Source organism: Eschrichtius robustus, chromosome 5 (assembly GCF_028021215.1).
Source record: "Eschrichtius robustus isolate mEscRob2 chromosome 5, mEscRob2.pri, whole genome shotgun sequence".
Taxonomy (NCBI): Eukaryota; Metazoa; Chordata; class Mammalia; order Artiodactyla; family Eschrichtiidae; genus Eschrichtius; species Eschrichtius robustus.
Window position 1 is genome coordinate 533065 of NC_090828.1, and position 279169 is coordinate 812233.

Consider the following 279169-nt stretch of genomic DNA (forward strand, 5'->3'; position numbering starts at 1 on the left):
CCGGAAATGGAAACGTGACACCACGTCCGGAGCCCCCAGGCCCGCGACTCGCAGCAGCACACGCCCCTTCTTCGAAGAGGTTCAGTGAACTCCTACGCATCCTTCAAGACCCGGTTCAATTTGCCCTGGTCCTGGCTCCCGCCGCAGTCCCCGCGCCTCCCGGGGCAGGCAAGGAGCGCGCCCCCGCGCGTGTGTCTAGGGAGTAAACCGAGGATGGACCCGGACCCATCTAGGAGGGGACTCCTAGGGTTCTGGCCACCGGATCAAGACCCTGACCCCGTACGTTTCCCAAAGGAAGCAGGAACAGCCGCTCCCCGCGGGGCAGCTTCGGATTCGAGACTCAGAAGGGCACTCCTGTCCCCCGTCGCTCCCTCCGAGCTTTTCCTCTAACTGGCCCCCAGCGACACCACCAGCAGCCCCAATGTCAGAACCCAGGCGCTGTTCTCACTGCTCTCAGGGTGGCACACACCCCTCGGCACGGAACACCGACAGGTGAGCAGCGCCAGCGGTGACCCCGCAGGGGGAAAGCCTGGTCAGAGGCTGCGGGATGTATGCTGGAGGGAGGGCCTGAGGCAGAGGTGCAGGACCTGGGGGAGGGAGGGACCTGGAAAGAAGGAACCAGACACAGGGCTCTAGGCAGACAGAGAAGGAAGTAAAGGGGCCCAGGCGGTCCTGGGGTGGTCAGTGGAGTGGGCAGAGAGAGGGCCAGCCAGCCACCCACATCAGGCTTACAGTCCAGGTTTTCAACATTTCTTCTAATAAGTAGTTGTTACTACAGTGAATGAGATCTTTCCCACATTTTCTATTTAGTGGGCAGACATCACTGAACTCTCACTAGTGGTAATTTTTATCGTTCACTCTAAGTAGATGATCAGATTCCCCTGTAAATATTTCCTTTCCAATCTCTATGGCTTGCCTTTTGGGCTGGGATCGCCAATATAGAGTTGTTGGGTACAGATGTTGGTGCAAATAATTCCTCCTGATTTTTAAAAAATTTTATTTACTTATTTTTGGCTGCATTAGGTCTTCGTTGCTGTGTGCGGGCTTTCTCTAGTTGCGGCAAGCGGGGGCTACTCTGCGTTGTGGTGCGCAGGCTTCTCATCGCGGTGGCTTCTCCTGTTGCGGAGCACGGGCTCTAGGGCACGTGGGCTTCAGTAGTTGTGGCGCATGGGCTCTAGAGTACAGGCCCAGGAGTTGTGGTGCACAGGATTAGCTGCTCCGCGGCACGTGGGATCTTCCTGGACCAGGGCTCGAACCTGTGTCCCCTGCATTGGCAGGCGGATTCTTAACTACTGTGCCACCAGGGAAGCCCCCTCCGGATTTTTTTTTTTTTTTTAATTTATTCATTTATATATTTATTTATTTTTGGCTGCGCTGGTTCTTCGTTTCTGTGCGAGGGCCCTCTCCAGTTGCGGCTAGCGGGGGCCACTCTTCATCGCAGTGCATGGGCCTCTCACTGTCGTGGCCTCTCTCGTTGCGGAGCACAGGCTCCAGACGCACAGGCTCAGTAATTGTGGCTCACGGGCCCAGCCGCTCTGCGGCACGTGGGATCTTCCCAGACCAGGGCTCGAACCCGTGTCCCCTGCATTGGCAGGCAGACTCTCAACCACTGCGCCACCAGGGAAGCCCCCCCTCCGGATTTTTATACACAGAAAACGCAGGGCTTTCTCTGAATCTTTCCCAGAAAACCTTACACCTTTACCCCGTTAAAAGAGCCAACAATGAGAACTACTCACTGAATATCTAAACAACAGTGCTTTATTGGTAAAAGGTTAGTTTCAATGGATACAAAATTGCTGTGTAAAATAAGTTTTCAAAATACATTTTTATAGGTAAAGCTTATCTCTTAGTAAAAGAGCAATTATCTATTAGCAAAAGTATTTAGATTCGGGCAGCAAAACAAAAGGGAATTTAAAAGTCTTACAGTGTAGGTCCACCCACACCCCCATAACCATTAGGTGGCAGCTAGCACTAAGTAGTAGTTTTACTATATAGAGCTTACACCTACCACTTTCAAGTGCTGCCACACCCCACCCCTTTTTAAAAACAGCTTTTACTAGCATAGTTAATAAATGACAAAATAACCCAAATAACTAGCCTTGCATGGAGGGGCCCTAAGGTCATGGAACACTTTTTCTTGGTAAAAACTTTGCACAATATGCCTAAACCTGTAGCTCTTGACCATTTGCAATTACCCAACAGTGAAAGGGCAAAGTCAGGAGAACACCCAGTGATTTTCTGTAGTACACCTTTGTAACTAATATATTTCAACCATCTCATTTTCTTGTGTCTGTTGAATACAAAACCCCCTCCTCATCCTTGGAGTAATAAGCATTTTCTCCATTTCAACCCCTCTTGTTCTAGCAAAATGAAAACACTGAACCAGCACCTGCTCCCTCCAGATCTTCTTTCATCTGTCACATTTTGGGGACCAATTTCCCCACGTCAGTAGAAATGCTGAAAAAAAGGCAACCCCAAGAGCATCAGCGCCCCTTTGAGTGCACGACAGGGAGACCAGCTACGAGGACAGGGAAGGGCCAAGGCCACAGGGCACAGGAAACCAACCATGTGCGGCTTCAACTGGTGGCACCCGTCAGCCAGCCCACGGTGCAGATCTGAAATAGCCTTCATTCTCACACGATACATGGAAGGAAATGACAGTGGCTGAAAAAGGACTAGACAGCCTGCACACACAAAAAGATCACCGCTATTTGCCTGAAAACCATTCAGGAAAGCATCAGTTAAAGGGACGCCAAATCAGGAACACCTGGGAGGCATTTTGGGCCCCACGGGGCTGAGGCCTCGGGGCCACCCACCCGAGGACCCTTATTTTCGCTGCTGAGGCACATCTCCTATACCTGCAGTTAGAGAAAACACATTAAAGTGCAGTATAAAAATAGAAAAAGGCTGGTTTCTGCACAGATCAATTGTTAATTTTCCTTAAAAAGTTATTTTTTAAATTTAGTTGAATAAAAATAGTTTATTGACTCTCATTGTGTAGGTAAGAATCTTAGTTGCAACATGAAAACTGCAGCTCACGGATACTTTGATTTTTCATGGCAAACCCTACAGAAAGTGGCTTGTGGCGAGTTCTCTGCATAGACCCAAGAATCCAAAGACTTGTTAAAAAATTCGCCCCTAAAAGCCTGTTTTTAAAAAAGCTATTTAAGTATAAACATGTATCTCACCGGGTAATTCTGTTTCGTTTGGTAAACAGATAAATGTGCAGATGGATTAACAGTATTGAGTTATAGCAGCAAAACTGGTTTTAGGTGGTGTGCTCAAAGCAAGACAGCTAACCAGGTGCCATGACTTGGTGAGAAATGGCCTTGCACCAGGGCAGCTCTCATCTTTCTGTATCACTAGGTCCATGTCTCTGCTACTCAGGAACATTCTGGGAAATCTGAATGTTCTAGAAATAAATCATGATTAGTCGGTTAGGCCAGCCAAATCAAATTCAACTATTAACTATACATGCTGACTGGTCCCTGGGAATCAATTCTAACATTAGTGGTCAGTTAAGGTGGACAAAATTGGAAATGGAAAGTTAACCTCACAAAATATAAAGTATAACATAATGAAATATAAATGTTAAGGTACTTCATACAAAATAACACATCAAAAGTTTTTAAAAAATTAAATTCTCAGGCACAGGTACTGTAAAATGTGGATAGGCACCCCTCCAACAGTCTTGAAAACACGCAGCTGTGTTACTTGTCAGAATGTTATCTTGCAAAGTGTTTTCTGGAAAAACAAACACAACACATTTAAGTGGGAGTGATGCCATGCCTGCTGCTTGGACCACTGGCAGCATTATTTTCCTGCAAAACAACAAACGGCACAAACTGAGCAGAAGGTGGGCCCTGAGGACCAGCGTTTACTAAAATCAAAACGCCGCTTATGAAGCTCTGGAAATCAGGAGTACTGCAAAGCTGAAAAGCACACAGAAATGTAGATTAACTTTATGTACCAAAAGTAGAATCCTCGTAATTCCATAAAGTTTTAAAAAGAGAAGCAGCAAGATCAGATAGTGAGCTAACATCTATTGCTCCCAACTGCCTCAAATGAGCCCCACCCCTCAGGAGGCCGTTTCTCTGCCATCATTTCCCATCAGGCGGCAAACCTGCCCAGGCAGGACTGCCCTGTGCGGCTAGGAGGTCCATCAGTTGACAAGTGACGTGACCACAGGCAAGTAATTTTAAACCCTTGCACAGCGTCCATGTCCTCACTGGGCAAGTACGAACTCAGCACGTGCCATCAGGACCTTTCTAAGGTTTCAACGTGATGATGAAAGAAAAGCAACCAACTCTGACCCAGGTGGGGTTCCGTGGATGCTCCCTTTAAAAGCAACTGGTTACACTGTACATGTGTATCTGTGTCTTTCTGTGTATGTATTTCACAACTAAAACCTTTCCCAATAAGCCGCAAAGGGGCAGGGGCTTTGTTTTGGTGACCAATGCCCCCAGCCTGCCCGCCCCACCCCACGTCCTTCATCACCTGTCCGTGTTGTGGAAGACTTCTGACAGGTGCCCGACCTCCGGGCCCCTTACCGCCCGTCTCATTGGTCCTGCAATGTGTCAGCTCAGCCTGCAGTCACTCAGGGCATCACATCGCCTCCTGAGGGACTGCACCGACGCTCACGTGCCCTACAATCAGGTCCATATCCCAGCTCTGTGCCAGCTCGAACTCTGACTGGCCCCAGTCCGCTCTTCCACGGAGCAGGCTTGCCTCCGCCCCTACCCATGTAACTCTTCATCCTCTGGTCCTCCCCTGGCTCGACCTCTCCCTCCTTCCTCTTGGAGGTATGGAGCAGCCACCTGGACAGCTCCACAGGGTACAGGGGAGCGGACATTTGCCTTCTCCTAGTCCGGCGTCCCTGGTGTCTGCGGCCTCCCTTCAAGCAGGGAGGCCAGCATACACCCGGCCAGCCAGCCAGCTGAGCCACTGATTCCCATCGGCTGGAGCAGAGCTGTGGCGAGGAGCAAGGCCAGCAGTCTCCATCGAGGCAGCCCTGACCTCCCTGGCGTACTTCTCCCTTGACCCCGTCTCTACTTTTAGTTGGCCTAAGCTGTTCCAGTAACACTTTGAAGAGATGTTTTCAGCTTTAATAAATTTCAAATTGTACGACCAATGAAAGCTACTTTAATATACAGTTTTCTTCTCCCGCTGTGAGACAATAAAAATAGATCCTGGTCCCTGCCCCCGGCCCTGGCACACAGCCCCTAAAACCCTTTCATTTCCTAAGTGGTCAGAGCACCAGGGGCACCTCTTGTCCGGATACTCGGTCCTTGACCTCTGTTCCTGACACAGGGCTCCTGAAACCCATGTACCTTCCCTGATTTTGTGCTAATAAGGGAACTCTGTGGGTTGGTCACCAGAAAGACCAAGCCATGATGAGAAGCTTGTCATTTCCAGCCTGTCCCCCAATCCTCCAGAAAGGGGAGAGGAGCAGAAAATGGAGCTAATGACTGATCACACCTACTCGAGGAAGCCTCCTTTAAAATCCCCAAAGCAGGGGTTTGGAGAGCTTCTGGGTTGGTGAATCCATCCAAACCAGGAGGGTGATATACCCAAACTCCTCAGGGCCAGAAGCTCCTGCACTAGGGACTCTCTCAGACCTCACTCACCCTGTGGGTTTCTTCATCTGGCTATTCACCTCTGTTCTTTATTACATCCTTTAATAAATGTGACCTAGTAAGCAAAACGTTTCTCTGAGTTCTGTGAGCCGCTCTAGCAAATTACTGAACCCACGGTGGGGCGGGCACCTCTAATCTCTAGCCGGTCAGTCAGAAGCACAGGTGACAACCTGGATTTTGGACTGGCATCTGAAGTGGGGGGCAGACTTGTGGGACTGAGCCCTCAACCTGTGGGGTCTGACAGGATCTCCAGGTAGATGGTGTCAGAACTGAGACCGCAGGACCCCCAGCGGGTGTTGTGAACTGCTCGGTGCAGGGGAAACCTCCACACATTTGGTAACCAGGAGTGAGGGCACTCTGGGTGGAAAGAGACATACAGGAAAGGAGCACACAGTAGGGAAGAACGGTGTTTTTCCCTACGTAGGAAGGGAAATGTTAACAATTGTTACTCACACTTATAAGTTTAGAAAACACAAAAACCCTTTACTAAACAGGAAGCGTGGAGAAGCTTCCGTTTTGAGGAGCAACCTTTATCCTTTCGGGACACGCGCCTGCTCTCCAGGCTTGGTCGTTACCTCACACGTGGTGCCCGTGGACCGCGCCGTCGCCATCCCCACCCTGCATCTGCAGCTGCATCTGCGCCTGCATCCGGGCGATCATCTCCTGCATGCGGCGGAGCTGCGGACACGAGATGGACACACCGTTGGTTCTCGGGCTCTGCTGTCCCCAAGCAGGCTTTACGGGGGTCCTGTGATTGCTAGTACTTCAACGTCTGTGCTCTCCCAAAACATGACCATGAGTTAATATACAAAAAACTCTTACAAACCAGTAAAAGGACCAATGGCTCAACAGAAAACCGAGCAAACGATAAGAACAGGCAATTCAAATAAAAAAATTATAAAGAAACAGAAGAAATAAGAAAGACAACATGAGACAGTTTTTGACCTAAAAAGGTAGGAAGGAGTTGCCACTACCCAGTGGGGAATGTGCACTAAAGGGGAGTGCCGGGCCCAGCTTCTTTGGGCTATTCAAATAGTGAATCTTCACCCTCCTGCATCCCCATCACTGTTTTTTTTTTAAATTTGTTTCATTTATTCTATTTTATTTGTTCTTGCTGTTTCTTTTTTAAACATCTTTATTGGAGTGTAATTGCTTTACAATGGTGTGTTAGTTTCTGCTTTACAACAAAGTGAATCAGCTATACATATACAATATATCCCCATATCTCCTCCCTCTTGCGTCTCCCTCCCACCTTCCCTATCCCACCCCTCTAGGTGGTCACAAAGCACCGAGCTGATCTCTCTGTGCTATGTGTCTGCTTCCCACTAGCTATCGGTTTTACATTTGGTAGTGTATACATGTCCATGCCACTCTCTCACTTTGTCCCAGCTTACCTTTCCCCCTCCCCGTGTCCTTAAGTCCATTCTCTAGTAGGTCTGTGTCTTTATTCCCGTCCTGCCCCTAGGTTCTTCATGACCTTTTTTTTTTTTTTTTTTAGATTCCATATATATGTGTTAGCATATGGTATTTGTTTTTCTCTTTCTGACGTACTTCACTCTGTATGACAGACTCTAGGTCCATCCACCTCACTACAAATAACTCCATTTCGTTTTTTTATGGCTGAGTAATATTCCATTGTATATATGTGCCACATCTTCTTTATCCATTCATCTGTTGATGGACACTTAGGTTGCTTCCATGTCCTGGCTATTGAAAATAGATGAGAATTGCTACTCTAGCTTTCTTTTGATTTCCGTTTGTGTGGAATATCTTTTTCCATCCCTTCACTTTCAGTCTGTATGCATCCCTAGGTCTGAAGTGGGTCTCTTGTAGACAGCATATATACGGATCTTGTTTTTGTATCCATTCAGCCAGTCTATGTCTTTTGGTGGGAGCATTTCATCCACTGACATTTAAGGTAATTATCGATATGTATGTTCCTATTACCATTTTCTTAATTGTTTTGGGCTTGTTATTGTAGGTCTTTTCCTTCTCTTGTGTTTCCTGCCTAGAGAAGTTCCTTTAGCATCTGTTGTAAAGCTGGTTTGGTGGTGAATTCTCTTAGCTTTTGCTTGTCTGTAAAGGGTTTAATTTCTCCGTCGAATCTGAATGAGATCCTTGCTGGGTAATCTTGGTTGTAGGTTTTTCCCTTTCATCACTTTCAATACATCTTGCCACTCCCTTCTGGCTTGCAGAGTTTCTGCTGAAAGATCCGCTGTTAACCTTATGGGGATTCCCTTGTATGTTATTTGTTGTTTTTCCCTTGCTGCTTTTAATATTTTTTCTTTGTATTTAAGTTTTGATAGTTTAATATGTGTCTTGGCATGTTTCTCCTTGGATTTATCCTGTATGGGACTCTCTGCGCTTCCTGGACTTGATTATTTCCTTTCCCATATTAGAGAAGTTTTTCAATATCACTTCAAATATTTTCTCAGTCCCTTTCTTTTTCTCTTCTTCTTCTGGGACCCCTATAATTCGAACGTTGGTGCGTTTAATGTCCCAGAGGTCTCTGAGACTGTCCTCAATTCTTTTCATTTTTTTTTCTTTATTCTGCTCTGCAGTAGTTATTTCCACTATTTTATCTTCCAGGTCACTTATCCATTCTTCTGCCTCAGTTATTCTGCTACTGATTCCTTGTAGAGAATTTTTAATTTCATTTCTTTTGTTGTTCATCATTGTTTGCTTGCTCTTTAGTTCTTCTAGGTCCTTGTTAAACATTTCTTGTATTTTCTCCATTTTACTTCCAAGATTTTGGATCACCTTTACCATCTTTACTCTGAATTCTTTTTCAGGGAGACTGCCTATTTCCTCTTCATTTGTTTGGTCTGGTGGGTTTTTACCTTGCTCCTTCATCTGCTGTGTGTTTCTCTGTCTTCTCATTATGCTTAACTTACTGTGTTTGGGGTCTCCTTTTCGCAGGCTGCAAGTTCGCAGTTCCCGTTGTTTTTGGTGTCTGCCCCCAGTGGGTAAGGTTGGTTCAGTGGGTTGTGTAGGCTTCCTGGTGGAGGGGACTGGTGCCTGTGTTCTGGTGGATGAGGCTGGATCTTGTCTTTCTGGTGGGCAGGACCGTGTCCGGTGGTGTGTTTTGGGGTGTCTGTCACCTTATTATGATTTTAGGCAGCCTCTCTGCTAATGGGTGGGGTTGTGTTCCTGTCTTGCTAGTTGTTTGGCGTGGGGCGTCCGGCACTGCAGCTTGCTGGTCGTTGAGTGGAGCTGGGTCTTAGCGTTGAGATGGAGATCTCTGGGAGAGCTTTCGCTGTCTGATATTACGTGGAGCCAGGAGGTCTCTGGTGGACCAACGTCCTGAACTCGGCTCTCCCACCTCAGAGGCACAGGCCTGACACCTGGCCAGAGCACCAAGACCCTGTCAGCCACACGGCTTTTGGGAGGTCTGAGGTCTTCTGCCAGCGTTCAGTAGGTGTTCTGTAGGAGTTGTTCCACATGTAGATGTATTTCTGATGTATTTGTGGGGAGGAAGGTGATCTCCACCTCTTACTCCTCTGCCATCTTGAAGGTCTCACCCCATCACTTTTTATCACTATGGTTTCTGTCTGTTTAGAAAGGCCTCTAGGCAAGTGTTGTAAAAGATTTACCTCAATTTTCTTCAGGTAACTTTCGTGATTATGTTTTTAACATTTAAATATTTGATCCATAGTGAATTAATCTGGCCAAAGAAGTGTTTTATTTTTGTTTCCAAAAGGCTGGCCTGTTTTCTTATTATTTACTCAACATGCCTGAATTCCACCACTTTAACAGGTCTCAGCACCACCTTTACCTCAGAGCACATTTCCATACTTCTGATCTATTTCCAGACCTGCATTTAATCAGCCTAACCCGCCTGTACCAAACTCTGGACGACCACCGTTCAACGTTTCCGTAACCAGTAAAGCCAGCCTCTTTTCGTTAGTCTGCTTTTTACAGAGCTTCCTGTGTTTCCCAATGCTTAGCCTTCAAGACAAATGGAATTATTTCAAGTTCTCGCTAAAACGAAGAACTCCGCGAACACACAGAACGCTGTGGGAACTGCGTGAGAGAGAACTGTGACCCTCACCCTGAGCATCCTACCTAAAAAGCTTTGTGTCTATTCAAATTTTGAAAGCAGTTTTCAGTAGAGCTTTTTCTAGTTTCTTCCCCTATATAAGCCCTACGTATTTCTTACGTTTTTATTAACGATGGTGAATGAGTTTCTTTCATTATATTTTCATTGTCTATGTATGGGAAAACTGCTGATTTCTAAACATCTTACAAAAACCAGTCATGTTACTGAATTCTCACTATTTCCAACTTTTTCCACTAAATTGCTGTTGGGTATTAAATAATATATGTAAACCAATATACATACTTATGTATATATATGCATATTATCATGTGCAGATATATATATAACAGATTAGTTACATGTAGTATGCTCCTTTTCAAAAAAACAAGGAAAAAAAACTACATGAACTACAAATAATATTTTTAGGTATACACTAAACAGTAGACTCAAAAACAGAAAAAGTACTTTTCTACTCACCTCAGCTTCCTTTTCCAGCAAGATCTGGTCTTTATTCATGTCCTCATTTTCCACTTTTCTAAGAGGTAAAAGAAACTACAATTATAATATTACGACAAATATAGTTGGTCATTTCTAACAACAGATGCTCAAAGTTAAATTTCACTTTATATTTCTGAGAAATATATCTATTGAAAATTGCATAAATTTATCATTTTTCTGATTAACAACATGAATAAGAAAAGAAAATGATGAAAAATAGAATATGAAATGGAAAATTCAAGACCTCTTTCTTACTCTAAGCTGGGGGGTGGCACTTTCGACTTTACCCAAAAAACAGTAGGTATTATCTGAAGAATACTCTTCTAAGATAAGTTATGAATAAAGACTACAACAATCGTACTTAAAAAAGGAACAGGATGTGAGTGTCCAAGCGGAGAAGCCGGCGCAGGAGGCCCTCTGAGCCCTCGAAGACGCGGCTCCACACGGGCCCACTCCCCTGGTTCCACAACCTGGCTGTATTCCTCAGACTGGGATGTTCTTGCTGCCTCTAAATCCTTTCTTCACATCTGGTCCCCAAATTAGTAACACCATAAAGCAGACTCTAAAGTGTACCTCATACGTATGTACGAAGCACCTTGGTTGAAACAGGAGCCAACACAAGTCTTTGGCCTTTCCATCTAGAGCTGTTCTTGATATGCAATGGTTAAAGATACCTTTTAACAGGCACAACAAAAAAACCCACCCAAAACAAAAACAAACCCCAACCCCACGATTTGATTAAATTAGCAACAAGTATCTCCCAATAGCTTCTGAGTAGGAAACCCAATGGTGATGCTTAGCGGTCAAGGCTGAGCTGGACACGCAGAGGAGAGGCGGACAGCATGACTCGAGGTGACACAATATGGACTGAGGGGACAGCATGACTTGGGGCAACAACCTGCCGCCTCTTTTGAGCCTCTCGGATCGGAAGTTTTCATAGTGAAGGTCCTGGGTCACCTCTTGGAGATCCTGCATGTGAGTGCTGAAAGAGAAAAGGATGCACCAGGGCTATGCCATTCGCATGGAAAAAACACCCAATCAATGACACAGCACACACACCAGGAACTAAGACCCCAGATTACTTGGTAAACAGTACACAAAGTTGCTGGAATTTCGGGATAAGGGAATGAGGCTGTGGAAACATCTACAGAGGCACATCTCTTTGCTACCACGATAAACAACGCACAGACACACCCAGCTGGGCCACAGGGTCTCTGCCACAAGCACCACCCCTTGCTTGAGGTCACCACAGTGGACAGAGGGAGAGGTACAGAGGCTTTAGGAGATTGTTTAGGTAAACAATGTCTGAAACAGAGCACACTTTTCTAAAAGAACTTACGAAAAACAAGCAATTCAAACATTTGTGACTCAAGCTTAACGTGTATGTCACAAAGAGCCTATTAGAGTCACCTGTGGAGAAAACCATAAATCAAAGTACTAATCTTCTGGATGAGATAGAAACAGCACTTTGCATCTTCTAATCATCTTGGAAAACATTCATAGCTTCGGCCCAGCTTTTTCATATACTTAAGCACTCAGCTCTGAGACAGGATCATGACAGGCAAGGGCCTGTCCCCGGAGGGCCTGGGTGCCCTTTCACACCTGACATGGTGACTGAATTACATCTGACATAACTTGAATGCCAACTTTAATGGTATTTTTAGTGATTTTAAATCACCAAAAATTCCGAAACCAAGTGAGACCTACGTGGCCTGTAGAGCAATTTTTAGTTCTTCAAAATTTATCTGGACCAGCCGTTCTTTGAACTCAGAATTCTGATGAAAGAGGGGTTAGATTTTTAGCAACACTCTTTCTTTTTGCCTCTTTATTCAAGGGCAACAGCAATGCATGTTTGTTACTAAATGTACAATTTATTTTTAGAGGAAAAAAGTCTGTTTTTGTAGTCAGGTCCGTTCTAGCTGCTAAGAACCCACTGGAGAACCTCAAGGCTAACCGGGGCCACCTCGTGTGAGAGCCTGAGGCTGATGGGCAGTCTGCTGCATTTCAGCGGCGGCGGGAGAAGGCTCTCAGGGCCCCAGGCAGCGAAGCCGTCCATTTCCTCACCAGAGCAAGAGGTGTCCTGTGTGTGGTGCAGCCACACCACAGGTGAGGTCTAGTCTACTTTTAGCATCAAAAAGGTCTTTGAGATTAGGAAGGAGAGTGTATTAAGCTACAGGCCCCAGGCGGAAGAGGCTAGTCTGCTACAGTCCCAGAGAGGGGAGGGCCTCTGCACCAAGCGGGGACAGCCCCGCGGCAGGAGCACGACGGAGCCGGCGTGGCTCGCAGGCCCCACGCACACCCACCCCCGCCGAAAGCTCTGCCCCCCAAGCCAGCGGGAACGCCGGCGTGCCTCACATCAGCATCGTCCTCAGTTTCAGAAAGTCGTTGTGCTCTGGGTTCTCCACCTCCACGACGCCCCACGGGTAGAGGCGGCCTCTGACTTTCTTGCCTTTGGCTTCAATCAGCTGATTGGATCCAACCACAGAGAATGGGATACTGGCCTAGAAAGAGACACACGGGGTAGACTGGCTCCACACAGGGAACCCCAACGTGCACGGCAAACACAGGAACGCCAGCACAGAATGAGCACACTGCTGCCAACTACGAGGCCCCCCTGGAAAGCCAGCGGTACACATCTTACTTGCAAGTGGCAGTTCTTTTCCACATGGGACAAACTGCATGAAATCAAACTAAACCTGCAGTAAGATTTCTAAGCCTCAGGTGACAGCTATGCCAGAATATCTTTAGAGCAAAACTACTACTGTGACCAAGTCTACCTGGCAGCCTCAGAGGCCAAGCCTTCTAAGACTGTGTGCTTTGCCAGCTCTTTCCATCTTAAATGCACTGACTACAGGAAACAGGAGTTAGTTACACTGTGTACTTGGAGACAGAGTTCCTACCTTGAGAAGTCTAGTCTGCTCTTTAAAATCTTCATCTTCATCTGACTCTGCATCAGGTAAGTGATAGATTTTGATGTTATGTTCTTCAATTTCATCCAGAATCTGAAAGAAAGACCAAGCCAGGAGCAACTGTAGCCAACTGCATACTATTTCAGTCAAGTCTAATGCATCATATTAGAAGTATGTCAGAGTTATCCAAATGTCAATAATCATATTGATTAAAATCATTTTCAAATGATTTTACAAACTGCTAAAAAGGTATTCATGCTCGCACTCTGAGGGACCTGCTGTCCAGAATAACAACAACAATGTAACACCACCTTAACTGCACAAAGCAGCAGGCTAACGACAGTCCCGGTACAGCAGGTAAAAGGAGACCACACCACAACCAGCCTCCGGAAGGAGTCCTGCAGGTAGAGAAGGGAGATGCGCCCAGAGGGAACATCTCCTCAAAGGCATGGAGGGGAGGACGCAAGGGTTGTGTCTTGGGAATCACAAGAAATCTAGGATGGCTGGAAGGTTAAGACATCTAGTTGGACAGGACAAAGAAACAACTGAGGTGGACAGTTCCCTGAATGCCACCAGGTGAGGGATCTAGGGGTCTGGATTTTATTCAATAGGAAAAAAGTGGTCAGCAGTGTAACCTCACAGTCTGAACTATCAACCAAGTAGTAGAGTAGCCCAGAGGGAAAGGGAAACTGGGCTGCAGTTGAAGTAAGCAGGCATTCACCAGCCAGTCTACTAAGCAGCCAGCGCCCCCAAGCCCCCACTGTTGGTGCTCCATCAGATGCGAGGTTGGGGCTCTGCTTTTACTCTCACGCCAGAGTCCGGACCGCCAAGGGAAGGGAGAACACAAGCCAAGTCAACAGGAAGCACCCCTACTTCAAACCTGCTCCCCAGTTTTTTCCTCCTTAATGTGACCTGAAGGGCCTTGCGTGGTCAAAGATCTTGGAAGAACCCACGGTCTGCACTACGTCCGGATTTAAGAAAAGGCCCTCCTCCCCGCACCCTCTCCCCCTTGCAAGCCGACCTTAGTCTGCTCCTAACTGCTCACTCCCCAGTGAGATGGAGAAGCTGAGCGGTGAGCATGAACCTGCTCTGCCTGCTCCCCACCCGGAGCAAGAAAGTGATGGATCAGAGAGAATCACCTCCTCACTGTGGGCGACTGCAAGAAGGACGGGACCACTCTCAGAGACAGGGAGGCAGGCAGGTGTTCTCAGACTGGGAGGGAGGAGCACGCCCACAGGTACAAGGAGGAAACCAGAGAAAGAGAGGGACTGCAGAGGCCCAAGACTTCAAGTCATTTCAGCCTTTGAAATCGGGCCCTAAGAATTCTGGACACAGGATCAGAGATGGGTATAAAGCCTCCTAACCCTGACACCTGCCCCTCCTACCTGTCCGACATTTAATGTAACATCCTACAAAAGGTGAAGTCCCCTTAAGTGTAAATTGCCAAAACACTTATTGTCAAGCATAAAAATGCCTAAGTTTTCAGGGACTCTTCCAAGGGCCTGAATATTTCCTAAAAAACTGGCAGACACTTGAGACAATAAAGGAAAAGGCTGACAAACATGAGTCCATATAATTTTAAAACTCCACTTATGGCAGAAGACATTAAGAGAAACATGAAATAACACGGAAGTCTAACTAGGTGAAATAATCTGCAACGTGACAGTCAATCTCTAAAAATATACAAGTGTCTGTAAGTCAATAAAAATGCAATAAAGAGCAGCAAGGCTCTAAAACCCCAGAGAACACGGCAACGGGCTTCAAGCACCATGACAGATACTCAGACCAGCAACCAGGCGAGCACAAATTGCAGCGAGGTGCCGTCTCCCATCTCTCAGAAGGGACCCTACGAGCGACGGGAGCACATCCAGAGCCGCTCCAGGGCCGCAGGGGACCAGGCCCACACTCTGCCTTGGGGGCCGCCAACGGCTACAAGCTTGTTTCGAGGGAAACGCAGCCCTCTTGCAAAAATATAAACGCACACCAGTTCCCTTCTAAGAATTCGTCTGACTTACACAATTGTGAGACGACAGAGGCGCACCGACGCTGACAGCACGGACATCAGCGAGGCCGGCTCCGTGCCAGCCAGGGACTGTGGAACCCACCGCCAGACGCCCCGCCCCCCCGGCCCGCTCCGGCCCGGCCGCCCCGGCGAGCCCAGCACGCACCCTCTTCTTCAGGCGCTCCCGCTCCTTCAGCGTGAGCGTGTCAGCTTTCGCGATGACAGGCACAATGTTCACCTTGTTGTGTATCGCCTTCATAAATGCAACATCCAAGGGCTTAAGTCTAAAAGTCATGTTTAAGGGAAGAATAAGGAGATCACACTGAATTTTTTTCTCTCAAAATTACCCCAATTCTTATAATACAATATGCAGTTTGGAGGAAAGTTGGAAACCCACATAGTAAACACGAAATCTTAATCTACACACCAGGTTTCCATGGTAAATGCTTACTTACCCGTGTCCGAAGGGAGAAATAAAGTAAAAGCAACAGTGCACCCTGTTATCGATGATGTGCCGTCTGTTCAGACCACTCTCGTCATGCAGGTACCGTTCAAACTGCTCGTCGATGTAGGAGATGATTGTCTTAAAGCTGAGAGCAACACAGATACGAGCAATCACGGGATGCAAGAGGCAGCTGTCCCCAACGTCAAAGGCCAAACGAGCTGTTCTGTCTCCTGCCTCTCCAGCAGGTGTGATTTAATAATTCAACTGTAAGATGGGAACAGAAAACCGACTCCTAGGTTTGGCAAGACAGAGGCTTTTGGACACTGTGCCAAGAATCATTTCCTTAAGTGTTGAAGGTCAAAAGCCTGGATGGAATAGGTTACAAAGAGGCTGAGCTGACTGACTGAAGACAGTCAGTCGGGGCAGAGTGGGAGCGGAACACGGGTCAAGAACAGGGGAGCTAAGGGGTGCCTGTGGAAGGAAGGGAGAGACCCCCGGTGACGGAGAAAGACGCAAGAAAGCCCTCTCCTTCCTTCCTTCCCTCTTATTAGTGCTGGAAAGTTGGTGCTTTATGTTTATGGGGATTAGAACTAGGAGAGCTTGTACAATGAAAGCATATTCTCTGCAAGGTACAGGGGACAGACTGCTCTTACATTCTACTTCTGGATTTCTTTACTTGTGCAAATGGTGCCAACAAGCAGCCAGTTACAGACACTAGCTCTTGAGCAAGTCTCTTAAGAGATTTCATCTTCTTGAATATGGAAAAGAGAAAGGCTGTACTACCATATCTTGTCCACTGGCCATGGTCCAAATCAACGTGCTTTATTTATACTAGCATTTGCTGTATGGTTGGCTTTGTGATATCAGATCTCACTAGAACGCTCTTACAGAAGAAAATACTCCTTCCCTGTGAAATTCCTCATTTAAAATGCTGTAATTAAAATGACTTAAATTGTCTCATTGTTTTACTATACACAGCTACCCCAAACCCAGCAATCAGTCACCAACATTACAGACTGAAATACGCGGAAACAAGCGTGAGCAGGCACACGGCCTCGTCACCGGCGGGGCTCTGGGGCACGCACCAATCCCTGCAGTTGATGGCGTCCCCGTAGCCTGGCGTGTCCACCACGGTCAGCCGCAGCTTGACCCCTCGCTCTTCAATCTCAACAGTTGAAGCCTCAATTTGGACAGTTCTTTCAATTTTCTCTAAAAAAAAAAAAAAAAGAAGCAAACGTAATAAGAGAACGTACCTTAAAATAGAACCAGTTTGCAAAAATGAGAAATTACCTGTTAGTTACTTTATCATTAAACAAATGACTCAGAAGTTCACTATCTCTCTTTAAGGACAGTTCTCAGAAGGTAACATGAGGACTGTGTAAAAATGACCCAGGGTCAGCACGGGAAACATCGCGGCTAAGATTAAAGGGCTGCTTGGGAGTTGGAAATTATAATTTCTGATTCCTGGAGCAAAAAGAACAATTAATGAATCCATTTAAAAACTGTCCAAGGGCTGCAGTCGTGTTGTGGTGGCCCAAGTCCCAGACTGATGTATGCACAGTTCATTCACTCAACAGCCTCACAAAGCCCAGTGTCCAGTGCTGGACGCTCACACCTAGGGGAAGAGGTCAGACGACACCTGTGCCCAGAAATCTTCTGTGTATGCCAGTTTTTTCATGAGAACACTGATCCTCCCATCAAACATACAACATAGGCAGGAACTATTGCACTTTGTAGACAAAGAAGACAAGCTTGGAGAAGATGCACCATGGTACATGGTCAGAGTGTGTATAATCGAGATCCAAGGACATCAGGTGCAGCACACCTTTCCCTACCTGACTGACGTTCTCCTTCTGTCTACAGCCAAACAAAAACAAACAAAACACAAAGCTAAGGCACAAAATACTAATTATGCACTCTGTAGCAGCTTTCATGTAGTGCAGCGTGGAAACTTCTGTACCTGCAGCTCCAGGTATGACTCTTTCTGGGTAGAGGTCAGTCAGGAAGAGGCTGTTTATGAGAGTTGATTTTCCGAGACCCGATTCACCTTGAAACAAAAAGGAAATTGATGTCGTGACGTTATATGTGTGACACAGTCAAATCTGTTGAGTGTTTACGTGAGGCCCGGCCCTGGACTAAGTGCCTCACAAACATCCGTCTCTGCATCCCATGTGACGACCGTGAAAATGGCACAACCCTCCCGGTCCCACTGATGGGGGAATAGGGGCTCCAAGGTCAGTAGCCTGTGTGCTCAGTGCTGTCCGGAGCAAGGCCTCAACTGGAATCCAGGTCTGTGACGCTCCAGAATCCGTTAAGATCATTAACACAATGTGACCTCTTCCCAAATATGTGGAATGGACTTGAGGTGGGTTTTTATTTTTTGAGAAAAGGAATGCACAGTAGGTTTTCAGGTATGGGCTCCGCTAACCCTTAAACTCATCACGTTTCAGAGAACTGAACACACACAACACCGTCAACACCACCCAGCTTCCCAAGCTGTGGGATCAGGGCACGGAGGATGGATGGACAGCTAACCCTTGCACACAACCGGTCCGCCACCTCCCCGGTGACAGCAAGGCAGGAGCAGGCCCCCTGCCCTCTTCCTGTTTCACTCACAGCCCCGCATCCCACCGCTGGCAACCACCGCACTTCAGGCAACTTCCTGCTCACTCTGCTGAGTGTAACGCGACCAATTCAGGCAGCGCATAGCCACTCAAGCATTTAACGAGTTAAAAATTCCACTTAAACCACTGTGTATCACGTATTCTGAATATTTGAAGTTTAACTTCAAAGAAGATGCAAAATACCAAAAATTAAAATTTCTATTCCAAGGAAGCATGAACAGATTCCAACACTTTACTGGAAGTCATCATCTAAGGCTTAAGTTTGCATGTATTGGTCCGACTGTCCCCTGGGCACCTTGGTGTGACCCCCCCCCCTCTGCTAAGTGCCTGCACAGCCTGTGGAAGGAGCATACATCTGATTTAAAAATTACCTCTGGGAAAATCAAGAACAGAAGATTGAATCTGAAATTTGTAGACATACACAATTAGGACTGCACTAACTAGACTGCAATTTTCATAGATGAAAAGGAACATTAAAAGGACAAAAACAGAATTACATTTTGAACATGTCCAAATATGAGAGCAAGAATATGACTAAATACACACTATCCCAGCAAGCTGTCCTTTTAATAGAGTGTCCAGAAACGCCCTTTTACACGTTCACTACGTTTGCAGGGGACGTTACCAGGATGTGCCAAGTCCTCTCCCCGAGTGCCGGGCACAGGTGTAGGTGCAGGGACCCAGCGGACAACAGGACGGGTGAGTCCCTGCTCCCACGGAGCCTGGCAGTCCAGCAGGGGAAGATGACAGGCAAAGCCACTGTCACCGACTGAATGGTGAGAGCTGTAACTAATACAGCTGAAAAGGGAACAAGGCCAGAAGACAGCTGAGCAAACGTGTCTGAGTGGAGATGGCTGATTCTAAATTATGAATCTTAATTTTAAAGGTATAAGTGATTATTTCACTTGGAATAGCTTTTGGGTAACATCTACAAATAATTTGCTTATTAACTCAGAACATGATGCCACCCTTGGGCTGAATCTCTGAGCACACCTAGCTTTGCTCTGTTCTAATACTTTCACTAGTATCTCTATCCCAGCTGGGAGTGTCCCAAATAGGTGCCTTTAGATGGGGGAAACAAGACACGCATGAAGGTGTGGACCAGTATAAATCCATCACCATCCAAAAATTCTAACACAAAACAAACAGCACGCCCTCTCTGCTGTGTCTGGCAGCTTTGGCTCAGCATACAATTAATTAGCTTCTGAGGTTGGTCCGTGCTCCTGCCCCTATTGGTAGCCTGTTTCTCTGCACTGCCGAGCAATGTTCTGTCGTGTGGATACAACACAACCTGCTGCTGGACAGACACCTGAGCTATGTCCAGAAAACTGGCTTCGAGCATTCACACACAGTCTGTGATGTGCTATCATTTCTCTCGGGTAAACACCTAGGAGGGGACCGCTGAGTCACAGGGTGCGCGTGTAACTGTGAAGAAAGGGCACACTTTGCCTTCTCACCAGCTGCTCCACTGCTAACACTTGCACTGCCTGCCTGTAGCACTTCAGCCAGTCTGGAGGGTATGCAGGGCTACCTCATGGTGGTTTTCATGTGTGTTTCCCTGATGACTAAAGAGGACGTCATTGTGTGTTTACCACCCATCTGTTTACCTCCCGTGAAATGTCTCTTCAAATCTTTTGACCCTTTTTGTAATTGGGTCATTTGTCTTCTAACTAAGCCTGTGAAAATTTTTATATTCTAGATGTAAGTCCTGTGTCGCATAAACTACGATATGAATACTTGCTCAGTTTATGGCCTATCTTCTTACTGGTGCCTTTTGAAGAAGGCAAATCTTGAGTGAAGCACAACGTATTATTTTCTTTTGTGACTAGTGCTCTTCGTGTCCTAAGCAATCTGCGTGCTCCAAAGTCATAAACGTTTTTAAAGCAATTTTCTCCTAGACTTTTTATAGCTTTCCAACTAGGTCAACAATCCATTCTGAGTTCATTGCTGATGTTCAGTGTGAAGGAGGGGCTAGAGTTCATTTTTTTCCCAAACAATCAAGCAATTGCTACAGCACTATTTGTAAAACGACTAACCTTTTCCCATGCTGAATTACCTTGGCACTTTAGTCAAAAATCAGCTGACCGTATACATGCGGTCTGGGCTGTTATTTTATGCAGTTGATCTCTATGCCTACCTTACACACTGCTGTGGATTTTGTTGGAAATCAGATTGTTGTCATATTCTAGGCCCTCTGCATTTACATTTGCACTTTAGAATCAGATCGTTAATTCCTGTTTTTCAAAAGTCTGCTGTGATTTTGACAGGGATTTAATTGACTCTATGGATCAGTTTGGGGAGGTAGGACATCTGAAGAGCCCCACTCCACAAGTGGGTGAGGTCTCACAACTCAGTCAGCTTTCCTTTGGTTTTTTCAGCTGTGTTTTGAAGTTTTCAGTGTTGGTCTTGCACACATTTTGTTAAAAAACTTTTTTTAAGTTTAATACTTTAAAAAAATATATATTTATTTATTTTTATTTTTGTCTGTGCTGGGTCTTAGTTGCGGCATGTGGGATCTTTTTGTTGCGGTCCGAGTGCTCAGTAGTTGCAGCGCGCGGGCTTAGCTGCCCCGCGGCATGTGGGATCTTAGTTCCCCGACCAGGGATTGAACCCACGTCCCCTGCATTGGAAGGCAGATCCTTAACCACTGGACAGCCAGGGAAGTCCCCACATTTTGTTATATTATCCCTAAGCAGTATGTACCTTTTGTATTACTATAAATGGTACTGTCTTTTAAAAAGATTTTATCATTGTAATTGTTTTTGATATTGTATTTCTATGTTCATTTTTAAATTACTTGCTGGTAATTACAGAAATAAAGTTGACTTTTGTATATCGACCGGAACCTGCAATCTTGCTAAACTTTACCTATTAGATCTAGCAGCTTTGTAGTTTTCTTATGATTTTAACATACACAAATCATGTTATTTGCCATTAAGGAGACTGTACTTCTTTCTCTCAGTTTTTCACGAGTAAGAGTAATGCTAACTGTAGGTATTTCCCCTTTAGGACCAAAGTGATTCATTTCCAGTGTTAATCCACACATTCCTGCGATCAACCCCATTCGTTTAGGATGCACAGTCAGTCCTGCCATGACACTTGCTTTGAAAGTGACAATTTGTTCCAACACAACTGATATATTATGTAACAATTTCAGCATAATACAAATGTTGCATTTACTTATGTGTGATTTCACTGGTGAGAAACTAGGTCTACCCAGCAGAATCAAGCCACAAAGGAACACTCCCAAGGCATACACCACAGCTACCAGCTGATGTATTACAAGCCACAGCCACTCACCTCCAGTGTCCCAACTGTCCACCCATCCTCAGAGAGCCCTCCTTCCACAACCTCACAATAACACACAGGCTGCAACCATCCTGATGCCCACTTTCACAAACTTCAGTTCAGTGGCTTATGTGGTGTAGTAATTTTGATTTCTTAACCATTTAACGTGTGAAACTGAGATCATTTTTACTATGTTCCTAACACGTCACTGAGGAAGGTTTTGAGTGTTGTGTCCCTATTTTCCCCGCATGGTGATTTTTTAGGAACACACATATATTGTGTTACAGTAGAACCGACTGTATTAAGGGCTCGCTACAATTTTATTAAGGTGTCTGTGTCTAGGCTCATGAGGAATTAAGTCTACTTTTCTCATCATTTGCAACAGGGCAGTGCTTGGCCTAATACTCTCATAATGCAGAGCATGTCTGGTGAATGTTCCACGTGCCTTCGAAGAACGGGTGTCCTGCAGCTGTTCAGCACAGTGCTCTGCACGTCAGCTGGGCTGTATTGTTTGACAGCATAACTTAAACATTCCACAACACTACTGACTTTGTATCTGCTTCATAAGTTACTGTGAGGAGTGTCAAAAACTCCTGTCCTCACAGATTTATCTTTCTCCCATCAGACTCTGCGTCATGCATATTTTAGATGACGTTGTTTTGAAAAGATCCCTTTCTCGTTATGATATAAAGTTCTTCCTCTCTGGGAATATTCAGGTAGTAGACCTAAAGTCTGCTTTGTCTGATAGTAATTCAGCCACTTCAGCTTTATGACTGGGGCTTGTATCACAATGTCCCATTCTTTTATTTTTAACGAAAAGGGTTTTTCCTGTAGACAACAGGAGGTCATTTAGTCTGATAACGCCTACCTTTCCCTTATACTTTGCCTTGTCCATTTACACATAATTATCAACAAGGCTGTGCTCAAGCCTGCCATCTTGCTGCCCTTTTTCTATTGTCTCATCTATCCTTTTTTCTTTTCCTGCTTTCTTTTGGACTGAATACTTTTTTATATTCTATTTTATCAAAGCTATTGGCTTTTAGCCAAATCTTTAGTTTTCTAGTGGATGCTCTTAAGTTCACAATGTGCACCATTAATCCAGCATCTTCCTTTCAATAATGTTCTATCACCTCACACGTAATGTAAGAAGTTCACAGCTGCACACTTCTACTCACCCTCTGTCCTCTGTGCTATCCTTGTTCATTTTATTCCTACATGTTACACACTATCAATTATCTTTGAAAGAAATTAAAAAGCAAGAAGTCTTACTTTTACCAACACATGTGCCATTTCCAGTGCTCTCCCTTCTGTGCCAACTTGAAAACCTCATTTAATCTTCCTTACGGTATACGTCTGATACCAATAAATTCTTTCCGCTTATTTATCTGAAGATGTCTTTATCTTCTTTTTAACCTTCATTTTTAAAGGTTATTTTTGACAAACACAGAATTCTAGGCTGATACTTTTATACTTTCAGTACTTTAAACTGTCATTCCACACGGCTTACATTATTCCTGATGAGCAGTCAGTGGTCTTTCTTACCTCTGACCCTATGTAACGTTTTCTTTTTTTCTGGCTTCTTGTAAGATTTTTCCATTTATCAGTGGTTTTCACCATCTGATTACATGCCCTGGTGTACTTTTCTTTATATTTATTCTGCTTGGTGTTTTAGTTTGGATGCTTTCTATTGCCCCAGTTCTTCTGCAGTGTACAATTTGCTGTTAGGCCCATCAGAAAATTTTTCATCTCAGACGTTGTATACACTTTTTAACCTCTAGAAGTTCCATTTTGTTCTTTTCTGGATCTGTTTCTACTGCTTGATCTCTGTCCTGGTTATGGGCCATTTTTTTCCCCTTCTTTGCATATCCAGGAACTTTTTACTGGATGCTTAGTATTGTGAAGGTTATACTGTAAGTGTCTAGATTTTAATGTCCTTCTTTAATGAGTGATGGGTTTTTGTCCTGGCAAGTAGGTAATTCATTTGTAAACAAGCTTGATCCTTTCAAGGTTCGTTTATAAGCTTTGTTAGACAGGGTTTAGAACAGCCTTTATGTGAGTTTAGCCCTACTCCTAAGCAAGGACTTTCCTGAACGTCATGGGTGTTCAGTAAGATTTCCCCCCTGGTTGGCTGGAATTCCAATGTCTCCTTGACCCCTTTCCGGCTCTCCAACTCCATGCAGTCTCCTTCCTGGTGGTTCTATTTTGCTTGGCTTCATGGAGGCTTCCCCTACCCATATACGAGTTACTGTTCAGCCATGGTGCCAAAAGGAACCCCAGTGCAGATGTGTGAAGTCGTTCTCTTCTGTGGAACTCTGCCTGCTACCTCAGCTTCCCCGAACTGTGGTCTCATTCTTTAGCCGAGACTAACCGTGTTAGGTTTACCCCTCCATGGGAAAAGGGCAGGTGAATGGCAGAAAGCTGGGGTAACTTTATAGTTCATAGAATTTTTTTTCCTTCTCTCAAGGACCAAAGTCCTGCATTGCCTGTTCAGTGTCTTAAAAGGGCTGTTTCTTATATCTTGCCGAGCCTTCTGGTTATTCAGGTCAAGAGGACTAGTCTGGTACAGCTTTTTCGGGGTTTGGCAAACTGTGGCTCTCCTGCAAATCTAGCCCTCTACCACATGAACAAAACAGAGCTTCACTGGGACAGCTATGCCTGTTTGTTCACATGTCGTCATGTGTTGTCACTGTCGTGGAGCTAACAGCTGCACCAAAAGCTGTTAACGCTCCCAAAGCCTTAAATATTTACTATCTGACCCTTTACAGAAAGAGCTTTTCAACCCCTGAGTTACTCTATCAGGGCCAGAAGTAATTGTCTGGTTTTAAAGCTCTAAATTAAGTAACCGTGTGACAGACTGCACTGTGTTTCTCTTTTCTACCAGGAACCGGAATTTGCATCATTAACATCATCATGTAATTGTGCTCCTAAAACATGTCACCATTCACTTCTCTGGGCCTAGGGTCCCACAGTTTTTTTCATCTCAGATTTGTGAACTGTTTATCCCAGGAAACAATCGTTTGTCCCACTCATGCATGACCACCCATCAAGCTTTTCCAGTGGCTACCTCAGCATTTGGGGAGAATTTTGTGATTTTCAGGAATGAAATAAAATGTGATATGGTAAGCAGAATTAATAGTTCATCAAGTTAAGTTTGTTATGGACACACTGAAACAGAATATATATGCTATAATCCATGATAAAATATATCTGATATAATAGAAATTTCAGGTAACCACTCAATTTCAAACGACTTTAAGTACTTATTTTAAAATACGTGTGTGTAGTAAGAATTGTTCCTTGTTTAAAATATACCCACCAGAAAAAGTTGAACAGTTCTTTTTATGAGTATTAAATAAACACGCTTCTGGTTAATTATAAGTATTTGTCATCTTTCAAGTGTAACAAATTACTGTAAAATCCAGAGGCCTAAACCAACAACAAACATTTATCGTCTCATGGACTCTCTGGGTCAGGGGTTCGGGAGTGTCTAAGGTGGGCGGTGATGGCTTGAGGGTCTCTCTGTGGTGACAGTGATGTTGGCCAGGATGGCAGTCACCAGCAGGCTTAACTGGGGCTGGAGGACATTTCTGAGACGGTCACTACACGGTTACTGGCGGGCCTCAGTGCCTTGCCTTGCAGGACTTCTCTATGAGGTGTCCCGAGAGTGACTGATTCAAGAGAAGGCAAGGCACAGGCCGCAGTGCCTATGACCCGGTCTCCACGGCACACACCTTCATCTCCACAACGTCCTACTGGCTACACGAGTGAGCCCTGCTCAGTGGGGAAGGGGCTAGAAAGCGTCATGGACACCAGGCAGCAAGGATTTGGAGGGTGGGAGGGGGGGCTTCAGAGGCCAGCTGTCACACTGAGCAAACACTTTCACTACATACAAGCAAGGAAATGACAGAAAAATTATAATTCTGCACTTCAGCAAAATTTTCTAAAGAAGTTTTTTTTTCAAATTCCCAAGTTATTTGACTCCGTCAACAAAGGAATCTTCCCTGTGACTTTATAGGTCACGTTATTATACTCCACAGGTTGGGAAAAGGAGATACCCACATATTTAATAACTTGAGAGTACAAGTTAATTTCTTACCAACCACCATTAGCGTGAATTCAAAACCTTTTTTCACTGATTTTCGATGAACTTGATTGGGAAGATTTGCAAATCCAACATAGCCAGGAGTTTCTGGATTTATAAATTGAGTTGGTTGTTGCTAAAAAAAGAACAAATAAACACCTTATTAGTTGCTTTTAAGACATTATTAAACCTGTGACAAACATAGATATCATTAGTTCTCACAAATCAAAAAAGTATACACATAAATCGATACTTCCAAAAAGTCACTGCTATCAGAAAACTGATGGTATTCATTTGAAAATATTTAAAAAAGAAGAAAAACCAATCCAGTATCATTTCATGCCTACATGCTGACCTAAAATAACATTTCTGTTAAGCAATTAAGCAATACATAAAAGATACATGCTTAGTTCATCTTAGTACAATTTCAAATCTCAACTTAAAAAATTGTCTATAGAGTTGAAGGAAAATCTGTCAGACATACAAAGTAAGGCCACACTTACAGTGGTCTCATTCAACAAACTTCGCTAAGGAACAGCTTCCAAAGTAAAGACTTCGTGTACCAGGAGTGGTGCACTTGTGAAAAGTAGCCAGGAAACAGTCACGTCTCTTGCTGCATTCCTAGCTCAATGGGACCGAGCCCCACCAAGGGTGAGGCAGCCCACGTAGGGGTGGGATTCTGAGAATCTAGCTTCACAGACCAAGAGAAAGAAGACTGAGAGTGAGAAAGGGGTCACGGCGGACGCCGCTGAAGTGTCAATATTCCTTGACAGATGGATACCTGACACAAGGAACTTCAAAAAAGTATAGTAAAACAGTGAAATCTAGGCTATGATATACTAAAAATGGGAAGAAATAAAAAAAGATACAGCAATTGATTTATTAAATGTAAAAGGCAAGATTTAGAATAGTATTTCCTTTAAGGTTACCTTTTGTAAATATATAGTCACACATGCAAAAAGAATATTCACAAAACGTTACAAGCAGTTATTCTGAATAATGGAATTATGGTTAATTTTTATTTTCTTTTTCGCTTATCAAAGTTCCACACTGACACTTGTATAAAAAATGAAAATCACTATGACTGCGCATCACAGTAAGAAACACCCGAAGACTTAAAAATAAAAGGTAAAGAGAAACAATAATCTTGCAATTTTAACTACAAGTTCTGCTTTTCTCAGCATGTCTTTTAGAACCTATTCCTTTCCGGGCTCTGGGCTAATTTGCAACAGCTGACGTAAGCCAATTTATCAAGTCTGAGAACCCCATAAATTTCATCATGATGAATTATTACAATTTTAAAATTATTACTTGAATGGTCTGCTGGGAATGATCTAGGGAGGCTAAATGGATTGTCACTAATGTTTTTAGAAACAAATTGAAAATCTGAAAAAAGCAAGCTCACAGCTTTTAGGATGACTGCTAAACTAGAACTCTGTCTTAATGAATCAAATATCAGTTATATTAAAAATAATGAATCATAAAAATCTTGACTATAAAAGGTTTCAAACCATAAAGCAGTTTCTCCTTATACTGTAGATACATGAAGTGTGATCTCTTACCTTAGACATCTTTAGTGAAGTTTTGTCAATCTGTCTAAAAAAAAGAAAAATACATGTACATCCATACACATATACAATAACATGAACTGATATGTAAAAAGGCTTACATGAGGCATCAATAGCTTCTGTTTCACTCAGCTTCTCATTACGTCAAATACTTCCCCAGAAATGATGAAATTATCACTTCATTATATAAATTAGATATAAAAAATTAAGCTAATGAAAGCGACCATCTGTACACATGTATACATATATACATTCCATGTCTTCAACAATACCTTTTTTAGTACTGATTATGCGTTAGGCACTACGGAGCAACAGGAGAAAAAGACAAATTCCCATAACCTCTGGAATTATGTAATTTCCTTTCTCTCTTTGAAAGCTTTGTACAAGGAAGGGGTGCCTGTCGGAGCCCATCTGTCTGCTGTATGCTGGAGACTTCCTGAGCTCCTGAGAACTGGACCTTGACACTGGGGCACACACAGCAACACAACTACACTTACAAGTAAAGGAAAAAGGACTGAAGGCACCTGAGTGCTCGAGAAGTGTGACAATAGTTCTGAAGCCTCGGGAGATGTGGGGTCTGCTGGCTAACCTTTGGTGGCAAAGTCAAGAGATGTGAATGCAGTCAAATTTGATTCCTTCTGGCGCTTAGAAACTTATGAGAAAACTTCTTTCACTTTCTTGCCTCCCTATTTCCCCCAGGCTGAAACATTCCTGAATACTGCACGCCCCCAAGTTTCCTTTTTGAATGGACATGTTCCCAAACCACCTCTGAAAAAATGGTTAACCAAGGTCAAGACAGCAGTAGCATGTGTAACTCTCTAGCTCTGTGGTACGACGTCATAGAAGGTAAGGATACAGTCTTGGTTCTCCCTCTCATCCGTCTGGCAGGAACGAAAGGGGAAGAGGGGGAGGGGTCTGCAAACTGCTTTGTGCTCTGACAGATCATCACTAAAGGCGGGGAAGGAGTACTGGGTGCAGGCTCGTGTGCAAAGGAAGGACCACTTCTGACTAAGGAGACAGGTAAAGCTCCATCTAGGTTGTCCAAAATGCTTCAACCTAGGCAGCAGAATCAAGGCAAGCTTCCAGGACAGCAGAAACGCTAGGCAGCAAGAGAAGCAGAAGATGAAGGGTTCCTCAGAAGGAAGAACCAGAAAGGAAGGAAAAGAATACAGTGAACCCTGGAAGAGCTTGGGAACAGAGACCTTGGGTGTGAGGACTCGAGGGCTAAGGTGACAGGCCCATGTGAGTGTGCCCTCGTCCCCCTGCCTCCAAGATGAGCTCAACAGCCAAGCTGCAGGAGGAGGAAGACAACACCTGGAACCAAGAAACGGTATCGCTATGATGAAGATGCAAGCACAGTAATTCAAACACAACTTTCTGGACCTAAAATCCACCATTTTCAAACCCAAACTGCTGTAACTGAACTAAATGAAAGGTCACAGTAGAGACTCGGAATGTGACATGGAAGACCAAATATCAGAAATCTTAGTGCACAAGGCAAACAGCAGGGAGAGAAATCATGGGTAAAAGACAGCCTCAGAGACAAAATCTAGGAAATCTACCTGTTAACAGTAAGAGTTCCGATAAGTAAAAGGGGAAGTTGGAGGAAAAGAAAACAGTAATAACAGAAGAAAAATTTCCCAGGAAGAGCAATCCCAGAGTTTCCCTGGGACTGTGTACTACACGAGTGACTTAAGATCTCTTGAATAGAAGGAACATCCTAGGGGAGCACTATTCATAGTCCAGAATTTAAAATATTAAACTTCCTCAGCAAAACCTCAGAGTTGGGGGCAGGAGTGACAGCAGAGAGGTAAAACTTTCAAGAGGGAGAAGGGAGCAGTCAGTTGGAAAATAGATAGATGGTCCTGGCAGAAGAAGCAGCGGACACTTTGTTTTAAATAATAAAGAGGTAAGTGTCCGATAACGAAAAAAAAGGAGAAGGTAGCCATTAAAAAAAACTTACTTCCAAATTAAGAGAAAAATATGGAACAGCAACTTGATCAAACCAGTAAAAATATGGAAAAGAAACAGAAAAATTCAAGAGTATCAGTCACCAGCCTAAATGTGAAAGAAGCAAATTTTCTCCTTAAAAGATGGAGACAGGTTGGGGGTGGCGGGGTGGAGGGAGAACAGCAGAAAACCAAGGTCTGTTACATGGAAGAAATATGCTTAAAGCAAAGTAGCTAAAAAAAAAATGCTGAAAACAAAGGGACAGGCTAAGAGATACCAAGCTAGTGCAAACACAAAAGAACAGGGAGAGACATTGTTAATAACCCAGTTGGGATTTAAGGAAAGTGTGGTCATGATAAAAGGAACAATTTATAAAGATAAACCATTCATAAACCCGTATCTATGAATACCTACAGCAGATAAATACATAGAGCAAAGACTAGAAAAAATACTATGTGAACTTGACAAAAATACAATTCAAGTGGGAGACTTTAATAGCTTCTCTCGGAATTGGACAGACTCCATACATGCAGTATGAGCAAGGGCAGAGGTCTGAGACCACTGACACATCTGAATTAACTGTTATAGAGAACCTTGAGTCAATAGATAAAGAAAGGTGACTAAAGAAAAACACTTTATTTACCGTATAACTGCTGTGAAGAAAATTTATGCAAAGTTATTTTTACAGTCAGTGTTCTCAGATCATGATCTGTTAAAACAAAGATAAAAAGGAACTCCTGGTTATTCAGAACATTCCTGGATAACCCTTGGATCAAGGAGGAATAAAAGTAAAGCCATAAGTTATCTAGAAAGCAATGGAAAGAAGATAAAAGCAAAATCAGTGGGGCACAGTAAAGTTTAATAGACTCAAATGAGAATTTGGGTTTTACATATTTTCACTATTAAAGAACACCAAAAATAACTCAATAGAAGGGTAAATAAAACCAAAAGCTGGTTCTCTAAAACAAATTCCTCACCAGTTCCTTTGAGGAAAAACAAGAAGATATAATCACAGACACAGGAGACCACATGTATAAAGATGACCACAAACTAGAAAATCTGGAAGAAATGGATGATTTCCTAGACACTGTAAATTACCAAAATTGAAGCAAGAACTGAAAACCTGACTAGAACAAATGCCACTGAACAGGTGAAGAAAAAGTTACCAATGAGGACTTCCCTGGCGGTCCAGTGGTTAAGACTCTGCGCTGCCAATGCAGGGGGCACGGGTTCGAACCCTGGTCAGGGAACTAAGATCCCACATGCTACATGTCGCGACCAAAAAAAAAAAAAAAAGAATTGGGAAAAAAAGAAAAAAAAGAAAGGGACCAGGACCGGACAGAACTAGACCTGAATTCCATCCAAACCTGAACAGATAACGCCAGCGTCACTTAAGCCACTACAGAAAAAGGGAAAGCACTCCAAGTTATTTTATGAAGACAGCACAACTCCAACAACAAACCCAGACGGAGAAGAAAGAGCAAGCAAGCTGGCTGGCTGCAGGTCAATCTCACTTATGAACAGAAATGCAAAATTTCTCAATGAAATACTTGCTAGCAATTATATCCCGGAAATGTACCAAAAGCATCTATCAATACAAGCTGTTACAACAAATTAAAGGAGAAAACCATATGTGAATGGATGCTAAACATGCATGTGATAAAATCCAACAACCAACTCTAATAAAAACACTAAGTGAGGAAACTGCTTAAATATATTTCCGGAAGCCAACGGCAAACGTTATCCTCTAAACAACAGATGCTAAATTATTTAAATTACAATCACTAATTAGGAAAGGATACCCATTACCACCACAGTTATCTTAAAACACTTATGAAAAACTCCAAACATATTCAAAAGTAAAACAAAAGCCACAAGGACCACCCCATCCTCCAGATTCAACAGTTACCAACTCAAATATCTGCTCAACCACTGTCCCGGATCCCTGATAACGAGTACTAGATATTTCTAAAAATAAGGACTGAAAAGCGACAAGCCATTATCATGAGGAAGATTAGCAATAGTCCTTCAATATAACAAAATATCCAGGGTTATTTTCCTAATTGTCTCTTTTTTTCGTCGTTGTTCATTTGAAGCAGGATCCAAATAAGACTCTGATGTTGCAGTCTCACCCTGATTATTTACTGCTACTCTGGCAGGTTTAGTGAAAATGATTTTTCTGATATGACTGAATACACACCAAAAACCCCACAAACACTTTGGTTAAAAAAGATTCCAGAATGTGGTAATTTACTTAAGGTGGCTGCATACAGGACAGGTGTAACTCAAAAGTTCTATTTTGCACTAGCAATGGATACCAAGAAATGGAAACGGAGGGAAAATGCCGTTTATAATAGAGCAAAAACAAAACAAATGTAGGAACAAATTCAGAAAGAAAACAGGCCTTGCATGAACCAAATCATTTTTTATTTCTTAAATCAGTAGATAAGTGTGGTCCAATCCCAGCTGGACTCCCTAATGATGAGGTTTTTTTTTTCTTAAAGGACTGGATAAAATGACTTTCAAGTTCACCTGGAGACAAGATGCCTGAGGATAGAAAGGAAGAGCAGGCTCTCGCCTTACCAGCTATCACACGCATGTGATTTCACACCAACCTGGAGGGGCAGAGGACTACCATCAAAGTCGCTCCGGAGCGTCCACACACCCGCTCGTCACTCAACTCTGGGCCCCTGCCTGTACTCCCAACCAACTTCACGTGAGCACCCTGCCGGTACTGCACCTTGAGCCTACGCATGCGCAGGCCCTTATTCTGCTCAGCAGTCGAGAAGGGGACCATCACTCCTATCGGTTTCCTCCCACTTAAAACCTATCTTGATGCACACATACGGGGAAGTGGAGAATACTATTGTAATATTATTGGAACAGGATGTTAATTCTCAAAAAAACACTTATTTCAACTTTGCTTTAATTTTACCAAGTTTCTCTTACCACAACCTATTTCTTTCATACTCAGGTTTTTATTTTTTCCTGAAACATAATTTGGATCCACTACAGTTTTCCAACAGTTTAAGTTATTAACTGACTAATGTAAAATGAAAGTTGAATGAAAAATGTTGAACTTCTGAAGTGCCTGGTTTTCAGTGAGAAAGCCTTGATCCAGCAACACAAAATGCAAAGCACTGTGATTAGTTTAAACCTTGGATGCAGATCAATCAGATCCCCCAAACCTCAGAAATTAGGTCAAATGAAAAATTTACGCACTCATTCTAGATACTAGAAACTATTTAAAACATTTTTTCTCTTTGACCCATGGCTTCCTTCTTCCACAGAGCAATACTTCCACCCCAATCCACACAGAAGAAATCAACTTTTCTAAAACAAAAGGGGACAAAGAACAGACGGCTAAAACTGGATTCTCGGCAACAGAAACTTGCTTTGCTACTGGCGTTTCTGTGTATCAGTGGACTACCCAAAGCCACCATCCACTGACACGTCATCCTTGCATTTACATTCACTATCCCCATCCACAAACGACCCTGCAAAGTAGGACCCAAAGGTCCACAGTCCCTCATCCAGAGCCCTTGGAACATCTGGCATTCAGAGCCTTTGGATTTGAGTTCCATGTACAGTATACCACACTCTTAACAGCATGAGGGCAGCACCCCACAATCAAATGAGTTTTCTCTAGTGACAAGTATGACGATGAGCACAAAATGAGATAGTAAGACTATACAAGTGGCTTCACCCCAATTCTGCGGCCAAATGAGCTTTGGTGTCCCCTTCTCTCTGGAGAAAAAAAAAAGCCAACTTTTCCTTTTACAGCAGTTCCTGTCTTTCAAGTTGAGTATAGAAAGGACCTGAATCACATTTATTGAAGTCCACAGAGGGAGGTTCCCGCCCATCCCATCCCCACTTCCCTAGGTCACCCTACTAGTTCAAGAGCAGTCAGAATGCAAATCTGATTTGACTGAAAAGCCCTTGTTCTTTACCCTAGCCTGCAGTGCTCGCTGAGAGATCAAGACAGAAAACGGGAAAAAAAAAAAAAAGAAAATCAGGGTAACTTTATGGCCGAAGAGACCACTGCCGTAATTCATTGCGAGTTAGGAGGCTGGGCGGTGCAAAGAAAGCCTAAGTGGGAGCGACCAAAACCGAAAATAACGAACCTTAAATTACAAACACCAGGAAAGCAGCCTGCACGACCCCTACACCATCATACATCTCTCCCTATGATGGCAAGGCTGCTTTGGGCATTAAGCTTGTCTTGAGGTATTATAATGATGTGAGTTGTTCAAGAGATACCTGAAAACCTGTTTCGTGCTGACCACCGTCCTAGGCAACAAGTAAGGCTGGGCAGGTCCACACACCCCTGCCCCTCACAGGACAACAACCGCACGGACCACCAGAGGCTGACAGCAGGCGGACACCTATTTCAGGGGGAAGAAGTCTAACCCGGGCGCAGTCCTGAATAACAGAGCAGGAACTAGGCAAGCAAACGGTGGAGGTAAGCGGGCTCCAGGCAAAAGGCAGGCTCTGAACCAAGGCCAAAGGTGAGAAAGACCACAGCAGTCGGAACTGAGAGTCAGCGCGGTTGGGTCACGCGTCCACGTGTTGGGAACACAAACCAGGCAGCGAGGCACCGACGAAAACTGAGGCCGTAAAGGTAACAGGCGGCCCTGCGGGCCTTACTGAGCCACGGCGGCCACAGGTCGGCCCCATCTCGGGCCTTCAGGGGAACGGGCCCTCCCCGGCGGTGCCGCCCGTCCCTCCGGATTCGGCCCTGCGCGGGGCCTCCCCTCCCCTCCCCTCCTCCTTCTCCTCCCGCTCTGTGTGCGGCCAGGCGGGGCCTGCTGAGTGCAGCGGGCGGCCAGCGCCCCGCGAGCTTCCTCTCGGCCGCGAGGCTGCGAAGCGGAAGCGCCCCTATTAGCGCGACCCGCACCGTCCCTCCCGGACCACGACCGCCAGCGAACGCTCCACATCCCAGGCCCATTATTGACCACGCCCCACGTAACTCCCACCTGGTGAGAGGGGCCACTCCGCTTCGCCCGGGACACACCCCGCCGCCTCCGCCGGCGCCAGGGCCCGGGGGGCGGGGGCCGGGACCCGGTAGGGCCGAGAAGGGCGGAGGAGGGGCCGGAAGAGCGAGAAGAGCGCCGGGGGATGGGGGGATGGGGGGAGATCTCGGGAGGGCCCAGGATGCCGGGCCGGCCGCCCCTCCCCCACACCGTGCGAGGGGCCCCGCCCGCTTCCCCCCCGGAGCTGACAGACCACCGCCCCGAGCCGGCCACCGCCCCTCTGCGTCGGCCCACAGCTCGCGCCCCGACGGCGGCCGAGACCCACGGTGAGATACTCACCGCGGACGCACCGAAGAACTAGCGCCGACCGACCGCGCCGCGGATCCGCCCAACACCGGCCGCTGACTCGCGCCCCGCCCCGCCCCCGCGCGTGGGCGGATTGCGTCAACGCGTCGATCCGCCCCCTTGCCAACGCTTTCCTCCCCGCCCCCATCCGCCAGCTTCCGAGTGCGCAGGCGCAGGCTCGTCCGCGGTTTCCGCCTCTGCGCAGGCGCCGTGCCCCTCCCACGGCGGTTGCCCATATAGAGGCCGGGGGTGGGGGGGAGGTCAAGCGTAGCCTCTTCTCCTTTACCAAGATGGCGGCTCGTCCCTGTTTCGCCACAGTTCCTATCTTATGAGCTTCGTTTCCTTACGCTGATAAGGGTGGAACAGGTAATGTAATTCATTGCTTTGTGAATAACTAGAATGGGGGGAAGAGCGTTTCTTTAGATGGAGCTAAATGACCGGTGAGAAGCGAGGTGGACGGGGGGAGGGCAAGTGACGGTAAGAGTTCGGAACGACCACGGGGAGGGGACCTTTCGCCTCTGGTCCTCTCCTCCAGGAAGATGGCGGCAGCACCGAGCAGGGAGCACCGGAGCGGGACTGGGGAGGGACGGCGAGCGGCCGGCGGGGCTGCTCTAGCCCCGGGCCGCCGTCGTCTCAGTGGTCCGGGCCTCGCCTCGATTGGCTGCCGTGGGTCACGTGGGGGTCGGCGACTGGTGCGCGGACCATAGAGTTGGGCGCCCGTCCCCGGGGACTTGGCCTTCGTGCGCCCGAGGCTGGATCCCGCGCCCGACGGGGAGGGGGGAGGGCGGGCGGCCCCTCGCTTTCGCTAGGTGAGGCTTGGGGGCGCGTCCAAGTCCACTGCGGCGGCGCGGCTCGGGGGCGGGAGGGCGACGTGCCCGGCGGGGGCGTGACCGGCCCGGGGCGTCCTTCCCCCCTCACGCGGCGTGCAGGCCCAGCAGCTGGCCGATGCTTGCTGGGAGGGTGGGCGCAAACGCCCTCGTACAGGAAGCCTTTCTGGGTTACCCACGACTGGCAGTAAACACGGCTTTGGAGTCTTTTCTGGGCGGTCGCGTAGCGGGGGGCGCCTGAAGCTCTTTGTGACCGTAGAGCGTCCTGACAGGGTGTCTTTGGAAAGTGGCAAAGTGCTCAGGGCCGGGTGTCCTCTCCCCGCCGACTCAGGAGGTGGGGAAGTCGGCCTGTGCGTGGTGTCCGGGCACCACGTAAAACCAAAGGAAAACTGACCTCTGTGTTTTATTAAGCAACGCTATGGTCAGATGAAACGTCCGAAGGAGTGTAGATGAGTCTTAGAGGAATCTTCAGGAGCAGGATGGTTTACCCTTGAGCTGCGGGGTTTCTGTGTCCTCAGCTGCAGAGCTGCCGAAAACTCTCAGGCGTTGCTTTCACCTGCGTTTGGGTGTCTGCCGCAGAACTAAGGACGGACGGGCGCTCTCTTGGCAGGTAGCTTTCTTGAGGCCCTGTTAACACGGGGTGCGTCACAATTAGGATTTTGTCTAAGGCAACTGGTAGTGCTGTTCTACAAAATACGCTCAGTGTTCTTTTATGGGAGCGAACCGGGCTAATGAGACATTGGATGAAGCCTAGCGCTCAGGTTGATGTTCGATCACTTTGAACACTCTAAGCAACCCCAGCTACCCTTACGAAGTACGCTTAATGTTAGGGTGCTTGGAAGCAGTGTTAAAGTGGTTGAGAAGGTATTTGGTTCAGAGTGGCTTCTGTCATTTGAACTCCCAGTTCTCTGGATCTGAGACATCAACCACCCACGTGTCATGAGAGCTTTAGGTTTGGAGAAAACTGAGCATACCCCCTCAAGTCTTGAAGGACAAAATTTGAAAGCCATTGAAAATAGTGAAGATTAAACTTCCCTGTAACTACTATTAATTCTGCTGTGTGTCACGTCCCGAATGGGGCTTACCTCCTCTTCTCTAATCAGGCTGAGGTCACCTGAGTAAAGGAGCAGCGCGTGTAAGGAGAGCACTCCTAAGATGCCTTTGGCCCACATTCCTGGGCACTCGAGGACCCGCTGGAACCCGGTCACAGTGCCCCCTCCAGGGGGCCAGGCTGACTTCTCAGCGTCCTGATGGGAGAATTTCTTCTTGAATCATCAAGTATTTTTTTTCCTTTGGATTTGTTGTTTGGGGTTTCTGGCGGTCTGACTTTGACCTCATGGCTTTACTTCTTTCACAGTAGAAAATATTTCAAAAAAAAATTTATTGGAAATGGCTGTGTGCCAGACATTGTTAAGGGTTCTGGGGATGCAGAGGTAAAGAGGACACAGACTTTTTTTTTCTTTTCCTCAAGCAGTTTATGGTCTGGTAGGGGAGATTCACTTGTAAAGGAAGAGATTACGGTGTTCTGAGTGCAGTAATGGAAGTATGTACAAGGAGTGGAGGTAGGACAGAGGGGGCAGTGATTACCTGTTGGAAAGTTTTCACAAAGAATGTGGTTCTGAAACTGGGGTTTAGAAGATGAATAAGAGTTTTTCCAGGTGGAGTTGGCAGGATGGGGTGTTCTAGACAAGAAGACTGGCTTATGCAAAGGGGACAAGTGACAGCTATCCACTTAGGGGGTGGCATATATGGGCAAGAGGTTGAGAATTTGGTACGCTGCTGGCATCTCAAATGGTGAAGGACTTAATGCCCTAAGACACTCTGACTTGGACGGCATTTCAAATGATTACACTGTCCACCAAGATGACTTTGTGATCTTTAGTCACAAGTGGATCGGATAGACTTGCCATTAATGCTTGGCAGCTGGAACTTATTTACCTAAAGGGCTTGAGCAGAGAACACTTTTTAAAGTGCAGAGTGATGCTTATATTTGGTATGGCCCATTCAGCACACATGCACCTCACAGGGCTAGTGATCATAGGAACGCATGTCCCTTTCCTATTCAGAAATAACCAAGCTCCTGGAAGAAACATAGCACACAGCTGAATTCTCAGTTGCTGACTTTTGGTGGCAAAAAGTCCAAGGAGCATGTTGTCAAACTTTTTGACCAAGTGTGGAAAGACAGCCAAAGAACCTTAATGTGTTAGAATGCCTTTTCTCTTGAATTATGAAGGCACCACAACATTGAACATTTGAAAGCCAAGAAAAGAACTAAACTTTCTTCAGTGTGTAACATTTAAAAACTTGATTACACAAGTTACTTTGTGGTAAAGCAGGATTTTCATTTATTTTTTTCCTTTTTGTATTTCTAATATCAGAGACATTTTAGAGGTGATATTCCTAGTCGGCCGCTGTTTTACCCGGTGAGGTAAAGTTCCTCAAGTATCATTTAAGACAAGCCAGACTTGTCTGGGTATCCTGTCATGTTAGTCATCTTGTTGATGCTTGCTGTTAATTTGATAACAATGCATTGGCCATGCATGCTCTCCCTTAATACTGTTTATTGGCACTCATTTGGATTTTAACATTAAAACTTAATTTTACTTCAAATCAAGGTTATATCTTCATATACTTTTTAAAAGATCAAGTAAATCTGGAAAAGCTTGTAAGGAACAAAAACTGTCAGTTTTTCCTTCCTCCCATCATGTCTCCTCCGCTGCAGAACACCCACGTTGGTCTCCTAGCTGGTGGCTTTGGTCTTTGCCTCTGTCTGTCACATCCATGCCTGATTTGCTCACTTCCTGCCCTTCCCTCCCCTGTCCCACACATTGTCTCTCCACTCAACCCTGAGAGCAGATGTGACGTCTTTCACTATCTTTCACCCCTCTGCCTTCGCCCTGCAGACAAATCCATGGCTGCCCAAAGCCGGTGCACCTTTAATTTGCTCGTCAGGTATTTAGTGTTTATATTCTGACTACTGGTACCATTCACAGTTGGGCCAAATGGTGTGATGGGATTACTTTTCCTTTCCTGGAGAAGTTTTTGTTTTCCCTGAAGTTCTTATCAGTGGTTTTTGTTGTTTTCTTAGTTTTATATGCATTTGCCACCAAAAGTCAACCCCAAATTCACTAGTTGTCTAAATCTCCTTTCAAGAAATTCAGTTCTTTTTATCTGATCGAGTTCAGTAGGCGCAGACCTCCAACCTGCTGGAATCTCACTGCAGATCTCACTGCCCTCAGTTTCCTGGAACCCATGTCTTTCTCTTTCTTGATTTTTTTTTTTCTTTTTTCTTTTTTTTTTTTCACTTTCTAATTTTGATGGAGCACTTCCACAAGGAGTTGCCTGGGAGATAAAATTTTGAGAGCCTGGATGTCTGGAATGCGTTATCCTGCCCTTGTACCTGTGTTGAGAGGTTGGACATCAGAGGTTACCCCTCTGTCTTCCATCCCCCAGTGTTAGCCTTGAAGTGTTAGAGCTTTCTGATTCTTGAGCCTTTATATGTGACTGTGTTTTCTTTTTTGAAGCTTGAGGGATTTTCTGTGAAATTCAGAGCACCCAGTGCAGTGATGTCCCTTGGAGTCTGTTTTCATCTCGTGTCTTGCCTGCCCTTTGGGCCCCTTTATTTTGGAAACTTCTGTTCTTCAGTGCTGGGCATTTTTCTTGATTTATTACCTTCATACCTTTCCATTCACTTTCTTTCTCTTTCTAGAATTCAACTATTGGACCTTCTGGATTGACAGTCTGATTTTCTTAGGTTTCCCATTTCTTTCTGGAAGATATTCTCAACTTGACCTTTTAACCCTTCTATTGAGTTTTTCTCTCTTTATTTCTAGGAGATTTCTCTTATTCTTTCTGTTCCTATGTTATAACCTCCTGTTTTTGGTCCATGGATATAGAATCTCCTCTTACCTTTCTGAGGACATTGGTGAGTTTCAAAGTTTTCTTTTCCCCAAAGTCACTGCTTGCCTCTGGCTGCTTTTTGTGTTGCGGTTTTGGCTTTCATATCAGAGCCTTTTCTGGGCTCTCCGGTGATGTTTGCTTGCCCGCTTACATGTCAGAGGGACTCGGAGCTTGTGGTTGGTTGTTGGGGCTGGCCAACTGTGACATTCGCTGTAGAGGCATCTGGCTGGGCCGTTTCCTTACAGCACCCTGTCAGCTTCTTCAAGTCTCTTTGGGTTCTCCAGAAAAATACCTCCTAGCCTCTTGCCTGGGGGCCAAGTGAGGGGAGAAGGCCACCAATCTTAGCAATAACTATGGAAGAAGTTACTTCCCCTGTCTTCAGAATGGTTTCCCATCACTCCACTGTAACTGGTGTCCCCAGTCCAAAGATTCTATTTCCCTTTCCAGAGGGGAAAAAAACCACACCCTTTGACTAAGAGGCATGAGAGGCCAAAAAATAAAAAGAACAAAACGCAGAAAACTGTCCTTTTTGACAGTATTTTCTTACTACTTTTGCCTGGCTGCCCTTTAGCAATGTTATTTTTAGCTTACAACTTGAGTTGCACTTAAATTCATTGTTCTTCTGTTATTTACTACACCTTTTATAGCCCAGCTGTGGGTTTTACATTGTCTTAAATGTGTGCTGAAGGCCCTGGTAGGAAAGTGGACGGAGGTTGTGAATAGGCCGGTCTTCACAGTCAAGAAGTTCACATGGCCAGTATGCAGAGCAAGATTTTTAGTTTTCACTGATGATCAAAGACTTGACATTAAAATCATATTTCCCCTACAGACTGGGGAAAATAAACGTGACCATTTTAGTTACCGAAGGTGAGGGGGACAGGTATATCGCGATGTCGTGGAGTGTAAATAGCTTAATTCATTGGGAGGGTAAATTTTGCCTTTGCAGTGCTTATCCACGCATCTCCTGTCATCATGTAATTGTATTTCTAGGAATTTAACCTGTCGAGGTACAGGCTCGAGTGAGTAGATGGTACTCTTTTCTGCAGTGCTTGTAATCGGAAAAAAATAAAACAACGGCAGGGGGGTGATTTCATGGTTATTCCATGCAACGTGCAGTTGTTAACATAGGTAAACTTGTGTGTAAAACTTGGAAAGACAGCCATATGCATTTTTAAATGGAAGTAAGTGTGGCAAGTGGTGAAACAATGCATGTAATGTGATCTTATTTTTTATTTAGACCGCGTATTAATATATCCAAGAAAAAATATTAGATAAAACAGTAGTTTTGGAGATATTTGTTGAGGAAGAATCAGGAAGATTGCCAATTTTTATTTCTGTTGTTGTGTTCTACAATATTTTTATGCTAAAGATCATTCTTTGGTCGACCGTATTATCATATTCATGCTATCAGTTAATAAAACTGGTATGAATGTAGTCCCCATGGCCCCTGCCCCTCCCATCCCAGGCTCTGCCATGGGTGCAGGATCCTCTCAGGAGGCTTATCTGTGCCCTGAGACCCCGCAGGTGGAACAGCAGCCCTCATCTAGGTCAAGGAGAGGCAGGAAGTTGCTGATGCAGAAACCAGTAGTTAGGTAGCAAGTGCCATTGAGCAATTAGGATGGATTCTTTTCTGAAAGTGCTCTCAGGTTTGCCTTTTATTTGTGTGAATTGCTATTCTTAGACGTTCCTGGCTGTGGACTTTGTCAGACATGCAGCGGTGCTTGGGTCTTAGGCATTGGTTCTTTCTACCAGACAGGGCAGAGGGTGGAGATGTTTGTACAGGTGGGGAAGGTCGTCCTCCACTGGACCAGGAGTCAGGAGACCTGTAAGTACTTCAGTTTAAACTTGTTCTTAATCAGCCTTGTGATTTTGGGTGTTTCTTGATCTGTAGGACTTTAGCTTCTTCCTCTCAAAGATAAGAAAGGAGTCTCTGAGGTGGTTTGTTTTCTTTCTTCCTTCCTTTCCTTCATTCGTTTCCTCCCTCCCTTTCCCCCTCCCCTCCCAGCGTTCCGCACCCCCCCCCTGCCCCGCCCCGCCCTTGGGCAATTCAGTTTATCAGAAACTTAGTTTTTCAGCTTGGAAGGGTGACATCTGGAGCTAATAGTCACTCATACAGCATCCCGTTTTGTGATCTGTTTCAAGGATGCACGAGTGATACAAAAAGCCTTGCCTATTAAAGCTTTTTTTGTTGCTTCCTACATGCCAGGCATCAGGACCTTTATTTCCAGCAATGGTTCAACCAGGCGATCTTACCCCCCTCCCCCCACCCCGAATATCTGGAAACATTTTTGGTTGTCATGAGTTGGGAGTGCTGCTGGCATCTCATGGTTAGAGGCCAGAGGTGCTCACCATTCTGCAGTGCCCAGGACAGCCCCCACAAGGAAGAATTGTGTGGTCATAAGGAAGAACTGCCTGGTCACAAGGTCAGCAGCACTGAGGTTGAGAAGTCCTGCTTTACCGGCTCCTTCCTTGGAGGGCTCTAGGATGTAGCGGTCACAGGCCCCGTTTTTCAGTCAAGGAGAGTGGAGCCTGGTAGGGTGAGGCCACTGGCAGGTGCGGCTGAGTTACTGCTGTGCTGCCTGCACTGCCAAAGTTCTTGTGGCTGTCACAGATACCGAGGAGGGCCATGGTCACAGAAAGTTCTCCCCAGGCTTACTCTGCCAGACCTGGGCTAAGCGCTGCATGTAAGCCCTCATAATCCTCACAGTGACACCAAAGGGTCGATGCTAATGTCCGCTCCCTTTTGCAGGACAGGAGACAGGCACAGAGAAGTCAGGATCTGTGATTCTTTTTCCTTGTCTTGGTCCTCATTTTCAGAAGTTCACACATTTAAACATTCAGCCTTGACAATTTACCTAGTGTTTCCTCTCAGCATCTCTAGAGTTTCTCTAAAATTTGGGATCCAGAGGTGATGTAATATCCAGGAGCGGGGCCACCCAGGCCTTTGCAGCAAGGTAGATATTCTCCCCTGAAGGAAACACACTAAAATTGGTCTGTGTCCCTTAGAATTTTGAATATCGTTGATTCCTCATCAGGCATTTATTTTTCACCAAGTACATATCTGTCAGTAGGTTTCCCGGAAGGAAGTGAACAAATCAGAGTCCCAGACCTAAAGCCATTGAGCACTCAGGGCCCATCTCTGCAGTAACCTGTAAACGGCTGCTGTCGGTCAGACTTCAGCCACCGTCAGGGCGTCAGCTTTCACTCTTGCTGGACTGGTGTTTCCATCTTCCTATCGCAGCAACCCCGCTCCACCGCCTCGGGCTGCCTCCGTGATGTCATCGTATGACTACACAGGTCTGGTGGGGTAAGTCCCCCCTTAGCTTTACCTGCCCCACCCTTCATCTGGGTTACAGGATAAGCCACTGGTAGACTTGTTCTTGTTTTGGACCCCCTGGTGCAGCAGGGTATCCTGGCTATGGCAGGTGCCCTATGTGTTTGGAGGGGATGAACAGACGGGCCAGTGTTGATTCTGGACTCTTGTCTTTCCTGACCGTTGGTGAATTACCATGGGCTGCTGCAAGCCAGAGCAGCTTTCTAGGCTCTGAGGGGTGTGCTGGACACAGAAATAAAGCAGTCTGTAGGCCACATCTCAACCTGTTGCTCTTGTGTTCTGCAACCACCATTGACTCTGGGCTTCACAGATGGTTTTGTAGTGCAGCTTTCTCCAGAAGCTTGGATGTGCTCGGCCAGCACGTTGCTGAGCACGGGCCTTCTTTGCGGCAGTGCAGCTTAGTGCCGTGGGGCTCACCGATGCTTGGGAAGCCAAGTGTCCTCCTGCCTGTTTTCTATGCCGCCTCAGTTGTATCGGCATGATTCCTTTCTCTGAGCTTCTAGCATCTCGTTTTGGGGCGTGGGTTGAGCTGGCCTCGCTCTGCTGGCCGAGGGAGAACTCCGCGTAGCAGTGCCGCTGCCCAGCTCTGTCCACGGGCAGGGTACGCTGTCTTCCCAGCTGTAAGGTCATCGACGGCACTTAGAGTTTCTAGACACGGTGCGGGCTGGACCAGTGCTACTACTGTTGGTTTCTTTCTGGAGGAAGGAAATACCTCTGGCCAGAGGCATTCAGTGTGCAGCGTTACCTCTGTTGCATAACCTGTTGTGCCCTTCCAGGGAAGTTCTGTGCACCACCCGTTAGGCCTGTGCATCGCTTGGCCTGGGCGACTGGAGTTAAGTGAAAGGGCTCTGGGTGGGAGGGAGGGCGCTGTGAGTCAGGAATCTCTTTGACTAACGAGGGTCAGGTGCCAGGGGGCGTAGTGCCGAGCTCCCTGCCCCTAGGCATCCTGCAGACCTCTGGGTGGATGGTTCCTGGGGGAGGGAAAGCAGTCTTCGTGCAGGTGCCTTGGTAGCAACGGCTTGCATGGCAACTGCTCTGGCCTCTTAGGAGGTTTCCATCAGAGGCTCTGGAGAGAGCTGCGCTCCTGAGGAGGTTACCACAGCAGACAGCCTTGGGGGAAGTGGAAGCTGGAGAACACGCCCTGACCCCCGGGCCCCGCAGGACCAGCAGAGGCCAGAGGGAAGGAGAAAGCAATGCAAGTGCAGAGTTAGAAGAAATAATTTTTGAAAGGGTGTCGTGTATTTGGCGTTTTTTGCTGTTCTTGAAATTCTGATGGAGGTGAGTGACTCGCTGAGAAGTGGCTCTCCCTCTCGGGGCTCCCTTCTCAGTATACAGGGTGTGGTTTCTGATTCCTTGATGTATAGAGTTGAAAGCTTTTCGTCCTTGTTTTAACTCTTTTTCTTTAGAAATTAAAAAAGAGTAATAAAAGAGGAAAGGATGGCTCTATGTGATCTTTCCTGTCTTTCTGATGTACCATTCTGACAGCTATGAACCGTGTTAACTTTAACTTGGTGGTGTCCTGTAACTTATAAATAGAAGGCTTTGAGGTGTCTGGGTGGGACTTTAAATTCACTTCTCCCTCACTTGAGATGGTGCACTGACTCCTGGACGTGGGGTGTTAGGTGATGACAGGTCAGGTGCGAACAAAATCAAGGATGATGCGTTTTCCTAATTGGTTTTATTTTGTATGTTACTGTTCATTTCACTCTTATGTGACATGCTTTCTAATTTTATTAATACTTAGCTCATTTATAAACACTTTTCAGATGGAATTACTGAATTATATTGACTGTTTTGACTTTTTCTCATAAGTGTAAGGTTAGTTAGATGTTCTTATAGCACTGGCTTAAATCAGTGTGTGTGAGATCAGTTTGAAGAATACAGTTTTTTTCTTTAGAAACAAGGCTTCTGTGTTGATACATTTGCTTTTGCTTGGAGCTGACTCTCCTGCCCCTGAGACCACAGTGCTGTATTGCCTTTGTCGCCAGAGCGGTGAGCTCAGTGGTGCTGCCAGGCCGCCGGTGCCCAGGGCCCCTTGGCTCCTAAGCTCAGCCCGGCGGTCTCTGGGACGTCCAGACCAGAGCCAGCTGCAGCCAGGGGACCCATCAGGCTTGCTGCTGTTTGGGGCCATCCCTTCATTTCACAGGTGCTGGAGATGATCACTGTGAGATTGGGTTAAGTGTAGCTCTTTTCTGAAAGATAGGGCAGGGAGGAAACGATGGTGTTACTGGGAAAGGCAACACTCTCTTTCTAATCTTTGAAAACACTGGTTGGCTTTCCTTTGACCCATGAGACGTGCCTTTGCTTTTGGAGCAGCGTGGCGTGACAGCCTCACCTTCTCGTCCTTGGTTGCTTGGGGCTTCAGGTATGCCTACCTGCCAAAGATGCCGCTGAGCTGGAGAGAGTGTATAAACCTCCAGCCCTTGATTTCTTCTGGATGGTTCCCCACTGTGTGGGTAGTATTAGGACCACATCTTCAAGGAAGAAATGGCATGTGAAGGATTCGGTGGTGATCTGTGGGAATTTCCATCAAATCTCACAGGATTGTGTAGTAATTAGGTTTTTGGTGTCAGTTGGTGTATGGCTTTATTGAAGATGTATGATTTTGGTTTTAGCCTATTTAGAACTTACTGGATATGCATTAGAAGGCTTCTTATAGGACTGTTTTAATTCACAAAGGTAGCTTTGCTTGTCTTGTTATCTCCTCACCCCAGTCCTGAAGTGGTAGGGGTATGTGAGGGTTTTTCTCTCTTTTAAGCCGTTGTTGACTGAGTGGTCAGTCTCTTTGCCCAGCCTAAATATCGCTCCCCTCTCCTTGGGCCATGGTCCCTTACGTGGCATGGCTGGCTCCAGCTGCTGGTGTCTCTGAGTTTTGCTTCTCGCCCAGAGAACAGTCTGTGATTGGTGGCTGGCTCAGATGGGCACGTCCGTTGTGCTCCTTCTGCATGTGGTGTCTGAAAAGCTCTCGGAGCACCTGTGCTCTCCCGCAGGCCTCCCTCCTCCTCTGCAGGAGCCGGCGGGGAGTCCCGCTGTGGACCCTGACGTCATTTGGGGTGTGCTGCTCAGCATGTTGGCGTGGTGCTGTCAGCAGCTTTCTTGACACTGTCTGGTGGTTTAAAATTCTACTTTTGGACTTCCCTGATGGTCCAGTGGTTAAGACTCCACGCTTCTACTGCAGGGGGCACGGGTTTGATCCTTGGTTGGGAAAGTTCCACATGCCTCGGTGGTGCAGCAGATAGATAAGTAAACAGATAAATAGATAGGTAAGTAAATAGATAAGTAAGTTAATAGATAAATAAATAGACATTAATAGATAAATAGTTAAATAAATCACAAATAAGAAAATTAAAAATAATTTTAAAAAATAAAATAAAAATCTGCTTTCATGAACTTTGAAAAAATGATGTGTAAACAGGCTTTAGTATCATCACAATATTATAAAATTGAGGTAAAACTTTGTTATGCTCCATAAAATGTGAGTGAGAAGTGCACTGATGTAAATAGGTGAACTCATAGTCAGAAATACATTATTAAACTTGGGTTTGACTTGGAGTTGGATGGTCAGTGTCTTTTGCCACCCCCTCCTACCTCAATGTGTTTATTTCCAAATTAAGGCATTTATTTTTTCTAATTACAAAAGTAGTACTCTTCTCTATTTAAAAGAAATGTTTTTTAATTCTCATACTTTAAGAGCAGTTTCAAGTATGGTACAAAACACTTTTTTCTGAACCACCTGCAAGTAACTTGGGGACATGAAACCTCATCACCCTTGGCTATTTCAGTGTGTTTCCTGCAAACAAGACGCTTAGTACAACCGCTCACACACATGAATACTTTGCTACCTTCGGACCAGTTCACGCTTCACCAGAAAGACCCAGATGACAGCCCTGTGTTGACGCTTTTTGTCAGGTCTCTAGTCTCCCCTACACTGGAGCGTTTGCCCCATCTTACCTTGGCACTTGATGACCACAAGCGGTTAGTTTGCAGAGTGTCCCTCAGAGTGGGTTTGTCTGTTTCCTTCTGATCCGATTCAGGTTTTGCGTCTTCGGCTGGAATAACACAGAAGGCATGCTGGGTTCTTCTCTTCTTGGCGTCGTATCAGGTGGCACGCGATTTCGATTTGTCCCGTTACCAGTGGTGCTTGCTCGGCTCGCTTGATAAAGGTGGTGTCTGCCAGGCTTCTCCACCGTGAAGTCTTTGTGATTAATAAGTGTACTGTGGGGGGAGGTGCTTTTGAAACTGAGTGTCTGTTCCTATCAAACTTTCAATTTACTCGTTTTTATCAGTGCAGGCTAAGAGTTTCCCATTTTATTCAGTTGGTTGTCATCTTTTATTATCATTATATATTTTGATGTTTGGCCAGTGGGAGCCCCTTGAAGCCAGCTCCTGTGTCCTGGCTTGGATAAGTCCCCATCATTCACTTAATACTTCTTGCTTTCTTGTACAGCAAGGTACTCTGGGCTCTTCATGTACAATGCTTTCCTGCCCCAGACCTGAAATCAGCCTTTTCTTTGAGGAGGCCCGGTTCCATTTTATGACAGTTGGTACTCAGAGAAGCAGAATGTGGGCACTAGTTGGGCTGTTGTTGGGGTGTTAATGCACTCAGGCCCTCTTAGTGGACAGAGATGGAGTGTGTGTGTGGGTGTGTGTGCACGTACATGTATACGTGCACACACACAGATATACAGATGCCTGTGTACTTACAACACGTTTGTTTTTACATTTCTGTATGTTGAAAGACATGAGTTCATTTCAGAACCTCGGTTTCTATCTAATACCACAGGGTTCGTTCCAGTCTCTCCCTTTCCGAATTGGTAGCTCCCTTTTCCAACAGTGACAATCCTAGGTGCCAGTGTCCCTAATATATTTACTTATTTGATTAGTCACCGTGTGTGTTCCCAGTCTCCTGTGGCTGCCCCCTCTTCTGCACGGGTGCCCTCTGCTCTCTTCATCTCACTCAGCCTCTGATACCCTAGGTATGTGGACACCCCCTTATGTGGAACTCATATCCCAGTTTCTAAAAATAAAGTGCTGTGCACTATCTTTTTGCCCTTTCGAGGCTGTTACCTGAGCCATCGCTTCATTGTTGGTGATGCCTGCTGTATGGTATCGATGCATCACTGTGTAGTTAGTTACCATTATCTCACTGGTGCACAGTTGCGTTTTTCCAGTTCTTTGCATGTCACTATGCTTCTATGAGCCTTCTTATGCCTATCATACCTATGCCTTCTGTGTTCTTGTGCAGGTACTTCTGGAGAGTAGCTTCTTTGGAGTGTAACCACTGAATTGGATTATGTGTATGTCGATTATTTGTGGGGTTTTTTTAAAATTAATTAATTTTATTTATTTTTGGCAGTGTTGGGTCTTCGTTGCTGTGCGCCGGCTTTCTCTAGTTGCAGAGAGCAGGGGCTACTCTTCGTTGCGGTACGGAGGCTTCTCATTGCGGTGGCTTCTCTTGTTGCGGAGCGCAGGCTCTAGGTGGGCGGGCTTCAGTAGCTGTGGCTCGTGGGCTCAGTAGTTGTGGCGCATGGGCTTAGTTGCTCCACGGCATGTGGGATCTTCCTGAACCAGGGCTCGAACCTGTGTCCCCTGCATTGGCAGGCGGATTCTTAACCACTGCACCACCAGGGAAGCCCGATTATTTGTGTTCTTAAATTGAGTTCTAATGTTACACATCCTCAGCGATAGAGGAGCCAATTTTCCTCACCATTTCAAAACCTGCATCACTTCTGTTCATCTTTGTAGATCTCATAGAATAAGGCAGAATGAAGATGAACACATCTGTTCATGGGTTTATGTGCCGTATGTCTTAGTTTTCCATGAACTGTGTGTTGATAGGTCCTAGTCTATTCAGATGTTTCCCAACCAGACAAAAACTCTGTTTTTGTCCTAACTTCTATACGATAGCCTTTACTGTACAAAATTCTTAAGCTCTAATAGGGTCAAGTGAGTCAGTATCTTCCTTGATGATGTCTCCAGTCTGTATTATCAATAGGCCTTTGCACCCTCAAATCACAGGTTTTTCTCCCCAGTCTTCGAATTCCTCAAGGATTGATTTTTTACGGCCAGATCTCTAATCCAGCTGAAATTTATTTTGATGTATGGTGTGAGGTAGGGATCAACCTTTATATTTTTTCCAAAATGGATTGCAAATGGGCCCAGTTCTGTTTATTGCCTAGTCCATCCTTCCTTGCTGATTTGAAATGGCACTTGTTTCAAATGCTAAACTCATAGATACACATGAGTTTGTTTCATTTATCCTTTTTCTTTTTCCTTAGCAAAAACCACCAAGTACTAATTACTATTGCTTTATGGTGTGTTTTACTTAACTTCAGGTTGAATGTTTTTTCTTTTTCCCTCTTTTTTTTTTCTTTTTTTCAAATAACCTAGAACAGTTTTATTTTTAGGTGAATTTGGGAGTCTTTTTTACAGCGTATATATTGAAAAACAAAACCTACGGGGATGTTGTGTTAAGTTTCCTAGGGCTGCGAAAATAAATTACCACAAATTTAGTAGCTTAAAACACCACCAATTTATTCTCTCACAGTTCTGGAGCTAGAAATCTAAAATCTGGCAGGGCCACACGCCCTCTGGGGGCTTTAGGGGAGAAACTGTCCTTTGCCCCTTCCAGCTTCTGGTGGCTGCTCCCATTTTCTTTGGCTTGTGTGTTCCAGTGTCTGCCTCCACCTTCATATAAGCTTTCTCCTCTGTGTTGTCTCTTTGCCTCTCTTTCAGAATGACACTTGTAATGGACCCATCCAGATAATCCAGGGTAATCTTTAAGCACTTCTGGAAAGACTTTTTCCAGGTAAGGTAACATTTAAATTCCAAATATCAGGACCTGATATCTTCGGGTGGTCATTGTTTAGCCTACCGCAGATGTTATTCGGCATTTCCATGAGGGTGTAGATGAACTTGTGTGGGGGGGGTGGGGAACAGACATCTCTGTGATGAGTGTCCTGGATGATGAAACTGCATGACTCGGGCATCTAGTGTGTGTGTTGTTTTGCTAACACTGAACTTCCCTTCAGTTTTCCTAGCTTTTCATTAGAGTAGAGGGGTTTTCTAGACAGATGGTCATCTGCAAATAGTGGCATTTGTGTCTTAGCTTAATTATTTCTCCTTAGGTTGCGTGTTTGACGGTCTTTGACCGTAGTAGACGTCTTTGCTGTTTTGTTACTTACTTTATTAGGATAATTTTGGCTTTATCTCTTCGTATTGCCACTCTTCGTATTGCCACTTCCTTCTATTCCTGAAGTTACATTCCATAGGAAGCAAGGAATAGGTGGTTGAATTTCATCAGTCAGACGGACGTTTTTTAAATGGCCATCTATCAGTCATGTATATATGTTTTTTGTCCTCCTTTGAGCTTTAAATGTGAGATGTATACATTGCCTAATATTGAATCCTTACTGCATCCCTAGAACAGACCTACTTAGTCATGGTGCCTTATTCTCTAAATTTAGAGTGGATTTATTGGGCTGGTGTTTTGTTTAAAATTTTATATGTTTGTAAACTGGTTTGTAGTTGATAATCTCTTTTCTTTGCAGCACCCACTCATTGTTCTGGGGAGGCAAAGCAGTGCCCTAATTTTCCTCTGGGGAGCCACCCTTTTTACCATGTACAAGCCATGTGTTTTGGATGAAATGGCCCAGCTGCGTGGGTGGACCCTGATTGGCTGTAGCTAATAGACATATTCCATCCCCTTGGCCCCTTGACTATAGTTATTGGTCCTCTTATGGCCTCAGAACCCAATTAATGCCAGTGAGATACAAAAATAATTCATGGGGCAAAGAAGCTCCTACTTCCTTGGGAACTACCAGAAGATGTAATTACTGCCATTTATAACACTTCTTATTTCAGTACTAGGCAAGGATAATATTGTATCATTGTGCGCTTGTATTCTTTGTGTGCTCTTTCCTTGTCTTTATCAGACTTGGAAGAGTTAATTGCTCTTTAATTGCTTTTTTCAGAGAAACTGATTTTGGTTTTGATTGACCACACCAGCTGTATTTTGTTAGTTTTTGTTTTCTATTTCACCTGTTCTTCGTTTATTTATTCCATGTACTTTCTTTGATTTTCTCTTTCCATCTTGATTTGAATGCTGATTAGCTCATTTATCTCCATTTCTTCTTATAATAAAATTTACAGGTTTGATTCATCCTCAGAGTATAGCTTTGGTAGCATCCTGTATGCCCTGATAAGTAGTGCTCTTTGATCTTTTTTTTTACACCTTTTTGTTAGGAAAACCTTCAAACATATCCCAAAATAGGAGAGAATATTGGTATTTCATATACCTGTCACCCAACTTTAAGAGTTGTCAGCATTTTGCCATTTTTATTTTATCTTTCCCTTGCTTGTTCCACACTTGTCATACTTTTAATTTTGAGTTTGAGTATTTTAAAGCAAATATCACATTTCATGTCACTTGTAAATAGTTTAGTATGTATCTTCAGTAGATGAGGGCTTTAAAGAAATTTTACCTAGCAAAATTAACTATATTTTGTTAATATCATCCAGTATCTATTCTGTGTTCAGTTTTCTCCAAATGTCATAAAATATGTCTTTACACTTGGTTTGCTTGAGTCAAAGAAAACCCAAAGAAAGTGTCCACACTGCATTAAAAATCTAAACAATTTAAAAATCTGTAACAATCCCTTTTCTTGTTTTCAAAAAAATGCTACTTGTTTATGAAAGCAACAGGGCCATTTGTGCTGTGGATTTTCCCACATTCTGCATTTGGTTGATTGTATTGTTGTGGTGGCATGTGGTATATTCCTCTGATCCTCATATTTTCTGTAAACTGGTAGCTAGGTTTAGATGCTTAATTGGTTTGGGGGTGGTTATTTGTTTTGGGTTTGGGGTTTTTTGTTTGTTTTGGCAAAGCTGGTGTAGGGAGGGTGTCAAGAACACATCATAGATTGTGCTGTGTACTTCATATTGCATTATACCAGGAGGCGTAACGTCTGGCTGTCTTTCTCTTCGTTATGTTACAAGTGATCAGTGAATGAAGTGTCTGCAGGCTGATTCTGTCCCTTATTATAAAGTTTTTTATCAACCAGTTATCTAAGGGGCTTAATAGCCATTTTGCTTATATTCACTGTTTCATTGGTGTGTTAGTTTCCTATTGCTGATGTAACAAATTACCACAAACTTGGCTGAAACCACTCTCACTGGGGTTAAGTCAAGGTGTCAGCAGGGCTTCCTTCTGGAAGCTTTAGGGGAGAATCTATTTCTTGCCTTTCCCAGCTTCTTGAAGCCGCCTGCATTCCTTGCGGCCCTTTCCTCCATCTTTAAAGCACATGATTTTAAGGATACTTACTACATTTAGGTTCCACCTGTATAATCCAAGATAATCTTCCTATCACAATATTCTTAACTTAATTCATTTGTAACATTCACAGGTTCCAGGGCTAAGTACCTGGATATCTTTGGGGGCCGTGATTTAGCCCACAGTTGGCAGTGGCAAAATGAGGATTTTTCTGGTTCTGTTTCTACATTTATTTGTTGGCATTTTTACATGAAGAAGGTTTCCCTGATCAATTCTGGTTACTCTAAAATACAATTCCTCCTGAAGAGAAAGGAGAAATGATTTCTTTGCTTTATTCATATTTAGAATATGTTTGGACTAGCAACTTCCAAAGCAACAATGCATTTTTGTTGCTTTTCCCCCCTAGTATTATAAACTTGTAGATGTGTATGTAATTGTGTTTCAACCCATCGAAGCCAATTTTTGATGCTTATATTGTTCCCCCAAGTTGGCTTCTGTGTTCTTTGGACGTGACCCTATTAGTCTGTGACTCCTTCCTTGCTCTTTGCCACAGCGAGATGTCCCATCTTGTGACCTGGACTCAGCCATTTTTCCAAGGAGACTGGTTCCTTTTATTGGGGAATGGTGTTGATTGCCACAGTCTGTGTGCTCAGGGTGGCCAGTGCCACTGCATTGCTTCTCGTAGCAGACAGGCCTAGGAACCGATCATGAGTATAGATATTTCCAATTCAAATAAAAACCTACGTGGTTTTTGCTAATGCTGAAAATTGTTTTTTAAGGATATTAACCTTATTCTACAACATAAAATATTTTTAGAATAATAGTAACTAATGTTATTAGATTATATCCCACTTGGAATATACTGTCAAGTTACTGTGTTTTAAAGGTATGTTTTTCTCTGATGCTTGCGCCACTGTTGTGACATTGTTATTTAGGTTCATTTCAATTTTTTTTAGTAAAAGTGTTAAAGAAGTGTAATAAACATACAGAGACCTATGCAAATCCTTAGTGAAAATTCATTGAGCCATAAATGTTAACTGAACCCAACCATATAAACACCATTAAGACAGAGAAGCAGGACATATTTGTTTTTAGAGTTTGTTCTTCTCTGATTTATATGGTTCTAAAGGCAGAGGGAATCAGTGGTGTATTCAGATGAGTTGGCGTCCATCCCTGTCCCTCCTCCCTTTTCTTCTCCCAGTGTTGCCTCCCATTGTTTCTTCTTGCAAATACGAGCAGACGTAGGTACACGGGTGTTTCCGACACCTTCTTGGAGTTAGGTAGCTTACTCTGCACCTCCTGCCTCCTTCGCCGTTTCTCACTAACCTCGTCCCTAGAGACCATGCATAACAGTGCATGGAGATCTTGCCATGCATGCCTCTTACGCTGCCTGTTATTTTGTTGCATGGTTTATTCAGTCTGTCTCCTCCTTAGGGAATTTGTGGTTATTTCCAGACTTCATCAGCTTTTTTATTTCTCACTTTTTCTGCTCTTGCATTTCCACAGTTCTTTCTTCACACAGTAGCTAGAGTTCATCCCAAGTGGGTGCTTCGTGTCTGCTTGGAGTTGGCCTCTGTGCGGTCACCTTAGTCTGGCACCATCATGCTGATGCGGGCCCTGCTGCCCACCTGCTTCCCATCCTCAGCTCCCTGTGGAGCCAGAGACAGGTTGTCTTTATCTTCCTCCCCCTCTTTGGTTCTTACCGGTTTTCTAGTAGGAGGGTTAACAGTTTTTTCTTGCCCTGTCCAGGCTTCTCTGTTGACAGATGAAACCTCTGAGGTCCTGCACCCCAGATGCTCTTACGGCATGGTGGTCTACCCTGAGTCCTGGATCTCAGGTGTTTGACTCAGGACAGAGATTAACTATCTCTGCTTTGGTCTGTACCTTGTATTTGTTTTGTTTTTGTTTAATGCTTAAATTTTTAAATTTATTTATTTATTCATTTGGCTGTGCCAGGTCTTAGTTGTGGCACTCGGGGGATCTTCCTTGTCGCATGCGGGATCTTCATTGTGGTGTGTGGGATCTTTAGTTGCGGCATGCATGTGGGATCAAGTTCCCTGACCAGGGATCGAACCCGGGCCCGCTGCATTGGGGGCATGGAGACATAACCACTGGACCACCAGGGAAGTCCCTGTACATTGTACTTTGTATGACTATGCCTTTATGTTGAATCAGTTCTTTGAGCGGTTGGGGACAGCTGTATCATTAAGGGTTTCTAGGAGGTCTTTAAATCCCAAAGTGAGGTTTACTCCCTAGAGTAGACTCAGAAAGATAGTAGTGGAAGAGATGATGGAGTCCCATCTCCTTGTCTGACAAACGAGGAAACAGGCCAGCTGAAGAGGTGTGATGTGCCCAGTGTCACCAAGCAGATGGCACTTGAGTGCCCGCCGAGGCTTAACAGCCTGCAGAGGAGAAAGTCCGAAGACTTGATGTTTCTGAGGTTTGTTTCTTCCTTTGTAGAAAAGCATTTCATTTCTCTTTGGACGGGACTGGTTCTAATTCTTAAGTATCCACCCATAGCTTTAGCTAGCTTTGTATCCATTGCAAAGTTTTTTATAAACATGAGCTAAAAGCTCATTCTAGCTCATGGAACTTTTCTATGTAAATTGTAGGAAGAAAAAAACACCTTCAGGTATATTGCTCTAGGTCAAACTTGGAATTATTTTGTTTCTTGTAGTTTAATTGTAGGACTGAGGGGGAGAGACAGCCAGAGCCCTCCTCCATGGCTGTTCCATTCCGTCCTTCTCTTCCCAGAAACGCCCTCCAGGTTGAGGCAGAAGGGTGGGCCTCCAGGCCTGTGTGTGGAGGCGCTGCTCTGAAGCATGGTGTTCAGAGACCTCACGGATGCACTTCCCTAGAAGCAGTGGTTGGTTTCTTTAAGGACACAGAGACTTGTCGAGGCGGAGACCTAAGGAGTCATCTAATCCAGAGGGTCGCCCAGTGGAGAGCACGCCACCAGGTGGGAAGTGCTCTGCCTAGGTTTCCAGGGCGCGGGTCCAGCGAGGTGTGCTCCCTCGGGGACCTTTGTCTTTGCGCTGAGGTGAAAGGTGTCTGTACTCGTTCCTAGTTGTGCTGTTGGCTGCTGGCAGAGCTCGGCCTTCTGTGCTGCCCTCCAGCCACTTAGAGACACCTGAGGTGCCTTCCGATTCCCAAGGGCTTTAATGGGTTAACGTAAAGCCCCGTCCTCCACAAAGAAATTCACCACAAAAAAAGCTTACTTCAGACTTCTTGCTGATAACATGGTCTAATGAAACTGAAAAGAAATCCTTGTGCCTCAGGCTTCCACTCATTTATAGTAGCTAGTGCTACGTAATAGCACCTGTTTCCCTCCAAGTGGAAGTATCTTTGTTGAAAAAGTGAGGCACGTCATATCATACAGCTTCTCCCCCCCCACTCCCCATGTACACTCTTGTGAACACTTAGCATATGTCCATCCATAATTTCTGTACCTGTTAAAACACACTTTTTTTGGTAAGTGGTATATGAAATATATGCTTTTATGTGTGCTCACCTACCAACTTAACAGTAAAATTGCTGACTTTTTGAGTCAGTAAGTGCAGTCCCCCCTCCTTTACCCTGGCACTGATACTTCTCAGTACCCGACTCTGTGCTCCTATTCTTTCTCCTATTCACAGAACTCTGTGTTCTCAGTGGCCTGAGTGTCCTTCTAGAGTTATTTTTGCATAGACAAACGTGTCTCTCTAACACCACGGGTTACGTATTGGTATACCATAGAGCTGCCCCTTTATTGACACGGATACTGGGTATGGGGTGTAGGTGGGGACGTTTGCTCATTCACCAATCATTTGATGCAGAGCTGTGGGTACTTGAGTGTCTGCTGACTGTATCCTACATAATCTCTTCTTGCATAAACCAAGCTCATATAATACGTCATCTAGGACATTCACCATCAGATCAAGAATTTAAGACACTTAATAAAGCAGTTAGAACGCAGGATTCCTTGAGGGTTTTAAGATTTTTTTTCACCTGACATTTTTTTTAAAGCAAACTGGCTTTGTTGAGAATTTCAATGTGGTAAACTTAGTGTTCACAGAAACATTTCTCTTCACTTTTATTTCCTTATTTTTTAAATTAATTAATTAACTTATTTTTGGCTGCGTTGGGTCTTAGTTGCTGTGCGGGCTTTTGTTGGCGTTGAGCTGGGGCTACTCTTCATTGGGGTGCGTGGGCTTCTCATTGCGGTGGCCTCTCGTTGCAGAGCACAGGCTCTAGGCGAGCGGGCTTCAGTAGTTGTGGCTTGCGGGCTTCAGTGGTTGTGACTTGCGAGCTGTAGAGCATAGGCTCAGTAGTTGTGGTGCACGGGCTTAGTTGCTCCGCGGCTTGTGGGATCTTCCCGGACCAGGGGTCGAACCCGTGTCCCCTGCACTGGCAGGCGGATTCTTAACCACTGCGCCACCAGGGAAGCCCAAAATTTGTATTTTAAATTACAATGTGTAATCAGGTTGCTCCTCAGAAAGGTCATTCAGTTATTATTCTTCCAGCCACACCAGTATGCTCACACCGTTTCTGTCCTCATACTTTATTTTTGCCAATTTGAGAGGTGAAATGTAGAGTCTCATCTTACCTTCAAATCTGTTTTTTTTGTACAAATTAAATGTTTCCTGCATTTCTGTGGAAGATTTTTGTATCTTTTGCCGTTTTTTTTTTGTTTGTTTTTTGTTTTTTAATGGGTTGTTAGAGTGCTTGGAAATACTGTAAACTATACTTGGCCACTTCTTTCTCAGATCTTTGAGACTATACCCTCTACCACGTGCCCCTGGGTGTTTGTGGTACAGGAGATACTTTCGTGACTAAGACAAGTACCCGTTTTGTATTTTTTCCCCTACTCTAAATTTATTCATTATAAACAGGAGATTTGTAAAAAAATGACTTGAGATTTTCTTCCTTTAAGACTGTTTTGTAAAGTTTATTAATAAAAACTTATTGTCTGGTTACATTTCTTTCTGCTTTGTTTGATTTGGAAAACCGACTATAGCACTGCTGTTCAATAAGAGCTACATGTATAATTTAAAATTTTCTAGTTTCCATCTTAAAAATGTAAAAAGAAACAAGTGAAATTTAAGTTTGATAATATATTGTTTGAACTAATGCAAGATATCATTTCCACATGTAATCAACATAAAATCATTAATAAGATGTTTTACATTGTGTTTGTTGTACTAAGTCTTCAAAACCCATGTGTATTTTAGCCTTACAGTCTATGTCAGTTCTAACTAGCCACGTCTCGAGTGTCCATAGACACACATCGCCAGGACATATTGGTCAGCATGGCTCAATAGAGTGGTTTCATTTCATTTCTGTGGAAATCCATTCACTTACTCTTTTGAACCTAACCTTTGTCCCATCTGCTTTTTAAAAAGAGTTATAAGGTGTATTTATCTGACACTTGTTCTTGATGTAGGCTCTAAATAAATATTTTTCTTTACTCATCTGTGAAAAGATATTGCTGATTATTTCAGTATTTGTAAAATTAATGTGCTAGAGTATTATGTTAAGTGTATTCATTTAGTGGAACGTGGTGATGTGTTTATTTAGTGGAATTAAACACTAATATCCCCAAACAGTGGGATACCTACTATAGAGCAGATTATCTTCCTTGATCTTTTTAACAATTTACAAAGGCCTCAGAAGTTGATAGAGGTGGGAAACGTAGAAAGTCAGAGCATAAACAACCAGCCAGGGTGACCCAAGTAGTATCTGGCAAGATTCTGAACGTAGGTGTCCTGATGACAGGTGTGGTGTTAATTACACAGTCTCCTCTCACTAGAGACACCTGTCACGACTTAACTAAAACTTAGTTTTTACCTATTTTCACATTATGGAGAAATACATGTCATTGAAGAAAATACTAAGTTACCCTTTCTGTCACTTCCTAAAAAGAAGTGACACTGGGGGCTTCCCTGGTGGCGCAGTGGTTGAGAATCTGCCTGCCAATGCAGGGGACACGGGTTCGAGCCCTGGTCTGGGAAGATCCCACATGCCGCGGAGCAACTAAGCCCGTGCGCCACAACTACTGAGCCTGCGCGTCTGGAGCCTGTGCTCCGCAACAAGAGAGGCCGTGATAGAGGCCCGCGCACCGCGATGAAGAGTGGCCCCCGCTTGCCACAACTAGAGAAAGTCCTCGCACAGAAACGAAGACCCAACACAACCAAAAATAAATGAATAAATAAATAAATAATTTTTTTTTTTAAATTTATTTGTTTATTTATGGCTGTGTTGGGTCTTCGTTTCTGTGCGAGGGCTTTCTCTAGTTGTGGCAAGCGGGGACCACTCTTCATCGCGGTGCGCAGACCTCTCACGATCGCGGCCTCTCTTGTTGCGGAGCACAGGCTCCAGACGCGCAGGCTCAGTAATTGTGGCTCACGGGCCTAGTTGCTCTGTGGCATGTGGGATCCTCCCAGACCAGGGCTCGAACCCGTGTCCCCTGCATTGGCAGGCAGACTCTCAACCACTGCGCCACCAGGGAAGCCCTAAATATTTTTTAAAAAAAAAAAGAAGTGACACTGATAGAATTAGTGGAGAAAGAACAAAGCCAGGTAAAGGAAAACATGGACCACAGCTATTTGTTTCTCTCTCATCTGAACTTGTACTACTATATTTGAGGGGAACAGAGCTGCTGAGTTGAATGTACATATGGTAATAAACACTATCTCTGAGCCAAAGAAAGGAACCTAGTTTTGAGGTGTTCAGTATTAGAATGCACTACAAGTCAACTTGGGTCAACACTACAGTTTATATTTATAGCTCCATATAAATAAGCTTAATCACAAAAGGAGTTTACTGGTATATTTCAGCTATCAAGAAGGATGAAGGCATACTCTTTGCCCATACCTGAACACCACACTCAGTGAGGGAGAGCAAACTGTGCTCGGCACCCCCGCCCCTTAGCGCCAGTCTCCCACAGGGTGGCAGGGCTGCCGAGGGAGTATCAGACCTGAACGCTCCCACTGCCCCAGCGATGCCCCCTGGCCCACTGCTCTTCCTGACCCCCATCAACGTGACCCTGCTTGGAGGGGTTCCTGTCAGGTAGGTGGGTAAAGCAAAGAGGGGTAAGTAGCCTAGGTTACACACACCTCAGTTTGTCCATGTTCGTCTGTTGACAGGTTGTTTACAGTTGTTGGCTGTGATGTGGTTCTTGTATACAATTCTCTCACTCGTGTGGGAGAGCTTTTTCCTGTAGTATATATATCTAGAAGTGAGGTGGTTCGCTCACAGTATTTGCATCTCAAGCCTTAATTGGCCTTGTGAGTGGTGTGAGGTAAGTACTTAGGTTTTTCTCATGTAAATAATCAGTTTTCCCGGAGGCATTGATTGTGTAGTCCATGCACAAGGTCACCTCTAATGAAGTCTGTCTGTTATGTCCACATCTGGGCTTTCTCACCTGCTCCATTGTCCTCTGCCCTTGCTCCTGCACAAGCACACACTGCCTGAATTACTGCAGCTGAAAATCTTGGCTTGGGGAGGGCACGTCCTCCCCGCCTTGTTTTCCTCAGAGTTTTCTGTGGCCCTTGATCTTCTGTATAAGAGTTGTTGTATACATATAAATTATATATTAAATATTTTGTATAGATGTATATAGAAATATTGTATAAATGAAAATTGTATAAAATTGTATAAAATCTGGTTATAAAATTATACACACATATGCATGTGCATACCTCTCTTGGGATTTAAGTTGCGTTTGCATTGAATTTCTAGTCTAATTAAGAGAATTGCAGTCTGTATGATTAAGTCTTCCTATATAGGTGAACTTGGCATTTCTCCATTTATTTTGGTCTTTTCTGTATTTTGACAAAGATTTTTACAATACTCTCCATAAATTCTACTTTCCCATTAGATTTATTTCTAATAGTCAGTTGCTGGTGTTCTGGAACATAATTGATTTTGCGTGCTGGTCTTGTTTCCAAAAAATGTACGAACTCTTTAATTAGTTCTAGTAGTGTATTTATAGATTTTCCTGGATCTTGTACTTGGACAGTTATATTGTCTGTGAACGCTGGCAGTTTTGTTTCCAATCCTCATACCTTCCTTTTTCCTGCCTTACTGCCCTGGTTAGAATCTCTCGTGTAGGTTTGAATAGAAAATGCTCAGTGCAACCTGCCTTCCTCATGATCCCAATATGAATGCCTCTAATGAGGACTCTTGGTAGGTGCCCATCATTGAGTTAGGGAATGTGTCCTTGTATTCCTGTTTTATCAGGAATGGGTAAAGTGTATCAGATTCTTCATTTGAATGTTTTTTGAGATGATCAAATCATCTTGCTCCAGTGCTAATAATGTGGTGAATTACTTTATTTTTCTGATATTGTACCATGTTGCATAACTGGATTAAACTTGACTTTATCATTATATTTTACGTATTTGTTTTTATGTCTCTGGATCAGTTTGCTAGATTATTTTAGGCTTTTGCTTTTAAGTACCTAGATGAAATTCACATATTCTTTTCTCCTGCTACCCTTGTCTGGTATTAAATTTCCCTGGCTTTAAGTGAGTTGGGAAGACAGTCTCTTGGGGCTTCCTTACAAAACCATCTGGGCCTGCCTTTTTGTTGTGATTTTTATATTTGTTTTTTCAAATATTGGAGAGTGTTGGTTATTTAAACTTTCCATTTCTATCAGACTCAGTTTGGGTAACTTACTTTTCTAGAAGTTGCCTATTTCATCTAAGTTTTTGATAATACTTTTCTCAGTAGAATTCTTGTATGATGTTTCAAAGTCTCTATTTTAGTTATAGTTTTTGACCCGCTTTGAATTCTTAGTATTTCCTATTTTTACCTATTCTCTTTTTTTCATTGATCATTTTTGCCAGAGATCTAACTAGTCCTTTTAGATTTAGCTCAGTTTATTTTCTGTGGTATATGTCTTTTACTTCATTGATTTCTTATCTTTATTTCTGTTTTCTTTAGTTTTATTCTGTGGTTTTTCTAATTTTAGAAGAGGGTGACTAGCTAATTTTTACATTTTCCTCTTCACTAATATGGCTAAGATTATAGATTTGTTTCAAGTAACACTCTGGCTTCATTCCACAAGTTTGGATATATAACTGCTTTATTCTAAATATTTTCAGATTTCTTCTTCGACCCATGAGTTATTTAGGAGCAAGTTTTAAACTTCCAGGATTTTTAAAATTTTAACTTGACTTCTAATTAATTGTGTTATGATCACAGAATGTTTATTAATTTTTTGTCATTTGTTGGAAAAAAATTTTGGGGGGCCTTAGCTCCTGACCAATTTTTGTAAAAGTTCAATGTATACTTGAAAAGAATGTGCTTTCTAATCATTGGGCAAAGGATTGTATAAGTCCAATAAAGTAGGTTTTAATTGCATTGCTTTAATATTCTGTGCATTTTTAATCTCCGTAATCTATGTTACCAAGAGTTGAGTCAGTCTTCCCTTGTAATCTTGGCTATATCAATTTCTAGTAACCTTCAGTTTTTATTTATACATTTTGTAGCTACGTTATTAGATACCGTACATACATGATCAGAGTTGATTTAATTTTTTATTCTTGACCTTCTTTGTTCTTAATAATGCTTCTTATCCTACAGTCTATTTTATCAGAAAATAATATAGATAGCCCAGCTTTAATTTGGTTAGTAGTTGTCTGGAGTACTTTTTCTTTCGCTTTACTTTCAATGTCTATGTCCTCATGGTTTGGGATTCTTAAGTAGCTTATAGCTGGATTTTGTAACTGGCTAGTTAGTGTATTAACATTAGATTATTGCCACATTTGGATTCATTTCTTCCATTGTATTTTGTGCTTTATTTGCCTTGCTTTTAAATTGCTTCTGTTTTACTTCTCTTGCTTCTTATTTTCTTTTTTTCTCTTTTATTTAATAATTAGTAATACAAAATAACATAACAAATAAGTAATAATGTATATTAAATAAGATAAAGAATTCTAGGGCTTACCTGGTGGTGCATTGGTTAAGAATCCGCCTGCCAATGCAGGGGACGTGGGTTCCAGCCCGAGTCTGGGAAGATCCCACATGCCGTGGAGCAACTAAGCCCGCGTGCCACAACTACTGAAGCCTGCGTGCCACAACTACTGAAGCCTGCGTGCCTAGAGCCCGTGCTCCGCAACAAGAGAAGCCACTGCAATGAGGAGCCTGTGCACCACAAGGAAGAGTAGTTCCTGCTCGCCGCAACTGAAGAAAGCCCGCACGCAGCAACAAAGACCCAATGCAGCCAAAAATAAATAAATAAATGGTTTTTTTTTTAAAAAAAAGATAAAGAATTCTAAATTGACAGTTACTTCCTTCAGCGTAACTTATAGGTGTTATTTCATCGTCCTCTGGTAGGCATTGTGCTGTGACATGGTCTGCCCTCAGTCTCATGGTATTCCTTTATAGGTAACCTGTCTTTTCTCTCTAGTTGCTTTTAAGGTCTACTCTTGTCTTGGTCGTTTTTGAGGTTTCACTGTTCTGGGCCAAAACGCAGGTTAAATTATCCACCTGGCCACCTGTTCTGTCTCTTTTAAGGAGGGGAGGGAACTGTAACATCTTTACATTCTAAAATTTTCTCCATTATTTTTCCAGTATTTCTTCTCTGTTCTTTTTTTTTTTTCTTTTTAATATTTATTTATTTGTTTGGCTGTGCTGGGTCTTGGTTGCAGTATGCGGGATCTTTTAGTTGTGGCATGTGAACTCTTAGTTGTGGCATGCATGCGGGATCTAGTTCCCTAACCAGGGATCGAACCCAGGCCCCCTGCATTGGGAGCATGGAGTCTTAGCCACTGGACCACCAGGGAAGTCCCTCTTCTCTATTCTTTGTATTTGCCTCCTGTGGACTGCCTATTAGACATGTGTTGGACTTCCTCATCCTTGTATCTGAGGTTCTTAACCTCTCTAATTTGTTCCATCTCTTGGTTTTTTTAAAATTGTAAACTTTATGTTTCTAGTCGCTTTAAATTTTTTTTAATAGCCTCTGATAGTTCTGTCACCTGGAGTTCTTAAGTCTAATCGTCTTTCAGTCTTAGTTTTTGAACTTTGGACTTCAAGCTTCTCTACAGTGTTGGTAGATCTGTGGGTGCCCTTTGCAGCCTGGTGTGAGGTTCATTCCCTCCCAGGTGGGGTTGCTTTCTGTTTTGTTAATTTCTAGGTTTGGGCTAGGCCTTGGATAAATGGGGTTGTAGGAATTTGAGCCCTAAACCTTTACTGAACCTTAATTAAACTAGTGCATGGTTGCTAGTGCTCGAGAGGGGTTTCCACCTCCCAGCACTGGCCAGTGGGGAAGCGTCCTGTAGTCTCTCTATGCTAGTGGGCCAGAACCTACCTTATGTTGAGGGTTGGTTTTTGGGGGGGATCGTGGCTTTAAGTGTGTGTGTGGGGATATCTCTGTTCTAACCTTTTACCTTGAGGAGCCCCAAAGCTTCTCCCCTGTCCCCTTGAACACTGAAAACCCAAATGTCACATACTGATGTTCACCTTTCGAGGCAGCCATAAGGGGTTTGCACATTATCTTGTATGAATATTGCTGGACCCAGATACTCAAAATTTGCCTCTGCAGACTGTTAGTTTCAATGTAGTAAAGCTTGCTGGGAAGGAAAGCCGGTTGTAACTATCAGCACAAAAAGCATCCTGAGATGGTTTGTAGCACAAATTTAACATTTGATTTTATAATATCTTTTGTTAATTATATGTTGTTGTTGTTGTTTTACAGTTTTTTAAAAAATTTATTTATTTTTGGCTGCATTGGGTGTTTGTTGTGGTGCGCCGGCTCCTCATTGCGGTGGCTTCTCTTGTTGCGGAGCACGGGCTCTAGGCACGCGGGCTTCGGTAGTTGTAGCACGCAGCCTCAGTAGTTGCGGCTTGCGGGCTCCAGAGCACAGGCTCAGTAGGTGTGGCGCATGGGCTTAGTTGCTCCACGGCATGTGGGATCTTCCCGGACCAGGGCTCAAACCTGTGTCCCCTGCATTGGCAGGCGGATTCTTAACCACTGTGTCACCAGGGAAGCCCTAATTATATGTTTTTAACCATCTCTCTTAAGGCGTCCTGTGCACCAGGTACTCTGTGAGCTTCTCCTGTGGTGACTTCCTAGCTTCCTTGGAAGTTCCTTGACAGTGGACCTGCCTACTTTTTCTGAATCCCTCCCCTCTTCCTCCCTTCTCAGATCCCTCTGTAGTGCTGAGCCCTCAAAAACAAAAAATAACAACAAAACGCACTTGTCGGAGTTGCTGGTTGGTTAATCCGCATGGAAAGACTACCTCCAAACTGCAGTGGTAACATAGGAAGGGATGCTTACAGAGATTCTTCCAAGTCTAAGGAGGTGCCACCTGCCCAGGTACCATCCTGGTGACTTAAGGTACAACTTTGATGACAATGTCCTCAGCTCCATGGTTTTTTCCTCCAGTGATGTCATGAAGTGCTGTCGTATTCTGTCAGCTGTGATGGGCTTCTCCCCAGCCTTCACCTTGTACATACAGTTGCCTACTTGACATCCCCACTTGGCCATCCAGTGGGAATGTCAGACGGCATATCCGAGTTTTTGCATCACACTTCCCCTTACCAATCTAGGCTTCCTTCAGTCTCTCCATCTCAGTGAGGGCAGCCAGGAACCTCCCTGCCGTTCTTTTTTTTTTTTTTTTTTTTAATGTTTATTTATTTATTTTTTTCTTATTAGTCTCCCTGCCGTTCTTACTTCTGTCATTCCCCGTGTCCAGTTAATAAGAAACTTCTGGTGCTCCTGTCGGAATCTGTCCACTTGGTGCATCTGCCATTGCCAACCACAATGGAAAGCCATTGTCACCTTTAGACTGAACAACTGCTGTCGCCCTGCCCCGCCCCCCTCTCCATGGTGTACATACTTTGACAGTGTTCCACTGAAAGGAATACCCTGGTCCTGCCTTCTCCCCCTCAACTACCCCCCCACCCCCCGCCCAGCTTCCCATCATCCTGAGCAACATGTGTATCATGGCCGCAGGCAAGCTGACCTGGCCCTGGGGGTCCTCTCTACCCTGACCTCGCCTTCCCAGTCCTGCCAGGGCCCTGGCTCGTGCCCTGTCCCCAGTGTGTGGTGCACTCCTGTATGTCATGTAGGATTCTACTCATGGGCGGCTTCATCAGAGGTGCAGGTCCCTCCACCAGGCCTGTCCCCTTATAAAAAAAAAGAAACCGAGGCCGTTGTCACATATTACACAAGGACTGCAGACCTGGCTTGTCATTCTCACCCAGCAGGGTGGACGCCCCCTGAGGGCAGGGGCTCTGTTCTGCTCCTCTTGTTTGTTTAGGCTGTGAGGCTGGAGACACAGCTGTAGGAGTGGAGTTCTTAAAAGAGGGGTCTACAGTTTTTAAGGGAATTAAACTGGTAGTCAAGGAGTAGAGTAGGGATATTTTATAGACGTGAAGGACACAAGTTGCAGAACCACAGGCGAGTGCGCCAGTGAAAATCTGTGCTCCGAACTTTGGGGGCATGGGATGTGTTTCCATGCGAGTTTATTAGGCCAGCTTGTCCAGCTATTGGAAGTTGTAGATGGTTGGGGCCAGCAGTTCATTTCCTTTGTGTTGTACCTCGAGGTGTCTTGTTTCTTTTTTGGGTGGGGAGGCGGTATTGGGGACCTCAGTGCTAGAGCTGCAGTCCCGCCCGCCTTCGCTTTATGAAGGTGGAGACTGATTTCCCAACTCCCCGACACCCCCCAGCCCCCCAGTAAAAGGCTCCCAAGCCCCCGGGGAGTTGGGTGCTGTAGGAGCAGCGGGCGGGCGGGGGTGCGGCGTTGGCCGGCCGGCGGGCGGGGCGGCCGCGGTCTGACGTGTCCGGGCCGGATTGGAGCCACCGCCCTATATAGCCGCGGGGGCCCGGGCGCCGGCCTGGAGGGAGCCAGCCTAGAGGGAGCGAGCGAGCGAGCGAAGGTCCCGGCTTCTTCCGCTGCGAGCGGACGGACGACGGACACGGACGGACGGACGGGCGCACCGCGGGGTGAGCAGGCCGGGGCGGGTGGCGCGGGCCGGGGTGCCGGGCGGGGGGCGGCGCGGGGAAGTTGGGGCGCCGGGCTGCCGACGTGGAGCCCCGGGCGGGGGGAGGGGGCCGGGGCCGCCTTTTGCCCCAGCGCCCCCAAGCCGATACCCCCCCAGCCAGCACAGCCCCCTCCCCCCGCGGGCGCCCCCCTGACCGGTCGGGGGTGGGGGGGGCGGCTACGTGTCACCACTGCGCATGGGCCGCGGCGCTGGCACGGGAAGAGTGAGAAACTTTCTCGAGTCCCGCGGCGCCGGTTCTGCGCTGCCCACCGCCCCGCCGAACAGCCCCCAAACCCCAGTCCGGGTCCCGCTCCCTCCGCGCGCCCGCCGCTGGGGGGGGGGGGCGGGGGGGGCGCCGACCTGGGCCCAGGTCGGTGACGTTGGCGGCCGGGCCCTGCCCCCTCCCCCCTCCTGCTCCGGCAGGGGCGCCCCTCCCCCCAGCTCGGCCGGCCGGTGGGGGCAGGGGCGGGGGGGCCGGTGCCTGTCCCGCAGGGCATCCTAGGCGGTGGGGCCGGACGGGACGGCGGCACGGGGCCCGGGCAGGCCGGGCCTCACCTCCACTTGCTGCCGCCTGCGTGGTCGGCCAGGCCCTGCTGCCCTCCTCGGGGCTGGAGCGCAACTTGGATGTGCCCCAGGGTCCGCGGCCGAAAAATGCATTACGGAAAAGTACCGAATTTGGATGAAAGGCGAGGAGGCCCAGCGCGTTGCTGCCCCTTTAAGCCTGTCCCCGCCCGCGGGCTCGCGTGGCCTGTGGGAGGGCCTTGCTGAGGTGGCATCTGCGAAAGTTCCTCCTGCAGGATGGGTGCAGACTTCCAGAACTTGGTGAAACGCACAAATGCCCGCCTTCTACTCCCAGCCGTGTAGACCTTGTGCGGGTGGCCTTAGATTTATGCTTTGTGATCTCGCAGCCATCGGGATTTTATGTTCGTATTCTCAATTGGTTTGTGGGTCTTGAGAAGGACTTTGAAATTTTTTTTCCTTACAAGCTTGCTGTGGAGATAAAAGTAAATAATTTCAACTTTGGAAGAAGTTGACAGAGGTCCTGGGTTTCCTGGTGGTTTTTTGATACCCTCCATACTCAGTCCTGTCTAGTAGGTAAACAAAGCACTGAGATCTTGTTAGTTGGCTGAGATAAAATTCTTCCTGAACTCTTGAGTTCTCTTTGCAAAAGACTTTTGAATATGTAATTGGCAAAACATTACAAGGGAATCAACTTATATTTCCTTGTTTACAGGCAAAAAAGTAAAATTTTTCATTTAATCTGTTGTACATTTGTTAGGACCGAGCTTTAGATGTAATCCACATATGCTGTGACTTCACCTGGGGACCCTGGTGCATAACTGTCCATCCTTGTGGGAGTGCCCTCCCCCCCACCGGCCGCTGCACCCCACCCTGGGGAGGGGGGGAGTAGGAGAGAAGAGTCTTTGCTTCTGTCTAGCCTTCTTCCTTTGGTTCTAGTTCTTTCTTACATAGTTGTATTTTGAAATGTGTTTTTTATACTGTGCATATTTATACTCTGAGAAACAAGACAAAGTCCAGGTTGAGAATAGTTTGAGATTTGCATCGGGTGGATCTGAATGCTTCTTGCATGGAAAGTAGTTGAGAGCAACCAAAATGATGAAGGGACTAGGGCATCTTGGGAATCACTGAAGGGGGCTGGAGAATGGGCTGAATTCACGTACCTGAAGGAGTCTTGTAGGAAAGATGGACTTGTCCTCTGTGGCAAGAAGGGGGAAGAAGGAGCAGATCTGGGCATGACCTCAAGCCACCTATCCTGACAGCTACACAGAGATGGAGAAGCAGCGGAGCCCGGGCCCCCCGGGAAGGCTGTGTGGCTCCTGTCCCCCGGGTTATTCAGAGAGTGGGACAGCGTCGTCGCTGAGGTCCCTTCCCATCCTGATTTGAGCAGCTGTACCCAACTAAGGGGGGGGCTGTGATAGCAAATGTTTGGCCTCTGCCCCTCGGGAGGGGTCCTGGGTAAGGTCCCCTGGGACTGGTGGCCGGTAGGGGAGCCGGGGTAGGGAGCACACACAGGCCTGGACGGGCGTGAGGTGGTTGAAGGATCTCCGAGGGTTGGGGGTAGCGCTGTGGGGGACGGTTTCTTAGGTGCTGCTTTGTGGAACTGGCGGCAGGTTGACAGTCGGGCGGGGGGGGGGCACGGGAGGAGGACTGGTGCTGGCCTTTTGTAAGATCTACCCCGGGGCCTCAGGTAGGTCTCAGGTCTGCACTTGCACGTGGCTCAGCAGATCGGTTTTAAAATGGATTCTTTAAAGACAGGAGTTTGAGAAGTTTATGAGAAAAACAACACCCTAATTTGATCATATCACACCCTAGATGTTCACCTGTGGCTCGCTGTGATCCATTCATTCCCAGCTGGGACAAACTGCCATTTGAAATCTGGAAACTAGAGACCAGTGTGTCCTGTCAAACCAGCCTGGAGTTTTCTGTAGGTCCACCCTCCGTCCTTAGCTGCCTGAGGGCCTGTGCACACATGGGGGCGTTAGAGGCTCTGCCGGGTTCTTCCTCCCAGACTCGGTAGGTTCGGCTGTACTGAAGCCCCTTTCTCGAGCCGAGCCAGTGAGGAATGCGGGGCTCAGTAGAAAGGCTCACTGGAACTGACTCGTGCAGCATGTGTGAGCTGCTCAGAAGGGGGCCTCAGGAGCCCCTCCCCTCTTGTGTGTGACGCCGGGTGCGGGGTGGGGGCTTCTCGTCAGAAATCTGTGGCTGGGGCGGACGTGGACGGTGGCTGCGCTGCGTGGGTTTACCGTGTAGCTGTCAGTGGGCGCTGAAGACTTGGCTGTGCAGGGAAGCAAGAGGAGTGGTCAGGAGCACAGAGAAGAGGGTGTGGGCGTCATGGTGGTCGCGTGGGTGAATGCAGCTTCTTCGAGGGTGGGTGTCAGTGGGTGTTGAGAAGGGATGTCGGCACCTGGCGTGGGAGGCTGTTCAGGTCGCAGGTCAGCAGTCAAGAGCTGCCAGGAGAGCGGGGCAGACGCCTGGGTCCTGGCTTCCCGTTGGCGCTTTGACCTGGAGCACCGCCATCCTGTTCCTAGACGGGCTAAGTGTGGGCCCCCTGGACACTGGGAATCCCAAGGCGGGCTCACCTTTTCCAGCCCGTCAGGACCCATGCGTGGATGTGCTACTCGGACAGTTTGGTTGAATGGAAAGGGTTTCTTTCTTCCTTGCCTTAGTCACTGAGACTTGCAATTAGAATTTGTTGGAGGCAAATTCTTAAATAAAATAGTCTCGGTCAGTTTGTCTCCACCTTTTCCACTTGGGTCTCAGGTGCCTTTGTGTGTTTGGTGGGACTGGGGCCCCAGAGAGGGTCTGGCCTCTGGCTCATGGTACTTCCCCCATGTGACTCAAGCCCCTACGTTGAGAGATTTTTTTTTTGTTTTTTTTTATACCACTGGTTCATGTCCCCAGCTGGGACATTTGAGACCCCACTGAGGCACCCCTGACTGCCATGAACCGTCTTCCTAGCTCCTGAACCACGCTTGTATTATGGGCAAGAATTTGGGGGTGTTACTCTCCAGTTAGGTAGGGTATTCTTGTTACTGTTGGGAATTCTCCCATTTTAGCCCATGCCTCACCACTGTCATAATGTCTCCCTTATCAAGCGCACGTGGTGGTTTGCGTAAAGCGGCTGGTAACCTACCTGGCAGCCTCACTATCCTGAAGTCCCCCCAAGGCAAGGTGACCCACCCCTCTTTCTTGGTCCTCCCAGGATGGCCTTTGAAGGTTCTTTCCAGCCCTGCTATTTTATGGCCTGGTTTCTAAATCCCCAGTGGATTAGAAGGGACCGAAGAACTTTTATAGGATAACAGCAAGAAGAGCAAAGTAACTACAAAATATACAGGGAACTCTTAAAGACAGTAGCCCTCAGTCACCCTAAAAAGCTCTGGAGCCCCCAAGGTCCACAGTCTGTTCTAGATCATGAAGCAGTGTTGCAGAACCTTTTTTCTTCTGACTCAGCATGGATTAATAAGAGGAATACAGGAAAAATTACTCAGCCACGCGGCAGAACAAACATCAGTTTTGTGAGAATTTTACTTCAAAATGGTTACATGTAAAGGGGATACACTTACGGGATTCCCTTGGGTCCCTGGAAAAGTTGCCCTCTAGAAGTTCTAGATGGTTCAGGTTTTACTGTAATATGTTTGTTTGAAGCTAATGGCCTAGGGGCTTCCCTGGTGGTGCAGTGGTTAAGAATCCACCTGCCAATGCAGGGGACACGGGTTTGAGCCCTGGTCCGGGAAGATCCCACATGCTGTGGAGGAACCGAGCCCATGCGCCACAACCAGTGAGCCCGCGCTCTAGAGCCCGCGAGCCACAACTGCCAAGCTCGTGCGCCTAGAGCCCGTGCTCCACAAGAGAAGCCACTGCGATGAGAAGCCCGCGCACAGCGACAAAGACCCGATGCAACCAAAAATAAATAATAAATTAATTTTAAAAACAATAAGCTAATGGCCTAGTGAAAGGGTTTCTTCCATTTTTTTCCCCCAAGCAGTTTGCCTAATACGGGTATTAGTAGCCAAAGTGTAGGTAATACTTTGACCTTTTCTGGTTGAGAGGTGAAAGGATCTGGGTTGTAGGATGCAGATAAGTAACTTTCCTCTGGTTTTCTCCTTGCTCCCTCTCCCTTCCTGTCCCACACCAGAAAAAGCTGGCAGGCTGACAGAGGCGGCCTCAGGACGGACCTTCTGGCTACTGACCGTTTTGCTGGTAAGTGTGTCCTGTCTCAAGGCTTCCTGGTCCTGGGCTGTGTGTGTACCTTCTTTCATTATGTTTCATCCTTAAGTTTCGAGCGGTTCTTCAGAGAGAATCACTGTAGCTGACCTCCCAGCAGTGGAGCAGTGTGTTTACTTCAGGTAGATGTGTCACCTGGTTTCCACCTAGTTTTAATCTTTTTCCCTTGATTGTGAATTATGTTTGCTCGGGGTATCTGAATTTGTATCTTGCTTTTCTCTTTAGAAATACGGAGTTTAATTTTCTTGAACTCGGGGAGGGGTCTTACTGAGTTGTAAAAATGGTGAAAAAACTCACTCTTATTAAATTACTTGACCCTCTTATACTTCTTTGCCACGGTGGTACAAGAAGACACTTGGTGCAGAATTGTGTGAAGAGAGTGGGTTCTTCCTCTTTGCAGTAGCATGGGCTCACCTGGAGTTGGAGAGAGGCAGCCAGTGCTGAGTGAGCCCCTTTTCCAAATAAGGGAGCTGTGGCTTTGAGAGCCAGAGTCTCGCCGAGCACCGCGGCCACTCAGGAGTGGGGTCCGGAGGCGGACTGCGGGGTTCCTACCCTGAACTGAGGAACTGTGTGCCCTTGGGCCAGGTCCCACCTGCTGCAAGTCCACTCCCACACCTGGGAGACCAGACATGGGAGAATAACCAGTCACCACATGTCAGAGGCACTTAACTGCTACCCCTCCTGCCTCTTGCGGTTAACACTGTCGCCACAGAGCAAGGGAGGCTGCTCTTCAGGAGCTCTTTGCAGCTACTGTCAAATGATACATTTTATAAGCATTAGGAAGCATGGGGATGAACAGGTTAACCAAATAACTGAGATAGTTGTTAGTAGAACCATCCAGATGTTGATCTGCATCTGGGGCTGGGACAGACATGTGTTGGGTTCCGTTGGGGCCCCGTGGGTGGAGACGGGGGTGGCCCCTGGGCGTTCTGGTCCTGGACCTCTCAGCGGGAGCCTCCGTCTGCTCTGCCACGGGCAATGGGGGCGGGGAGGTTTTCCAGGGCGCCCCCCACCCTCCCTTGAGTGTCTCCTTTTCATCACTTGGTGAGAGTTTGGGAATCACCTTATGTCAGCAGTTGTAAGTGAGGAAAATAAGGTGTTGCTTGCTGGTGAAGCAGAGTGAGACCCTTGGCTTAAACTCTCCGCTGAGTGGACTCGGGTAGCTGCGAGCTGGCTGTGCTGGACTCGCCTCTCTGACTCAGCCCCTCCCGCTTCAGTGGCTCGCCCGGATCGTGTGGACTCCTGAGATCAACCATGAGCTCCGTCGCAGTTCTGACCCAAGAGAGCTTTGCTGAACACCGAAGTGGACTGGTTCCGCAACAAATCAAAGGTGACGGCCCCTTCCTCACTGCTCTCGTTGACCGTAAGCCTCGGCTCTTTCCGATCCTCGTGAGAGCCTGTGGCCTCTCCAGAGGTGCCGCTCAGCCCTGTGCTTGTGGGGTGGGCCAGGACCCACCAGTGTTGTGTGCTCCGTTTTGCACTGCCCTCGTGTGCGGGGTGAAATTGGCCAGGAGTGGCTAATGGATCGCCTACAGTAAGATTTAAAATGTGGACAACCTTCTGGAAAGCCAGTGGATTTGGCCTTTGTGATTATTAGGATTCTTCTCCAAAATCGCTATTGCCCAGTTGTGTTGAACTGGACTCTGGGATGGGAAGCGTCCCAGAGCTCTGTCGGGAGGTAGCTGTGAGGATGAAGGCCGGACTCGGGCCCTGCGCTGGCCCAGGCAGCCAGCCCCAGTGGAGACTAGTGCTGCCCAGGAGGGACAGTACACGAGCTGGGGCATCTGCAGGACGGTCACTTCAGCGTCTCTAGCTCATACTTCACAGTCTTGTCTTTCCCGTCAGAGTCTGATGTGTACGTATGACTGCAGGACAACTTGATTTGAATGCTCTGTTTCCATCCAAAGCCCTTCATCTGTAGTTAGATTTTATAAAATTTGCAGCTGAAAGAGTAGCTTGTTCGACCCTTTGTCGTTCCAAACATTCTTTAAAGTTTTCCAATAACTGAATGAATATCAGTTCTTAAGTTTAAATTAATTAAAATTAAAAGTGCGTTTCATCCGTCACACTCACCACATTTCAAGTGGCTTGCTTCTAGGCAGTGGAGACGTAGACACTGCCACTCGCTTGGGTTCTGAGTGCCTGCAGGCTGGGGCTTCCACACGACCCAACAGCCCTGTGGGGGCTGTGCCCCGTATTTAGGGGGGGGAGCGGGCACTGGGGCTTCCACGCGACCCAACAGCCCTGTGGGGTCTGCGCCCCGTTTTTGGGGGTGGTGGGGACCGGGCACTGGCAGACCGGGACAGCTTGCCACACGGAGTCTGTCTTGGCATCCAGGGTAGCACGGCTGCACGGCTAGAGTCGCAACCCCGGAGTCGGACGTGGGCGTGTCCGGCTCCAAAGGTCACCCGTCTGCTCTGCGTGCACATCTGTTCACAGTCGTTCTTATTGAGCCCTGCCATTGCCGAATACTGTGTTCAGGCCTGGACCCTGGGGAGACCCAGACAGTCACACTCCTGCTTCCATGGAGCTGTGGTGCACGGTCAGGCGCTGTGGAGGGAGGAGCAGGTGGTCACCGGGCCCTGATTTCCTCCAGTGCTCCCTGCGTTGGGGGTACGGGGGGCCGAGACGGCAGGTCCCGCGATGCTTTCAGCATGGTACGTTACAGTGGGAAATCAGCTGCAGTTTACCTCGGGGTTCTCACGGGCAGTGCTGGGCAGCAGCAGCATTTTGTTCTGCAAATTTAAGAGCTGGCTACGTGCCAGGCATTGTCGTGGTCGTGATTGTTTTTGAATACAGGATTGGAAGACTCTTCAGGACACAGGTCTGTGTCAAGGCCTTCCATCAAGGAGCTCACCCCATTAGGGGAGCAATGGGGCATCCGGCGTCTGAGCTGAGGCTCACAGGGGAGGCTGTGCACAGGGCAGGGGCGCCATCAGGTTCAGAGTCTGGCCCTTCCAGTTGACAGGCTGAACTTGAGGGCGCTGGGCCTGCGGAGCGGCGGGGGCCCTTTCCTGTGACCGAGGGAAGAGGTGGGGGGTTGTCAGCAGTCAGTGCTCTCTCTTTTTGGCATTAAAACCCTCCTCGTGTTTTTTCCATCTAACACTGAAAGTGGTGTGCTTCCTCTTAATCTATGTTGGCCGGTCCAGTTGCCACTTTAAATTCAGAAGAGGAGAGCGACCCTCCAACCTACAAGGATGCCTTCCCCCCACTCCCTGAGAAAGCAGCTTGCTTGGAAAATGCCCAGGAACCTGCTGGCGTCTGGAATAACAAGATCCGGCCCATCAAGGCTTCTGTCATCACTCAGGTAGAAAATCCATTCTTTTTTCACCTGCTCCTCCAAGTAGGAAGCAGTGGCGTCTGATGGGAGGGTGTTGTTTTTGTTTTTGTTTTTGTTTATTTTCGGCTGCGCCGCGCTGCTTGCTGGATCCTAGTTGCCGGACCGGGGATCAAACCCGGGGCTTCAGTGGTGAAGGCATGGAACGTTAACCACTGGACTGCCAGGGGATTCCCGGGAGGGTTTTTGAACATGCAGATGTGAGAGTGCTTTGGACATGAGAGGAGGCCTTTGGATGAAGTCGGTCTCCCCTCCCCCCAGAGCTCTAGGGAAGCACAGCTGCCCTGCACCCCAGCACCCAGAAGGGACGGTCCCATGTGTTTTCAGTCCGCTGCAGTCCGGTGTGTGCTCCAGCTGCTGGAACTGCCCTTGCCTTCCGTGTCAGCAGCGTCAGCAGCTGTCCCACTGTCCTGAAGCAGTTTTCTCCTCTTGGCTTTCTGGGACTCCACTAGCCTGTCTCTGCTCCCTGGAGCTGGGGTGTTGGCGGGCTCCATGCTCTCTCTGTGTGCCGGTGTTGGGTCATGGTTGTCGATCACCGCCCGCGCACTGAGAAGTCCCCCTAAGCCCAGGACTCCTCATCGGCGGTATTCTGGTTCCCGCAGCCTCCTGGTGTTGTAAAGGCACCACACTCCACATAGCGGCTCAGGCCCTGAACCGCAGTGCTGCTGGGTCCCTGCTTCCGCCCTGCCTCTGCTCAGCCCGAGTCCTCAGTCAGAGTGTGTCCTCCTTCACACCCGCCACTGTCTTCTCATCTCACCCACGGGGTGGGCTGAGGGACCAGCACTTCCCCTCCTACCTCGTGGACCCCTGCTGTGCTAGATGCTCCCCGCCCCCTTTGTGAAGCTCTCGCCTGCACTCCTCCCTTCCCGCTCCTCTGCTCTGGCCCCTCCCAGCATAGCCAGCCAGGTCCTTCTCACCTCCCAGTTTGTTTCCTTCACTGACCTTGCTCATTACTGTTCCGTGATACCCCTTGCCTTCATTTGTACTTGGGGGGGGGGGGGGCGGGTGGTGTCTTCTTCACTAGGACCACAGTCTCCTGCTCTTAGGCACTTTCTCCTTGTCTCTTAACTGCCCTCTGGGACCTTAGGGCAGTAGGCAGGGCTGATACTTAGTGAATGAACAAACTCACGTTCTTTACTCTGTACGTTCGGTTTCTGGACACTCCTGTCTTCTTGGTCTCTTAACCTTCCCTTTTTGACCTTTTCTGAGCAGGTGTTCCATGTACCCCTGGAGGAGAGGAAATACAAGGACATGAACCAGTTTGGAGAAGGTGAACAAGCAAAAATCTGCCTTGAGATCATGCAGAGGACTGGCGCTCACCTGGAGCTGTCTCTCGCCAAAGATCAGGGCCTCTCCATCATGGTTTCAGGGAAGCTGGACGCTGTCATGAAAGCCCGGAAGGACATTGTTGCTAGACTGCAGACTCAGGTGGGTGTTCCCCGGCCGGGTCCTCCCCAGGAAGGGCACTCCAGGCACTGCGGACACGGCTCAGACCCGATCAGACTCTTCCCACCAGTGGGCAGGGCCATAGAGTTTGCGGGGAGGACAGCAATATTCAGAGCCTCCTGGCACTTTTAGTGTAAAACCACTAACTTAGTAATAGGACTAGGACACCTACCATTTTTGCTCTTTCGGTGAATGAACTGAAAGTTAAAGGGGTATCCCAGAGTGTCAGACACTTAACTGAGCTTGCCCAGATGGTAGAGTGAGGACATGTGTGTGTAGATCAGCAGTTCCCACTTCAAGCTCTGAGGATCAGTGAGTACGTGCCTTGTTAAATACACACTTCCAGGCCCCAGGCTTGGGAGATCACAAATTCCATAGTTCTTAGCAGTCTGACACCAGTTACTTGGAATTTATTTGGGAACCATTGTAATAAATGAGTAGATCAGTGATGCATTTCTCCCTAAGTGGCATCACTTAAAGACCAAGATAAATGCAGAGAATCGTATTAAAATGTAGTATGACAGACAGGTCTTTAGATGGGTTTAGTTAGAAATGAGGGTTCTTCCCACCTGTTGCTGAGTCTCTGAGCTTTTAGGGGAGCTGGCTCGAGATGTGGTGGTTCAAAGATGGGGATCTGATGCAAGAGGGACCCCAGGGGGCTTAGTGGGGAGGGGGAGCACTGCCCCGTGGGCTCCCAGCTCTCACACTCACAGCCGCGGGGCACCTTGGACCTTCCCTGACCCATGCTAGCTTCAGGGAATCAAGGCATTGAATGTAGGAAGCTGAGAATGTGTATAAATTGCTTTCACATTGTGGCTGGCACATAGTAAGCTCTCAGACTTTCACTGTTATCTGCTAGTAGGTGAATACTTGAATATTTTGTGATTGAGCACTGGACAGGGAGAGAACACTTCTGAGGCATCCCTCCCATTCTGTCCCCCTGCCCCCCACCCCCACTTACTTTAAAGCAAATCCCAGACACATTATTCACCTATAAATCTATTTGGGCCCCCCTCTTTTTTTGTTTTTTTTAAATATAACCACATCCTGTTAACTCACTTATTAAAGTTAATAGTAATTTCTTCATATCCCCACATCAACCCAGTCTGTGTATGGCCTTCCCTCATCATCTCAAAGGCGTCCTTCCTGGTTGGATTTTTCCTCAGTGTCCAGGTGAGACTTGCCACTCGTTCATCCCTGAGCAGCGCCTTCCTCTCCTTTCCTTAATGCCGTTGCTTCGTTCTGGAGGGACAAGCGGGTGTTTGGCTTGTCCCACTGTCCATCATTACTCCTGTAAATCGGAGGGTAGGTCTAGGGGCTCTCGATTGCTTTCATGTTCAACTTGTATGTTTGGCAAGGAAACGTGTGGGTAGTGCTTTTGTACTTGGTGTTGATTCCAGGATTGATCCGTAGACTCAGGTGTCTTCAGCAAATCCATCCGTTATAGAGTTCCTGACCAATCTTTTGCTTAATACTTCTATCAACCATTGCTGGTCGCTGCCTAAATTCATCTGGGGTTGCAAATGATGGCTTTCTAGTCTCTCCCTCCACCTGAATTAGTTGGTATTCTGATGAAGAACTTCTGGGTGGGACGTGCAGGATAAATCATTGATCCTGGGCTTCCCTTGTGGCACAGTGGTTAAGAATCCGCCTGCCAATGCAGGGGATATGGATTCGAGCCCTGGTCCAGGAAGATCCTGCATGCCGCGGAGCAACTAAGCCCGTGTGCCACAGCTACTGAGCCTGCGCTCTAGAGCCCCGGAACCACAACTACTGAGCCCACGTGCCACAGCTATTGAAGCCCACGCGCCTAGAGCCCATGCTCCGCAACAAGAGAAGCCACCACAGTGAGAAGCCCACGCACTGCAATGAAGAGTAACCCCCCTCACTGCAACTAGAGAAAGCCCGCACACAGCAACGAAGACCCAGTGCAGCCAAAAATAAATAAATTGAATAAATAAATTTATTAAAAAAAAAAAAAAATTGATCCTTTTCCCCTTAGTTTTTAGACCACGTTGGCACTCTGGCATCTTAGGTCCATGGGTCTTTTCAGTGTCATCATGAACTTCTGGTGTGTTGATTAGTTCTTTTTATGCAGAAATTGCCTTGTCTCTGGCCCACGGGAGCTCCTTCAGGGAGGCACCCTGCACCTTCTGACATAACTGTTCATCTTGAACCACTTCCTTATTTCTAACACAGACTAACCTTAGCCATTTCCTTCCGCAGACCTGAAATCAGTTGTTTGTCCAAGAATTCTGGATGTTTATGGTGGGAAGTTACATGAGTTCAAACACATACTTCTAATTAAGATGAAAGATCGTGGGGTTTTAAAATCATTGAAGTAATTCTTCTCTCTCTCTTGAGGTTATGCTATCATCTTGATATATAGTTAGGTTCATTTGTTTTTAGTTTATTTTCAGTTTTTAAAAAATACTTAAATATTCCATGATTGCAAAGTCAGAGCCGTATGAGGTCCTCTTAGCCCCTTTCTCCTCTGCTGGGTGATTATTCTTGGTCTTTGGGGTATTCTTCCATTGTTTGGTTTGAGAATAGAAGCAAAAGGTTAACTTGCTGTGAACTCTGTTCTGCACCTTGTTTCTTCCTGCGGTGCATCCTGGAGCAGTCTGCATCAAGGCAGGTAGTGGCTTTCCTTGTTTCTTTACACAGCTGCACAGTGCCCTGTGGGTGTGCTATGATTTGTTCAGGCATTCCTCTTGATGGGCACTTGGGTGGCTTCCAGACTTTTGCTTTTAACAGATCGTGTCACAGTTAAACACCTTGTGCACCTGCTATTTCCTGTTTTACCCAGTTATCTCGGGAGAGATTTCCTAGAAGTGAGATGGCTGGGTCAGAGGGCATCTGCATCTGTAATTTTGCCATCACAGCCAGATCCCTCCCCTGAGGTGCTGTGCGTTTGTCCTCCCATTGGCTTTCTCAAAGCCTTTCCATGGTCGTCAGGTACTGGGACTTTCTGGACTTTGGAAGATAGCTGCGTGTACTTTTCATCTGCGTCTCCCCCGTGTACTGGTCTCCTGCCCTTTGCTCTCCAGGTAAAGGTTTCCGTCCTGCTCGGCGCAGTGGGGCTCTTGAAACTCTGCATCAGTCACACGTGTTACAGATGCAGTTCCCAGTTTGCCACCTGGGTTTTGATCTTGGTATGTTTTGCTGTGTGGAAGTTTCATTCTTATGTAGTCAAAATTCGTTAATCTTTTGGTTTTTTGAGTTGTTGTTAGGAAAGTTTCTTTTTACTTTGGGTTGTAAGAAAGTTTATTCTTATTTTCTCTGGTGCTTGTAAAGGTGTTCTTATATTCCAAGTCCTGATCTGTTGGGAAGTTACTGTGAATGGTGCCACATACGGATCCAGAAACATCCTTTCTCACATGGCTGTCAAGTCATCAACACCAATTGTACAAGAGTTTCCCCGCAGTGATTTGAGTGGCAGTTCTTATCACGTCCTAAATTTTCATACTGACTTGGGTCTGTTCGTAGGTTTTGAGCTGGCCTGTCTCTCCGTGTGCTCGCGTTCTCTGTTTTAGTGGCAGTGGTTTTGTAGTTTCATATCTAGTCCAGTTACTGCCACCACTCCCGTACTGTTCTCTCTCAGGATTTCCTGTCCATTCTATTCCCTTTTGTTCTGCCCTGCAAGCTTGATCATCAGCTTTTTGCTCAGAACGGTGTTAGATCACCCAGGGCTGTGCTCTGCCTTGTGGGACACACGTTCCACCTACTACTGTGTTTTGTGTCCAGCTGCTGAGATGAGTGGTCTTTCCTTCGCATCTTCTAACCATGTGTTGTCAGTATGAGTTAAAGCTGCTGAGTCCGGATCCTAATTTTTTCTTCCTCTTACGGACAGTAAGAGTTGGGTCAAGTAGTGGTTTTCCCCAGGGTTCCCCTGTGTGCAGTCACGTGCTGCTTCCTCTCCAGCCTCGTGTCTGCTCTGCTTTCTCGTGTCTCCTTCCGTGGGAAATACTCCGGTGGAGGTTGGCAGTGGCCGTGGACAGTGCACGGCCTTAGTGAGCAAAGCTTTCCTGCCAAATACAGCTCTGGGGCTGAGGGCGCACGTGTATTGGGTCATGTTACAAAAAATATACATCCACTGATTTCTATTTTCTTGCAGATTTTTATCATGAAAGGATTTTGATTTTACAGAGATGATCATTTGATTTCTCTTAGATCTAACAATATGATTTGTATAAATGGATTTCCTAATATTGAACCATTTTTAGAATAAATCTCATTTGCTCATAATTTATAAGCCACTGGTCTTACTTTCTGTGCTAGTTGGGAAGTGAGGACCTTTTTTATTGCCTCCGTGATACAATTTAACATTTCTGTTGTGAGTGTTGAAAAGTTGGCTGTGAAGCTGGTGTCCTTTGGGGAAGGAGGGAAGCCGGCTGGCCTGTGACTTCCTGCTGCACTTGTGGTGGGAACCTTAACACTTGGCCCTTTTCTTTTCTTTTTTTCGAAGTCCTCTTGGTTGATGACTGTTTACTCTATAGATCTAGGAAGACTGGAAACCTCTGTCTTCCTCCCAGATTTTCCTGTGACTTCAGAAAGTTGCTTAATTTCTGGCAGTTTGAGGATTTGGATTATTGTCGTCTTCTTTCCTCAAACGAGTTTTCTATTTTAACTGGTTGTAAAAGAGATAGCAAGAAGAGTTTATTACCACATATAGGGCTTATGTCTGAAAAAAACAGCATAGCGCTCCAGAAACAAAACTTCATCAGGTTAGTCAGTATGTGCCCGCTTTCCTACTGTGTCTTAGCATGGTGTGAGGAATCACTGAGATGGGAAACAAGCACATAGCATTCTTGAATATTCCTGTCCTCGTGATGGCTTAGAGCTGGGCTGAGAAGACATCGAAGGAATAGTTATGATGGCTGAAGGGGTGATGCAGGACCATGGGTCTGTGTCACGTTTGAACTCATTCTAGCCTGAGGCTTGGTCCTGCTTCCCCAAGAAGGTGATGTTTAACCTGAGACTGTTCCGAAGGACGGGGTGGGGCTGACAAGGTGAGAGTAGGTGGGGATGGCATTCCAACCAGGGAGAATGTCGTGGAAAAACGTGCTTTTTCGGAACCTGCAAATATTTTTGCTTTCTTTGGCTCTTTTCCTGCCGTAGGCCTCAGCAACTGTTGCCATTCCCAAAGAACACCATCGCTTTGTTATTGGCAAAAATGGAGAGAAACTGCAAGACTTGGAGCTAAAAACTGCAACCAAAATCCAGATCCCACGCCCAGATGACGCCAGCAATCAGATCAGGATCACCGGCACCAAAGAGGGCATCGAGAAAGCTCGCCATGAGGTCCTGCTCATCTCCGCCGAGCAGGTGTGGCCGGCCACGGGCCTGGTGTGCATGGTGGCCTTGCCCCGGCCGCCGGGAGGCCCGGATCTGTGCCCTCATGGCTCTGTCCTTCCCTCTCAGGACAAACGTGCTGTGGAGAGGCTGGAAGTAGAGAAGGCGTTCCACCCCTTCATCGCGGGGCCGTACAATCGGCTGGTCAGCGAGATCATGCAGGAGACGGGGACACGCATCAACATACCCCCGCCCAGCGTCAGCCGGACCGAGATCGTCTTCACGGGGGAGAAGGAGCAGCTGGCCCAGGCTGTGGCTCGCATCAGGAAGATTTACGAGGAGAAGGTAGCAGCCGGGAGGAGGCCCGAGAACAGCCCGTCCTGCGCCGTAGCCTCTGCGGCCTGGGCAGCCCCAGTTCCCACAGTTAGCAGGTGGCACCCGTGCTGCCCCGTAGCTGTGGGGCAGTGGGCCAAGCTCTGCTGGACGGCTGTCCCCACAGCTTCCCACCCGAGCTCCCCCTGCCCTGTGTGCCCCTGGGCACGTGCTGCTCAGAGCTGATCGGGCCTTTGGGTGCGCTCTTAGCCTGAGTCGGTGGGCATTGAGGTCTGGCGCTGGTTCCTTTATTTGGGGAGAGGACGGGGTGTTTTTGTTTCTTCCTAGTTGCAGTGATTACTCTGGGCTTGACTTAAATTCTGCCGTAATTCTTTTGAGGAGAAAACCCAGTCCTTGATTAGTGGAGTTTCTGGGGATTGACTGGTCATCGTCTTCACTTTTCAGGGCTCACTTGCTGTAGTCGGGGCCCCGTGTCTTGCTCCCTGCCCTTCCCTCTGACACCCTTACGGTGCTCTTACTTAGAAAAAGAAGACCACAACCATCGCGGTAGAGGTGAAGAAATCCCAGCACAAGTATGTCATCGGGCCCAAGGGCAATTCCCTGCAGGAGATCCTGGAAAGAACTGGAGTTTCTGTGGAGATCCCACCTTCAGACAGCATCTCAGAGACTGTGATACTTCGAGGCGAGCCTGAAAAGCTGGGGCAGGCGTTGACTGAAGTCTATGCCAAGGTAACTGCTCCCTGTGGGAGACTCCGATTAGCGTTTCCTGGGACCGTGTCAGGAGAGGGGAGCACTCACCTGTCTCTGAGCCCTGGTGAGCCACCTGGCTTGGTGTTCACGAAACCTGGACTCTGCAGACCCACGGGTTTGTTTCCTGGTTTTCCTAGGCCAACAGTTTTACGGTCTCCTCCGTCTCTGCTCCTTCCTGGCTTCACCGTTTCATCATTGGCAAGAAAGGGCAGAACCTGGCCAAAATCACTCAGCAGATGCCAAAGGTAAGGAATTGTTGTCTGCCGCGTTGAGTTGATCTTGGTCGTCCCATTTCTGAGATTGGTTTTGTCCGGGGCGGGGGCGGTGCCTTTGAAGACGGGGGCACGTGTTTTAAAGATCAGTTGTTGTGGGTGACAGTCAGCTGCTGCGTGGTTAGCCAGGGGTGAGCAGAATACGTTTTTTCAAATACCTGTGTCACGTCTTTGGGTCTCTTTAACCAGGGAAAGAGTGTATTGCTAAGTTTAATGAATATCTCAAGAAGTATCTCATTTAGTTGTTACGGTGTCGTAACTTGTGAGTAGTTAACATCTGAGAATTTCGTGGAGAATCGTGTGCAGGTGGAGTTCGTGGGCCTTTCTGCCCTCCGCGTCTCTGTCCTTCGGGCGGCAGTAGGTCCAGGAACCTTGGCCGAGAACGCGTGCGTCGTCTTTCGTTCCTGTTCCGTTCAGAGCCCTGGTTCCCGCAGCGGGGCTGGCTCCGTGGCGCCAGCCTCCCGGGTTGCCCTCCCTGTGCGTTATTCCTCGCCTGGTGTGTTGGGCCGGGTCGGGGGGTGGGGGGCGGTGGTGGTGACGTTTCTCCCCCGTTGTCGTCTGTCTCGTCCCCCTCGCACACCGGGGGGCGTGAGCAGTGAGGTGTCGGTGTGCTTCATGCCAGTGGTTTTGGGGGCGCACAGTGGGGAGGCCTTTGCGGTTCCCACACAGGGTTTAGTACCAACATCATGGTCATCCCCAGACCGCCTTTCCAACTTCTCCTGGTGTCCGTGGATCGGCTGCTGCCCCGGGAGAGCAGCCCAGGCTCTCAGAGGAGCTTGCTGTGGCCGTGCCGTCCCGGTGGGCCGACTCTTGTTTTGGTGCGGTAGGTCCACATCGAGTTCACAGAGGGCGAGGACAGGATCACCCTGGAAGGCCCCACGGAGGATGTAAACGTGGCCCAGGAACAGATCGAAGCCATGGTCAAGGACTTGGTAAGGGGCCCCGGGTGCTGGCCGAGTGGGCATGGGGCATAATCCTGGCACTTGCCAGTCAGACCTCACGTGGGGGCCCTGGAGGCGCGGGAGGGGGGCCCAGTCGGCAAGTGGCGAGTTCTGAAACGGCTGGAAGCTGGCCGGAGTCCGGGAGAGCCGTGGGTAGACGAAACCTTACTGGGAAGGAGGGTCTTTCGAGGGTGCCTGCAGGACGATCCTGCCGCAGATCCTGACAGCTGAGTGGGAAGAGAGGGCAGCCGCTGCCGGCTCCTGGGCTTTGGTTCTGGCTGTTTGTCTGCGGATCTGGGCCCAAGTCTTGGACTCTGCTCTCCACTGGCCTGCTCTGTGCTTCTCCCACAGATTAACCGGATGGACTATGTGGAGATCAACATCGACCACAAGTTCCACAGACACCTCATCGGGAAGAGCGGGGCCAACAGTGAGTGGGGGGGGGGCGGGGCACGTGGAGGGCAGGCGGGGTGTCCTCAGCAGAGCGCCAGCGGGGGGCGGCCTAGACTCCTAGCCGGGGCCTCCCCCCGGGGCCGAGGTTGGCCTGGAGCTGATGGGCCTAGAGGTGAACGTGGTGAGCCTGGTAGTGAAGGCACGCAGGGGTCCGTGTCCTCGCAGTTCAGCCAGACCTGCTGGGGTGGGGTCTGCCGTCTGCCGTCCTCACATGCACCACTGACCACGCCCCTGCTGGGCTGGCCAGCCCAGGCTCAGCCGGGGACTGAACCGGGTCAGGTTGGAACGTGCCAAGTGAGCGCTCTGCTTGAATCCGCGGATGTCAGATGTTTTTTAAAATCCACTGCTTTGCTCAGTTTAACTTCAGTGCCATTCCAGGCATCACGGTGCTCACCAGTCCTGAGAACAGCTCTGTCCCCTGTGTGTGACCTTTGGTGGAGGTGAGGTAGCGGGCACCCCGCCAGTGTAGGTAGGATGCCTCCATGTGCCTGCCCTCTTGGGTTTTGCCCTGTGCAGTCCATTCTTTGTTCAGAGTAAACGTAAGCTAGTTGCTGCTGCTTTATTTGGTGTCAGTTGTGAGTTCTGGAGCGTTTTAAACAACGGGCCCACGCCCGCACGGAGTGACAGCAGTCCGTGCTGCTTGCACCGTAAATTTGCTTTTCTTTCTTTTGTTTTCTGTTTTGGTTAACTGCAGTGTTTTCTTGAACAGGAAATGTAAGGAAGTGCAGTTCTGATGTTAATTTCTGGTTTCTGCTCCCTGGGAAGTGCAGAGCCACTTTGCGTTGTTCAGAGAATTGTGTCTGTTCCGTTTTCTTCTGGTTCAGTTCCTCACCTTCGTTTTCTTTCATCTAAAATCTGCCGCCCAGCTTCTGTGTCCTTGGCTCTCGTCCTGTGTGGTTCCACCCTGGAACAGCACCTCCTCACAGCAGCCCCCGAGCGGGTCGGCTCATCATGGCTGTGTCCATGTTTGCTCACATCCTTCCTTGGCGACGCTCTGAGGAGCTTGGTTCCCCTTTACTACATGGTGGGCAAAGTGCCACCCCCATTTCCTGGTGATGAGGCTTCCCCAGGGTGTGGGAGCCTGGGTCTCTGTCTGGAGAAGGTGACAGGAGGAGGATTGTCAACACCACTGGTTTTGCCAAGGCAGTGAAGTGCTCAGGCTGGAGCTGAGCTGACGATGGGGTCTCCTTAGGCAGCATGGCCTCCGTGGGCTCCAAGGTGGTCGACGGGGGTGCTTTTATCTTCAGGTGATGTGGGAGCTTCTGGTTTTTAATGGCTTCCTATTTTTGTTATATTTTTGAGAGTAATTTTTTTTTTACTTGAACAGTAGTTGTCTGTCTCCACATTAGAAATGCCCTGGCCATGCCCAGACCAGCTGTATCTCAGGCACCGAGTGGCCCTCGCCCTAGGACACTGCAAGTTCTCAGGGAGGTGCCAGCATGTGGTCCATACCAGGCTCCTTGTAGAACATGGAAGGTCTCGCTGTGGAGTTTGAAGGCCTAATCATCCTTTTTGCTTATGGGATGAGTGGTTAGCTTTGTGGGGGCTTTAGCCCTGTCCTGCCGCGTTGTGAGTCATTGGTGGAGCAAGGTGGATTCTGCATCCAGCCGTGTGTGTCCTTTTGTGTTCTTCAGTAAACAGAATCAAAGACCAGTACAAGGTGTCTGTGCGCATCCCTCCCGACAGCGAGAAGAGCAACCTCATCCGCATCGAGGGGGACCCGCAGGGCGTGCAGCAGGCCAAGCGCGAGCTGCTGGAGCTCGCCTCCCGCATGGTAAGCCCGCGGCCGGGGCTGTGTCTGCGCGGCAGCACCTTCCTCCTGTGCCGTTCTAGAGGGTGACCGGTGCGGCTGTGACTTGCTGGTACCGAGTTTCCTTCATTCCCCCCCATCCCCAGGGCCCCATGTAGTGCTAGGGAGGTGCTAGGGCTCTGCAGTGGGGTTCTCAGCCTTGGCCAGACCCCAGAGTCCCAACTGCAGTGATGACTTTTCTGGAGGTGATTCTCGTGTGCAGCCAAGGTCTAGAAGCACGGCTGTGTGGTTATCTGCACATCCGGGGTGGGGGTTGGTGCCTTGTTCCCCGTCCCTGAGACTAAGCCACCAGCCCTCACACACGTTTCTTGGTTTTCTGAGTCAAATGCAGACAGATATATCCTTGCTCTGGGGTGTCTTATCCTGGTACTGGGTTACTGAACCCTTATTTCTCTGTCAACCTGATGCCAGTCTGATGCAGAACCTCCCAGAATTGTTTGAAATGTTTGGTTGGCTGTTAGTGTTTGTCCCTGTATTCCAGCTCTGCTCGTTTTCTTGTATTTTTCCCACGTTTTGATAGGACCTCTGGGGGAGGGTGAGAGCCCCACGGGTTCAGTGCCCTGTGTTGAACCACTTAATCATCCGCACAGGGACGCGGTCCGAGCCACCCAGTGTTCAGGAGGGCCGTGCGGAGCGCGAAGCCTCGCAGCCCTCCCGTTAAGTAGAATTGCTGGACGAGCTGCTGCAGTAGCACTTCTGCGTGAAGGGTGCTGCGCTCCGTGTTTTCGTGCTACTTTGTTCAGGAGAATAACACGCAACCAGAGTAACATGCAGTGTGGGCATTGCTGGAGAGAGCAGGTGTTCCGCGAGCGGCGCTCTCTGCCAGCCGCTGACGCCTGGCACTGCTGCAGGGGTGCACCTGGGCGCCCCTCACTCTGGTCAGTTGTATTTTTAGGAAAACGAGCGTACCAAGGATCTAATCATTGAGCAGAGATTTCATCGCACAATCATTGGGCAGAAGGGTGAACGGATCCGTGAAATTCGGGACAAATTCCCAGAGGTAAAGGTTTCCCAAAGACATTCTTGATTCAGTATTTTGGAATCCAGTCCTCGCTAATAATCAGACTTGGTCTCCTGATGATTTGTTCTAGGTCATCATCAACTTTCCAGACCCAGCACAGAAAAGCGATATTGTCCAGCTTAGAGGGCCCAAGAATGAGGTGGAAAAATGCACAAAATACATGCAGAAGATGGTGGCAGATCTGGTAAGGGGACGTTTTCCATCCTTTCTTGTGCGACAGTGTCAAGGGTAGTAGGGGGCTGGGGGTGTTCCCCAGAACCCCTGCTTCGGGGAGCACACTCGGGCACTGGGGCAGCCGCCCCCCCACGGTATTTAGACCAGCAGAAATCCTTTTCCCGTGCAGAGTTACTTTGTTTCTTTTTATAAATTTATTTATTTACTTATTTTTGGCTGTGTTGGGTCCTCATTACTGCACGTGGGCTTTCTCTAGTTGTGGTGCACGGGGGCTACTCTTCGTTGCAGTGCACGTGCTTCTCATTGTGGTGGCGTCTCCTGTTGCGGAGCACGGGCTCTAGGCACGTGGGCTTCAGTCATTGCAGCACGTGGGCTCAGTAGCTGTGGCTCGCGGGCTCTAGAGCGCAGGCTCAGTAGTTGTGGCGCACGGGCTTAGTTGCTCCGCAGCATGTGGGATCTTCCCGGACCAGGGCTCGAACCCGTGTCCCCTGCATGTGGGATCTTCCCGGACCAGGGCTCAAATCCGTGTCCCCTGCGTTGGGAGGCGGATTCTTAGCCACTGCGTCACCAGGGAAGTCCCTGCTTTGTTTCTTGAGGGGTCTTCGGATACCTAGGCAGAGAAATTCTCCCATCCAGTAAGGAGAAGAGAGGTTTTACACAGGTAGCCTGAGAAGTCACTTATTGATTTGTCATCTTCCTCAAAACTTGGAATGTGAAGAGGCAGTTTGGAAAGTGCTGAGGGCGGTTGGTGGGAGGGCTGCAGATGCCCCGTGCTTTCCAGGGGTTCTCGGGGGCTTGGACTTGACCTCCACAGAGAGGTGATGGGGAGGGCTTCCCAGCGCTGCCCTGGAGGGTGCTGCTTTGATGTGCATTTTGAGCTCTCTCCTGGGCCTGGCATCCCGGCCTCTGCCCATCCTCAGGCAGCTCTGCTCCTGGGTGTGACACCCACAGAGCTGGTGTGTGTCCAGGCACTTCTGGATTGTAGAACACGTGTGTAACAGATCGCAGGCGCTCTCGCAGGCCACTCTTCACGAGAGGGACTTTGCGGTAGCTGACTGGCACGCCCCGTTGGTCAGTTGTTGGATAAGTTGTCTCACCTATTCCTGTGACAGATCTCTGGAGGTCAGGCGGGGAGAGAAGTGGGTCGCAGAATCCTGTCCTCCCGTCCCACCTTCAGGCACAAGAAGGACAAGTCAGTCTGTAATACGACGGTTAATTGTACCATCTCTTGTGTTTTTTAGGTGGAAAATAGCTATTCAATTTCTGTTCCGATCTTCAAACAGTTTCACAAGAACATCATTGGGAAAGGAGGTGCAAACATTAAAAAGGTGACCGGCCGGCGTGTCTCCCGAATCTTGGCTCTGCCCCCCCTGCCCCCGTAGCCCTGTGCTGTTCTGGCTTCAGAGCTGAAGAAGGGAGCCTTGCTGCCCAGCCCTGGGAAGTCAGCCCCTCACGGTCCCCTCGCTCCTTGTAGATCCGGGAAGAAAGCAACACCAAGATCGACCTTCCTGCAGAGAACAGCAACTCGGAGACCATCATCATCACAGGCAAGCGAGCCAACTGCGAGGCCGCCCGGAGCCGCATTCTGTCCATCCAGAAAGACCTGGTAACGGGACGCTGTGTGGTGGGGTGCTCTAGCCTGGGGCCTGGGGCGCGGGGCCGGGTGGGCCACCGAGGGATGCCTGCCGCTTGTCCCACTCAGGTGCTTGGAAATCGTCCCATTCTGAAGGTGTTACTTTTTTTTTTTTTTTCTCAATTTTTTGAAAAATTAACAGGCAAGAGACTGCACGTGTTTAAAGTGTGCAGTGTAAGTTTTGACTGCTGGAGTCACCTCCACAATCCAGATAGCGCACACCGTCACCCCGAAATACCCTTGTCCCCCTTCACTCCCGCCTCTGCCCCACTGGGCTCCTGGCGCCCCCCCATCCACCCTGGTCTCCGCGCCGCCGTGGGTTGGGGTGAGTTTCCTGCTTCACTGTGTGAGGGGAACCGTGGCGCCTCCTCCCGGACGCAGGCCTAGCTGTGCTCAGACCACAGGTCCTTTCAGATTCACCACGTTGTCACGTGTCGGTGCTGCTTTTCACTGCCGGGTGACGCTTCATTACAGGAGATCATGTTCCTTCTTGTGTGAGCTTTGTAGTTTGTGTGTTTCAAGGGGTTTCCTCTTTTATCTAAGTTGTCAAGTTAACTAGCATAAAAATTTTCTTAATGTTCACGTATTATCTCTTTTCTGTCTCTGGTGATGTCATCTTTCTCATTCCTAGTATACGTAATTTGCAGCATTGTAGAATGATCTCCTTTTAACCCTCGTAATATTCTTTTCTCTGAAATCTACTTTTTCTCTTATCAAAGTGAGTTTCTTTTAGGCAGCTTGATTTTTTATTCAGTCTGACAATCTCTGCCTTTTAAATAAAAGTGTTTACGTTTTAATCACGTTAGTAATTATATATGTTTGTGTGGTATGTTATGTATGGCATGTTTTATTACATACACTTAGCAAGTTAATTAAATTACATTTAATGTGACTATAATTTTTTCATTTTTAAAATTGTGACGTTTGAAAAACAAAATTCAGCATCCTAACCACTTTTAAATGTCCAGTCCAGTTCAGTGGCACTCAGGCCATTCACACTGTTGTGCAGCCGTCACCACCGCCACCTCCAGAACTGTCTCATCTTCCCAAATGGAGACTCTGTCCCCACCAAATAACAGTTCCTTCCTCCCCTCTCCTCAGCCCCTGGCCCCCTCAGTGTGATTATTTTACGTAGAGCACTTGGATTTAAACCTGCTGTCTTGCTATTTGTTTCTGTTTGTCCCATCTACTTTGTTCTCTTTTCTGCCTTCTTTTGGGTTAGATGTTTTTATGATTCCTTTTAACCTCCTTTTTTGGTCTATTGGGTGTACCTCTGTTTTATTTTAGTGGTTGCTTTAGGGTGTTCGGTATACATCTTCAACTTACCACAGCCTGCCTTCAAGTGACTTGATGCTGCTTGAGCCGCAGCGTAAGGAACTGAGAACAGTGGGCATCCAGCCCTGCCCCCGCTGCTGTGTTTTGTTGACATACTGTAAACCCTACATGCATCTTAATAAGAAAATATACGCACGTCAACATATCCTCTGCGCTCTAGCTGTTCATCCCTCCCTCCCTCCAAACCGTGACAACCACCAATCTTTTCACTGGCCCCATAGTTTGCCTTTTCCAGAATGTCAAATAGTTGGAATAGCATGTAGCCTTTTCATACAGGCTTCTTTTACTTAGCAGTAAGTAATAAGATGGATCGTATCATAATAGTAACATTTGGTTTTGTAAGAAACACCAGACTGTCTTCCACAGTGGCTGCACCATCTCGCATCCCCGCCAGCCTCCACATCCTCAGGTTGGCGGGTTTCATTCAGCACTCGAGGCTTTGCCTCAGTGTCTCTCACTTAACAGTGGTTTCCGACGAGACACCTGATGTCATCCTTGCTCCTCTGGCCTGTTTGATGATCGTATCACCAGCTTTTAGCAACTTATGATGTGTCCTGGTGTAATTTCATTCATGTTTCTTTGGAGTTCGAAGCCCTCATCTAGCTTCTTGGATATGTGAGGTTAGAGTTGTCATCAAAGTTGGAAATATTTGGGTCATTATTTCTTATTATTTTTTTCTATCCTCCAGAAACTCAGATTACCTGGTGGTAGGCAGCTTGACCTTGCCCTGCTGTCCTCCAGTGCTTTTTTTATTTGGTGGTTGGGGAGGAGGAGTGCTTTTTTTCCTCCTTGAAACGGTCTCTTCAAATTCATTAGTTTTTTGCAATGTCTGATCTGTGATTACACCAAGTATATTTTTCTCTTTCCATATATTGTCTTCACCTCTACAAGTTCAGTTTCAACCATTTGTTTTTATGCTTGACACATTCAACCTTGCCTTTGGCTTTTTGACCTTGTGTAGTCTAGTGATGAAAATACCTGTTTTAGTGTCCTTGGCCCGCTGGCTCTAACATCTGTGTCATTTCTGGGTTGTTTTCCATTGTTCATTCCTCGTGATGGGTGGTTTTTTCCTACTTCTTTGCATGTCCGGTTTTTTTGTTTGTTCTTCTTTTATATTGGATGCTAGATGTTATGAAGTTTACTTCGGTGGGTGCTGGATATTTTTGCGTTTGTATAAATATCTTTGAGCTTCGTTAAGTTACTTTAAAACAGTTTGCTCCTTTTTGGACTTGCTTTTTAGATTTGTTAGGTGGGATCACAGCGGTGCTTAGTCCCGGGTCTGTGGCGGTCCTTTCCCTGGCCTGGCTGGTCTCCCTGCACGTTCAGCCCGTGAGCCTGCAGTGCTGGGGGCTGCTCTCTCCCTGGACGGTCAGGGCTGCATCCTTGATGCAGGGGCTTGGCCGGGGGCAGGGACCGGGCTCGGCCTGTCGGCTTCCTGTCTCCGGCGTCTTGTCGCTGCGTCACGTGGGAGGTGAATCCAGTCCCTGGTGCTCCGCCTTGAGTAGAGGCAGGGTCGTTGCTTACGGGGCTCTTGCGGGGGTTGGTCCTCGGGCATCTCGGCCCTGCCTCTGCTGCAGGCGCCTGAGGGAGACATCTTGTGTGACGTCACGGCTTTCCCTCCGCGTCATGTCTGCCCTTGCCCGCCACACAAAAACCTGGCTCACTCGCGCTGTGTGTGATTTCAGGCCAACATAGCCGAGGTGGAGGTCTCCATCCCTGCCAAGCTGCACAACTCGCTCATCGGCACCAAGGGCCGCCTCATCCGCTCCATCATGGAGGAGTGCGGTGGGGTCCACATCCACTTCCCCGTGGAGGGTTCGGGAAGTGACACCGTGGTCATCAGGGGCCCTTCCTCGGACGTGGAGAAGGCCCGGAAACAGCTCCTGCACCTGGCGGAGGAGAAGGTGAGCACTGCCCAGGAGGGTCACTGTGTCCGTCCTCATGTCACACTGGACGCCTCCACACACCCTCTCTGTGTGGCACGTTAGCAAACACCTATATATACCTGTATGTCTCTGATTCTTGCCACCGCTGAAGGGCCTTTCCAACTCAGATGCCTACATATTCAGTGTAGAAAATTTGCTGTTAGGCTTGTTATTTGGGGCTTTTTCCCTCAAGTATGATTTACATACAGTAAATCTTAGTGTATAGCTCTGAGTTTTGACAAGCATATGTTCATGTGACCGCCACTCAAATACAAACCTTTTGACTGTCACCTCCCAAGGTTCTCCGTTGACTCAGTCGCCTTTGTCCCTTTGTTAAAACCCAGGTGCCCCTCTGTTTGTGGACTTGGCTCCTTTTCAGCAGCACCGCAGGTGGATGCCAGCTTTATGGGACGTCTCAGGAGTCCTTCAGCTTTGTGCTTTTTAAAATTGCTCTGGCTATTCTAGACCCTTTGCCTTTCCATGTGCATTTTGGAGCCAGCTTGTCGATTTCTAGAGGGAAGTCCTGCTTGGATTTTGATTGGGGTCATGTTGAATCTGAAGGTCAGGTCAGGGCAGGGAGAATTGTTGTCTCGGCAGGTTTGAATCTTCCGGTCCACATCGATTCAATTTTTAAACTCTCTGAGTTTCCATTGGTGTTTTGTCGTTTTTAGCATGAAGGTCTTGTTCATGTTTTGTTCGGTTTGTATCTGTTTTGTTTTTAGTGGCATCATAAATGGTACTTCTTTATACAATTGGCACTTCAATTTCCAGTTACTGTCACACGTAGAAGCATGTTTGATTTTTGCATATTGGCCTTGTTTTTTGCATCTGGTCTACAGCTCACTTATCAGTGACAGTACCTTTTTTTGTGGATTCTTGTGAGTTTTATAGGTGAAACCCACCATCTGTGAACGTGCAGTTCTTTCTTTCTTTCTGAGCCGTACCGCCTGTGTGTCTTGTTTACTACGTGGCTTGGGCCTCCCGCGTGCCGTTCAGTAGCCGTGGTGAGCGGAGAGCCTCTCCTGGCTGTGGACTCGGGGAAGCCCTCGCTCCCGCACCGTGCGGCGTGAGGTGCGTTGTGGGTCTTTGGCACTTGCTCTTTATCCAGCTGAGGAAGTTCCCTTCTGTTCCGAGTGTGCTGAGAGTTTTTATCAGGAACGGGTGTATTGTAGGATCTGTTGACATGATCACCTGGTTTTTCTTTTTTTAGTGTAAATGTTAGATTGATTTGGTGTTTAACCAACTTTGGCGTTTCTGGGGTGAACCCCACCTGGTTTTGATGCATCATCCTGTATCATGTTGCTGGGCTGGGCTCAGCTAACTCGTTAGCTTTTGTAGAATGCTGCTATTTGTGAGTGTCTGTCTGAAAAGTTGAGGATTCTCCATGGTGGTCTGTGAAACCGGCAATTAAAGATAACAGAATTCGGTTGTTCACCGTTTAGCTTGGGGGCCAGGTTTCATGACAAGAGAAAGGGAGAGTGCGTGCCCGGCGTGGGCCTGTCCGCCTGGGGTGTGTCCCCCTCACACTCTCCTGACGCCTCTGCCAGAGGAACCGGCATCTCAGCGAGCTCGCTGGGCCAGGGCCTTTTGTGGTATCAGATGAGGGCCTTGGTTGGCTTGGCCGTCTCCGAGCTGGAGGTTGCAGCTGGTGGTGCGTAGGTCACCTGGAGCCCTAGGGAGTGAGGACTGGACAGGGCGCCGTCCACTGGCGTCGGGAGCAGTGTGGGTGCCCGGGCCTGGGAGGGGCTCCCGGCGTGCCATGGGCTTCCTGTTGTGCGGGTGCAGTCCCCCCAGCCCACGCCCCCTTTGCAGATGGAGATAGAGAGCAGCTTGCAGAAGCTTGGTCACTGCTGGTCAGTGGCAGGCCTGGGGCTCTAGGCTGAGTGCTGTCCCCACCTTGGTGTCTCTGATCATGGAGGGGAGGAAACGCGAGTGCCATGTTGTCCGGGTGTCTGTCCGCGTGCTTGCTGAGGTTTGAGTAGCCCCCTTGGGAGGGACGTCGGTGACACTGTGAGGAGAACTCCCCCTCACAGCGCCATCCCCTAGGCCCTCTTAGTCACCTGCTCCAGGGCCCAGGCAGGTGGCTCAGGCCAACAAATGTGGGGTTGGTTTCTGCAGCAAACCAAGAGTTTCACTGTCGACATCCGCGCCAAGCCAGAGTATCACAAGTTCCTCATCGGCAAAGGGGGCGGCAAAATCCGCAAGGTGCGTGACAGCACCGGAGCCCGCGTCATCTTCCCGACGGCTGAGGACAAGGATCAGGACCTGATCACCATCATAGGGAAGGAGGACGCCGTCAGGGAGGCTCAGAAGGAGCTGGAGGCCCTGATCCAGAGCCTGGTGAGGCCCGGGGGGAGCCGTGCCCTGACCGTGGGTCCCGGGACTGCGGCGCCGTCAGCGGGGCGGGTCACACTGCGCCCTTCTCTCAATGCCGCAGGACAACGTGGTTGAAGACTGCATGCTGGTGGACCCCAGGCACCACCGTCACTTCGTCATCCGGAGAGGCCAGGTCCTGCGGGAGATCGCCGAGGAGTACGGCGGGGTGATGGTCAGCTTCCCGCGCTCCGGCACGCAGAGCGACAAAGTCACCCTCAAGGGGGCCAAGGACTGCGTGGAGGCGGCCAAGAAGCGCATCCAGGAGATCATCGAGGACCTGGTGGGCGCCCGGGAGGCTCGGCAGGGCTCCGGGCCCCAAGGCGGGTGGGCGTCGCACAAGGACCGGCCCCCCCCAAGGGGAGAGGTCCCCTGAAAACGGGGGCAGTTTCTGAAGCAGCCTTTAGAACCTCGCCCTCCTCGTGGGTCAGCCCGGCCTCCGGACGTCCTCTGGCCCTTGTGGCCACGCTTGCGGGATGGCACCTAACGGCAGGAGGGCACCTCCTGCGGTGCGGCGGGGGAGGGCCCTCCTTTGTCTGCAGAGCAGTGGGATGTTGTTACGTTCCAGTCCTGGGCGGTAGCCGCGTCAGTGCACTTTTGTACCATAGTCTTTTTGGGAAACGCTTCAGAAAGAGGCCTCCCCTTTGGCCCTGCCCTGCGCCGCAGGCTGTCCATGTGCTGGGAAGTGGCTATAGGGGGACGGAAACAAAAGCGGTGGATGTGAATTTGACCCTAAGCAACGAACCTTTGCCGGTTTTTTTCTTTTTGCTCTGTCTCCCCACAGGAAGCCCAGGTGACCATAGAATGCGCCATACCCCAGAAATTCCATCGATCGGTCATGGGCCCCAAAGGTTCCAAAATCCAACAGATTACTCGGGACTATAACGTTCAAATTAAATTCCCAGACAGAGAAGAGAACCCAGGTGAGTCCCGGCGGTGAGCCCTGTGCTGAGTGGGAAGCGGAGGGGGGGGGGGGTGTGTGTGTGTGCGTGCGTGCGTGTGTGTGTGTGTGTGTGTGTGGCGGCTGTTGGGTGTCCTGGTGAAGCTCCTCCCTTCCTGGGGCTCCTGCGCGGGTGCACTGCCGGTGCGGTCGGCTGTCCTGGGGGCTTCCAGAGGTTCAGGGTCACTCCCTGGTTTCTCAGAGGTGGGCTGTGTTAGTTGCTCCAGGGTGATGAGGTGCCCTTCAAATGTCCTAGAGGTTCACAGCTGCTGGTGACCAGGCCAGGGGAGAGCAAAGCACCTGCAGCCTCCTGTGCAGTGGGGAGCCCCGAGTGCAGGCCTGCCGCTTTTCCCGGGCCCTCTGCGTGCCACGTGTGCTGGGCTCCGTCCCCGGCAGCACCTCCTCCCCGTCGCCAGCACCCCTCTCATGAGGCAGCCACTGACCCGCCGGAGGGCACCGTCTGAATGGCTGGCTACCCTTACGGGATGGCCCTTCAGCTCCAAGTGTCCTGCCTGTCACCTGGTTGTGCTTGTGCCCCCGGGGACGGGGCAGGGCGGGGCGATCGGTGGTCAGGGAGGTGACCTGCGGGGCACGGATCTAGCTGGTGTCTCAGACCCAACTTTGTAAATCCCGTGTCCTCCTTGCTTGCCCATCTCCTCCCCGTTGACCCATCGGGTCTGGTGGCAACCCTGTGGCCTGCAGGGTGCACTCCCAGCGCTCTGTCCTCTGTCCTCTGCGGAGCTTGTCATGGCTGTTGAAGCGCCTAGTTTCCTGAGAAGATGGGCTCTTTTGAGTAGAAACGAGTTAAATCGTATTTGTCACATTTATGTTTCACACTTGAATGTTTACTTCCTAATCTTGAAACTTCACGTTAAAGAAAAATCACACAGGACGGTGTAAAGATACATCCAGATTCACCCCCCTCACTTACACACAGGCACGCTTGTTTTTTCTGAGTTATTTAAGTGTAATCTTGAGAGCCACCCTTTACCTGTAGTGGCCTCTTCATAAGGATGAGGGCGTTCTCCTCTGTCACTGGGGAGGACCGTGGCGCGCTCACCGGAGTCAGAAGATGCAGTGTCACGTGATGCTGCTGCCTGGTCCGTCGCCCACATGCAGGTTCTGCTGATCTTAAGAGCGTCCTGCCGAGCCTTTCCCCAGCTCAGCCCAGGGCCACGATTGCTGTAGGCAGTCGTGTCTGTGTGCTTATTCGCCCCTGGGTTCTGTCTTGCTCCATGAACGTCGTGTTGTTTATTTCGGTCACACCCAGATCCTAGAGTGGCCAGGGGAGCCACGCCGGCCGGCTCCCGTGCCCCAGCGCTCTTGGATTTGCTGGCTTCCTGGCACGAGAAGCTGGCCCCTCCCCAGTCATCTTCTCCAGCCCCTCCTGGCTGCCTCCACCCAGCACGGGTCGCTTGGGTTGTCATGACCGTCCGGGCACCGGTCTCCTTCCCTCTCGGGCGCAGTGGGCCCTGCTCCGCGCCCCTCCCGGAGGTCTGTCTCCTCCCCCAGCCAGACAGCGTCCTCCCGGAGTCAGGCGGGACTCTTCCCTCCCCACCAGCACAGCACCCCGTAGGCACTGGACCGGTGTGTGGGTCTGGACAGAGGCGAGCGTCCTGCGGTGGCCCGTAGGACGGCCTGGGCCCGGGCGCTCGGCAGCTTGAGCTGCCCCTTCCCTGTCCCTAGTGCACAGTGTGGAGCCTGCTGTCCAGGAGAACGGCGACGACGCGGGGGAGGGGAGGGATGGCAAGGAGGCCGAGCCCGGCTCCCCCAGGAGGTGCGACATCATCGTCATCTCCGGCCGGAAGGAGAAGTGCGAGGCTGCCAAGGAAGCCCTCGAGGTGCGTGCAGAACCCCACCACCACCCCCGCGTCCCTGGGGGCCCATCGCAGGCACCGGAGTGGGGGCGGGGAGGGGGGAACGGGTCTAGTCACTTGAGCCCAAGGCCCCAAGCACCTCGGCTCGCCCTGCGGAAGGTGCTGGAGTGGGTCACAGCCCAGGAGCGGGGCTGCAGGCCCGGGACCGAGGACGGGCGCGGAGCTGGCGGGGCTCAGACTCCCCCTCCGCGACGTGGAGCTGCCGGGGCCTGTCTCGGGCTCACGAGGATGAGTACTTGCTGAGCGCCACCTCAGTGGACAGGACAGGGGTCCTGTCGTATCATAGGTCAAGTGGGGCAAGCAGCTTGCCGAGGTAAAGGGCACGGTCGGGGCCGCAGTCGGGACAGTGGAGTCGGTGTCCCATCACTCTGACCCACTCTAGGGTCTCAGCGAGGCTGGGATCAGGGCGATCCTCTGTGTGAGCCCCACTCCCCTCCTCCGTGGGCCCCGGATGCCTCTTCCCCTGGAGTTGCGCTGCTTTGCTTCTGCAAGGGGGCTGCTGTGTTGAGCACAGGCCCGGGTCTGTTTGCTCTGCCAGCGTTGACCTGAAGACTGCATTCCACGTCCTCTGTTGAGTCAAAGGTCTGGGCGGCATTCTCAGTCCCGGTGGAACGGTACAGAAGGTTCGAGAAAGCAGTCTGATTGTCACAGGGCTCTTCGCCTGTGCTCCAGGAAGAGCTGTTGCTGAGCCCACAGGGTCCCTCTGCTCCTCGCTCGCAGGCCTAACCTCAACCCCTGCCCTGCAGGCGCTGGTTCCCGTCACCATTGAAGTGGAGGTGCCCTTCGACCTTCACCGGTACATCATCGGGCAGAAGGGAAGCGGGATCCGCAAGATGATGGACGAGTTTGAGGTACAGCTGTCGGCGGGTCCTTTCCCTGGAGACCAGGTGTCGGCAGGGGGCGGTGCTCCCCAGGTCGGGAGGTCAGCCCTCGGAGTGGGGCTTCACCTCCCACCCGCCTTGTCCCAAGCCTGCAGTTGTGCCCCTGGCCAAAGGGACAAGTGGGCAGCTGATCACGGCTCCCAGACTCCCCGCTGGTGGGGACCAGATAGACACGTGTCTGTCCTGCATGTGCATCAGGCCTGTCCCCGTCTCCGCACAGGTGAATATTCACGTCCCGGCACCTGAACTGCAGTCTGACATCATCGCCATCACGGGCCTGGCTGCGAATTTGGACCGGGCCAAGGCTGGGCTGCTGGAGCGGGTGAAGGAGCTGCAGGCAGAGCAAGAGGACCGGGTGAGGGCCGGGCGGGGCCGCGTGGGCCAGGGAGGATCGCCCGGGGGACGCAGACCTCCAGCTCCCGGCTGCCCCTCAGCCAGTGGAGTCAGGTGGCAGCGGGAGAGCCAGGTGACCCCCCATGCAGCGAGCTTTCATCAGAGGCCATGTTGGGGCCGTGGCCCTTTCTTCCTGACGTAACGGCGGCAAAGGTGGGCTTCCACGTTAATTAGCTGTTTCTTAAGTAAATCTGAAGACATTTGCCAACCTTACGGGGAAGGTTCAGCTGGGGAGGCCTGGCAGCCATTGCTAGGAAAGACCCCCTCGCCCCCCAACGTGTGACTGTGGTCCCAGGCGGCTCCCACTGACGCGCTCGGTGCGGTTTCCCTGCCGTTGGGTGGACGTGAGAAGCCGCTTCGCCTCTCTGGGGGGCTGGCGTTTGGAGGATTACATGAGTGACGCACGCAGGGGTGGGTATTCGGGAAACTTGAAGCACCGTTACATTTTATGTGGGGGTAACGGACTCCTTGCTGAGGGGAACCTTCCTGGCGTCTGGTGATGGGGCAGGGCCCGTGAACCTCACGAGTCTGTGGTCCCCGCTTCTCAGCCTCAGCACAGGCTTTGGGGGCCCTTCTCTGCCCGGGGCTTTGCCTGAGCCTCTCTGCCTGTGGACATCCCTTAGCGCTTTTGTTCCCTTTTGTGGGTTTTTGGTTTGTTTGGTTTGTTTGGTTTTGGTTTTGGTTTTTGGGGGTTTTTTGCCTGCTTTCGTACCCCTACCCCAAAGACCCAGAACTTTTTTTTTATACTTACTCATCAGGCCTCTGTTTCACAAGTTAGGGTAGTAGAGCCCAGGGCTTGCTGCGTGCTGTGCCAGGCCTGTCGGTTACCGGCACGCAGCTTTCCCTCTTTTCTGAAGGACCTGTGCTCGTGGTTGTGGAGTGGTCAGGTCCTCGGGTTCTCATTACTAGCTGATGGCGGAAGGGGCGCAGCGGCTAGCGGGAAAGCCGTGTCTCGTTCTTGTTGCAGAGGTGACGACAGATCCCTTCCAGGTTGAGGATGGAAGGGGCGCGTGGGCGCGCGATGCTGAGGGCCAAGGCAGACGTGCCCCCCCTCCCCCTCACTCTCCCTTGTCTCATCTGCAGGCTTTAAGGAGTTTTAAGCTGAGTGTCACTGTAGACCCCAAATATCACCCCAAAATCATTGGGAGGAAGGGGGCAGTGATCACCCAAATCCGCTTGGAGCACGACGTGAACATCCAGTTTCCTGATAAGGAAGATGGGAACCAGGTAAGGAGGACCGGACCGCTTGAGTCAGACGCCACGGTGGAGCGCTTCAGGGGCAGAGGGACTCTCACTGGTCTGTGTCCTGACCTGGGGACAGTGGCCACGCAGATTTAGGACGTATCCAGAGGGGCGGTGAGGGCAGCAGGTCTCCGAGGAGCTGATTTGGGCTTGGGGTCTGGGCCCACGTTGGCCCAGGCCAGCGCGTGAGGCTTCTCTGTCATGGCTCTGTCGCCCTGTGGGCTTGGGGCACTTTTCCCGTGCCCACCTGGCCCTCCGCCCGCTGCACTCAGAGGGCAGTGGAAGGCGGCCCCTCACCCGGGCATTGCCCCCAGGCCGTCACACACCCCTGCCTGCCCCCTCCCTCGCCCTTTCTGCCCCTCAGGCTCAGCCTCTGGGAGGTGACCTGGGCCCTCCTGCCCCCCGCCCTGCCTTCCTCTCCTCCTGGCCTCTTACTGCTCTGGAGTCAGCCCCCGGCCTCCTCACTGACCCTGACCCTCCCCCTCCCCAGGTGCATCCTGGGCAGTGCCGTTTCTTCGCCTCTGTATTTCTAAGTAGTGTTCATAAAACTACTGTTCTTCTTCATTTGTGATTTTTTAAAATTATCTTGACCTTGAGAATTTAGCTCAGACTCCTCGCCTTCACTACCTTTTATTTCCGCCAACTTTTCCACCTAATCATCAATTTTTTAGTCACTGTTTAGTGTTTAGATTATTTCGGTTAATATTCCATGAGCCAAGTGGGGTTGAGTGGTCATGTGTCGCATTCATGACTTTTTCCTGTGAGGCTTATGCTGCGTTTGCAGTCTGTTCAGTGCTGTTGTGTACTTGGCGGACGATGGGCCTGCTGGCTGGTGGGAGTCTGGGCTCTGCTGGGCTGGGTTCTGGGTGGAGCCCGCCGCCCACTGTCTGCATTTGCTTCTTCGGGACCGGAGGCACCTGGCCGCGGCCCTGGTGCGTCCTGGCCTTTCTCTTGTCTCTCTCCTGCTGTGGGTCACCGAGTTTCTGCTCTTCTGTTTTGTGTCCAGGTGTTCGTTCTTGTCGTGTTGTGTTCTTCGGTGTGGGTGCAGTGTTTTTCCCTGTCCTGAGGAATGTGGCTCTAGGTTGTACTTTCTAGTTTCCTTCTCTCTGCCTTGAGTTACCCATTTGCTCTGCTCATCTTTACGGCTCCGGCGTCTCACCTGCTGGTTGGAGGGGCAGGGGTGCCGGCCACGGTTGTCTGCACCTTGTCTCCAGGTCGGTCTGTCTGTCCAGCGGAGACGCCTCCAGTGGAGGTCACCCACCCCTGTGCCCTCAGCTGCCAGCGTCCCCTCGGCTTTGTGGCCCGGTGCCCTTCCTCCTCCTCGTCAACGACTGTCTTTCTGGTGGAGTGTGTGGGGGGGGGCGGGAGAACACAGGTGCTGTTAAGCTGCTGTTTTAGGCGCTCTCCCTTCTGAGCTGGTTGGGTTTCCCCTTACGGTGAGGTCTTCCTCACCCAGGCCCGCTGAGCGCCTGCCCCACTTCTTCTGAGCGCCGACCCCACCGACCGCTGGGTCGGTGCTCGCAGTCAGGCATCTCTGGGTGCCCCCTCTTCTGACCGGATTCTCCTTTCTCAGCCCCAGGACCAAATTACCATCACAGGGTACGAGAAGAACACAGAAGCTGCCCGGGATGCCATATTGAAAATTGTGGGTGAACTTGAACAGATGGTTTCTGAGGATGTCCCACTAGACCACCGTGTTCACGCCCGCATCATCGGTGCCCGTGGCAAAGCCATCCGCAAAATCATGGATGAATTCAAGGTGAGTTCCCGACCTGATCGTGAAGGGCGCTGAGCCCTAAAGGCATAGCAGGGGGGATCGGCTGGGTTCTCCCTGCACCATCGAGCCACTTCTTTCCCCGCGAGCCAGTTGAGGGGGCAGCGGGGACCACCTGGGGCTTCACCTCGTCCTGCCTGGGTCGCTGACCACACTCGGGATCCGGACTGGGAGACTTCTGAGGCTCAGGTGCCCGTCCCTAAGGTAGAGGTCGCGTGGGGTCACAGCTGTGTGTAGTTGACCCTGTCGGCGGTGCCCTGCATGGCCTGCGGAAGGTGGCGGCCCCGTGGTGGCCGATGGCTCTGCCTCTGCGAGGGCACATGCGGCTCTGAACACCAGGTGCCCCACAGGGCCCCGGTCCTCCCGGGGGGGATCTTCACTAGAAATGGACCGTTCCCGGCCGCACACGACGGGGCCCTCAGAGCCATCTCAGCTGCCGTGTGCTCCTTCCAGGTGGACATTCGCTTCCCCCAGAGTGGGGCCCCCGACCCCAACTGCGTGACCGTGACGGGGCTCCCGGAGAACGTGGAGGAAGCCATCGACCACATCCTCAACCTGGAGGAGGAATACGTGAGTCCGGGCTGGGCAGCAGGCCTGGGGCGGGGCCGGGTGGGCGCCTCGCGGGTGCGGGGGGTGCCCGTCGGCATCCCTGCTGCGAGCCGACGCCCCCGCCTGCGCCCACAGCTGGCCGACGTGGTAGACAGCGAGGCGCTGCAGCTGTACGTGAAGCCCGCCCCCCACGAGGAGTCCAGGGCGCCGTCCAAGGGCTTCGTGGTGCGCGACGCCCCCTGGACCGCCAGCAGCAGCGAGAAGGTGAGGCTCCGCCGCCCAGGCCCTGCACGCGCGCCTCGGCGGCCATTCCAGACGCTGCTGGGGGGGGCGGGGGGCGGCCTCGTCACTGAAGCCGAGCCCCCTCTCCCCCCACAGGCTCCCGACATGAGCAGCTCCGAGGAGTTTCCCAGCTTTGGGGCTCAGGTGGCCCCCAAGACCCTCCCGTGGGGCCCCAAACGATAATGATGAAAGAGCAGAACCCTCTCCAGCCTGCTGACCTGAACCCGCCACGCGATGGTGCGTCCCAACCTGACCCAGCGGCTGGGCCCTCCGAAAATTGTCGATGCTCCCCTTCCCTGAGGTCTCACAGCGAAGCCGGCGCCCCGCGCTGTGTGCGGCCCGGCCCCGGGCCTGGTGGCACCCAGCGTGGCGCGGGCCCTGCTCCCAGCCTTTGCTCTGGGCGGCTCTCCACTGTCGTGAACACTAAGCAGGTCACGGGACGGTGTCACCCAGCACGTCGGTGAGGCTGTGGCCTCCGCCAGGAGAGCACCACAGGTGCAGCCGAGTCTACTTCCTGTGTCATGACCTCAGGAAATAAATTTCCTTGACTTTATAAAAGCCAAAACGTTTGCCCTCTTCCTTTCCCACCTCCCTCTCTCTCTCTCGTGCCTGTCGTCCAGATGCTCCTCCGGTAGAACGCGCTCCGCCTTCTTCCAGCTGCCAAAAAGCCCGCTTACCCAGGCCACAGGGCAGGTCGGGAGGCCCGGTGTGCACCCTGGGCACCCGCAGACCCAAGAGGAGAGCCCAGTGGAGCCAGAGGGATCAGGAAGGCAGGAGGCAGACGCGGTTCTTGGAGGGCCTTGGCTTTCCCGGTGTCACGTCGGGGTCTCTGCCCCGGACCACACGGGTGCAGGCCCCGAGTCTGGTGAGCCTGGTGAGCGCGGGACCTGAGGAACGCCAGGCGGAGAGGAGGGGGCTGGCCGGGGAGGTGGAGATCACCCACGCCTGCTCCGCGGAGGCCCCGCCCTTTGCACACTGGCTGACTTGTTTTTACACCACCTTCCGCTCCCTCGCACCCACCCCTCCCCAGATGCCCCCTGTTGAGTTGCCTCTTTCTACCTCAGAGCTGGTATGGGGTGTCCCGAGCTTCGGGCTGTGTTTGCTGCGGCCTTGGGGGCTGGAAGCCGAGTGCCCGGCTCAAGGCCGTGCTGTCCCTCACCCACTGGGTCGGTGGCCAGTGGGCCCGTCCAGCGGGGAGCACACGGGCCAACCCCCCCAGGTGGCCGCTGATGCGTGCTCGAAAGGCAGGCCTCCTGGCCCTGGGGTAGAGAGAGGCTGCCGCTCGGCCGGGACCAGAGGCCCCAGTGCTGCTGGCGGCGGCCTCTTTGTCAAGTGCGTGGTAGGTCAGTCCCGCAGTTGGACCCCAGGCCTTGGCGGGTCAGGGTGCCCCCGCCCCAGCCGGCTTGGTGAAGGTCCACCCTGAAGAGGGAAAGGTGGGGCCCCGTCTCCACGGAGGCGACGGGCCACTCTGAGTTGTCTTGTCCCAGATGCTGGGCTTCCTAGAGGAGCTGCCTTGTGCCCCGGGGACAGTCGTCTCTGCTCTGACCACCTTCTCCCCACCCTCAGAGTTTTTCTCTCAATTTATTAACTGGAGCTCGGCCACCTTCTGACTCTTCGGTTCCGGAGTAGACCGGGAGTCTAACTGCGGTCGCCTCTGCAAGTCCCCGCTAGCTCCGGCAGCCTTAAGTGTGCCCACTCAGAGGCGTGAGCAGCTGGGAGAGGAAAGAAGGAGCGTTTGCTCCTGCTCGGCAGGCTGCGTGACCCCGGAGGAGGTGAAGTTGATTGCAGTAGGAGACAGGAGGAAAGGCCCCGCCTCTGGGAGCCTCGCAGGGGAAGGGCCGGCCCCTCCTCTCCTTTTGCATGAGTTAGGAGCCTTTCCCACTGGCCCCCCGGGGGGTCTGCCCGCACCTCCCCCTCCCTCTGTCTTTCCTACAGCATCCAGCCCTGCCCTCCCCAGAGGTAAATTTTTAATTCTCACAACAGATTTTTGCACACGTGCATTTACTGCTAAACGTCATAGATGCAAACTCCCCTTTCCTAAACTGTGTTTGGGGTCTTGCTCGCTCTGTTTTTGGTGGTGGTTAAAGGGGATGAGATGACTGTGCCCAGGCCTGTCCCCTGCGGCCTCCGATGCTGTGGGGAGAGCCTGGCGGGAATGGGCGCGTGTGTCCGTCTCCTCCTTGTTGAATGTCTTCCATATCATATGTGTCCATGGCTACCATCCATCCCTTGGCCTTAACTTTAAAATTTGGAGATTATATGCAAACATGTGTAAAGGCTCATGAATATGGATGACACTGGAATTTTATAAATTCTAAAATAAAACCCGAAACCAGATATAGTGTGCTGGGACTCATTTTATCACGTCCCGTGTGTGCTCAGTCTGTTTTTTTTAAATAGTGGATTTTTTTTTTTAATTTATTTTCTCTTTGGCTGCGTTGGGTCATCATTGCTGCGCGCGGGCTTTCTCTAGTTGCGGCGAGCGGGGGCTGCTCTTTGTTGTGGTGCGTGGGCTTCTCATCGCGGTGGCTTCTCTTGTAGCGGAGCATGGGCTCTAGGCGCGCAGGCTTCCATAGTTGTGGCTCGAGGGCTCTAGGTGCGCGGGCTTCAGTAGTTGTGGTGCACGGGCTCAGTAGTTGTGGCACACGGGCTCAGTAGTTGTGGCACACGGGCTTAGTTGCTCCACGGCATGTGGGATCTTCCTGGACCAGGGCTCGAACCCGTGTCCCTTGCATCGGCAGGCGGATTCTTAACCACTGCGCCCCCAGGGAAGCCCTTGTGCTCAGTCTTGTGAAACCAGGGGTGTCTTCAGCATGCTCTTGAGTGGTAACTGGACACCCACAGATATTTGGTGCAGTTCTCCCAGCTGGCCTAGGGTTCTCAGCCCTGTGTTAACTGTTCCCGCAGGGGCCACCACGCTGGGAGGAGGCGTTGTTGGGGGTGGACAGCGACCCGGCACCTCCCACTCCTAAACGTGCGCCCTGCGGGGGCGCCAGCGGGCGCCAGGAGCTGTGGACGAAGTTTGAAGGCAGCGCTGTCCCCAAGAGCTGGGCAGAACGGCTCAGTGACCGTCTTCCTTCAGGGAGCTGACACAGCAGCCGGGGTGGGCCAGTTACGCACAACGCTGCAGGGAAGGCTTCTGGTGGTGCGGCCCCTGGAAAAGGTCACACCTGTGGATTCCATCGTTCCGTCCCTCCAGTGGAGGCCAAGGTGGTGGCTACTCTAGGTGGGAGGAGGAGGGTGGTGTGGGAAGGTCCTTGTCAGGACCGCGTCCTTGTGATCAGGGCTGTGTCTTCGTTCAAAAGCTGGTTACACTGGTGTGCTCACTTCATGAAAGCCCAAGGTGTGACCTAGCGTTTCTTATGTTTCCATAAATTTACTTTAAAATTTAAAAAGTTTGAAACAGAAACAACAACAACAAAGCAACCATCTGCAAGAAAATACTTGTGGATTTGGTGACAAGGGCATGGTGCGTGCAGCCCCACCACCCACAAGCGGAAGGACAGCTCATTTTCTAAACAGTGGGTGAGCAAATGGCAGATTAAAAAAAAATGCCAGTGGCCACACCACAGCCTCAGCCCCACTGGTCAAGAAATAAATGCTCAGTGCTGCCTGAGGCCCACAGCAGTGGGTTTTTAAATGTGTCAACCGGCAGTTCTGGGGAGAAGCTGGGCAGTGGTGCAGTGCATCAAAGCGCTTTAAAAATCATGTGCCCTTTTTGACACTGCTGTGCACTTTGAGGAGCGTCCCCTAAGGAAATCGAAGGTGGGCACAGTGTCTCCGGGCGTTTATGCCATGTGACTTCTAACCGCAGAGCAAGAGAACGGTTAAGCAGATGGCGAAGTTGGGAGGTGCTGTGTGACCCGAGCGAGGAGAAGGTAAACACAGAAAGAGATCGTGAAGCCAGTCAGCGGATGAAGTCGAACTGCAGGTACCGTTAAGCTCCCAGCTCTGAAGATGACCACGTGCACCCAGACAGGCAGACTTCCAGAAGGAGATGCACCGAGCATCGCAGGAATGTCCTTTCCTCCAAGCACTTCACTGGTCAGGGGATAAAGTTCAATCTCCTTCCAAACCTTCCCCATCTGGGCCTCGCTGCCCGGAGAGACGGGGGTGCCCACTCCTCAGAGCGCACCGCCTGGGGCGTCAGGTGGTGCCACAGGAGGAGAGGAGAGGGCGGCTCAGAGGCTGTGGACAGGCTGGAAGGGAAAGGGGCTCAAGATGAGAAGACAGACCTGCAGGCCTTGTGGGGACGGGGCCGCAGCGGACGGGGCGGGGGTGGTGAGCAGACTCCCAGCAGGTTGCGCAAGACGCTTCGTGGACAGGGTGGGAAGGGGCGGGGCTGGAGAGGGGACGCCGCCATCGCCATCCGAGGGAGAGCATGTGCAGGGAGCACAGGAGAGAAGACGGAGGACAGGAGATGAGCCTCGCCGAAGGGCCGAGGGGGATGGAAGTGTGAATGGAGCAGCCCTCGGTGGAAGCCACCTCCTGTGCCTGCGAGAGGATGGGGAAGGGGGAGGGGCAGGGGCTGGAAGGACCGGAGCCGTCCTGCCCCAGGGGAGTGAGGAGACAGCACTGGTCCGTGGGGCTGGGCAGGAGCTGCCTGATACCCCCGGGGCCCCCCGGGCATGGCGTGCCCAGCGCTCCAAGTACCACGCTGCAGTTGGCCGGCCGTGGGCGCCACAGCTGGCCTGGGAGGCCTGAGGGGCCAGGAGACGGGCTGTGGCCTCTGAGGGTGGTGAGCCTTTGACAGCTCCGCATCTCCCGCCCGCCCTCCAGGTGGGGCTGCTCTCAGGGCGACCCCTGTGCCTCTGGCTCCTGGCAGCCTAGGCTTGTGGGCCCAGATTCATCTCTGAGCCCAAGGGCTGGTCCTCTTCCGCCCCGTTTGTTCCAAAAAGAACCTGTTTTCAGGAAAGGGCAGAGGAGGCGCGGGACAGCAGCAGAGCACGGGGGGCGGGGCGCTCACCTCGTTCTCGGCCAGCGCCTGCTTGGCCAGGTAGCACTCCTGCTTCACTTTGATCTCCACAGATCCGGGGATGTCAGGCACCAAGAGGTCAAGGACTCGGCCGACGGAGAACGCCATGTGCTGGGAGCAGGGGGCAGGGCACCCTCACCCCTTGGCAAAACAAGTGCCCAGAGTGGCCTTCGTGGGGCCGTATGTGGGCACCTGCTCCCCAGGTGTGGGTTGAGCTGGACAGCAAAAGCATCAGTGCAGAAAGGGGAACTCCTGGAAGAGGCAGAGGCCACAGCGACAGAGACCACCCCCAGCTTCCGCGGGACACTCCGCAGGGCCCAGGGCATTCTGATGTCCACATGGCTGGAGACGGGGGCCAGGCAGAGGACTGTGACCTGACCAAGGTGACACAGCAGTGAGCGCCCTTGGTCACGCCAACCCCTGCGCACCTTGTCCTGGGATTAGGCAAAGTACTGGGGGTGGGGAGTGGGGCCCACCATGCTGGTACCTCACACACAATGATGAAGGCCAGGCGGATGGCCAGAAGATTCCAGTGAGTCCGGGCATGACGTCCATCATCCCCCCTGAAAGCCCGATACCTGCAGGAGACATGGGGCTCAGTGGGGAGCCGGGCTGAGGGTGCCAGACGCACTTCTCAGCTTCTCCTCCTCCCCCCCACCGGCTGGGCTTACCACCGAGGGTGCTGGAAGCAGGGAATGTCCCCACGCAGGCTGCTCGGACGGTACCTTTTGCTGTAACTCTTGGGGTTTCAAAGGGGTGGAGGGGCTGCCTTGGCCCATTCCCCTACCAGACTGAACTGAGCCCCACAGTGGCAAATGCCTCCTCATCCCGCAGATGTGACAACCCAGTACGTCTGTGCTTCTACAGGTGATGTCAACCTACCTACACCGGGAGAACATGCCATTATGTGAGACCAGCTGTCCACCCTGCCGGCACTGCCTGCCCGGCCAGCTCCTCTACTATCCTGAGCATGACGCTGGGCTTTGCTGGCTAGTTCAGATTGAATGGTCATCTTGCCGTCCTTTCACATCCTCCCGTATTTCTGTGTTGTGGTAAGAAAGCATCACCAGGGCCAACTTTGTAGGAAAAGAAAAAAGCCAAAAATCTTGAAAATAAAAATTCCCCAAAGAATGGGCTATACTTTAAGTGGCTAAACGAGACAGGACAGAAGGGACACACCGTGGGAGCTGGAAGACAGTTATGCAGTGCTGAGGCCCAGAAAGACAGACAAACAGGAGAGAGTGCTCAAGACACATGGGGGAATGGAGATGCTCCGACAGCAGGGAAGGTAAGGGAGCCGGAGAAGCACTGCCTGAAGGCACAGAATGCAGTTGTTCCAGAACTAAAGAAAGGCATCACTCTAGACCAGTGGCACCTGCTGAGTCTCAGAAACATAAACAAACCCTACCATGACAGGTACCTGTTAGTGACACAAATCAAGGAAAATGAGAAAAAAATCTTAAATGCAACGAATGCTTCTAACAAGAAAAGCCAGTGCACGAAAGAGAAATATTTAGAAAGAGCTGAGGGAAAATAACCCTTAACCTAGAATTTTATACCTGCCATTTGAAGGACAAAGTGAACATACTTAAGAGTTTACCAGCCACACCGTTCCTAAAAGTGCCTATTAAAGGATAAACTTCAGGGAGAAGAAAAATGAACTCAGAGGAAAGACAATGCATAAGAAAACACTGTAGCCACAGAAGTTAATGAAATACACCAGAGTTGTGATTAACAAATGACTAAAAGTGTTTTGTCTTCTTCCAGTAGTAAAATTAAAGTCTGAACAATAAAGTTTAGAAGCCTGACCTAATGGGTATGTATAGAACCTTGCTCCAAAATTTATAAAGATTCTGTTTAGGTTCACTTGAAACGTATGCAAAAATCCATTGTGACCAGCAGATCCTAAAGGAAGACTCAACAAGTGTGAGGTTTACATCATATCAACTCTTCAGGCTCTCTGACCTCTATGCAGTTAAACTACAAATGATTTTTTTAAAGTAGCAAAAACAAAACTCTGTGTTTGGGAAATTACTTTCCTAAGTGATTCATGGATAAATAGGTAAATCACAATTGAAGTGATGAAATATTTAGAAGTGAAGGATAGAAGTATTATCAACACTAGTGGAATGAAGCTTTTAAAAAGTATGTTCAGGGGCTTCCCTGGTGGTGCAGTGGTTAAGAATCCACCTGCCAATCAGGGGACACGGGTTCGAGCCCTGGTCCGGGAAGATCCCACATGCCGTGGAGCAACTAAGCCTGGGCGCCACAACTCCTGAGCCTGCACTCTGGAGCCCGCGAGCCACAACTACTGAAGCCCGCACGCCTAGAGCCTGTGCTCCACAACAAGAGAAGCCACCGCAATGAGAAGCCCGCGCGCTGCAACGAAGAGTAGCCCCAGCTCGCCACAATTAGAGAAAGCCCACGCACAGCAACAAAGACCCAAAGCAGCCAAAAATCAATAAATTTATAAAAAGTATGTTCAACTAAATTTATAGACACATAATTTGTTTATTAAAACCCAAGAAGTCTGAAATGAGTTAAGGTTTCAACTCCAGAAAATTGATTTTCAAGAGGAAATACACGTACTATATCTGGAAAGAAAATGGGGCCATAACTACAGAACGAGGTCTTAAGAGAATATAAGTTCATGTCGTTACATTCTAAAGCTTAACTGAAACAGTTTTCCGTAAAAACAAATACTAAATACCAAAATTGACTCAAGAAGAACTAGAAAAAGTAAAGAAGCTTGTACCCATGGAAGGAATGGGGTTGGTGATCACGACCCCTCTCGCACGGCAGCACCCCGGCTGGCGAGGCCCCGGAGGCGGGAAGCGAGGGGCGCGAGGCCCTCCCAGCCCCGCCCCTCCCGGTAGGAGCCCCGCCCCCGGCACCGCCTCACCTGCACGTGCGGTGGGGCGGGGCGGCAAAAGCGGGCGGGGCGCGCGCCAGCGTGAAGTTGACGGAGCCGCGCAGGTTGCGGGCGCGGCTCCACTGGTGGTAGGCGCGCGGCGGCAAGTCGGACGAGAAGGCCAGCAGGAAGGCCTGGGCGGCCGGCGAGGCCGCGCGCCCCGCCCCGCCCCGCTCCGCTCTCCCCGCCCCGCCCCGCTCTCCCCGCCCCGCCCGGCCCCGCTCTCCCCGCCCCGCCCCGCCCCGCCCCGCTCTCCCCGCCCCGCCCGGCCCCGCCCGGCCCCGCTCTCCCCGCCCCGCCCGGCACCGCTCTCCCCCGCGGACACTCCCCGACCCCGGGCCGGCCCCGCGCGCTCACGTTGCCGATGACCGCCAGGCGGGTGATGGCCGCCAGGATGTGGAACCAGATGCCGATGTCCTGCGCGCGCTCGGCCACGGGTCGCCGGCGCTCGCGGCCGAACTTGCGCGCGTCCAGGCGGATCTCCACCCGGTCGTTGAGCAGGGTGAAGAGCGGCGCGAGGAGGCAGGCGGCCACGAAGACGGTGATGAAGCCGGAGTGCAGCACTGCGGGGGTCGGTGGTCGCCGCCAGGCCCTCCGGTAGCCACGGCCCGCCAACCCTGACCCCTGCCCGCCCGGTTGCAGCTGGTGGGAAGGGCCACGCGCGCCTGCGACCAATGGCCGACACCGCCCACCGTAAACCCTTCACCTGCGCCCTTCAGGGGAAGCCCCTGCCTGTGCACAGCAGGCCTGGCCTCTGGCCATTCCTGCTCCTCCTGCCTGTTACTCATCCCGCAGGCTCGGCAGCAGGGCTCCTTCCCTCAGGAAGCCTCCCGGGACTGCTCTCCCCAGAGTTGGATGCGTTTCTGGCTGGTCCTGGGCCACCCCATGCTCCCTGAGGTCAGGGACTCTAACAGTCCTCCCCACTGCTTGTCACCCTGTGGACTCGTGGCAGGCGTGGCAGTAGAACCTGCTTCTGATTTTAGGGCTGATTCTAGGAAGGGGCTCCTTGAAAGGGGTTCCTGGCCCTTAGGTAAAATTCCTAAGGAGAGCATGGGGTCCTATTGCCTTTTGTCCAGTGGAGTAGAGACACAGGTCAACCCGGCTCACGTTGTCATGAAAAACCGTGTCTCTCCCTCGTGAGCCTTCTCCCTTTTCTCCACAGAACGATGCCACTACTGTCACCCCTTTTGCTGTGGCTGCCGGGGAGCTCACAGCAATGTGTTGGCTCAGATGCAGCACTTCAGATTGTGCCATGATTCTCTCCCCTGTTATCAAAGAGAAGGGCCTGGCTGCAGGGACCGGTGCCCGCATTAGATGCAGACTCTGGCCTCAAAAACTGCAGTCACCCCATGCAGGGAATGAGCCCCAGGCCTAGGCCTCCACCTGGCAAGGGCACTGGAGGGTCCAGCGAAGAGTGCGGGCATTGAGAAAATGTCTGGACAAAATCAACTCCCCAGAGGTGTAAACTTACCTCTCAGGGGGCCTTTGCCCTCACCCCCAGGGCCGGCTCTCCTGAGTACCCCACTTCTCTCCTCATTTCCTACAGGGGGCTCTGGCCCAGGCTTTCCAGGGCGGGGGGAGATTAAGGCCACTCCAAGAGAGCCCCATCAACTGCCCCAGGTCCTCTTCCAAACCCCAGCGCCCAGGGTGCTGCCACTGCTGCCCTCAGCCAGGCTTTCCTGGGCGCTCCCCACTCTGGCCGCCACAATTCCTGATCTTTGCAGGCCTGGCTCCATCAGGGACCCCTACATCATGTTTCAAGGCAGATGTAGACAGGAATGCTGAGACTGGAAGCCCCCCTCAGTAGTACGGCTGCCCCTCCCCGCGCACGGTGGCCGCGGCCACCGCCATGGCTCCTACCCATCTCAAGGTGCCCGTCAAAGAGGCCCTGGAAGGGCAGAAGCTCGAAGTCTGCCTGCCTCCCAGGGCACCTGGCCAGCCCTGCCTTCCTCTCCTTGGAGCGGAGCCGGGACCTCTGCCACCAGCCCCCTAGCTCCCTGGAGACAGAAACCCCCAGGACGATGGCCCTGTCCTCCCAAGCCGGGTCCTGGTCGCTCTGCAAGCAAAGGGCAGCAGGAGGAGGAGGGTCTGGGGCCACAGGGTGGGCAGTGCGAGGGTGAGGCCTTTTGCACCTACGGCAGCAGGGGTGGGGGCGAGGGCGGCAGCAGGGGTGGGGGCGAGGGCGTGCCAAGCTCCCTTGCAGAGCTCTCAGGCAAGTCAGCGTCACTCAGAGGAGATGTGGGGGGATTGATTCCTCCCGGAACGGTAAGGAGGCGCCGGGAGCTGTGTCAGGGCTGGGAGGGAGCAGATGAGGACAGTGGGGTGCACGTGTGTGCATGTGTGTCGCTCACTAGCCCAGCTACACCTGCCTGTTGTAATCTTGAATTCAGCTTCGTGGCACCACCTGCCCTGAGAGTCAGGGCCATGCCCACAGAGGGCACGTGGCTTGGCCAAGGTCTGACAGCCACGGTTTCGGGAGCCCGGGAGTGTTGCCAGGGAGCGGCCATCACAGGGAGATCGGGTGTGTGGGGATGCTGGAGGGCGTCCAGGTTGGGTCCAGCCTCGGGCTGGATAAGAGGCCATGCCTGGACAGGCCATTGCAAGGGCTCTGGCATGGGAGGGGCCCCAGTTGCCTTGATTGGGGCCCCAGTGGTGCCAGTGGGTGGCACTGGGGAGGTGGGACCCCAGTGTCCCCGTTAAGAACGCCCCGGCCCAGCCACAGTGGGCTGCAGACAGGATGGACCGGCATGGATGGGGCAGGGCACAGGAACCCAGGCTTCCTCCCCTCCAAAGCTGGCCCCTGGGCAAGAGAACTCAATAAGCACCTGCCGCAACTACACGGGGTGGAGGCCTCAGAGAGCCTGTGGGGCAGGTGGCTGGGGCCGACCCTCCCCCACAGCACCGGAGTCACTGGGGTCCAAGAGGGGCCGGACCTGCCTTCCCCCCAACCTCTTCTCCCAGCTGGGGCTGGACTGGGGGCTGCGGCCCCAGACACTTCCGGGTCCCACGGTCCCTGGATGCTTCCCAGGGACGGGTTGGGGTGGGTGACTCACGGGACAAGAATCTCCTGCACGTTGTAGATGATCTGCTTGCCCACCATGATGACCAGGAGCTCCTGTGCCAACTCAGTGAGGCAGCCTCCGGCCGCACACTACAGCATCAGGGCTCCAGATTAGCTTGTGGGAGGGACCAGCCTCACGGCTGCCTATCCTTCTCTGTGCCTCGAAGGTGGCCCCTGCCATGCCCTCATCCCCCTTTCAGACATGCCAGGGGCACCTTGAGGACTGCAGAGACCCTCCTTCCCTCCCTCCCCCTTCCTGACCTCATTCAAGCCCCCGCAGTCTTCCCCAGGTCCCGCGGGCGGACTGTCACGGGAACACCAGAAGCACGGCTGTACGGCAACCCTGGGCTCTTCTGGGAACCCACATGGGGTCACATGGGGTTGACCCTAGCCTGTGGCTCCAGGGAGGACCCAGGATGCAGGCAGGCCTCACCAATCAGTGACCTGATCAAGCCAGTGAGAGGTGGGCCTGGGGCTTTTATGGGGAGCTTGTGGGACAGCATGCCTTGCACTGGCTACTAAGCTAGAGAGTGTCGTCCTGTGCTCTTGGGATGTCAGCCCACACTGCAGAATGTCTTCCCTACCAGGTGAGGAGAGCCTGCTTAAGGAACCAGCCAATGCTTGGGAAAGCAGTGCAACATTGTTTAAACACCTGGATCCAGCCATACCTGGGTTCACAGAGTCCTGTATTTTCAACAGAGGAGCCAATGAAACTCCATGTTTTGTTGAAACCATTTTGAGTTGGGAACTTTTCCCACTGATAACTGATAACAAAGCTGCCTGACTGCTGTGCATCATGTGCAGTCATGCCCTGAGTTGTGGTCCCATCTGCCCTGTCCCTGGAAAGCCCCTCCCCTCTCATGCGAAAATGGAGAGTGTCCCTTGGGGGGCAGCCACTTTGCAGGCAGCTGTCGGGTTGGGTCACAGCCCAGACCCATGGGAAGTTGCTGTTCTCCCTCCTGCATCAGGGAGAAGAGGGTCTTTCAGGTGAGGTGCTCCACAGGAGCTGCTGGACTCCCACCCGGGTCCCCTTGGCCCAGCCTAGAGGCCACCTGTGGACTGTTCAAGACACCCACTCATGCTGCTTCGTGGTGTGCTTGGCCCTCAGCCAGTAAGGAACCACATGCACATTTTGAGGGATTTTCTACAATGTCTCAGAGGGCGTGGGGCACGGTTGAGCTCACAAGCCCACAGTGGTGACCCCCCCTCAAGTACTCGTGGGTGCACCTCCTTCTGCACAGCCCCTGCCCCTTGCATGCTTCCCAGGGTGACACCCACACCCGTTACTTGAGTCCGGGTCTTTGCCTGGGGGTCTGCTCTGGGGGAACCCACCCTACAGTGATTCTTCATCCTGCACAAACCAGCTTCCACTTTCTGGAAAAACAGGTTCACCCTGGCTCTCAAAGCTGCTGGGCTGTGCAGGTGAGCCTGCTTGTGCTTGGGGGGGTGGGGCGAGGGGGCGCCTTGGGGAGAAGCCCCGTGAGGGTCGCCAGCCTCTGCACCCCCCATGTGCCAGCCGAGCTCGTGGCCGCGAAAGCGGCTCACGGTCCATCCCTGTGACTGGAGCTCGGCTCAGGTGTGAATCGGGTGCCATCGGGGACACGCGGATTGTGAGTGTTCCGTGGACGGCTGTCCCGAGTGGGGTCTGGGGAGGGGCAGAGCGGTGCGCAGGGGTTGGCGGGGCGGGGGCAGAAGAGCGGCTGACGGAAGGCGAAGGGAGCGCACAAGGCGGGGTCCTCGCGCGCTCACCTCCTCGCTGTGGACCCCAGGCGAGGTGTGGCAGTTGCCCAGGTGGCCCACGAACCTGGGGGAGAACCATGCCTCTGCTCCCGCGGCCGCCTGCAGCCCACCTGGCGGAAGCACGAGGGGCACCGCGAGCCGGACCCCTGCGCCGCCCCCGCCTTCCCCGCGTGTGTCTGGAGCCCACAGTGGGCGGGGCGAGGGCGGGACCGACGTGTGTGGCGCGGCCCGGCCGCGGGTGGCGGGGCGGGGCCGAGAGCGATGGGGGTGTGGCCGGATGGGGGCGGGGCCAGCTGGGCGTGGTCGGTGTGGGCGTGGCCGGGGCGCGGCCGGGCAGGGGGCGGCGGGTGCCGCGCGCTGACCTGCCCTTGAAGAAGGCGATGTAGATGGGCGAGGAGTAGAAGTTGACGAACTGGAAGATGAACACCTTGAGGGTGAAGGCGTCTTCGAACTTGGTCTGCGTCCGGTGCGTCTCTGCGGCACAGCGAGCGCCTGTCGTCAGCACCTCACCGGCGCAGGAAGTGAGAAAAGGGCCGCGTCGCCCGGGTCTTTTAAAGAAATTCATTCAAGAAGGGGGCCAAGTGTGGCTTTTCTAACTGTAAAACCATCTAAAAGCGTTAGGTTGGTAAAGGAAGAGCTGGGGCAAGTGACAGTAAAAAGTAACATGATGCGGCTCAGGAAAGCGGACTGGGGCACAGGTCAGGGGGCTGGGCGGAGAGGGTGCCCAGCAAGCAGGTGCTGAGGTGGAGGTGGGGCCGGAGCGGGACACACAGCCCCACCGTTGCAGGAGCGTTACCGGTGGCTCCCCCAGGGCCCTGTCCCTGGACCCTCACCTGGAGCCTCTCCCCGGGCCGCCTGCCCACCCCCCATTCTCTCCGCGGCACTCTGGGCCCGCACCGGCCTCCCTCGCTGTGCGCTGACCTCTGTCCCTCTCCTAGACCAGGACTGCAACTTGTGCAATTTGTGGAACGGATGGATTTGTCCTTAGGAAATGGAAGGGGGTCAGAGAAAGGGGGGAGAGGCAGGCAGAGACGGGCAAGGATTCCTGCCGATGCGGGGCGAGGCCTGGGGTGCCCCCCTCTCCCCCCACCGAGGCCCTGCTCACTGCCATTTAAGGGACCTTGGGGGGAGGATGCGGCACGTCCCACCCGTGCCTCATTCAGCTATGACAAAAGTCATGTTCTGATTCGGTCCAGCAGGGCTGGGTCCCTGGTCAGCACCCCGCCGGCCTCGGCACTCACCCCATTTCGTCAGGACGCAGGCCAGGGCCACGTAGACCTTGGAGAGGTTGAGGATGAAGACAAGGTTAACCGTGGACCGCATGAGGCTGGCGACACATGACGCCTGATAGGAGATGGCAGGGTGACGGAGGGGTCATCAGAGCCCACCACCTGCCCAGCAGGAGCAGTGGAAGCTCACCCAGGCTGCGAGGGGGGTGTTGTCTGGCCTGGACACGGTGACGGCCATGATGGCCCGGTGCAGGACGATGGACACCAGGCACATGACCACCACGGCCGCCCGTGGGGCAGCCAGGTGCTTGAGCCCCGCTGCTGCAGCCCTGGCACCCCAGCGCCCTCAAGCCACACCCCCCACGGCAGCTCCGTCGCTGCTCCCACTCCTAGACCAGGCTGTGCTCCCTGCCTCTTCTTGGTGGGATTGCTGGGCAGTGGGGGTTGGCAGGCAGGGAGAGGTGGGGGAGGGCAGTCATTGAGAATTAGAGGGTGGGTGACCTCCGGCTGTCAGAGGGGCCTCTGTGCATTGTTGTCAGCCCCAGGTGCTCAAGACCCATTCCTCCTACTCCCCTCGTACTTGGGAATTCCTTGACATCTAAGGGGGTCAGTTAGGAAGCCCTTCTGACTGGAAGACAAGACAGGGTGAGGTGGACCCCTGTGCTGGGATTCCCCCCCCCCCCCCCGCCGCCATGCTTGAAAGATGCCCTGGGCCCACAGCCATGCGGGAAACCTTCCCAGAGCCCCCTGCCCGACACACACCTCTTACGTCCCAGATCCCCTAGCTTGGCCCCTCCCTGGAACCCAGGTACACGGGGGCCTTTCTGAGGACATCGAGGGTCTTGTGGGTCCCAGAGGAAGCATCAGGCCCCAGCCCCAAGGCAGGAAGGGGGACACAGCTGCCCCATGAGGCTCAGGAGAACAGAGGCATGATGGGGGGCAGACGGCAGCGGGGACCCCTCACCATCGTCATGACCACCGCAGAGCCGGCCAGTACCCGGTGCAGGCGGCTTCTCTTGGGGAAGTAGGGCTCACCCTCACCGGCGATGGGGTTCACAGCTGTTGTGGGAGCAGAGGCGGCAGACTGGGGCCTCGGCCGCTCCTGGAGGGGAGCCGGTGCTTAGCGGGGGTGCGCGCTCAGGGAGCGGCCTCTGTCGGGGGACGACCCACCTCGATGTCCTCGTAGTCGGAGCAGCCCCAGCGGCAGGCCAGCGTGGAGCTCTTCCGCTCCCAGAACTCCCGGAGCGGCATGGCCCACAGCGCCATGAACAAGCTGAAGAAGACGGTGCCGCCGTGGTCGAAGAAACGGCCAGCCTGCGGCGGGGGCGTGCGGTTCACGCGTGCTTGGGACTGGTGGTCCTTCACTCCCTTCTGTCCCTCCCTTTAGGAAAGGCCACGCCTGTCCTATGTGTGCCCATCAGTGTATTCTAGAGGCAGTGACTCGTCTCCTAGTGCACAGGGAGGGAGGAAGGTTGCCCCAGGAGGGCCCACGCCCAGAGTCTCACCGTACCCAGGTTAGATAATTTAGATGAGATTGGGACTTAGAGTTGATGCTGCAGTGGGTGAGACTCCAGGGACACTGGGTTGGGGGTGAATGTATTTTGCACATGGGATGGACATAAAATTTTGGGGGCCAGAGGGTGGACTGTAGTGAATTGAACTGTGGCCCCCATAAGATATGTCCACCTGGAACCTCAGAATATAGCCTTACTTGGAAAAAAGGGCTTTGCATGTGTAATCAGGGTAAGGGTCTCCAGATGAGAGCACCCTGGATTAGGGGAGGGCCTAAAACCAATGACAAATCCCTATAAGAGAAGGGGAGACAGACACAGAGACACACAGAGGGAGAGGCCATGTGAAGACGGAGGCAGAGATGGGAGAGATGCAGCCTCAGCCAGTGAACAGTGGGATTCCTGGCAGCCACCAGAAACCAAGACAGAGGCCCAGAGCCAGTTCTCCAGAGGGAACCAGCCCTGCTAACCCTTCCATACTGGACTCTGGCCTTCAAAACTGTGAGAAAATCAATTTGTTGTTTTAAACCCCCCGTTTGTGGTAATTTGTCACAGCAGCCCTAGGAAACTGGTACAGATGGATTCCCAGCAGTGTGTCAAAGGTGTCTCTGTCTGTGGGTCCTTCCTGGGCACCAGGGCTCGAGGCCCAGGGAGTATGGGATGCCGGTGAAGCCGCTGTTCCCACGGAAAAGCTGACACACCCTGGAAGTGTGCGGGCTGACGGGACCCAGAGGGCTTGAGGACCCCAAGGAGCCCCTCGCCCCGGCCTCTTGAATTCTGCTCAGTCCGGCTGTGCCTGAGAACTTCAGGGTTTATCTGCTCGGGGGTCCTCCAGTTGACCTTCTTGGCCAGCCGTACATAATAACAGCAATAACAGTAAAGGCTCCAGATGGACGTCTGCTGGTGCAGGCTCTCTGCTGAGTGCTGCGAGGGGGGCGCCAGTCGCAGTTCCAGCCTAGTGGGGACCTTGCCGCCGGGTTACGTAACTCACAGAGGGCTCTGCCTTAGGTGGTGACCGAGCTGGGCTTACGGGCGGGGCGGGGCCAGAACCCAGGGGGCTGCCTTCCTCGCCTCACCTGCCCCTCGTACCTGGACCAGGGCACAGGCGCCGGAGAGCAGCCAGAAGGGGCAGTCCAGGGCTCGAAGCTGTCCCCACTGCTGCACAGCTCCTGCCTTCCGGGCGGGGAGGGCAGCTGTGGGGGCTGGGGAGGCGGCCCTCCCCCAGCCCCACCCTCTTGCCGTCTCCTTCCCCACACTGTCTTTGCCAGGCCCAGCATTTCTTTTAAAAAATGTATGCAATGATAATTTTGGAGATAACGTTTTGAAATTTCAGCTCCATAATAGGATAAAACCCAAGTCCAGTTATTTATTTATTGTAAGAAAAGCTTACACTATTGTAAGAAACAAGGACGAGTGCCAATAAAATTAACCTGGGATCACCCTGCCCACCTGTGTCCACCTGGGAGCACACCTGCCCACGTGTGTCCACCTGGGAGCACACCTGCCCACCTGTGTCCACCTGGGATCACCCTGCCCACCTGTGTCCACCTGGGAGCACCCTGCCCACCTGCCAGCCTTCCAGCCACGCTCGCGGGCAGGGCCCTCCGTGACATCTGCCAGCCTTCCAGCCACGCTCGCGGGCAGGGCCCTCCGTGACATCTGCCAGCCTTCCAGCCGCGCTCGTGGGCAGGGCCTCCATGACATCCTTAAGGCAGGGGTGTGCTCAGTGCTCACCTCTACCCCCAGCTCTGCACAGGGCCTGGCACCTGGGGGTCCCTCTGACCACACACCCACCTCAGGAGGCAAGGGGCAGGCCTGGGAGCTGAGGGGAGAGGACACTACCTGGGTGCGTCTGAGGACACCATGAGACAGCCCACCAGGGACACCAGTGTGCCCGCCCCCGCCACTGGCACAAGCCAGCCTGTGTAGAGCCCTGCAGGGGGACGCCGGGGTCAGCTGTCAGGGCCCGGGCAGGGAAACCCTGGCAGTTGGCTGTGGGTGGCCTGGGTACCCAGCGCAGGGCTGAGCCCCAGGTGGGGGTGTACACAGCCGCACCTCCTCTGGGGACCACATGCAGCCAGCGGGGGTGGGGGCCTTCTAGGAAGCTGTGAGGGGACCGGTCCTCAGGGAGGAACCCCCTGGCAGCTCTGGGCACAGCTCCGCCCTCCTCGCCCCACCCGGGACTCTGGACCACCCCCATGTTGACCTCGGCACCTGACCCCCCAGGGCTCCAGCCCACTGTGCTTCCCGCCTCCCGGACACCCCTTTCCTGAGCCCCATTCACCTCCAGCCAACATGCCCAGGATGGGTGTCCCCTCCTTGAGAGGCACATCACCCACCGGACTCCAGTCCTGGGTGACTGGGGGTCATTGTGGATGCCTCCGGCTCTGCACCCCACCCCACCGTGGCCAGGCCCCTCAGTCACCCCCAAGCCCTCAAGTGTGCACCCTGTCTGCCTCTCACGGGTCAAGCCCAGATCCACTCCAGCCTGGTGTCCTGTCTGCCCTGCGTGGGCCAGAGTGACCTCTGTAAAATGCAAATCTGTCCAGGACCGAGACGAGGACCCCACCTGTCGTGCCCCCCATGGCCCTGCGGTCTGGCCTTGCCCTCCTGGGGCCCCGGCCCTCCTTGGCCCCGAGATGGAGCTGCGGGTCCTTCACACGTGGGCTGTGCCTTGGGCGCCAACGCTCTGGCCACAGCCACACCCCCGCCCCATCCGGGTCCCCAGTGGCTATGGGTGGCCTCTCCTTGTGTCACCCAAGGCCGGTACACTCCACAAGGGCAGGAACCGCCGCCCTGCTCAGCACCCCAGCACTGCTCGCCATCTTGACAGACGTGTGCATGCGTGATTGAGGGCAGACACATCGCTGTCTTTGGGGCGAGAAAGTACTTCACAAGGTTGGAGCGCGGGACAGGGGGTGGGCGGGACGAGACTGTGCTGGGCGGGGGTGGGGGGCACGAGCCCATGAGGAGAGCAAGACCTGGGGCCGCCCGGGACAGACAGCTATCCCCAGGGTGCCAGCCTGCCTGGAGGAGGTGAGAGGGCGGCTCTCCCTGGACCCCGGGCAGGGGCGACCTCCGCCAGGTCAGGAGTTCCTGGGGTGGCCCAGGGCTTCCCGGGACGTGTCTGGCGGGCCAGGGACATTGGGGGCTGGAGTCGAAAGGGGGCCCTGGCTTGCAGAAGGGGGTTCCCGGTCCCTCACCAGCGCAGGGGGGGTCCCAGAACAGTCCCAGTGCTGGGTTACCTTATGGGGCCAGGTGGTGGGGCAGGGGCAGGGCTCAGCCAGGGAGCGCTGGCCTAGGAGGGGTCAGCATGGCCAGTGGCTGAGCCCCCGGCCCAGCGCCCCTCTTGGGGGCACCCATTAGCAAACTGTTACCCTGAAGACCAAGCTGGGGTCCCAGGAGGCCCCGAGGGCGGTGGGCACGAGATTCACTGAGCCGGGCGAAGTAGAAGGCCACCTTCTCCCCGAAGTACCTGCGCACGTGGTCCAGAGGCTGGTACTTGTGCCACTGGCGCCAGCGGGCCCAGGGCTGGAGCCGGACCTGCCGCTGGGTGAGGCCCAGGGCTCGTGGGCCCTCTGAGGGTGTCGTCAAGGGGCCCTGGGGATGAGAAGTGGTCGGGCGGGGAGGATCCAGGCTGGTCTGGGCACCCTCCCCCAACCCGGCACTAGTCTAGGTGTGGGGGGCCTCAGGGCAGGGCGAGACCCACAGGTGGCCCCTGGCCCAGCATGGGCACACGGCAGACCAACCCCAGGATGCAGGGTTGCTGCTCGAGGGCAAAAGAATCACTTTGGGGGCTGGGGGTCCAGGAAGGCCTCTCTGAGGAGGGGACATCTGTGCTGAGCCCCTCGGCCTGGGGTCCGAGTCCAGGGCAGAGGAAGGGCCTGGAGGGGTGGCCCTGGGAGGAGCCAGTGACCGTGGTCCAGAGCGGGCTCCGCGTCTCTGGGTGAGGGTTCTGCCGACCCCGTGCCGTGCAGCCCTGGCCAGCAGGGAGAGCGAGGCCCCCCGAGCGTGATGGAGCAGGCCTGAGCGCCCAGGCACTTCCCGTGCACATCCACATTCACCCCCTCGGTGGCTTCCCGGGACCGACTGTGCCCCAGTCACACAGCAGTGGGTGCGGGACTGACCTGGGGCTCTGGGGCCCCGCTGCCCCTTCGTGCGGCTCTGGGGGCCTCATGGGGAGTAAACAGCCTCCTGACCCACGCAGTGGGCATTTTGTCAAGGGTGACGGTAAGGCTGACCGAGTCCGGTACGGTGGCAGCCGGCGTGGTGAGCACATCCCCCCCCCGCCCCGGTCTTGTGAGGGGCTCGGTGACCTCCCCATCCCCCCGAGAGAGAAGCTGCTCGGGGAGACGACAGGCCGCAGCGGGGCCTGGCCACACCACGGGTGTGCTGCTGCCCCGCATCCCCGGGCGGGACCTGGGGTCCTCGTCATCCAGAAACTCCCCCCCGGCGGCAGCCTGACCACCCCGCCCCGCCCCTCCAGCCCCCGGACTCACGTCGTGCAGGGGGAAGGCTGCGCTGAAGACCCCCTCCCCCAGCAGCTGGTCGGTCCCAAACAGGCGTTTCCTCTCGTGGCCGTACGGGGTCTTGGCCAGGATCTCGAACAGCTGGGGGTGGCAGGGATGGCACTGGTCACTTGTCATGTGATGGCAGGGCAGGGACACCAGGGCCCTCCCGTCTTGGGGCTGAGCCCACAGACAGCCTCCCGAGGCCTCCTGGCGACAATGGCGAGGGTACACCCAGCTCTTCCTCGTGTCACCGGCTCACACACCCCCCAAGGGTGGCGATCGTTCTCACGCTTGGTAGATGGGAGACCTTGGCTGGGACGCTCGGCTCATGGGAGTCGAGTCTGGATGTGAACCCACGCCCTGGCTAAGCGCAGCCCGCCCTGGGCCCTCGCTCTGGGCAGGAGTCAGCTTCCACCTGGAGGCCTGTGTCGGGGGCGGCCCAGCCCCTGCTGGGCAGCCCACGTGGCCTGTGCCCTTCGGTTCTCAGCAGCCGGTTCTCCCGGGCAGGCCTGTCCCAGCCCCTCCCTCACCATAGGCCAGGCGCTGCCCATGCGTCTCAGGGACGCTCAGCCTCTGGTCGGCTCTGCCCGTGGTTCCCATCCTCACTGACCAACTGGACTCACACCTGCCCAGTCCCCGTGGTCTTGGCAAGTCCCACAGGTCCTTGAAGGTGGTACCCATTCGGGGCCCTGGGGGGCCCTGAATGGCATGGAGCAGGGCCCCAGCTGTGCTCCCCTTGTGCAGTGAGGTGGGGGCAGCCTCCAAGCATCCAGCCCCTCACCCCCCCGGGACCTCATCCCTCTGGTCAGGACAAAGGCGAGCCTTCCTGTGTCCGCAGAGACCTCTGCTGCCTGCTGGGGGCCGGGAGGTCTGGGGCCACAGGCCTCTCAGAGCTGGGTCAGGACCCCACTCACAATCTGGTGCCTGTAGGTGATGGGGAAGAAGGTGGCCTGGTTCTCACTCCCGAGGAATCTGTGGGCGCAGAGTCAGAACTCAGGTGCCTGCGCCTCAGCCAGGCCTCAGAGAGTGACCACCACCACCGGGCAGCATGGGCAGCTCCCATTTGGGCCTTTTCCTTTCCTGAGGGTACGGCAGGACATCACAGAAATCCCCCCAGGGTGGGGGAGAGTGGACTGCACTTGGGCAGAGGAGACCACGGACATCTGCATCCCCTGAAGCTCCAAACTCGGGGCCAGAGGCCTCTGGGTGGTGTCTGGTGGTAGCCTGTGTGGACAGGTGGTTGACCAGAGGCTCCTCCCTGGGACACCAGAACGTTGGGGATTCCCTATGTGGGGACACGTGTGGGTGAGGCTGAATCCCCCCACCAGCCCGGGAAGGAGGTGTCCTCAGCATGGGGTTTTCTGGTGCTGGCCACCCACACGGGTCCCCCCAGGCCTGGACGCTGCCCTAAACTGCCTGCTGGGTGTGTGGCTGTGTGACCTGCTTTGGGCAGTAAAATGTGAATGGAAGAAGGGATCCAGGAGCCAGTGTGGACTGACCGCTTGCATTTTCTGTGTGAGATGGAGCCTGCACCCGCCTGGGCCCCAGGACACCCTGCCCACCCACCACGGACATGGAGCTGAGCAAGAAGTGGACCTTCACGTCCAGCCACTGAGGTTTGGGGGATGCTTGTTCCGCAGCACAACCTGCCTATCTGACTGATACAGACAACGTGTAGATAATGCAGACATGCACGAAAGCTCACCCACCTGAGACTCCCAGGCCCTGGTTGAAAAGCTCTGGGAAGGAGAGAGTTTAGGGGAAGAGCAGCAGGTTTTGGTTCACTCATTCGTTGATTCTTTCATCCATCCCAGGGCCCTGTGTGAGGCTGTCTGGCGGAGTGGTGGGGCCATCTTACCTGGACAGATTTCTCACTTCGAACTGGCAAGAGTAAGACTTGGGGGGTACGTCGGGCACGTCCTCCAGCAGGATGTTGGGGACCCCCCAGCCACTCCAGCAGGCTGGCTGCCCAGTTGGAGGCCTGGTCGGGCAACTCCTGGAAGGAATTGTCAGTTGCCCCTCCCCGTCCTGAGGGGACGCGGACACCAGGCGGTGGGGTGTGGGCGTGTGGGTTTGCAAACCAGGCACCCGGGCTCCCGCCCTCCCCCGGCTCTGCTGTGGGCCCTGCGGAAAGACCAGGCGAGCCCCTTCCCCTCTCCGGGCCTCAGGCTCCAGGGCTGCTCTGCTGGTCAATTTGAGGCCCAGAGCCCCTCACGGCAAGAAGGACAAGAGGGTGGTGGCACGTCTCTTTTTCCACCCGCACACCATGACGGTCCCAGGCAGCCCACAGACTGGGCAGTAGAGCAGCCCCCAGGCCTGTCAACCGGAGGTCAACTGGGAGCCGCTGCCCCTGCACCCTGTGCCCCTGCCTGCAGGGCTGGCCCTCAGCAGGAGGCCTGGTGGGGGTCCAGCCTGGAGGGGGGCCCCGATGGCCCGCTCAGAGCCTTGGCTGCCACACGAGCTGCCCGCCCCTCCCCTGAGCCCACCGTGGGGGCACCACCCCTCACCCGACTTGGCCACAAGGCTTCTAGGAGCACTGTGGAATTGGTGGGGGGGTGGCAGGGACCCTCGGGGACACGGAGTGGGGACCCCCAGGGCTGTCAGCACTGCTGGCTGCCCCCGGGAACTGGGGTGCCATCACGAGCGATCCTGGCTGTGGGGCGCCTCCAGGCCCTCTCTGCCCCCCACGCGCCCTGGGTACCTGCAGGGGCAGCTTCAGACCCAGGTCCTCCGCGTAACAGCGGAGCACAGCCCAAGGGGCGCTGAAGAGGAGGCGGCGCACCACGCTGTCCTCGTCCTGGACGTCTCGCTGCCGGGACGGGGGGCTCCGTGAGAGCCTGGGGTGCAGCATGCGTGTACACGTGTGTGCGTGTGGCATGTGCGGTCATCTTTATGCGCGTGTGTGCACACGTGTGCGTGCGTGTTTTGTGGGTGCATGTGTGTGTGCCGTGTCTGTGTGCGTGTGCATTCACACTCTCAGGAAAAGATGCGTTTCTGTAGCCATGGTAACAGCTCACCAGCGCCGCTTTAAACCTATTTGATAGAAGGCAGCTTGCCTCTGTGGACCTGCCTCTGTGGACCTGCCTCTGTGGACCTGTGGAAGCCGGCAGAGGGGCCGCTCCTGTTTGGAAGCCAGCCAAGCAGCGCCAGACTGTCACCGTGAGGCCGCCACCCGGCTGTCCTGACCTCCATGGGCAAGAAACTCTTCAGACAACGAACGCCGTCTGGGCCTTTGACAAGCCACTGGGCATCTGTGTATGTTATGCACGTACAACAGAGGTGTGCACACCTGGGGTGTGTACACATGGGTGGGCCTGGCCGTGTGTCTGTGTGCAGGCGCGTGCCAGGCTCTCCTGGAGCCGGAGCTGGGGACTTTCAGTTCCAGGGCCCAGCGTCTCTGTCCCAGGGCCTGGCGTCTCTGCTGAGTGCACCTGCTTTCCCGAACTGCCCTCTTCAGTGGCTGTCAGCCCTCGCTACCATATCACAGCCATCGGGATCCCCGAAAGGCCAGAAGCCCAGGGGGCAGGCATGGGCCTCCCCAGCTGGCTGTGACGTGGGCTGAGAGCTGAGGGCCGCCATCCGGACTGAAGGCTGAGGGCGCTTTGGGCAGCGTGTGGCTTTGGGCAGCGTGGTCCCCACGCCCAAGGAGGACGCAGCCCAGTTCTGGAGGAAGGTTTGGCAAAGTCATGTGACCACACCTGTGAGCCACACTGTTTCCATCGTACAGGGCAGCTTTGCAGCCCCTCCCTGCACCAGGCTGTCAAGTGGATCCAAACCCGGAAGGGGAGGGGTCTTGGCCCCAATCCCACGGTGTGTATGTCTGCCAACTCTTAAGGCAGCTCTGGAAGGGAGCGCAGCCGGCTGTGGGCCGGGGAGGGCAGGCAGCGAGGGCGGCAGGGGGTCCCTTCATGCCTGAAGGACAGGAAACAGAACACGAGGTGGAGGGAAAGCCGTGTGGTCAAAACCAACCAGGACACCGTGATGCTGGGACAGCCAGGCCGACAGCGGAAGGGGTTTGCCACGCATGGAAGCAACAAGGAGGAAGCGTCCAGGATACAAGCACCAGCACCGATGAGAAAATGCGCCCAGCATTGCTATTGGTGGACGGCCTGATAGCAAAAGGTGCAAAAGACACGAAAAGACCGTTCGCAGTACTGGAAGCACAAAGAGCCCATAAACATGCAAAAAATGCTCCATCTCTTTAGGAATCAGGGAAAATGTGAATTAAAACTGCAGCGAGACACCACTGTACACCCACCAGGTTGTAAGAATTGACAACACCAGGTGTTGAGGGCAGTTCCCGCTGTTGGCGGTGCAACGTGCCTGGGGACTGGTGTGGCCCTGCACCGCGCCAGCGACCCTACACTTAGGAGACAGCCCTGCGAGGGCACGGCACAGGTGCACACGAGAGCATGTACAGCAGCCGATCTTCATAATAGCCCCAAACTGGGAAGAAGTCAAGTGTCTGTCCACACAAGGACAGAGAGGAAGACAGTGGCTTCTCCACAGCAAGGACAGTGGCCAAGTGGCAGCTGTACCAGCGATGCAGGCGGGCCTCGTGAACACTATGTCAGGAGTGACACTGAGTCCTTCCATCAAGTTCGAACAGACAAAACCAAGCTGTATTGTTTGGTGACGTGAAATGGGGGCAAAAGTGATAAAAAAAAAAAAAACACACACGAATGTGATTAACGTAAAATTCAGGATTGGTTACTCTGATGGCAGAGCCTGTTCCTGGGGAACAGAGGAAGCCGGTAGGAAAGGAGGGTGGAGGGTGCGGGAGACCGAGGGGATCTAAGTGATACCAACTGTTATAACCGACCTACTGCATGTGAAAGGACTTCTTCAGCTGTTCAATTCTATAAAAACACAGTTATGATTACAAATGTCACCCCTAGACAAAAGCTTTAACGTTGGAGGTGGGACAGATGAACGGAAGGTGGCTTCTGAGCTTTCAGGTGGCCTGAGGGCTTTGGCCTCCTGCGATGGGTGGATATTATACTGGCCTGTGGTTAATGGTCCCATGGGGTGCTCGCTGAAGGGTGAGGCCCCCAGCAGGACCTTGGGGCTTGATTTGTTCCAAGCCTCGGGACACCATGCCCTCAGGTCTTGTGGGGCAAGGTCACTGAACGCACGCTGAGCCTGGGGCTCCCCAGCCACCCGACGTACCTGGTCCACAGGTACGGGACGCCCAGGCTCCCGGTGGGCAGTAGGAGCTAGGCACCGGCTGCTCCTCTGTGTCTCCCTCCCAGGCCCTCCCTGGTCCTTGTTGGGGTGGGAGGACTCAGGAGAGCTTCCGGGACAGCCCTGCATTGGACCACGGGGGAAACTGAGCCCTGGAGAGGGCCTGGGGTCTGCCCTCTGGCTCCCCTGTGGCCCCCATCCCTGCAGAGTGAGCCCCACACTCCTCAGGAGTCTATGTGGGTCTTGAAGGACGCTGAGAGTGAGTCACATCGGCCTTAGCTCCCTGCCGTAGAGACTGTAAAAGCTGGACAAAGCATAGGAAGCAGTGGATGCCGGGCTAAGGCCCTCGAGAGAAGGGAAGCATTCGCTTCATCTCTCTCCCTAATGGCGTTTTCCACCCTGCAGGGCCGGGCCACAGAGCCCAGAGGGAGCAGAGGCATTGCCGGGTGAGGGGTGGAGGTCAGAATCAGGGGCTGCTAAGGGGCCTTGGGCTTGAGGGGAGTTGCGTGGAGAGGATGGAGACACAGGTCTGTGAGGAGATCCGGGGGTCCTTGGAGCTGCTGACTCGTTCACGCCCAGAGGCGGCTGCTGCAGGCTGACGGCTAACAGAGACTCAGGAAGCACAGAGCTGGAGCTCCAGCCACACAGGGAGGAGGGAGACTGTCGGCCACTCTGGCTTTCCAGCTGAGCCTCCTGGGCGATACGACAGGGGTGAGGACTGCACCTTCGGGATGAGTGCAGAACTGAAGCGGGCCGGAGCTGACACCTGAAACCAAGCTCAGACCCATCAAGGTGACCTGCCAGTAATTGGACCACCTGCCAGAACAAAGCTCAACACTGTACAGGAAGGTGACAGAGTCAACAGAGACCCAGAGGTGAACCATACGGTGGAGCTAGCAGAAAAGGCGTAAAACAATGACAGTTATTAAGTTAAAAGAGAAAAAAAGGGTACAGAATGGACACAATGGTCCGATTAACAACTGGAATATTTTGAGAGAGAATTAGAATCTATGAAAAGGAATCAAATGAACATTCTGAAATAGCAAAGCAGAGACTTCCCTGGTGGTCTGGTGGTTAAGACTCCATGCTTCCACTGCAGGGGGTGCTAGTTCGATCCTTGGTTGGGGAACTAATAAGATCCCGCATGCCGTGTGGTGCAGCCAAAAATAAAAAATAAAATAAAATAAAATAGCAAAACACAGCATATGAAATTAAGAACTCATTGGACGTGTTTAATAGTAGACTAGACTCAACAGAAGACAGGATTGCTGAACTTAAGGATAGACCAGTAGAAAAAATGGAGTTCAGAGCAAAAAGAATGGCATGAACAGAACAGGGTACAAAAAGGATAGGGTCATGGTCAAAGGCCCAACAGACTGTAATCTGAGAACCAGGAGAGAGTAGGAAAGAAGCAATCTTTGAACAAGAATGTTCAAGAATTTCCAAATCTGATGAAATAAATCAGTCCAAAGATTCAAAAAGCTCAGTGAGCTCCAAACAGGATTAAAAAACTAGGAAATCATTGTACAGCATACCTTTGCTGTATTAAAGATAAAGAGAAATCTTAAAAGCAGCAAGAAAAAAAACCATATTATTTTCAGGGGAAAAATAATAAAACAGGCACATGATTTCTCAACTGAAACAACGGAGGCCAAAAGACAATGGAATGGCATCTTTAAAGGGTAGGGGAAAATACTGCAAACTAAAATTCTTTATCCAGTGGAAATGTTCTTCAGAAATGAAGGTTAAGTGAAGATATTCTCAGACAATCAAAATCTGAGAGATTTAGTCCCAGACACATGCTCTACAGGAAATACTAAAGGGAATTCTTCAGGCTGAAGGGAATACTCTCAGGTGCAAGTGCAGATGTGCAAGAACAAATGAACAGACCAAGAGGATAAATAAACAGGTAAATGTAAAAGTAAAACTCTCTCTATTTACAGATGGCATGATCTTGTGTATAGAAAATCCAAAAGAAGTCACTACGAACGCTATTAGAACTAATAACAGGTTTGGCAAGTTTGCAGGATACAAAATTACATACAAAACAACTGTATTTCTATACACTAGCAATAAGCAAGCTGAAAATAAAACAAAGAAAAACAATTCCATTTATAACAGGTCCCCCCCAAAAAACCTGAACAAATTTAACAACAAAAAAAAGTGTAAGATGTATACACTGAAAAGTACCAAATATTGTTGAAATAAGTTGAAGAAGCACTAACAAGATAAATGCAAAAATATCCCATGTGCATGAATGAGAGGACTTAACATTGTGAAGACAGCAATACTCCCCAGATTGATCTACAGATTCAACACAGTCCCTATCAAAATCTTAGCTTTTTTTTTTTTTGCAGAAATTGACGAGTTTAAAATTCATATGGAAACACGTGAGACCCAGAATAGTCAAAACAATGTAGAAAAAGGAGAACAAAATTTTAGGACTCACAATGTTTGATTTCAAAACTCATTACAAAGATAGGATAATCAAGACAGAGTAGCACCAGCATAAGGACAGACATATAGATCCACGGAATATATTTGAGATTTCGAAAATAAACCCATATATTTTATTGTCATTTTTTAAAACAAAGAGGCCAACAATTCAATGGGAAAAGAATAGTGATTTCAACAAATGATGCTGGGACAAGTGAATTTTCACAAGCAAAAGAATGAATTTGGACCCTTACTTCACACCATATACAAAAATTAACTCAAAGTGGAGTTAAGACGGTAAATTAATAAAATATCTATACCCCAATTAAAGAAAAAAAGAAAAGAATGGGATGTGTTTGTATGTACTGATGTGAAGAGCTTTCTAAAATTTTGTGAAGAACAAAAAACAACAGCAGAAATCTATCTACTTTAAAAACATCTACATAAGTGTGTGTATGTGTAAAAAAAAAAAAAAAGATAAGTTAAAGATCACAGACCTAAGGTTTTTTTTTGTTTTGTTCTCAGTTTTTTTTTTTGGCCACACCACGCAGCTTGTGGGATCTCAGTTCCCCGAACAGGGATTGAACCCAGGCCCTCGGAAGTGAGAGCGCAGAGTCCTAACTGCTAGACCGCCAGGGAATTCCCCAGACCTAAGTATAAGGACTAAAATGATAAAACTTTTTAGGAAAAAACATAGCTGTAAGTCTTAATGACCTGGTTTAGGCAATGATTTCTTAGATACGACACCAAAAGCAAGGCAATAAAAGAGAAGATTGGTAAGATGGTCTTCATCAAAATTAAAGACCTATCTGCTTCAAAGCACATCATCAAGAAAGTGAAAAAGGCAACCCATAGACTGGGAGAAAAAACATGTATGCAAATCATGTATCTGATAAGGGACTTGTATCCAGAACATGAAAGAACTTTTACAATTCAATGATAAAAAGACAAACCACCCAATTTAAAAAAAAAAAAAATTTATTTATTTATTTATTTTTGGCAGTGCTGGGTCTTCGTTGCTGCGCGCGGGCTTTCTCTAGTTGCGGCGAGCGGGGGCTACTCTTCATTGCGGTGCGCGGGCTTCTCATTGTGGTGGCTTTTCTTGCTGCGAAGCATGGGCTCTAGGCGCACGGGCTTCAGTAGTTGCAGCACGTGAGCTCAGTAGCTGTGGCTCGAGGGCTCTAGAGCGCAGGCTCAGTAGTTGTGGCGCACGGGCTTAGTTGCTCCACGGCATGTGGGATCTTCCTGGACTAGGGCTCGAACCCATGTCCCCTGCCTTGGCAGGTGGATTCTTAACCACTGCGCCACCAGGGAAGTCCCACAACCCAATTTTTAAATGGGCAAAGGGTTTGAACAGACATTTCTCTAGAGAAGACATACAGATTGGCAATAACCCTATGAAAACATGCTCAGTACCATCAGTCATTAGGGGAATACAAATCAAAACCACAGTGACATACCGCCCAACAGCCACTAGGACAACTGTAATACCAAGACCGACAATAAGAAGTGTTGGATGGAATGTGGAGAAATTGGAACCTCATTCATTGCTAGTGGTTTGTAAAATGGCGCAGTCACTTTGGAAAACAGCTTGACGGTTCCTCAGAATGTTAAACATCGAGTTACCATATGACCTGGAAATTCCACTCAGTGGTATACGTCCCCACACCCCGAATGAACACTTACATTAACACAAAATCTTGTACGTGATCTCATTGCTCCATGAATCACAATAACCCCCAACATGGAAACAACACAAATGTTTGTCATCACTACTTTTGGGTATAAACTTAGAAGTGGGATTGCCGGATCATACGGTAATTCTGTGTTTAATTTTTTGAGGAACCGCCATACCGTTCTCCACCGCAGCCGCGCCATTTCACCTTCCCGGAGGCAGGGCACGAGGGTTCCAGTTTCTCCACGGCCTCCCCGGCACTTGTTTTCTGTCTTTTTGTTGTCGTTTAACCATCCTAACGGGTGCGAGGTTAGGGCATCTACTTTTAGCACGGGTCTTTCCGGTGCTGCGTGGAGAGCAGGGTTGGCAGGTGGGCACTGGGAGCCCAGGTGGGCACTGGTGCAGAACTCAGGGGAGATTACGGTGGCTCGGGGCAGACAGGAGCCGCGGGGCGGGGAGTGAGAAGTGGATCCGATCCACTTTGAAGGTAGAGAAAGCGTGGGGCACAGGAGAGCAGAGTCTGAGGTGACTTGGAGTTTGTCCCGAGGCCAGAGCAGGAGGGAGGCGGTCGCCCGCTCTGCCCTCGAGCCCTCTTCAGCTCCCCCCCGTCAGTAGGGACCCCCTTTCCTGCTGTGTGCTGTTCACCCCGCCCTCCGGCACAGCGGCTGGCACCAGAGCTGTCTCCGGAGATGGTGCTGGGTGAGGGAGGGGAGGCCTGGCTCCTGAGGACGGTGACCCGGGCCCCGTCCTCCCGCTGCCACCCCTGGGCGCCCCATCTGTGTCCCCAGCCCCAGTACCAACATAGGCACGGCTGGCAGATGCTGGGAGGGGCTCACCGATCCAGGGCTTGGCGGGGCTTCCCACCCTGCCGGTGGCTGCCTGGCGTCCAGCTGGCTGGAAGGAAGGGGGAGGGGTGAGCCCCAGAGGGGCTCACGGCACAGGTGCATCCGGGGGTAAGGCCAGCCCCGGGCCTCTCCAGCCTCTCCGGGGGCTTCCACGGGCCACTGTGCACCTGGGCTGTGGGCAGCACGGGCAGGACCCGGGGCGCCCACCGTGCTGGCCTCCAGAGGCTGGAGAAGAGCTGGACGGCCCCTAAGTGCCCTTCGGATAGGCCAGAGGTGGTCACGGCGCCCAGAGGGTGGAATCCTTCTGCGTTTCTGGATGTTCCAGGTGAGTGTTTCCCCCGAGGCTGTGTTTTGGGGCAGCAGGAAGGGAGGCACCTGTGTCCACTCTCAGGCCGCGGGGGCGGGGGTGGAGGGCGGCAGCTGGAGGTTTGAGGCCCCGGAGGACCAGGGAAGAGGAACCTCCCTGGCGGGGACTCCAGGGTCTGGGACCCGGAATCTTCCTCAACAGCCTCACTTGGGGTGTCTGTGGCCCCCCAGGGACAGGGGTGGGAACCCTAGAGATGGACTTGGACAAAGGGGGCCCACAACAGGCTGCCCGGAGGGAGTCTCCTGCAGGCCCCAGGAGGTGTGTTCTTCTCCAGGTTTGACCCGGGGACAAAGGTTGAACATGAGTGAGCCTGAGGCCGGGCTGAGGCCCTCAGGATCCTTGGGGCCTCACAGAGTGGCTGACCTGGGCCCCGGGGGTCGGCTGGACCCTGAGACAAGGTGGGGCCGGGTGTTCTCACCCAAGCACACTTTATCAAAAGCGTCTGTACTCACCTGGGCCCAGGGTGACCTAACCCGAACCCCGTCACTAATTGTGGTCCTAACTCTAACCCTAACCTTAACCTAAGTCCTACCCTACGAATAACCTCACGCACACAGAGCGCTGAGCCTCACCCTCACCTAGCCATCTGGAGCGCACCCACGCTCGGACCCTGACCCTAATCCTAAAGCCCATCTCCGCCCTCTGGGGGTGAGGGCGTTCCCTCCCTGTCACTTCTGTGTTCTGACAAATTGGCAAATGCAGAATGAAGCAGACACAACCCAACAAGCACCCACGATCTCTACCCAGACCCAGCACTGGCCACCTCTGCCGTGCTTACGGTTCCGTTTTTAGGCAATTGCGTCACCCTGGTGCGTTGCTCTGTGTCCCCTTCCTTCCCCCCTCGCTGGGGGCCCCCCCCCCCGGCCCCGCCCAGCCTGTCCTGAGGGGTTTCTGCTCATCCCTCAAGGGTTAAGGGCACCTCCCTCTTCCCTTCGCTGGGGCAGGGGAGGGTTTGGGGGTCGCTGGGGGACGCAGGAGGGAAGACACAGTTGGCGTGCATCCAACCCACCAAGGGCTTGGGGCTGTTGCCTCCCAGGTCCCTGCGTCCACCTCCTAAATCGAGAGCAGACTGAGCCCGGACCTGGGGAGGGAAGGACGGGGAGGAGTTGCCTCTGAGGCGTTGGCTGTGCTCCCGTAAGGGTCCCCCTTCTCTGCCCCGGGGCCACGTCGATCAGGACGGCACTGTCCTCTTCCCGGGCCCATCCCGCTTCCCGGGCCCGTCCTGCAGCATCGCGCTGCTGCATCCCGCCAGGGCCAGGGTGGGCACAGGTGGGGTAGGAGCGGCACATGGGGCCCGGTCCCTGTCTCACCGCACAGTCCGCAGCGAGCTCACTTCAGAGGGGAGGACGGAGCTTGGAGCAGGGCTGGGTCCGGCCTGAGCAGAGGAAGCCGCCCTAGATTGGGCCCCGACTCCAGACCAGGGAGAGAGGGAGCACAGGGAGGCTGGCCCCGCAGCCGTCTGTCTGTCCACCTGCCCAGGGAGTGCCCGCCTCCCCCTCCGCGTGGCAGGGCCTGGGAAGGGCCGAGGGTGGGCTCGGAGTGCAGACCCCTCCTCCTCCTCCTCGCCTGCAGGGGGGGAACAGACAACCCTTTAATAGAGACAGGGCCGCGGCTCCTCCTGGGGGATCCTGGGCCAGAGGGGAGGACCGTCTGGCCATGTTGACCCTGCGTCGTCCTTCCTGCCGGCCTCTGGATCCCTCTGCGGGGAGGACGGACACCGCTGTTGCGGCTGCCGGGTCGGCAGAGTGGGGCAGAGGGCGAGGGGAGGCCTGTGGCCGGGAGGGCTGCTGGTGGCCGGGAGGGTGCGAGGGTGGGAGGGCCACAGGAGCTGGGGCGGCTGCCATTTAGCCCAGAGAACCCGAGGCCTGGAGGAGCAGACGGGAGCCCGCACCAGGCCCCAGATGCCCCTGAGCCAGTGAAAGTCCTCGGAGTTGCGAGTGGGCCGGCCGTCCCGCTGTGGCAAGGGGGCGGGCTGGGCCGGGGTCTTTGTCCGCGCTCTGCGCCGGGGGGACAGGGACCGACCGAGGCCGCCCCGCCCGCGAAGGCCCCGAAGTGAGCTGGTCTGCAGTGCATCCAGCGGGCACGTGGGCGACCGCGGTTCCCCAGGGCTGGGGTGCCCTCCCCGAAGCCACCCGGAGCACCTGGCCCTTCTCACCCCCCAGGGCCCGGAGCAGATGCCGCGCCAGGCCCGGGGGCCTGTGGAGCCCTGACGGGCCAGGTGTTTGCCCAGCCTCCCTGGGTCCGTCTCCCCCCTTCCTCTGGCGACCCATGCGTGGCAGAACGGGCTCCCACCTGGCACAGCGGCTTCCGGAAGAGGCCTCCAAGGTCATGGCCAACCTCCCAGCACCAGCCTGGTCTGGCAGCCAAGACTGGGTCAGCCCTGAGGGCAGAGAGCTGGGAGGGACCCTGTCCTCACGGCCCTGCCCCCATGGCCGTTCCCCTCGTGCCCTTGGCTGCCTGTGGAATTCCCTGAGTCTAACCTTTATCCTGGCTGGAGCCCCTGACCCCGGCACCCCAGGACAGGACCGGGAGGCACGCGGTCGAGGAGGAGGAATCCGGCAGAGGGCAGCCTCAGGCCGACCCTGCGGGGCTTGCGGCAGGAGGGCGTGGCCAAGCTCCCCAGCCTGGGCAGCTGGACACTCTCCTCTGGCTGCCGCTGCGAAGGTCGGTCCCGGAAGAGGCCAACCCGCAGGGCCCCAGGCTCTCCGCCCTCGGTGGCACAGCGGCTCTGGTGGCCCCGGCACTGTCTGCTCAAGAAGCGCAGTGGCAGCCGGTTGCTGGAGGCGAGTGCACAGCTCAGCTGGAGCCCTCGGAGGGGCACGCGCGCCTACAAAGGCACACATGCCCTGCATATAATTTTTTACTTTTCACTTTATACAATGTATTACGGTTTGAAATTTTTTCAAGTTGCATTACTTTTGCAGTTAAAAAAAAAAAATTAGGACTTCCCTGGTGGCGCAGTGGTTAAGAATCCACCTGCCAATGCAAGGGACACAGGTTTGAGCCCTGGTCCGGGAAGATCCCACATGCCGTGGAGCAACTAAGCCCGTGTGCCACACCTACTGAGCCTGTGGTCTGGAGCCCGCAAGCCACAACTACTGAGCGCGTATACCACAACTACTGAGCCTGCGCTCTAGAGCCCACGTGCCACAACTACTGAGCCTACGTGCCACAACTACTGAGCCTGCACGACTAGAGCCCGGGCTCCGCAACGAAGAGTAGCCCCGCTCGCCGCAGCTAGAGAAAGCCCGCCAGCAGCAACGAAGACCCAAAGCAGCCAAAAATAAATAAATTTATTAAAATAAATAAACTTCTAAAAAATAGTCTATTAATAAAAAATAAAAATATATTATTAAAAAAAAAAATTTAAGCAAGAAGCAAGCAAGCTACAATTAGCACAGCTGTATTGCTGGGTCCCAGGTGCTAGGAAGGGCCTGGGCCCAGGAGCCGCTGCTATACTAGCTTTATCTGACCATAACTTTTAATATATGTTTATATAATATTCAGAAATACATTAGTTAAAAAAAGAAAAGCCTCCAACTACTGTGGCTTTGTGGCTTTGACACCAGACCTTTGTGTGGCTTAACCCAAAAGGTCTTCTTCCTCACCTCATAAGAAGTAGGGAGGTGCTGGCACCTGAGTGGGTTCAGTGGCTCAAGGGTGTCAGGGCCAGAGCCCTTGCCTGTGGCTGCGGGATTGCTGTGGCAGGTCCAGCCACCGCGTCCACGTTCAAGGTACTATGCTAGCTGCACCTGCCCTTCTTCTCGGGAAAGCAGGTGTCATCAGCTAAGCACGAGTCTCAGGCCACCCCCGGCCATGAGGCAGTCTGGAAGGGTAAGAGATCCATCCAGGTGGCTTGGAACAAATGCACCTCATCCTTGGGGGTGGACACATTGCTGGTTCTGGGCAAAACCACTGAGGTGAGTGCCCACTGTAGTGACTGCCAGCTGGGAAGGACCCCGTCCTCCTAACACTTGCCTGCTCTGCACATAGCCTGAGGGGTGGACCATGGATGCTGAAGGCTTCCTGTGCCCAGACGAGCTACCGTGCTTGCACAGCGTGCTCCCTGCCCCCAGGACCCTCCCCCGCTTCCCCCAAACCTCCTCCTTGCACAAAGGGAGCACCCTCCTCCAGGCAGCCCCCCAGCCTGCTCACCAGCCATCTGCCGCCATCCTGCCTGCTTGTCTCTGGCTGCACAGGGCACTTCCATCCCCGCAGCCTCCACCCCGGTCCAGTGTGTCTGCATGCCTGTCCCCTGCCCCCCGCCCCCCGTCCCCTATCTCTCCTTCGGCCACCCTGGGACCCTACCCCCACTCCCCATCCCCCCTGGTTCTTCCTGCCAAGCGCCCCAAGCCCAGAGCTGGGGGTTTTCAGGGCTCCTTCGCCCTCACCCGACCCCCTTCCAGGCTGCTCTGGCTACGGCTTCACTCTCCGCCCCCCTCCCCACCTCTGCTGCCCCTTCTCAGGTCCCCGCCCCCTCCCCGAGTGCTGGTCTTCTCTTCAGGGTCACCCACTCCTGCCGTTAAATGACTCCTCAGTGAGCCTGTCCAAAACGCTCTGCTTTCTTCCAAAGCACGGGTCACCTTCCAACTACGTAACTGTCGTATTACGGTTATTGTTTAACCTACAGCCACTGTATGTGAAGTTCACGAGGGCAGGAATTTAAAAACCTCTGTCGCGATGTCTCCCAAGTGCCCAAGAGAGGGGCTGGCACAGAGCAGGTGCCGAGTGCCTGCTGAGGGACGAAGGACAGATCCCCCACAGAAGCTGCCTCCTTCCCTTGGCTTATCGTCAGCGCTGTCACCCTGCTGGCCGTGCCTCGCCTTAGCTGGCGGGTCGCTGCAGGCCCCGGTGAGGCCACCCTCCGTCCACGGGGTGCTCTCAGCAGGGACTCGGGCCTCACTTTACCCCCTCGTCCACTCCGTCCCCGTCTGTGGGAATCCTCCTACTCGGACGCATCCCTCTGTGATGGACGTGCGGTCCACGCGGCTGTGGCCTCCCGTGGTTTCCCAGCAAGGGCGCTGTGGGCTCCTTCCCACTGAGGAGCATCTACCGTAGCCGGAGGCCCAGCCTGGGCTCAGCCACCACTGTGCCCGGGGCCTGCGTGCAGTGCCCCGCCGGCCAGGAGGGGACAACTCCCAACGTGGACGCCCCAGTCCGTGCCCCGCCTTCCCCCACGGCAACCCCGCATTGTGAGCTGATCGGCTCCCTGCCCTGGTTTGCACACCTCTGATGGCAGACCTGGCTGGCTGGCCCTCGGCTTCTCTGAGCTGCCTGATTGTCCTGGGCCCATGTTTCTACCTGGATTCTCCTTCCTCTGGTTTGCAGGAGTCCTTTACGTCTAAGCGTTAGGCCCTTGCCAGTTCTAAACTCTGAGCAAACGTCTCTCAGTCTGCTCTCAGTGGTCTATTCATGGTGTTCTTTGCCCCACAGGAATCTTTACTTTATGTAAACTAACCCTTCAAAACCTTGTCTCACGGCTGTGCTTCGGGGGTTAAGGAGCTTTTCTGCACTCGCAGCTCACAAATGTATTTTCCCACCGTTTTTTCTACTGGCTTGCGATTCTACTTTCCCACGGAGACTTTTAATCCTCAGGTCGGCCTGCGTACGTTAGGCTGGGTCAGTGTCCCTTTTCCCACAAACTGTGCTCCTCTGCCAGCCCCGCCCAGGACACAGGCCTCTCATCCAGGGACCCACGGGCGCCCTCACCAGCACCGAGCCCATCCGAGGGTCTGTGCGGACGGCTGTGTTTCTACAGTGTTTGCACTGTTTCTACGGTGGGTTTGTAGCTTTTTTTTTCCCCAGATTTTTTATAATCTGGAAGGAACTCACTGCTCTTGACTCGTTTTCAAAGTTGACTAAACTTTTTTAAAGTTTCAAGGTCCAACGTGGATCTTTTTCTTCCATATAAATTTTAGAGTTTAAGGAGGTTCTTAAAAAATCAAATGTCATTCTGATTAGGATTGTGCTGGATTTAGCACAGCTTTCCCATCCCTTCTACTTTTTTTGTATAATTCTGAAAGTGTCTATCAAGGAGCAGGTGCTGGACTTGGATTTGTGACCTGTCTGCGACGGGGACGGACGGGCTCTGACTCCCATCTGCACGTCTATCTACCTGCGGCGCCTCCTTGAGCCTTTCTCTCAGGTGTCCTCTTTGCTTGAAGCTTCTTGGGTTTTTTTCCCACGTGTGAGTTGGATGTTTGATAATCTTATCTGTCTACGAGTGGCTGCTCTAAACTTACATTTTCCCGCAAACTCTCTAAGCTCTCGCTCCCTCTCTTCCACACCAAAGTGAAAACCTGCACAATCTCTACTTGCACTTGCCACGGTCTCGCCTCCAGATTTAAAAAAACAAGAGCCATGTGGTTCGGATCGCTCATGGTTTTTTAGGGGCAAGTTTTGTGTTTTGTCAGGAACTGTCCTAGCATTTACAAAGCAAGAGCCCAACAACCAGTCAAGCACGTACTTCTAAACCAAATTTTGCTGGTTTTGGTACTGCTGCTAAACCCTATCTTTCCCTTTCTTCGTTCCTTATTTGGATTCACTTTTCGTTTGGGTGGACTCCCCCACATAATCTTTCCAGCAAGGGCACTCAAATCCTGAAACCCTGTTTCTAAAATGCCTTTCTTTTGTCCTCAGCTAGTGTCTGGCCAAGGGCAGAAGTCTAGGGTCACAGTGCAAGGGTTCTCTCTGGGGCCAGGTCCTACCTAACCCCGCTTTCCTTTCCAAGAGTTCGCTCTTCAACAGGGAGACGCTCACAGATGCAGGTCACACATCGATTCTGGCGAAGATTTGAGTCAGGACTTGGACGTGACCTCACCCTCAGGCCACCCCGGCAGGCGGTCACCTCCGAGCTCCTGGCCCCCCATGCGGCTGCCCAGGCTCTGTGACAGGCTCCAGAGCAGTGCTGTCCAGTAGGACTTTCTGTGACCATGGAGACGGGCTGCCCCTGGCGAGATGTGGCTATGGTGTGCCAAGTGCAGCGGAGGACATGAATTTTTAATTTCATTTTAACAGATTTAAACTTGAACTGACGCAGCCACGTGTGGCATGAGGGGGCCCACACTGGACAGCGCAGCTTGAGTCCTGGAAGAAGGAGGAACCCTGGGGACCCTGAGATTTGGTCCTCATTCTGCAGAAGGGAAAATCCAGGGCCCCGAGAGATGACAAGGTCCTTGTCGCATTCAGGGTGACTGTCAATGTAAGTTTTGTAAAGAACAAGCCAACACAACAGTGGGGTAAGAAGGGGAAGCAGTATTCGAGTGGCCATGAGGGCAGCTCTCTGGAGACAGTCCTTGCAGAGAGACTCAGGCGGGCTCAGACCCGCCAGCGGCCCAGCACAGTGTGCGCGGAGGCGGCTCCTCCTACCCCGAGGGCTGCGGGGGGGGGGGGGGGGGGGGGGGGCCGACGGGCGCGCCCGGAAGGCAGCCAGCAAGGCCTGGCGGGCGGCCACTGCTCTTTTAGAGAGCGCTGGGGGTCAAGGCACACAGGGCTGAGTCATCCTTTGCCTGCAGGTTTGTTTTTTAATATGTAAAATAAAAAAAGTTTGGCATCAACTGGTCTACGAGGCTACAAAGCTCTGGGCTGACAGGCCCGAGGGCCCCTGGACGGCCCGGACGCCCCCCCCCCCCCCCCCCCCCGCCCCCGGGCACGCGCTCCCAGACCTGCCGTTTCACCCTATCAGGCGGGCTGTGACCTCCCTCTGAGAGGAGGAAACAGAGAGAGACGGGTCGCCAGCAGCGCCACGGGTGGCACAGGGCTGTCGGCCACTAACTCGGAATGCGGACCGGCCGGAGATAACAGCACGGGCGTCCAGGTGGGGAGCGGCACCGCACACGGCAGCTTTCACTCAGTGCCTTTTTATTGCCATTGGGTTTGTGACCGTTGATAGAGTGATGATTTTAGGAGCAACGGGTAGACTAAAAAACCGTGGCTGGGAGGCTCTCGGAAGAGAGGGGCCAGGAGCTTCAGAACCTGACGAAGGTGGCGTCGATCTGCCGCACAGTGGGGAGGGCCAGCATGATCTTCCGCCGGTACTGGGGGTCCTTCTGCAGGGGGTTCCGCTCCAGGTACACCGTCTCCAGGCTCTTGGCGCCCTTGAGCTCGTCCAGGTCACTCCAGCAGTCCAGGAGGTTGTCGTTCATCTGGGGGAACACGCGCACATCGGAGAAGCCTTAGGGCGCTACAGCCCCGCACCACGCCCCCCCCTTCAGAACACGACAGCCCTGCCCCGCCCCCTTCAGGACACACCAACCCGGCCCCCCAGCCTCTCCACGTCGGGCACGAGGCCCCCACTCAGAAGAGGGGTGACCAGCACCTCACAGGGCCTTCCATCCATCACGGCACATCCTGGCCAGGCCGCGTCTCACATGGGATGAACCTGGACACGGTGCCACGACAGGGGCAAATCCATGTTCAGTCCAGCAGAGGGAAGACGGAGCAACACGACCCCACCCCACCCCGTCTCCAGGCAAAGTGTTGCAGCCGGTTCGGCTGTATTTTCTACAAACCATCCTCAGCTATTGTCCCCAAGGCCTGACTATGCGCTCTGATGACAACACGGCCAACAGACCAGAGGTCGCTCGCCGGACACTCACGGCACGAGGGGCCTTGATGGCGTGCACCCCCGGGACACCCACCGCCCGCCTCTGTGGCGGAAATGCTGCGCCACGGCTGATCCCGTCCAGGATGCGCCACGTCAGGAGGACGGGCTCAGAGCAGGTCAGGGGGCCCCGTCCTGGCTCTGCTGAGGCCTGCGGGGCTGGGGTCGGTGGGTGGGGAGACCTCTCACTTTTCAAACCACCGTCAAGGCGAGGGCACATAGGGCCTCTGGGTTGGAGCACCCATCACCCGGCTTGGTCCACACCTGTCGCGTGGATGCCGTGGCCCTTCTGCTGGGGCTCCAAGAGACCAGTCTTCAGTTTCCAAAGAATATGGCAGACGGACAAGTGAACACAAACCAGAGAGCTGCCTCTGTGAACGTGAGACGTGCCCTGGAGGGCCGGAGTGAAGGGCGAGGGCAGGGGGCTCGGACGGCACCCGCGGGGACGTCACCGTCATGGCCCCCGGCAGTGCTGTGCCAGTGAACGCTCAGTAACGGGCTCCCAGGAAAGCCGAAGAGCCCCGACGTGTCGTGTCCGCCAGCTTCTGGGGCTCATTTCACGCTGACGGCAGCACCGGGAAGGGAGGCGCACGGCAGGCTCCAGCGCGTCGCCACCCGTGACAGGTGACAGGCGACAGGGCTGGGTGTGCAGGGCGGGCGGGGACGCTGCCGCGAGTGGATGCCCCGCACCTGCTGCTCTCACCCCCTCACTCCGGCCGCGCCCAGTTCTAGAAATCGCGCTTCAAGAGACACCAGGCCCGGGGCCCGCCATGCACGCAGTGGTGGGAGGGGCAGACCTGTTCCCTCTGAACCTGTGAGGGCGGAAGCAGGGTGGCCGAGGTTACACGGCAGCAGCCCCCCTCAGAGAAGGTATGACACCTGTCCGCGTGCGGGAGGTGAAGAAGCGGAGGCCCTTGAGGGTCCCATCCACGGCCACTTGGTGGGGACAGTGCAGAGGGTTTGAGCACTGACCAGGCACTGGATTAAGTCTCTTGAGAGAAGGGCCCAGTTTCGCTGCAGCACCGGGGTTTCCAGGGAGGGAACGTCGGCTGCGCTGCAGCGCGGCTGTGTGGTGGGGTCTTCGGGGGGAAGGTGAGAGCAGCCTGGAGGTGGGAGTGAGGACCGAGAGACCGCAAGCCACCTCCAGGTCCAGGGCTACGTTCACAAACGGTGACTGAAAACCTAGGCTTGGCTTCTTATGACGACTTTTCCTTGAATACAGATCACATTTTCCTATTGTACATCTAGTGATTTTGGATTGAACAGTGGACGTCGGGGCTAAGACGGTGTAGAGACTGCCACAGGCTGGGTTCCACACTTCTTCAGGGCGGGTCTCCAGGAAGTCAGGCCCCTCTGACCTGGTGGCAACCAACCTCCAAACTCTGCCTCCTCTGGACACACTGCTGAAGCTTGCTTCTAGGCTTTATTAGGGTGGGTTTGGAGGGTGTCGTGTCTGAGACTGTGGTCCTTACCCCTAAGGCCTGGCCCGTTTGGTGTCTAGCTGGATGTCAAGGGTGCTGGTGAGACCTCCACCTGGGCAGGGCTGGAGCTCCATCGTCCCCCAGCTCTGCTCTCCTCCAGCAGAGCTAGTGGGTGAGCCGCGAGCGGGGTGGTCTCGTGCCCAGACTGCCCACCACTCAGCCACAGACTGGCAGGCGACCCCCACGTGGACTTCCAGGGCCCTTCTCTGCACAGCTGTCCCCTCTCTCCAACACCTTGTCCTGAAGAGTCCAGCTGCCATGAACTTCGACCTCTGCGTCTTCAGCTCCACAGAACTGCAGTGTTCCGCTTAGGAAGCTGGTCCTAGGCAGAGCAGGGCAGCCCGGGGCTCACTGTGCCACCCCCGTTCTCAGGGCCTGTGGCCTGCTGTGTGCTGCCCGAACAGAGCAGCCTCGGGCCTTGGGGTCTGTTCATGGCGGGAGGGCTACTCTGGCACCAGTTCCACTGTCACAGCCAGTCTTGTCTTTAACAACTTACTGCACATTATGAATCTCTCACAGAGATTCTCCTAGATTCTCCCAGAGTATACAATGCAGGGTTTCTCAGACTCGCCTATTAAAGGAATGCTAGTTTCACAGAACTTCATGTGGGCCTAGTGTGCCACGTGCTTCGGGAAAGCCAGATTTCCAAAACCCAGAGGCTGGCCTTGTGGAGGGCCCGAAGCCTGCTCCTGAGCACGGAGTCACAGGGGACCCGAAACTCAGAGCAGGACTCACAGGTGCCTCCACCGCAAAGGGAGACGAGCTCTCCCAGGATAAAGCCTTAAACAGTATTCTGTTAAGCGTTAGTCTACGACACTCCTCTTGTACAACGTGAGCTGCCCATGTGGCCAATGCAAAGTGTGCAAAATCAGAACCAGAGTGAAGCAATATCCCCCGTGGCGCTGGCTGCAGCTGCTCGGTTACCAGAAGAGGCCGCTGCAGCGGAGAATCACGAAAAAGACACGCGTGCCTTAAGCACTTTTACCTTGAAACGGGCAAGCAGTACATTCATTTAATAAAAGTAGCAATATTACGTTGCTTAGGAGAAGTAAGATCTTTTCGCAGCAGAAATCTACTTAGAAACCTTCTCCTAACTCCGCTGGCGGCTGACGCTCCGGCAGGGCCGCCATCTCCTCCCTCCTCTTCTTTCTCAATCGAGTCGTTTGTGCCTGACGCACACTGTGCGCTTCCTGTGTCACACGTCACGGCGTTTCCAGTGCCACCGTGCTGTTAGTCCCCGGTGGTGCGCTTACTATCTTTATAAACCCCAGGTCTTAGAGTTTAGGGTGTTCCACAGTACAGCCAGCCACAGGGCAGTTTTCTCTAGGATTTAGTAAATGTGGACCTGGGAGTTTTACTCACCACCAATGGCACATTGTAAAGGATGTCTTTGACACAGGTAACTTTCAGAGATTCTTTTCTTTTTTAAAATACATTTATTTATTTATTGTTGGCTGCGTTGGGTCTTTGTTGCTGTGTGCGGGCTTTTCTCTAGTTGCGGTGAGCAGGGGCTACTCTTTGTTGTGCTGCGTGGGCTTCTCATTGCGGTGGCTTCTCTTGTTGTGGAGCACGGGCTCTAGGCACATGGGCTTCAGTAGTTGTGGCACATGGGCTCAGTAGTTGTGGCTCGCGGGCTCTAGAGCACAGGCTCAGCAGTTGTGGCACACGGGCTCAGGTGCTCCACGGCATGTGGGATCTTCCCGGACCAGGGCCTGAACCCGTGTCCCCTGCATTGGCAGGCGGATTCTTAACCACTGCGCCACCAGGGAAGTCCCCAGAGATTCTTATCTTTGTATTTTTCCAAAATGGAACTCAAAACCGTTCACCTGTATTGTCTCCACAGAAATTCCAGGATCTCTGGAAGCCTCATTGAGGGGGGGAAAAAAAAAGGTCTTTACGTCTCTTTTTTCAATTTCTGCACAACTGAGACGTAAAGGAGCAAGGCGTGGGGTGTGACCTTCCAGGTACGCCCGTCTTCTTAAAGAGTCTCCCAGAAGGTACAATTTGTAGTTTTTTCCATCTAGAATGTTTCCCACTTCCTTCTCTCATTTTTTTCTCTGTCAAATGAAGTCGACCTTTAAAGACACCCAGCTACTTGTCGTGTAGAAGGGCCCTCGTTCTGGATTCAGCCGCCTGCTTCCTGTGGTGCCACCTAGCTCGTTCTCCCAGACCCTCTACTTCCTGACAACTGGAAGTCATTAGGTCTACATGCTTGGTTACATCACACTAAACATTTTTGGCGAGCACACTTCATAGATGAAGCACATCGGGGGGCGCAAGGCATGAGGCTGTCCCACTACTGGGGAAAAGTTTGATCCTGTGGACACACTGGCGACGCCCAGATGCCTCTGGGGAGCACGTTTCCCCTTTGAGATCAGCAAGTTCTCGGCGGGGTGACACTTGGCACGTGTGCGAACACCCTGCTCGTCCACGGTTTTAGCGTCTGGTGATGATCCCTGCCTGAATCCCGGACTGGAATTCTGCTACAGAACATCTCCCTGGCCGACACTCCCCAGCAGACTATCTCGTGGTTTTCAAGAGCCAAACGTCATAGGATGTATGCATTTCCCATTACCATGGTTTTTGGTGGCTGATATGTTTATATAGAAAATTTACATTTACTTCCCCTCAAATTCAATAACATTTTAAACAAAACTGAGGTGTGGGAGAATCCCCAAGGTACATTTCCTACACGACAGAATCACTTCAACAGCGGGGACGTGTGCCTTGTATGTTGCCGGCATCAAAGAAGGTGTCTGTTACTTCATACAAAGCTGGGGTTCAAGAGAGAGCAAGGGGGAGCCCCTAGGAGACAAGCCAGTCTTTTCATAACCCCGTCACAGGGGTGGAATCCTGTTTTCTGCTGCATTCTGTAGGCTGGAAATGAGTCACTAAGGCCAACACACACTCGCGGGGAGGGGTTACACACGGCGTGAATACCAGCACCTCGTGATGGGTCACAGTCTGCTTTCTTGCATGCCTAGCGCTGTCTTACTGCCGGGTGCCCTGGGTGTTGGACTAACCCCAGCCCTCCGTCTCTGGACTCCTCTTCTGGTTGTGCGGATTCTCTGTGTGGCTCCCTGGCCTCTTCAGAGCCAAATCCCTTCGCTCCAGTGCAACCAGCTTACCGCCAGCCACACCTTCCTCCGGGGCTGGGCTGCACACCAGACCCCCGGCTTGCGGTGGCTCGCTCGGCGCCCCCAGCCTCTCAAAGGCTGGTTCTGGTCTTCCCAGACTTGGCGCCAGCAACACGTGCTGACGACGCCCACGACTCAGTGCTACCGCTAAGGGGCAAGGGGCGTGCTCACAGCAGGCCACCTGTGCTCTAGGGAAACCGGGACGGTCTCGTAAGATGAGGAGAGGAAAGCACAGCAGGACGCAAGCAGGGTCAGCAGGACGCAGGACGGCTAGACAAGGAAGAGGCACGCCTTAGGCGCAGCACGAATCCTGGATCAGACCGAGCGCATCCGGGCGGCGCTCACTTTGCACACGGCAGTCACCGGGTGGAACGTGTGGCGGCGCCTGCAGGGGCCACCAGGCGACAGACACGCTTCAGGAGGACACCCGTGTGGAACCCTGACACTGAGGACTTCGGCTTGGGGGTCATCCCGCAACCCCCTCAAAGGGGTCTCAAGACACCTTAGGCCCTGTTTCTCTTCCTATGGGCTCGGTGACACCGCTCCTGAGACGACACCGTCACCGTGAGGCAAACACAAGGCACATTCCGGGATGACTGACTGCAGAGCCCACGCGACAGCTCCTTCCGTGGTGCCGGTACACACCTGCGCCGGGTGCACTGGCCCCGGGGCCGGGTCTGGAAGCCCTTTAGTCACGTGGTAATCCTCGGGTCTAACCACATACTGCGCAGGGCTTCTCACACCTTCATGTGAACGGCAATCACCCAGAATCTTCTGAAATGCCCATTTTAGTTTGGTCTACATCCGGGCTGTGGCGGGGCCCGAGATCCCGCGTGGGCACCGAAGTTCTACAGCCCTGCCCGCAGTCCCATCCCCGGCCACAGCCTCCGGGGCTGGAGCAAAGGGCAGTTCACTCGGCAGGACCAGTTCAGCCGAAGCGTCATCAACCCCTTGTGTATTAAACTTACCCAGAATTCCTGCAGCTCTGTTAGATGGCTGATATTTTCAATCTTTTTGACTCTATTTGACGCAATGTCCAACATCGTGAGTTTGTTCTAAAATAAGGAAACAAAATTTTCCCTGGATTACCTCAGATCAACAATGAGCACGCGACCATGCACATAGCGTTGGGCGCTGAGCTTAGAGCCATGAGGCGAGCTGCCCTCTCAGGACAGGAGCGTGCTAGCAGGGGGATGGCACTGCCCACCTCCTGCAGCCTCCCCGCCCACCCCCAGACCAGGCCAGCTGACACAGGATCCTCACGACCGCCTCACTGAGCTCTCATCATTGGCATCTGAAACTAGTTCCCTCAGATTCCAAGCCCCAGGCTCCCAGACCCTGGTCCACAAGGACCCCAGCGACACGCCCGGTCCCGGGAAGAGCAGCTAACACGAGGCCGGGGCTCTGAAGAGGGGGTAACAGCTGCAGCAGCATTTATTTAGTGCTCAACCCAAGGAAACATACAACTCCAAGTGATCCTTAGAACAGTGTTTCCTTCTTCTCTTAGGGCTGAGGAACCTGGGGCTTGGCGGGGCTGAAGGGGCCCTCCTTCCAGCACAGGAGGAAGGGCAGAGAGGGACGCCTGGGCGCTGAGGGACAGCGGGTGGACACTGGCCTGGGATTTACAGCTGATGGGAGAGAAGAAGGGGGGGCTCAGCCCCACTGGGGACAGCGTCCGGGCTCGCCCGCTGCGGGGCGGGCATCGCACTGTCTCGTGGGGACAAGGCTGTGCTCGGCCCTCTATTCCAGAAATGTCCAGCAGACGCCTACTTCCCAGCACACATCAGCTAAGCCCGAGGAATTTTTTTTCAAGTTCACAGAGTTTCAAGATTTAACAGAATAAGATTGTAGTGAAAACGAAGTCTTTAAAAGCTTGCACTGCTTGCTGAAGTATGTTTAACCAGACCAACTAGCAAGTTTTTCTGAAATCAAAAGGGAAACATTACAAGTTGGTTGACAGCCCCCGACAATACATTCTCTTCCTCTCTGCTCGTTTCTGATGGAGGCTTGCCTTCTTACATTTTCTACTGTGTTCCTGGGATTCTGACTCCAAATACCAAGTTTTAAGGGAAAGTTAAAAAAGAAGTCTCAATAAAATAAAAACAAAACCCACACACACACACACGAGCAGGCAGCCAGAAGCTCTGCCGATCCAGAAGCGCTCCAGCCCTGGCCTCTGACTCCTTGAGGGCCGGGCACAGTGGCCTGCACCATCTGGGCACAGACGCGGGTGAGGAGCTCTTCCACTGGCTTCTGTTGGGCTCATGGCGTCCGCTCAGATAGTTGGGTGACTACAGCGGGCTAGGAGGCGCCTGCCTGCGGGGCTCGGCGACTTTCAGAGCAAACAGGGACTCGGGAGAACTCTGCAGAAGGGGGCCACCATGGGCAGCAGGGCGGGGCCAGGGCAGGCCCGCTGCCCCCTGCTCTGCGGTGCTGGGCGGCGTGGGATGTGTGAGCGCAGGAACTGGCCAAGCTAAAGTGTCTGCGGCCTGCGGCAGGATGTGACCCTTGTGCAGCCCCAGCGGAAGGGCTCAGCACCAGGGACACCTGGCTGCCAGAACTGGCCCCAAACCTCCAGGCACAAGGATTCCGTCATGCGCTCAATACTACCTCGTGTTTTCCTGGGGAGCTGGACAGCGTTTTGAAAGCTCATTCAAAAGCAAACCAGTAAGAATCGCTTAAAAAAAAAAAAAGGAAGGAGACAGGGTGGGGAGAGCACGCACAGGAGAGATTACAACATCCGCAACTGCAGTCATCCCCGCTAGACCCACAGGAAGACGACCCAGCACACAGAGGGGCAAACAGAGGCAGCACCCGGGCACTGGGGGAGGACTCAGCTGCGGGGTCAAGATGGTGGATCTGCCATTTGGGAAAAGGATACTTACTGCCTGACCTCACACCACAAAGGTAAATTCCAGATAAGTTAAGAGATAAAGCTTAGAAGAAAGTATAGGTATTTGACCAAAGATATTGATCAAATTGTATTGAACAAGTATAGGTATTTGAACAAAGATGTCAGCGGAAAGCCTGTCTCATTTGATTACGAGAATCTTACAATGATTACCTTCAAAGCCACAACTGCTTTTTTTTCTGTTTTGTCGCAGAGGCCCCAAAAGGGTCCGGTGCTGATCCCAGACGGAGGTGCAGCACTCCTACAGGAACAAGTCTAAGTTCCCGCCCCGTCCTGTGTGCCTGGGATCCTGCTGCTTGCTTGGGCCACACCGCTGCCATGCCCTCTCCCGCCTGGACCCTCCGCTGACCGTGGGGACCGGAGGTCAGGAGCCGGAGGGGACACTGCCCAGCTCCAACCACGTGGCCTCCGTACGGCCGCACCTCTCAGAACCTGGCCTCAGCCTCCCGTTCTGCACCGGCCGAGTGTGCACCCAGTTTACACACCAGCTCTGTAAACTCTCAGTGTGATTCGAAGGCAGGGAAAGGCGACCAGACTCACTGTAGGCAAGTTCTAGCTTTTCCAAAATTTTGCATGTAGATGTTGGTGAAATGAAATTCAGAACGTGGATTTCCCCTGAAAACATTACTAATGGTGACTAGGCCCAGGGGCTGAGGCACAAAGGCCAAAGGAGCCTTTACGAAGACTGAAACGCTGCGTTTACAACAACAGAAGTGACCAATCTGGTTACACCTGCTGGCAAGTCAACAAAACAGGAAAAAAAACCCAGTAAAATTGAATGAGTAAAAGTATTTTATTTGTCTTGAATACTGCACTGAGGAAAAGCAGGTTTGCCTGCAGGCAGCTGAGGGGTGCAGGGGCTTCCTGGGGGCTCAGGGCCAGCGCTACCCCTCCCTGCCCAGCGCCCCTAAGGCTGTCCTGTGCTGGGCGGGCAGGGCTGCTGACGGGCGGGCGGGAGGGAGCGAGACTGCAGGATCCGGGCCGGGGGCCGCTGCTGGCCCCGCGGGCTGGGAAGTGCGTGGCCGGGAGCGGGAAGAGAGGGTGGGCTGCTGACGCCCACTAGCCCTCCGTGGGACAGGGACACCTAGGAGCAGCTGGGGTTTACTTTTTTCTTAACTTTAATTTTTTTTTGGCCGTGCCCCGCGGCACGTGGGATCTTAGTTCTCCGAGCAGCGATCGAACCTGCGCCCCCTGCATTGGAAGCGCAGAGTCCTAACCACTGGACGGCCAGGGAAGCCCCCGGGGTTTACTTTTTAAAAATCTTCCCCAACGCCTACAGGGCCATGCAGTGAATCCACCCCCGCGACACACAGCTCAGCTCAGTGCCCGCTCAGGGCTGAGCAGAGACCGCCTGCGTCTGTGTTTCCCAGCGTGAGGAGGGATGGAAAGGTCTCTAGGACAGACCTCCAGAGGCAGCGAGTCCCCTCGAGAGCCACCCGGAGGCCGGCGTGTGCTGCCTGCCCGTCGGGCACCCCACGCCCCCACTGCCCCACAGGCGGCCGGCGGGCTTACGTTGTTGTCCAGGCCCTCGATGACCTCGATGCCGTTGTGGCTGAGATAGAGCTCCCGCAGGTTCACCAGGCTCTGCAGGCCCTCGATCTTGGTCAGCCGGTTGCCCTGCAAGAGGGAGAGTCAGAGCAGCGAGGGCGCGCGAAGCCGCATGGCTTCTGGGAAGTGGGGCTGCCCACCGCGGGCGCCTGACGGCGGGGCCTCCGGACACCACGGCGGGAACGGGACTCACACACACAGAAAAGCAAGACCGAAATCTGGGCTCTGCTGTACTGGTGAAGCTCATCCGCGGGGTTAAAGGCTTTTTTGCAAAGCACTCACTTTTTCATCTACTTGGGGAAGGTCTACCTCAATTAATTTAGTAATTCAAAAATATCAGAATCACAGAATATTTTAAAATAAAATCAGTTCTCATTTCTTTCAGCATCTACTATAACTCAAATTAAAGCCTAACGCCCTCTTCTTAAAGAAGTCTGCGCAACGTCTGCTTTCCAAAAGGCACCTGTGGTTTTAGGGGACCTGCCACACGGAGGTCCTGTCCCCAGAGCACCCCCCCACGCCCTGCCTCAAGGGCCTGGTGCCACTCGCCTGCTCCTGACAAAAAGGAACAGGGGCTGAGGCACAGCCACGTGCTTCCCAACCCCCGAGACAGGCTGCACGCCCTCTGCACGGACGCGGGAGGGTCGCTCCTACCGTGGAGCCCAGCACTGTAGGTTCTAGAATGAGCTCCACCTTCTGAAGAGACCCTCTGGCTAAAAACCAGCTCGGACTTTTATTAGGAAAAGGAGCGTGGCGCTTAGAGAATGAAACCGCGGTCCAGCGTGTGTCACGCACGTCTGAGGTCGGTGAAGTATAATGTCTCAATCGCTCACTGACGGTGAAACAGAGAGCCGATCAAAGCCCGGGCCCTGGGCCCGCAGGACAGGGGCGGCAGGGGCGGGGTGGGGTGGGGGGGGGTAGGGCGGTCAGTACCTGCATGCTGAGGACTGTCAGGTTGGTGAGTGCGTCCAGGTTCTGAAGCTTAGTGATCTTGTTTTTCCCCAAAAACAAACTCTCCAGGTTGGTTAACGCGTCAATATTTTCAATTGCCTGTGAAAATCAGGACAGGGCAGCACTTAGCTACCTGGTGAAGAGAAAGGTCTCTGGGCAAGGAGAGAGAGCTACCTGGGGCGTCGGGCAGGTACTTTTCCACTCTGGAAAATTTCCCACGCAACCTCACGTGAAAGCACAACACGAGAACACAGAAAAGGTGGGGGTGGGAGCGGGGCGTCAAGGCCCCCCCTTACTTGGGCTCACTCCCAGACCTCGAGTTTCCACAGAGCCCTGGAGCTCTCGGGACTTCTCAGGTCCCTCTAGTCCTAAAATTCCGAGTTGCCACATTATTACGTGACTCTATGTAGGGTTTGTTAAAATGCATTCCACAGGAGAGAGACGCTGGGAGCTCTGGCCTTGGGATGCCCTACGGGATTCCTGGAGCAGGTGCCCCCGTTCCCTGACTCTCTGCCCCTCTTCCGGTTTCTGCCACCTGCTTCCTTGCTTCTCCTTGCTCCTTGCCGGTGCTCCGCCATTCAGCTGGAGATGGGTCTCCCGCAGCGCCTCGGGTAGCAGCCGGTTTAATCAACGCCCACTGACCAGGCCTCCGTCCGCGCCCTCCTCTGACTTCACTGCTCTCCCAGAACAGGTTAACGATTGGCTTCTTCAGCAGACACTAAATGACCAGACCATGTGCACGGGAACACAGTGGGGCCTCCAGCAAGTGCAGACCGAGCATCCTGTCTGGCCCTTCACAGCAAGACGTGGCTGGGGGCAGTCTACGAGGACGATGAAAAGGGAGGGCGTCCTTAACTGCTACGGCCTGCATCCATTTGTGACAAGCCACCTTTCTCTCGGAAGATTCCACAGAGAAATACTCGATAAAATGCTGACATCTGGGCCACTGTCTAGGTTTAAGTGTGCTGCTTTGCTATTTTCAGCCATATCGTCACCATCGTCACGAGAGGCCCTTTGCCAGAACCACTCTCCTTGGTCTGCATCCTGCCCAGCTCATGAGGGCCAACCTGGGCTGACCAGTGCGCTACGAGCTTCCAAAAGTTGGACGGAGGGGCACCTGTGACACGGAGGGAGGGGAAGAAGTGCTCGGAAGCCCCTGCCCCCAGCTGCCCAGCAGGGGAGGACAGGCCAACCGAGCCCCAGGCTGCATGCTCCTTCCTGCGGCCCTGGTGTGGGGCGAGGCCCCGGCAAGCCAGCCCTCTGCTGCCCTGGGACACTTTCACTCTGCAGTACATTCAAAAGCAAAGCGTTTGGGGCTGATCAGCTCACCTCGGGCAGAACCTAATGGAACGGTTTGGTAAGAATCACGTCATGGTTTGAATGGAGAGCAAGTGAACTCTATGTGCAGAAGAAAGGCTAGACCACTGCACCTGGGCACACGCTCTTATTAATACTGACCTCCAGTCAGCACTTTTTCTTACGAGAAATACAGCCGACCGCACACCCTGTACCCACACTGTCCAGGCCACGCTGCCGCCTCGCTCCCGCCACGCTCGCACCTACCCGGATGCGGTTGGACCCCAGCTCCAGCATCTGCAGTTGATGTAAGCTGCTTATGTTCTCAATTTTATTGATTTTATTGTTGACCAAGAAGAGCTTTTTCAGTCGTGTCAACTTATCAATTCCTTCAATGTTTCTCAGTAGATTAAAAGAAATATCTAGAATCCTGGGAACAGGCAAAACATTTATTTTTTAACGAGCGCAGATCACACAGAACTCAGAATGTAATTAACTTAGAGGCAGCATCCCAACCTGGGGGACCGTGCCTCACCCGGGGGCGGGGGCAGAATCTTGTGGCTGCCCAAGAAGGCCTGGGAGAGCTGGGAGGCAGCCTACAGGCTCCCGAAGCCTCTGAGCTCACAGGATGGTGCTGAGGGCAGAGACCAAGTCCTCCCCGAAGAGCCCAGCCAAAAGCCTCCACAGGTTTAATTTGCAGGCTGGGACTGTGGGCAAGCCAACGCACCCCTGGAGCCAGGTGCAGGGCAGGACCGTGGGGCAGACGTGGCCTCCCTGGGCCTGAGAGCTGGGGCCCAGGGCTGGCTCTGGGGAGGCTGGACGGGCCCCGCCATTGTCTCCCTGGGTCTCACGACTCACTCCAGCTCTGTCAGTCCCTCCAGGTTCTCAATCTTCTTGATTTGGTTGTCGTAAAGATCCAGCTCTCGAAGACTCTGTAGCTCCTCTAGATTCTCAATGCATTTAATTAAATTTTGACGGAGGCAGAGAGTCTAGGGGACAGAAAGAGGGCAGCTGACATAGGCAACAGGGAGGCCAGGAGAAAGTACCCGCTGTTACAGGACAGGCCTTCCGGGTGGGAGGATGCGGTTTTCCTTCCCGTTTTCTAGAAAGCTGCTGACCTTGGAAAGGATGGGCAGGCACCCAAGAGAGGCTGGAGGCAAGCCCCATACCGAGCAGACCTACTTAGTGAGGGAGGCAGCGGGCAGCAAGGGTGCTGTGTCCCAGCAGAGGGAACCCTTAGCGGCTCAATTCTGAAAAACAGATTGGACTGAAGCGAGCTAAGGACTGCACAGGCTGGGGTGTGAGCGGCTGCAGGCGGGCTCCAACCTGAGGCACTGCAGGCGGCCGCACGCCCGAGCCACCGCTTGAACCTGGGGCGAGCCACCCAGCCTGCCGTCTGCCCTAGCAACCCTGCCAGGCTCAGGAGGAAAGGTGCCCGACGGCAGCTCCTGGTGCGGCCTGGCACCTTTGCAAGGACTGTCACTTGCGTGGAACTGACTCTGTTCTGGGTTTATCTATGTCCTTCGGGCGGGACGGACTCTGGAGTGTCACCTCCCGTGCAAGGACCGAGTTCCTCTCACCTTCACTTTCTTCAGCACCTCGAACCCTTCAATCTTTCCAATGCGATAATGATTCAAATCAACGTCCTGAAACAAGACAAGACCTAGCTCAGCTGCAGGCAAGCGCCTGAAGACATGCTTCCTGGAATCGGAGCCACGAGGAGGCCGGGGGCGGGTGGAGGCGAGGGTGAGGGGAGAACGGGAGAAGCGCTACACGGAGTGCGCGCAGACAGGGGGCAGGGACTCAGAGGCGAGCTGCAAAACGCTCCTCGGTTCAGCTTCCAGGGGAAGCGGCTTGATGTAAAACTGACCCTCCAAGCGGGTGGGATGTGAAACCTGCTCTCACCCCTTTGCCCCCTTAGCACAGAGCACAAGCCCACGCTCTGAGGCCCGCGTCCCCACGGCCGGCCGGCTGCGGGCTCAGGGGAGGCCCCATGGGCCGCCTAGACACAGCGGCTGGCTCCGCCCTTCCCGGCAGCCTCCACATGTTCCCGGGTCATTAATGTGCAGTGCTTCTCAGAGGCTGGGGATGGCAGGACCCCACCATATACAACGTAATCATCTGACCCATATAATTTATGAGTCAAAGGCGTTTCATTTGGTTAAACAGAAATGGCAGGTCAATCACTGGTATTAAAAACAGTGAGAACACAGGGACTCGGAGCCGACGGAGAGGCTCAGACAACTCCTTCCAGGGAGATCGCTCACGAATCTGGCACCTTCATAAAAGACACCCTGACGGTCAGAGTGCTCCGTCACCATGCCCCCCTGAGGCTGGGTTGAGCAGGCGGCATTACCTCTGCATTTCTGTCCAGGTTAATGGTTTCCATATCCACAGGCAGCTCTTGTCCTTCTGAAACAAGAAGAAGAAGAGAAGCCCATTCAGAGCCCCCAGTCTCCAGGAGGACGCAGCCCCGGCGTCCGCAGAGAGCTGGGTCGGGCTGCCTGGAGCACAGAGCCAACTCGAACGCAGTGGAGAAACCAGCAGGCAACACCTGGAGGGCATGGATGATGTGGCAGAGCCAACACCTGTCTGACAATGGTCACCTTTCAAGATTCTCAGTTTCCTGAACTCAGCAAACGCCTCCCAACTTCCATCTGTGCCGCAAAACTTCCCAGGAAGGGAAATGCAGTCTGACGCTGTTGTCAGAAAAGCCGGTGGAGGGGGAACAGTGACCGAGCCTCAAGTGACCCCAGCCAGGGGCCGGGCAGCTGCCCACCACCACCTCCTGGTGATGCCCGAAGCTGCGTACCTGGTGGCAGCCTGCCTCCCAGTCTTTCCCTTCTTGTCTGTGACAATAAGTCAGGTCATTTGACTATAGATCATGCTGGGCACATCAGATGTTCTAGGATGTGCCTTTTATTGCTTTGGAAAGTGGCCCAGCACCTACAAACACGTCTCTCTGCAAAGAGCAAAACAAAATGAAGCTCAGCTCAACAGACAAGATCAAAGAGCCTCGCTGAATAATTTAAATACACCTCTTGCTGGGGAGGACGAGGGGCCAATCCACCCTGGAGAGCGGGTCTCCCGGTCCAGGGGGCCTGAGGAGGGCGCCGCCGCTCCCGCGGTGGGGTCTGAACCTACTGCAGCACATGGTCTAAAAGGATTAAACGCTCTCCCCAGCCTGCATTAGGGTCTGAATGAGGTCACACACTGTAGCTGGATGGCACTTCTATAAAGTCTCCGTTTGTTCTTGCAATTTGTTGTTGAAGAAACTGGGCCGCCTGCCTTGGAGAGGCGCCTCCTCCTCGGTGACTGCTGTCTGGCCCGTGCCCCCGGGGACCGCTTGTCACCGCTACCGTTTGGCCGGCTTCCTTCAGCTGCCTCTCGCCGATGGCAACACTGCACCTGCTCCTGCGGCTGAGCGGGCTCACAGCCCCGGCCTCACGCCCCCAGCGCCCCTCCAGCGCCCCCCAGCACCCCCCAGCACGGGGCGGCTCGCGGGCTGGACTGGAGGCCTCGGACAGGCACGCCCGCCGCAGGCCCAGCCTGACAAAGACGTGCTGGCGCCACGCTGGCTGAATCCACCGCGCCGCCTTTTCCATAACCATCGACAATGGCTAGTTAAAAAAGCATGTCATTTACTCTAGTTCAGCCATAGCTTTACAAGATGTCAACCAACCCAAAAATTAAATAAAAGGAGCTGGGCAAAACCAAGAGATTTGCCCAAACGATCCCCCTACAAAAGACAGCACAGCCAATGGCATGAACTCAGGAAGCTCCACGAAAGACGCGTGCTACAACAAAGGCAGGGTGTCCAGGCACATGGTCACGAGGCTTAAAGGGTTCTGTTTGTAATACATCCAGCACAGGGCAGTGCTCAAAATGGCAGCTTAACCTTTGAAACAAAGTTACCAGCTATCTTTCCAAACCTATCCTGTATGTTTTAAGTTTTAAAACAACTTACAGAAAATAAGTGAATGGTAACAGTTGTCCCCTTTGAATTTGTTTTACTTGAACTTAAGATCTAAATAAGTACAGGCAGGAGCAAGTCCTGTTTCTCTAAAGACCTATACAGATGCACCTTCCCAGAGGACTTCTAAGCAGCGAGCGGCCTGGGAGAAAGAACAGCGGGTCCAGACAAGTCGGGGTGCAGTCCAGCTGCTCCACTTTGTAGCCGGGCACCCTCGGGCGAGTCGCAGGGAGCCTGTGCTCACGAGCCAGGGGAGAGCCCGTGACAGGGCTCTGTCAACACGCCAGGCATTCAGATGTGAGGGCAGGTGGCACTGCCAACCGCTTGGCCTTCCTGTGACTGAGTCAGCAACAAGAGCTTTCACCCATCACTCCCGCGTACTTATTCCACCCACATCACTTCCAGAATATCGACTCTGAAGTTCCAAAGTAATGTGACTGGTACTTTTGTGGTAATCTCCTTTTGCCTTAAAATTAGGTTGCCATAGTTACCAATCATCTTCACTGGCATAGAGCACGATGTTATTTTAAAAATTAGTTCTGTTTTTATTATCATAACGGTAATGCATGACTATTAATACCTTAAATACCCATACACTGTGTATAAATCTAGAAAATGCAGAAGGTACAAGACCCTCTCAAACCTGCTGTTTAGAGAGACTGCCCCCCCGCCCCCCGCCCCGGCCAACAACAGTTTGATGTGTTTTCTCTCTTAAGAAAGTAAAACTACATACTATTATTAACATTTTAAAAATAAAGATAGGATTTTAACATGCATACCATTTGTAAAAAATTTGCTTTTTTCACCTAATAATATATCTTGGACATCTTTTTGTCTGTTTGTATGGTTTCTCTCACTCCTTTGAATGTAAACTGATTTTCTAAGCAAGCAAAGAAAACCAAAAAAAAGGCTCAGATCATAGTTTGGGAGGGCGAAAACCCACCATTACATGCTGAGAACTTACTTTTCTCATCTCTAAATGCATTTTGTTGTTGTTAATCACTAAACCAATTTAGAAGTTGATCCTCAGGCCTATAAGTATGCTGGAGCAGGACTCAGAAAGGACTAAGATACAATTAGGTTACATTACCAGGGTAGGAAAAGAAAGCACAGCAGTTAGCCAAACTGTTTATTTCAAATCTCACTTTCTGAACATGTGGTTAATAAAACAATTTTCTGGTTCTGTTTCAGATGACACATTAGTATCAATATCATTAGTATTTGCCGTCAATGGAATCAGGAAAAACTTCATCCTGCCTGCAAGTGCCGCTAAGTGTGTAGCTGGCTCAGGAAGCACCTCAGAGGGCGCCCTACTCCCAGAGCCTACGCCCACCGCCCCTGGCCACCGAGGGCCTCCAGAGTCAGCCAGACAAACGCCCGGGCGCCACCTGGGGGCCGATCACATGCCACAGAGCCCCATCCTCCTCCCACTTAGTGAGTTTAAGGTTCTTAACTCGGCCTGGTACCTTCTGGGTCCTCTTCCCCCCGCTCCTCTCCATCCTTCAGGCTGTGCGCACTGAGGTCGGCCACCATCCCGCTGCTCTGCTTCTTCCCTTCTTCATCGCCCGACTCTTCCGATTCCACCCGCCTGTCAACTGAACCCACACACATCCATAAGAACTCACACCCACGTTAGGGGGCCCTTTGAGGAACATATAACAGATTGACATCCAGTTGGAAGTCAAAAAGACTTCATTCAAAGATGTTTGTTGAACTCAGTTCAACAAACATTTGAGTGTTTTCCATGTATGTCCCGGGTACCACCTGAGGCATCCAGTGGAGGGGGGAACTGTGGGGGATGGGAACGGGGCACAGCAGGGAGGCCACAGGGGTACAAAAGTGAGTGACATACTATTCCTGCCCTCAAGGAACTTGTGAAGAATTACCAGGTGTTCTGGAAGGCCTGGGTGGTTTGTGATTAAACGCCCTAGTGGTTAACACACAGAGAAACACCTCCTGTCCGGCTCCCTTTTGGCCTGGATGTCCACGTAGAGGGGACCATGTGACCCTCCCGCCACATACCTTCATCCATGCTCCACTATCCATTTGGTCAAGAAAACCAGCCCAGTTCACAGGCCCACGTTCTGAAAGAAATCAAGACTAACTCAAATCAGACTGTGGGCAGCGGGGAGCTCTAGAAAAAGGAGAAGACAGCCAGTAGTGCTAAATGCCCCACAAAGTCACTGATGCTGAATGTCAGGGCACCATGACACCAGCGCACAGTTTTGAAAGGCTGGTAAATAAATATTTTTTTGAATTAGCAAATCAGGCAATGATTAAATGTGGCAGACTGGTAAAAATTCTTTGGCAAGACTGTCAAATAATTTCCCTTTTTCCTAACTTTTTTTGCAACCTCTTTTGGAAATCTGTGGAAGACCTGGAGCACTAATGGACTACTTGGAATCATCAGCCACACTGAAAGTATTCTCTTTTCTCCCACTACAGCTTATTTACAAAGGGGTATGCTCTTTGAGGGGAAGGCAGCTATTTCACCTTTGTATCTCCTGCTGGGCCTAGCAAAGCAGCACCCAGGAAAGGACTGCTGGATAAGTCCTGATGAAATCCACCTCTAAAACCTCCAAACCCATTCCTTCTTCCCTGCCCTGGCAACTGCCTTGGATCAGCTACTCATTACCTGTGGCCTCGGCTCCTGCCTAGCCTCCTAACTGGTCTCTCGGTGGCTTGTCTGGCTGTTTAATCTATTCTCCATTGCTAGAGAATCTGATCTTATTCTAAAATCCAAATCTGATCTTTGACTCCAAAAATTTCTGGAATGCCACTGATTCTTCCTGAGTTTGCATCCTGTCTCTATAGACACAGCTTTGGCATGTTATTTCCTTTTCCAAGCCTCAGTCTCCTCACCTGTAGAAGGAGCTAGTATAGTACCTGCATCTCAGAGTTGCTGTCAGGCACAAAAACATGTGCATGACACGTACGTAGACATGTAATAAATTAGTTGTTACCAGGCACAGGTGGTCAAGGCTAAGGGACAGCAAGTTCTACTGGGCAATGGTCTGGTGCAGCAGAGCCCAGGGTGGGAGGGGCTTAGCTAATGAAGGGCAGCCGAAGTGAAACTTGGGACTCTCTCCCGAGGGACAGGGGCACGGGACAGCAGATCAGCACATAAGGTGACTATGCGGCACCGCGGACTATGGACTGGCTCAAGGTATCGGCAGTAGGAATGGGAGAGGTATTAAAGATTTGGAGATATTAAGGAAGCAGGGGCAGCACAGCTTGTTGATTAATTGGATGGGTGGGAGCCGGAGAGAAGGTATTGCCTGGGTTTCCTACTTGCCATTTACCAAGAGACGGAAACAGCTGAAGAGAAAGTGGGAGTAGGTGGGAGGGTGGGGGATAAGAAGAGGCATTTCCCTGCTTAAAAAGACCTAACGGTCTGAAAGTCCAAGACCCTTCATGTGCTTCTCCCCTCCACCAAGGCCCTCCACGACCTTCCCTGCCAGCCTCACGGGCACTCTCCCTCGTTCAGTACGACTGTGCCACTCTTGGTTGAACTCTCCTCCAAACAGGTCACATTCCTTCACACCCCTTTGCCTTTGTGTGGTTTGTTTCACCTGAAACGACCTTTGCTCTTTCCCTCAGCCTATCTCCAACCTCGCTGATTTGTAGTTATCTTTCACGATTCAGCTCAGAGCTGGCTTTGGTTGTGCAGCCATCACTCACAAACATGCCTACTCTTCTTTCGCCGCCCCTCCTTCCCTAGCACTTGACACTGGAGACTGTGGCTGCTCTTCCGGAGCACTCATGAGACCAGCGGATCGAAAAGTACAGAAACACTCGAAGACATGACTGGCTCTCCAATTGCGGTAAGCGTGTGCATGTTAACTATATGCACACATAACATGCATATATTTTTTTTCAACAAAGCGCAAGAGTTTGATTTAGTCTTTTTGGAACTATGATCGCTTTGAAAACAGGAACCCGTCGATTTTGTAACTCAGCTCTTGGCTCCTGGTCACCCCTTCCCCACGAGAGGACCCTTCTCCACCCCCGCCACGTTTACCAATGACCGGACTCGGGCGAGTCCCAGGGAGCCCCGCGCCTTGTTTCCTCGTCAGCTGCCCCGCGACCGGGGACTCGCGGGGCTGGCTGAGGAACTCGGTGCGAGGCTCCCACCAGCTGGCGGACGCCGGGGCTGTGGGACCACCGCGCCCTCAGTCCCCACCCACGCGCCCAGCTCGCCCCGCCGCTGGCCCCGGCCCTAGGTCCGGCACCTCCCGGGCCGCCCGCGCCTTCCCGGCCGCTACCGCCTCAGCACAGGGTCCCAGGTCCCGGGCCACCCCCGCCCTGCCGGGTGGCAGATGTCAGGGGGCGCGCGCGGCGGGGTTCGGGCCGCGGCCGCAGGCGGGCCGCCCAGTTTCTCCCGGGCAAGGCCGGTACGGGTCGCCGCCCCCCGCCCGCTGGGCCCCTCGGTCGCCACCCCGCGGGGCCGCTCACCCTCCATCATCTCCTGCGACTGTTGCTGGCCCGCGCCGCGCTCCGCCGCCATGTTGGCTGCTCTTCCCCTTTCCGGTATCTATCGCCTCAGGCTCCTCAGCCAATGAGGGCTCCCAGCTCAGAGCTCTCCCAGCCAATGGAATCACATGCGCTTGCGCGGCCCCATAGCCTCATGGGAGTTGTAGTCCTTCCGCGAGGCCGCGCCCGCCCTCACCCCGCGCCGCCAGCCACACCACCCGGCAGACAGGTAATTAGCGCACGGGAGGCTTTGGAGGCGGGGAGCGGGATGAGGGCAGGGATAGTCGGGGCCGCACGCACGGAGCCGAGCCTGCAGGCGGGCGGAGAGGAGTCTGGGAGCCGCTCTGGGCTCGTGGTCTGGTGGCCGGACACGGCGGGGCGGGTCCCTGCGTGGGGCTGCAAAGTGCGGGCCAATCGAACGCATCCCCGGCCCCTCCGGGCCTCAGCGTCTGCACAATGTGGCGACATTGTCCCGGCGTCGCCGCGCGGACTGAGCCCGTGTGAAGGGGCCACTTCCAGTCAACGCTCAGCGCAGGGCGCCCGCGCTCGTTCCGGGCCCGGGGCCTGTCCGCTAGCGGGTCCGCCCGAGGTGCCGGGAGAGCCGGTCGGGGACCGGGACGCCGACCCGGCCACTGAGGGCGCCGCAGCCCCCGTCGGCCCCCGGCCCCGCGGGCATCGTGGGCCGTGAGGGAGCCGTCCTGCGCTCCCCGCCTTCAGGTCGAGGTCCCCGAGGGGCGAGCTCCGCGCTGCTCACCCTTCCTGAGACCAGAGGAAACGGCGTCCGCGGACCGTGCTGGTGCAGACCCTGTCTCTTTTGGCTCTTCCGAGGCGCCGTAGACGGACTCCGGTGCGTCCGTAGCAACCGTTAGCGCGGGTGTCTCCTCCCGGGCTCGCTGCGTCCCCGCCCACAGGCGCCAGCGGTTGGCCCGTGTGTACTGTCAATCGGCGCCGGTCACTCTGCCATTGGTCGGTGGGGCTAGAGGCGCGGATGGGCTCCCTCCCGGCGGGTGATGGGAGCTCGGCGCGTGACTCTCTGCGGCCTCAAGTGAGCTACCTGCACAGGGGGAGCCGGCCCGCGCCCCCGCGCCGCCCGCGTTCCCTCCGTGCGGCCCGGCCGGCTGGTGGTCCGCTTGCCGCCCTGCGGCCGTTTGCCCCTGGCCGCGCCCTCGCGCGTCTCTCCGCGCGCCTCGGGGTCTTGGCCTCGGCCTGGCCCCACCTGGCGCTCCGTCCTCGCCCCTAGAGGGACTGTGTGCGCCTTGTCCCCCTACTGGAAGGGGGCCAGGAGGAGGGAGACCGCGTCTCGCTCTCGGTTCACGGCGCCCGGCACGTAGGAGCTTCTCAGTAGACGTTTGTGGGGCGAGCCATGGGCTGTAGCGCCATGTCCATGCTTCCCGACGTCCCCACTACACACCTGGGCTTTATCTTTAATCTCCTCACCAGTGTTTCTTTTCCTAGCCAAGGGCCGTGGCCTTGGGATGCGGTCTTGATGACTTTTATCCCCTTACCTTCCACATCTCGCCCAGTAAACCTATATCAATTCTATGTCTAATTTCTCTTGTGGCTTCCCCTCTCCGTCTTTCTGCTGTTGCTTTAAGTTAAGACCTCATAATTTTTTGCCTGGATGACTGTAACTCCCCCCTCCTCCCCCACTGGTCAGGTTGCTTCCAAGCATAGACCTCTAAATAAGATCCGTACTGCTTGGGCCGGCATAGGAGGCCCTGGGAATCCCAACCGGCTTCTCCAGGCCCATCTCCACCGACTCTCCTGTGCGCTGAACGCCTCCCCAAGGGCTCTGTGGGAGTCTTTCACTTACTGTGGTTCTGCCTGGGAGGCTTCTTCACTCTACTTTGCTGGGCTCAGCCCTGCTGGTGCCTCCTCCAGGATGCCTTTGAGGACCTTTCAGGTCTGAGAGGTGCCCTTTGCTTACACCCTCCCTCGCAGCAGCCATCATCCTGGATACTCTGTAGCGTGCCTTGATGCAAGAAACAGAGAGATAGTCTCAAAATGGGTCTGACGGTGAGTGAAGTTATCGGCCCCCAAGCCTAAAGTCCAGAGGAAGGCATGTTTTACGGTAGGTGCATCCAGTGGCTCGAAATGACATCTTGCCATTTTCAGCTCTGCTCGCCACCGTGTTAGCTTCATCCCGAGGCTGGTTCTGCTCTCAGCTGTATAGCAGTGGTGGCAGCAGTTGGAGCTATTTGCTTCCCAGCGTTTGTTCTAGTGGGAGAAAGTCGGTTGCCTCCAGAAGTTCACCCATAAGAGCAAGGAGTACTATTCCAGAAGCTCCCTGCAAACCTCTCCTTCTGTTTGGTCGGGGGTGGGGAGTGTCACTCACACCTTCTGGAATCAGAACTAGCAACGGGAGTAGGATTGCTCTGAAGCACCATCAGGTGCTCTCTGGGTCCAGCTTCCCACATCTTCTGCTCAGAGTGGCTACAAAACAGAACAAAATAATAGCCCTCCCCCCCCAAAAGAAAACCCACACACACAGCAAAAAAACAACACCTATTCTAAAAACCTAGGCCTGGATTAGGCCTGAGTCAAAACTGAACTTGTAAAAAAGGAAGAAATCTAAGGCTGTGTGAAGCTAGGGCCTGTGCTCTCAGGGGCCAGCCTGGGGCTGTGGCCTGAATGTGCTGTGCAATGCTGAACTGGCTCGGCAGACTGCAAACAGCACAGGAGGCACCAAGGGAAAAGGGATTGTCTTTTCTGCGTCCACTTCTTGATTTATCAACTTTAGACACTATTTACTTCCCCCCAGGAAGGACAAAACATTTTGTTCCCTCCTCTCTCCTCATTTCCTTCCTTCCTCTCCCTGTTTCTTGTCAGTTTTATTATACAAAGTAAACTTTTGTAATAGTTACAATGTATTCTGAAGAGTTTTATTACTTTCTTTTACAAAGTAAAGTTTTATAGCATTTACTGTGTAGTCTGAAGTCATAATCAAGTCTTCTGGGCTTTGTCTATAGGCTGGTTATAGAAGTGGAAAACTGAAATATGATCATGTTGTTGTTAGTTATTGCAGAATAATTAGTGCATTGAGATGCTTAAAGAAGGAAATATCAACCTGTGACATTTAAATGTTGCTACTTGAAGGAGAGCAACGCATTCTAATAAGTTTATTATTTTGCTTCTTTCTTGCTTCCTACTCACCATTTGGTTCATAGCCAGATATTGCTTTTTAGGGTCCTGTGCGGGATATAAACATGTACATGTAAAACATCTCAATTTTCCAGTATATGCTACTTGATTCATTTGCAATATTAGTCACAAATCAAAACAGTAAAGTGAACATGTTTAAACTCACCACCCAAATTAGGAACTGGGAGACCCTGTGCCATTGTGCCCTCCCTCATTGCAGCTTGCTGCTGGACCCTCATAGGACATCTCCTGCCTGAAGTTTGGGTTTGTCACATAACTGTGTACCACTAAACAATATATTTAGATGAAGGGGGTGTGACAGAAGGGGAATCCTATTGCTGATAGTCTTTCGTAACTTGATTTTTTTCACTTATATTGCTAACATTTATCCTTGTGTGTATAGAATTTGTTTTCAGTGCTATAATTCATAGCATGAATATACCAGAATTTTAAATCTATTTTCTAATTGATGAATGTTTAGGTTTTTTCTTTTCTTTATTTCTTTTGCCGTTATGAACCATACAGCCTTGAATGTTCTTGAGTGGGACTTGCTACCCATGTGTAAGAATATCTATAGAATATAAATCTAAGAGTGGAAAGTACTGTCAGAGAAGGAGAATGTTTGACTTAAATTATTTTCTAAAGAGATTATATTAATTTGTTAGCCTTCCCGTTGATCCACATCTTTATCAACATTTGGTATTAGACTTTTTAGATTCTTAATTTTTGCTGATTTAGTAGGTGTAAAATTGTCATGATTATGCTAATAAAGTTAAGCTTCTTGTCATAGGTTTATAGGATCTTCTCTTGTGAAATTCTTGTTTCTATCTATTGCCCATTTTTCTTTTTATTTTCCTTTTTTAAAATTGAAATGTAGTTGGCATACAGTATTGGCTTCAGGTGTACAACATAGTGGTTTGACATTTATATACTTTAGGAAATGATCTCCACAATAAGTTTAGTAACCATCTGTCATCATACAAAATTATTACAACACTGTTGACTATATTCCCTACATTACATCCCTGTGACTTATTTGTTGTATAACTGGGAGTTTGTACCTCTTAATCTCCCTCACCTATTTCACTAATCCCCCCAGCTACCTCCATTCTGGCCACCACCAGGTTTTTTCTCTGTAATTACGAGTCTTTCTGTTTTGTTTCTACATTTGTTTTGTTTTTTGTTTTCTAGAGCCGCATATAAGTGAAATCATATGGTATTTGTCTTTCTCTGACTTATTTTGCTTAGCATAATAACGTCTAGATCCTTCCATGTTGTTGCAAATGGCAAGATTTCATTCTTTTTTTGGCTGAGTAATATTCAATCATATGTGTGTGTATATATATATATGTATGTATGTCTATATATAATTTTGTATCCTGTAACCTTACTGAATTCACTTGTTAGTTTTAATATTTTTTTGGTGGGATCTTTAAGGTTTTTAATATATAGTGTCATGTCATCTGAAAATAGTGACAATTTTACTTCTTCCTTTCCAGTTTGAATACCTTTTGTTTTTTTTTTTCTTGTCTGATTGCTTAGGCTTGGACTTCTAATACTATGTTGAATAAAAGTGGTGAGAGTAGGCATCCTTATCTTCTTCCCAATCTTAGACGAAAAGCTTTCAGCTTTTCACCATTGAGTATGACATTAGGTGTGTTTTTGTCATATATGACCTTTATTATGTTGAGGTATATTCCCAGTGTACCCACTTAGTTAAAATTTTTTATCATAAATGGAAATTGGATTTTGTCAAATGTTTTTTCTGCATCTATTAAGATGATTGTAGGATTTTTATCTTTTGTCTTGTTAATGTGGTGTATCATGTTGATTGATCTGCAGATACTGAACCACCCTTGCATCTCTGAGATAAATCTCACCTGCTCATGGTGTATGATCCTTTCAATGTATTGTTGAATTCAGTTTGCTGGTATTTTGTTGAGGATTTTTGCATCTGTGTTTGTCAGGGATATTGGCCTGTGGTTGTTTTTGTAGTGTCTTTGTCTGGTTTTGGCATCAGGGTAATGCTGGCCTTGTAGAATGAATTTGGGAGTAATTCTTGCTTTTCAATTTTTTGGAATAGTTTGAAGAATATAGGTATTGACTCTTCTTGGTAGAATTCACCTGTGAAGCCATCTGGTCCTGGAGTTTTGTTTGTTGGGAGTGTTCTGATTACTGATGCAATTTCACTACCAGTAATCAGTCTGTACAGATTTTATGTTTCTTCCTGATTCAGTCACTTGGAACATTGTATGTTTCTAGGAATTTATCCCTTTCTTCTAGATTGTCCAATTTGTTGGTGTATAACTTTTTATAGTAATCTCTTATTGTCCTTTGTATTTCTGTGGTGTCAGTTGTAACTCCTCTTTCATTTCTGATTTTATCTGTACCCTCTCTTTTTTTTTTTCCTTGATGAATCTGGCTAAAGGTTTATAAGTTTTGTTTAATCTTTTGAAAGAACCAGCTCTTAGTTTCATTGATCTTGTTAATTTTTTGTCTCTGTTTCCACTCTGATCTTTATTATTTCTTTCCTTCTACTAACTTTGGGCTTTGTTCTTCTTATTCTGTTTCCTTTAGGTGTAATGTTAGATTGTTTATTTAAGATTTTTCTTGTTTGTTGAGGTAAACCTGAATTGCTATAATCTTCCCTCTTGGAACTGCTTTTGCTGTGTCCCATAGATTTTGGCTCATTGTGTTTCTGTTTTCATTTGTCTTGAGGTTGGTTTTTTTTTTTTTCTTTCCTTTCCTCTTTGATTTCTTTATTGATCCATTGGTTGTTAAGTAGCCTGTTTAGCCTCCACATGTTTGTGTTTTTCCATTTTTTTTCTTGTAATTCATTTTTCATTTCATGATGTTGTGCTCAGAAAAGATGCTTGATATGATTTCAGTCTTCTTAAATTTACTGAGGTGTGTTTGTGGCCTTTCATGTGATCTATCCTGGAGAATGTTCCATGTGCACTTCAAAAGAATGTGTATTATGCTGTTTTTGGATGAAGTGTTCTCTATATATCTAAATTTAAAGTCAGTCTGATCTGATGTGTCATTTAAGGCCAGTGTTTCCTTATTGATTTTCTGTCTGGATGATCTGTCCTTTGATGTGACTGGGGTGTTAAAGTCCTCTACTGTTATTATGTTACCGCCTATTTATCTCCCTTTACATCTGTTAATATTTGCTTTATGTATTTAGGTGCTCCTATGTTGGGTGTATATATATTTACAAGTGTTATATCTTCCTGTTGGATTGAGTCACTTTATCATTTTGTAATGCCCTTCTTTGCCTCGTTACAGTCTTTGTTTTAAAGTTTATTTTATCTGATATAAGTATTTCTACCCTAGCTTTCTTTTATTTCCATTTGCATGAAATACCTTTTCCTTGCTCCTTCACTTTCTGTGAGTGTCTTTAGATCTGAAGTGAGTCTCTTGTAGGCAGCATATATATGGATCTTGTTTTTTCATTTATTCATCCATTTTATGCTTTTTGATTGGAGCATTTGGTCCATTTACATTTAAAATGATTATTCATAGGTATGTACTTACTGCCATTTTGTTAATTGTTTTCTGATTGTTTTTGTAGTTCTTCTCTGTTTCTTTCCTCTTCTCTTGCTCTCTTACCTTGTGATTTTTGTGACTATCTTTAGTGTTATGTTTCTATTTCTTTCTTTTTGTTTTTTGTTTATGTATTATAGGTTTTTTTGTTTGTGATTGTCATGAGATTCATATATAACAAGCTATATGTATATGTGATTATTTTAAGTTGACAGTTGCTTAAGTTCAAGTGCATTCTAAAAGCCTTACATTTTACTCCCTCCCCATCCCACATTTTATGTTACTGATGTCATATTTCACATCTTTTTATTTTGTGTATCCCTTAACTACTTATTATAGGTATAGGTGATTTTACTACTTTTGTCTTTCAGCCTTTCTACCAGTTTTATAAGTGGTTGATCCACTGCCTTTTCTATGTTTGCCTTTACCACTGGGATTTTTTTTCTTTCACTGTTTAAAAATGTCTAGTTGTGGCCTTTTCTCTTCTGCTTAGAGAAGCCCCTTTAACATTTCTGTAAGGCTGCTTTAGTGGTGCTGAACTTGTTTAGCTTTTGCTTGTCTGTAACACTCTTTATCTCCTTCAAATCTGAATGTTAGCCTTGCCAAGTAGAGTATTCTTGGTTGTAGGTTTTTTCCTTTCATCACTTTGAATATATGGTGGAATTTCTGCAGAATTTCTGCTGAAAAGTCAGCTGATGGTCTTCTGGGAATTCCTTTGTATGTAACTAATGGTTTCTCTCTTGTTGCTTTTAAGATTTTCTATTTATCTTTAACTTTTGACATTTTAATTACAGTGTGTCGTGGTGTGTACCTCTTTGCGTTCATCTTTTTTGGGGCTTTCTATGCTTCCTGGACCTGGATGTCTGTTTCCTTCCCCAGGTTGAGGAATTTTTCTGCTATTACTGTTTCAAATAAGTTCTCTGCCCTTTCTCTCTCCCTTCTCTTGCTGGAACCCCCGTAATTTGACTGTTAGTATGCTTGTTGTTGTTCCAGAGGTCCCTGAAACTATTCTCATTTTTATTCTTTTTTATTTTTTCTGTTCAGCTTGGGTGATTTCTACTACTCTGTCTTCCAGATCTCTGATCTGTTCCTCTGTCATCTAATCTACTGTTGATTCCTTGTAGTGTATTTTTTCATTTATTGTATTCTTTAGTTCTGATTGGTTCTTCTGTATATTTTCTAACTCTTTGTTGAAGTTCTCACTGTGTTCCTTCGTCCTCCTCCTGAATCCTATGGGCATCTTTATGATCATTACCTTGGAGTCTTTTATCAGGCGGATTACTCATATCCATTTAGTCCTTTCTCTGAGGTTTTCCATTTGGAATGTATTCCTCTGTCTCTTCATTTTGCTAATCTTTATTTCTTTGTTTTAGGTAGGTTGGTTATGTCTCCCAACCTTGGAGAAGTGGCCTTATGTGAGAAGTGTCCTGTGGCACTCAGCAGCACACTCGCCTCTGGCCACCAGAGCCAGATGCTTCAGGGGTGCTCCCTGTGTGGGCTGCGTGCACCCTTCTTTTGTGGTGGGGCCCACTGCTGTGGGTGTGCTGCTGTGTGGAACTGGGCCCCAGCCCAGCTGCTTGTGAGGCCCAGCAGCGGGAAGTTGCTGTGGGCATGCTGGTGGGATGGGCAGAACACCTGGTGCTACTAGGCTAGAGGGAGGATTCCAGAATTGTGCCCGGCAGCCCCGGTGTCAGCACTGTGGAACATGATCACAGAAATGGCCACAGCCAGTGTCCCCGTCCCCGGGGTGAACCGCAGCTGCCCCCTGCCTTTCCAGGAGGCTCTCGAAGATCAACAAGTGGGTTGACCCAGGCTCCTTTGAAACCACTGCCTCTGTGCTGGATTTCAGAGTGTGTGAGAGTCTGTGCACAACCTTTAAGGGCAAAATCTCTTGTTTCCTACAACCTTTCAGTTCTACTGAACATAAGCTGTACTGGTTTAAAAAAAAAATTAATTTCTGAAAAGCTGGTTTGATTCTTTCAATATCTTCCTAGTTATTTTGAGAAACTCTTGTTTGCTCACTTTTGTGAGCAAAAGACTCCATCTTTTATAGTTTTAAACACATTTGCAGTTATTTCTACCATCTAATCTTCCTGTGTATCTGACTTTGTTGTTTGATTTTTCTGCAGACTTTCACTCATGGAATCTTGTTTTCTTGTCTGTTTAATTGAAAGAGAGCATATTTGGTTAATCTTAATCTTTGGAAAATCTCAGGCCACTATTTAGGATGCTTTGTTTCTGAGAGGATTGCTTTTGCCAGGATCTTGGGGGTGCTGCTGAATTAGGGCCACACTTCCCTCTTCAAGGGTCCCTGGTGCCTTTTAGGAGTCTAAGGGTAACTCTCTTGTCTCTTGAGGTGACTCACTCTCCCAGTTCTGGTTTCAGCTCATGTGTATTGATTTTACCTTTTGGAAGTTTCTCCTACTTGCAGGTAGCTCACAGATGCCATGGCAACCATATTCTTGGTGAGACCTAGTTGTTCTAAAATGCAAGGGCCACAAAGAGTTACCCAGTCCACTATATTCTTAGTCTTATTTTTTTTCTAGAACTTTTGTCTTTTGTTCTTTAATTCATCTGGAACTAATTTTTGCACATGGAAAGTCATAGGGATGCAATTTTGCCCCAAACTAATTATTCTAATTCCATTTAAAACTAGCAGATCACAGTTTTTAAGCACTTACAGTATGCCAGCCCCAACTTAGGTCTCTGAATCCTCACAAGAGTATTATGAGGTGTGGATTATTGTTAATCACATTTTACATATGAGGAAACTGAATCTGGAAGGTCAGGTGCCTGTCCAGGGCCTCACCGAGCTGGAGAACATGCTGGTGGTGCCCTACTGATCTTCACTGTGTGCCAGTGTCCCTTCGGTCTGTTTCTGAAATTGGTTATGTTCTACTGTCTATTTTTGTTCCTCTACCTGCAATGACCTTTGTGTATGTAGCTCTGTGGCGTGTTTTGATGTCATCATCCTTCCACACAGGTCTTAGTGGGACCTCCAGTTTTCCCTCTGTCTAGGGGGCCCCCCGTACCACTGAGCTCAGCACGAAGCCTAGGTGGGCATTGCCAGGCCCTAATGTTAACATCTGAGGGACCTGGGGCATGAACGTACCAGAGACCCCACATTGCTGTCACCATATGCAAAATGATAAATCAGCCCACAAACTGTTCACTGTGAAAGGCACTGCCCTCCTACCCTGATGAATCTTTATGATGACTTTGAAGCCAGGGTGGGATGGGTGGGTTGGGCTTCCTTAGAGTTCTTTGCTGTACCGTGGTGGCATGGGAAGGGACAGCTGCCAGGTCCATCCTGTGCTGGGAGGGCACCCCTGCCTGCTGTTGAAGCTTGGTCTCTCTCTGCCTTCTCATCGTTGGAGCAGGGCTGCTCCTCGGCCTGTCCTTGGGTCGGTGGGTGCTGTAATATGGGAGGAGTGACGAGGGGAAGAGGCCGGTGCGGGTCTGGGGAGTGGGCTTCAGGCCCTCTGGCCGGGAGCTCTGGGTTCTGCATGCCCAGAAGGTGATCCAGAAGTGGGGTGCAGGCTCTAGGGGCACGTCGCCCTGGCCCTGGCCTCCTCCTTCATCAAGGCCCCTGGCCTGGGCCTCCTGGCAGTGGATCTGTACTGTAGTGCGAAGTGTCCTTCACAGCTCCTTCCTGCTCTGTTCTGGTTTTCCCCCCCTTTCCTTCTCTCTTTCTCATCCCTTCTTATGCACTTCTCTCCGTCCGACCATCCTCGCTTCGTAGGCTCTGACCCAGGATGGCTCTTGGGCGCGTGTGAGTCTTTTGGGGCTGAGCTGAGCTCAGCCTTGTGAAGAATTAGTTGCCTAAACTGCCTTTGTTCTTGCCTTGCAGACGCTGATCCGTTCACTTCATCTTCCGGTGGACGACTGTCCCGCTGGCCCGCCAGCTCCCGATGGAGGACAGAGGCTCCATGGCCTCAGAAGAGGACCGCCGGGGCCAGGGCGGGAGCCTCTCCCTGCCAGCGCCGCCGGAGGGCCCTGCCGCGCAGATCGCCTCTGAGCCCAGCAAGGCCCGGTCCTTGGCCCACAGGCAGCCGTGCAGAAGGAACGGGCTGTCGAAGCTCTGCCAGAGCAGGACGGCGCTGTCCGGTAGGCAGCCCTTCTCATCGCCGGGGGCGTCCGCCTTGCCTGTGAAAGTGGGGGCCACGCCGGGCTCCACTCAGGGGCTCTGCTCCTGCAGAGAAAAGGCCTTCGTTTCAGGCGATGCCGGCAGGACCCTCTCCTGTCACGTTTGTTCTGCTGTGATTCTTGTGCAGAAAACTCCTTTTCAGGCGGCGGTTGGAATCGGCCTGCGGTCCAGGGTCAGGGTTTCTCACTCCGGGGTGTGTGAGACGGCCGGGCTGGGCCGGGTGGGCTGGCGCGAGCCAGACTCAGTTTTATTCACTGCGCTCAGCGCATGCTGACTGACCGCGCCCAGGCTCCTGCTTTCCTCCTGGATGCAGGCGGGTTAGATGGGCTTGCGGGCGGCCGTGCCTGGGGTTGGCCAAGAAGTGGTAGGTGCCACTGCCCTCCCTTCCTTATTTCTCTGCATCAGCTGGTGCCTGCGGGGCCCAGACCCAGCCAGGAGGAAGGCGCTGCTCTGCCTCGGCGGCTCGTCGTCGGAGGGGGTACCTGGGGGCCAGCAGGTGCTTGCTGGGGGTTGGGAGGCCCGGACCGCGGGGAAGCCTGTTAGGACAATGGGGAGGTGGCTGGAGCTGGGGGAAAGGGCTGCAGGGGAAGGGAGGGGGGAGTCGTCTGGTCTCGGGGAGAGGGGAGGAGGATCTGGAGGGGCCGGCTGTGCTCAGGAGGCAGATGCTGTGGCGGTGGCCTCGCTGGTCTGTGAGGCGGGCAGGTCCCCCGGGAGTGAGGGCTCCAGCCGGGGGCGCTGGCCGGGGAGGGGTGGGAGGAAGAGGCAGAGCTGGCGTCTCAGTGCCTGTCCCGAGGCCTGAGGGTGGTTGGATTGAGCTTGGCACTGGCTGTCTGGGAAGAGGAGGCCCAGGGCAGATGGCCATGTGGTTTCCAGCCTCAAAGAATGGTCAGGGTGGGCCCGCTGACTGGGAAAGTCAGGCGTCCTCGCTGAGGGGCCCAGAGCGGAGAGCAGGGAAGAGTCATGTTCGCTTGGTTGGTTTCTGAGCTGCTGGAAGGATGGAGTTGACACTCACTGCGCTGGGAAAGAGGGGGAGCTGGCAGCTGGAGCCCAGGGGAGGGATGGGGCTGCGGGTGTGAGTGGGGGGCCATCAGCACACGTCCTTGTGAAGTGTATATAAAGCCACCAGGGATGGTTGGAGGTTTTGAGGCTGAGCCTGGGGTCCTGCAGTGGTGAGAGGTGAGAAGTTGGTGCCCTGCTGAGGGCAGGCAGTTTGGGAGGAAGGGAGCGGCCCTCCTGGCCCAGCGCTGCTGAGGCGTGGGGAGGGTGGGGTGAGGCCTGGGAATTGACCGTTGGGACTCGGGAGCCCCTGGCGATGTTGCTGAGAACTGACTTTCTGGAGCAGCGGTGGGGAGTGACCCTGTGGGTGAAGGAGGAGGGAGACCCAGGGCAGGTGGTGAGACAGCAGGGAGCTCTGGAGTTTGTGAGACTTCACAGGGACAGGTGAGGGGTAGCAGCTGGAGGGACTGAGGGTCTTGGACCAATGGACACGGGAGCATGCCCCTTGGAGGGGTGGGTGGGAAGGGACTTCAGAGGGTTGTCTGCACAGTGTAGAGGTCCTTTGTGCTTCTGTGTGGTGGTTGTCTAGGTGGTCTCTGGGGAATGTTCAGATGCACATGGAGAGTGTGAATCAACCCTGCAGGTCAATTTCGTCCTTGGATCCTTTTGCAGGAGCTAGAGGCGGGGACTGTGTGTTTTGTGTGTTTCAGCCACGCAGGGTTTAAAGTGTCCCTTCCTTTGCTTTCCAGGAGACAGATGGAGCTCCTACTGTTTGTCGTCATTGGCTGCCCAAAATATTTGCACAAGCCAATCGCACTGCCTGGCGGCGCCTGAGCAGGCGGACCTGGCAGGGTCCCTGGGCAGCACGTCCTGCTGTTCCCTGCTGCGGGGCTTGTCCTCAGGGTGGTCCACACCTCCGCTCCCGGCCCCTGTGTGCAACCCCAGCAAGGCCGTGTTCACCGTGGACGCCAAGACCACAGAGGTATGTGCTTCGGTTTGTGACCTAGCCGTGAGTTTGGGGTCTGTGCCTTCAACCTATAACCTCAAACAGAGACACTTGAGTGTTTCGGGTGCAATGAGAAAAGGGGCTGGTTCTACCTACATAGTAGCAAAAGAGAGGGGACTTTGGAGACCTACCTCAGTGTTAATCAGTCGAAACATATTGAATCCTCTCATCAAGGCAGAGATTCAAGGAAAGGGAAACAGCGCATTATCTACTCATGCTTTTGCTCAAGCACTGCCTCAACTAAAATAGGACTGGATATTCAGTGTTTGAATTAAATGTGTTTGCCTCATGCACGTTGGTGTGCAAAGAGCTGAGACTGTCAGGCGGGCGGGCCGTGGGGCGTACATCCCCGTCTCCCCCGCCTGGTCTTCACGACGTGGTGTGTCCATCTCGGCGGGTGGAGGGTGGGTGGTTTCAGTCTCAGTGCCGCTGCTGCACTGGCCGGTGGTCATTCTTGTTTCCATGCGGTTGAGACGCCGGAGGACCCGGGGCGGCTCTGCTGGGAGCTCGACGGCCGCGGGACGTGGCGGAAAGGACAGGTCGCTGGGCCGTCCCCGCAGGGCCCCGCACCACCTCCTCGCTGCCTTCCCCTCGGCTGTTCGGGAGTCAGAGGAGCTGCTGGTGACGCGGGTGCCCTCCTCTCTGCCACCTCAGATCCTGGTGGCCAGCGACAGAGCCTGCCGGCTCCTGGGGTACAGCAGCCACGACCTGATTGGCCAGAAGCTCACACAGTTCTTCCTGAAGCCGGAGTCCGACGTGGTGCAGGCCCTCAGTGAGGAGCACGTGGAGGCCGACGGCCACGCCGCCGTCGTGTTCGGCACGGTGGTGAGTGTGGGCCTCTCGGCTGCCGGTGGTCACTGCCGGTGCCGTCCTGCCCTCAACCTCGGCATGGGAAGCAGCTGGGGCGGCGGGGGGAGGCCGTGTCGGAACCGAGACGGTACTGCTGCTGGCCTGGCGCGTCCCCGGTACTCCTGGATCAGGAGGAGCCTTGACCGCATTGCAAGCCTGCAGGGCCCACACCAGGTTCCCGAGGAGTCGCACGGTTCTGTTGTCTCCCATCCACATCTCCACGCCCTGCTTGTTTGGTGGTCTTGGAGGGGCTGGCATGGCTGCAGGGTTTCCCTGGAGCTTTGAGCCTCCCTGTGTGTGTCCAAGCCGGACGTTGATGGGCTGACCTGCATGTTTGATGCTGAGCCCTGAGCCTCAGGCACCAAAACAAGTTAGATAGGACCAACTACATCCAGAAAATTACCCGTCCACGAGACGACTACCTAGAAGAAAATTCAGACGTTCAGCATGTATTGGTGTCTGTTCTTTAAGAAATTACAGACACCGCTTTTTCCCCTGCTTTGTTACCATGAGGCTGAGGATGGAAAAAACCTACTCTTCGATAGATGATTCATTCACTCAGAGACTGTAAGGTTAGGTGTCAGAAGCCTTGTTTGTACTTCAGTTAATTTCCGAAACGTGAGGCAGGTGAGCAGCGGCCAGGAACGCCCACGTGCCAGGTTCTGGCCAGGTCTGAGCCCCTCTGCCCCCAGGTGGACGTCGTGAGCCGCAGTGGGGAGCAGATCCCGGTCTCCGTGTGGATGAAGAGGGTGAAGCAGGAGCACAGCCTCTGCTGCGTGGTCGTGCTGGAGCCCGTGGAGAGGGTCTCGGCCTGGGTGGCTTTCCAGAGCGACGTGAGTCTGTGTTTCTCAGCTGCGTGTCGCCCCCCCCCCCCCCCCACCGGGGCCTTTGGGCAGAAAGAGGGCATGGGGTTCTGGGGGGTTGGCCCCCGGCAGCCCCCTCACTAACTGTGTGCACTTGGGCAGGGAACCCAGTCTCCCTGTGGCCCCGTTCCCTCACCTGTAAAAGTGGGATGTAATCCTGACACTCTCAGGACTGTTTCAGCACGTCAGTAAAGCGATACACGTACACCTGGCCGCGTGGTGTCTGAGGTGCGGGCGGCGCTCAGAGGCGGGCGTGGGTGTGGCTGCTGTGGGCTTCTGCGCATGCCTGGAGAAGTGCGTGCCTCCTCCGCCCGGCAGAAGGAGGACGACGGCGTTCTTTGCGCCCGCTGCACTTTGTGGGGGTCGGGTTTTGGGGGAGAGGTAGCACTGATAGCCTTGCCTTCAGCTTGAAGACACGGAAGATCGGTGAGGTTTAAAGCCGAAGCGCAAGAAACTTTGATTACAAGGTTTAAAATGCTGGCTTCTCCTCCAAGGGAACCGTGACGTCCTGTGACGGTCTCTTTGCCCAGCTGCACGGATTCACATCTGGGGAGGAGGTGGTCGGGCAGCGCATCACAGACCTTATCCCTGCTGTGCAGCTCCCGCCGCCCGGCGAGCGCATCCCCAAGGTAGGAGCCCCGACCGCCTGCACTGCCTGGCCGTGGCTGTCGCCCCGTGGCCGCTGGACTCTCTTTATCTGATGACCGTCAAGTTCTTAGACCCAAATCCCTGGCCTGCAGGTGGAGGCCGGGCTTCCCGAGAGTAGGAGTGGCCCGTGCATGGACCCAACGGGACAGGTTCCACTTAGAGCTGTCTGGGCTCTGCAGTCTTGACCGAGGCTCAGAGCCTCCGTGGCTCCCTGACTGACTGCTCCTGCCCCTTGGTCCTCTCCCTGGAGCGCCTGCTGGGGTCTCTTTCCTGAGAGGTCTGGGGGCTGCGAGGAGCAGGGGGAATTGGCGGGTGGCAGGTCTCCCCCCAGGGCAGGACTGCAGGTCGACGGAGGCGGGTCAGTCGGCAGCTTGGGGGGCAGTGGAGGTTTGGGGCTGAAGGTTCTCTTAGCATCTGGACCCTCCCAGTTCCCAGGTGCTCCGTTTACCAACTAGCACGCAGCCTTCACACAAGCAGTCACGGTGCTGGGAATTCACCTGATGTCACATCCCAGTGACCGGCAGGGTCAGCCAGATGGTCGATTTGGGGCTGAAGTCGGCTCTGCTGCTGCAAGAAACAGGAGGTTCTTTCGGGACACGTGTAGGCGCTCCCCGGCTCTCCCGCTGGCCTTAGGCTGAGAGCTGAGCCCTCCGAGGTGGTGCTTTGCTGTTTTTAGGCTTTCCAGCTCAATTGGAAACCTCTCCCCCTGTACCTTATTCTCTTTATGTCCTTCATTCTGTTCTAAAGCAGTGGGACCACTTGGACCCCAAAGCTCTGGAGCATCAGTTGGTACGACCACTTCAGGGGACTATTTGGCAGCCTCTTATGCTTAACTGAACATAAGCAAACGTCTGCCCACCCCAGGCACGTAGCCACAAGAGGTGTGTGCCAGAACGGGCAAGCACCCTCCCAGCAGCCCCACGCTGGAGCCGCCTGACACCCCCGGCAGCAAGTGGAGACAGACACCGTGCCCCCTCTTTCCTCAGGGCTCCCTGGGGCCTGGGGTCTGGCCTGCACCCTTACCACGGGGAGCCTGGGGTCTTGAGTTCTGCCCCTGGTCAGGGCACTGTGCTGATGCAGTGGGAGCTCCCCCCTGTTCAGGCCTCGGGCCCCTGCAGGTCTTGTGTCTTGCGGGTGGACCCTGAGAAGGAGGCAGGCGGTATGGAGTGAGGGGTAGACATGAGGCCTGGGCCAGCTTGCCATCTCGGGACCAGGAAGGGAGCTGACTGAGAAAGCCTCTGGTTAGAGGCTGCACAGTCAAGATTGGCTTGGGAGACCGGATACGCCCGAGTATTTGAAGCAGAGAAACGTGATGCGAGGCCTTGGTTGCGTGGGTGACGGAGGGGCTAAGGAGGCAGGGGGGATGGACAAGCCGCCCAGAGATCAGCAACTACGGGAAGCCACTGCCCCCCAGGCTTGAGGACAGAGGGCGGGGTGCGTGGCTGGGGCCGCCCGCAGAGGTGGGCGCTGGGGGCACCAGTGGTCCAGGGTGGACCGCAGGGAGGAACTTGCTGGTGCTCCCTCCCGCAGGGCTGGCGCGTTGCTTGATGGACCCTGTGTGCTCTGCGCTCGGGCTGTTCTGGACTCGGGTCCCCCGGCCCGGCCACAGCTCCCGGTCAGGGCTCTGCGTTCCCTGGGGCGGAGAGGGGTGGCGCGGGGAGATAGAGGAAGGAAGAGCGGTGTGGAGAGTTAGGTGTTGGGGGGCACCCGCCAACGGGCATGGGTGGACGTAAATCTAAAGCAGCAAAGGCTCAAGGCTCGGACCATAGGAGGTGCTGTGGTCAGCTCAGTGGTGTGTCTTTCTTTCAGAATCTCAAGATTCAGAGGTCTGTTGGAAGAGCCAAGGATGGCACCACCTTCCCTCTGAGCTTAAAGCTGAACTCTAAACCCGGCAACGCGGAGGCAGCGGACGGCAAGGCGGCCCCTGACCGGGGCTACTCGGCATCCATCTGGGTGTTCTCCACCATCAGTGGGCTCATCACCCTCCTGCCGGACGGGACCATCTACGGCATCAACCACAGCTTTGCTCTGATGCTGTTTGGTTATGGAAAGGATGAGCTCCTGGGCAAGGTGGTTCCCCCCACCCCCGCCGCCTTGGGGAAGCCGGTCTTGGCCCGTCATCGGCCTGTGCTTCTGCATCCTCTAGCCCAGCTCGCCGGCTTTCCCCGCAGGAACTCGGGCCCAGAGAGGGAGGCCTGTGCTCACGGCCCTATTCCCCCGCCTGTGCCCATTTATCTGGACCCCACAGGGAGTACTTGATGACCCCCCCCCGGGCTACCCCCAAAGCCTTTGGGTGCCATGTGCCCCACCAGGAGAGGGAAGGGGCTCTCTCACCCCAAAGCCTGCCCCAAGCAAGATCGGGCCTGAGTTACTGGATGAGGGTGTGTGTCACAGCTGTGCGGATTCACTCCGCACCCACGGGCCGGGGCTTGGCCACACCTCCTCCGACCGTCCTGGGGTCCATTGTGAGTCAGGGTGGGAGGAAGGTGTTTCTAGAACCTTCTTCCTTGGATTGGGCTGGGCTCTGAGGGCAGGCGAGCATCTCAGGCTTCCTCGGAGTGGCTTTCCTTGGGTGGTCTCAGCAGTCCTCCAGGGCTTCTGGGGAGGGGGCACGGGCCCCCACTCGATTGGGGGGGTGGTTCATGCAGGAAGGAGAGGCTGCTGCGTGATGTGTTGCTCCTGACACCTGAGTGACACCCCCGCCCCTGGCCCCAGGCCCTGCACCTGGCTGGACTGGCTCCTAGACGTGGGCGCAGGCCCGGCGTTCCCCACAGCCTTCCACTGAGCACCTTGTGCCCCACAGGCAGCCGTCCCCTCTTGTCACTCTTCCTGCAGCCAGCCCTGCACCCCGCCCAGCCAGCCAGAGCTTTAACTTCTTTTGAGGCTCCCCAAACAGGTCCTTTTCTGTTCTCTAATAGAAATACTAAGAAGCAAGTAAGACAAATTTTAGTTAAATTAAGTCAGACTTAGTTCAATTGAAGTGAATGAAAACGCAGTTAGAATAACTTTCGGACAAGTTCTCCCCACAGGAACATCGGGGGCACCGGGTCCTTCCAGGGAGTGTGTGGACGCAGTCTCGTCAGGGTGTGCTAAGAGGAACGGAAGCAAGTTTGGATTTCCATGTTGAGCATCAGGGGCTTCGTGTCTCCCAGAAGGAGTTTGACCGGGGTCTTTCCTAACCTTGTCCAGAGACTTGCTCGCGTTGTCTTCATTCTCTGCCCAGACGGGACGGAGGGACGGTTCAGTGGGTCAGTAAGGATTCTTGCCAGGTTCTGAAATGTCCTTTTGTTTTCTAGAACATCACTTTCTTGATTCCTGCTTTCTACCACTACATGGACCTTGCCTGTGACAGTTCCTTTCTGCTGCCGGACGTGGCCAACTGCCTGGACGTTGGCAGTCACAGTGGGCCTGGGGAGACCACCGGGGACGCCCAGCACACAGCCGAGGGTGAGAGCTGGCCGCCTCCTCCCAGGTGCACCTGTGGCCGCCCAGTCCCCACCCCCGGCCTCCATGGGTGATGGGATGGCCGTCACGGGGACCCTGTTTGTGTAGGTTTGATGTTCCTCTCTGTCTCTTGTGGGCCTTCCGTGTTCCCAGGGGATGGGACACTTGTGTGCGGGTCTCGCAGATGTGTTAGTGCGAGAGGTCCCCAGGTGAGTCACCGCGTGCCTGCGTCTGCGACACCGGCCGCTAGTTGGCGGTCTCGTGTGAGTGATGTAGCTTTACGTAAGTGGTTGAAGACCAGATTCACGCAGCATATCAGATGGATCCCTGAGTAAACAGTCCTGGCAGGATTTGTTTATTTCTAGTACTTTCAACATTTAATATGATTCCAACAAGTGGCCCGAGCCCCACCACGTGATGTTGCAGGCGCCGGGCGTGAGAGGGCGGCGCGCGGCTCCCGCTCTGGCTTTGGAGCTCCGGGAAGCAGGGGACCAGCAGCCTCCGGGGCGCCCGCCTTCCCCGAGCAGGCTCAAGGAGGAGCTGCCCCGGCGCTGCCTCGGGGGCCGTCCCAGCTCCGCGCCCGTGGGGCGTTGTCACCCCCGGGCGCGTCCGTGGGAGGACGTGGTGTTTGAGTAGACGCGTGAGTGGGTTTCACGTGGCCACCGAGGGGGACGCGGCTGCGCGGTGTCCAACTGGGATGTGGACCTTTATCGTCAGACGGCGTCCAGGTTTTAAAAGACGCTTTGTTAGGCTACTGACTCTCTTTGACCACTTTTCTTTTATCTATTTATTTATTATTTATTTATTTTTGGCTGCGTTGGGTCTTCGTTGCTGCGCGCGGGCTTTTTCTAGTTGTGGCGAGCGGGGGCTACTCTTCATTGCAGTGCACAGGCTCCTCGTTGCAGTGGCTTCTCTTGTTGTGGCGCACGGGCTCTAGGCGTGCGGACTTCAGTAGTTGTGGCTCACGGGCCCTAGAGCGCAGGCTCAGTAGTTGTGGCACACGGGCTTAGTTGCTCCACGGCATGTGGGATCTTCCCGGGCCAGGGATCGAACCTGCACTGGCAGGCAGATTCTTAACCACCGTGCCACCAGGGAAGTCCATGACCACTTTTCTTAACATGGGGTTTCCTTCATTGTATCCGGGTTTTTCTGTCTGCAAAGACTCCTTTTTTTCAAGTTTTTTTCTGTATCACTGATGCATTCCCTTTCCTCTTTTTCCAGATTTCCAAATTATTCCTGGTGTGTGTGTGTGTGTGTGTCGTTCATCTTCTTTGTAGAAAGTCGGGGGTGGGGTCACAGAAGCTCTGTCCCCGTTATTGTCTCCAGGATGCACTCGTGGGCGTGTTTCTGGGTGCGTGGGGACGTGTGCTCTTGCTCGTGGTGCCAGCCCGCCTGTGCCTGTCAGCCAGGGGCCGGGACTCTTTCTAAGAGCCTCCCCCATGCAGGCTGCTGTGTGGCAAGGACAGTCTCGCTCCTCTGACCCCAGGAACCTGTGATGTCCCGGGCCCTGGTGTAGGCAGGCAGGCGGAGGCAGGTGGCACACGAGCCGTAGGAGGTGACCGGCGCTCAAAGGAAGGGCACAGCAGGGGAGGCTGTGCCATCTTGGGGTCTATGAGCCGGAATGAGGCAGGGGCGGCTTTCTGGGAAAGGGAGCAGCGCCGGGCGTGGTGGGGTGGCCAGAGGGCCGGGCCCCAAGGCCCTGGGGAGGGAAGCAGGGCCCAGCCGCCGGGCCTTTGGTTTTCACCCGGCGTCAGAGTGGAGCCCTCGGGGGCTGTCGGCAGATGAGGGGCAGGTTCGACTCCGGGGTCGGTGGGTGTGGGGCCCAGGGCGGAACAGGGAGAGCCCAGGGAGGCTGTGGGCCTGGACCTGGTGCCCGTGGGGCAGTGAGGGGCGGGACCTGCTGTGGACGTGGGGCTGGCGGTGTGTCTGAGGTCGGGTTAGGCCCCCTCGCCCCCTGCTCACCAGTCGCACGGGCCGAGGGGGTGGTTTTCAGCAGGATGGGCCAGCAAATGGAAAACACTCTTTTTTTTTGCTGTTGCTGCCAGATCTAAGGGTGAACACCGAGACCCCAAAGCCAGTGGAGAGCCAGGCCGCCCCCCCCAGGGCCCAGGTTCCTGCGGATGCCGGAGGCCGCCTCGCCTTCTCCCTCCCGGCGCTGCCCACCCTGGCGTAAGTCCTCTGGGGGAGGGGCGGGTGCGCGAGGGGCAGGGGGAGGCACCCTGGGGAAGTGTTCAGTCCTTGGGAATGATGGAGGTGACACCTGCTGCTGCCCCTCGCGATGGCAGTGCTTCTCCTGTGTCACCCGGCCAGGTCCCCGCAGGCTCTGTGACACGGGCCCCATTTTATGGACGAGAAAGCGTTCAGGGAGGTTCCAGGGAGCTGATTCCAGCATAATTTTCTCATTCTGAAAATAACGTGAAACCGTTTGCTATGCATTTTTAAATAACGAAGTATTCTATTTAGAGGAGACGAGGCACCACGTGGAAAACTTAGGAAAGTAGAAATAGAACATCACTTGCTCAGCTATCACAGTCCTGTTGTGCATAGCAGTTCGGTTTGTTTTCAATAAGTTTCTCTTTTTGAAGCAATCTCTTTGAAGCGCAGCATACAGTAATGCGCCGACCTCTCTGAACCTTTCTCCTCTTCCCCTGGGAGGCACTGCTCCCACCCCACTCGGTGTCCCTCACTGCCCTGGGGTCAGAACGCAGGTCAGAGGTGCCTGTTCTTGAACTTCACCAAATGCACTCCTTTATCTCCGGCATCTTTTGCTCACCATTGTATGAGATTTATTCACTCACACATACACACTGTTTTCTAGTCTTCTTGAAATTATGTTTTAAATACATACTACGTGAATGTGTATGTTTTTCTAAGTACAGAAGAATAATGGTAAAGAGCAAAGGTCCCTGTGACGCTCTCCCAGGTCCCCCAGAGAGAACCACTGCCAGCAGTGATCTCCTTGCAGACCCCTTTCCCCGTGTGCTTAGATGGAAGTGTGTGTGTTACACAGGCACAGGTAGGCTGCCGTGTGCACCTTGTCCTAAATGTGTGCACGTGCCTGGGCACGCGGTGTGTGTGTCTTGGAGACCTTTCTCTGCAGCGCCGCCTCAGAACCGCCACCTCACAGGTGGCACCATGGTTTGCGAACACGGCTCCTGTCATTTGCTTCAACTTCCTGGCCTTTTCCTATTTAACTTTTGGTGGCTGGAGCAGCGTGACTGCGGGCTCTCCTTGCTGTGTGCGTGCATGCACACGCGCGCGCACACACACACACACACACACACACAGTGAGGAGGGAGGATTCTGTGCTGCCCGGGGGCGCATGGTGGGGCCTGGGCCCAGGGGCACCCACTGGTGTGGGCGCCAGGTGCCCGGCCTGCGTCAGGGCAGGTGTGTCTCAGCGGTGGCTCACGTGCTGAGCGATCCTCAGTGCGGTGCGTGGGCTTGATTTTCTGGGACGCGGGTGGGCAATGAGGGGGTTCCACTCGATGGGCCGGTTCCTGCGTTTCCTCTTCGCTGGACGTTTCTGGTCTCGCGGTTCTAAGTGTTTGATCTGCGTCCTTCACGGGCCAGTTACCGTCTTCCTCCTTCCTTCACTTGCCACCTCACCTGCTGACACTGCAGAGACCGTGTGGCTCCCCGGAGACAGGCCCAGGGCTGGCCTCTTGGCCCAGGTGGATGGTGGCGGTAGATAGAGGTGGCGTAGTGGCGACGGGTCATTCTTGCCTGGACTCTGCAGGCCCTTGTCCCCTCAGCTGTCCCTCAGGACTCTGGTCACAGCAGCCTCCTCTGCGGGACCCGTCCTTGAGTGGCGTCCTTCCTCTCCCCGCCTCTTTATGAGCCCCTGGTGTAACATTTACAGATCGCCGCACGCCTCCCCAGCCAGGCCGGGCACTGCCACTTTCTATTGGCCTTGGTGCTGGCGGCCGACCTTGGGCTGACACGGGGCCGGCGCTCAGCACCGCCTGCCGAGTGGGTGCCGGCGGCGGGGCCGGCAGAGGGGAGTCTGGACGCAGATTGCCTGGTGGGCCGTGGCGGCCTCTTCCTCGGTGGTCCGCCCGTGCTGAGCGCGCTGGGGGCTTTGTGCTCCAGCTCTCAGGACCCTGGGGGCACGGCTCTTCCAGCCTCCTGCTCCTCGTGCCCTGCCCTCTCTGAGCTGTGAGATCCGATGGTGTTTGTAGCCATTGTGGTTTACCGCGTGCAGTGTCCAATGCCTCTGCTTTCTTCCCACACCTCCACCTTGCGGGCAGGAAGAGGCTGGCTGCACGGCTGTCGGGGTCCCACTCACCGCAAAGTGAGATTGCTGACCACAGCCTTGAGCAGAGGGTCCTAGGCACTCAGTGGCATTCTTGGATAAATCATTGCTAAGTGTGGCTTTATCTGGAGAATATGTGAGTTGGTTCTTCATATTTTAATTTTGTTATAAAAGTCTTTTTTTTCTGTCGTAAGTTTATGGTGTTAAATGCATGGTGCGGGTCTCTGATCAAGGGGGAACCCCTGTGATCTCTTTGTTTTGACTCTTCTGTGGCTCCTAAGTGACTGTGTCACCCGTGTAACAATCTCCAGGGTGGACAGCGTCCCAGAAGGAAGCCGGCCAGCCCACAGCGAACACTCATTATCCAAGGACCGGCAGAACGTGCCAGAAGGAAGCCCGCCAGCCCAGGAACAGTCACTGCCCGAGGGCCAGCGAAGCATGCCAGGGGGATGCCCGTCAGCCCCTGGCCAACGGTCGTCGCCAGAGGACCAGCAGAGCACTATCTTAGAGAAAGAGCGGCTGGCAACAGCAGAGAGCCTCAGGCAGGACCTGCTGGGAGGAAACAGGTCTGGGCCAGTGGACACAAAACCATGTGCTTCCCATGAAGATTCTGAAACACCAGTGCCAAGTGCAGATGGGACCAGTGGTGCTGCAAGGGGTGGCCTGTATCAGGAGACACAGCTGGGGCGGAGGGGCTCGAGTGGTGCCAGCGATTCAAACCACAGGGCTGATGGCACCAAGGCCAGGCCCCACACTGCGGGTCAGCCGGCAGGGCAGGGCCTCCCGGTGCGCGGCCCTGGATTCGAGGGAGAGTGGCGCGCCCAGCGGGGAAGCCCGGACTCGGCCCCCAGCCCCTCGGGGACGGTGCAGCCCTTGCTCTCGACGCCTCCTTTGGCTGAGCCGTGGCTGGGGACGTGCTTGATTAAGGAGCAGCTGTGCGCTTCGAGCTTTGCGGGGCCTTGGGGTGTCTCCTACGCCGAGCAGCCCCCGCCCTCCGCCCCTGCGTCCTTGTATGACCTGGGAGGCACAGACCCGCACGGCGGCCGCTCGGGCAGCTCCTCGGCCTGCTACGCCCTTGCCACTGACCTGCCCGGTGCCCCGGAGGCCACGGAGGCCTGGGAGGCTGGCAAGAATTCGTTTTCCTGGAACCTCAAGGAACTCGTTTTCAGCGAATGGACAGACCGAACTTCTTCGAACTGTTCCTGCGCTACGTCTGAGCTCGGGGGGACCTGCTCCCCTTCGCTGGGGGTCTCTGATGTGGACGTGAGCGGTTTGCGCAGGCAGAGGTCAGAAGTCCTGGACCACCGGGAGCTGTCGCTTCTGACCGGCGCCTACTTCAGTCTGGGTGGAGGCCGGCGGTACCGCGAGGGCGGTCTGGAACTGGATGGAACCGAACCATCGCACATGTGCTTGGCGTCCTCCAAACACGATGACCTGGATGAGAGCCCGGACCGCGTCCCTCCTGTGTCGGGAGCCGGCCCCGTGGGCGCGTCCCCGCTAGAGGCACCCAGGCTGAGCCTCCAGGCCACCTCCACGCCTGTGAGAGCAGACGGCCCTGCGCCGCTGGGGGCCGCCGACCTGCAGCCCGAGATCCAGGAGGGCGCCTACGCGGGGAGCTGTTACCACCGAGACGGCTCGCAGCTGGGTACGTGCGGCTGGGGGGTGGGGGGGCCCGAGAGCACGGCGCGGTGGGGTCGGGGGGCCTTCCTCGTCCTGGTGTCTGACGGGACTTCACCCCTGGAATCGTTTTGGCAGGAATGAGGTATTATATTAAATAAAGAACCGAGGTTAGAGTTTACCTCTTCAAAGTGAGGATCACAGGTGTGTGTGCTGGGGAGGGGGCAGCCCGGGGGCCCAGGCCCTCCGTGCGGTGCAGCAGGGGGTGGGCTCCCGGGGGCCACACCAGGAGGCAGGTGTGGCTGAGGGGCTGGTGGTGGTTTTCCGTGTGCTGTTGGGGTTCAGGCTGCTCTGGCCTCAGAATCTCCATTCTGGGGGTGTGGCCGTCAGACCCCTTCACTTGTCCCTTTTTCTTTTCCTAATTTCCTAACGGTGCCATGTTTCAGCCAGTTGTTTCGTCATTGCTGATTTCGTAGTGTTGGTTACCAGGGTTTTTTCCTAAACTTAAAAGAGTTACATAAGTAATATGTGTTATTTGCAGAAATATTAGAAAATATAAACAAAAAGAAGAAAATAAAATCACCTGTAAACCTCCCTGATAGCTACCTTTGATTTGCTGTATTCCCAGGAGGCTGTGTCAACGCACACGTGTGCCACGGCAGTGTGCACGGTGATGTGTACGGTTAGGTGGCACGTGTGTGTACGTGTGGCTCCCGAGCCAGACTCCTGTGGAGGGTGTTGGGGGCGGGTTTTCCAGGCTCGTCCAAGTCGGCGGCTGGTGGCGGGTCTCTCCTGAGTCCCCTGGCCTCCGGCTGCCCCCGAAGACATGCTGGGCTGCTGGCCCCCCGCCGGCGGGAGGTGATGCGGCCGCCAGCCTCAGCTTTGCCCTTCTCCGGGCTCGGTGCCCTCCGCCCCTGCCCCAGGCGCTGTCTGTTGGCTTTATCCCGTCCTGGGGGACGTGACACTGCGGTGGTGACAGCAGCGGGGGTGTTTGGTCTCCCCTTCCCTCCTCAGGTGTGCAGTTTGAAGTGAAGCGGGTGGCACTCCAGGGCTCGTCCGCCCTGTTCTGCTGCTGGCTGGTGAAGGACCTGCTGCACAGTCACCTGGCCTCGGCCCTGCGGACCCGCCTGTTCCTGAGCAGCCTGCCCAGCTCCGCCCACTCCACCTGCGAGCTGTCTGGAGCCAGCCTGGGGCAGGTAGGTGACTGGCCAGCTCCTGCCTTCCACCCGCCGCTCCCAATCAGCATCTCTCTCTCTCTCTCTCTCTCTCTCTCTCTCTCTCTCTCTCTCTCTCTCTCTCTCTCTCTCTCTCTGTGTCCTCTGGGATGGGAAGAGGGTCTGTGTAGGGTCTGGCTTCTAATATTCTGTGTGAGTATCAAGCCACATGTGGGATTTCAAATCTGTGTGTCTCCGTGTGCACGGTGGGGTCCAGGAGTGTGCCAGCCTGGACCGACTTGTCGAGGCCCCTGGCGTACCCCGTGGAGAGCGGGTCTCGGGCCGGGGACCCCGTGGGCCTGGGAAGAGCGGGGAGGGGCAGCACAGGGCGTGGGTGCCGCTGTCACTGCTCGGCCTGCCGCTGCCCTGCTCCTTCAGTGCGTTGCGTGTGGTCCCTCGGACGTGCCTTTGCGTTCGCAGGTGCTCGCGAGCAAACCCTGGTTTGAGGAGCCCCCCGAGGCCGTGGAGCTGGAGGGGCTGGCGGCCTGCGAGGGCGCGTACTCCCGCAAGTACAGCACGCTCAGCCCCATTGGCAGCGGGGCCTTCGGCTTCGTGTGGACGGCGGTGGACCAGGAAGCGAATAAGGAGGTACTGGGCTCCTGCAGGGGTGGGGTCTGCGTGCTGCGGGGCCGGCTGCCCGGCCCACACCTCATCCTGTAATGTGCCTTAGAGCCACCGCCCCTCCCTCCCAAGTGCCGTTGTGATGAGATTTGTAGTTGCCTGGGCGTTTCGTGATTCGGGGGAGCTGGCGTGGTCGCCATGCTGCCTGTCCCCGCGAACCCTGAAGACTGCCCAGGTGTCCCCGGGCCCGGCCTGCCGATTCCTGGGAGGGCCAGTGTGGGACCCCTTCACCACGGCGGCTTCTAGTCCCTTCTGGAATTTACCAAAGCTCCGTGCTTGGGTTGATACCTCAAGGATCTGTATCAAAGTCTTGTTGGTTTTAGTGACTTTTCAGTGGATCCTTTGGATTTTCTTCCTCTGCCGGCAGTGACAGTCCTGTCTCTTTCTCTATTACTTGCGTCTCACCGTCTCTTTTCCTTCCTGCTGTCACCTTGGCTAGGACCTGCAGAGCCGTGTGGAGTAACAGGTACGCTACCCGACCTCGGGCTGGTCCTCTCAATTCCAATGGCTCCTTTTATTTTTTGATGGATACCTTTTGTTTGAGGATACTTCATTTTATTTTCAGTTCACTAAATTTTTTTTTAAAGAATGAGCATTGAGTTCTATCAAATGTCTTTTCAGCATCTATTGCGATGATAGTATCTTTGTTTCCTTTATTAATATATGAATAACAACAGTCAACTTCCATTCGTAGACTCAATCCTCAATTGTGTTATAACATTCTTCTAATGCGTGGCTGAATTTGGCTTGCTAATATTTTTATTTGGGATTTTTTCATTTATATTCATACGTAAGTGTTTTTTCTTTTTTCTCTGTCAGTTTTGTGGGGCCTGCAGAGTTGGGGACACCGGTGGTGACCAGCACCTGTGACGTCACGTTTGCAGGGGTTTCTGTGGCAAGTCTCGTCCCCTTGGCTGTCCTCATTCTTGTCTTCACTCTCTCTTCTCTTTGCTAGACTTGCCAAAGAATTGCCTATTTTTTAATCAAATATTTGCTTTGTTTTCTTTAAATTTCTTTTCTTGTACTTTCTACGAGTTAATTTTGCTATTTTTCTAGCTTATTAGATTGAATGCGTGTTTTTTTTAAGGTGTTACTTAGTAATAAAAGCTTGTGCAGTGTTGAGTTGTCTGAGTGCACTCGGCCACCTTCTAGAGGTTTAAACACATGCTGCTCTGGGTGTCACGTGTTTCTAAGCAGTCTTGTTCTTAAGTTTCTATTGTCATCTTTAATTTATTTGAGGCAGATCTTCTCACTCTTGGTTTGGATCAGGAATCCAAAAGGCTCTGCGGGTTTCTTTAGACTTTTATACCTAAGGAAGAAGAAAGGAGACCCGGAGTTCTTCTCTTGGTTTAAAAAGAAGCCACATGAGTAATTTTGCCTTTCAGAAAACGGAATGTCAATTTAAATGTTATTAGGCCAACACATTGTTAAGTAAAGCAGCCAATCAGAAAGTATACTTTGAAGGGTTTGGGTCTAGTTCTCAGGACAGAGTGCAGATTGACTTGCAGGGTGTTTCCACGTTAACAATATCAATTCTTCTGATCCACGAACATGGGATGTCTGTCCGTTTATTCAGATCTTTAATTTCTTTCAACAATGTTTTTTAAATTTTATTTCATTTACTTTATTTTTTAAAAAGTTTTATTTTATATTGGAGTATAGTTGATCAACAATGTTGTGTTCATTTCTCAACAATGTTTTATAGTTTTCAGTGTACAAGTCTTGTCCTGCTTTTGTTAAACCTCCACTGGTTTTATATCCAGTTTCTTCTCTTTCCTGTGTTCATGTTTCATTTGCTGGAGTATATTTGTTACTAATTTTTCTAGGAAGGATGTATGGGTGTTCCACTCGGAATCCTTACATGTATTAAGGTGTGGTTTTTTCCCTCATATTTTAGTGGAGATGTGCCTTTTTCCTCTCAGAATGTTTTAGATACACAATGGTGTCTATTGTCATCTACCATTATTTTGAAGTGAATTTTGCTGCCAGCAACTTGATTTTTATCCTTTCTGTTTTTGTCTTTTTTTTAATCTTCGGAATTCAGAAAGTTCACCAGGATGTATTTCTGTGTGTGTGTGTGTGTGTGTGTGTGTGTGTGTGTGTGTGTGTGTATGTATGTGTGTGTTCTTTATTCTTGCTCGACACTTGGTTAAGACTTCAATCTAGATGTTTAGAGCTTTCTTTACCGTAAGAGGATTCTCTTCTCTTGTTCCGTTATTCTTCCCCCCTGAAGCTCATGTTAGGTGTGCGTGGAGGCCATGGAGGCCGCCTTCCTTCTTGTCTCCCTAAACCTGCAGCTGGACGGGCAGCAGGCAGCTGCCTGCAAACACGTGAACTCGAGCTCTGCCGTCTGCACTGCTCCGGCCCCACCTGACTCCATCATCCTTCCCGTGCCCCGTAACCCCGGTTCGTGGCTCCTCGGGCCGTCAGCCTTGCTTCCACCTTCATCTTCTTGCTTTCCCTCGCGTCTCTCATCTGACCTGTTAAATCGTGGTGACCCTCCCCTCGAAGCACCTTCAGAGTTTGTCCACTTGTCACCACGCACATGCTGGCACCCAAGCCACCACCTTTTTTCTCCAGATTATTGTGGGGTGATTGGATATTGCAGAAGCTCCTAAGTGGTCTCCCTGCTTCTGCCCTGGCCCTGTGTGCCGTCCCTGCCCCTCGTGCCGCCTGCTCACCATGCGCAGAACCTTCCCCCATCTTCCCTCTGCCTGCAGTGCCTCCCCCCGGCCCCTCTCAGAAGCCGCCGCCCCGGGAAGCCCTCCCCGGCCCTGCCACCCGGCACTTCCCGGTTCAGCTGCTTCTTCTCGGCCCTCGCTTTTCCTGACCCGTGGTGCATCTTGTGTATCGCCTGCTTCCCGGCAGATGCTGATCTCCGTGAGGGCGGGGGTCTCTGTCGTCTGGTTTGGGGTCTCCTGCTGAAGTGCAGAGCAGGCCTGGCCCGCGGTCACTGCTCACCACATGCCCAGCGCCCACCTAGGAGCAGGTGTTTTGTTGAGGGGCAGGGTTGTCATTCATTGACCTAGGGTGTTGGTTTCCTTTACTAACGGTGTCTTTTTTTTCTATTCCACACTCCAGTTGACTATCATTAATTGACTAACACCGTTTTTTCCGTATTTATCTTGTGTCCATCTGTCTTGCTGAACTCTCTGATTAGTTCTCAGGATCAACATGAATGACAGTTTTTGTTCATTTTTTCTAGTTCTCAGGCCTCTTGTTTCATTTTCTCAGCCAGGACATCCAGTACTCGGTTGAGAAATTGGGGTGACATGTGGTGCTCTGGGGAGCACCTGTCTTTCCGCAGGGCCGCCTGGCTCCGCCGTCACCCCCGTCCGCCCACTTTCTAGATCGGGCAGGTCCAGTCAGCGCTTCTGGTCGGCTGCTGACTTGCTTCTCTGTCTGCTCACGCCGGAGGGCTCTTGTTAGGTTTCTTCTTTCAGGTCCCTGGGGCTCAGCGGGGGTGGGGGTGGGGTTAGGGTGAAGGTAGAGCAGCACGCTTGACGGGCTGCGAGAGGCGTGGCGGGGATGGCTGCAGTCACGTCCCCTCTGTTCTCCTCGCAGGTGGTGGTGAAGTTTATTAAGAAGGAGAAGGTTTTGGAGGATTGTTGGATTGAGGATCCCAAACTTGGGAAAGTGACTTTAGAGATTGCCATCCTGTGCAGGGTGGAGCACGCCAACATCATCAAGGTGGAGAGCTGTTGTCACCCCACTTCTCGAGTTCGTTGTCTGGAAGGTACCCCGGCAGGGCCACACCCAGCTTTGTGTCTTTCCAGGTACTGGATGTATTTGAAAACCAAGGGTTCTTTCAGCTGGTCATGGAGAAGCACGGCTCCGGCCTGGACCTCTTTGCATTCATCGACCGCCATCCCAGCCTCGATGAGCCCCTGGCGAGCTACATCTTCCGACAGGTGAGAGCCGGCCAGAGCCGCCTGGGGAGAGTGTGGGCTTGGCTGCCTGGGCCCAGGGCTGCAGGGATCAGTGATACACACTCCGTTCTCTCTGTGAGCTGGATCTGGCCTTCGGTTTTTGGATTTTATTGAGTAGGATATGTATTTTGAGAAGAGAATTCTGTAGATGAAGCAGAGGGAGTAAGGTGGGGAAGGAAGAATGAGGCCAGGTACTATCCTGCAATGATAGCAGACGTGGGTTTGATGATTCAAGTTTACTTACATCCCTACAATAGCCACACCAATCTCAAAAATGGACCAACAAAGCTACCAGACTGGGTTTTGAGATTGTGCATTTGATCTGAATCCTTGTTCACCAATGGGAAATCATTGCTCATTTGTACAGAGAGATCATTCTAGTGCCAGCATCATGAGGCTGTTGGGATTAAATCAGAGAGTGCCTCTAAGGCCCTTGTGCAGCACACACGAGTCCCGCACACAGGAAGTGCTTAATAAACGTAGCCATCCAGTTAATTAGTCCACAGAGCTTGCGGTTCTGGCAATCTCATTTTACAGTGAGTATTTGTCTTGATCTCTTTTGTGTCTACCTGTGTATTGATGTTAGTCCACTTGTTAGTTTTTGGAATGAGAGAGTGACCAGCGAAGTGGAAAGGTGTCCTATGAGAGAGAGAAATTGGGTGGCAGGGTGGGGAGGGGGAGACAGCAATTCCTGTTTTAGTTTTAATATCTTGGTAGTTCCATTCTAGACGATTCCTAGCTCCCTGGAAAAGATGGAGAGATACCTGGGAGGGGGCTGTGACCAATTCACAGATTTGCTCTTCATTTCCCGGAGTTGACTTGATTTCTAATGACAGCTTCCGTGAATTGACATTTCTTCCTCAAAGCTATAAGCTCCCAGAAGTTATTGGATTTGTGAAATTAAATTTCTGAGGCACCTACTTGTAAGTTTCGGTCATCATCGTTCTGCCCAAAGAATGTCACCTCTCCCCCCTTGCTACTTTGGAAGGTTATTTACGCATCTACTTTACTTCATGGCAAAGATTTGTTTCTGAAATCTTCATGGCAAATAGAGTGTCAGTATGACATAACATTAGGAGTCACTTATCAATAGCTGCTACCTAACCGTTGTTAATTTGGGGCTACTGATACAGGTAATTCTAGTGTTCAATACTTTTTAACTTTTGCAAGAAGTATCTATAGCCCCTTTGTAAATCTATATACATAATAAGTGTTGTTATATGTAAACACGGATCCACAACTCTACAGAACTCTATTATTACATATAAACGTATGTATGTCCAGTGCCAGGTATTAGTGTATTGCCTCTCAGCTCCGGATCTGTGGGTCTGCTTGGTGAACTGCTCTCCTGTGCAGCTGGGGTCCTCGGGGGGGCCTGCAGGAAGAGCAGCTACTCCCGTTCAGGTTCTTTACCGCTTTGTAGTTAATACACCTTGATGAAGCCTTCCATGTTCAGATGAACGTATGGTTTCTGTTTCCCAACTGGAGCCTGATATGTACATGTGCATGTGTGTATGTATATGTATGTACATATACATGTAAAAGTGTGTATATATATGTGTATGTGAATGTATAAGTATAGACATGCACGTGCTTGTATGCACACGTGTGTGTGTGTGTACACGTGCACATGCATGCTTCTTTATATAAATGCAGGTATGTATATATTTGCATGCATGTGTATGTAAATATACATTTATTTATTTATTTAAAGTTAATTAATTCAGCTTAGTTTGTCTGCCATGAACTATTGCTTCTGACTCAAAGATATTCATCTGTAAATATAAAATTGTCTCTAATGATGTAAATGACTGACTACATCCATGAAATCACTATGTTTTTTATTTATTTATTTATTTATTTATTTATTTTAAATTTTTGGCTGCATCGGGTCTTGGTTGCTGCGTGCAGGCTTTCTCTAGTTGCGGCGAGCGGGGGCTGCTCTTTGTTGCAGTGCGTGGGCTTCTCATTGCGGTGGCTTCTCGTTGCAGAGCATGGGCTCTAGGCGTGCGGGCTTCAGGAGTTGTGGCACATGGGCTGAGTAGTTGTGGCACACGGGCTTAGTTGTTCCGCGGCATGTGGGATCTCCCCGGACCAGGGCTCGAACCTGTGTCCCCTGCATTGGCAGGCGGATTCTTAACCATTGCGCCACCAGGGAAGTCCCGAAATCACTATGTTTTTGTTTTTGTTTTTTTTAAATTAATTTATTTATTTTTATTTTTGGCTGTGTTGGATCTTTGTTGCTGTGCATGGGCTTTCTCCAGTTGCGGCGAGCCAGGCTACTCTTTGTTGAAGTGACAGGCTTCTCTTTGTGGTGGCTTCTCTTGTTGCGGAGCACGGGCTCTAGGCACGTGGGCTTCAGTAGTTGTGGCGCATGGGCTTAGTTGCTCCGTGGCATGTGGGATCTTCCCAGACCAGGGCTTGAACCCGTGTCTCCTGCATTGGCAGGCGGATTCTTAGCCACTGCACCACCAGGGAAGTCCCCGAAATCTCTATGTTGATTGGTACAGTTGGTGTCCAAATTATGAATAGGGTCAGAAATTGTACTAATCTTACTTAAACTTAACTGAGGTGCTACTTTTGTTGATCTCTGTCACCAAATGTGCAGTGCAGGCAGACAGCAATATATTCTAGTAACTTGACCCTTTCACAGTGGAGACTAATGTACTTGACTTGTGGAGTTACTGGGGAGTTACTTTAAATTCACATGGTGAGAACTCCACACGTGTTGGGGAACGTATGGCTGACACTCAGGGCTGCTCTTTGAGGAGCTGCCAGAGCCTTGAAGTAGGAGTTTGGAGACTTGGCTTCTGTCCCCAGCTCTGCTCCTGAATTGCCGTGTGAACTCTGGGCAGATCACTGTCCCTCACTGTGAACCAGAGGTGGTGGGGTCAGGCCTTCTCTAGGGCCACCTCCCATGCAACCAGCCCACACTCATTAAGGTGCCCACCATGTGTCTTTGTAGCTTCTGCCGTGGTCTGTCTGTCTTTCCTCCCAAGATGGTCGTTCTGTGTCTGCTGAGGAGGTTTCGTTGGTAGCACACAGACAGAGAACTTAAAAATCACATATTTATCTGGGGGAGGGAGGAATGGGGGTGTCAGTGAAAGAATACAAAGTTTCAGTTTTGCAGGACGAGTAAGTCCTAGAGGTCTGCTGTACGGCATGGTCCCTAAAGCTAACGATGCTGCATGGTATACTTAAAAATTTGCCAAGAGGGTAGCCCGTGTCTTAGGTGTCCTTATCACAAAATAATAATAATAATACATAATGAAATTAAAGAAAAGAATCCTAGATCTGCGTTGCTGCCTTGTGGGCATGATGTGTGCCAGCCACAGTGAGCCTGATGCCTGGAGCTGCTTTTCCTCTGGCTCAGCCGGGTGCAATCTGCAGCCTCCAGAGTCTTTCCTGTCACCAGTCTGTGATGAGTTAGAGAACTCTTTTTTTCTTTGTTGTTGTTCTTTTCTTTTTTTCTTCTTAATCCTTAATTTAAATTCATGTTCTACTTGAATTGCCTTTTAAAAAGTCCCCTGTGGCCTCCTGATTTCAGCTGGTGTCAGCAGTGGGATACCTGCGCTCCAAGAGCATCATTCATCGGGACATCAAGGACGAGAACATCGTGATCGCTGAGGACTTTACAATCAAGCTCATAGACTTCGGCTCGGCTGCCTACCTGGAGAGGGGCAAGCTGTTCTATACCTTCTGTGGGACAATTGAGTACTGCGCGCCCGAAGTCCTCATGGGAAACCCGTACGTATCATGGGAGCTGCAGCCTGTTGTCACACCTGCCGTCAGACCTGCGGTTGGTGGGGTTTTAGGGGGAAAAATGGTTTCAGTTTGTGCCTCTTTGACGAGGGTGTTGAGTGATAAAGTATGTTTGGGAAATAAGTGGGCAGGCAGGCAGGAAAAGTAAGGTGGGTCAGGGAAGCTGGGGGATGGAGACAGAGGTTCAGTATATTATTTCCTCAACTTTTATGTTTGGAGTTTCATATAATTAAAAGTTAAGAGAGGGCTTCCCCGGTGGTGCAGTGGTTAAGAATCCACCTGCCAATGCAGGGGACACAGGTTCGAGCCCTGGTCCAGGAAGATCCCACATGCCACGGAGCAACTAAGCATGTGCACCACAACTACTGAACCTGCGCTCTAGAGCCCACGAGCCACAACTACTGAAGCTCAGGCGCCTAGAGCCTGTGCTCCGCAACAAGAGAAGCCACCGCAATGAGAAGCCCACGCACCCCAATGAAGAGTAGCCCCAGCTCAACGCAACTAGAGAAAGCCTGCATGCGGCAATGAAGACCCAACACAGCCAAAGATAAATAAATTAAAAAAAAAAAAGAAAAGAAAAGAAAAAAAAGTTAAGAGAAAGATAAAAAGAGTCCCAAAACTTGGGACTCTTCAAATGAATGAAGAGGATTTTTTTTTTAGTTGGTTTATTTATTTTGATGACAGAACTGGTAATCTAGTCCAATAATATATTGCTGGGCTGGCTGTGTAAGAAATCAAGCAACAGAAAAAGTACTAATGCAGAGGGTCCAGGCGGAAGCTGGGTCCACTCCTGGCTGGAGGTGCTGTCGCTGACTGGCCCGGCATGCGTCAGCTCGGGGCGCGCCAAGCCTCCTGCTCTGGCTGAGAGGAGAAGCAAGGGTGTGGGCCGCGTTTACATCTCTGCGCCCCAGAAGCCTGTGAGCTGGAGGGGCCCGGCCTGGGCAGGGCCTGGTCTCAGGGAACTCGGGAGAGGAAAGGACACTGGTGTAGCTCAGGTGCTCATGGGATCCCATGGAAACGGTGCTCAGTGTTTCCCCCTGTGTATGCATGGATTTCTGTTGTCCACATGTAAACGAAGTGTGTCTGTACACATATGAAATGAAATCCAGTCAGATCCGGACCACAGGTATTATCCTGTACCACCTACACGTACTTTGGAGAGGTGTGGTTAGGACGTGTCTCTCCAGGAGGGCTTGTGGTTAGAGGGACAGACGCCAGAGCGTTGCGGGGACCTTTACTGCCCGGTTCTACATCCCGTCCTCAGGGACCCCTCTTCCTCCCTCTTGTTTTCACGACCTTCTACTCCAGGGGCGGCAGATCCGGCCCCCACCTGTTTTCTTAACTACAGTCCTGTCGGCTCACGTAGTGTCTGTGGCTGCTTTTGTGCTGCCCTGGTGGACAAGGCCACGTGGCCCCAGCCTGAAATATTTACTGTTTGGCGCTTTACAGCAAAAGTTTGCTGACCTCTGTTCTAGTCTATTGGATTTTTCTCTTTAGCCTCCAAAATTCTTGAAATCTCTTTCTCCAAAACATAAATGGCACAAAACAAAGACTGCCAAATCTGATTTTCTGGCTGTAGCATTGTCTCATCCCCTCACTTCCCTGAGGTCTGTCCTCGTGGCCCCTCCCCTCCTGGCCCCTCTTCTCTCCTGGGGCCCAGCCCCCCGCCCCTACTGCCCACTGGTTTCCTGTCTCCTGATGTCCCCAGCCTCTCTGTGGCCCCCTGGAAGGCCGAGGGCTCTGTCCTGGGCCCTCTTCTCAGCAGTTCCTCTCAGCCACCTTGTCTACATTCCTGTTCTGCTGCAAAGACGCTGCTGCCCAAGTCTCTCGGGGCCAGACTTTCCCCCCCGCCCGAGCTCCAGACCCGAGGGACCAACCGCGGTGGGCGGCACGGGGGCTGGTGCGTGGGGGCCGTCAGCCTGGCTCCCGTGCCCGCCCAGCAGCGGCCTCACCTGTTCTCCGTGGAACCAAGGTGATGTGTATTTTGCTGGTTTGCCGTGAGGATGAGGGTTAAAGCATGCACATGCCTTGCAGAGCGCCAGCATCTCACAGGTGCCCAGGAAGTGGTGGCTGGAATGAGGGTGTTTATAAGCACAGGCGATAACGAAGAGCACCCCGGGGAGCTGCCTCCCTGCAGCCTGCTCCCCCAGCCGGCCGGCTGCCTGCACCCCCTCTCCCCGTGCCCCTCACTCACTCTCCTCTGTCCTGCGCCGCTGCCTTGCCTCAGCCTTGAGGATGCTCACTCATGCCTGTCTCGCCTTGAGCATCTTTCACATCTTTCTGAAGCTGCCTCTGGCTCCCCAGGGCCCCTAGTGAGCCGAGTTCCTGTGGGCCTGGCGCCTGGCACTCTGCCTGCGCTCCCGGGCCTTCTCTCCACCTCCTCCAGGAAGCCCCCTGCGAGACACTCTGCTCTGCCCCCGTGCCATCTCCTGACTGGCTCTCAGCTGCTCGAGTGGAGCTTTGCTTTTCCTCTCCCTCCGCGGCACGTGGCCGGCGCCCGGCTGGGGGCGGACGTGCCGGTGCTGAGGACGTGGTCGAGGGGTGTGGCGTGTCTCCCTGGAAGCCGCTCTCGGGTGACTTGTGCGGGTGCTGGGCTCACGTGCGGGGCCGGCCCGGCGCCCCGAGTGCTTTCTCTCCTTCCTGCAGTTACAAGGGGCCGGAGCTGGAGATGTGGTCGATGGGCGTCGCGCTGTACACGCTGATCTTCGAGGAGAACCCCTTCTGCGAGCTGGAGGAGACCTTGGAGGCCGCGATAAACCCCCCGTACCTGGTGTCGGAAGGTGAGCTCGCGCGGTGGCGGGTGGACGGGCGCCGGCGTTGCACCGGCTTCCCGTCTGCGAGAGCAGCGCACCCGGGTCCGTGCCGATAGCCCAGCTCTCTCTTTTCCATTCTTCTCGGACTTTGATCTGAACGTATGGACGATTTGAATATGACTTTAAAACATCACAACTTTATTTTTAGGAGAGCTTCCCTTTGGACCATAGGGCCCTCTTCTGAAGGATGCGCACACACTAGCATTCTCTGAGCGTGGCCGTGGCCGTGACTGTAAGGTCACCTGTGGGGGAGGGCAAAGGATGGACTCGACCTTCCGGCCGCTCATGTGGAACCTGGGGGTTTCTGTCCCACCTCGAGCTCCCGTGAGCTGGCTCCCCCAGGGCCATGAGTGGCGGTTTGTGTCTGCAGTGAGGACCGCCAGGCAGTAGGCCTGGAGTGGGACCCTCACGGCCCATACCTGGAGGTGCTCCTGGGAGCTGGACCACGGGGTTCTGAGGTCTCTCAGACACTAGTGACATAGTGACACTCTGTGATGCCGGAGTAATCATTCATCGTTGCAGGCAGTGAGGAGATAAGTGTCCTCATGAATCAAGTCTGTGCCTTGGGTTCTTTGCTTAGGTTAGAAGCCTGTGTCTCAGTCCGCTCGGGCTTCCATGACAGGACACCGCAGACTGGGGTCTTAAAGCACAGACATTTATTTCTCAGTCTGGAGGCTGAGAGCCCGAGATCAAGGTGCTGGCAGATGCGGTTCCTGGTGGGAGCCCTGTTCCTGGCTTGCAGACGGCTGCCTTTTCCTGTGTCCTCACGGGGCAGAGAGAGGGAGAGAGCAGGCCCTCTCGTGTCTCTCCTGATACGAGCACTGATGCTGTCGCGGGGGCCCCTCCTCATGACCTCATCTAGCCCTCGTCACCTCCCAAAGGCCCCACCTCCTAATATCGTCACACTGTGAATCTGGGTAGGGGGCTGCACAGTTCAGTCCAGAGCAGCCTAGAAGAAGATTTGTAGAGCTTTGCTAATGTTCTGGATTCCGCGGTACCATGGCTCTTGCAGCTCTGCCCACGGGGGCTGCTCTGCGGGCTCTCTCACTAGGCTCTCAGGATACTCACTTGGGACAGTGAGGCTTGGAGTGGCCCTGGCTGAGGTGACACTAAAAGGAAATGGGACTCAGATCCAGACTCAAGGCTGGGGGCTCTTCTCAGAGCTCGTGCTGCCTTCCTGTGGGGACTGAGCTGGGGCTCCGCTGCCGGCCACCTCCCACCCCTCTCCTGTCACGTGATCCCTGTGTCCACAGCTCTGCACCCCCAGAGTCCCTTAGAGCAGGCCCAGGTTAGGAGCTGCCACACTTGGTGTGGTGAGCAAGGTGGGATCTCGAGCTCCAAGCTTTCCTTTCAGAGGCAACAGCATCTCCCACAGGCCCTCCTGAAGCATAGCTGGGACCCCACATTCCAGAGCCCCCGGAGTGCTGGTTAGAAGTGGGGGTCCAGAGCCACCTCCTGTCCCACCAGACCCGGGACCTGCAGTTGTGCAATGCGCTCCACCTGCCCCCAGCCGGGGCCCTCCGTCAGTCTTCTGGCCACACGCCTTTCTGTCCCCAGATCTCATGAACCTCATGTCTGGGCTGCTACAGCCTGTCCCCGAGCAGCGCACCACCTTGGAGAAGCTGGTGACAGACCCCTGGGTGACGCAGCCTGTGAACCTGGCTGACTATACCTGGGAAGAGGTGTGTCGACTAAACAAGCCAGGTGAGAGGCGAGGCCGTGCCCCTCAGGGCTGAGGCGGTTCCCAGGCTGCTTCCCGGGTCTTGGGGGAGGGCGAGGTTCCTTCCTCTGTGCTGTCCTGGACATGAACGTCAGGGCCCAGAGCTGGCTTGTCGCCTGTGAGACAGACTCCAGAGGTCCCTGAACACCACCAGGGGCTTTGGAAGGTGGGTGAGTGCCCATGGGAGCCCCTGACAAGGAGGAACCCACAGACGGGATTGAGGGCTGCGGCAGAGAGTTTGAGAAGTGCCGCTGGCGGTGGTCTGAGCGGGCCGAAAGGGAGGATACGGCCCGGACGAGGAGTGTGATGGTCTGGGGACCCCGGGGGCCCCCAGCTGGGAGCAGCAGGCCCGTGTGTCTGGCTCCCGCTGCTCAGAGTGGGCAGACACTGTAAGTGGCTCTGGACGTAGAACCCCCGCGGCACCACAGCAGGGTCCAGGGAGTCTAGAACATTGCCAGTTGGGTTCTGAAGGGTTCCCCTGATGTCTTTTGCTCCTAAGAATTTCTCCAAAGAGAAGCAAAGTATTTTAGAATCTTGCTGTTGGCAGGTGACACAGTATCTTTTTCTTTCTTTAGAGAGCGGAGTTCTGTCCACTGTCAGTCTGGAGCTGGAGGGCAGGAGCCCAAGTGCAGTGGCTCGGGCCCCGGAGCTGCGCAGGGCTTCATGTGTGAGGGCAGGCCCCTAACCGCCGGGAAACCCAGCTCTCTGCTGCTACCTTCACTCAGGAAGTCATGTTATATTCAGGCCCCTTCCATTCAGAGAAAGTACGTTCTCAAGAATTAGGCCCATTACGCCATCTAAAACCTCATATGCAAGCTTGATAAATGTTAGAACAAAAGCCAGGGATACTATATTGTTTTAGGGTTATAAAATAGACTTGGAATTCATTTTTTTTCATGGCCTTGAAAAAATTCTAGTGTTAATTTTGAGTTTTGTACTATTTTTTACTATTAAAAGGCTTCTAATTTGTGAAATTCCAAAAGGCATACAAAAGGTTTTTAACCCTCTTTCTACTTTTGTATATGTGCCTGTGTTTCTGCTTCCTGACTTGGTATATGCTCGTCTCTTATGCGGAATGTGTAGAACCTGTTCACCAAATGACCAGATTATTTCATTAATTTATTTCCTTGAACGTTTTCCAAATTAAAGCAACTTTGTTAGTAAACAATTACCCTGACTTGGACCATGTGAATTCTTCTACAGTGCTGGTATGGGAAGTACTTCATTTCTTTATTTTTCCATTTGTGCATCTCCACTTGCCACAGCTGGAGAGAGGTTCAGCCTTGGTCAGTTTGGGGGTCCCTCCTATGGGTGAGCCCAGGGCTCTGCAGCTTGCTTGCTCTAAGGAGACTAGAGGGTGTGGTGTTTCAGGCGTTGCCCTTCCCCTTGTGCACAAGCTCACCAGGGCCGGCCCACCATCTGTCTGTGCTCTGCTGTGCACCCACGACACCCTCCCCGCACTCCACAAGCCAGTCCAGGCTCCCTCCGTGACTATGTGGGGGGCGTCCAGCCCCGACTGTCCCTCTCCCTCCCCCGTTCAGGCCCCAGGGCAGCTCTCACACACTCAGAGGGCCCTTCCCCTCTAGGCTCCAGTCCATCCCCCTCTGAAACAGAGTCAGCTAGCTCAGGCACAGGAAATCCAGCCTCTATTTTGTATCTGTGTTGGAGGGGAGGGAGTGGTTGGTGTCAGAGAGAAACCTTTCATTTTTCCCCTCCTCAAATAGCAGGAAGAAAACAAAAACAAAACCAAGACCACCACCCCCCTGCCGCCCCAACCCATGCCTTTTTCCCACGTTATCGCTTTCCGCAGGTGCCAAGGCTCCTGCCCGGAGCTCTCGGGAAGATGCTCAGGGGCCAGCCTGCCTCTAGTGTGATCCTGTGTTGGGTTTCTAGTGTTCATTTAGGAAGCATGCAACTGTCCTGATATTTTCGGATGCTCCGATGACAGTTAATTTGATTCTCAACTACTGGGATGCAGGATATTGCCTTCCCCTTCCTTTAGGAAGTGCTGCCCGAGTCTCCCTGACGTCTCAAGAGACTGACGAGGGACCTTCCTCCCTCCGTCAGGGACAGTAAAGGCAGGGCTTTTAGAAGTGAATTTGTAAAGTGTGTAGTACGTTAGTGACATTTACTCTTCAGAATCAAATGAGTCTCGTGATGTTCAAAGAACTCTTGAAGAGTGGGCAAAAATACACAAATGTTTTCCTATGTAGTTTTTATGATGCTTATAACACAAAAGAAGTTACAGAATGTTTTTTCAGACAGGTGTGCAATGGGCCGAGAATGCAAAGTTCTAGGTCTCCAAGAACTGTTACTTCTCTATAAGAAAAAATAATTAAAACTCATCTGATTTGATGGCAGCAGAAAGTCTGAACACTCTGAGAGTGCTCTCTGCAGAAAGAGTCCAGATAGAAAAGTTTACAGCCTCCTTCTTCTTTGGCATAATCCTTCTGTAAAAAGGTTTTTAGCATCCAGTCTGGTGCCTGGCCCAGAGCTCTATAAATTGTATCCATGCAAGAATCAAGTCCCTTTTCTCAGTTCGGAAACAAGTAGGTAAAACAAGAAGAAATGCTTATACACTAAGGCTTGGGCTTACAATTGGTGGAATTTAGGCAGCTGAGAAAGCACACCTTTTTATTCTTTTTCACCACTATCCCCTTTGGAAAGATGCTTAGTCTCTATACCTGAACTGTTACAGGCCTATGTCCGAAATTTAAGAATGAATGCAAATTAGGCTGAAACATCACTGGATTTCATCCCAAGAGGAAACCAGACCTCTAAGCTGGGAGGACCCCCGCACCCCCCTGTTTTTAAACTGTAAAGACTTCTGGAGTTCCATTGGATAGTTTACACCTCTAGAATATGTATGTGTGTGTGTGGGGGGGTGTTCATCAATTATAATTGGAGCTCAAAAGAAGTAAGGGGGGCTTCCCTGGTGGCACAGTGGTTGGGAGTCTGCCTGCCAGTGCAGGGGACACGGGTTCGAGCCCTGGTCTGGGAAGATCCCGCGTGCCGCGGAGAGACTGGGCCCGTGAGCCACAACTGCTGGGCCTGTGCGTCTGGAGCCTGTGCCCCACAACGGGAGGGGCCGCGACAGTGAGGGGCCCCCGCTTACCACAACTAGAGAAAGCCCTCGCACAGAAACGAAGACCCAACACAGCCAAAAATAAATAAATAAAAATAAATAAATAAATAAATAAAATGAAAAGAAGTAAGGGTGTTTGCCAAATAAGGATTGGTTGGGGTCTGAAATGGTTGCATGGTCATCAGGGGAGACCTTGAGACCAGAAGGTTGCAGCTGGCAGGTGCTGTTCTGAATAGGCTGGGGGTGTCCCTGGGTCTGGAACAGTTCAAAGCTCACGTTCTCAGCGGTGCAGAGTGGCTGAGACCAGGTCCTCCATGGCCGCCAGACTCCATTTTGCATGCCTGAACCGATCGCTCCACTACCATTTCAACTTGTCACTAATATTCATATTGAATGCAGATTCCACACCAAATAACTTTATCTGGGACCGGCTCCCTTTGACTCAGACCGCCCGGTCTCTACCCCAACGTGAACCTGCTTTGGGAAGGACCCTGCTTTCTCCGGGGAGGTTACTGCTGGACCGCGGGGCGGTGGCCGGTTTGAGCGAGGTTATAGTTTCCTCTCACCTCCACTCTTCAGAGGAATTTTAAGGTAATGAGAAGCGAACGCATGGGGAAGGAGCTGTTCATTTGTTGCGCTAGCCGAGAGCTCTAGAAAGCGGAAACCCGGGCAGCGTAGGCACCAAGCAGAGAAGCCGCGGTCTCCGCGCCCACGGTGCCGGTGGGCGGCAAGCGGCGGGCGGCGCCAAGCCCCAGAAACCGACCCAGCGCCGGACGCCTGCGGACAAGGGCTGGGCGGAACTGCTTCCCGCGCCTTCGCGCTGGCGAGGGGGAGAGCGGAAGCGACGGACCCGGAGGACGGAAGCGGAGGACCCGGAGGGCGGAAGCGGCGGACCGGGGAGACGGCTGCTTCCGGCGTCAGCGGCGCTGCCGCTGTCTCCGCGTTATGGCTGCGTTGGGCTGGCAGGTGAGGGGGAACCGCGAGCAGGGGCTCCTGGCGGGTCGTAGAGGTCGGCGCACGCCGACCTGGTGCCGCACCCTGATCTGCGGTGCTCTCCGCTCCGTCAGTGCGGCTTTATCCCACTTTCCCCCCGCCGGCGCTGGGCCGACCCCGCGAGTGGACCCCAGACAGGGCGAGAGCGGGAGGCGGGAGCAGCGAGCGGGTGGACTTGACTGGCTGGCGGGGGCGCGGCGGCCGAGGGCGCGGGGGAGGCTTTGGGGCGGGCCGTGAAGGGCGGTTGAGTGCCTGGGGATGTGGGCCTCGTTCGTTACGCGCCAACCTGAACCCTGGAGAGTTCCGAAGTCAACGGGAATTCTGTGTAGTTTGCCTGCAGGTTACTGGGATTTCTTTTGTGGAATGAATGTAAGTAGTGAATCTGGAGACTTGTGTGAGGTCCAGATTTTTCAGGTGTGGGTACCAACTTGGACCCCCAGAGTTGGCACGGAAATTACGTTAAGTTAAAGACATTTGAGATTCAGCAGCTACAGAAAGAAGCCTTCTTGGAGCGGCCCTTATCGCGCTAAAAGCAGAACCTTCTGGGAGCGAGGGCGCCGCAGATCCTTTCTCCTCGGGAGCTTTACGGCCATGAAGGAAAAAAGAGAGGGAAGACCACGTGTATCTACATAAACAAACACTGTCACAGACTTTCTGGGCTCCCATTTGTTCGCCTAGGAGCCCACCACCCCTTTGCTCAAGTTAGCCCCTAACTCTAGCCAGTTAGGGAGCCAGCGCTTGTAGCCACCATATGCATATAAGTAAACTTTTTTTTTTCTGCCTGTTAATCTTTCAGTTAAATTTGCAGGCCCCCCACCCCAGGCACTGAAAAGGTGGAGGAAACCCGCCCCCCCATACTTCACCTGGTGGCCTGGAAACAGTTCTCCCCTGTCCCTCCTTCTCCCTGGCTCCTCAGTTACAGCAGCAATAGCTCATCTCTGTGCTCCTGCAGTTCTCTGTTCTCTGTACGCGAACGTCCTTCTCGGTAGGCTTTTTAAGTTCAGGTATGACTTTGCGGGTTGCTTATAAAAACTTATGTTTGTGTAGGACCAAGGCACTGAATACCCTGGCTCAGAAATCCCGAGGTGTCCATGACGTGGGAGTGGTGAGGAATTAATTCCCTTTGGGGGCTGTGTCTTGCAGGTCTCGGCTTGGCACCGCCTGATCCCCCTCACCTGGTCCCTTATTGCTAGGCAGACTGCTCAGCTTGGAGAGCAGAAGAGGACGACTGCTCTTTTGCTGCGTAAACTGACAACGGTCTCCAGCGGGGGGGGCCTCGGGGAGTCACCCTTTGTTGAACCCCAGAAGTGCGCACAAGAACCAGAGCACAGGACGGGGCTGACTCAGTGCCTCCTTGAGAAGCAGAGGACGGCTGTGGAGCGAGGGAAGATCGTCAGTTCCCTCCTGGACATGGGTTTCAGTGACGTCCATGTTAACGAACTGCTCAGTATACAGCCAGGTACCCACCCCCAGCAGTTGCTGGACATCATTTCAGAATTAATACTCCTGGGTCTGAATCCAGAGCCTGTGTGTGTGGCCTTCAAGAGAAGTCCTCAGTTACTGAAACTGCCTATCATGCAAATGAAGAAGCGCTCCAGTTACCTGCGAAAGCTGGGGCTTGGAGAAGGTATGAGAAGGTGTAGCTTTTATATATAGTGCTGAGGAGTCAGAGATGGGGAACGAATAGCCTGATGAGATGGATTCAGGGAGGTTTCTGGGGGAAAGGCCCTTGAGAGGAGAGTGTGATTTGGCTTGGGGGTGAGGAAGCAGAGTGAGCTCTGCAGAGGGCATCGCAGGAGGGAGGGGGACTGAGTGACCGACCGAGGCGCGTGTCTGGCGTGTTCACTGTAGGGGCTCTGGCATCTAGAACGGCGCTGGGCATGTGGTGTTGGTTTATGTGCATGTATGTGCCCTTTGATGCTCAAGTTGACTTGGGGTGGGCTTAGTGCTTTGTGTCTGTGTGATGGGAAGCCAGAGAGACTTACAGAGTTCCCTGTAGAGGCCTGGAGTCCAGTCAGGTGTCTCGATTTACTGTGGAATGTGAGATCTGCCCAGATCCCTGGGACACTGGTGGAGTGAAGGCAAAAGGAGCCACCATCCCCACCCCCACAGGATTCGCGCCCCGGGAGCCCTAGAAGTTCACTGGATCTCTTTACGGGCCTTCTGTGGGGTGGGGTGGGGGGGCTGTGAGTGTCTCCTAGGATCCCTGCCCGCTTTGACCAGAGGAATGCCACTCTTGTGTATTCTTGACTCTTGCTGGTAAAATATTGTCGGGGGTAGGGGAGGGGGAGAAAAGGTTTGGGAATTCAGATTTCAGAGGATCTTTACGGCCTCCTTCTCTAGAAGATGAGCAAAAGATAGTGGTGTGTGTTTCTCTTAACAGATTACCTATCGCAGTATAATCTAAAAAGCTAAACTTAGCACCTTACATGCAGTGGTTATATCAATAAATTAACAAGCTCAGCGTGGCCTTAAGCTGCAAAGATGAAGACTAAATTCCTGAAATTCATTCCTGACACGTTTTATCAAGACACTGACTGACTCTCCTGTTAGGAAGATTTTAATTAACAGTTTAAATAAGTGGTTCTAAGTTTCTAGGTACTAAACTTTACTCAGTTACCTGTAGGAAGACCATATGCCCTGATTTGCCTGGGAGAGTCTCAGTTTATACCAGTTATCCTAATGCAGTTACTAATAGGGACTCTGTCACTCAGAAGCGCCTTAGTGTGGATAAAATATATGGTCACCCACTAACCAGGAGATCATCAGTCTCTGTGGTTGTGCATCATGATTCTTGTTGTTATTATTACATTAATTATTATTGTGGAACGCCTTTTCATTGAGTTCAGGCTCCTAGGTCTTAAGAATGTTGGTTGTGAATATTTCAAGGACTATTTTATTATAGAAGGAAACATGAACCCAAAGCCCCGACATGGGGGAAGCTACTATCCCATCTTACTGTCTGAGCTTTCCCGTAAATCCCTGTGAAAGTCTTTTCTAGGTGAGAAGGGCAAGAGGAGACCTAGAATATGAAGTAGGTGCCTTTCAGCTGTGAGGCCAGAAATAGGCCTCTTGATACCAGGAGGGAGGGTTGGGGAGTCTGAGAAGTGAGAGGGAATCAGTGGGGAGATGCGTCATTCTGGCCCATCCCATTTCCACGACGCGTCTGGGAAGACATATCTGAAGCTGCCACTCCTTCTGTGGAGGAGAGGATCCTTGTTTGTTTTTTAAATTCTGGCTTGAATTGGGTGTGGTTGGCCACTTGGGCTTCTGGAATATTCTAAAATTATGTACTTGCCCTTTTTTACATTCTTCAGGGAAATTAAAGAGGGTGCTTTACTGTTGCCCTGAAATTTTCACCATGCGTCAGCGGGACATTGAGATCATCGTCGGGGTTCTCAAGGAGAAGTGCCTTTTCACGGTAAAGCAAGTCACCGAGATTTTGCACAGATGCCCCTGTGTTCTTCGGGAGGACCCTGGTGAACTGGAATACAAATTCCAGGTGAGGATGACTGATGGCGTGATTAGTAACAGCAAGTTTTCGAGTGTAGTCAGGGTTAGCTGACTTGCCGGGGCGAGTGGATGAGGTGAAAGGCTTAGACCCTCTTTGCTTGCACCAGCCAAAGAGAGTTCGGTGTTGGTTCTTTCACTTCTTTACTACAGGTAAAACCTCTTTTGCAACTTTTCTGCCATTAATAACGGATGACCCAGGCCTATTCTTAGAATCCTAATGAGGCCTCTGCTTAGAACACTTAATTTAAAAATAGCTAGAACCTTTCTATCTTTAGAATCTATTTTGCATGTTGATCTTAGAAACGTAATTGTGAAGGGTGTCCTAATTTTTTGGTAACAATTATGATGGCTTAGGTCAAATCCTAGATGTTTTCTGAATTTTTTGCCTATTTTTTCCATACTCATAGTTTTCCTTACCCCATGAAGAGAAATAGAACTTAATTTCTCCCTCCTGCCCTTTATTTTCTGCTGCATTTTTCTCGACATGAATTTGAAAATGCTTTGAAAGCCATCATGCAGGTGTCGGGATCATAGTGTTCTGCCGTCGCTAGTGAGGCAGGTCTCTCCGAGTGCTTTTGGACAGTTCAGTTCACTGTGCCTTAGGAGCCTACAAAGCTTTCTGCAGCTGCGCTTCCTAACCACGCTCTGTCTCCAGTATGCCTACTTCAGGATGGGGATTAACCATGTGGACGTGGTGAAGACCGACTTCCTGCAGTACTCCATGACCAAGACCAAGGAGAGGCACATGTTCCTGGAGCGCCTGGGCCGGTACCAGACCCCTGACAAGAAGGGGCAGACGCTGGTCCCCAACCCTTTACTCAAGGACATCCTCAGGGTGTCAGAAGCTGAGTTTCTGGCCAAGACAGCCTGTTCTTCAGCTGAGGAGTTTGAGGTTTTTAAGAAACTCTTGGCCCGGGAGGAGGAGGAGTCTGAGGGCCGTATGGCTGACGACGAAAGTCTGGAGGAGGAGGAGGAGGAGGAGGAGGAGCCAGAGGAAGGGGAGGAGCGGGAGCCGTGATGGACGGACTGGAGTGAAAAGAGCCCAGCGAGATCAAAGGGTATTTTAATTTTCTCAGAGCTTTTGGGAACTTCACTTGGATCTTCTCAGGTTATTTTTCATTCTCAAACTGGTCTTTTGATGAAAAATTAATTGGAAATCACCTGAGAAGTAGACTAAGAAGCAGATGCATTGGTTTGATCTGCTGTCAGGTCCTGGGGGGAGGGCCCTGCTCCGTACTGAATAAAAGGCCGACTTTGCGCCTCTAAGGTCGGGGGGCTCAACACCGCGACGTTTGGTCTTACTTTTTCTCTCCCATCTGTGTTGGTGACAGTCCCGTGACAGTGGGGGCTGTTTCTTCTGGTTCAGGAGTCATTTTACATCCTTCTCGTGACAAAGAGTTCTGAGAAGACAGTGAGCTTTTAGTATATCACAGCATTTTATTTTATGAAAACAAGGAGCAGGTTTTCCACAAAAATACTCAGGTTTTTAGTTCAAAAATATCTTATTGTTTCGTAATTGCAGTCATTGTACAGCAGAGTAAAAGGAGGTTGATTAGTGATGTATGGTTTTGCTCTGCACAGCTTCTTACCGCCAGCCCCACGTCGGGGCACTTTTTGCCTCTTTGAGAAGAGCGGGCCCTGACCCTGACCGCTGGCCCTGACCCTGACCGCTGGTGGAGTTTGCCTTCACACCAGCTCAGGCCCAGGGGCTTGCGTCCAGGCCTGACGTCTTTGGCGTCCGTGGAGTTCTGACCTGGAGCCAGGGCCGCAGGTCTGGGCTTGGTTTCATTTCAGGGAGCTCTCCGTGACACCAGAGGTGGTGGAAGGCCCCTTGGGGAGGCCAGTGGGTCTGAGGAGCGACCTGAAGAGTTGGGGTTGGGGAGTGGACTTGGATGTAAGCCAGGGGTCATCTCTGAGGTAGAGGTACAGCCCTGATGGCGTGAGCTCTGTGAGGGGTGGGGAGATGGGTGATTCCTAGAAGGTCCTGGAGATTCCTTTCTTGGGGGGAGCTGGCACAGGATTGATGCTGCAGAAGACATTTTTGGTGATGTGCCCAAAACTCAGGTCTTCACAGCATTTTAACAGCTACACATGAGACTCCCGGTGCTTGGCCTCGTTTTTCTCGCAGAGACCACGTAAGTCCTGTCAGCGGTTCTCACCTGGGGGTGATCTTGACACCAGGGAACACCTAGCAACATCTGGGGACATTTCCCATCGGGTTGTTAGGACCAGGAGGGTGTGCAGTTGGGGTCTAGTGGGTCGAGGCCCGGGCGGCTGCTAAACATCCTGCAGTCACAGCACAGGCCCACGACAGGGTGAGCCAGCCCGAAGATCAGCAGTGCCAAGGCTCGGACGCGGCTCTAAGGCCTCGTTTAGCGAAATGCGACTGTGCTGATTCGTGAGGACTTAAGATTTTAAATGGGCTTACATTTGTTTCTCTTTTATTTAAAAGTAAAGTACATAGCTGATTTTTTAAGAGAGTTCCTTTCTCCTCTGTACTGGGATGCTGTTGGTAGATTTGAGCTGTGTTTTACTGTGGGTAGATTGGAGCTGCATTTACTGAGGTGTAGATGCTTTTGCTTTCTCCAGGCTCATATTCGAGCATGACTGCAAAGAGAAAGACATTTTTTTGCAAAAGAACAGTAGCTCATTGAGTCCCTCCACACGTGAGTCCGACACCGGTGGCAGTCGTTGGGCAGTGGCAGGAGTTCCAGCGCAGGGAAGGTGCTGGAGGTTGGCTGACACCGGGTGGAGCCCTTGCCTGTTGGGGTGGCTGGTGGGTGAGCAGCAGGGTGGCACGGAGCGTTCCTCATTTGCACCCGTGTCGGTCCTCGTGCAGCGGGAAAAGGGAGGTTTTGTCTTCACTGTCTTTCTTGGCCGTGGGCAGAATTATTTGAAAGTACAGAGATTTCAGTTTCCATTTCCTCGTGTGTTCTGTGGCCTCCGGGTGGCGGCACCGTCCCGGGGACCTAGGGTGCTGCTCTTGTGTTCCCCAGGCGGGACTAACAGGATCTTAGATCTAAGCTCGGTGACGTGGTTAGTTGATCCAAGCTTTGATTAGCACAAGGCTGACTCGGCAACTCGGGATTGCTCCTTTCATTTCGACACAGAAATGTGTATGCCCCTGACAATTTTTTGATTCCACTTCTGCTAATTTTTTGGGGTGGACCTTGAGTATCTCCAAGGAAGACGTTAGAGTTTTAAGAAGGAGCCGTGTGGAAAAAAGCAGTGGCTCATTTGTAATGTTTCAAGGATGAATTATAATTCCTGTAGCATCAGGAAGTCTTTTACTAGATGTTTAACTTATAAAACATCAAAATGGGTTAATCATAAGAAAACGCAGCACCAAGCTCAGGAGGCAGCAGACTGTTCCTTGTAGAAACAAGGGCTTCCAAGCTGAAGACTGGAACGCGTTACATTTGCCTCGTGGCTGAGGGGCTTGAGGTCATTGACGTGGCGGTAGAGGGGTTCGTCTTCTTTCCAGTGATATCACTTGATCTTGCTGTTTGCTCATGACGCCGTAGCTTACACAGTTGCACAGTGACAGGTCCCAGTGCCACAGCAGAGTCAGCAGGACGTGTTTATGTATGTGGTTCTCTCGATTCTGCCAGTGTCAGAGCCCCTGCACTGCACTCAGCCGTCTTCTCCAGGTGGGCCTTGGAGACTGGGGACCTTCTGGAGCACCGTAGAGACTTCTCGAAATGACTCTTCCTCCTTGCTGAAAATGACAGAATGCATAATACACAGACATATGCACACAAAACTTTAATAAAAATAAAAAGCCTAAAATATAACTCTGTAAAAAAAATTTTTTTTATGGAAGATGAAAGGAAGAGCCCCTTTCTGTGGCTGTGATGCTGACTGGGGGCAGAGTCGGTGGGAGACGCACGGCGGCTTGAGTTCCGTCTGGCTCAGCTGCTCAGATGTTCAGCACACCGGACGTGGGGTTGGCTTGTCTGCTTTTCACCTCATTTGCAGGGAGAAGCGAGCACTGCTTAGAAGCGTGCTAGAGAGCAGGGGTGGCAGGATGACGCGGCGATCTGTGTGTGAAGGAGGAGCGTGTGGAACACGGTGCTTACTACCTGATAGCCCCCCCACACAGCGTTACCTGAGTGCTGGACTAAGAGAAACCTTCACCAGCGTCGCATTTAGGCTTGTGGGACGAGCCCTCACTGTACTTGGTAGAGGTGCTGCCTTGGCTTTCCAAGTGGGGTTTGAAACCCTTGAGGTTTCCGTGAAGCCCTTGAGGTCTTTGGTGCCTTGGTGGGACTTGTCATCCAGGGGATAGGCCAAAGCCTGTGACCTCAAAGACCAGGGGCTAACCCAGCGTGGCGCACGGGCCAACTCGGCCCTGCCTGTTCTTGTAAATAAAGTTTTATTGGAACCCAGCCACGCCTGGTGAGTCACACGTCTGTTGGCTGCATTTGTGCTGCAGCTGCAGAGCTGAGTCACTGCCACAGAGACCATAGGGTCCTCAAAGCCAGAAGTACTGTCTGACCTTTACAGCAAAGGTTGCAGGTGTCTGACTCCGTCTTAGTGTTACCGCTTCGGCCCTCCGAGTCAGCTGGTCCACGTGATGGAGCACTAAGCCTGCGAACGATCAGCGAGAATCATCTGCTGGCGGAGGAGGGCCGGGCGAAGCGCTTCCAGTGTGGCCTCATCGCTGCCCCGTCCTCCCAGCCCCACCGTCTCTGCTTCGGAAGCTGTTGATAGCAGTTCCTCCTCAATTCTGTTGCTGGCTCTCAAAGGGAGAATTCTTTCTCTGACCTCGGAATCTGAGAACTGGTTTCTGAAGGCTGCAGAAGCATTCCTGGCGGACAGCCTTGCCACCCAGGGCTAACGTGTGCGCCGTGGGTGCGCATTCACCGCGGTGCAGGCCGCCCCCTAGGAGACCGCAGCCTGGGGTATGTCAGATGTGGGTTCTGTCCCGGAGGTCTCCCTGGTTGTGGCTGGGCGAGGAGGTGGCTGGTGCTTGCCTGGCCTGGCCGTCTGTCTGCCAGAGGCCAGAGGAGAGAAGCCGCTCAGGGCACTGACTCCAGCCAGGACCTTGTTTCAATCCAATTTCAGACCTCGTCTTCCTGGGCTTTAGAAACTCGTGAGGTGGATGGAGCGTAACAAGAGCATCCTGATCCTTAGAAGAGAAAACAGACCGGGGCGTGAGGAGGAGGATAGTGGTAGCCGTTCCTCTTTACGGCGGCGGCTCCCAGGTTGCTGCCCCGGAGGACCCGAAGCGCTTGCCACATCAGAACTGTGAAGTTTGTTCCCTGTGACATGGCAGTGGGTGCTGGGGGGCAGGCTCGTGGAGGACTGACTATACCCCCCCAGTGTTGGGGACATGTGGGTAGCATTGCAGCTTAAATTTGAAATCTGCAGGCTGCAACCCCCCTCATTTGGTGACGCCTTGGATCTTTTCTCTGAAGGCATGGGCTGTCCCTGGCCTCTCTCGACTGAATGAATTCTTGCACTTTGTTCTTGGATGTGTGTGTTGTGTGAATGTTTCCTGCTTATTTGTGTTTTCTCCATTGTCTTAAGCATGGGTATCCTAAAAGCCAGTATTTGATAATTTAACAATTGAGGGTTTCTGATTTGTTTTTATAGAAATTGATTCATTGAACGAGGTTAAAAAAATATATATCATCTTTCAGATGACTTACTGCAATAGAAATGTTTCACACCCCAGTTATATCTGTGGGTGGTGAATTGCTTGCAGGCCTTGGAGTGCACGTTTTGGGTACATGGGGGTTGCGGGGGAGTGATGCCTTTGACTAGGTGGGACCTGAACGCAGAGACTTTTGATGGGAACTGAACGCCTGCCTGAGGTCACACGTTCTCGCTCACGTGCTGCTGCCCAACCTGTGGGTCCCAGCCTCCGCTTTCCCTGCTTGGTTGGTGAACATTCTGCTTTAGTGTCAGCCTATATCTGCGAAGCTCTTTTGCTTCTGGTTGTTTATAAAGGTCTCTGAGCAACATTTCTTTCTTCATCTCCTCAGCCATATAAAAAAATGTAGCCTGTTTGTGAAGCTGCTTGGGACCCAGGAGTCTCACTCCCCTCCTGCACCGCCAGGAAGATGGGCTTCTGGGCTCCTTTATGGAGCTCGAGTGGTGAGCTCTCCTGGGTCAGCCAGAATACCTCTTTCATTCCCAGTGCGTCACGTTGATAAGAAATTGTGTCAGGCTGTGGATGGGTCTCTGTGGCTTAGCCTAGGATCTTCCAAATTACCGTGAAGGTTTCCACAGAGTGTGCGTGTGAGGGGGTGGGAGTCACATGGGGCTCACTTGCCACAAGAGGTTGGGAAATGCTGGATTAAACAAGAATAGCGTTAGAAAGTTGTTTTCATTTCAGGGTTTCTGAATGCTTAGGATGCCTGTGTTCATTGGCACTCTCCCAGTGAGAGAGTCTCAGGACTTACCCAAAGTTATGTGATCAAGGCCGCACACCCTTTCTCAATGGACTTCCATTTACAGGGTCTGGAAAGCACTCCTAGAATTCCTCTGCCTTCTGGCATCCCAGGCCCCTCCCACTGTCCCCCCTCGCCTGCCCTCCCAGCAGCCCGTCAGTCCCACCTCCCTCTGGGTGCAGGTGGTCTTCGGCCTCTCTAAGAGCTCACCCGTCCCCTCCGTTGCCATTGCTGATGACCGGGGAAGGGGTTTCTCTGCCCATTGAGATAGAGTGGGATTCGATGTATCAGACCAAGTTTATGTCTATTGGGAGGCCTTCCTTAAGTAGTATTTTTCTCACCCATTTTAACCCCCTTAGGCAGTTCTGAAGCCTTCTGGTCTGAGCTTATGACACCGAGCACACACTGAGCTTTCTTCTCAGAGCTCCACAAGGAGACAGCAGCCCTCCCGAGGGCCGAGTGCTGGGGGGATGTCCCTCAGACTTCCCAGCAGCTCTGCTGGCTGTGGGAACGTACCTTAAGATCTCTTCAGTGTAGGACTGTTACTCTGTTTCCTGAAATAATTAGAGAAATGTGGTTTATTAAAAAGAAACTGTGTCCCTGTAACTCTGCGGCTGCCTCGGCCCAGGCTGCCTGCTGTGGTCCTGTCTTGTCTGTAGGTCACATGTGTTCCAGTTTGGGGAGCGTGGTAGTGAGACGCTGACACAGAGATGAGCGTTTGAGTCTGTGTGTGCCCACCTGGCTTGGGGTGGGAGTCGTGGAGTGATGAGGAAGGCTGCCTGGCTGGGTGTGAGTCATGGAGAGTGAAAGGGGGTGTGGAGGATGGGCGATGGGAGACAGGTGATGCGCTCGGGTAAGGCAGCAGGGTGGGTTTTTCCTGGACTCAGAAACGCAAGACCCAGTGCGTGTGGTGACTGGTCTATGGAGAATGTGACTGAGGTTTGGACTCTGTTGTCTGTACTCAGGCAGTGCATTATATAATAATTCTGTGACTACCTTGAACCCTTTGGGGAAAGAACCTGGGTGAGAGTGAATAAAAAGTAAATAGAGATTTACTGTATTTATATAATTGGACCCGTCAGTAACACTTCCCAATACTAGTGCCAGATGCTGTGTGAACGTGCATAACCAGAGTGACCCCCCAGCACCACCACTCAACCTCCCTCCAGCACCTGCCCTGTGACCTTCCCAGCACCCACCATGTAACCTCCCCAGCACCCACTCTGTGACCCCTACCAGCACCTACCAGGCCCAGCTATACCCATCTGTGTGTGCTCACACGTACACATATGGGCACACAGTTCCTTAATATAGCTGGGCTGCACATCTTGGCAACCTGGCTCAGCCATGGGCCTGTGGCATCCCACAGCCCCAGTCACCAGGGCCACCCTGGCCCTGTGACCCTGTGGCCACCTGCAGGGCACAGCACGGGACTCCTCCCTGGGACGCACCTGTCTGGGGTCCTGGCGCGCGTGCTCTCGCAGCTCTCTTTGAAACAGGTGTCTGGATGCACTTTGTAGACTCTTTTATACCTGCATCACAAGAAGGCTCTGTGAAGCCAGAAACTGAGCAGAATGTTGCCCAGCCCCTTCACCTAGGCTACACGAACCTCCAGGTAACTGTACAGGTGTCTGAGGAAGGGCTGTTATTTTCCTAATAAAACTTTACCTCCTGTGGATGTATTAAAATGTCCAACATAAAAATCATGTAATTAAAAAAAAATGACTTTATCAAGGTATAATTTACATAAAATAAGATACACTCATTTTAAGTGTACATTATGATGAGTGTTGACAAAGTGATATATAGTAAGAGATAAAGTGTGCTGGGACTCCCCTGGTGGTTCAGTGGTTAAGAATCTGTCTTGCAACGCAGGGGACGCCGGTTTGATCCCTGGTCGGGGAACTAAGATCCCGCATGCCGCAGGGCGACTAAGCCGGCGCGCTGCAACTACTGAGCCCACGTGCTGCAACTACAGAGCCCATGCGCTCTGGAGCCCGCGCGCCACGACTGGCGAGCCCACGTGCCGCCAGTAATGAATGAGCCCATGCACCACAACTAGAAAAAAGCCTATGCACTGCAGTGAAGAGCCTGCACGCCGCAACGAAAGACCCCGAGTGCCCCAACTAAGACCCAACGCAGCCAATAAATAAATAAATAAATAAATAAATATTTTTTAAAAAATGTGCTATTTCAAAGACATGTCTTGCTTGAGGCAGGCTACTTGGCTCCAAAGCCTTGAGACAATGTGACTGCACTCTTATGGGCAGTTGATGGAGAAGTTTGAGAAGCCTTGGAGATGCAGGCATTAGATGCGGGCAGTGTGGAACAGGAGACCTGACGCCTAGCCCTGCCTCCCACTTATTAACTAGTGTACTCTGAGCACGTCTCTGGAACTGAACCCTCCATTTTGTATGAAATGGGAATTGCTTATACTGCCTCTGTCACATGTTTGTAGAGGATAATGAGTGAGAAAGTGTTTGACTCTTGGTAAAGCTTTTTAAACGTCGGAGCTGTTTGAAAGAGATCCAGGGAGTTCAGTGGGTAAAACTCCAACTCGTGAGCTCAGTCGAGGAGAGTCCTTAGGGTCTAAAGCCTTAGCTAAGACTTCCATTGCCAACCATCAGGCAGTGAGAGGATCTGGAATTAACTTCCACATGTGAACAACTGGAGAACTGGACAAGATCCAGGAAGTAAGTCTTTTCAGATGTGAGAAAAAAGACAGTGCAAGACGGTGACCCAGAGAGAAGGGGAACAAGATGAGCTCTGTGATGGTCCTGGAATTCAGCCTGGAGGCACTTTTTTGGACTGTGTTGTGGGTTAGGGAGAATCCAAGCAGTGGCTACACTGAGTGGGCAAAACAGATTGGAGTTGGGGAGGCAGAGGAAGCTGAAATTTGTGGGTCAGTACGGAGAGGAGGGAGCTATGCAGAGGAAGAGCTCCAGAAATCTGGAGGGGGCGGTCCCCTTGAAAATTAAGCTATGTGTGCACAGGGTGAGTAAAGATGGGCAACGAGGAACTACTGAGGAGCTGCACAGTTCCCAGAGCCAGAGTGGAGAGATCTTGATTAATAGTAGGCTGTTCCAGAGAAATAGAAACCCCAGAAAGGAGAAAGGGCTTGCCTTAAAAGTGGGGCAGGATTAACCCCAGAATAGAGGCTATGCTAAAGCCACCCTAAAACAGGCCTCAAAAGGATCCATCTAAACTGCCTTGCAAAAAGCAAAAAACCAGAAGTAAAACAAAGGAACAGGACAAGGATGCCCACTCTCACCACTTCTATTCAACGTAGTATTGGAAATCCTAGGCACAGCAATCAGATAAGAAAAAGAAGTAAAAGGTATTTAAATTGGAAGGGAAGAGGTAAAACTGTCACTATTTGCAGATGGCAGATAACTCTATATAGAGAACACTGAGGTTGCCACACAAAAACTGTTAGAACTAGTAAGTAAGTTCAGCAAGGTAGCAGGATGCAAGATTAATATACAGAAATCTGTTGCACTTCTTTACACTAATAATGAAATATCAGAAAGAGAAAGTAAAAAAAAAAAAATCCTGCTTAAAATTACATTTTAAAAAAGCCCTAGGAATAAAGTTAACCAAGGAGGTGAAATACCTATATGCTGAAAACTAAAACATTGATTAAGGGAACTGAAGATGATTCAAAGACATGGAAAGATATCCCGTGCTCTTGGATTGGAAGAATTAATATTATTAAAATGGCTGTACTATCCAAAGCAATCTACAGATTTTAATGCAATCCTTATCAACACAGCTATGACATTTGTCACAGACCTAGAACAAATAGTCCTGAAGTTTATATGGAACCACAAAAGACCACAAATTGCCAAGCAATCCTGAGAAAAAGGAACAAAGCTGGAGGTATAACCCTTCCAGACTTCAGACTGTACTACCAAACTACGGTAATCGAAACAGTGTAGTATTGGCACAAAAACAGACATACAGATCAATGGAACAGAATAGAGAGCCCAGAAATAAACCCATACACCTATGGTCAATTAGTCTTTGAAAAGGAGGCAAGAATATACAATGGCGAAAAGACAGTCTCTTTAACAAGTGGTGTTGGGAAAGCTGGACAGTTAACATGTAAATCAGTGAAATTAGAACATTCCCACACACCACATACAAAAATAAACTCAGAAAGGTCTAAAGACCTAAACGTAAGATGTGACACCATAAAACCCCTAGAAGAGGACATAGGCAAAACGATCTTTCACATAAATTGTAGCAGTATTTTCTTAAATCAGTCTCCCAAGGCAAAAGAAATAAAAGCAAAAATAAACAAATGGGACCTAGTCAAACTTAAAAGCTTTTGCACGGCAAAGGAAACGATCAACAAAACAAAAAGACAACCTACGGAATGGGAGAAAATATTTGCAAACAATGTGACTAACAAGGGCTTAATTTCCAAAACATACAAACAGCTCATACAACTCAACAACAAAAAGACAAACAACCCAATCTAAAACTGGGCAGAAGACATAAATAAACATTTTCCCAAAGAGGACATACGGATGGCTAACAGGCACATGAAAACATGCTCAACATCGCTAATTATTAGAGAAATGCAAATCAGAACCACAATGAGGTATCACCTCACACCAATCAGAATTGCTATCATCAAAAAGTCTACAAATAGTAAACGCTGGAGAGGGTTTGGAAAAAAGGGAACCTTCATACACTGTTGGTGGGAATGTAAATTGGTGCAGCCACTTTGGAGAACAGTATGGAGGTTCCTTAAAATACTAAAAATAGAGTTACCACGTGATCTAGCAATCCCACTCCTGGGTATATATCCAGAAAAAAGGAAAACACTAATTCAAAAAGATACATGAACCCCAATGTTCATAGCAGCACTATTTATAATAGCCAAGACTTGGAAACAACCCAAGTGCCCATCGACAGACGACTGGCTTAAGAGGTTGTGGTACATATATACAACAGAATATTACTCAGCCATAAAAAAGAATGAAATATTCCCATCTGCAGCAACATGGATGGACCTAGGGAATATTATGCTTAGTGAAGTGTGAAAGACAAATACTATACGATATCATTTATATGTGGAATCTAAAAAATAATACAAATGCATCTATATACCAAACAGAAACAGACTCACAGACATAGAAAACTTATGGTTACCAAAGGGGAGAGGTGACAGGGGGAGGGATAAATTGGGAGTATGGGATTAACAGATACAAACTACTATACATAAAATAGATAAGCAACAGGGATTTACTGTATAGCACAGGAAATTATGCCCAATATCTTGTAATAACCTGTAGTGGAATGTAATCTGCAAAACAAACAAAAAACCAAACCAAAAAACCCAAAAAACTGAATCACTATGCTGTACACGTGAAACTAATGCAATATTGTAAAGCAACTTTACTTCAATAAAAAAATTAAAAACAAAAATAAAACAAAAACAGACATTCTTGAAAAGAATGCCAAAAAAAAAAAAATTCCAACAGTCTGTACCATAAAGTTTATAATGTCTAACATCCCAACAAAAAAATTACAAGAGTATCAGTCGTACAAAGAGTCAAGAAAATGTGGCCCATAAACAGGAAAAAAATCGAATAGAAAAACACCCAGAAATGAGAGCAATAACTGAAATAGCAGACATCTGTTATAAATTTGCTGTACACGTTCAGTGATGTAAAGGAAAATATAAACATAATGAGAGAAGTGGAGGCTCAAAGAAAGAACTAAATGGAACTTCTGGAGATGATAAAACACAATATCTGGGACTTCCCTGGTGGCGCAGTGGTTAAGAATCCGCCTGCCAATGCAGGGGACACAGGTTCAATCCCTGGTCTGGGAAGATCCCACATGCTGTGGAGCAGCTAAGCCCATATGCCAGAACTACTGAGCCTGCGCTCTAGAGCCCATGAGCCACAACTACTGAGCCCATGTGCCACAACTACTGAAGCCCGCACGCCTAGAGCCCATGCTCTGCGACGAGAAGCCACCGCAGTGAGAAGCCCATGCACCGCAACAAAGAGTAGCCCCGCTCGCCGCAACCAGAGAAAGCCTGTGCACGACAACGAAGACCCAGCACAGCCAAAACAAAACAAAACAAAAAGCCACAATATCTGAAATGAAAATTTTGCTGAATGGGATTAATGGTAGGTTAGACACTGCAGAAGAAAAGATCAGTGAAATTGAAGGCATAGCAATACAATCTATCCAAAACAAAGTAAAGAAAAAAGAGTGAAAAAAAGGAAAAGCGCCTCAGTGACCTGTGGGACAATATCAGTCTAATACGTGCTTAATTGGAGTCCCAAAAGAAGGAGAGAAATGGATGCATAGAAAAAGTGTTTGAAGAAGTAATGGCTAAAATTTTCCAAATTTGATGAAAGCTAAAACCACAGAGGTGAAGCTTAACAAACTCCAGAGAGTAAAGACACATGTACATAACCTACCAAAGCACATCATAATTAAATTTCCCAAAAAACAGTAATAAAGAGAAAACGTAAAAGCAAGCCACAGGTGATGGGGACCACGTTACATATAGGGGAACAAGAATAAGAGTGACTGAAGTTTTCCCATCTGAAACTGCAAGCCAGAAGACAAAGGAATGACCTCTTTGAAGTGCTGAAATTTGAAGAAACCACAATTATCAACCAAAACTTCTGTGTTCAGCAAATGTGTCTTTTGAAAATGAAGGTGAAATAAAAGCCTTTTCAGACAAACAGAAGCAAAGGGAATTCATCACCAGCAGACCTGCCCTATAAGAAATGTTACAGTGAGCTCTTTAGGCCAAGGTAAATGGTACCAGATGGAATCTTAGATCTGCACGAAGGCATGAAGAGCGCTGGAAACGGTAGACGTGTAAGTCCCTACAAAAGACTTTATACTCTCAACATTTTTAAAAAAGATAATTGTCTGTTGAGAGCAAAAGTAACACACGGTGTCGTTCATAGCATATGTGGAAGTAAAACGTCTGGCAGTGATAGAAAGGGGAAGTAGAAGCTTGCTGTTGCATGTCTTCCATGATACTGAAGTTGTGTTGTAATTCAAGGTATATTGTGATCAGCTGAAGATGCATATTTTAAATCCCAGAGCAGCCACTAAAGAAAATAAACCAAAGAAGTATATCAGTGAGCCAACAGTACAGGTAAAATAGAATCCTAAAAAATAATCCAAAAGTAGGCAGGAAAAGAGAAAGTAACAAAGATAAGATGGGACAGATAGAAAACAATATGTTAGATTTAAACCCAATCACATCAGTCATTTTATTAACATGTAAATGGTCTAAACACCCCAATAAAAACCAGAGATGTCAGACTGGATGTATGGCAAGACCCTCGCAAATGCTAAATACAAGGAAGTCCCTTTCAGATGCAACAGGTTGAAAGCACTGGGTGGAACGCTATGGGCACGTGCAGGGCTCTCCCAGTCAGGTACTTGGTGGTCGCCCCAGGCGCTGATGTAACTAACACAGTTGGAAGATGCAGGTGCAGGGGCTCTGGAGTGCCATTCCACAAAGTCCAAATTCAGGGGCCTGTAAACCTGGGTTCCCAAGTCCCAGTGCAGCTCAGTGCCTCTGGTGTGTCCCTGCTGCGTGTCACGCTGGCTTCATGTCCAGGCTCAAGTCAAGCCTTCTGTCTTGCCTTCCTACATCCCATCCCAGTGATCTTTAAACATGTCAGGTGTCACTTCAGCTCAGTGTCCTTCAGTAGCTCCCCACTTCCCAGAGGACACATGCAGGTCCTTCCATGGGTTTCCAAGGCCCACCCTCCACGCCCCCTCGCTCGCTCGGCTCCAGCCCTGCTGGCCTTCCTGCTCCTTAGACGGGCGGGCAGGCTCCTGATTTCAGGGCCTTGGCAACAGATACACTCTGACTGGGCCATTCTTCCCTCAGATATCTCCGCCCGCCCGTGTCTGGTCATGTCATCTTCTCCATGAGGCTTCCCCTGACACCCTGCCGAATGCTGCTGCCACCCCCTCCTGCGCCCCGGCCCTGGCTCTCCTGGCCCTGCGAATTCCTTTCTTCCATCCTCCTTTAGCGCTTGCCACCATTTAAAACACTGCAGGACAAACTCGTGCTTCTTGTGTACTGTGACTCCCTCAGCTAGAACGTCAGGACTCCCAGGGCAAGACTTTGGCCCGTTCGGCTCGCTGATGTGTGCCGAGTGTTCCGAACCACGCCTGGCACACGGGAGGTGCTCGTCCGTATTTGTGGACAAAGTAGGTTGTAAGTATGACCCATGGAGTCAAGAGTGTTAGCAAGAAAGGTGCTAAGAGGTGGGCTCGGCAGACTCCCTCCTCAGCCCGTCTTACAGATGGGGAAACTGAGGCATGAGTGCCTTGCCCAGGGCTGTGTCGGGAACTCACGGCAGAACCAAGACTCGAGGTCTCCTGTGCTGAGAAGGGGAGGGGCACGTCCTCTCCGCGTGCCCTGCCATCCCGGGAAGGAAGGCCCGAGGGCAGGAGCAGGGGATCCCGCCTCTAGGGGAAGGAAGGCCCAAGGGCAGGAGCAGGGGATCCCGCCTCTAGGGGAAGGAAGGCCCGAGGGCAGGAGCAGGGGATCCCGCCTCTAGGGGAAGGAAGGCCCGAGGGCAGGAGCAGGGGATCCCGCCTCTAGGGGAAGGAAGGCCCGAGGGCAGGAGCAGGGGTTCCCGCCTCTAGGGGAAGGAAGGCCCGAGGGCAGGAGCAGGGGATCCCGCCTCTAGGGGAAGGAAGGCCCGAGGGCAGGAGCAGGGGATCCCGCCTCTAGGGGAAGGAAGGCCCGAGGGCAGGAGCAGGGGTTCCCGCCTCTAGGGGAAGGAAGGCCCGAGGGCAGGAGCAGGGGATCCCGCCTCTAGGGGAAGGAAGGCCCGAGGGCAGGAGCAGGGGTTCCCGCCTCTAGGGGAAGGAAGGCCCGAGGGCAGGAGCAGGGGATCCCGCCTCTAGGGGAAGGAAGGCCCGAGGGCAGGAGCAGGGGATCCCGCCTCTAGGGGAAGGAAGGCCCGAGGGCAGGAGCAGGGGATCCCGCTTCTAGGCCTCATGTGGCTCTGCTCCCAGCTGCACAGCCTTAGGCAAGTTTTTCAGCCCTTTTGCCTCAGTTTCCTAACTTGTCGCATGGAGGGGGTGGGTGGTCAAAGCAAGCCCCTTCCATGCTGTGACTACTAGACCTCAGGGGCCTGTGCGGACAGGGCGGAAGCATCTGAGGGTCAGGAACGTGCTACACACGTGGTGAAGGCGGAGGGGAGGGACTTACACGTGGTGACAGATGCCTCCTTCCCAGACCGGAAAGGACTTTGTCTCCGAGAACAGCCGTGTGCAGGGCTGGGGCACCTTTCTGCAGGCTGCTGGCACAGAGAAAAGGGCCGTCGCTTACAAGGAGCTCGAGGCCATGGTTGCCCTCTTCCTGCAGCCACTGTAGGTCCGGGGTTCTGCCCAGCCACTTCCCAGGCTGGCGGCCCTGTCCCTGGGGCTGCTGAGCGACTGCGGGTGCTGCTCTGGGTGGGGGTCCTGGAAGCCTGCAGGCTGGCTTCCCTCGGGGCTGGTCGGAGGCTCTGGGTCTGGCAGGCTCAGGGCTGTGTGGCTCACGTGGGAACTTCTGTCCACGAGCCTCTCGTCCTCAGCCCGGAAGTCAGAGGCAGGCCCGTGGCCCTTTTCCCTCCCACCGCCTTGTTTGGTCCCCAGGCGAGAAGAGCCCCATCCTCCCCCCCTCCCTGTGGAGCAGCTGTCGCTGGGTCCCTGTGACTGTCCCAGACCCCCCAGTTATCTGGGCAGCACCTTTCACCCTGGCGCTTCGGGGCAGTGGGAGGCCTGGCGGCTCACTGCCTGCCAGCCTCCCTCCCTGGACGCTTGGAGGTCTGGGGCACCGTGGCCAGGCCCCTGTCCCGGCACCTCATGGCTGGAGGTCCTTGCGGCAAACCCCCCTGGGGCCAGTGGTCCCATCGGAGCCTGCCGTCACAAGCGTGTCGAGGCCAGGCCCCAGCCCCAGTGACCCCAGCAGGCGAGGGGAGCGGCCCCAAACTTACCAAGCTCACAGTGTCTGCCTTTGAACCCCGGGCTGCACTCACAGCTGCGGGCATCCTCACCAGGCACACAGGTGCCTCCGTTCTGACAGGGGTTTTCTGAACAGTTCCCAGGGGCACCTGTGAACGGCCACGAGCGGTTAGTCTCGGGGCCCCACGGGAAGGCCTGATAGCGTTCCCAGGTTGCTGCCTCTTGCTGCCCCCAACACCAGTGGGCCCTAGGGGTGGTCAGAGAGCAGAGGCAGAAGACTGGCCTCAGTGTGCTCAGCCCTGACCCCGTTACCTCGAGGGAGAGCGGGAGGGCTCTCGGTGCTGAGCCGTCGTCACAAGGCAGAGGAGCCTCGGCTCACAGCTTAGGTCATGGCTGCACTCTGGTCGCCTTTGGGAGAGACTGCCCGCTCTGCCCTGGCCTGTGCCCCCTGCCCCACACTTCTGCTGACTTTGCCCCGCTGCACAGGGCTTCTTCTACTTGGAACACAGAGGCCAACCCTAGAGAGCCCTCCTCATCCTCCAGCGCCTGTCCCCGAGCCGCCTGTGTGTCCCCAGCCCCAGCCCCAGGCAGCCTCTGTGCAGGACTCTGCTGGCGTCTGTGCCCCCTGGGCCGCTGTCTGCCTTCCGCACTGCGGGAGCTGGAGGCGGGTTGGTCAGTGGTGCTGCCTGGGAGGGGCAGACCTGTCCCTCCCCCCTTAGAGTCCACTGTCCTTTTTTTTTTTTTTTAAAGCTTTGCAAGATAGCTGGTTTCATTTTTAACTCTTAAAAAACTGAGAAACACAAAAGAATAAGAATCGTGCATATGCCACCACTTCCAATACCCCCTCCACACCTAATCCAGCCCTTCCCCCTTCCCCCCTCCTCGGCAACCACCTCGTGGGGGGAGGTTTATTAACATTTTGCCAATCTTGTTTAATCTATTTCCAGCTTTCCATCTGCCTTTCTTTCTCTAGTTGGAGAATTTCAAAGCAGTTCACAGAAACCACTTCACCTGTAAATATGTCAGCAAGTATCTAATACATAAAGACTTAAGAAATTTTCACATAAGCACAATACTATTATTACAAAATTAACAGTAGTTCCTTAATATCACAAGAAACTGCAGTCTGTGTTCAAATTTCCCTGATCATCTTTAAAAATGTCACTTACAGTTGGTCCCATCTAATTCAGATTCATAAAGATTCACATTGCCTTAGTTTGATGTATCTCAAGTCTCTTTTAATCTATAAATTTAACCTTCTTCCCCTCTGTGTTTATTGAAGAAATGAGGTCATTTGTCCCGTGGAATTTCCATCCTCTGGGTCTGACTGACGGCATTAACTCGCCCCCTCCCCATGTTTCCTGTTAACTGGTAGTAAGAGAAAGGGGCTTAATAGGATTCAGGTTCACATGGTCTTTGCTTTGGCTACACCAGGAGACATATGATGTCTCCACATTTGGTTTTCATGATGTGAGGATCGATCACTGGTTCAGTGTTGGCAGCCTGATTAATCCAGAGTAAAGTTCTCTTAGGCTCTGCACCTGATGGCTTGAGAAGTCATATAGATCCCTGATCTCTCACTAGGGTCAGGTCTAATGTGATCTGTCACTCCTCTGCCTTCACTAGCTGGGGAGACCCTCTGAAGACCTGCTCTCCTTCACCCACCCCTTGGTCACCCTAAAATACAGTCCATACAGGCAAGGCCAGGTAAATGCTCCATTCTTTTCATTTGTACACTTGCAGAGTGAGTTGGTCCCCCAGCAAGCTCTAAAGTTGACCAATACGTTGTTCTTTCTTTTTGACCATTGTTAAGACCTTGTGGACTTGTATATATTTGATGGGTTTCAGTCTGTTGCTGTCATTAGCTTTCTTCATGCTCAAATTATCCCATCTTTGGCCAGTGGGAGCCCCTTCAGGTTGGCTCCTGTGCCCTTTAGACACAATCCTAGTTGCTTTTGAAAGCTTGCTTGCTTTTTTACAAGTATGTCCTAGGCTTTTTTTTTTTTTAGGCCACACTGCACAGTTTGCAGAATCTTAGTTCCCCAGCCAGGGATTGAACACGGGCCCTTGGAAGTGAAAGGGCAGAGTTCTAACCACTGGACTCCCAGGGAATTCCCATGTCCTGGGCTTATTTTGTCCATGTTTTGCTTCAGCCTTGGAATCAGCCATTTCTCTGAAGACCCCAGTCTATATATTTATTTATTTATTTTTAAAAATATTTATTTATTTATTTGGCTGCTCTGGGTCTTAGTTGCAGCACACGGAATCTTCATTGCTGTGTGCAGGATCTTTAGTTGCGGCATGCAGGATCTTTTTTTAGTTGTGGCATGTGGGACCTAGTTCCCTGACCAGAGATCGAACCTGGGCCCCCTGCATTGGGAGCATAGAGTCTTAACCACTGGACCACCAGGGAACTCCCCCGCCGGTTCCCTTTAGTGGAGAATGGTGTCTAGAGTCCACAGTCTGGCTGATCAAGGTGCTCACTGTTACTGTGGTGTCAGTGCTCCAGGTCTTTTCAGGAGACAGAACTAGGAAGTTAGATTTAAAAAATAAAAATGAACAAATTATGAGTTCATTCCAGTATTTCCAGTTCAAATGAACAGAATTAAATAAAAATAAAATCAGCGGTTTTACTTAACTTCTTTGATTTTTATATTGTATCACTTTATGCTGAAAATCTTTGTGGCATTAACATAATTATTTTCTTTATCCCACAATGTACATGTAATAGTTTAGAAATGACATTAAGATCACTGAGTACAGCTTAAAATTTCTTGGCAATTCTTTTAATCCTTAGATTATATCCCACTAGATGTTAATAGTCAGAATGCTGTTTTATTTATTTATTTTGGCTGCGCCAGGTCTTAGTTGCAGCACGTGGGATCTTTAGTTGCTGCATGTGGACTTCTTAGTTGCGGCATGCAGACTTCTTAGCTGCGGCATGCATGTGGGATCTAATTCCCCAACCAGGGATTGAACCTGGGCCCCCTGCATTGGGAGCATGGAGTCTTACCCACTGGACCACCAGGGAAGTCCCTAGAATGCTGTTTTAAAAATCACTTGAAGTGATGCTTTTTTTCCCTGGGTGGTTATGCCATCGGCATGGTTAATAAGTTTCAGTTTGTTTTCAAATTTTAGGCATTGCTTTTTTTTTTTGGTGTCATTTAAAAAAACATTTTCTTATTTCTAAAGTCACATCTATAAAGGTACATTTAGAGATACCTATCCTCCCTCTCCATTCCCTTTACTTCTTCATTCTTGTTCTTTGCTTCATTATAGAGTTAATCATTTTTATTAGTTTTATTTATTTTTAAATATAAGAAAATAGATATATACATTCATATTTCCCTTCCCCACTTTCCTACACAAAAGAGATACCAGAAACACTGTCTGCACTTTACATTTTGGAAACAGCTTTACTGAGATATACTTTATACACAATTCAGCCATTTGAAGTGTACACTTCATAGATTTTTAGCATATCCACAGATATGTGCATCCGTCACCGTGGTCAATTTTAGAATGTTCTTATCACCTCAGAAAGAAACCCAGTACCCTTTAGCTCTCACCCCATATACCTCCACCCCCACTTCCAGTTTGAAGCAACCATTGATCTACTTTCTATCACTATAGGTTTCCCTATTCTGGACTTTCATATGAATGGAATCAGATTATGTGTTCTTTATGACCGGCTTCTCTCACTTAGCATAATGTTTTCAAGGTTCATCTATGTTGTAGCATTTATCAGTACTTTATTCCTTTTTGTGGTCCAATAATTTCCATCGTGTGAATATAACACATTTGTTCATCCATTCACCAGTTGTTTCCACCTTTCGGCAATTGTGAATAGTGCTGCAGTGACCATTTGTGTAAGTCCTTGTGTGGACATACGTTTTCATTTCTCTTGGGTGTGTAGCTAGGAGTGGAATTGCTGGGTCATATGGTAACTCCACGTTTAATTCTTCGAGGAACTGAAGCAGCTGCACGACTCTACATTCCCACCAGCAGTGTTTGAGGGTTCCAGTTTCTCCACATCCTCATCAGTGCTTGTGGTTATCTTGACTTTTTAATTCTAGCCATCCTGGTGTATGTGAAGAGGCATCTCACTGTGGTTTTGATTAGCATTTCCCTGATGACTAGTGATACCAAACATCTTCTCATGGGCTTGCTGCCATTTGTGTATCTTCCTTGGAGAAATGTCTATTCAGATCCTTTGCTTATTTCTTAATTGGGTTATTTGTCTTCCTCTTATTCAGCTTTAAGGGTTCTTTATATATTTTAGATTCAGATCCCTTTTCAAATATACGATTTGCAAATATTTTCTCCCATTTTATGGGTTGTCTTCTCACTTCCTTGATGACGTCTTTTGAAGCACAAAATGTTTTAAATTTTGATGAAGTCCAACTTACCTTTTTTTTTCTTTTGTTGCTCTTGCTTTTGGTGCCATATCTAAAAATCCTTTGGGACTTCCCTGGAGGTCCGGTGGTTAAGAATCTGCCTTCCAGGGGACGTGGGTTCGATCCCTGGTTGGGGAACTAAGATCTCACACGCTGCGGGGCAGTTAAGCCCATGCGCCTCAACTGCTGAGCCCACGGGCTCTCGAGCCTGCGCGCCACAACTAGAGAGAAGCCCGTGTGCCACAACAAAAGATCCCGCATGCCACAACTACGACCTGATGCAGCCAAAAATAAGTAAATAAATAAATATTTTTTAAAAAATCCTTTGTCAAGTCCAAGGTAATACAGATTTACCCATGTTTTCTTCTAAGAATTTTGTAGTTTTAGCTCTTACATTTAGGTCTTTGATCCATTTTTAATTAATTTTGTGTATGGTGTGAGGTAGGGGGTCCAACTTCATTCTTTTGTAGGTGGATATCCAGCTGTGCCAGCACCGTTTGCTGAAAAGACTCTTCTTTCCTCCACTGAATGGTCTTGGCACCCCTGTTGAAATCAGTTGACCACAGATGTATAGGTTTATTTCTGGACTCTTAATTCTATTCCACTGATTTATAAGTCTATCCTTGTGCCAGTATCTGGCACTGACTTGATTACCATTGCTTTGTACTAAGTTTTGACAAACGGGTATGTGAGTCTTCCTACTTTTTTAGGATGGTTTTTGCTATTCCGGGTCCCTTCCAATTCCATATGAATTTTAGACACTGTACATAACAATTGTCCAGAGACATTTTATGGTAACCTTACAGAACATGGAAGTGTGCAGGGGTGTTTAGAACCTGTGAGCCCACGTCAGCAATCCTTACCCTCTGTACTTGGGACACCAGCCTGCAGAGACTGTGACTGACATTTGTGCCATGCTCGGGCAGCTGGGACCCGAAACCTAGAGTTATATGCAGCAGCGGGGGTTTTACCGGGTCACCACTGTCTGTAGCCTCATTTTACAAAGCTGTCTCCACTGAATCCTGAGTTTATCGTGACAGACAGACAGACACACACACGAACACACGCACGAGTAAATAAAAAAAAAAGAGAAGGCCGTTTTGAACGGAGGTGGGGGACAAGGATGGGGGTGCACCCTGGGGCGGGGGCAATGGGCTCCTCCTATATGAAGGATAAATTACAGAATAGAGAGGTTTAAGTTCTGCCCCCACTTGTATGGGTGTCAAGGGGATAAGGCCAGCATAGTCCAAAAGCCCTCCTGGGGTGAGAAATCGGGGGAAACAGGAAGAATTTGACCAGCTTCTGCGTTCACTCCAAGTTCCCAGGATGGCAGGAATCTTGGGAATCCTCCAGGAGCGTCTCCTGGGTGCTTGAAGGAGCGGCCCTGACCTGGAGAGTTGCTTGCTGAGCAAATGCCAAATCAGGAGCATTAACTGTGCTCTTGGGGTGCCTGGGGCTTTCTGGGGATCATCCTTTCCTTGAGAAAGAAAAGTCTAACAGCTACCAGAGAGAAGGAGCAGATTATTCTAGAAGGAAACAAGAACAAGATTGACACCCAGTGACAGCACAGTTGATGACAGTGGACAAATGTTTGAAGAACTGAATGGGAGAGGAACTTTGAACCTCGAATTTTATACCTAGCTAAATTGTCCTTCAAATGTGAGGGCTAATAAGTGTATTTTCAGGCATATAGGGCCTCAGAAGTTTGGCCATGTAAAGTTCCAACATGTACTTTGTGGACCTTGGCAAGCTGATTGTAAACTTTTACAGAAATACAAAGAGTCAAGAAGAGCCAAGACACTGACGGGCAGCGAGAGGACTGGCCCTGTGGGACAGCGAGCCTTACCAAAGAGGCAGCCTCTAAAGTGGTCGGGCTCGGCCTGAGGAAGCCAGGCAGCGGAATGGAGGAGGGGGGCCACGACGAGGTGCTGACCGTGCCAGTTCTCGAGAGACACAAATCAGATCATAACAGTGCTCTTCACACCCGTCCTGCTGGCAGGGTCGCGAAACCTGACAAGATCAGATTCTGGAGAGACTGGGGGCCAACTCACTGCACCTCTTGACCGCTGCTGGACGGAGTCCAGACTGATACCCCACTTAGAAGGCAACTCACATTCTCTTGTCACTTGGGCATTCACACATCCTGAGCCCGCACACGTGCCAGGAGATGTGTACAGGAACACAGAGCAGCACTGCTGACAACAGCAGGCACAGCCCACGTGCCCTCCGAGCGAGTTCACCGACGGACTAGATGCTGGACAGTGAGAGTGAACAAGCACAGGATGCTGGGCGAAAACGCGGGTCTGGGGGCGGCACACAGCCCGATGCTGCCCGGTGAGGAAAGCCTGCGGCTGTTGGGACACCCACGCGGGCGGTGAACTCACTCCTCCCTCCCATCCAGCCTCTGGTGGAGCAGAGGGACGGCAGCACGAATTCAAGCTCGTGGTTCAACAGCAAGACACAGGTTACTGCTTGTGTTCTGTCTGGTTCGTGGGTGGCTTCCAGGTCTGAAGGCTGTTATTTTAGCAAAAGCTAACCAACCAGACTCACTAAGTAAAAGGGGGCCAGCCTGGCCCGATCGTGAGAATGTGACAGGAACCAAAGACCACGACTAATTTTGTGCACCTGGGGGCCATTAGAGATTGTTTTGTCCTGTTACCACCTAAAATCATCTCACACTCTCTTAAGGCTTCGTCCCTCACGTTAGCAAACACTGCAGATGGCAGTGACATCCAGGGCCAGCCTGGTGCCACCTCGAATCTCTCCTTCAGAAGGGACCCAGGAGAGGTCACTCACATCCCTCTAAGTTCTGAATATTGTGAAATGAAACGTCTGATATTTAGAAAGGCTGACATAACGCAAACCATCAGATAAAATGTTTGTTTTTTCACTTACAAAACGCCAGCAACATGAGTGTCTTCACTCTGACCGCACCTTAGCCGGTGGCTCTGTTCTCTGACCGCGTCTGACCCGCAAACTGCCCCTCCTGGTGCTCACCAAGGCCCCGTACAGTGAGGGGTGCTGGACTGTGGGGCCGTGGAGCCACTGCTGGCAAATACACCCTCTGGTGCAGGTGCCTGGATGTGTCCAGGTGTCCTTGGGTACACTGGGGGCCTGCAGGTGAGGCCGCATCCTGGGCGCTTGACTCTCCCTTTACTGAGTACTCTGCCTTCTCTGGGGGCTGGCTGATGGGTGAGCCCAGTCTGAGCCTGTGGTGTAACTCAGGAGAAAGGCCACTGGCTCCTAGAACTGTCCCCAGAGGGACAAGGCCCCGCGGGTTAGAACAGGAGGAAAGATAGAGCGAGGGTCTGAGTTTGAGGAAGGAAGATGGCCTCTTGGAGCTGCCCAGCTGTGGTTCTCACCGGCGGACAGTTCAGGCCCTGCTTGCCGGGCCTGGGTAGCAGCGGCCTCCCAGGCGATACTCCAGCTGGAGCCGCCTAGCGGCTGCCCCTCCACTCACTCCTGCCATCCTGCTCCACATACATCTCTGGGAGAGGCAGGGGAGGGCCTCTGCTCACAGAGGGAGAGGAGGGGCCGTCTGCAGGGGGCAGCGGTGGGCCAGTCTCTCCAGGGAGGACCCTGAATGTTTGGGTGGCTGCAGCCCCCAGGCCCGTTCTGGTCTGCCTGCGTGATGTGGTTTGGTCCCCACTTTCCAGGGCGGGGAGCTCGGCTGCCCCTCGGGCAGGCCCTGTGCCTCGCCCCTCCTCACTGTGGTCCTTCAGGCCCCTGAGGGTGGTCAGCCCTGAAATCCACTCCTGCTGACTTACTTTCCGCGCCCTTGCCACCACTGCGTCCGGGGAGCTGGAGGGCCAGGCTGACCTGCTCGGGGACCTCCTCCGCGTTCTCCAGCTGCACCAGAGCCGTGGGTTCTAGGAGAGATCAGGACGCCACAGCGCGCTGACCACGAAGCCTGCTGCCTCGCGCCCAGGACTGTCCCTGGGCCGCCTTCTTGAGCGGCTTCTCTCCCTCGGGCGCAGGGCCTGGCGTGGCGGGATCAGGGTGGGTCTTGGCGCTGCCTCGGGTAGGATCAGCTTTTCTCCGGGCGGAGCCCAGCCCTGACCCTCCTGCCAGTCCTCAGCAGGGACCCGGCTTGACTGCCAGCCCCACCGGAACCGTGGGCGCAGGTCACCAGTGGCCCAACAGGGCCGAACCTCCTGCCTTGCCCACAGGCCTAAGCAGCTGACTGATGCGTCAGTCTCCTTCTTATGGTCACATCCTGCTCTCCTCTCCCTCCCTCTCCTGCTCCCTGGGGGTCCACAGCGCCCCCTCCTCCCCCTCTTATGTGCCCTCAGCCAGACCGCGCTCTTGGCCCTTCTGGAGCCCCCTGGCGAGGCTCCTGCTGCGGGTCCCAGGACCTCGCGCTCACTAAACAGCACTCAGGGTCCTGACCCGGACCGGCCCCTAACGGGTTTCTTTCCCGTCTTCTCTCACGTGCCTGCCTGCGGCCTGTCCCTTCAGCCCATACAGCCACGCTGGGAAGGCTCCGTGGGAGCCCGTGGGTGGCGTGGGCTCCTCGCGCTGGCCCTGGAGCCCAGGGCCTCCGACCCCACTGGGGTCCCCCGCTGGGGACGGTGCTGGGCACTGGAGGTGGTCTTGAAGCCCAGGTTTCAGGGACCTCGACCCTCATCCCACTGGGGACCGGCGGGTGAGGTGGCAGCGGGGCCACCGGGGTAGGCCTGGGCACTCACGTGATCTCACAGTGACCCGTCTGCCAGGCGAGCTGCGGAAGCTGGCGCTCACTCGTCCTCTGCCGTCCACGAGCTCCGAGAACCTGCGAGAGAGTCAGCGCGGGTCAGCAGGCGGGTTCAGGGCCTGGGGTCTCGGGGGCGGCAGCTGAGGCGGGCACCTGGGGGCCTGGGTCGGCGGTGCGGGGGCGCCGGGGTCGTTGAGCAGGCGCAGCTCCGGCAGGCGCGCGGGGGCCGGTCGGGTTCTGAGCGCCCGCGGGGGGGGTCCTTCCCGGTGCCAGCGTCTGTCGGCGCCATCCCTCGCGGCTGCGGGCGGTGGAGGACGGGGTGGCCGCGCGGGCTGGTCTGGGGCTCCCCGTGCCCCCGTCCTGCCCCGCCGCTCCGAGGTGAGAGCCGAAGGGGCGTGTGCCCCCGGCCCACCCTGAGCCCCGCTCCCTGCCCGAGGAGGGGCTGCGGATGCAGTCTGGAAGCGGTCCAGGTGCTGGTCCCAGCCCCCCACCCTGGCCCAGGCTCTCCGCCTGCAGGTGGGGCCGGGCCTCGGACCCTGTCCAGACTCACCTCATCTGAGGCCCACGCCCTGCACACCCCGAGAGAGAGGGCATGGCTCCTCCGTGGGTCCTTGTCACCTAACCGTGGCCTTCAGCAGCCCCCACCCCCAGGGCTGGGTACCCTCCTCACCTGCGAGCCCCGCCCACCCCCCACCGACTCACAGAGGGGCCCCAGCCTGCCCTGTCTCCCTGGCAGGCGTGCCTGGGGCTGAGCCGGGTCTGAATGTCTCAGGGCAAGTGTACTCCACGCCCCGAGGGCAGGTTGGTGGGTTGGGAGAGGAGGGAGCCCAGGCCACCGCCCACCTCCCTGCAGCACCATCCAGACAGACCGTCCTCTTGTGAGCTTTGCCATGTCAGGACCCCCATGGGACCCAGCGGGCCTCCTGTGCTCCCGGGAGCAGACCCATGTCCTCACTGTGGCCTTGAGCCTCCGCGTTCCTCAGCAGCTCCCACCCTCCGTCCGTCCACTCTGCCCTTCCTGCCTCTCCCAGCCCGCCCCTTGCTGATGCTGTGCCGCCCCTCTTTCCCATGCTGCTGTCCAGCAGCTCCTCATGGGTCAGGCCTGGCTGCCCGGCTGCTACCCAGGGCCGCCTCCACGCTGCCACTGCCCGCTCTCGGCGCTGGTTTTCAGGGTGATGCCCTGTATTTACCGCTCAGCCATCTGGGGTCCACTCGGGCGGATGGCACAAGGTGAGGAGTGAGATGCTTATTCTTCTGAACCGCTAGCTCACTGACCCAGCGCCAGCTGTCCAGGAAATCCTCCCCCAATTTTCATGCGTGCAATTCTGGGTCAACACAGCCCCGTTTCTAGGCTGCCTGTCTGTCCCTGGGACAGTGTGGCCTGGGCCAGAGGAGGGTCCTGAGGTACAGCAGGAGCGCTGTCTCCCGGACAAGGTGCCGCACTTACAGGTGATGATGTACAGGTGAGCGGGCTCGCTGTGCAGCTGGTCGCCCCCGGCGCTCTGCACGGCCGTCACCGACAGCTGGTACCGCCGTCCAGGCATCAGGTCCCGCACCGTGTAGGACACCAGCCTCCCGCTGGGGACGTAGCGGCTCTTGGTGCTCTGGCTAGTGGTCACGTTGATGACGTAGGCCTCCAGTGAGGTGCCCGGAGTGGGGGCATCCCAGACTACGTGGGCAGAGGTGGCCGTGACTCGGGCGGCGGTCAGGTTGGCTGGCGGCAGAGGCCCTAGGCGAGCACGGAGCAGGGGAGGGAAGTGAAGGGGGGTTGACGGGGTCTTCTGCCCAGGACACGGTTTAAAGATCTGACACGGATTGCTGAAGCTTCATTTGAAGCCAGCTTGGGCGGTTACAGACAACTTCGTGGTCCTAAAGGGTGGCGTGGAGGGGCGTTTGCAGCTGCTCAGGGCCTGCAGCAGCTCCCCCTCCTGCCCCAAGAGGCACCCCCAGAATGCCACCCGCTGGCCCCCGGTGAGGCGCCCCGCCTGCTCAGTCCATCAGGGTGCCCTCCCGGGTGGCACTTTCCATCCCTCGAGCCTGGCCATGCACACCTGCTCCTGGGATGTAGATAGGGGAGGGGGCTAGACAGGCAGAGGGTGGGCCAGGGCCCCAGCACTCAGGGTCAGAGCAAGGACTTGAGCCTGTGCTGTCCACCTGCAGCACGGGGCGAGGCCCTGCTCAAACCTGCCCTGCTCACCGAGCCCCTGCCCCTTTCCCCACCCCTGTTCACTGTGCCCCCCGTGCCCGGACAGCCCGCGTGTGGGGGAGGGAGGGGCGGTGAGGGCCGGGTGTCCTCCCCGTGACAGCACGGAGCTCCCTGGGGCGGACAGCGTGGGCATCCTTGCAGCTCGCTCCTCCCGTCCTTGCTCAGGGACCCCGGGCCCGCAGGAGCCCGGAGCGTGCGAACACCCACGCGGAGGGCTGCCTAGGAAGGTCGTCCCCGGCAGGAGGGCCACCCAGCCCCCTGCAGCCGCCATCCCGGGCGCCTCTGGGCACACCTGGTACACGTGGCCAGGGCCAGGTTTCTGGTGCTGCGGCCACTTTGGAGAGGACTGAGGGGTCGGAGGGAGGTGAGAGCTTCCAGAAGGCCCCGCGCGACCCGAGCCCTCGCCGCTCTACTTACGGGTCCACACGTGCAGTGGTGCCGAGGCCAGGCTCTCGGTGGGGTGCTCCTGCCCCCCAAGCCCACTGAGGGCAGTCACCCAGATGGTGTATCTCCTTCCCGGAAGCAGGGCCCTGTGGGGAGGGGAGGCCGGGGAGAGAGGAACAGGGCGGCCCTGCTGCCAGACTGGGGCTCCTCCGCGCAGGCGTGACGGGGGTGTGGGTCGTCCCAGGGCCGGTGGCCAAGCAGCCTCCACGAAGGCCAGGTGTGTGGCCTGAGACCTGAGTGCTCCTGGGGTAGGAAGCTACTCCCTGGTCTGTCTGTCTAGTACTGGAGTGGCGGGGAAGGTGACAGGCCTGCCGGGGCGGCTGCAGTGTGGTCAGAGGCTGGTGTTAAGACAGGAGAGGCCAGAACGGGGCAATTGGAGGAAAAGGTTAACAGGCAGGCCGGCCCGCCTGCGAGGCTGGCCCCGGGCTGGGAGCTCCCGGGAGGGTCCCCAGCCCCCTCGTGGAGGAGAGGGCCTCGCCGCCCCTAAACGTTTGTGCCAAGTGAGGCTCGTGCGGAGTGCCGCTTCCTCCTGGGAGTCTGGAACCTTCACCAGGCACAGGTGCCCGCGACCACCCCGAGGAAAAGCCCCAGGCGCTGTGTCTCTGACGGGCTCCCTGGGGAGACAGCACCCCACGGGCGTCACGGCTGGTGGTGGGGAGCTAAGCACGTCATGTGAGGGGAGGGGGCTCTGGAAGCTCACGCCTGGTCCCCGACTTGTCCCTGCGCCCCTTCCTTTTACCGATGTTGCTTTGTATCCTTTCTCTGTCCTGAATCCAGCTGTGAGCGCGGCCTCTGCTGAGTCCTGGGGGCCCCCTAGTGAACGTGGGCGTGGTCTTGGGGACCCTGATGTAGCCACAAAGTGCCCACCTTGGGCTCTATTTGTGTTTCTGTCCTGCCACTCTTGGGAAGTGGGCAGGATGTAAATCAAGGAGAGTCACAGCAATACTTAAAAGACAAAGTGGAGTGTCATCTCCAGCACAGACAGCCGTCCGCTTAGACAGAAAGGACAGGCATGCACAGAAAAAGTGGTTGCGAGAAGTCTGCAAACCAGAAATGTACCCAAATGTGGGTGGTTCAGAGGGTGCGGCAGACAGAGCGCCCCGCCTGGCCTGGCCTCACCTTCCAGAGCCCCTGCCCCTGACCGTGGCCTGTGGCTGCTCTGGGCCGGACGCCGCAGAGCTGTTCCCGCTGAGCCCGCCCCGGCTGCTGCACAGGAATTGGTGGGCACGTCCTGGAGTGGAGCCGAGTTTACTCCCCAGCCTGGGGGCCCCTGCCCGGGAGGCTGCCAGCACTCTTCCTTCCTCACCCTTGCCCTCCAGCACTGCCTGCCCTCCTGGCCAGGGGCTGGAAGCCTCTCTGGTTGGTGAGCAGTCCACAGGGGTCCCTGAGCCGGAGCGCCTAGGCCGTGGGGTCCGAGGCTTCCCTGCAGGGTTGCTAAAGTGTTTATTTCAGTCATCGGCCATTCTGAATGACTGATGTTCATTTGAATTTTATTGTTGTAGTTTTGTTTGTATGTAATTTGTAATAATTAAGCCTAAGAAGTTTATATGCCTAGTTTAAGGTTCGAACATATTACTGAACAAGATAAGAATGTCAGGCGACCCAGGGGTGCCACGGTTTCTCCCTCTCAGAGGCGCCTGCGTGACTCAGGCTGGAAGAACTCTGGGCTGGCCTCTGGGTGGCCAGTGTCTCGCTGGCCTCCGTGCAGGAGGTGCTGTCCTCAGGTTTTTAGAGTGTCTCTGCTTTTTTGGGGGCACTTTGAAACACTCGTCTGGCGGCCCCATGAGGAGGCAAGGCAGGAGTGAGACCCAGGACTGACCAAGCGCCCCTGCTCCTCCGGGGGCCGGGCAGGTGGGGAGCACAGGGTGGGGGGCAAGGCCGCCGCGCTCTTACCTGAATGTGAACTTGTCCACACCCTTGTCCACGTCGGTGGACTCGTCCTCCTGGGCCTCGGGGTGGCGGATGGACACGCGGACGCTGCTGACGGTGGCGTGGCGGATCCTGTGCAGAGCCCACCGCACCGAGATGGCGCTGGCAGTCACGTTGGTGACCTCAAGGCCCTCGACGGGGCGGGGTCCTGGGGACAATGGGGGCATGGCCGTGTGGCACCTCCTCACCCCTGGGTAGGGCGGGGCCGGGACAAGAGAGGAGGCTCGGGAAGGGCACTTGGTGGGGCGGGTCACGGAGAGGCGGCCTCGCGATGTGCCATCCAGCCTGGGCTAGCTGAATGTGTCCCTCAGCCCAGTGCGGAGATGGGGTGGTTGGACACGCCCCAGGCCCCTGCCTTGGGGGTGCTTCAAAGGGGCTGCCATGGGCACTGCTCTGGGCGGTCTTGGCCCCTTCAGACTGCCAGGGGCGAGGTGGGCCCTTCCCGACCCTCTGGCTGGCTGTTGTGGTGGCACCGACAGTGACTACCTGCCCCGTCTGGGTGGTCCAGGGGCCTGACGGGGGAGAAGCCAGGAAGAGTCCTTGGCGACCTCAGGGAAGGGGCTGAACCCCAGCCAAGGGAGCTGAGAGGGGTGCCCAAAGCTCCCGGGGTGCAGCGCCCCATTCTGCGGGCAGTGGTCCCCCCTCCCACCCTGATGGAGCAGGGGAGGCTGTCTTCCTTCCAGAAGCCTTTCCCCGGCAGACCCCACCTTGAGCAGCCGCAAAAGCACTTCTTCCTGAAGCCAAGCTGAGGATGGCCTACTCCTCCCCCAGACCCCTGAGGGCTCGCTCCCCTGCCACATGCCCGGGCCCACCCTGCTGGCCCACTGTGTCCTCAGCACTGCACGCTGTCCTTCCCCAGGATGTGCTGTCCTGAGTCCTCGTCCCGCCCTGCACTTGGCCCTCAATGTCCTCAGTGTCAGCGTCTGCTTGGGCTGGCAGGTGATGCCAGGGTGCCTGCCTTCCTCCTCCCGAGGGACCTGAGAAGGTGCTCCCCCTGCCTGTCCTCCGAGGGGCCTCACCTTCCTCCTCACCCAGCCGCCTGCCTGTGCCCACCTGCCCCGGGCCTCACTCTGAGCCCGTCAGCCACCCCACGGGGCTCTCGACACGCCCAGTGGTCACACCACTTCCCAGTTCTCGCTCCAGCCTCCAGCCTCCAGCCGCCCCTTCCCCAGTCTCTTGACCCCCTGGGCCAGCGCCCACCATCCCACCATCATGGGTGTGTTCTGGGATTCTCCCCCGTCCCCTGTTGACCCCAGGAGCAGACAAGCCAGCTGGGGCCCCAAGCCTCTCTGGACGCCCTTACACACAACTTCCGTTCAGGGCAGCTCCCCCAGAGCGCCCTCCCTGCGGTCCCACGCTGCCCCTTCTCTTGACCTGCAGCAAGGAGGCTCCATCCTCACCCCCGGGACACCTGGCCGGCTCCCCTCGACCCCACCCCAGCGTGAGCTGGCACATCAGCCCCAGGACCTTCTCAGGGGGCCCCCGCCGCATTCCCCCAGCCTCGCTCCCTAACCCCAGTCTCCGTCTCTGTCCCGCATCTGTTCCTCTCCTCTGTGAGAAGGTTCCCTCTCTGCCCTGCCCAGCAGCGCTGGCGCCAGTGTCGGGGATCGGCTGGATGGCCCCCAGCGGGCCCCGGGGCGTGCGGCCAGTGGGGCCCTCGGGGGGGGCGGGCAGGGTCCGCAGACACTCACGCGTGCGGGCGAGCAGCACCACGGGCCTGCTGATGTCGTTCTTGTTGTTGGCGTTGCGCTTGACCGAGAAGACGGAGATATTGTAGGCCCTGCCGGCCGCCAGGGCCCGCAGCTGGTGCGAGGAGCGGCCCCGGTCCACAAAGTCCGTGCGGCGGTAGGAGCCGTCGGAAGAGGCGTAGGTGACCGCGTAGCCGTCGAGCATCTGCTGGGCGGCTGGGCCTTCGGGTGGGCGCCAGGAGATGGAGACCCCGCTCTCCTCCACTCGCTCCACCTTGAGGGCCGTTGGTGGGAAGAGCTCTTCAGGGTTTCAGTCAAGAACAAGGGAAGGGGGGTGGTCAGCTGTCAGCCGTGGAAGCCCCGGCCCCCAGGCAGGTGTCTGGCCCATTGGCTCTCGGGCCTGGCTACCCCGGGGCGCAGGTGGGCCACTGCCAGTGGGAGCCCGCCTTGGGCCCCTGGAGGGTCTCCCGTGTGCGCGCACGCGTGACTGCGCTGGTGCCGCCCGTCGGCCTGTTTGCTCCTCCCGGCTTCCCGGGCAGAGCCTGGGAGAGCAGCCGCCTCGGCACTCGGCCCTGGGGGCCGTTCGGCCCTTTGGCCCGTCCCACGGGGTGTCTGCAGCCCTGGGGAGGAGGGGAGTCCGCCCCCCGACGCCGGCACCCTGGCCGCCTCACCTTTGGCACAGTCCTTGCCCGTGTAGCCAGCTTTACAGGTGCAGCTGTGGGACCCGTTGCTGGCCAGGCAGTAGCCGCGGCCCCCACAGGGGCTGGAGAAGCAGGGGTCGCTCACTGCGAGGGGGGAGGCAGCCGTGAGTGCACGCACGTCGCCAGGCCCCCCTCCAGCTGGGCCTCGGTCCTGCCCAGGGCCGTTCCCGTGCTGATGCAGTTGCGGGGTGGAGGTGGGTGGTATCACGGCGGCACGTTGGGGAGGTGGATACGGGGGTTGCGGGCACTCTCGGAGGGGGAGGGCAGGGCTTGCCAGGGCCCCGTGGAGAGGCCAGGCAGGGAAGCCCTCTGACTCTGAACCAGGCCATGCTGCCCCGACCCGAGCCAAGGTGCTCTGGCAGGTGGTGACTTGGGGCGACCACTCCCGGGGGGCAGCGGGCAGCCGAGAGCACCGGCCCCTCCCCGGCCTCCCTCTGCACTGGGGCTGGGGTGCGGGTGTGGACCCAAGCTCACAGGCCAGAGCCTGCAGTGCCCTCCGCCGCCCCAGGCCTGTGCAGTGGGGCTCTGGCCACAGGCGGTCCGCACTGTGCTTGTGCCCGGGCAGGCTCCTGTGCCCTGTGGTGGCGCTGGAGCCCAGAAGCCCATCCACACTGTGCTAGGTCTGCGTGGTGCCAGCCAGGCCCAGCTTAGGGGTTGGGGACACTCGAACAGCCCAGGTCAGGCCACACCCCACCGCGGGGATAGGCCTGTTTTGGGAGGGGATACACATCAGCAAGTTGAGAGAAGTACTGCCCAGACAGTCCCAGAGACCGGAAAGTGCTCCAAAGGAGAAAAATGGTGCTGGGGAGACGGCTGATAGGGTGGGCGCCCCTGCAGGCCTGTGGTCAGGGAAGCCCTCGTCCCGGAGGGACATCCCAGCCGGGACCTGGCCCCCGAGAAGCCCCTGCTCAGGCTGATCAGGGAGAGTATCCCGATGTGAGGAACCGTGAGTTCCAGGCCCCCGGGGAGGCCCTGAGCTTGGCCAGTGCAGGGACAGCAGGGCCTGTGGCTGGACATGGAGCTGGGGGGGACGTGAGATCGCCGGGGAGGGTAAGTGCAGGAGGCGGGGCGGGCGGAGGAAAGGACCCCGGAGGAGGGAAGGGCGGCCGGGCCCCACCTGTCTCGCAGTGGTAGCCGAAGAAGCCCTCTGGGCAGACACACAGGTAGGCCCCGCCACCGTTCTCGCACCGGCCTCCGTGCTGGCAGGGCCTGGAGTCGCAGGCGTCCACCTCTGGAGAACACCCAGAGAGTCGGCCAGGGCGGCAGGGGGGTGTCTGGGGGAGGGAGGAGAGGACAGCGGGAAGAAGGGAAGGGGAGGCAGGAGGGAGGCCGGGCGGGGGCGTGGGGGGGGGCAGCGGGCAAGCCCGTTGGCGGAAGGGGCTGGCGACAGGCCCCTCCCCCTTGGCGGGCACCCGGCCCTCCCCTCCTCCTCCCCCCTGGGGCCCCTCCCCCAGGGGTCCTGTCCGGCAGGGCCACGGGGACTGCCCCCATCCCCCTGCTCTCTGAGCGGCCCAGGGTCTCCGTTCGTTGACAAGAGGTTCTCCCGGGGTGTCGGGGGCCTAGCGGGTGTGGTTGGGACCTGGCACGTGGGGACCCCCCAAGCGCAGCCCCTACCTGTCTCGCAGTGGACTCCAGCGAAGCCCGGGGGGCACTGGCAGACAAAGGCCCCCGGGAGGTCCCTGCAGGAGCCTCCGTTTCTGCAGGGCTGCGCCAGGCACTCGTCTGTCTCTGCAGAGACGGGACACGAGACGGCATGACCCCGCGCCCCCGGGGTCTCCTGTGCACCGAGACTTCAGCCTCGCCGCTGCCCTCCACTCTGCCCACAGAGCCTGCCCCCAGGCCGCTCTTGCCTTCACTGCCCAGGCTTCGCAGGGGCCCCGACTGGACATCCTGGGCCTGCCCCGCCACGCCGGGGCGATGTCTCTGTCTCGGGGCTCAGAGGCCCCCGTAGGCGTGCGGGGAGCAGGGCTTGTTCAGCGGTGCACCCGGCAGGCCTCCCCTCCCTCCTCTGGCGCAGAGCACTGGGGTGTGACCTGCCCCCCTGCCCCCAGGCCAGAGGCTGCAGGAGGCTAGCTTTTCTCAGCTGAGCTCTCAGTCTCCCCTGGGGAGACAGAAGCAGGGACATCAGAGCTGGCAGGGACCTGAGAGAGCAGGCGGTGCCCAACCAGAGACCAGCCCAGGGAGAGGGGCAGCCAGAGCAAGGTGACCACGGCCAGGGGACGCCAGTGCCCCAGGCCCACGGCCGGGGTGCCGGAGCTGCCAGCCCGCAGCGAGGGCCGGGACCTGTCTTACCCAGCTCACAGCGGGCTCCTTCATGCCCTGGGCTGCAGACACACAGGTACCCAGCGATGCGGTCCTGGCAGGAGCCCCCATGCAGGCACGGCTGGGATCGGCACTCGTCAATTTCTGGGAGAGGAGAGCCCGGGTGCCAGGTGCCAGGAGAGACCCCAAGAATACAGCAGTGTTGCTGTTGTTAGAGGGGGTGACTCGAGGCCAGATTAAGATGGACACAGATCAACTCTGGTGTGAGGGTCTGGACAGAGGTCTGCGGCCTCCCCCAGGTGCTTGGAGAGGCCAGAATCTGGGCAGGGCTGCCTCGGAGCAGAGGGACGCCTTGGACCTGGGCACTCGGGCTGGGCGGCGTCTGGGAAGTGCCTGGGGCTGCCCTCAGTGGCCCTCGGGGGACAGGCCCAATCTTGCCAATTCATTAGATAACAATCACGTATGGAACCAATACATTTGGGGGTGAGTCCTTCATCTTAAAATACTCACCGCAGGCTTTTTAAAAACTTGGAGTTGTGCTCCTGAATTAAAAGTGTTCAATTTAGAAGAGTTTACTTTTAATGCTTAACATATAAATAAGTAAATAAATGGTAATGACATAATGACACCTGGGGGCCGGCGCCCAACCTGGGAGCTAGAACGTTGGCCGGCTCCCCTGGTTACGGGCACTTCCCAACTCCTTGTGTCCTGAATTTCTGTGCTATCTCCTCTGTGCCCCTTAAATTAGTTTAAAATTTTTTATGAATACCTTAGACGATATATGGTTTTGATTTTGCTATTTATGAACTTTATTAATAGGACATTGTGGTATACGTACTCTTTTCTCACTCAACATTTATATTAATGTCTCCGCATTGTTGTGGGTTGCCCTTTTTACTGCTGTATAATATTCCTCAGTGTGATTATACCATACTTTATCCTTTCTTGTTTAGTAGGAATTTGCAAAAAAAAAAAAAAAAAAAAAGCTGTGTCTTTCACATCTCCTGGTGTAGATGTGTCAGTTTTCCCTAGACTTATACCTAGAAGTAGAACTGCTAGGACACAGTTTATATGAATGGTCAACTTGACAGGCAAATTACTAAATTGTCTTCAAAGTGCTTCTACCAATTTACACTTCCTCCAGCAATTCATAAGAAATCCTGTTGCTCTACGTTCTCACCAGTATTTGGGCTTTTTAGACTTCTGAAGTTTTGCCAATGAAAGTATCTCATTGTACTTTTGATTTGCATTTTGCTGATCACTAATGAAGAGAATGTTTCTTTTCATTGGCTTTATGTACCTCCTCTTCCATGAAATGCCTACTCGTGTGTTTTACCTATTTTCCTATTGGGTTGATTTTATATATATATTATATATATATATATATATATTATATATATATATATATAATATATATATATATAAAATATATATATTACATATATATAATCTTCTCCCAGTTTGTAGCTTACATTTGACTTTCTTAAGGCTGATAAATTTAAATTCCTAATTTTTAGCTAGTCTAGTTGTCCATTTTTTCCTTTTATAGTTAGTGCTTTCTGTGGCTTAAGGAATCTTTCCCTACCCCAAGGCCAAAAAGATATTTACCTACATTTTCTACACAAAATCATATACTTAAAAAAAAAACCCATTTAAGTCCTTAATCCATCTGGAATTAATTGTTGTGTATGGTGAGAAGTGGGGAAACAATGTAATATTTTCCTGAGTACATAACCATTTTATTCCAGTTGTCATGAAGATTTTCTCATATGCTTTCTTTCAGAAGTTTATAGTTTTAGCTTCTACATTTATGTCTATAATTCATTTCACACATATAGAAATTATCATTTTTGATGCTATTGTACATAATATTGTTTCACTTCATTTTCCAAGTCTTCACAGCTAGAATATGAAAATATAATTGGTTCTGTGTATTGACCCTGTATCCTGTGATCTAGTTGAATTCACTTATTAGTTCTATAGCTTTTGTAAAATCTCTTAGAATTTTTTTCTATGTGCACGATTGTGTCATCTTTACTTCTTCTTGCCCAATAGACATGCCTTTTCTCCCTTTTCTTGTCTATGGCACTGTCTAGGACCTCCAAGACAACGTTGGAAGGAACTGGTGGAAGGGACACCTTTGCCTTATTACTGATTATAGCGGGAAGTCTTTCACCATTAAGTATTTTGTTAGCTGTTGACTTTTTCATGGATGCCCTTTATCAGGTTGAAGACCTTTTTTTCTACTCTTAGTTTATTAAGAGTTTTTAAAATAATAGTTGAATTTTGTCAAATGATTTTTCTGCATCTATTGAGATGATCATATGATTTCCTCCTTTATCTCCTAATATGGTGAATTACATTTATTAATTTTCAAATGTTAAACCAACCTGTACTCTTGAGATGGGTCCCTCTTGCTCAGGTTGGATTATCCTTTTGATGTAGGACTGGGTTTGATTTGAGTAATATTTTATTAGGATTTTTGTGCTTTGCTCATGAGAAATATTAGTCTGTAATTTCATTTTTGTAATGTCTCTGGTTTTGGCATAAAGGCATTACTGGTCTCATAAAATGAGTTGAGAAGTGTTCCTTCCTCCTACATTTTCTGAAAGAGCTCCGTATATAGTATTATTCCTTTCTTAAATGTTGGATAGAACTCGGTGAGGCAGTCTGGTCTTGCCATTTTCTTTGCAGGAGAGTTTTAAATTACAACTTACATTTATTTCATAGCTATGGGGCTATTCACATTTTCTATTTATTCTTGTGTCAGTTGTGGTTATTTGTGTCTTTCAAAGTAGTATTCATCATTTTCTCTAAGTTGTGAGATATATTGGCCTAAAGTTGCTCACAATATCTCCCTGTCCTTTAAATGCTGGTACGATCTTTACTGATGTCTCCTCTTCCATTCTGATATTGCTAATTTTTCTTTTTTTTTTTCCTTGATGAGTCTAGCTAGAGGTTTATTATTTTTATTGACCTTTTCAAGGAATCAGCTTTTAGTTTCATTGGTTTTCTCTACACATCTTTTTTATAATTATATTTTATAATCGTCTGTTATTGATAAATAAAAATGCAATGAATTTTGTTATAATAACCTATATCTACTAAACATGTTACATTTCCTATCACTTTTAGAAGTTTTCCTGTAGATTAAAGACAACAATATCAGCTGCAAACACTGACATTTTTACTTCCTCCTTTAGCGTTTTCATGACATTAATTTCTTTTTCTTACTTTATTGCACGGACTAGTACTGCCAGTGTAATATTGATTAGACTTAGTGATAATGGGCATCCTTGTCTTGTTCTGAATTTTAAGGGGAATGTTTGTCTACTTAGGATAATGTGTACTCTAGGTTTGAGGAGAGGTATAGTACAACTGCCTCAGAAGCTAATTTCCTTCCTCCTGTTGGTAGCTCAGCATGTCTGCATCAGTTCAACAGAAGAACAGCTTTTGAATTCCAGATCCTCCCCTGTATAACAAGGATCAGGAACACACTGTTCCACAGCTCTCTTGATGTAGTCTGTAGCCCTTCTTCTATAAATATGTGGAGTGTACCTGTTGCGCTTCAGATGGTGTGTCCAGCCTGCCTATGCCTGGCCTAAGCACCCCTCTCTGTGGGGTAATGAACACGTGGGGGCTACGGGGGCGCTGCTATTTCTCTCTTCTAAGTTTTCCTTCCAGTAAGTTCTATATTATTTTACACCACATGGTACTAGAAGGGTGTGTGTATCATGTTATTTTTATCTGGATGAGGAAGTATTTTTTATTCCTTATTTGGTAAGAATTTGTTTCATGAATAGGTATGAATTTTATCAAATGATTATTATGCATTCTTTGAGATTCTTACATGATTTTTCTCCTTCAGTTGGTTACTGTAGCAGATTTTTCTAATATCAAACTATTTTTGCAATAACCCAACTTGATAATGGTGTATATAGTCTTTATAGACTGTCAAATTTCTGCATCTGTGTTCGTATGTTTAATGGACCCCTAATTTTACTTTCTCCAACTGTCCATATCTAGTGTTGGTTTAAGGTTGTCCTGGCCTCACAGAGTGGGTTGGCACATACTCTTTTCTACTCCCTGGAAGAGCCTGTATCACGCTGCAACAAGCTGTTTCTTGGCAGTTTGGTGGAATTTACCCATAGCATTGTTTGGGCCTGGTGTTTCCTTGTGGGAAAACTTCTTTGCATCCTCAGCTCTCTGATAGGTTAAAAGGTATGATCTTATGGGCTCTCCGGTGTTTCCTTGATGTTACAGTGAGACTGATGGTATTTTCTAACTGTCTACATCCTAACTGAATGGATCACCTCAGTACGTTAAAAATACCATTTTATTATCTCACTCCTGACGTCCGCTGTTGAGAAGTCCGGTGCCGATCTGATTCTTGTTCCTTTGTGGATTCTTGTTCCTTTTTTCTCTCTGGATGTTTTAAGGATTTTTTTTTCTGTTTTTGTCTGATTTTCTTAACTTTTATTATAATGTGTCTAATGTTTCCCTTTTCTCCTGCAGGCCCTTTCAGCCTCTGGTCATTCACCAGTAATTCTGGGAATTACTCCACAGTTGCTCCAACATTTCCTCCTCACTCTTGGATTCCTGTCATCTCAACGTCAGCACTTCTACCCTCCTCAGTGCCTACGTTTTCTTTTGATTTCTGAGTGTTTCCCTGCTTCTTTCTCGTACAGCCCCGCACACCGATCTGTCCACTCATTAACTTAAGTCTTCGTCTGTATCCATTTGTAAGTTGTGTCTGTTACTTCAACTATTATAGTTTTTCAATCTTCTTATTTCTGCTTTCTTTTAAAAGATTATATATTGATCCTTTTTTTTTTATGGTCAGTGCCATGTTTCCTTTTGTATGTTTGTCATGCTTATTTTATATTATTTATCTTCTATACTTCTACCCCCAGTAGTATATGTTGTCTGGACTTTACTGTTGTTTCTGAGGTGGCTGTACTTGGTGGGTGTCTTGATATCTTGGCTTATGCGCTCACGCTCCCTGGTGGTACCCACTCCTCATCTGATGGCATGTTGAGGAGAAGTGGCACTGGGACAGGCGTGGCCTCCTAGACAGTAACCACCAGCCCTGGGGGGCTTGGAAGGACAGGAGTGAAGGAAGATGCTGAGGCCAGGTGGTCTCCACCTGTTTTCTGGAACTCTTCACCTGATAGGGCCGCCCAGGTCCGACTGGGCTTTGCAGGGCATTTGGGAGACAGAAATGTGTTATGTGCCCCTCCCATCTCTGGATGCTGTCACTGTCCCTAAGCAACTTTGTTTAAAAACCTTTCTTTCATGAAAAATGTGTTACCATCACACAGATTTTCTGATGAACAGAGTCTGGGATGCTTTGGCTTAATGCAACATGCCTGTGGTGATGTCTGCGGCGCCCCTGTCTCCAGGGGCGTGGGTGGGGGGCCTCGCCTGCAGGCCGTGCACCTTGGCACACTGTAGGGCCCTGGAGGCAACGCTGTCTAGAGCAACAGCCCTCAAATGGCTGTGGGGGCTCGTGGGGGCCTTGTCCAAATGCAGGGTCTGATTCCACAGGTCTGGGTGGGGCTGGGGGCAGGAGGTGAGTCCTGAGCCCTGCTCTGCCTCTTCAGGGCTCTGCCTTTGGGCTCCCTCTTGGCCTCGGCGGCTTCCTCTGCAGAGCGGGCGTGTGGGTGCTGGACCCCGTGCTCTGGGACGCTCTGAGGACAGGGAAGCCCTTAGAGAAGGGTACAGAGCGGAGCTGGCACTGGTCATCACCACCATCACCACAGGGTTTTGGCCGCACTTTGCACAGAGGATACCGAAGGGAGGAGGGGCAGGCCAGGCTCAGAACCGCAGCCCCTGTGCTCTTCCACTCAGCCCAGGGGAGGAGGGCTTGGCCCTGCGCACCCACCCACCCACACACCCACCCCAGAGGGCCCCCAGGTCACCGTGGCACTGGGGAGGCTCGCTCCAGACGCCCTGCGGCTGGCAGACGCGGATGTGGTTGGAGGCGCTCGGGCTGTAGCCTCGGTCACACGAGTACAGGGCCACCGAGCCCAGCCGGGTGCCGTTGAAGCGCAGGGTGGCGTGCGTCACCTCCTCGGGCGGGCCGCAGTCCACCTCTGCAAGGACACGGCAGCCCTGTCCTGCACCGCGGGCTGCCAGCTGGCCCCTCCTGCTGCTCTGCCCTTGGCCTCACCGCGCTGCACGGCCCGGGGCCCTCGCTCCCCACACAGCCCATCCCAGGGTGAAAGCGCCATGGCTTCCAGAATGGGCTTCTCAGAGGTTTCCTTTCCTTCTTTCCCATCCCTCCCCTCGGCCCCCTGCTGGGCCCTGCTCTGCCCTTCAGGGAGCGGAGGACCCCCGGCCCTCTCACCTGCCTGGCACCGGCGTCCTGTGTACCCTGCTTGACAGCGGCAGGAGAAGTCTGTCCCCAGGGCCTCGCAGGTACCCCCATTCATGCACGGGCTCAGGAAGCAGGGGGAGGGGGCTGCAAGGGCACAGGGGGTCCCTGTCGCCCACCACTGTGTCCTCCCCAAAGGCCTCTGGGCTGCAGGGGAGTGTCCCGTCTCTTGACCCAGCTCCGCCTCCCGCACCTCCGTGGTCGGGCCATCCCTGCCCACCGGGCCTGTCTTCTTGTCTGCGCCCTGGCCCGCTGGCCTCCGCCCCCCTTACCTATCTCGCAGTGCCGTCCCGAGAAGCCTGGGGGACAGTCGCACTTGTATTTGCCGATGTAGTGGAAGCAGGTGCCGCCGTTGTGACAGGGGCCAGAGGCGCATGAGTCTGGCTTCCCTGGAAGCAGGAGGCACCCCATTGGGCGGGGGCGGGGGTCACGCGTCCACCACCCCTGCCCCTTCCCTGATCCCTCGACATCCCAGAGCTGGGGCCTCGGGGGGGACGCTCCTGACAAGCAGACGCACGGTGGCGGGGCTGGGGGCCCTGGGGCGGGGCCTGGCTCCTCCCCACTCTCTACAGGCTGATCCCCACCGGCTGGGGCCGCACCGATCTCGCAGTGCCTTCCGGTGAAGCGGTAGGGGCAGTCGCAGTGGTACTCGCCGCCCGCTTCCTTGCACGTGCCGCCGTTCCTGCAGGGCCCCGAGCTGCACAGGCGCGGCCGGGCTGCGAGGAGGGACAGACAGAGACAGAGAGGCGGGTAAACCGGGGCCAGCTTCCCGGCCCCGCAGTGCCCATGACGCCCCGCTCGAGCCTTCTCCGTCCTCAGGCACCGCTGGGCCCCGTGCGCCCAGGCCTGCCTCTCGGCGGAGCCCGAGGCCCAGCTGCAGCAGGGGCCGAGCCAGCCACGTGCGGCCCCTCAGCCTCGGGGGCCCTCTGCCCGCCCGTCCGTTGTCTCTTCCCTGCCCCAGGCTCCGCTGGAGAGCCGGGAGAGCTGGCCCCGCAGTGCGGCCAGCGCTGCACCCGCCTTCCTGCCCGGTGGGGAGCTGACATCCACGGACCGGGCCGGGAGCCCCGCTGTGGCTCCATTCTGATTTTCCTGTTTTCTGTACCTTTACTGGGGGCACTTCCTTGGACATGCGGGGCCCCGGCCACCCGCCCGAGCTGGAGGAGCCGCACCTTCACAGCCCAGCCAGGAGTTTATAGACACTTGGCCTCCTCGACGCTCTTGGGGGGATCGTGAGGCAGGAGGGGGCCTGCCCCCAGGCTCAGGGGGCCTCTTCTCCCCCTGCACCCTGTGGGGCCTCACAGGCTGCCGGTCCAAGTTCTGGCCGCCCCACCCCGTGTCCCTCCGTGTCCACTCTCTGGGATGCCTTTGCCGAGGGTGACGGACCTCAGCGGTACTTGCAGAGGATCAGGCCACTCTCTGGAAAGCCCTCCTCCTGCTACAGGGGTGGGGGAGGCCGCAGGGGCTCCGTGGTCAGAGCGCCGGGGACCTGCCCTCAGGGCCACCGTGGGAGTGGCAGAGGCTTGCAGGTAAAGGTCCAGGTTTCAGCTCTCCGGACAAGTGAGGGCAGTGGGAGGGCTGCAAGGCTGGACGTGGCCTGGGTGCCGACCCCAGGAGAATGGGCCGGGCCACACGGGGTCAGGGGGCCGCACCCTGGGCTCTGACCAAGGGGACGCCTGGGTCACTGAAAAGAGCTCTGAGCGTTGCTTCAAACTGCGTGGGAGAGACGGCCCTGGGTGGGCGCTGACGAGCACAGTGACGCCTGCGGTGTATTTACAGAAGAGCACTCGCGTTCTCAAGTGGCTGAACGTCGTAAAATGTTGACATTCTCCAACTGCACTCAATTTAACAAAGTCCTAATGAATTTTTAAAAAATCAGTGATTCTAAAAGCCACTTGGAAAAACACTGAGCAGGAAAGGAAGCCCGTCGTGAGGAAAGCGCTGTGATGAGTGGGAGGCGGCCGGGGCAGCCCGGGCCCCGCCAGCCCCCCGCCCCTGGAGTGCCGCCGCGCCCCACCTTTCTCGCAGTGCCGGCCGTGGAAGCCCCGTGGGCACTCGCACGTGTAGGAGTCATCGTGGGCGTCACAGGAGCCTCCGTTGAAGCAGGGGTCCGAGTCGCAGGGGGACGGCAGCGCTGCGGGGACAGACGGCGATCACCCTGAGGTCCTGGCTGGAACTGAGGTCAGGGTCTTGATTCCTCACGCTGGGCTCTAAGGCCCGCCCTGGAATTTCTTGTATTTCTGATTTTTCCAGAGTTCACCCTCGCTCTTACGTGAGCTGGGACTGAGCTGTGGTCCACGAGGGTCTTGGTACCATCACCACCAGCACCACCATCACGTGTGGTCACTCACTACCTAAGTCACTGGTCATCCGCTCACTAACAGATACGCGGGGTGAACCTGTTTCTCTGCAGGTGCTTGTCAGGTGCACGTTAGTGTTCTAGCAGCTAAGCGCGGGGCTCAGGAAGGCGCGGCGCGGCACTTGCACACGGCCAGGCCGTCCGCCCCCAGGTCCCCTCGGGGGCCCCCTCCTGCTGCGCCCACTGCTTTCTCGCCCACCCCCCACCCCAGCTTCTGGGCGGAGCCCGGCCTCGCAGGCTGGCGCCCGCACCCACCCCACTCACAGTGGCTGACGTTGTGGTCAGTGTGGCAGACGCACAGGTAGCTCCCGCCGTACTCCATGCAGTAGCCGCCGTCGGGGCACTGCGTGTTCATGTTGCAGGGCATGGCCGTGACTTCTGCGGGGAAGGGGAGAGCCCGTCTCACGTCCCCGCGTGTCTCCCTGGAGACCGTGTGTCCTTGAGAAGGACCGAGCTGCCCGAGGCCCGGTGGCCCTGCCAGGGTGACCAGGTTCAGGCACCCTTGTGGCCTCCCCACCGCCCCACCCACCATGCGGGTCCGGGCCCAGGCCCAAGCCACCACTTACACGGTGGCTGTGGGGATTCTCAGGGTCCAGGCAGGAAGGGCGCCCCCATCCCAGCCCTGGGCACCTACCAAATTCGCAGAGGAGCCCAAAGAAGCCTGGAGGGCACTGGCAGAGGGTGGTGTTAGCCCCCAGGCACCTGCCACCATTGCGGCACTCACAGTTGTTGGGGGTTCCTGCCACGGAGGGAGGGAGGGAGGAACCTCCAATGTCGGGGTGCCCTCTCCTGACCATCGTCCCGTAAACCCTGCCGCGCAGCCCCTCTCCCCGCTCCCCACAACCTCTCTCATGGGGGTTTGCGTGCACACCCCACGGGGGCCCCGGCAGCCCGGCCCACACGCACTCTCCCTGCAGTCAAGGCCCATGAAGCCTTCGGGGCATTCGCACACGTAGCCCTGGTCCGCATCCACACAGGTGCCCCCGTTCTGGCAGGGGGCCGAGAGGCAGGCGTCGGGCACTGGGTGGCTTCCTGCAAGAAAGACGGCGGTCACTGAGGCCGCGCAGAGAGCATGGCGAGGATGGGGCCTCGGGCGGAGAGGAGCTGTCTTAACCTCTGTCCTTAGTGCCGAGCGCCTGGAAACTGATCTCTAGCGGCCCCTCCGTCCCCGAGCCCCTTCTCTGGAGCAGAATGAGAAGCCCGAGTGAGGAGGGGGCCCCACGGTGTGCACCAAAGGGCCCAGCTGAGGCCAGAGCCTCCAGACATTTCCGCCCAAGCATCTCTGTTAGTTAAATATTGGGGATTTTTAACTTTAAGGTATCTTTCTGCTGCCGATTTCTAGTTTAATTTTGCTGTGGTCAGAGAACACAGTCCTTTTCAATTTATTGAGCCTTATTTTATGGCCGACAGGATGGTCTGTCATAGTTAAGGCTCCGCGAGTCCTGGAAGGAACGTGGGTGTCCGTGAATGTCAGTCGGGCCGGGTCGGCTGGCAGCGCTGCCCGGTCCCTGCATCCTTGCTGGTCCCCATGCTTGTATGCTCTAAGCCACCGAGATAGGAGTTCCGCCGAAACCCCCGCCTATGACTGGGGATCCGTTTCCCCTTGTAGTTCTGCCAGCTGTTGCTTTGGGTATTTCGATTTGTGTTACTAGGTGTTGCATGCTTAGAGTTATTATGTCTTTCTGATGAACTGGCCCGTGGTCATTATAAAAGGTCCCTCTTCATTTCTGGCTGTTTTCCTACTCGAAAGTTTAATCTGAATGATATGAATACAGCCACTCCAGCTTCTCCTGATTCGTGTTTGCCTTTTCAGTCTTTTTGTTTTTAAATGTTCAATTTCCTCATGTTTTTTCAGAATTTATCTTTGAAATTAATATACAGTAAAATGACTTGTGTCTGAGGGACACACCTAAGAATTTAATCACATGTATAGATGTGTGTATATGGATACAGGACAGGATATGGGACATTCCGTCATCCCAAAGACCTCTTTGTTTTCTCTCTGCAGGGTCACAGATTCCCTCCCTCCTGAACCCTAGAACTACTGATCTGTTCATCACTGCAGTTTTGTCCTTTCAAGGATGCCAGAGAAGTGGAACCGAACAACCTGTACTCTTTTGAGACTGGCTTCTTTCACTCAGCGTCATGCCTCCAGGACTGTCTCAGGTGTTATAAGCATCAGTAATTAGTCCTTTTTATGACCGAGTTGTGTCCCACGTCGATAGGTACCACAGTTCATGTGTCCGTTCACCCAGGGAAGGACGTTTGGGTTCCCGGTTTTTGGTGGCTATAGACATGCTACAGACATTCCTGTACAGAGTTCTGTGTGACGTAAGTTTTCATTTGTTTAGGGTTAATAACTAGGAGTGCGATTGCTGGGTCATGTTATAAGTGTATGTTTAACTTTATAAAAAACTATCAAACTGTTTCAGAGTGGCCAAACCGTTCGGCATTCCCACCAAAAATAGGTGAGAGTTCCCATTGTTCTGTACCCTTACCAGGTCAGTGTCTTTTATTTTAGCAATTATCATAGGCTTGCAGTGGCATCTCATTGTGGCTTTAAAAAAAAAAAAAATTAATTAATTAATTAATTAATTAATATTTTTGGCTGTGTTGGGTCTTCGTTTCTGTGCGAGGGCTTTCTCTAGTTGCGGCGAGCGGGAGCCACTCTTCATCGCGGTGCGCGGGCCTCTCACTATCGCGGCCTCTCTTGTTGCGGAGCACAGGCTCCAGACGCGCAGGCTCAGTAGTTGTGGCTCACGGGCTTAGTTGCTCCGCGGCATGTGGGATCTTCCCAGACCAGGGCTCGAACCCGTGTCCCCTGTGTTGGCAGGCAGATTCTCAACCACTGCGCCACCAGGGAAGCCCCTCACTGTGGCTTTAATTTGCGTTTCACCAATGGTTAACGACAACAACAGATTTGTTCATCTGTTTATTTGCCTTCTGTGTATCCTTTTTGGTTAAGTGTCCGAGTCTTTTTTAAAATTATTTATTTATTTATTTATTTATTTATTTAGGCTGCCCCGGGTCTTAGTTGAGGCATGCAGGATCTTTAGTTGTGGCATGTGGACTTCTTAGTTGTGGCATGCATGTGGGATCCAGTTCCCAGACCAGGGATCGAACCCGGGCCCTCTGCTTTGGGAGCGCTGAGTTCTAACCACTGCACCACCAGGGAAGTTCCTCTCCCAGTCTTTAGCTTGTCTTTTCATTCTCTTAACCATGTCTTTCACAGAGGAAAAGTTTTCAGTTTTGATGAAGTCCAATTTATCTATTTTTTCTTTGATAGAGCATGCTTTTGCGGTCTTGTCTCAGAACTCTTTGCTTAACCATGAGTCACAAAGATTTTTCTATCTAAAAATCTTTAGTTTTCTTCTAAAAACGTTATAGTTTTCTGTTTTCTGTTCAGGTCTATGATTCATTTTGAGTTAATCTTTGTATAAGATGTGTTTAGGTTGAAGTTCATTTTCTACATAAGGATGTCTAATTGTTCCAACATCATTTGTTGAAAAGATCATCCTTTTTCTGCTGAATCTCATTTATACCTTTTCAAAAAATAATACCCATATTTGTGTGCATCTGTTTCTGGATCCTCTTTCCTCTGTTGACTGGTGTGTCAATCCCTTTGCCGATACCACACAATCTTGATCACTGTAGCTTTATAATAAGTCTTAATACCAGGTAGTGTGATTCCTTAAAATGTATTCTTCTTTTTCGAAATTGTTTTGGCTATCTTAATTCCTTTGCCTTTCCATATAAATTATAGAATCAGCTTGTGTGCAGCTACCAAAAACCCTGCTCAGATTTTGATTGGAATCATGTTAAATCTACAGGTCAGTCTGGGGAGAACTGACATATTTGCTATGTTAAGTCTTCTAATCCATGAACATAGTGTCTCTCTATGTACCGAGAGCTTCTTTGACTTCTTTCATCAGCATTTTGTAGTTTTCAGTATTTAAATCTTGAAAATGCTTCATTACATTTATACCTAAGTCTTTTAATAAATGGTATCGTTTTTAATTTTTTTGTATCCATCATTTTATTGTTTAAAAATTAACTGTAAATGTAATACATATGAACAATTGCAAAAAAAATTATTAAAAATTTCAAGCAAAATATAATCAATACTCCCCAGGGAGAATGGGAGCACTCATTTTCCCACAGCCTTTCCAGTTCCAGATACCATCAACTCTTAATACTTTTACCAATCTAATGGGCAAAACCTGAAATTAGATTTTTTATTTAATTTGTAGTTTCTTGATTAGTGAGACTGAGCTTCTTTTCACTTGTTCATGGGTGTTCGTTTCTCTCTGTGTGTGACTTCCCTGCTTACATTCTTTGCCATTGTTTCCGCTGAGTTGTTTGTCTTTTGCTTATCAGATTACACATGTGCAACCTGAGGGAGCCCAGGAGCTCAGAAAGAACATGAGGGGCTGCCGCCCCAGACCCCCTCCACGCCCTCCCCAGCACATCTCGTCCTCTGGGGCTATGCTTTTGGTCCTCTGGCATGAAATCTGGGCTTAGTGGCCCCACTCTGCTACTTACTTCCTGTGACTGCACTCCTGTCTGGGGTCACGTGGCTGGAGGACAGAGAAAGGGAAAAACAGCAGGAGTTTGCCCACCCTTGTGCAGCCCAGAATTCCCCCAGCTGGAGAGGAAGGCTCCCCCACTGCTGCCTCTGTGGGTCCTGCTTCTCTGTCAACGCTCACTTCTGGTTTCGGGGTTGCTCTGAGACCAGGCGGCGGGGTCGGGGGGACACCAGAGGAAAGTAATGAGGACTCGCCCCTGTGCTTCTCCCCACCCCGCCCGCTGCTACGTCAGAGTCCTCAGAGCTACTCCCAGCACTCGGTCCAGGATTGGTCGCTGCACTCAGTGTGAGAGACCCATCCCACTACTTTAAAATGATCTGTGTCTTCCTATTTGCAGCAGGTTTCTTGCAGAAAGTATATGGTTGGGTCTTGCTTTTCAATTCGATTCGACAATCTCTGTCTTTTAATTTGTGTTTTAATCTTTTTTACATTTAAATGTAATTGCCAATATGACTGGATTAAACCCATCACCTTGCTATTGTTTTTTATTTGTCCCACTTCTTCTTTGTTCCTTTTTCGTCGTCTTTTTTTTATTTTCTGGGTGAACAAAACATTTGTTTATGTGAAATCACAAGGTGAGAAAGCATATGTAAAATTTCATAAATGCCACTAAAAATTTATTTAAACTTTAACTACTAGGCTTCATTTATTCTTAAAGATATAAAGTTGTGCTTTCATTTTGAGTTAGAAAAATATATTCCTTTTTCTTTTCAATGACTGTAGATTTTTCAAATTTTCCTACACACTTTTATTTTTATTTATTAACTAGAGGTAACTAGTAATATAACTCATTTGCTCAGTTAACATTAAATATTTATTTAAGGATTAAATCCTCTGAATTCTGAATTCCTTTCCACTGCTAAAATCTGGTATTTTATAATTGTGCCTTTGAATATTTAATGGTAGTTACAGCCAGTAAGTTTATCTTCCTTTTTCTTCTTTTCATACCTTCTGTATTGAGTATTTTTAGGATGCCATTTCATCTCCATGATTGGTTTATTGGCTATAACTCATTATTATTATTTTTTTACTTGCTGCTCTAGGGCTTACAATGTATATCTTTAACATATCACAGTCGACCTTCAAACAGTATTAGACCACTTCGTATATAATGTCAGGACCTTACGATACTATACTTCCATTTCTCCCTTTCTATCCCTTATGCCAGAATTTGATAAACAAAGGCTCAAAGACCAAATCTTGCCTGCCACCCATTTAAAAAAATGAAGTATCATTGGAACATGGCCATGCCCATTCACTTATGCACAGTCTGTGGCTCACTGCTTTTGCCTTACATTGGTAGAGCTGAATAGCTGTGACCACATGGCTCATAAAACCAAAAAAAATATTACTATCTGGCCCTTTACAGAAAATGCTTGCACAGGCTGCTTTAAGCTATTGGTGTCATACATTTTATTTCTATCTATATTGTAAACCCCAAATATGTTGCTATTTCTTTGTTTTAAAAATATCTTTAAAAAGATTAACAAGTAAGAAGAAAAGTCTTTTATTTTTACCCATATATTTACCATTTCTAGAACCCTTCATTCCTTTGTGTAGATCCAGATTTTCATCAGGGACCATTTTTCTTCTGTCGAAAAGACATTTCTTGTAATGCATATATGCTGGTGATGAATTCTCTGTTTTGCTGTCTGAAAAGTCTTTATTTCACCTGAATTTTTGAAAGAGTTTTGCTGGGTATATAGCACTAGGTTGACAGCTTCTTTCTTTCATGCTTTGAGGGTGCTGTCCCACTGTCTTCCGGCCTGCACTGTCTCTGACAAGGAGGCTGCGGACATTCTGGTTTCTCTGTGCGGTCTGTCTTTTCTCTCTGGCTACTTTTAAGATTTTCTCTGTCATTGGTTTTCAGCAATTTGATTATGATGTGGCTTCATACGGTTTTCCTCATGTTTTTCTTGGATATGTGGTTTTCATTTTCATCAGACTTAGAAACTGTTTGGCTGTTGTTTCTTCACATACTTTTTCTGCACCCCTGCAGCCCCCTCCCTCATTTCCGGCCCTCCAAGTACACACCTGCCAGCCTGCACGGTGTCCGTGCACAGGCCCCTGAGCAGGTGCTGTCCTTTCATCTTATTCTCTCTGGGCTGCATGTTGAACTGCTTCCATTTCTCTCTTCAAGGTCATGGATCTTTCCTTCTGTGGTGTCTTAACCTGCTGTTAACAGCATCCAGTGTATTTTTAAAATTCAGATATTATATTTTTCATCTCTAGAAGCTTCTTTTTTTATATCTTCTACTTCTCATTATGTCTTTTTCCCTCAACAGTCTTGAACATATGGTGCATGTTCATGATGGACAACTGAACATTTGTACTTGCTGATTCTGTCATCTCTGGCCACTGTTTCTATTGATCTATTTGACTTCTGGCTGTGGGTCATATATTCTTAATCCTTTGTATGCCTAATAACTTTTGGTTGGGTATTTTGGGGTCCTGGATTCTGTTATTATTCCTTTAAAGAGTGCAGGATTTTATTCTGGCATACAGTTAAATTACTTGGGCTCAGTTTGATCCTTTCAAACTTTCTTTTAAGATTTCTTGGGGCAGATCAGATTAGCCATTAGCTTAGCATTTATTTATCCCCACTACTAAGGTGATACCACTGGGGACTCTACCCAGCATTGGCCCTGGGTATGAAGAGCTCACTCCACTCTGGCTGGTAGGCAGGCGGGTCTGAGTTCCAGGAATTGTCTGACTCACCACTCCCAGTGGTTCTTCCCCAGCCCAGTAGATTTCACCCGACCCACATTCAAGGGGTCCCCCTGCAGATCTCCAGAGCCGATCTCGTGCTCTCTCCCCTTACCCCCTTCCCCTCTCAGTAGCTCTGTCCTTGCTGGTATTATCCCCCCAAATTCCAGCCACTGAATTTGAATCTCTGTCTCCTTGACCCAGAGACTCAGAGGAGCTGTTGGAGTGTGGATCCCTCCCCGGCCCTGGCCCGGCCCGGCGGCCCGGAAACGGCTCCGAGGCAGCCTTGGGGCACTTGTAGGGCTCACCCCACTTCACTCCCTTCTCTCAGGGATGACAGCCCTCTGCTTTCTGCCGTCCAACGGCTGAAAACAGCTGTTTCATATATTTTGTCTGGTTTTCTCGTTGTTGACGGTGAGAGGGAAGTTCCCAGAGCAGGTAATCCTTGTGGGCCATAAACAGAAGGCTAGATACTCTTTTTTATCATCTCCAACTTTTGGCCAGCTTCCTGCTGTATGTGTAATGTGGCTAATGGGCTTGTATTGGGGTAGACAAGTCAGTTGTTTCTTATTGTTTGCTTTCATTTGCATTATTCTTCGTACAAAACATGGTTTCTTTGCAAAATCTTTTTAAATCACTTATCTGTTTTCTGACATGAGTTTAGTTAAATACACTGATACTTAGATAACAATCTAGGCAATCACGTGACACATCACGATGATTTCAGGCAACAGGTAAGGTTGCCACCCTCCTGCCCTCTGCACCGCGAAGCCTCACCATCGCCTCAGGACACAGCCCGCCCTGCGTGTGGTCATCCGACCAAAGGCCAGCGGAGGGCACAGCATCCATCCGCGTCTTACTTATGGGTAGAACCTAATTTCCTTCTTAGGTTTTGAGACTCGAAGCAAATCCGATGAGTTTGTCTTGAGCGCCCCCCCACTGGGGAGATGCAAGCACAGCTTTTGTCGGCTCGGGGACCAAAGCCGTGGGAGGTAAGGCGATGTCAGGTGCTAAAGCCCCGAATTTACTCTGTGGGTCTTTTAACTGACCTACCGAGTCTTAACCAGCGTTTAAAACCGTATGCAATAGAACAGAAGCTAGCAGCCTTCATCACTTGTAGGAAAGATCAGCTTTCTTTCTGACGCCCACGGCTTGTTTCCTAGCACGGCGAGGGGTCTGGGGTAGGAAGGAGGGACGTTAAACAGCCAAGAATCTCCTGAGTCGGGAGAGGGGCCTTGGGAGTGTGGTCACCCATGCCTGCATTTTCCAGATGGGGACCAGGCCCAGAGAGGGGAACAGATTCGCTCAGCCTTGCCCAGCATGTGGATGGCAGAGCTCAGACCAGACCTCCCCACCCCCGAGGGGGAAAGGGGGCAGCTGACTGCTGTCACCGGTGGGGGGCTTCGGGCACGTGGCCGTTACCTGTCTCGCAGCGAGGTCCCTCGAAGGGCTCTGAACAAAGGCAGGTGAAATTCCCCACCAGGTCGACACACGACCCTCCGTTCAGGCAGGGGTCAGAGCCGCACTCGTCCACATCTGGGGGCGGCAGAGGGGGGTGCTCGGCTCTGTGCCAGCCTTTGACCACCTGGCACCCTGCGCCCCTGCTCCCACCCGAGGGCACACTCACCCGTCTCGCAGGTTGCACCCGTGTAGCCGGCTGCGCACATGCATACCGCCGAGCCGCCCTCCGCCTGGCACCAGCCGCCGTTCTCACACTCTCTGGCATCACATGGAGACTGTGCTACAAGCACAAAGGGGTGGAAGGCCATTGGATCCCCGGCTGTGGTGGCCCCAGGGGCTCCCGCTGAGCCCCATGCCCCATTCGACATCTCGGGCTGCAGCACGGGTGGATCTGGCCGTCTCTGGAGGGCATCGGGCCCTGGGGGACCAGGGCAGTCCCAGCCCACCGGCACTGAAAGCTTGTCTGAATTGGGTTTATTTCAGCAGACCTGGGGAGGAGGGAGAGTGTGCCTGTGCCTGGCGGGGGACATGGGGGTGAATGGGACCCAGCTCCCGCCCTCCTGCGCAGTTCCCCTGCTAAGATGACTGTGACAGAGCTGTCATCACAGGACAGGGCTCTGGGGCTGAGAGATTCCTCCCAGCTGGGCGGGGGACACAGCCTGTGATGGAGCCCTGAGGGGGTGCAGGAGGGGCCTGAGTGGTCCTGGGGTGAGGTTCTGAGGTGGGCGAGGCTTCTTGCTGCAAGGACAGTCCTGCAAAGGCCCTCGGCCCCCAGTTAGAGTGGGAGTGAGCAGGCGGGAGCCTGCCTTTGTCGGCGCTCTGGCCTGCCCCTCACCCAGGATGCTGGCCTCACCTGGTGGCCGCTGGCAGCAGGTGGGGGGGACACTGCCTTCCCCCAGCTATGTCACCTGTCCTGCTGACAGCTCATTCCAAAAAGGACTCAATACAGGAACCAGACGGGATCCCCAGAGCGGGCGACCCACCCTGGAGTCAGGGTGGGGGGCAGTGGGGGAAGGAGGCCTGAACCCTGGGAGGTGTGGAGGTGCTTTGGTGGCTGACGGCACACGGTGACCCCCGTCTCTGGGACCCTGACTCCACCAGAGGGCAGGGCTGGGCACGGGTGGGGGAGGGGAGACTTGGGCCGAGCTGTACCCACGTCCCTGCTGGACTCTGCCCGGCATCCCTGCTGTCATGGGCTCTGGGGGCCGAGGTGGGTCCTGAGACCAGAGAGCCTCATGGGGGACCGGGGGCTGGTACCCATGGGTGTTGCCGCGGTGGCCATGTGGAGGCCAAGGCTCCGGCCCCAAGGCCTCCCAGGGTCCCACCCGGCCCGGACATGTGTATACACACCAGAGTTAAGGACTTTAAAACATTCCCTGTGGCCACAAGTCTCCATTTGAAATGGTTTTTCTAGATTGAGACATTGGTGCGGTTGTTACTTGTACACACTCGATTTAACTATGTGCTATGTTTTTCTAAATAACAGTTACACATCAGTAGGCCTATGTAGTGGACAGTGCATCTGGCCGAGCCGGATGGGGATCAGGGGTCATTGTGCTTTGATTTTAAGGGGCTCCGTTTGTTGGGTTCCCCTAGCAGCTGACCACAGTGACACGGGGGTGGGAGTGGGGCGCCCACCTTCCTTTACCAGGTGGGTGAAGGGCCAGGGTGAGGGGGCCCCAAAGAGGTGCTGCACGAAGGGCAGGGGGTAGAGGCCTGATGAGAAAGCACTGCTTCCAAAGAGCTGCGCTCAGAAGCGGGGTGGCAGACGGGCGTGCAGACTGCAGTTTGGAAGCAACAAGGGGGTCTTGAGAAAGACCCCAACCCACATCTAGGCCGTAAGACCCCCGGGATGGAGAGAAACAGCCTGCACTCCTGCCGGGAGCAGCTGGGGTTCAGGGTTTCAGGGGTGCAGGCCTGCGGTGAGACGGGTCCGGCACCAGGCCCTGCCCTGTCCCGAGGCCTCACCCTTGGCTGTGTGCTGTGGTCAGTGCTCCTGTCACGCCCACAGGGCGGGGCCTCTCCTCTGGAGTCTGGGCTCCTGCCCCCCCTGCCCCCGGGCCTCCCTGGGGCCAGGCCCCCTGCGGCACGCTGATCTGATGCCCCCTCCAGGCTAGCCACCACTCCCTGGTCGGGCAGGACCACGCCCGTGGCCCTGCAGCCCCTGGTTCCTCTCACCTGTCTCACAGGTGGGTCCCGCGAAGCCGGCCGGGCACTGGCAGATGAAGCTGTTGACGCCGTGCGTGCAGGTCCCGCCGTTCTGACACGGGTGGGAAGCACACTCGTTCACATCTGGAAAACGGGGCAGCCGGGGACTCAGTGGAGGAGCCGCTGGGGAGGACCTGCCGTGGCCCGGGGCGGCGTGGCTGCAGAGCCCGCCCACGTGCTCACCGTCACGGAGCTGCTGTGTCCGGCTCCCCCAGTGGCGCCTCCCGGACGCCACCCACACCACGGGGACAGAGGCCCGAGGCCGGGGCTCTTGGGGCTGTCGGCTGTGCTGCCGGGTTCCTCCAGGTGGGCGGTCCCAGCAGAAACTCACCCAGGTGGCACCTCCTCCCCGTGAAGCCCGAGAGGCAGGAGCAGGTGTAGGAGGGGTTGCCCGTGACGCAGTCGTCGATGCACTTGCCGCCGTTGAGGCAGGGGCGCAGGGCCAGGCACACGGAGGCTGCGGACACAGGGCGGGCAGGGCCGTCAGCCTGGCCCTGGGTGCCCCTCTCGGGGGAGGCGCTGCGAGGTCCGCTGCTGCTGGGTCTCTGTTACCTCGAGGACAGGCTGCCCGCAGGGCTCAGCTCATGGGGCCCACCCTCTGCAGGAGCAAGGCCACCGAAACCCGCCATGAACAAGCACACGTGGGCAGGTGCGGGAGTGTCCCAGGGTTTCAGACCTCCTGTTACTAGGAGAGCCCGGGAAGAGCTGGTTGGTGTCCAGGGAGGGAGGGAGAGAGGGGCGCTCCCGGAAGGGCCCTCGGGCCCCGAGCACCACCAAGGCTGTGGGTGTCTTTGAGGACCGTCCCTGCCCTCACCGGCGCACTCACCGAGCCACACCGGCACTCAGGCCGCGTCGTCCGGCTGCCCTGCAGCGGGTGGCGCTGACTGCCTGAGCCCGTGTCAGCACCAGCCCTTCTCAGAAGGTAGACTGCCAGGTGTGGACGCCCTGCCTCTCAGGTGTGAACCCACCCTCCCTCCCTGGTGACTCCAGACGGACGCGCACGGGCTCCATCTCCTGGGCTTGCAGCGTCAGGTGGGGACACAAGGGGGCCGGGCCCCCGCAACCCCACGGGACCATGCTCCTCAGGGCCTCCGTGCGAGAGAGCTTTGAGGGCCTAGCAGGGCCTCCTCCATCTGCCCCCACAGAGGCCTGGGACGGGAGAGAGGCACCTCCACATGGGAACGGCGTCCCCGAGGGACTGACTGGACCCTCTTCTGAGGACCCCACTCCTCAGGCTCACAGCCGGCAGCCTCTGCAGGGGGGCATGGACCTACCCACACCTGCACACACACCTGCACCCACACCTGCACACACACCTGCACGCACACCCGCTCACACCAGTCCCCACCTGCACCCACACTTTACCCCTCAGCCACAACCCAAGCCCCTGGCTGCTGGCAAGCGCCAGACCCCTCTGCTGCCCACGCAAAGGAGTGGTGACCGAGTAGTGTCCCCGTGCCCTGAACCACCGCGGCCCTGAGCCCAGGCGGGTGTTGCCACTCTGGGGGAGGGGGGCGAAATCAGTGGCCCCTGGGCTCCTGGCCCTGTGGGCCGCCCCCTCGTTCACACTGGTATGTGGGTGGGCTCAGGCTCCCCGGGCCTCTCTCACCAGGGCCCACATCCAGTCCTCGGGCGGTACACACCTGCCCTCCCCAGCCCTCCCCCCCCGGGGTGCGCGCCTGCTCCCCTGGCAGGTCTGGGTGGGCTGCCTTGCGCTGGGCTCATCCTTGGGACAGTGTTCAGGAGAAGCAGCCCCTCTTGGTGGCCTTGGTCCCCACGGGGGTGGGAGGCGATCTCTAGGGGAGGTCCCAGCACCAGCCTCACTGGCTCCAGGCTTGGCGGGGGAGTGATCAACAGCGGATCACTCCATGGATCCTGGGGCGGCTGAGCCAGTCATCTGACAACCCCCCGCCTCCGTTTATAAGCAGGGGTTTCAGGAGGGTCTGTGACCCAGAGCCACACAGCAGGAGAGCCGGGAACACATCCTTCTGTGGCCAGTCCCGCTGTTTTCACAGGCCTCGCGCTCGCCCCTGGGGTGGACCCTGCTCCCGTCTGCTCTGTGTTCTGTGCCTGAAGGACCCCGGGCGTCAGGGAACTCCCTCCTGTCAGGTAGATGTCCAGGTTGTCACACAAGCACGAAGTCCCACCAAGAAGCAAGGCAGCAAAATGGGTGAAAAGAGGGCCTGCCTCCCAGGTGGTCCTGAGGACGCAGGAGGCCACCCAGGGATGCCCAGGATTCCCTGGGTGGGAATGTGACCCCGGCTCCTCCCCCTTACACCCCTTCACACTTCAAACCGTGGTCTCCAGCAAACCCCTGCCCCTCAGCAGAGGCAGGAAGGCCTCCCAGGGGGAGACTGAGGCTCAGGGGTGAGCCCGGGGGAGAGGAGCCGAGGTGGGCGGGGCCGTGCGCCCCCAAGAAGCCTAGGGCTCCCCCGCCCCTCCCCGCCATCCCGCCTCCCTAATCCATGCCCCTCCGCCACCCCAGCCGCTCTCTCTGTCCTCTTACTTGTATGGCCGCAGCCCCCCACGCGCACCTGGGCATCATCGATTCTGAACGCCCAGCGCCCGGGCACGCCCACGTTGGTGGTGGTCTCCACCTCCGCCATGTCCGCTGTGCGTGAGCCGGGGATGCTGAAGTAGCGCCGCCCATCACCCGCATTGAAGCCGGCCTGGGGGAGGGTGGGGGAGAGTGGGGGCAGGTGCGGGCTGCGTCCGCAGGTCTCCCTAACGTCCCTGAGACCCGCTTCCGGCGGGGGCGGCCTCGTGAGCTGGGGAGTGCTGAAGATTCAGGGGCCTCCTCCCCGCCCCGCCCCCAGCCCCGCCCCCCAGCCCCCGCCCCGCCCCGCCTCCCAGCCCCCGCCCCGCCCCGCCTCCCAGCCCCGCCCCGCCCCGCCTCCCCGCCCCGCCTCCCCGCCCCGCCCCGCCTCCCCGCCCCGCCCCGCCTCCCCGCCCCGCCCCACCCTAACCAGCAGTTCCTCCCGCCGCTCACCTGGTTGGGCCCTGGCAGCCCTCCCCCCACCCCTTCCCGCCCACTCCTGGGCTCCTGGGCCTCCCCTAGGTCCCAGGGCCAGTGTGACCTCAGGAGAAGGTAGAGGGCCTGGAGCGGGGGGAGGGGCACTCCCAGGCCCTGGGGGCTCGCACTTGACCACCCTCCACACCTGGGATTTTCTGCCGCCCACTGTCCCTCAGGCCACGGGCCAGGCCACCCCAGGCCACAGCGCACGCAGAACTCTGTCCTAGCTGCAGCTGGCCCTGTAGGGCCGGCCGTGTGGGTCAGGACAAAGGTGCTTTGGCCCGAGAATGTTTCTGTGGTTCTGGGCTGGGAGAGGCCTCTGCACAGCACTGGGGGAAGGGGGCGGGGCGGCCACCTGCCTTATTAGCTCGTGACAGTCCCAGCCGTGGGGAGCAGGGGCCCCTACCTGGGCCGCGATGCCCCCCAGACCAGCGGCGTCGCCCCCGCTGCTGGCGTGCGTGCCCGTGGTCCACGTGATGGACTCGTAGTTGAAGATGGTGAAGGAGAGCTTGCCGTCGGTGATGAGCACAATCTGGAACGTGTTGACCTGCCAAGGAGGGGCCTGAGCGGGGCCTGCGCCCCCGTCTCCACCCACAGACCCCGCCCCGCCCACACTGCTGTCGCCCGCTCGTCCCTCCTCTGTTTCCCCAGCGAGATGGTCAGCCACAGGCAGGCCCCGATGACCTCGGCCTCCGTCCTCCGCTGTGTCCCCAGTGCCTGCCCCCCCAGTAATCTGATGCGTGGTGAGCGAGTGAAGCCCGCTGAGGGGCTGTGGAGGCCGCGGACGCCAGGAGCAGACAGTTTCCTCCGTGGGTCTGGTGACCACCTGGCCAAATCCACAAACTCGCCTCGTGTGAGACGAACAGAAAAGTAAAAGGAAAAAGGGGAAAGATAAAAAGGGAAGAGAAGGAAAGGTAGTTTTTAATTATTATGTTTTTTGGTTTTCATGGAATCCTCCATGAAAATATTAGTGGGCAGTGTATACATAAGAGGTGCTATTTCAGAATGGGCAAAGGGTGAGATTGTTTAAGAAATGATCGTGGGACAAATAGGAAGCTCTGAAAAACAATTAAATTGGAGCTTTATATCTCTTATGAAAATAAATCCCAAATAGAGTAAGGTTGTAAATGAGGCTGTCGTTGGCCTAGAGGAAAATGTAGGCGGATATGTAGAACATCTAGGGAAGGACTTTTAAGCCTGACATTTGTTAAAACTGCAGAAACCAAAAAGGAGATGTATACATTCGACTACAAGAACTTCTGGACATAAAAAAGTGTCATGAGATCAAGCTGAATGGCAAAGAGTGAAGTGAAAAGTGTGTTTATAACATACACAGCAGAAAAACTGGTGATATCTTTAATTCAAGTAGAACTTCCACGGGTCAATAAGAAAAAGAACAAAAAGATTACAGAAAAATTGGCAAAGGGTGTGAACAGAAACATCACGATAGAATACAACTAGCCAATGAGTCACCGTTACTAGAAATCAAAGATGTGTAAAACTGAAAAAACCAGGGGCATTCCTTTCTTGCCTGTAGAGTTGGCAGGCAGGAAAATAATAGTGCATTTGGCTGGGGTGCAGGGCTACAGGCACTTCTGAATGTGGCTTATGCAACTATGAGTGGGCACATTTCTGAGGGGAAATCAGACTTCCGCAGGCAGCAATCTCCTTTCTAGCAACTCATGCCAGGATGATTTCACGAACCACTGGGGGCTATGCAGCGCCCCTCGGGGCACCCCATGATGGAGGCAGCAGGCCCACCGGAGTGCAAGTGCCGCCACGCTGGGCTGGCACGCAGGCATCACACATGGGGGAGTCCCACGGTGAAAGATGACAGCAGGGAAACCGAGCGCTCTCCTGCAGGAAGGCAAGCTCAGGTGCTAGGACTCAGAGGACAAGGAGGGCGCGAGGGCTGGAAGGCCCGAGCAGTGGGAAGGTCTGAGGAGGGCAGGACCACGGTTGGTCGGCAAGGCCAGCGGAGGGTCTTTGCGAGCTATGAGGCCCAGACATTTGAGGAGGACGAGGACATGCCCGAAGCTTAACAATCACTTTCTGTTGATCGACCTGCCCCTGCAGGTGCCCCCAGGGGAGTGCTTCCCCATCTCCCAGCTCCCAGACTGGTTTCCACCCCAAACTCAGAATCCCGGTTCTGTGTCTCACAAGATAATCATTTTGGAACTGACATCTCTGGGTTTGAAAAGGGGAGAACGTTAAGGTTTCCTCTGTCTGCTCAGGAGGGGCCCTGGGCGCCTCCTTCCTCCCAGGCAGAGAGGTAATAGGTAAAATGACTCTGCAGAGGTGAAATTATAACATAAAAAATGATGTAGAAGAACATATAAGAATGAGGAAAGTGCCCACAATACTGTTGAGTGAAAGAAACACTCACAAAACAGCACGTTCCAGGTGGTTCTATTTATTTTTTAACGTGTGGGTTGATTCACAATAGGACATGTTGAACGGGAGTTATCTCCTGCTGGTGGGCCTGTAGATTCTTTTTCTCTACTTTTTGTTAAAAAGACATTTTTCTTACAAATTGGCGATAAGAAAAAACAAACAAAACATACAAAATGTTAGTGGGCTATGTGTGAACGAAAGTTCAGTCGTGAAATTTCTTCGTAGTAATGTTTACAGAAAAAGCCCATCTTTCCTGATATGCTGTCATATTCCTGTTAAAACCCCCAACCGTGACGGTCACTCTCGCAAGGCACCTGACAACCAGCTTGCTTCTCTTTTGCCTCTTGGAGGCTGGGGGATTCGTGAGCCTCACCACCTGCGCGTCCCTCCCCGCCCGTCCCCACCTGAGCCGCTGCGGTTGGGGACTCCGGGCTCTGCTCAGCACATCTAGGACCGAGCCCGTCTGCCACCCGTCCCCACCCCTCCCACCCCGTGCCTGCGATGGGAGACCGGGCACCGCCCTCGCTGCTTCTCTCTCCTCCTCAGCCCAGTGTGCTCACAGCCACCCTAACGGCTGTGCTGGGCCCTCCCTCCATTCCCTCCAGCTCCAAACCTCCCCCATGTGGCCGAGCCGGGCCCCCACGCTTGCACAGCATCACGGAGAGCCCACATCCTGCTGGCGTGGCGTCCCTGTTACGTGGTCGCTGGTGTCCCCCCTGCTAGAGTGTGCCCCACGGGAGAGGCACGTCCTGTGCTCTCTGTCTGGGGCCGCCTCCCCAGAGCCCAGAACACTGCCTGCCCCAGACGTGCCCCTAAAGGAATGTGTATTAAATGTGTGGACATACCGTCCTGAAAGGCCGCCCGCTCCCCAGTGCTTTTCTCTAGAGAGCCGCCCTCTGTCCCATGTGGTTGTGACCCAGCACCCATCGCGGGCCTGGCCGCAGGAGGTGCCGGTCACGCATCTGCTGCCGGAGGGGATATGCCGTCCTCACTGGGGATCCGCCCACCACACTGACCACGCTGGGTAAAGTGGTCAGTTATTCTGGACTTACGCTGTGGCCGTTTGGCGTTATCAAGGAATAAGGTATTAAACGGAATAAACTTCCCATTTAACCCTTTGAGTACTGAACCGTTCCAGATGGAAACCTTCTAACACAGACCATCTGTGTCCCCCGAGTGAGTGAAGGACTGTGTTGGGGCACGTGGCGCTTCCCTGGACGCGGGTGGTTTCCAGGAGGCCCAGGCTCCACACCCCCTCCAGCCTGGCCCTGTGACCTTGGGCGAGCGAGTGGCTTCCGCCCCTGGGCCCAGCTGTCCCCTCTGGGCACGAAGCCCAGGGATTACGTCTGGCCCACTCAGCAAGGCAGGGGGCCCTGGAGGGAGACCCTGGGCCCCAGATGGATGTCCTCCCTGCCCCAGGACGGAACACTCACGGGGGAGGAGGAGCTGCCTCCGAAGAAGGTCACGCGGTACCAGGTGGCTATGAGCGCCCAGGCGGCGGAGAAGCCGGGCAGCTCGGGGAAGTAGCGCCTGATGTCCTCTGTGGCCCTGCGCAGCGTGGCTGCGTCGGTGGCCTCCCGGTAGTACACGTCGCCTGCACGCCGGTTGTCCACGTCCGCCCAGAAGGCCGCCACCACGCAGCGGTCCTTGGCGATGGGGAAGGCCACCGGCGTGAACTGCGAGACCTCCTTCAGGAAGGAGATGATCCCATTGTTGTTCACCTGTCGGGGCAGAAAGCCAGAGAGGGGCCAGGTGGGGGCCTCCTCAGCCTCACCCCGGGCGCCCTCTCAGGCTGAGCCAGCCTGCGGCAGGGTATTGTCAGGGTGGCCTGACAGTTCCTGGGCCCGGATTCGGGATCCCTGGGCCTGCTCCAACCCCTCCCGCACCGGCCGTGGCTCAGGGCACAGGCTCTGACCTGTTGGCTGTACACGGTGCCCTGCAGAGTGCCTGGCCTGGGGCTGCCAGTGTGGGGTGGGGATCCCCCAGTGTGGGCCCTGGCTTTGGGCGGCAGGGGGCTCAGACCTGCCCAGTGGCCCCAACTCCTTGGTCTGACTCCCATCATGGGCTGCAGGAGGGCAGGGCAGTCCCAGCCTCTGAGCCAGGTCTGGAAGGGTGAACAGGAGGCATGCTTGCCGAGCAGGGGTGGGGATGGGCTGGGACCACTGTGGACAGGGGAGGCTGGGAGGGCCTCGATGGCCAGGTGGGGCACCTGTGCTCAGGACTCCAGGTAGTGGAGCCCCAGAAGGCCCCTGAGCACAGGAGGTGGAGCGCATCTTTGTGGTCACACACAGCTGGTTCTAGCGTTGACCCTGCCACTCTCTGCCTATGCAGCCACCAGGTAGGTTAGGCTTTGCCTCTCTGTGCTCTGGCGTTTCACCTGTAGGATGGGCAAACACTCATTCTGGCCTCACGGGGTGCTGGGCAGGGTTGAGTGGATTAATGATCACAGAGTCGGCTCTAGACCATCACGATTTATCCTGGGAAGACTGTGGTCAGACCGTGCTTTTAGAAATGACCCTTCAGGTGAGGGCAGGCTCTGTAATCCACACCAACCAAAAAGGCAGATAAATACACCTCTCTTCTTTTTTTTTAATAAAATTATTTATTTATTCATTTATTTAATTTTTGGCTGCATTGGGTCTTCGCTGTTGCGTGCGGGTTTTCTCTAGTTGCTGAGGGTGGGGGCTACTCTTTGTTGCGGTGCGCGGGCTTCTCATTGTGATGGCTTCTCTTGTTGCGGAGCACAGGCTCTAGGCGTGCGGTCTTCAATAGTTGTGGCACACAGGCTTCAGTAGTTGTGGCTTGCGGGCTCTAAAGCGCAGGCTCAGTAGTTGTGACGCAAGGGCTTAGTTGCTCCGCATCATGTGGGATCTTCCCGGACCAGGGCTCGAACCCGTGTCCCCTGCATTGGCAGGTGGATTCTTAACCACTGTGCCACCAGGGAAGCCCAATACACCTCTCTTCTTAAAGGCACCAAAGAGTGAACAAGGGAGCATATTTCAATTCCAAATCTTGGACAAGAAGAGACTGGAGGTGAGCCCAGTACTCAAAGCTCCTTTCCCCCTGAGTGAGTGCATCTACAGATGTAGAAGCCACAGCTGCACGACAGACCTGTAATTTTTGTAGCCTCACGGAGGGAAAGAGATAAATGCCAAAACTCGGGGCTAGCTCAAGGTGAAGAACCTGATAACCCTCACATTAAGCTGGGACCTCTAAGGCCCCCCTCATAATCAGGGTGAACCCAAAGTAAGTGGTCCTTATGCAGATGTACACTCCACCTTCCCTTCATCTGGGCCATCCAGGCACTTCGAGCCTGGAACAGATTAAGGTGACTCCTGACAGGGAGCACCCCTAGGTTCCAGGCAGGAGTAAAGAAAAACCCTCCCTGGAGCAAGATGTATCATCTTAGGCCTCAAGTTATTCCTGTAAACATTTGTTCAAATACAAATTCCAGGACACAGTCAAAGATAACCAGGCACACAAGGAAGTGAGACACTGCTAACAGGAATAAGCAGAAATAAGAGAAACATCAGATACTGGAATTATCAGACACAGACTATAAAATAACGAAGTTTACTATGTTCAAAGAAATAAAATGCCAGCTTTAAAATTTCATCAAGAGACTAGCCAAAATAATCTTGAAAAAGAAGAACAACATTGGAGGACTTATACTTTCTGATTTCAAATCTTATCACAAAGCTACAGTAATCAAAACAGTGTGGCACTGGCACAAAGACAGACAGATAGATCAATGGAATAGAACAGAGAGCCCAGAAAGAAACCCTCACATATATGGTCAGATGATTTTCAACAAGGGTGCTAAGACCATTCAATGGAGAAAGGACAGTCTTTTCAACAAATGGTGTTGGGAAAATTGGATATCCACATGTGAAAGAATAAAGTCAGACCCTTACCTAACACCATTTACAAAAATTAACTGAAATGGATCAAGGGCCTAAATATAAGAGCTAAAAACATAAAACTCATAGGAAAACATAGGGCAAAAACTTCACAACACTGGCTTTGGCAATGACACCAAAGGCACAGGCAACAAAAGAAAATATAGACAAACTGGAGTTCATCCAAATGAAAACCTTTTGTGCATCAAAAGACACCTTCACCAGAGTAAAAACGTCATCCACACATAGGAGAAAATATTTGCAAATCATATATTTAATAAGGGATTAATAGCCAGAATATATAGTAAACTCCTACAACTCAACAACAACAAAAAGCCAAACAACCTGATTAAAAAAATGGGAAAAGGACTTGAATAAACGTTTTTCCAAAGAAGACATACAAATGACCAACAAGCCCATGAAAATATACTCAACGCCACTAATCATTAGAAATGCAAATCAAAGCCACAGTGAGCCACCATGTTACACCCATTAGGATGGCTACTATTTTTTTAAAAAGCCAGAAAATTACAAGCATTGGTGAGGATGTCGAAAAGCTGGAACCCATGTGCACTGTTGGTGGGAATGTAAAATGGTGCAGCCACCGTGGAAAACAGTAGGCAGGCAGTTTCTCAAAAAAACTACAAATAGAATTACCACATGATCCAGTAATTCTACTTCTGGGTATATATCTGTACTAGTCTGATAGGGCTGCCATAAAAAATGCCGCACACTGAGTGGCTTAAACAACAGAAATGTATTTACCCACAGTTCTGGAGGCTAGAAGTCCAATATCAAGGAGCCACTAGGGTTGGTTTCTAGTGAGGCCTCTCTTCCTGGTGTGTAGATGGCTGCCTTCTTGCTCTGTCCTCACAGGGCCTTTCCTCTGTGTGCACACGAGGAAGGAGAGAGCTTTCTGGTGTCTCTTCATCTTCTTATTGGATTAGGGCCCCACCCCTATGACCTCATTTAACCTCAATTACCTCCCTAAAGATCCTTTCTCCAAATACAATCACATTTGGGGTTAGGACTTCAGCATATAAATTTTGAGGGACACAATTTAATCCACAACAATACCAGAAAGAATTAAAAGCAGGGTCTTGAAAAGATATTTGTATACCCATGTTCATAGCAGCATTATTCACAGCAGCTGAAAGGTGGAAACAACCAAAGTTCCATAAAGGCATGAAAGAATAAGCAAAATGTGATATATGTATACAATGGAATATTATTTAAAAAGGAAGGAAATTCTGACACATGCTACAACATGGATGAACCTTGAAGATGTTATGCAAAATGAAATAGCCAGTCACAAAGGGACACATGCTGTGTGATTTCACTTATATGAGGTACCTGGAGTAGTCAAAAATCATAAAGACAGAAAGTAGAATGGTGGTTGCCAAGGGGAAGGGGAATGGGGGAAGTAGTGTTTAATGGATATAGACTTTCAGTTTTGCAAGATGAAAAGAGTTCTGGAGATAGATGGTGATGGCTACACAACATGAATGTCTTTAATGACACTGAACTTACACGTAAACATGGTTAAGATGGTCAATTTTATATTATGTATATTTTCCACAATACAAAATTTTATTAAAAAATCAGGATTGGAAATTATTTTTTAAAACCCATTTAAAAGAACTAAGTAGAAATTCTAGCACTAAATTAAGAGAATTTCTGTTTAAATTAGACATTTAAGAGCAGGTGTGATGGAACTAAAGAAAGAGTGAGTGAACTGGAACTAGAAGACAGGTCAGAAGGAACGATCTGCAATTTAGAACAGAGACAAAAAGGTGGAAAATGAAGAAAAGATCAGGAATATGGGAAACAGTAACATGGCCAAATGTATGATATGGAGCAACAGAAGGCAAAGAGATACAAATGCAATAGTTGGGAAATTTCAAGAACTGATGAAAGACATCAGATTGTATATTCAATAATCCCAGTGATTCCCTACTTGGAAAAAACAAAAACAAAGCTATAGAAAACAAATGCTGGAAATGCAGAAAGTCAATGACAAGCAGACAATCTTAAAAGGAGAAAACAGATAAATTACCATTAAGGGCATTACAGGTAAATTGACAGCTGACTTCTCATAAGCAACAATGGGAGCTAGAAAAACAGTGGAATTATATCTTCAATATGCTGACAGATATATAAACTGCCAACATAAAGTTTTATACTGAGATAGAATATCCATTACTGCTGAAGGCCAAATAAAGATAATCCATACAAATAATTCATAAATAAATAAATAAATAAATAGCAGACCCCTACTAAAAGAAATTCTAATGGGAATGGGACTGGTGTGGTCTTCTAGCTGACCCACACTAAAAGAAATTCAAGTAAAAGGAAATTTAAGGTCAGAGGTGCAAAAAGGAAAAAAGGACAAAGAAGTTGTTATGAGGCCACCATCACCCTGATACCAAAACCAGACAAAGATACTACATAAAAAGAAAATTACAGACCAACATCACTGATGAATATAGATGCAAAAATCCTCAACAAAATGCTAGCAAACAGAATCCAACAACACATTAAAAGGATCATACACCACGATCAAGTGGGATTTATCCCAGGGATGCAAGGATTCTTCAATATACGCAAATCAATCAATGTGATACACCATATTAACAAACTGAAGAATAAAAACCATATGATCATCTCAATAGATGCAGAAAAAGCTTTTGACAAAATTTAACACCCATTTATGATAAAAACTCTCCAGAAAGTGGGCATAGAGGGAACCTACCTCAACATAATAAAGGCTATATATGACAAACCCACAGCAAACATCATTCTCAATGGTGAAAAACTGAAAGCATTTCCTCTAAGATCAGGAACAAGACAAGGATGTCCACTCTCACCACTATTATTCAACATAGTTCTGGAAGTCCTAGCCACGGCAATCAGAGAAGAAAAAGAAATAAAAGGAATACAAATTGGAAAAGAAGAAGTAAAACTGTCACTGTTTGCAGATGACATGATACTATACATAGAGAATCCTAAAGATGCCACCAGAAAACTACTAGAGCTAATCAATGAATTTGGTAAAGTTGCAGGATACAAAATTAATGCACAGAAATCTCTTGCATTCTTATACACTAATGATGAAAAATCTGAAAGAGAAATTAAGGAAACACTCCCATTTACCACTGCAACAAAAAGAATAAAATACCTAGGAATAAACCTACCTAGGGAGACAAAAGACCTGTATGCAGAAAACTGTAAGACACAGATGAAAGAAATTAAAGATGATACCAACAGATGGAGAGATATACCATGTTCTTGGATTGGAAGAATCAGTATTGTGAAAATGACTATACTACCCAAAGCAATCTACAGCTTCAATGGAATCCCTATCAAATTACCAATGGCATTTTCTACAGAACTAGAACAAAAAATCTTAAAATTTGTATGGAGACACAAAAGACCCCGAATAGCCAAAGCAGTCAGTCTTGAGGGAAAAAAATGGACCTGAAGGAATCAGACTCCCTAACTTCAGACTATACTACAAAGCTACAGTAATCAAGACAATATGGTACTGGCACAAAAACAGAAATATAGATCAATGGAACAGGATAGAAAGCCCAGAGATAAACCCACACACCTGTGGTTAACTAATCTATGACAAAGGAGGCAAGGATATACAATGGAGAAAAGACAGTCTCTTCAATAAGTGGTGCTGGGAAAACTGGACAGCTACAAGTAAAACAATGAAATTAGAACACTCCCTAACACCATACACAAAAATAAACTCAAAATGGATTAGTGACCTAAATGTAAGACCGGGCACTATAAAACTCTTAGAGGAAAACATAGGAAGAAAACTCTTTGACATAAATCACAGCAAGGTATTTTTTGATCCACCTCCTAGAGTAATGGAAATAAAAACAAAAATAAACAAATGGGACCTAATGAAACTTCAAAGCTTTTGCACAGCAAAGGAAACCATAAACAAGACGAAAAGACAACCCTCAGAATGGGAGAAAATATTTGCAAATGAATCAATGGCCAAAGGATTAATCTCCAAAATATATAAACAGCTCATTCAGCTCAATATTAAAAAAACAAACAACCCAATCCAAAAATGGGCAGGAGACCTAAATAGACATTTCTTCAAAGAAGACATATAGATGGCCAAGAAGCACATGACAAGCTGCTCAACATCACTAATTATTAGAGAAATGCAAATCAAAACTACAATGAGGTATCACCTCACACCAGTTAGAATGGGCATCATCAGAAAATCTACAAACAACAAATGCTGGAGAGGGCGTGGAGAAAAGCGAACCCTCTTGCACTGTTGGTGGGAATGTAAATTGATACAGCCACTATGGAGAACAGTATGGAGGTTCCTTAAAAAACTAAAAATAGAACTACCATATGACCCAGCAATCCCATTACTGGGCATATACCCAGAGAAAACCATAATTCAAAAAGACACATGCACCCCAATGTTCATTGCAGCACTATTTACAATAGCCAGGTCATGGAAGCAACCTAAATGCCCATCAACAGACGAATGGATAAAGAAGTTGTGGTACATATATACAATGGAATATTACTCAGCCATAAAAAAGAATGAAATTGGGTCATTTGTAGAGACGTGGATGCATCTAGAGACTGTCATACAGAGTGAAGTAAGTCAGAAAGAGAAAAACAAATATCGTATATTAACGCATATATGTGGAACCTAGAAAATGGTACAGATGATCCAGTTTGCAGGGCAGAAATTGAGACACAGAAGTAGAGAACAAACGTATGGACACCAAGGGGGGAAGCAGCATGGGGTGGGGGTGGTGCTGTGATGAATTGGGAGGTTGGGATTGACATGTATGCACTGATGGGTGTAAAATGGAGGACTAATAAGAAAATAAATAAATAAATAAATAAACATTTAAAAAAAAAGGAAAAAAGGACAAAGAAGTTGTTATGGGCTGAATGTTTGTGCCCCCTCCCCTCAATTCATACGTTGAAACCTACTCCTCAGTGTGATGGTATTTGGAAGTGGAGCCTTTGGGAGGTGATTAGCTCATGAGGGTGGAGCCCTCATGAATGTGTTTAGTGACCTTAAAAATGAGACTGCAGGGAGCTCCCTTGCTTCTTCTGACATGTGAGAACACAGCGAGAAGATGGCCATCTATGAATCAGGAAGTGGTTCTTCACCATACTCTGGATCTGCGGACCCCTTGATCTTGGACTTCCCAGCCTTCAGAACTGTGAGAAATAAACATCTTTTTTTGTTGTTGTTGTTTAAACCACCTGGTCTGTGGCATTTTTGTTACAGCAACCCAAGCAGACTAAAGCAGAAGGTTTGAGAATAAATCTAAATGAACATTGACTACATAAATAATGCTTTGTGGAATTGTGCTTAAAAATATATAGAATTAAAATCCATGACAATAATAGCCTGTAAGTTGGGAGAGTATAAATCATGTTAAAGTGATTCAAGGTCACTGTATTTTCCAAGACAAGGACAATGGCATTAATAAACTTATTAGTGAACACTGATAATTAAAAGCGCATATTGTACTGTCTAGGATAATCACTGAAAGAATAGAAATAGTGTAGATAGTCCTAACTGATGGGGGAATAAGATGGGATGATTACAATATTTGACATAAAAGACAGCAAGAAAGGAGAAAAAAAAGAAATATAAAGCAGGTGGAACAAACAGCACAAGAAGATAGTAGATTGAAACACAAGTACATCAATAATTCATTAAATGGATATGATGTTCCAGTTAAAATATATACTATAAATTAATCAATGAATAAAACATTAAAATACTATATGTAATACCATTCAAATGCTAAGCAAAGGAAACCTGGTATAGTTATATTGTTTTCAGGGAAACTAGACCATAAGGTAGTAAGTATTGTTAGAGATAGATAGGGTTACTTCATAATAATAAAGAAAGATATAACAATTTTGTATTTTTACATACCTAATAAGAAAGCCTCAACATATATAGATGAAAAACTGACAAAAGAAAATAGGTCAATTCGTGTGATGAATTGGGAGATTGGGATTGACATATATACACTAATATGTATAAAATGGATAACTAATAAGAACCTGCTGTATAAAAAAATAAATAAAATAAAATTCAAAACAAAAGAAAATAGGTCAATTCATAATAATGGTGGGACAGTTCAACACATCTTTGCTAGTAAAATATACACTAGGCAGACAAAAATAATCTGTCAGAATATAGAAAATTTGAACAATGTAAATAATAATTGACCTAATATATAACACAAATATAACATTAAAATTTACCTTATACTGACCACATAGCAAGTGTCAACAAATTTCAAATGACTGCAAAAAATATAGAGTTTGTTCTCTGGCCACAGTGCAATTACACTGAAAATCATAACCTCCAAAAGGTAGAAAATTCCTATGTATATGGAAATTAAGAAATATAAATAACTTTGGACAGAAAGATAACAGAAGTTTTATTTAGCAACAACATGTGAAGGTATGGTGAAAGCAGAACTTAAAAGCAAATTTATAGCCACATTTTACCACCACATTACTAAAGGTCTATTTATAGCAGCTCCTTTTACCCAAGAAAAAATTACAAGGCAGATTAAAAGGTAGGAGACACAGTTTGAAGAGACACAGCAAATATCAGAACCAGACATGGCAGGAGGTTGGAATTATCAGACTGGGAATTTAAAACAACTCTGAGTAATATGCTAAGAGATCTAATGATAAAGTAGATGGCATGCAAGAACAGATGGGCAATGTAATCAGAGAGATAGAAACCCTACGAAACAACAAAAAGAAATGCTAGAGATAAAAAGCACTGTAAAAGAAGTGAAGAATGACTTTGATGGGCTTATTAGTAGACTGGATACAGCTGAGGAAAGAATCTCTGACCTTGAGGATATTTCAACAGAAACCTTCAAAACTGAAAAGCAAAGAGAATAAAGACTGAAAGAAGAAGAAAAAAACACAGAATAAATTATCCAAGGACTGCTGGACACCTATAAAAGGAGCAACATATATGTAATGAGAATTCCAGAAGGAGAAGAAAGAGAGAAAGGAAGAGAAGAAATATTTGAAACAGTAATAACTGAGAATTTCCTCAAATTAATATTAGACCACAAACCACAGATCTAGGAAGCTCAGAGAATACCAAGAAGGAGAGGTGCCCAAATTCCCTAGGCATATCATTTTCAAATTATGGAAAAATCAAAGATAAAGAAAAATTCTTGAAAGAAGCCAGAGGGAAAAAACACCTTACCTATAGAGAAGCAAAGATAAGAATTATATCTGACTATTCCTCAGAAACAGTGCAAGCAAGAAGAGAGTGGAATGAAATATTTAAAATGAGAGAAAAAGCCCTCCAACCTAGAATTCTGTACCCTTCAAAATTATCCTCAGTGAAAATAATCTTTAGTGAAGGAGAAATAAAGGCTTTCTCAGACAAACAAAAATTGAGGAAATTTATTGCCAGTAGACATGCCTTTCAAGGTATGTTAAAAGAAGTTCTTTAGAGAGAAGGAAAATGATATAGATGAGAAATCTGGATCTACATTAAGAAAGGAAGAGCATAAAAGAAGGAATAAAGTAATAAAGGTAAACTAAAACTTTTATTTTTCTTATTCCTAACTGATCTAACAGATAACAGTTTGTCCACAATAATAATACCAACAATGTTTTCAATCATATTATATATGCATATGTATGTACACACACACATATATATATAATATATATATTATAAAACTCTAAGACACTGATGAAAGAAACTGAAGATGACACAAATGGAAAGATATACTGTGCTTATGGATTGGAAGGATTAATACTGTTAAAATGACTATACGACCTAAGGGAATCTACAGATTCAATGCAATCCCTATCAAAATACCAATGGCATTTTTCCACAGAACTAGATCACATAATTCTAAAATTTGTATGGAAACACATAAGACTGTGAATAGCCAAAACAATCTTGAGAAAGAAGAACAAAGCTAGAGGTATCACACTCCCTGATTTCAAATTATACTACAAAGCTCTAGTAATCAAATAGTATGGCACTGGCACAAAAACAGACACATAGGTCAATGGAACAGAATGGAGAGACCATAGATAAATTCGCTTACATATGGTCAATTAATATACAACAGAGGAGGCAAGAATATACTATGGGGGAAAGACAGCTTCTTCAAGAAATGGTGTTAGGAAAACTGGACAGATATATGCAAAAGAATCAAACTGGACTACTTTCTCACACCATATAAAGTAATAAACTCAAAATGAATTACAGACTTAAATGGGGGGAGGGATAAATTGGGAGATTGGGATTGATATATACGTGCTACTATATATAAAATAGATAACTAATAAGGACCTACTGCATAGCACAGGGAACTCTACTCAATACTCTGTAATGACCTATATGGGAAAAGAATCTAAAAAAGAGTGGATATATGTATATGTATAGCTGATTCACTTTGCCGTACACCTGAAACTAACACAACATTGTAAATCAACTATACTCCAATAAAAATTATATAAAAAAGACTTAAATATAAGACCTGAGGGACTTCCCTGGTGGCACAGTGGTTAAGAATCCGCCTGCCAATGCAGGGGACATAGGTCCGAGCCCTGGTCTGGGAAGATCCCACAAGCCATGGAGCAACTAAGCCCGTGTGCCACAACTACTGAGCCTGCACTCTGGAGCTCCTGAGCCACAACTACTGAGCCTGCGTGCCACAACTACTGAAGCCCGAGCTCCTAGAGCCCATGCTCCACAACAAGAGAAGCCACCGCAATGAGAAGCCCTCGCACTGCAACGAAAAGTAGCCCCACTCGCTGCAACTAGAGAAAGCCCGCGTGCAGCAACGAAGACCCAACACAGCCAAAAAAAAAAAAAGACCTGAAACCATAAAACTCCTAGAAGAAAACATAGTCAGTACACTTTTTGACATCAGTCTTAGAAATTTTTTTTTTGGATCTGTCTTCTCAGGCAAGGGAAACAAAAGCAACAATAAACAAATGGGACTTAAACTAAAAAGCTTTTGCACAGCAAAAGAAACTATCAACAGAA

The 279169-nt window shown here is 51.9% G+C and overlaps 7 protein-coding genes across 28 annotated transcripts in view; 3 read left to right on the forward strand and 4 right to left on the reverse strand.

The window, feature by feature from the left end:
• Positions 1 to 1736: 1736 nt before the first annotated feature.
• On the reverse strand, positions 1737 to 34440 carry SEPTIN2 (septin 2). Of its 3 annotated transcripts, none has more exons than XM_068544058.1 (13): positions 34353 to 34440; positions 27085 to 27114; positions 25538 to 25658; positions 17490 to 17576; positions 16615 to 16738; positions 15540 to 15674; positions 15251 to 15368; positions 13074 to 13175; positions 12529 to 12674; positions 11072 to 11155; positions 10153 to 10210; positions 6212 to 6314; positions 1737 to 3744 (listed from the first exon to the last, which is right to left on the reverse strand). In XM_068544058.1, the coding sequence occupies exons 2-12, from the start codon at positions 27091 to 27093 to the stop codon at positions 6213 to 6215; spliced, it is 1086 nt and encodes a 361-aa protein (XP_068400159.1). In that variant the 5' UTR covers positions 27094 to 27114; positions 34353 to 34440; the 3' UTR covers positions 1737 to 3744; position 6212. The 3 variants fall into 3 exon arrangements, with proteins under 3 accessions (XP_068400159.1, XP_068400162.1, XP_068400161.1); XM_068544061.1 differs by having other exon boundaries at positions 27085 to 27118; positions 34353 to 34435; XM_068544060.1 differs by lacking the exon at positions 34353 to 34440 and adding an exon at positions 34017 to 34097 and having other exon boundaries at positions 27085 to 27118.
• Positions 34441 to 34600: 160 nt separating this feature from the next.
• HDLBP (high density lipoprotein binding protein) lies at positions 34601 to 102008 on the forward strand. Of its 3 annotated transcripts, XM_068544056.1 has the most exons (29): positions 34613 to 34724; positions 49155 to 49227; positions 70319 to 70383; positions 71625 to 71737; positions 73557 to 73714; positions 74957 to 75172; positions 80312 to 80518; positions 80615 to 80830; positions 81341 to 81547; positions 81706 to 81813; positions 82668 to 82772; positions 83133 to 83211; positions 84869 to 85008; positions 85940 to 86044; positions 86136 to 86249; positions 87481 to 87567; positions 87714 to 87845; positions 90893 to 91111; positions 93251 to 93472; positions 93570 to 93788; positions 94290 to 94428; positions 96132 to 96286; positions 97069 to 97173; positions 97424 to 97558; positions 98680 to 98823; positions 100412 to 100597; positions 101066 to 101182; positions 101297 to 101425; positions 101540 to 102008. In XM_068544056.1, exons 4-29 carry the CDS (start codon positions 71662 to 71664, stop codon positions 101624 to 101626), a joined length of 3807 nt encoding a protein of 1268 aa, XP_068400157.1. In that variant the 5' UTR covers positions 34613 to 34724; positions 49155 to 49227; positions 70319 to 70383; positions 71625 to 71661; the 3' UTR covers positions 101627 to 102008. The 3 variants fall into 3 exon arrangements, with proteins under 3 accessions (XP_068400158.1, XP_068400157.1, XP_068400156.1); XM_068544057.1 differs by lacking the exon at positions 49155 to 49227 and having other exon boundaries at positions 34601 to 34724; XM_068544055.1 differs by lacking the exons at positions 34613 to 34724; positions 49155 to 49227 and adding an exon at positions 65495 to 65623.
• A 4261-nt stretch (positions 102009 to 106269) lies between these two features.
• On the reverse strand, positions 106270 to 136098 carry ANO7 (anoctamin 7). Its single transcript, XM_068545401.1, is given in 34 exon segments — positions 106270 to 106344; positions 106410 to 106529; positions 106906 to 106996; positions 109321 to 109463; positions 109687 to 109892; positions 111190 to 111326; positions 112383 to 112480; positions 114140 to 114194; positions 114493 to 114604; positions 115372 to 115474; positions 115550 to 115646; positions 116322 to 116461; positions 116530 to 116673; positions 117960 to 118009; positions 118012 to 118043; positions 118713 to 118803; positions 120305 to 120470; positions 121370 to 121480; positions 122296 to 122353; positions 123240 to 123325; positions 123327 to 123377; positions 124083 to 124190; positions 124859 to 125044; positions 125439 to 125490; positions 127131 to 127258; positions 130856 to 131022; positions 131513 to 131570; positions 132999 to 133045; positions 133048 to 133189; positions 133780 to 133950; positions 134181 to 134268; positions 134402 to 134665; positions 135497 to 135524; positions 136044 to 136098. Coding segments are annotated over 34 exon segments (3660 nt in total).
• A 3633-nt stretch (positions 136099 to 139731) lies between these two features.
• PPP1R7 (protein phosphatase 1 regulatory subunit 7) lies at positions 139732 to 160638 on the reverse strand. Of its 5 annotated transcripts, XM_068544070.1 has the most exons (11): positions 160243 to 160629; positions 157810 to 157871; positions 157242 to 157382; positions 154171 to 154226; positions 153395 to 153460; positions 152673 to 152803; positions 152082 to 152244; positions 150501 to 150617; positions 149532 to 149636; positions 146077 to 146163; positions 139732 to 140032 (listed from the first exon to the last, which is right to left on the reverse strand). In XM_068544070.1, exons 2-11 carry the CDS (start codon positions 157817 to 157819, stop codon positions 139856 to 139858), a joined length of 1053 nt encoding a protein of 350 aa, XP_068400171.1. In that variant the 5' UTR covers positions 157820 to 157871; positions 160243 to 160629; the 3' UTR covers positions 139732 to 139855. The 5 variants fall into 5 exon arrangements, with proteins under 5 accessions (XP_068400171.1, XP_068400168.1, XP_068400169.1 ...); XM_068544067.1 differs by lacking the exon at positions 157810 to 157871 and having other exon boundaries at positions 160243 to 160626; XM_068544068.1 differs by lacking the exon at positions 157810 to 157871 and having other exon boundaries at positions 157254 to 157382; positions 160243 to 160622.
• On the forward strand, positions 159477 to 200002 carry PASK (PAS domain containing serine/threonine kinase). Of its 5 annotated transcripts, none has more exons than XM_068544063.1 (18): positions 159477 to 159611; positions 170798 to 171054; positions 172840 to 173072; positions 173751 to 173921; positions 174638 to 174778; positions 175303 to 175437; positions 177266 to 177526; positions 178753 to 178903; positions 180946 to 181069; positions 183467 to 184800; positions 185787 to 185968; positions 186407 to 186574; positions 190172 to 190297; positions 190384 to 190518; positions 194084 to 194283; positions 196945 to 197078; positions 198669 to 198815; positions 199407 to 200002. In XM_068544063.1, the coding sequence occupies exons 2-18, from the start codon at positions 170859 to 170861 to the stop codon at positions 199514 to 199516; spliced, it is 3948 nt and encodes a 1315-aa protein (XP_068400164.1). In that variant the 5' UTR covers positions 159477 to 159611; positions 170798 to 170858; the 3' UTR covers positions 199517 to 200002. The 5 variants fall into 5 exon arrangements, with proteins under 5 accessions (XP_068400164.1, XP_068400163.1, XP_068400165.1 ...); XM_068544062.1 differs by lacking the exon at positions 159477 to 159611 and adding an exon at positions 160422 to 160489; XM_068544064.1 differs by lacking the exon at positions 159477 to 159611 and adding an exon at positions 160705 to 161107.
• A 2806-nt stretch (positions 200003 to 202808) lies between these two features.
• On the forward strand, positions 202809 to 252366 carry MTERF4 (mitochondrial transcription termination factor 4). 5 transcript variants are annotated; one of them, XM_068544082.1, is made up of 5 exons: positions 202809 to 202882; positions 204053 to 204536; positions 206227 to 206411; positions 206931 to 207480; positions 251844 to 252366. In XM_068544082.1, exons 1-4 carry the CDS (start codon positions 202862 to 202864, stop codon positions 207438 to 207440), a joined length of 1200 nt encoding a protein of 399 aa, XP_068400183.1. In that variant the 5' UTR covers positions 202809 to 202861; the 3' UTR covers positions 207441 to 207480; positions 251844 to 252366. The 5 variants fall into 5 exon arrangements, with proteins under 5 accessions (XP_068400183.1, XP_068400182.1, XP_068400181.1 ...); XM_068544081.1 differs by lacking the exon at positions 251844 to 252366 and adding an exon at positions 214696 to 214957; XM_068544080.1 differs by lacking the exon at positions 251844 to 252366 and having other exon boundaries at positions 206931 to 210216.
• SNED1 (sushi, nidogen and EGF like domains 1) overlaps positions 210284 to 279169 on the reverse strand; it is an 88917-nt gene continuing 20031 nt past the window's right edge. The window contains exons 2-32 of one of the 6 annotated variants that reach the window (XM_068544074.1): positions 267637 to 267924; positions 264216 to 264356; positions 263303 to 263465; positions 261128 to 261253; positions 260767 to 260880; positions 258755 to 258868; positions 258550 to 258663; positions 250742 to 250867; positions 250470 to 250574; positions 250100 to 250213; positions 249494 to 249610; positions 248079 to 248195; positions 247752 to 247868; positions 247453 to 247566; positions 247025 to 247198; positions 241134 to 241247; positions 240456 to 240569; positions 239959 to 240072; positions 238812 to 238925; positions 238144 to 238440; positions 236417 to 236600; positions 234497 to 234609; positions 233321 to 233602; positions 232027 to 232171; positions 231869 to 231951; positions 230948 to 231049; positions 222816 to 222932; positions 222047 to 222134; positions 214272 to 214352; positions 213337 to 213374; positions 210284 to 211553 (exon numbers count right to left, since the gene is read on the reverse strand). In XM_068544074.1, the coding sequence (XP_068400175.1) occupies positions 213338 to 213374; positions 214272 to 214352; positions 222047 to 222134; positions 222816 to 222932; positions 230948 to 231049; positions 231869 to 231951; positions 232027 to 232171; positions 233321 to 233602; positions 234497 to 234609; positions 236417 to 236600; positions 238144 to 238440; positions 238812 to 238925; positions 239959 to 240072; positions 240456 to 240569; positions 241134 to 241247; positions 247025 to 247198; positions 247453 to 247566; positions 247752 to 247868; positions 248079 to 248195; positions 249494 to 249610; positions 250100 to 250213; positions 250470 to 250574; positions 250742 to 250867; positions 258550 to 258663; positions 258755 to 258868; positions 260767 to 260880; positions 261128 to 261253; positions 263303 to 263465; positions 264216 to 264356; positions 267637 to 267924 (4029 nt within the window). In that variant the 3' untranslated portion in view covers positions 210284 to 211553; position 213337. Of the gene's footprint in view, positions 211554 to 213336; positions 213375 to 214271; positions 214353 to 222046; positions 222138 to 222815; positions 222933 to 230946; positions 231050 to 231868; positions 231952 to 232026; positions 232172 to 233320; positions 233603 to 234496; positions 234610 to 236416; positions 236601 to 238143; positions 238441 to 238811; positions 238926 to 239958; positions 240073 to 240455; positions 240570 to 241133; positions 241248 to 247024; positions 247199 to 247452; positions 247567 to 247751; positions 247869 to 248078; positions 248196 to 249493; positions 249611 to 250099; positions 250214 to 250469; positions 250575 to 250741; positions 250868 to 258549; positions 258664 to 258754; positions 258869 to 260766; positions 260881 to 261127; positions 261254 to 263302; positions 263466 to 264215; positions 264357 to 267636; positions 267925 to 279169 lie in introns of those variants that run through there. The other 5 variants (XM_068544073.1, XM_068544075.1, XM_068544076.1 and 2 more) reach the window with 5 other exon arrangements.

Coding starts and splice junctions, on each gene's coding strand:
- SEPTIN2 (XM_068544058.1), bottom strand. Junction 17,577..25,537: donor ATTCACGCTAATGGTGGTTG/GTAAGAAATTAA, acceptor TTTTGTTTCAAG/GTGAATCGGGTCTCGGAAAA. Junction 16,739..17,489: donor AGTCATACCTGGAGCTGCAG/GTACAGAAGTTT, acceptor TTTTTTTTTTAG/AGAAAATTGAAAGAACTGTC.
- HDLBP (XM_068544057.1), top strand. CDS start 71,662: ATGAGCTCCGTCGCAGTTCTGACCCAAGAGAGCTTTGCTGAACACCGA. Junction 93,789..94,289: donor AGGAGATCATCGAGGACCTG/GTGGGCGCCCGG, acceptor GTCTCCCCACAG/GAAGCCCAGGTGACCATAGA. Junction 101,183..101,296: donor TCAACCTGGAGGAGGAATAC/GTGAGTCCGGGC, acceptor CTGCGCCCACAG/CTGGCCGACGTGGTAGACAG.
- PPP1R7 (XM_068544067.1), bottom strand. CDS start 160,294: ATGGCGGCGGAGCGCGGCGCGGGCCAGCAACAGTCGCAGGAGATGATG. Junction 152,804..153,394: donor AGGTGCTGAAGAAAGTGAAG/GTGAGAGGAACT, acceptor TCTGTCCCCTAG/ACTCTCTGCCTCCGTCAAAA. Junction 140,033..146,076: donor CAGAGCTGCAGGAATTCTGG/GTAAGTTTAATA, acceptor GTGTTCCCCCAG/ATGAACGACAACCTCCTGGA.
- PASK (XM_068544063.1), top strand. CDS start 170,859: ATGGAGGACAGAGGCTCCATGGCCTCAGAAGAGGACCGCCGGGGCCAG. Junction 173,073..173,750: donor TGGACGCCAAGACCACAGAG/GTATGTGCTTCG, acceptor CTGCCACCTCAG/ATCCTGGTGGCCAGCGACAG. Junction 178,904..180,945: donor CGCCCAGCACACAGCCGAGG/GTGAGAGCTGGC, acceptor TGTTGCTGCCAG/ATCTAAGGGTGAACACCGAG.
- MTERF4 (XM_068544082.1), top strand. CDS start 202,862: ATGGCTGCGTTGGGCTGGCAG. Junction 204,537..206,226: donor AAAGCTGGGGCTTGGAGAAG/GTATGAGAAGGT, acceptor TACATTCTTCAG/GGAAATTAAAGAGGGTGCTT. Junction 206,412..206,930: donor AACTGGAATACAAATTCCAG/GTGAGGATGACT, acceptor ATGCTTTGAAAG/CCATCATGCAGGTGTCGGGA.